The 231,237-nt window shown below is 44.7% G+C and overlaps 1 protein-coding gene across 1 annotated transcript; it reads left to right on the forward strand.

Annotated features, from left to right (window-relative positions):
- Positions 1–78,655: 78,655 nt before the first annotated feature.
- On the forward strand, positions 78,656–229,426 carry LOC138655021 (albumin-like). The gene is made up of 16 exons (XM_069743543.1): positions 78,656–78,718; positions 160,171–160,283; positions 161,098–161,161; positions 161,646–161,778; positions 180,174–180,379; positions 182,166–182,298; positions 182,644–182,744; positions 183,460–183,589; positions 184,763–184,977; positions 211,462–211,594; positions 214,748–214,845; positions 215,227–215,365; positions 218,452–218,675; positions 218,961–219,093; positions 228,733–228,787; positions 229,298–229,426. Exons 1-15 carry the CDS (start codon positions 78,672–78,674, stop codon positions 228,775–228,777), a joined length of 1,914 nt encoding a protein of 637 aa, XP_069599644.1. The 5' UTR covers positions 78,656–78,671; the 3' UTR covers positions 228,778–228,787; positions 229,298–229,426.
- Positions 229,427–231,237: the final 1,811 nt, after the last annotated feature.

Raw genomic sequence — 231,237 nt, forward strand, 5'->3', positions numbered from 1 at the left:
ATTCTCTGCTGCAGATAGCAGAGCTCAGTTGTTGAGCTGTAGATAACCCCGACCACACCACAGCTTTCTGTGTACATTGTATAGTGACAGAGAGCTGCTAATCAGTGGAGGGGGTGTGGCTGGACTAGGATGCACAAGGCCAGTTGTCCTGTAGTGATAGTCTACTTCTGATAAGGCACTGATTGTATTGAAACAGTAGAGCACAGCTTTGTAATGTATATATCACTGGAATCAGGGTCTGTGTTCCTACAGCATGTTAGTTTCAGATTACATAGCAGAAACCCAGTTCCCTTTAAATACCATGTCAATGGGGCTATAATATAATTTTCATAAGGAATCATTTTTATATTCATTTTTAGACGAACTGGAAATTTGTGGTCACATGGGAGATGAAGGGGTAAACGAAAACTAAGGATCACATGAAACTTACAAACAGAATCAGTTAACTAAATATTTTATTTATAATATGGTTCATCTAGGGATTAACAGTTATTTATTCTCTATAATATTTTTTAAATATAACACATTTTCAATTATGTATGGAGAATGTATTTTTGGTTGATGTACGGAGATCACATTGATGGACAACATAACAAAATTCATATCTTCGACCCTGCAAAAAAAATTTATGCGGTGTGATGCAGTGACCCCTGTAACAGGTAAGGGGCGCTGCATGGTCTCCCCAGTATACGCACGGAGGCGTATTGAGGCTTTGAGAGTGCATGGTAGTTGCATGCATGGATGTGATGATGTGATAAAGTCCGGCATTGTTGTGAATGGCCGGTATGTGTGTCGCAGAGGAAGACACTCTGCGCTGCCAGCCTGAAATGTTGTGTTCTGGGACCTGTAGTCCCACAAGTAAATGTATAATAGTTATGGGAGGCTGGCAGGGCTAGTTATGTGAGATGGGCGGGACAAACTAGCCACACACCCACACTCCCACACAGGGGAGTGGTTACGGGTATGTAATGTGACCAGGGTGTCGGTCACATGGTCTGAGTGTGTAGACCTGTATGGTACAGGTGCAAGGTCCTGATAGAAACCTCTGTGTTGGGCGTGCTAGCCCTGAAGAGCATGTGGTGGGACTTTGCTACTGGTGGCCTGGGTATTGGATGGTCCCAGCCGGGGATGGACATCCTGAATAGTACCCGGACTTGCCACCTGTGTGATCCTGATTAACCTGGGTGTTGGGAGGTCCTGGGAGTAGGATACCTGATCAGCACGAGGTGAGGACAGGGATCTGCAGAGCAAGTGACAGCTACGGTGTGGGGAAGCTACACTCCTTCAGTGGGTCTAGACTGACTGATGTGTGCTGACCAGGCAAGTTGGTGATCCCCGTGAGGCAGCTTTCCCAAGAGAGAGGACTGACAAGGAGTCAGCAGGTGGAGCAGGAGCTCCCGTAAGGTACCTCAATAGACTGTTGGTGCTTATGATGTTCCATGAACTGTGTGGTAACCCACGGCAACTGGTCAGAAGAAGACCAGCGTGTTTAGTTGCCGCAGCCTTAAGGTGATGTCCTGATGGAATGTGTAATGGACTGTTCATGCGGTTTATGCTGCATAAACTAAACCGTATGGACTGTTTTGTTTGGAAAATTCGTGCCCGTGTGCTTGAATCCAGTGCCAAGCGAGTAATCCTCTACCCGTTAGTGAGTGCAATCTCACATATGGTGCTAGACCGCGGGCAATGGTCCAGGAGGCACTTTCAGAGTTGTTTGCTGTGGCTCGGTGGGGCCACGAATATTGTGTCTGGCTGTAACTCGCCGGGGTTACGAAGCTGACAAGCATCTTGCTGTGGATCGGCGGGTCCACGAAGGTGACAAGCGGCTTGCTGTGAATCGGCGGGTCCACAAAGTCTGCAGTAGAGCCTTGTGGAGTGTAGCCGCGGTTGCAGCAAGAGGTTCCGCTGCAGCCAGAGCTGCAGTGGCAGCAGCTGCGGCTTGAGGTCGGCAGCCGGAGGTGCCGGTTGTATGTGACTGCAGCGGGAGCTGTGGCAGTGCCAGCCGAAGCTGATGAAGTGACATGTAAAAAAATTTTTTTTTTTCCCAAGTCGTGCAGACTCTTAAAGGACCAGTGCAAGCCCAGGGACATAGTGTGTGTACTGTGCGAACTGGTGCTTAAGAGTACCGTGGGAGTCCACGAGGTGTACCCCAGGGAAGGGGTGGTATGCCTAAAAGGAGTGGTGTCCATAAAAGTGGGTGGTGACCCAAACAGGGATGGTAACCCAAACAGGGGTAGTAGCCCAAAAAGGGGTGGAATCCCAAAAGGGGGCTGTAACCCGAACAGGGGTGGTGTCAAAAATTGGAGCACTTGCCCAAAAGGGGGCAGAGCCAAAAAAGGGGCGGCAATCAGTGAGGAGTCACGACTGTGTCCTTGCTGGATGGAGAGCGTGTGCAGGGGTTCATAGACCTGGGGAGGGAAGATTTTTTGCTGAGGACCCTTCCAGGAAGTTCTGTGTCACCTGGGACAAAGGCGAAAGTAAGTAGCATAGGTGGGGACACTAAAGGTCTTCAGGTAGCCACTCTCTACATTGTCGCAGCTGATGTTTCCACATACCATGAGGTGGCTGTAGTCCCGAACTTGCCGTATCCTATGGGAATAGGACAAGATTTGGAAGCACTGTGGGACTGGTGGAAAATGGGTGAATTGTTTGTGGAAATTATGTGTTTGGGAGGTAGTAATGTTGAGAATGCGCCCCCTAGAGTTGACAGTCCTAAGGTGGACATGACCAGAGGAAAAGGTGCGTCTGCCGAACTTACTGACCTGACATCACCTGAAGTGTGCGACAATATGACTGGTAACGATCTGGTAGATAAGGATGTGATGACACACACACTGAGTCTATATTTGGATGTGCCGGTCAGGTTTTTGAAATGTATTCTCTAGCCTTCTGATTGTGCACTTCGCCTCTTAGCCACAGGTGTTTTAATTACAGCAGGTCCAATACCCCTCCACAGAGAGAGAGAATTTTAGTCTAGGAAGAGGTTTCACATGTACCCATTCAGATGGAGACGTTTATTCTCAGCGAGGTAAGGCAAGTGTAGGACCTGGTATAAGAGAGATGCCGTAAAGGGGCTACCAGGTACACATAAAATTGGCCATTTTTATGCGCTAAACGCTCTCATTTTTCATATTTCTAGTGCAGTAATGCAGTTCAAATTTCGTATTCCAAGTTTGCATGTTCTAGCGCTGCAGTGTGCTGCCTTATTTACTTAACCCAGTTAGAGTGTGACTTGGGGGTTCCCCATACTGTGGGGTATGACACAGAATACGAGGGTGACTGTGACTCTGAGGAAGTAGGGGAGTACAGTAAAGAAGAGCCCCACAAGAAGGGCAAATCCTTTGGTCACCGGAGATGTAAAGGGTGCAAAGAGGTGGTACCAGTTGCACCTTGTGAAGAAGGGGAGGAGGCCACCCAAGGAGTGGGGCCTGAAGTGGATACCCGGTTGAAGCAAGAGGAGCTTCGGAGACAGGCTGCTGAGTGCCGTGTGGGTGCCTTGGAGAAAGAGGTGGCAGAGCTCAGAGGTCACCTGTCAAAGTGGCAAATTGTGACCAAGCAGCTAAAGGAAGACATGGAAGTGCTCAGAGAAGCATTAAAAGGCCCGCTACAAGAGAAAGAGGTGGTGGTCACAGACTTACCGTGCCGTTACCAGAGTGGTAACGAGGTGAAGCTGCTAATGCCCATCTTGACCAGGGGTCTGGAAGAGGGTAAAGCTGAAGAAGAGTGTGCGCTAAGAGCGGAACAAGATGGTCACCCGGTGGTGGCAGAGGTCTTGATGAAAAGGGCCATGGCAAAGCAGGAGCCGTCTGTCCTTGAAGAGAGTAAGACCCCGCTTTTCAAGAGCATAATAGAAGTATCCGAAGACATGCAAGAAGTGTGTGCCAGTAAGGGTGTGCATGAGGCCTTTAGAAAGGCAATAGAGGCATATAGTGTGCACTGGGCGCCTGAGATTCAGCAATTGGTCATACTGTCGACTAAGGAATTCACAGTGAAGCTGGTGGCTGTCCTGAGGAATATGCACCTACACTGTCTCCATACAAAACAGAGGATCATTTTGAAGAATAATGAAGCTGTTTGATGTTTGGAGCATGAAAGGAAAGCTCAAAGTCGGCTGGGCTTAGTGGAAGACACAGTCCAAGTACCCAAAGTTCTGGTGGCGAAAGTCATTAGGAGACTTGGGAGAGTGATGCAGGAGATGGTGGATAAATCCGGTGTGAAGAGACTGAGGATACCGGCTGATGACGAGGTCCAGGTCATGGGTGAAGATGGGATGGTTTCATTCCTTGCTGTTGAATCCAGAGAGAGTCTTGAGCATATCCGCATGCTCCTGGAATAACGCATGGCATATCTAAGGGAGGTAGAGCAGCTGAGATTTGAGAGACTGCAAGTTAATAAACAGCTGCCAGAAAGGCAAAGAAGATGGCAGCCACTTTCGACCCGAAATGTGGACAAACAAAGGGGTGGAAGTACCCAGCCTGAAGGAAAAGTTAGAGGCAGTGACTCCTTAGTTAGCTCAGTGTTGAGTGGCCTAGGTGGGAGACCGGGTAGCGGACATGTTGACAAAGAGTCAGTCTAGACAGGTCATATGGGTGCAAGGGGATTGTGACGCCAGCTTGACCATGATGCCCAAAGCCGACTGAGAGGGCCCTCTCGACTGGTAGGGCAAGGTGACTTGGGTACCCAGTCTCGAGGCCCCTGGGATAAGACAAATGTTCAACCCCACAAGTTTGAACAGAGGGGGGGATATGTGATGCAGTGACCCCTGTAACAGGTAGGGGGCACTGCATGGTCTCCCCAGTATACACACGGAGGCGTATTGAGGCTGTGAGAGTGCATGGCAGTTGCATGCATGGATGTGATGATGTGACAAAGTCCGGCATTGTTGTGAATGGCCAGTATATGTGTCGCAGAGGAAGACATTCTGCGCTGCCAGCCTGAAATGTTGTGTTCTGGGACCTGTAGTCCCACAAGCAAATGTATAATAGTTATGGGAGGCTGGCAGGGCTAGTTATGTGAGATGGGCGGGACAAACTAGCCACACACCCACACTCCCACACAGGGGAGTGGTTACGGGTATGTAATGTGACCAGGGTGTGGGTCACATGGTCTGAGTGTGTAGACCTGTATGGTACAGGTGCAAGGTCCTGATAGAAACCTCTGTGTTGGGAGTGCTAGCCCTAAAGAGTACGTGGTGGGACTTTGCTACTGGTGGCCTGGGTATTGGAGGGTCCCAGCCGGGAAAGGACATCCTGAATAGTACCCGGACTGGCCACCTGTGTGATCCTGAGTAACCTGGGTGTTGGGAGGTCCTGGGAGTAGGATCGGATCCCTGAACAGCACGAGGTGAGGACAGGGATCTGGAGACAGAGGTCTTACTCGTCCCAAGGAAGTACCTATTAACACCTAGGTGCGACCTGCCTTCAGGACAGATGTTACATTATCACTAGTCACACATATAACCCTAGACATATGTCACTACACACATATAGATATATATATATATACACATATTTCACCACAAGTAGCCTTCCTACCAGCGCCTGTGTGTTGTAGTACCTCCCTGCTGAGCTTCTCGGTAAGGTCCTCACAACTCTTGTAGATGTTCTAGATGTTATTTCTTCCTCTCTGTCCCCCAGATGGTATGGATAGGACAAACCCGTATGACTGATGGCCTGAGGCTTGTTTATAGGGACCCTAGAGACGCCCCGACCCCCACAAGTTGCCACTGTGTCTTCTTAGGTATTAAGGTCGGGCAGCCAACTTGGAATTGACTGTCCTGCCGGTCTCTGAAGTAAAGCGTAGAGTCAATTACTCCCTCGGTGTTCCAGCCACCGGCTACGCACCTCAGAAGGAGGCAGCCTATTTCAGGGCAGAACTCCTCCCAGTGTTTTCTCCTTGTGCTGTGACTTCGTTTCTCACCCTCTACAACACAGTTCTCTTCGTGTCCGTTCTTAGGATGCTGCCGCACGTGGGGCAGGCGCAGCTCCGTAGCGTTTTATCCCGCTAGGCCTCTGTCAGGATCCAACCTGTTGTGAATTCTGCTTTTGGGCTCCCTCCGGTGGTTGTAGGTGGTAATGCAGTTGTCCCTGGGCTGCAGTCTTGGACAGGTGTATCTGCTGATTGCCATTCTGACTGGGGTATTTAGGTTTGCAGGACTCATTAGTCCTTGTATAAGTAGCGTGGTATATTTATCCAATAATATTTATACTGTATAGTAGCAAAAGGATAAAATTTAACCTTTATTAGGTATGTATTAAAAATAGGCCTCAAATAGGACCTGACTGCAGACCAAAAAAAATAAACTAAAACAAACAAAAATAGGAAACCAAACGTGGTGTGTGCCGTATTACCTACACAGAAAGGGAAAACGAGAAACAGACAGACAAATACAAATAACATATACTCTGCAGCACTGACCGTGCCAATACTGAGTTACCAATCCACAATAGTCTTTGCAGGCTCACACAAAGTGGGCCAGCTATTGAACAACCCAGCTGGACATAAATATTTGACACAGGATGCACCTCTATATGAAGGTATTGTGGCTATAACTGTGTCTGTACAAACAAAAACAGAGTATATCACCTTGTCACAGCTGGTTACTAAACCAAAGAATGTTCTTGTAGTATGTCACTGGTAGACAACATATCATTACTCTACCAAAATATATATACCCAGATTGGAATAACGTCAGTGCAGAGTAGCAGACCACATATGCAGCATTGTAAGATGCCCAACAATTGAAAATACCCTTCCATATAGCTTAGGGATACATGTTAACTCATTTACACATACTATGAGTGTTCTCTGAAGGATTCAGTTGTGGCATTCTTAAAGGGTTAATGACGGTGGGATATAGTAACGGGAACGCTGTGATACACCAGATCAGTCATGTAACCACCATGTAAATTGGTTAGATCTCACCGCGTGTTCAACTCATCACCAGCCGATCCTCTTTCTTCGTCCACCTCATATCCTGACCCTTAGTCTTTTACAGAGTGGTACTGCAGAAAGCGTCTCCCGACGCGTTTCTTCCCTGCGGATTCATCAGGGGAGAATGCTGCTGCCATTACGGGTCTCCCCCTTCTGTGTCCTTTATAGATTAAGCTCGTGCCGCGCTGACATAAGCCCCGCCCACCTGGCGTGTGACGCGCTCCTCGAGCTTGTCCAGACTGTTCCAGCCGCTCACCGACTTCATTGGACATAGGAAATCCCGACACAGTAGCGCATGCGCGTCTACCGTAGCGGGGATAGAGATGTCCCAGGGTATGTGAGCGGACTATATCTTATTCATGATACAGGGGAATAAAGCGTAAATGTATGAATTCATACATATACCCCCCTAAGGTGTCTGTACACATTGCAGCATTGAATTGATAATCCATCCAATATGCCGCACACTTAGACAGCACCCTAAAAACAGGACCTATAATAGAACACCGATCCTGTTCACCAAACGACATGATTCATGGAAAAACTCAGCATATTCTCATACCAATCAAGTTACAGTTGACAAACAGAGGGTTATCTACTTTTTGTGTATAACAATATCACATATAGACTGCGAGAAACAAGGACGAGAGAGCCTAAAAAAACGTAAAATTCAGTGAGAATTAAAGTACTGATTTGTTGATATGAGGAATTTATATAGGGTAAAAATTCTCATGCGCGGGACACCACCATCCATCACCAAAAAACCCAAAGGAGGGAAAAGGTGACCCTAAAAGTTACCCTATCATAATATCCCTACTCTCCTGTCCCTGCCTGTCGCGGAGGTTGGCACCCTACAAATGATTATGATAGAGTAATTTTTAGGGTCACCTTTTCCCTCATTTGGGTTTTTTGGTGATGGATGGTGGTGTCCCGCGCATAAGAATTTTTACCCTATATAAATTCCTTATATCAACAAATCAGTACTTTAATTCTCACTGAATTTTACGTTTTTTTAGGCTCTCTCGTCCTTGTTTCTCGCAGTCTATATGTGATATTGTTATACACAAAAAGTAGATAACCCTCTGTTTGTCAACTGTAACTTGATTGGTATGAGAATATGCTGAGTTTTTCCATGAATCATGTCGTTTGGTGAACAGGATCGGTGTTCTATTATAGGTCCTGTTTTTAGGGTGCTGTCTAAGTGTGCGGCATATTGGATGGATTATCAATTCCATGCTGCAATGTGTACAGACACCTTAGGGGGGTATATGTATGAATTCATACATTTACGCTTTATTCCCCTGTATCATGAATAAGATATAGTCCTCTCACATACCCTGGGACATCTCTATCCCCGCTACGGTAGACGCGCATGCGCTACTGTGCCGGGATTTCCTATGTCCAATGAAGTCGGTGAGCGGCTGGAACAGTCTGGACAAGCTCGAGGAGCGCGTCACACGCCAGGTGGGTGGGGCGTATGTCAGCGCGGCACGAGCTTAATCTATAAAGGACACAGAAGGGGGAGACCCGTAATGGCAGCAGCATTCTCCCCTGATGAATCCACAAGGAAGAAACGCGTCGGGAGACGCTTTCTGCAGTACCACTCTGTAAAAGACTAAGGGTCAGGATATGAGGTGGACGAAGAAAGAGGATCGGCTGGTGATGAGTTGAACACGCGGTGAGATCTAACCAATTTACATGGTGGTTACATGACTGATCTGGTGTATCACAGCGTTCCCGTTACTATATCCCACCGTCATTAACCCTTTAAGAATGCCACAACTGAATCCTTCAGGGAACACTCATAGTATGTGTAAATGAGTTAACATGTATCCCTAAGCTATATGGAAGGGTATTTTCAATTGTTGGGCATCTTACAATGCTGCATATGTGGTCTGCTACTCTGCACTGACGTTATTCCAATCTGGGTATATATATTTTGGTAGAGTAATGATATGTTGTCTACCAGTGACATACTACAAGAACATTCTTTGGTTTAGTAACCAGCTGTGACAAGGTGATATACTCTGTTTTTGTTTGTACAGACACAGTTATAGCCACAATACCTTCATATAGAGGTGCATCCTGTGTCAAATATTTATGTCCAGCTGGGTTGTTCAATAGTTGGCCCACTTTGTGTGAGCCTGCAAAGACTATTGTGGATTGGTAACTCAGTATTGGCACGGTCAGTGCTGCAGAGTATGTTATTTGTATTTGTCTGTCTGTTTCTCTTTTTCCCTTTCTGTGTAGGTAATAGGGCACACACCACGTTTGGTTTCCTATTTTTGTTTGTTTTAGTATATTTTTTTTTGGTCTGCAGTCAGGTCCTATTTGAGGCCTATTTTTAATACATACCTAATAAAGGTTAAATTTTATCCTTTTGCTACTATACTCATTAGTCCTTGCCAGTTGTCAATGTTTCTTGGGAAGTGTTGGACCTCTATCTGGCTTCTCCTGCTTAGCTGCCAATTCAGCAAAGATAAGTGTCTGTTTCTTTTTCTATGGCACACAAGCTGTGTGCTTGTTTTTTTGATTGTATTCCTGCTCTGTGTGTAGGAGTCTCTGGAGTTGCAGATATACGTTCCACGTCTTTAGTTAGATGGAGGAATTTTTTGTATAATCTGCTGTGGATATTTTTGGAATGGTTTTAATACTGACCGCACAGAACTCTGTCCTATCCTTTCCAATTTTAGCTAGAGTGGCCTCTTGTGCTAAATCCTGTTTTCTGACTGTGTGTGTCTTTCCTCTCCTACTCACAGCCAATATTTGTGGGGGGCTGCCTATCCTTTGGGGTTATGCTCTGAGGCAAGGTAGAATTCCTATTTCCATCTTTAGGGGTATTTAGTCCTCCGGCTGTGACGAGGTGTCTAGGGCTTGTTAGGTACACCCCACGGCTACTTCTCATTGCGGTGTTAAGATCAGGATTTGCGGTCAGTATAGTTACCACCTACTCCAGTGAAAGTTTTCATGCTGCTCCAAGGTCACTTTATCATAACAGTACAACTGGCCCATAATGAGTTAAATGCATCTCAGAAGAAGGGAAGAAAGGTGTTGAGCCATTTTTTTCTTCAGTCTGCTTTATCTTCTCTTCCCTCTTTATCTCTGGGTGGCTGAGGAGCTTTGTGCAAGCATGGATGTTCAGGAATTAGTTTCTCGTGTAGACCAGCTTGCTTCTAGGGTACAGGGTATTTCTGATTATATTGTTCAAACTCCTGTTTTAGAGCCGAAGATTCCTACTCCTGATTTGTTTTTTGGTGACAGGTCCAAATTTTTTAGTTTTAAAAACAACTGTAAACTATTTTTTGCTCTGAGACCTCGATCCTCTGGTGATTCCATTCAGCAGGTTAAAATCGTCATCTCCCTGCTGCGTGGCGACCCGCAGGATTGGGCGTTTTCCCTGGAATCTGGGAATCCGGCTTTGCTTAATGTAGACTCCTTTTTTTCAGGCTTTAGGATTATTATATGATAAACCTAATTCTGTGGATCAAGCTGAGAAGACCTTGTTGGCCCTGTCTCAGGGTCAAGAGGCGGCAGAATTGTATTGTCAGAAATTCAGAAAATGGTCTGTGTTGACTAAATGGAATAATGATGCTTTGGCGGCAATTTTCAGAAAGGGACTTTCTGAATCCATTAAAGATGTTAGGGTGGGGTTTCCCACGCCTTCTGGTCTGAGTGATTCTATGTCTCTGGCCATTCAGATTGACCGGCGCTTGCGGGAGCGCAGAACTGTGCGCGCTGTGGCGTTATCCTCAGAGCAGATTCCTGAGCCAATGCAGTGTGATAGGATTCTGTCTAGAACGGAACGACAAGGATTCAGACGTCAGAATGGGTTGTGTTATTATTGTGGCGAGTCTGGCGACGCTTCTTATGTCATTTCAGTCTGCCCTAAGCGGACAAAGAGGATCGCTAGTTCATTTACCATCAGTACTGTACAACCTAAATTTCTGTTATCTGTGTCCTTGATCTGCTCATTGTCATCATTTTCTGTCATGGCGTTTGTGGATTCAGGCGCCGCCTTGAACTTAATGGACTTTGAGTTTGCCAGGCGTTGTGGTTTTCCCTTGCAGCCTTTGCAGAACCCTATTCCTTTAAGGGGCATTGATGCTACACCTTTGGCTAAAAATAAACCCCAGTTTTGGACACAGGTGACCATGCGCATGGCGCCAGCCCATCAGGAAGATTGTTGATTTCTGGTGTTGCATAATTTGCATGATGCTATCGTGCTGGGTTTTCCGTGGTTGCAGGTACATAATCCTGTGTTGGATTGGAAGTCCATGTCTGTGACTAGTTGGGGTTGTCAGGGGGCTCATAATGATGTTCCTTTGATGTCAATCTCCTCTTCTTCCTCTTCTGAAATTCCAGAGTTTTTGTCTGATTTTCAGGATGTATTCGATGAGCCCAAGTCCAGTTTCCTTCCACCGCACAGGGACTGCGATTGTGCTATTGACTTGATTCCAGGCTGTAAGATTCCTAAGGGTCAACTTTTCAACCTGTCTGAACATACCGCCATGCGGAGCTATATTAAGGAGTCTTTGGAGAAAGGGCATATTCGGCCATCTTCTTCACCATTGAGAGCGGGGTTCTTTTTTGTTGCTAAAAAAGATGGTTCCTTGAGACCCTGTATTGATTATTGCCTCTTGAATAAAATTACCTTTACCTTTGCTTACCGATTTGTTTGCTGGGATTAAGGGAGCTAGTTGGTTTACGAAGATTGACCTTCGGGGGGCATATAATCTTGTTCGTATTAAGCAGGGTGATGAATGGAAAACTGCGTTTAACACGCCCGAAGGCCATTTTGAATACCTTGTGATGCCATTCGGGCTCACTAATGCTCCATCTGTTTTTCAGTCCTTCATGCATGATATTTTCCGGACTTATATTGATAAGTTCATGATTGTATATTTGGATGATATTTTGATTTTTTCCGATGATTGGGAGTCTCATGTGGAACAGGTCAGGATGGTATTTCAGATCCTTCGTGACAATGCCCTGTTTGTGAAAGGGTCTAAGTGTCTCTTTGGGGTGCAGAAGGTTTCTTTTTTGGGCTTTATTTTTTCTCCCTCGTCTATAGAGATGGATCCGGTTAAGGTTCAGGCCATTCATGATTGGATTCATCCCACATCCGTGAAGAGCCTTCAGAAATTTTTGGGTTTTGCAAATTTTTATCGCCGTTTCACTGCTAATTTTTCCAGCGTGGTTAAACCCTTGACCGATTTGACGAAGCAAGGCGCTGATGTGGCGAATTGGTCCTCTGCGGCTGTCTCTGCCTTTCAGGAGCTTAAACGTCGATTTACTTCTGCTCCGGTGTTGCACCAACCGGATGTTTCTCTTCCGTTTCAGGTTGAGGTTGACGCTTCTGAGATTGGGGCAGGCGCCGTTTTGTCTCAGAGGGATCCTGTTGGTTCCTTAATGAAACCGTGTGCCTTCTTTTCCCGTAAGTTTTCGCCTGCTGAACGCAATTATGATGTCGGCAATCGGGAGTTGTTGGCTATGAAGTGGGCGTTTGAGGAGTGGCGACATTGGCTTGAGGGAGCTAAGCACCGTATTGTGGTCTTGACCGATCATAAGAATTTGATTTACCTCGAGTCTGCCAAATGGCTGAATCCTAGACAGGCTCGATGGTCCTTGTTTTTTTCCCGTTTTGATTTCGTGGTCTCGTACCTTCCGGGTTCTAAGAACATTAAGGCTTATGCCCTCTCTAGGAGTTTCTTGCCTGATTCCCCTGAGGTCTTAGAACCGGTCGGTATTCTGAAAGAAGGGGTGGTCCTTTCTGCTATTTCCCCTGATTTACGAAGGGTTCTTCAGGAATTTCAGGCTGACAAACCTGACCGCTGTCCTGTGGGGAAACTGTTTGTTCCTGACAGATGGACTAGTAGAGTGATTTCTGAGGTTCACTGTTCCGTGTTGGCTGGTCATCTTGGCATTTTTTGTACCAGAGACTTGGTTGGTAGGTCCTTTTGGTGGCCTTCTTTGTCGCGGGATGTGCGTTCTTTTGTGCAGTCCTGTGGGACTTGTGCGCGGGGCAAGCCTTGTTGTTCCCGTGCTAGTGGGTTGCTTTTGCCATTGCTGGTCCCTGAGAGGCCCTGGATGCATATTTCTATGGATTTTATTTCTGATCTTCTGGTTTCCCAGAGGATGTCGGTTATCTGGGTTGTTTGTGATCGGTTCTCTAAGATGGTTCATTTGGTGCCTTTGCCTAAATTGCCTTCCTCTTCGGATTTGGTTCCATTGTTTTTTCAGCATGTGGTCCGTTTGCATGGTATTCCGGAGAATATTGTGTCCGACAGAGGTTCCCAGTTTGTTTCTAGGTTTTGGCGGGCCTTTTGTGCTAGGCTGGGCATTGATTTGTATTTTTCTTCTGCGTTTCTTCCTCAGACAAATGGTCAGACCGAGCGAATTAATCAGACTTTGGAGACTTATTTGAGATGCTTTGTGTCTGCTGATCAGGATGATTGGGTGGCTTTCTTGCCATTGGCCGAGTTTGCCCTTAATAATCGGGCTAGTTCGGCTACTTTGGTTTCGCCTTTCTTTTGTAATTTTGATTTTCATCCTCGTTTTTCTTCTGGGCAGGTTGAGCCTTCTGACTGTCCTGGGGTGGATTCTGTGGTTGACAGGTTGCAGCAGATTTGGGCTCATGTGGTGGACAATTTGGTGTTGTCTCAGGAGGAGGCTCAACGTTTTGCTAACCGTTGTCGGTGTGTTGGTTCCCGGCTTCGGGTTTGGGATCTGGTCTGGTTGTCTTCCCGTCATGTTCCTATGAAGGTTTCTTCTCCTAAGTTTAAGCCTCGGTTTATTGGTCCTTATAGGATTTCTGAAATAATTAATCTGGTGTCTTTTCGTTTGGCTCTTCCTGCCTCTTTTGCCATTCATAATGTTTTCCATAGATCTTTGTTGCGGAAATATGTGGAGCCCGTTGTTCCCTCTGTTGATCCTCCGGCCCCTGTGTTGGTTGATGGGGAGTTGGAATATGTTGTTGAGAAGATTTTGGATTCCCGTTTATCGAGGCAGAAGCTTCAGTACCTTGTCAAATGGAAGGGTTATGGCCAGGAGGATAATTCTTGGGTTTTTGCCTCTGATGTCCATGCCGCTGATTTGGTTCGTGCCTTTCATCTGGCTCATCCTGATCGGCCTGGGGGCTCTGGTGAGGGTTCAGTGACCCCTCCTCAAGGGGGGGTACTGTTGTGATTTCTGCTTTTGGGCTCCCTCCGGTGGTTGTAGGTGGTAATGCAGTTGTCCCTGGGCTGCAGTCTTGGACAGGTGTATCTGCTGATTGCAATTCTGACTGGGGTATTTAGGTTTGCAGGACTCATTAGTCCTTGCCAGTTGTCAATGTTTCTTGGGAAGTGTTGGACCTCTGTCTGTCTTCTCCTGCTTAGCTGCCAATTCAGCAAAGATAAGTGTCTGTTTCTTTTTCTATGGCACACAAGCTGTGTGCTTGTTTTTTTGATTGTATTCCTGCTCTGTGTGTAGGAGTCTCTGGAGTTGCAGATATACGTTCCACGTCTTTAGTTAGATGGAGGAATTTTTTGTATAATCTACTGTGGATATTTTTGGAATGGTTTTAATACTGACCGCACAGAACTCTGTCCTATCCTTTCCTATTTTAGCTAGAGTGGCCTCTTGTGCTAAATCCTGTTTTCTGACTGTGTGTGTCTTTCCTCTCCTACTCACAGCCAATATTTGTGGGGGGCTGCCTATCCTTTGGGGTTCTGCTCTGAGGCAAGGTAGAATTCCTATTTCCATCTTTAGGGGTATTTAGTCCTCCGGCTGTGACGAGGTGTCTAGGGCTTGTTAGGTACACCCCACGGCTACTTCTAGTTGCGGTGTTAAGATCAGGATTTGTGGTCAGTATAGTTACCACCTACTCCAGTGAAAGTTTTCATGCTGCTCCAAGGTCACCGGATCATAACACCGACCCCTGACAGGGACACTCTGCAGCTCAGATCTTACTCCTTTTCCCTCTGTCTTCCTGACAGGTGTTGCCTGGCAAAGCCCAGCCAGCGTCTCCCTAACTTTCTATCCAGCCCACCAGTTTTTTCCCTTCTGTGAGGAGTGCCATAGTAGATAGGAGCAAGGCTCCCCCTGGTGGTCTGGAGTGTAAAGTGTGGTGTATGGTTTGTGATACCTGGTAGGTGGATCTCCTTTATTACCTTCAGACGTAATATCACTGGTGGAAGAATGACATTACTGCAATGACCAGGACTCTGGGGCACTGCACAAATGCAATAAAAAATAATCTATCATGATTCCAAAAGTATCCACATTTAGCCTCTGTAATTCAACATACAAGACTACGTTGTTGCAGAAAATTTTTGTTTGACCCTTTTCACTGCCCACAGGGTTGGGAAGTTGGTCCCTCCCTCAAAAGTAGAAGGTTTGATGCATTATTTATTTACACTATTGGGGGAGTGGGTTACTGAAAATTCAGCATTGTTCAGTGCAGTTCTAGGGTACAGAATTTTTAAAGGGAATCTGACAGCTGATACATGCTGCCCAATCCATGAGCAACATGTATCAGACACTGACTGTATGATTTCAGCCCTTTATGTTTGATTCTGAAACTTTGATTGGTTTCAGAGAAAAACATACTTTAAAAGCTGCTGTAATAGACTATTTGGTAGAACCACTGTCCTGTGATCCAAGGAGAGCCTGGAGGAGTGTGACTAGGTGCCTCACCTAGTCTGATCATTTTTGCATGATGGCTGGCGATACCGGGATCCAAGGAGGGACAAGGGAGACGTAACCAGGTGCTACACCAACACTGACTTTGGGGTTGATGGCAGCTGACCCTCAAGGGACCGGAGGCATGAATGGCGAGGAATGGTGTACCGAGAAGGACAGCAGATGCAGGCAGGCACTTAAGGAGCACAGGAGCCACGAATATGGATGGGTTCGGCTGGTGGAAAGTTAGGCATTGGCAGGTGCAAGCTGGTCCGGCTGTTATACAGAAAATACCCAAAAATGACACCTTTTTAAAATCTGTACCTCTCAAGGTGCTCAAAACCACATTCAAGAAGTTTACTAACCCTTCAGTTGCTTCATGAGGATTGAAGCAATGTGGAAGGAAAAAATGAAAATTCAACTTTTTTCACAACAAATTTAATTTAGACCCAACTCTTATTTTCATAAGAGTAACAAGAGAAAATGGACCACAAAATTTGTTGTGCAATTTCTCCCGAGTATGTCGCTATCCCATATGTGGGGGAAAACATATTGGCTCGGAAGGGAAGGAGCACCGTTTGACTTTTTGAATGCAAATTTGGCTGGAACTGAGAGCGGATGCAATGTTGAGTTTGGAGATCCCATGATGTGCCTAAACAGTGGAAGCCCCCCGAAAGAGATAACATTTTGGAAACCACATGCCTCAGTGATTTTATCCAGAGGTATAGTTGGAATTTTAAAATCACAGGTACGACACAGAATTTGATAACATTAGATTGTCATATTGAATATGTCATCAATAGTGATGAATGCAAATGCTTGCTACTAGAATGTGCGCCGGATGCTCTGTTATGCACCAAATATCGTGGGTGCGCAAATGACACGCTTGAGTTCCTGCCCCACATGTTTTACTGCTGTTAGACACCAAAACAAAAATACAGGAATCTGCAATACTTGCATACTCGAGCACCCGATGCAAACTTAAGCAGTGAGCGCTTGCGCTCAACACTAGCCATCATATTGTCATAATTTTATTTTTCTTTTGAAAAAAAAAAAAAAACAATTCTAATTCCAATCCTAACACAACCCTAAGCCCAACCCTATGTGAATCTTGTTTTTTTGTGTTTATATTTTTAAAGAATTTCTTGAAATGTATTTTGCTTTTCTACCCTACCTGCTATTTATTTTGTACAATAGCGGATTTATTCATTTTTTTACAGATTCTTCTCTTTTTATTATTTAAATCCCTTATAACTATAGGTGTAAGTTACATGGGGTTTAATTTTTGTTTCCTACATCTGCTATCTATAGGAGTCTGAGTGAACAATATAAAGCACTCCCTTTTTTATGTTTTACATATAAAACTAAATAAAATGATATTGTGGTCACTTGTAACAAGGGTTGTAATAAACAGCAACTTTATGATATGATACACTTTATTGATCCCGGGGGAAATTACGGTATTACAGCAGCAATACAAACAGCAGTACATAAAATATTAGGACATAAATCTTACACAAGTATACCAACATTACATAACAAATAATTGTGTGTGGTTCAGGTATATAAGTCACTGTTAATTGACATTAGTACACCAGCAGTCATTGTTGTCTACCACCCTTAGGAAATTATTATACATCCCCATAACAGTAGGTACAAACAATTTCCTGAATTTCTCCTTCTTACACCTTAGTAGGATTAGACAGCTGCTGAATGTGCAATTCTTCAAGAACAGCTTGTATAGTGAGTGTGTATTATTGTTCATTATAGCCCTACATTTCTTCTGAATTCTATACTCCAATACCTCCTCAAAAGAGTCCAGATGGAGGCCAACAACCATGCTTGCCTTCTTGATAAGTTTGTTGAGCTTCCTTGAGTCCTGAATCTCCTCTCTGCTCCACTCCTGGTCTGTCCTCACTCACAGACTCTCTGTGCAGACTAACCTGACTCTTCCTCCAAACCAGGATCTTTATCCAGGGAAGCTGCCCTAAAACAGTGTTTTGAGTTCCCCCTCCTGGCCTAAATTTGGAAGGTGTTATGTGTGTGATAACCTGCCAAAGGGAATCTCACTTGTCTCCAGGCATAGCACTACCCTCCCCGAGAGAAAGGAAGCACTACTGTGGTACCCGAACTCCTTGGGTGCCACATTCCCCCTCCCCCCCATTAAATCCAGTATTCCTGGACTGGGAAAAGGAAACATAAACAACAGGTTAAAAAGACATTTTTGCAAAACATTTGAAATACATCAAAACAGTTTGCATGGGCCATACTCTCTGCACCACTTTTTGATGGTTTTTCTCATGCCAATCCAGTAGAACCTTCTGTGGCGAAGGATCTCTAACTTCTTCCATCCGAAGTGTCCTGCTCCATCATGGTACGCTTCCAGAACCATTGGCGCATCTTGTCTTGGGACCACTATCTGCCAGACCAACTCGTGAGTGCGTGGGATGACATTTCTCCAGCACAGCTTACTGTCATAGATAAACAGTGTGCCTTTCTCCTTCCATAATTGTCGAGTATCCAGTGGATCATCTGGACCAGGGTGTGAATCTGCTTGCATTAGCAGCTCTTTGACCAGACAGACCACGGGGGCACTGTCCTGTGTCTCTGCCCATCCATTCTTGTTTGTTACTGTGCCTGTTCCTCACGTAATGAGAGTACTGAGTCACTCCAGGGCAATGGAAAGCTGGCAACTCTACCTCCTCAATTACCTCTGGATCTTCTTCCACCTCTGGTTGGTTGGGCATACTGGACAATGCATTGGCATTGGCATTCTTGTGCCCTGCATGGTACTTGATAGAGAATTCATAGTTGGACAACCGGGCCATTCATTGCTGCTCCAAGGCACCTAATTTTGCCATCTCCAGGTGAGTCAGCGGATTGTTGTCAGTAGGGTTGAGCGACCTTGACTTTTTTAGAGTCGAGTTGGGTTTCGCAAAACCTGACTATCTCAAAAGTCGAGTCGAGTGAAATCGGCCGATTATGTCGTAAAATCGGGATTGACCGAAACACGAAACCCAATGCAAGTCAATGGGGCAGCATAGTCGGCAGTGAGTGGGGGCCAGGAAAACACCTAGAGTGCCCATTTTAATGGCAAAAACATCCATTCTTCTTAATGAAGCTTGTCAATCTTAATTTCCCTTAAAATAATAGTTAGGCATTGGAAATTGGGGGTCATTTGGCTAAAGTTGTTGGGGGTAGGGCTGGTTCAAATATTTTGTGGGCCCAGGAAATCTGGACCACATCACGGCAGTGGAGCAGGGCGAGGTAAGTATTTCAACTTTGCAAGTGCTGTGATTCTGAGCAAGCAGGGGGGGCCCACTGTTTGGCATTGGCACTGGCACAGGGCCCCTCAAAGTACGGTGGTGTGTTTGCACGGCGGGGGCGCCTCCCACCAGCAGCAACACTTTTTCGTACTATGAGGGGCCCTGTGCCAGTGACGTCGCCAAAGAGTATTCCCCCCCCCACACCTGATGAAGGAACCTGCCCTTTCATCTGCACCTTCCTCTTTGTCCCCGTGTAAGGTGGTATGGTATGCGGGAAGGGGAACCTGACTTTCAGCAGGGTCACATTCTGGCTGTGTAGCGTGCACGGGGAATGTAGCGTTCTGGGTCAATGTACCAGCAGACTCATCTATCACTGGCTGGGCAATGGGCAGGATGAGGAGGAAACACAGATATAGGCCCAAATAATAAAGTAGGCTAAATGCAGTTCAAAATTGGTAACAGGACTAACCAGGGGGCATTGCTTTGTTCAGTGGAGTACAACTGTAATGAGAGGCTGACACAGTGAGTAGGCCCAAATCAGTAAGTAGGCTAAATGCAGTTCAAAATTGGCAACAGAAGTAAACAGGCGGCACTGTTTTGTTCAGTGGAGGAGAACATCAAGGAGCGGCAGACACCGTAAGTAGGGCCAACAAAACAAGTAGGCCAAATGCAGTGTTATATTAAAAACAATTTAACAAGAGCCTGAAGATACAATTTAGGGAGAGGCAACCTGGAGAACACCTTGGAGCGGCAGACACTGGTAGTAGGCCCCAACCCAAGTACTAGCCCCACTGCAGTTTGATTAAAAAACTATTTAACAAGAGCCTGAAGATCGAAGCTCAGGAAAGGCAACCAGGAGAACAAAATGAAAGCAGGTAAAACGAGGAAAAAGCCAGCTCACCGATCCCATAGAGAAGAAGGGGACTCTGTCCTTGATGAGACGTGATGAAGCACACTTGGAAAGAAAAAAAGAGGTTCCAGCTTCTCCAGATAAAATCGAAAGGCTTTATTGCTATAACATCATTAAAAAATGAACAGCTCCCGAAACATCACCAATGACAGTATGTACAACAGGCTACGCGTTTCGACCGACAAGCGGTCTTTATCAAAGCTAATCTACTAAATAGTGAATTGGTATAAAAAGACCTGAGGACCAATAGCATGACAGAAGCAAATCACATGATCGGAAAGGTCCTATCAATCAGCAAAACTAATAACAATTTACACAGAAAACATAAAAAAACAAATATATACAAACAATAATTAATTAAATAAATGAATACATGTCACACATGAATTAATAATCAATAATGGTACATCAATTCATTTCTCTTGTTGAGACCGTCAGGAAATCTCGTGCCCAGATTGAAGATTCAAAATGCTTCACGTGTTAATAATGTTCTATGCAGATCCCCACCACGTAGCGGCTTCTTGATTCTTTCTAGACCTGTAACCCTCAAAAAACGAATGTCCCGAGAATGGTAATCTATAAAATGTTTCGCTGCAGATGAAATATTGCGGTTAATATTACCAATATGAAGAATATCATGCAAATGTTCGGAAATACGGTTCTTCAATTTCCTAATTGTGCATCCGACATATGATTTATTGCACTCAATGCAGTCTAATTTATAAATAACATATCGCGTGTTACAATTAATGAAATCCTGAATGGTAAACGTATTAACATTCTTGCAGTCTTTGAAAGTTTTAGTTGTAACCATTCTTTTACATGTAGAACAATTGGTAACGTTACATTTGTAACTGCCTTTGCATTGTAGCCAAGTATCTGATCCTTTATGAGAAACAAATGTGTTGGGCGATAAAATATTACCCAATGTGGGTGCCCTCCTAGCAACGATATTGCACCCACCTTGTAAAACCTGGCTGAGAATAGGATCCTCATACAAAATAGGTAGAGCTTTAGAAATGATATGTTTGATTGCATTAAATTGGGGGCTATATTGCAAGCAAACAAATGGTTTCAATGGATTCAAGCTTGAGGAGGCTAATTTGCATATTCCAGGTGCCTTCTGGGAAAGCGAAGAGTCTCCCTAAGCTAGAAGATCGTTGGGTACAGCCGGGACCAGCTGCTTGGAAAGAATCACCAAACCAGGGATTCAAGCTTGAGGAGGCTAATTTGCATATTCCAGGTGCCTTCTGGGAAAGCGAAGAGTCTCCCTAAGCTAGAAGATCGTTGGGTACAGCCGGGACCAGCTGCTTGGAAAGAATCACCAAACTTTTGCCTGTAGGACATTATTGCAAGAGAGCTTGGCTGAGTAGATTACACAAGAAGGAAAACACACAGCAAGTCAGCAGGATCTAGGAGCAACATGGCAGATGTGACAACCTACATGGTGAGCTGCAGCATGTGCTACATGTTCACAGATCGACCAGAAGAAGAATTAAATTTCACCTGTCAGAAGTGTAGACTAGTGGCCCTTTTAGAAGAAAAGGTGCGGGGTCTGGAAGAAAGAATAGCAACTTTGAAACTCATCAAAGAGAATGAAGACTTTCTAGACAGAACAGAAGCATCTCTACTGGTCACAGAAGGTGAAAAAAGTGTCAGAGAACCTCCAAAAGCAGATGAGTGGAAGCATGTGACCAAAGTAGCAAGAAGACCATAGAGAAATCACCAACCACACAACTGAAGAACCGATATCAAATCTTTGTAGAGGATGAAGATGGCACACCTAAGGATGAAGCAATACCAGCAAGCAAAAAAGAAAAGGGCACACAGCAACAAGTGACAGCAAAAAGTACAGCCAAGAAGCAACGAAGAGTGGTGGTGGTGGGAGACTCACTACTGAGAGGCACAGAAGCAGCCATCTGCAGACCGGACATAACTGCAAGAGAAGTATGCTGCCTTCCAGGTGCGATGATCAAGGATGTGACCGATAGGATACCAAAGCTCTTCAGCTCCAAGGACGTCCACCCATTTCTTCTGATACATGTTGGCACCAATGACACGGCAAGGAAGGACCTACCGACAATCTGCAAAGACTTTGAAGAGTTGGGGAAGAAAGTAAAGGAACTGGATGCACAGGTAGTTTTTTCTTCTATCCTTCCAGTAGACGGGCATGGCACCAGGAGATGGAACAGGATCCTTGATGCAAACAACTGGCTAAGACGATGGTGCAGACAACAAGGATTCGGATTCCTGGACCACGGTGTGAATTACTTGTACGATGGACTCCTCGCCAGAGACGGACTACACCTCAACAAACCTGGGAAACACACATTCGCCAGAAGACTCGCTACACTCATCAGGAGGGCGTTAAACTAGAAGAAGAGGGGACGGGAAGAAAAACATTAGACTTGAACAAAGAAGATCCAGGAAAACAAACTCAGAAGGGAGGTAAGAACATTTCTAAAACAATCCACAGCGAGGAGATTGGAACAAAACAAAATCCTCTAAACTGCATGCTTGCAAACGCCAGAAGCCTGACAAACAAGATGGAAGAACTAGAAGCAGAAATATCTACAGGTAACTTTGACATAGTGGGAATAACCGAGACATGGTTAGATGAAAGCTATGACTGGACAGTTAACTTACAGGGTTACAGTCTGTTTAGAAAGGATCGTAAAAATCGGAGAGGAGGAGGGGTTTGTCTCTATGTAAAGTCTTGTCTAAAGTCCACTTTAAGGGAGGATATTAGCGAAGGAAATGAGGATGTCGAGTCCATATGGGTCGAAATTCATGGAGGGAAAAATGGTAACAAAATTCTCATTGGGGTCTGTTACAAACCCCCAAATATAACAGAAACCATGGAAAGTCTACTTCTAAAGCAGATAGATGAAGCTGCAACCCATAATGAGGTCCTGGTTATGGGGGACTTTAACTACCCGGATATTAACTGGGAAACAGAAACCTGTGAAACCCATAAAGGCAACAGGTTTCTGCTAATAACCAAGAAAAATTATCTTTCACAATTGGTGCAGAATCCAACCAGAGGAGCAGCACTTTTAGACCTAATACTATCTAATAGACCTGACAGAATAACAAATCTGCAGGTGGTCGGGCATCTAGGAAATAGCGACCACAATATTGTACAGTTTCACCTGTCTTTCACTAGGGGGACTTGTCAGGGAGTCACAAAAACACTGAACTTTAGGAAGGCAAAGTTTGACCAGCTTAGAGATGCCCTTAATCTGGTAGACTGGGACAATATCCTCAGAAATAAGAATACAGATAATAAATGGGAAATGTTTAAGAACATCCTAAATAGGCAGTGTAGGCGGTTTATACCTTGTGGGAATAAAAGGACTAGAAATAGGAAAAACCCAATGTGGCTAAACAAAGAAGTAAGACAGGCAATTAACAGTAAAAAGAAAGCATTTGCACTACTAAAGCAAGATGGCACCATTGAAGCTCTAAAAAACTATAGGGAGAAAAATACTTTATCTAAAAAACTAATTAAAGCTGCCAAAAAGGAAACAGAGAAGCACATTGCTAAGGAGAGTAAAACTAATCCCAAACTGTTCTTCAACTATATCAATAGTAAAAGAATAAACACTGAAAATGTAGGCCCCTTAAAAAATAGTGAGGAAAGAATGGTTGTAGATGACGAGGAAAAAGCTAACATATTAAACACCTTCTTCTCCACGGTATTCACGGTGGAAAATGAAATGCTAGGTGAAATCCCAAGAAACAATGAAAACCCTATATTAAGGGTCACCAATCTAACCCAAGAAGAGGTGCGAAACTGGCTAAATAAGATTAAAATAGATAAATCTCCGGGTCCGGATGGCATACACCCACGAGTACTAAGAGAACTAAGTAATGTAATAGATAAACCATTATTTCTTATTTTTAGGGACTCTATAGCGACAGGGTCTGTTCCGCAGGATTGGCGCATAGCAAATGTGGTGCCAATATTCAAAAAGGGCTCTAAAAGTGAACCTGGAAATTATAGGCCAGTAAGTCTAACCTCTATTGTTGGTAAAATATTTGAAGGGTTTCTGAGGGATGTTATTCTGGATTATCTCAATGAGAATAACTGTTTAACTCCATATCAGCATGGGTTTATGAGAAATCGCTCCTGTCAAACCAATCTAATCAGTTTTTATGAAGAGGTAAGCTATAGGCTGGACCACGGTGAGTCATTGGACGTGGTATATCTCGATTTTTCCAAAGCGTTTGATACCGTGCCGCACAAGAGGTTGGTACACAAAATGAGAATGCTTGGTCTGGGGGAAAATGTGTGTAAATGGGTTAGTAACTGGCTTAGTGATAGAAAGCAGAGGGTGGTTATAAATGGTATAGTCTCTAACTGGGTCGCTGTGACCAGTGGGGTACCGCAGGGGTCGGTATTGGGACCTGTTCTCTTCAACATATTCATTAATGATCTGGTAGAAGGTTTACACAGTAAAATATCGATATTTGCAGATGATACAAAACTATGTAAAGCAGTTAATACAAGAGAAGATAGTATTCTGCTACAGATGGATCTGGATAAGTTGGAAACTTGGGCTGAAAGGTGGCAGATGAGGTTTAACAATGATAAATGTAAGGTTATACACATGGGAAGAAGGAATCAATGTCACCATTACACACTGAATGGGAAACCACTGGGTAAATCTGACAGGGAGAAGGACTTGGGGATCCTAGTTAATGATAAACTTAACTGGAGCAGCCAGTGCCAGGCAGCAGCTGCCAAGGCAAACAGGATCATGGGGTGCATTAAAAGAGGTCTGGATACACATGATGAGAGCATTATACTGCCTCTGTACAAATCCCTAGTTAGACCGCACATGGAGTACTGTGTCCAGTTTTGGGCACCGGTGCTCAGGAAGGATATAATGGAACTAGAGAGAGTACAAAGGAGGGCAACAAAATTAATAAAGGGGATGGGAGAACTACAATACCCAGATAGATTAGCGAAATTAGGATTATTTAGTCTAGAAAAAAGACGACTGAGGGGCGATCTAATAACCATGTATAAGTATATAAGGGGACAATACAAATATCTCGCTGAGGATCTGTTTATACCAAGGAAGGTGACGGGCACAAGGGGGCATTCTTTGCGTCTGGAGGAGAGAAGGTTTTTCCACCAACATAGAAGAGGATTCTTTACTGTTAGGGCAGTGAGAATCTGGAATTGCTTGCCTGAGGAGGTGGTGATGGCGAACTCAGTCGGGGGGTTCAAGAGAGGCCTGGATGTCTTCCTGGAGCAGAACAATATTGTTTCATACAATTAGGTTCTGTAGAAGGACGTAGATCTGGGGATTTATTATGATGGAATATAGGCTGAACTGGATGGACAAATGTCTTTTTTCGGCCTTACTAACTATGTTACTATGTTACTATGTTACTATGTTTATTTCCGACATTACTTTTAACAGAATTCTTGTCTGACAAAACATTAGGTGAAATAAGTTCCTTTTGTTGTTTGTTGGAAACTATTTTAGATGCTCGATCCAACATCCAATTAGGATATCCCCGTTTATTTAATCTCTTACATGATCTGGATAAATCACTAATATATGCATTATTGTTATTGCAATTACGTCTAAGTCTAGTGAACTCACCTACTGGAATTGCTTTAATAGTATGCTTGGGGTGGCTGCTATTGGCATGGAGAATTGTATTACCGGCAATGGGTTTAATAAAAGTCCGTGTTGAAATTAATTCATTAGCACTACCCGTCAATTCTAAATCCAAAAATGAGATTGTTAATTTTTGCTGAATGTGGGTAAATTTGATGTTGTAATCGTTATTATTAATATATATTAAAAAGTCTGGTATGGCAGATACATCGCCCCTCCAAATAATTAATGTATCGTCGATTTATCTGCCATACCATAAAATGAAGGAAAAAAATGGATTATTAGTTGTAAATAAAAATTGATGTTCCCAAAATGCCATAACCAAATTTGCTAGATCCCACAATAATTTTTAAAAATAAAATGGATAATATCATTAAAGATGGGGTATCTTTAGGAGTCCTTTCAAGGAAACAATCGGAATTTTTGGAGGTTCCACATCCTGTAACGCCAATACTATATGGATTACCCAAAATTCACAAAGAAGCAGCCTTCCCTCCTATGCGTCCAATAGTCTCCAGCATAGGTTCTATTAACGAACATATGGGTCAGTGGCTTGATTCCTTGCTCCAACCTTTGGTGTCACGAATACCTGGATTCATCAAAGATACTAAGGACGTTTTGGGCATCTTGTCACAAAAAATTTGGTTACCTGAATATTCTTGGCTGAGTTGCGACGTTGTGTCCTTATATACATGCATACCACATAACGTCGCTATGTCAGCATTACAATTTCATCTTGTTAATTATAGTACTTATTCACAGGATTTAATTAATTTTATTTTACAGGTGGCTTCTTTTCTTTTAACACATAATTTCTTCTCATTTGATCGTGAATATTACCTTCAATGCACTGGAGTGGCGATGGGGGCTAAATTTTCTCCATCTCTAGCAAATTTGGTTATGGCATTTTGGGAACATCAATTTTTATTTACAACTAATAATCCATTTTTTTCCTTCATTTTATGGTATGACAGATACATCGACGATACATTAATTATTTGGAGGGGCGATGTATCTGCCATACCAGACTTTTTAATATATATTAATAATAACGATTACAACATCAAATTTACCCACATTCATCAAAAATTAAAGGGAACCTGTCACCTGAATTTGGCGGGACTGGTTTTGGGTCATATGGGCGGAGTTTTCGGGTGTTTGATTCACCCTTTCCTTACCCGCTGACTGCATGCTGGCTGCAATATTGGATTGAAGTTCATTCTCTGTCCTCCATAGTACACGCCTGCACAAGGCAAGATTACACTGTGCAGGCATGTACTACGGAGGACAGAGAATGAACTTCAGTCCAATATTGCGGCCAGCATGCAGCCAGCGGGTAAGGAAAGGGTGAATCAAACACCCGAAAACTCCGCCCATATGACCCAAAACCAGTCCCGCCAAATTCAGATGACAGGTTCCCTTTAACAATCTCATTTTTGGATTTAGAATTGACGGGTAGTGCTAATGAATTAATTTCAACACGGACTTTTATTAAACCCATTGCCGGTAATACAATTCTCCATGCCAATAGCAGCCACCCCAAGCATACTATTAAAGCAATTCCAGTAGGTGAGTTCACTAGACTTAGACGTAATTGCAATAACAATAATGCATATATTAGTGATTTATCCAGATCATGTAAGAGATTAAATAAACGGGGATATCCTAATTGGATGTTGGATCGAGCGTCTAAAATAGTTTCCAACAAACAACAAAAGGAACTTATTTCACCTAATGTTTTGTCAGACAAGAATTCTGTTAAAAGTAATGTCGGCAATAAACCATTTGTTTGCTTGCAATATAGCCCCCAATTTAATGCAATCAAACATATCATTTCTAAAGCTCTACCTATTTTGTATGAGGATCCTATTCTCAGCCAGGTTTTACAAGGTGGGTGCAATATCGTTGCTAGGAGGGCACACACATTGGGTAATATTTTATCGCCCAACACATTTGTTTCTCATAAAGGATCAGATACTTGGCTACAATGCAAAGGCAGTTACAAATGTAACGTTACCAATTGTTCTACATGTAAAAGAATGGTTACAACTAAAACTTTCAAAGACTGCAAGAATGTTAATACGTTTACCATTCAGGATTTCATTAATTGTAACACGCGATATGTTATTTATAAATTAGACTGCATTGAGTGCAATAAATCATATGTCGGATGCACAATTAGGAAATTGAAGAACTGTATTTCCGAACATTTGCATGATATTCTTCATATTGGTAATATTAACCGCAATATTTCATCTGCAGCGAAACATTTTATAGATTACCATTCTCGGGACATTCGTTTTTTGAGGGTTACAGGTCTAGAAAGAATCAAGAAGCCGCTACGTGGTGGGGATCTGCATAGAACATTATTAACACATGAAGCATTTTGGATCTTCAATCTGGGCACGAGATTTCCTGACGGTCTCAACAAGAGAAATGAATTGATGTACCATTATTGATTATTAATTCATGTGTGACATGTATTCATTTATTTAATTAATTATTGTTTGTATATATTTGTTTTTTTATGTTTTCTGTGTGAATTGTTATTAGTTTTGTTGATTGATAGGACCTTTCCGATCATGTGATTTGCTTCTGTCATGCTATTGGTCCTCAGGTCTTTTTATACCAATTCACTATTTAGTAGATTAGCTTTGATAAAGACCGCTTGTCGGTCGAAACGCGTAGCCTGTTGTACATACTGTCATTGGTGATGTTTCGGGAGCTGTTCATTTTTTAATGATGTTATAGCAATAAAGCCTTTCGATTTTATCTGGAGAAGCTGGAACCTTTTTTTTTTCTTTCCAAGTGTGAACCAGGAGAACACCTTGGAGCGGCAGACACTGGTAGTAGGTCCCAACCCTAGTACTAGCCCCACTGCAGTTTGATTAAAAAAAACTATTTAACAAGAGCCTGAAGATCGAAGCTCAGGAAAGGCAACCAGAAGAACACCTTGGAGCGGCAGACACTGCTAGTAGGCCCCAACCCTAGTACTAGCCCCACTGCAGTTTGATTAAAAAACTATTTAACAAGAGCCTGAAGATCGAAGCTCAGGAAAGGCAACCAGGAGAACACCTTGGAGCGGCAGACACTGGTAGTAGGCCCCAAACCTAGTACTAGCCCCACTGCAGTTTGACTAAAAAACTATTTAACAAGAGCCTGAAGATCGAAGCTCAGGAAAGGCAACCAGGAGAACACTTTGGAGCGGCAGACACTGGTAGTAGGCCCCAACCCTAGTACTAGCCCCACTGCAGTTTGATTAAAAAACTGTTTAACAAGAGCCTGAAGATCGAAGCTCAGGAAAGGCAACCAGAAGAACACCTTGGAGCGGCAGACACTGGTAGTAGGCCCCAACCCTAGTACTAGCCCCACTGCAGTTTGATTAAAAAACTATTTAACAAGAGCCTGAAGATCGAAGCTCAGGAAAGGCAACCAGGAGAACACCTTGGAGCGGCAGACACTGGTAGTAGGCCCCAACCCTAGTACTAGCCCCACTGCAGTTTGATTAAAAAACTATTTAACAAGAGCCTGAAGATCGAAGCTCAGGAAAGGCAACCAGGAGAACACCTTGGAGCGGCAGACACTGGTAGTAGGCCCCAACCCTAGTACTAGCCCCACTGCAGTTTGACTAAAAAACTATTTAACAAGAGCCTGAAGATCGAAGCTCAGGAAAGGCAACCAGGAGAACACCTTGGAGCGGCAGACACTGGTAGTAGGCCCCAACCCTAGTACTAGCCCCACTGCAGTTTGATTAAAAAACTATTTAACAAGAGCCTGAAGATCGAAGCTCAGGAAAGGCAACCAGGAGAACACCTTGGAGCGGCAGACACTGGTAGTAGGCCCCAACCCTAGTACTAGCCCCACTGCAGTTTGATTAAAAAACTATTTAACAAGAGCCTGAAGATCGAAGCTCAGGAAAGGCAACCAGGAGAACACCTTGGAGCGGCAGACACTGGTAGTAGGCCCCAACCCTAGTACTAGCCCCACTGCAGTTTGATTAAAAAACTATTTAACAAGAGCCTGAAGATCGAAGCTCAGGAAAGGCAACCAGGAGAACACCTTGGAGCGGCAGACACTGGTAGTAGGCCCCAACCCTAGTACTAGCCCCACTGCAGTTTGATTAAAAAACTATTTAACAAGAGCCTGAAGATCGAAGCTCAGGAAAGGCAACCAGGAGAACACCTTGGAGCGGCAGACACTGGTAGTAGGCCCCAACCCTAGTACTAGCCCCACTGCAGTTTGATTAAAAAACTATTTAACAAGAGCCTGAAGATCGAAGCTCAGGAATGGCAACCAGGAGAACACCTTGGAGCGGCAGACACCGTTAGTAGGCCCTACCGAAATAGTAGCCCCAATGCAGTTTTCAAATTCCTATAGGCTGAAAACCAGACAATTGACGCTCAGCTTTTTTCAGAGGAGGACAGCTGTATTGAGTGGCGCAGACAGACACAGGTAGTAGGCCTTAAACAAAAAATTGGGCTCAATGCAGTTTAAAAAAGGTTACAGGGGTACACAGGCAGCATTGGTGTGGTCAGCGGAGGACAATTTGAATTAGGGACTGCAGACAGACTTAGTAGGCTGTCCCCTGTGGACCATGCATCCACCACATTAACCCAGTGAGCTGTAATGGACACGTAACCTTCCGTGGACATGCCTACTGGTCCATGCGTCTGTTGTCAGGTGCACCTTTCTACTCTTAGATTGCCTGAGTGCATAGACAATGCGGACTTTTACATGCTGGTGGAGGGCTGGGATGGCTTTTCTCACAAAAGAAGTGACGACTAGGTAGCTCGTACCATGGTACAGCGTAGTCCATCTGGGCTTTATAAATATAAAATAAAGAAAAAAAGTAGGCTCTATGCACTTTCAACTAGGTTCCAGGGGTACACAGCCAGCATTGGTCTGGTCAGTGGAGGACTATTGGAAGGAGGGACGGCAGACAGACTTAGTAGGCCTAACATAACAAAAGTAGGCTGTAGGCACTTTAACATAGGTTCCAGGGGTACACGGGCAGCAGTGGTGTGGTCAGTGGAGGACAATTTCAATTATGGACCGCAGACAGACTTAGTACGCCTACAATTAAAAAAAGGATGCTCTATGCAATTTAAAATAGGTTCCAGGGGTACACAGCCAGCATTGGTCTGGTCAGTGGAGTGTTATGATCAGGCAATTCAGTACCACAATGGACATAGAAGTCAGAGCACATACAGTGACCTGACAATAACCCAAAAATATAGAACGAGCTCTGAGACGTGGGAACTCTGCTGACCGCAATCCCTAATCCTCTCCAACCACACTAGAGGCAGCCGTGGATTGTGCCTAACGCTCCCTATGCAACTCGGCACAGCCTGAGAAACTAGCTAGCCTGAAGATAGAAAATAAGCCTACCTTGCCTCAGAGAAATACCCCAAAGGAAAAGGCAGCCCCCCACATATAATGACTGTGAGTTAAGATGAAAAGACAAACATAGAGATGAAATAGATTTAGCAAAGTGAGGCCCGACTTTCTGAACAGAGCGAGGATAGGAAAGGTGACTTTGCGGTCAACACAAAACCCTACAAACAACCACGCAAAGGGGGCAAAAAGACCCTCTGTACCGACTAACGGCACGGAGGTACACCCTCTGCGTCCCAGAGCTTCCAGCAAGCAAGAAAAACCAAATAAACAAGCTGGACAGAAAAAACAGCAAACAAAAATAACACAAGAGCAACTTAGCTATGCAGAGCAGCAGGCCACAGGAACGATCCAGGAGGAAGCAAGTTCAATACTAGAACATTGACTGGAGGCCAGGATCAAAGCACTAGGTGGAGTTAAATAGAGCAGCACCTAACGACTTCACCACATCACCTGAGGAAGGAAACTCAGAAGCCGCAGTACCACTTTCCTCCATCAACGGAAGCTCATAGAGAGAATCAGCCGAAGTACCACTTGTGACCACAGGAGGGAGCTCTGCCACAGAATTCACAACAGTACCCCCCCTTGAGGAGGGGTCACCGAACCCTCACCAGAGCCCCCAGGACGACCAGGATGAGCCATATGAAAGGCACGAACAAGATCGGGAGCATGGACATCAGGGGCAAAGACCCAGGAATTATCTTCCTGAGCATAACCCTTCCACTTAACCAGATACTGGAGTTTCCGTCTTGAAACACGAGAATCCAAAATCTTCTCCACAATATACTCCAACTCCCCCTCCACCAAAACCGGGGCAGGAGGATCAACAGATGGAACCATAGGTGCCACGTATCTCCGCAACAATGACCTATGGAATACGTTATGGATGGAAAAAGAATCTGGAAGGGTCAAACGAAAAGACACAGGATTAAGAACCTCAGAAATCCTATACGGACCAATGAAACGAGGTTTAAACTTAGGAGAGGAAACCTTCATAGGAATATGACGAAAAGACAACCAAACCAAATCCCCAACACGAAGTCGGGGACCCACACAGCATCTGCGATTAGCAAAACGTTGAGCCTTCTCCTGGGACAAGGTCAAATTGTCCACTACATGAGTCTAAATCTGCTGCAACCTGTCCAGCACAGTATCCACACCAGGACAGTCCGAAGACTCAACCTGCCCTAAAGAGAAACGAGGATGGAACCCAGAGTTGCAGAAAAACGGCGAAACCAAGGTAGCCGAGCTGGCCCGATTATTAAGGGCGAACTCAGCCAAAGGCAAAAAGGACACCCAGTCATCCTGATCAGCATAAACAAAGCATCTCAGTTATGCTTCCAAGGTCTGATTGGTTCGTTCGGTCTGGCCATTAGTCTGAGGATGGAAAGCCGAGGAAAAAGACAAGTCAATGCCCATCCTTGCACAAAAGGCTCGCCAAAACCTCGAAACAAACTGGGAACCTCTGTCATAAACGATATTCTCTGGAATGCCATGTAAACGAACCACATGCTGGAAGAACAATGGCACCAAATCAGAGGAGGAAGGCAATTTAGACAAGGGTACCAAATGGACCATCTTATAAAAGCGATCACAAACTACCCAAATGACTGACATTCTTTGAGAGACAGGAAGATCTGAAATAAAATCCATAGAGATATGTGTCCAAGGCCTCTTCGGGACCGGCAAGGGCAAAAGCAACCCACTGGCACGAGAACAGCAGGGCTTAGCCCGAGCACAAATCCCACAGGACTGCACAAAAGAACGCACATCCCGCGACAGAGATGGCCACCAAAAGGATCTAGCCACTAACTCTCTGGTACCAAAGATTCCAGGATGACCAGCCAACACCGAACAATGAACCTCAGAGATAACTTTATTCGTCCACCTATCAGGGACAAAGAGTTTCTCCGCTGGGCAACGATCAGGTTTATTAGCCTGAAATTTTTGCAGCACCCGCCGCAAATCAGGGGAGATGGCAGACACAATTACTCCCTCTTTGAGAATACCCGCCGGCTCAGACAAACCCGGAGAGTCGGGCAAAAAACTCCTAGACAGGGCATCCGCCTTCACATTTTTAGAGCCCGGAAGGTACGAAATCACAAAGTCAAAACGGGTGAAAAACAGCGACCAACGAGCCTGTCTAGGATTCAACCGCTTTGCAGACTCGAGATAAGTCAAGTTCTTATGATCAGTCAAGACCACCACGCGATGCTTAGCTCCCTCAAGCCAATGACGCCACTCCTCGAATGCCCATTTCATGGCCAGCAACTCTCGATTGCCAACATCATAATTTCGCTCAGCAGGCGAAAACTTCCTGGAAAAGAAGGCGCATGGTTTCATCACCGAGCAATCAGAACTTCTCTGCGACAAAACAGCCCCCGCTCCAATCTCAGAAGCATCAACCTCGACCTGGAACGGAAGCGAAACATCTGGCTGACACAACACAGGGGCAGAAGAAAAACGACGCTTCAACTCGTGAAAAGCTTCCACAGCAGCAGAAGACCAATTGACCACATCAGCACCCTTCTTGGTCAAATCGGTCAATGGTTTAGCAATACTAGAAAAATTGCAGATGAAGCGACGATAAAAATTAGCAAAGCCCAGGAACTTTTGCAGACTTTTCAGAGATGTAGGCTGAGTCCAATCATGGATGGCCTGGACCTTAACAGGGTCCATCTCGATAGTAGAAGGGGAAAAAATGAACCCCAAAAATGAAACCTTCTGAACACCAAAGAGACACTTTGATCCCTTCACAAACAAAGAATTAGCACGCAGGACCTGAAACACCGTTCTGACCTGCTTCACATGAGACTCCCAATCATCCGAGAAGACCAAAATATCATCCAAGTATACAATCAGGAATTTATCCAGGTACTCTCGGAAGATGTCATGCATAAAGGACTGAAACACTGATGGAGCATTGGCAAGTCCGAATGGCATTACCAGGTACTCAAAATGGCCCTCGGGCGTATTAAATGCAGCTTTCCATTCATCGCCTCGCTTAATACGCACAAGATTATATGGACCACGAAGATCTATCTTGGTGAACCAACTAGCCCCCTTAATCCGAGCAAACAAATCAGATAACAGCGGCAAGGGGTACTGAAATTTAACCGTGATCTTATTTAGAAGGTGGTAATCTATACAAGGTCTCAGCGAACCATCCTTCTTGGCCACAAAAAAGAACCCCGCTCCCAATGGCGACGATGACGGGTGAATATGCCCCTTCTCCAAGGACTCCTTCACGTAACTCCGCATAGCGGCGTGCTCAGGCACAGATAAATTAAACAGTCGACCTTTTGGGAATTTACTACCAGGAATCAAATCGATAGCACAATCACAATCCCTATGCGGAGGTAGGGTATCGGACTTGGGCTCATCAAATACATCCCGGTAATCAGACAAGAATTCTGGGACCTCAGAAGGGGTGGATGACGAAATAGACAGAAATGGGACATCATCATGTACCCCCTGACAACCCCAGCTGGACACAGACATGGATTTCCAATCTAATACTGGATTATGGACTTGTAGCCATGGCAACCCCAACACGACCACATCATGCAGATTATGCAACACCAGAAAGCGAATAACCTCCTGATGTGCAGGAGCCATGCACATGGTCAGCTGGGTCCAATACTGAGGCTTATTCTTGGCCAAAGGCGTAGCATCAATTCCTCTCAATGGAATAGGACACTGCAAGGGCTCCAAGAAAAACCCACAACGCCTAGCATACTCCAAGTCCATCAAATTCAGGGCAGCGCCTGAATCCACAAATGCCATGACAGAATAAGATGACAAAGAGCAGATCAAGGTAACGGACAAAAGAAATTTTGACTGTACCGTACCAATGGTGGCAGACCTAGCGAACCGCTTAGTGCGCTTAGGACAATCAGAGATAGCATGAGTGGAATCACCACAGTAGAAACACAGCCCATTCTGACGTCTGTGTTCTTTCCGTTCAACTCTGGTCAAAGTCCTATCACACTGCATAGGCTCAGGTTTATGCTCAGATAATACCGCCAAATGGTGCACAGATTTACGCTCATGCAAGCGTCGACCGATCTGAATGGCCAAAGACATAGACTCATTCAGACCAGCAGGCATAGGAAATCCCACCATGACATCCTTAAGGGCTTCAGAGAGACCCTTTCTGAAAATAGCTGCGAGCGCACCTTCATTCCATTGAGTGAGCACGGACCACTTTCTAAATTTCTGACAATATACCTCTATCTCATCCTGACCCTGACACAGAGTCAGTAAATTTTTCTCTGCCTGATCCACTGAATTAGGTTCATCGTACAGCAATCCGAGCGCCAGGAAAAATGCATCAACATTACATAATGCAGGATCTCCTGGCGCAAGAGAAAATGCCCAGTCCTGAGGGTCGCCACGTAAAAAAGAAATAACGATCCTGACTTGTTGAACTGGGTCACCAGAGGAGCGAGGTTTCAAAGCCAGAAATAGTTTACAATTATTTTTGAAACTCAGAAATTTAGTTCTATCACCAAAAAACAAATCAGGAATAGGAATTCTTGGTTCTAACATAGAATTCTGAACCACAAAGTCTTGAATATTTTGTACTCTTGCCGTGAGCTGATCCACACATGAAGACAGACCTTTAATGTCCATCGCTACACCTGTGTCCTGAACCACCCAAATGTCTAGGGGAAAAAAAAGGCAAAACACAGTGCAGAGAAAAAAAAATGGTCTCAGAACTTCTTTTTTCCCTCTATTGAGAATCATTAGTACTTAGGCCTCCAGTACTGTTATGATCAGGCAATTCAGTACCACAATGGACATAGAAGTCAGAGCACATACAGTGACCTGACAATAACCCAAAAATATAGAACGAGCTCTGAGACGTGGGAACTCTGCTGACCGCAATCCCTAATCCGCTCCAACCACACTAGAGGCAGCCGTGGATTGCGCCTAACGCTCCCTATGCAACTCGGCACAGCCTGAGAAACTAGCTAGCCTGAAGATAGAAAATAAGCCTACCTTGCCTCAGAGAAATACCCCAAAGGAAAAGGCAGCCCCCCACATATAATGACTGTGAGTTAAGATGAAAAGACAAACGTAGAGATGAAATAGATTTAGCAAAGTGAGGCCCGACTTTCTGAACAGAGCGAGGATAGGAAAGGTGACTTTGCGGTCAACACAAAACCCTACAAACGACCACGCAAAGGGGGCAAAAAGACCCTCCGTGCCGTTAGTCGGAGCAACTTAGCTATGCAGAGCAGCAGGCCACAGGAACGATCCAGGAAGAAGCAAGTTCAATACTAGAACATTGACTGGAGGCCAGGATCAAAGCACTAGGTGGAGTTAAATAGAGCAGCACCTAACGACTTCACCACATCACCTGAGGAAGGAAACTCAGAAGCCGCAGTACCACTTTCCTCCACCAACGGAAGCTCATAGAGAGAATCAGCCTAAGTACCACTTGTGACCACAGGAGGGAGCTCTGCCACAGAATTCACAACAGTGGAGGACTATTGGAAGGAGGGACCGCAGACAGACTTATTAGGCCTAACATAACAAAAGTAGGCTGTAGGCACTTTAAAATAGGTTCCAGGGGTACACAGGCAGCAGTGGTGTGGTCAGTGGAGGACAATTTCAATTATGGACCGCAGACAGACTTAGTACGCCTACAATTAAAAAAAGGATGCTCTATGCAATTTAAAATAGGTTCCAGGGGTACACAGCCAGCATTGGTCTGGTCAGTGGAGGACTATTGGAAGGAGGGACCGCAGACAGACTTAGTAGGCCTAACATAACAAAAGTAGGCTGTAGGCACTTTAAAATAGGTTCCAGGGGTACACGGGCAGCAGTGGTGTGGTAAGTGGAGGACAATTTCAATTATGGACCGCAGACAGACTTAGTAGGCCTAGCATAACAAAAGTAGGCTCTATGCACTTGGAATTATCTTACAGGGGTACACAGGCAGCATTGGTGTTGTCAGCGGAGGCCGATTGTAAGGAGTGTCTGACAGTTAGTACTCCCAAAAAATAAATAGATGTTAATGTCTTGCAATACAACAAAACCCAAAAACAAAAGGGTAGCGTACTTAGGTACAGGGGTGGGCTCCTCTGCTGAGTTTCAGACCTAGTAATTTGGCGCTAAGTATTTACTTTTGTAAATATAGGGCACTGCCCCTGACTATTTTAAGTTGCATCACACATGTCAACACATTGGTATTGTCAGTGCCAGGCATTGAAGGATGTCACCGCATAAACTAAACATTGGTGGAGCTGTGAGAGATAATTTTGCAAATCGTAGAGCAGTGTTTGAGCTGGGGGGGGAACTGTCTTGTGGCCGGCGGTACAGGCCAAGGGCCCCTCATGTTACAACGGTGTGTCTGACGTTGGTTTTGCACCACCACCGCCAGAGACACTTTATTGTGCTATGAGGGACCCAGTGGCAGTGCCGTCGACCAAAAGCGTGCACACCCACCTCTTCAGACAAACGGCACTCTCACGGGTGCTTGCGCCAAGTGGCGAGACCACGGCCCCGTGGGGGGAGTTTGCCCATTTAGGGAGGTGTAAACATGTCGTATGCTGGACAAACAGCTGATGCAAATTACCAGATTAGAAATCTCAGTCAGACCAGTCCACAAGCAAAACCTTTTAATAGGAAAGCTAGGTGTCAGCCGGGAAAGGTGGGGCAAAATAATTCGAAATCCAGGAGTGGTTCATTTTAATGAAGGTTAGATCATCAACATTTTGGGTAGCCAGACGAGTCCTTTTTTCAGTTAATATTGAACCTGAATACTCTTTCTGATAGCACACTAGCTGTTGGGCAAGCAAGCTCCTGCAATGCATATTCTGCCAATTCCTGCCAGGTATCTAATTTGGATGCCCAGTAATCAAATGGGAATGACGGTTGAGGGAGAACATCGATAAGGGATGAAAAATAGTTAGTAACCATACTGGACAAATGTTGTCTCCTGTCACTTTGAATTGATGCTGCAGTGCCTGTCCTGTCTGCGGTCATTGCAAAATCAATCCACAACCTGGTCAGAAAACCCCCCTGTCCAACGCCACTTCTGATTTGTGCACCTCTAACACCTCTGGCCTGCTGCCCCCTGCAGCTCGTGTGAGAACCATCACCGGCGCTGTGTGCTGGGAATGCCTGAATCAAACGGTCAACAAGAGTTGATTGTTTGGTTGCTAATATTTGTTCCAGGTTCTCATGTGGCATAATATTTTGCACCTTGCCTTTATAGCGAGGATCAAGGAGGCAGGCCAACCAGTAATCGTCATCGGTCGTCATTTTAATAATGTGTGGGTCCCTTTTGAGGATACATAAGGCATAGTCCGCCATGTGGGTCAAAGTTCCAGTTGTCAAATCTGCGGTTGTGCTGGGTTGAGGGGCAGTTACAGGCAAATCTACGTCACTTGAGTCCCTCAAAAAACCAGAACCCGGCCTTGCCACGCCACCAATTTCCATTGGCCACGCAGAAGCTTCCTCATTAAAAAAATACTCATCCCCATCATCCTCCTCATCCTCCTCCTCCTGTTCGCCCGCTACCTCGTCCTGTATACTGCCCTGACCAGACAATGGCTGACCATCATCAAGGCTTTCCTCTTCCTCTGCTGCAGACGCCTGCTCCTTTATGTGCGTCAAACTTTGCATCAGCAGACGCATTAGGGGGATGCTCATGCTTATTATGGCATTGTCTGCACTAACCAGCCGTGTGCATTCCTCAAAACACTGAAGGACTTGACACATGTCTTGTACCTTTGACCACTGCACACCTGACAACTCCATGTCTGCCATCCAACTGCCTGCCCGTGTATGTGTATCCTCCCACAAATACATAACAGCACGCCTCTGTTCGCACAGTCTCTGAAGCATGTGCAGTGTTGAGTTCCACATTGTTGCAACGTCGATGATTAGGCGATGCTGGGGAAGGTTCAAAGACCGCTGATAGTTCTGCATACGGCTGGAGTTTACGGGTGAACGGCGGATATGCGAGCAAAGTCTGTGCACTTTGAGGAGCAGGTCGGATAACCCCAGATAACTTTTCAGGAAGCACTGCACCACCAGGTTTAAGGTGTGAGCCAGGCAAGGAATGTGTTTCAGTTGGGAAAGGGCTATGGCAGCCATGAAATTCCCTCCGTTATCACTCACTACCTTGCCTGCCTCAAGATGTACAGTGCCCAGCCATGACTGAGTTTCGTTCTGCAAGAACTCGGACAGAACTTCCGCGGTGTGTCTGTTGTCGCCCAAACACTTCATTGCCAATACAGCCTGCTGACGCTGGCCAGTAGCTGCCCCATAACGGGACACCTGGTGTGCAACAGTGGCAGCTGCGGATGGAGTGGTTGTGCGACTGCAGTCTGTGGACGAGATCTCGCTTCTGCAGGAGGACGAGGAGGAGGAGGGGGGGCGAACGGCTACAGCCAACTGTTTCCTGGACCGTGGGCTAGGCAGAACTGTCCCAATATTGCTGTCCCCTGTGGACCCTGCATCCACCACATTCACCCAGTGTGCCGTGATGGACACGTAATGTCCCTGGCCATGCCAACTGGTCCATGCATCTGTTGTCAGGTGCACCTTTGTACTCACAGATTGCTTGATTGCATGGACGATGCGCTCTTTAACATGCTGGTGGAGGGCTGGGATGGCTTTTCTCGAAAAGAAGTGTCGACTGGGTAGCTCGTAGCGTGGTACAGCGTAGTCCATCAGGGCTTTGAAAGCTTCGCTTTCAACTAACCGGTAGGGCATCATCTCTAACGAGATTAGTCTAGCAATGTGGGCGTTCAAACCCTGTGTACGCGGATGCGAGGATGAGTACTTCCTTTTTCTAATGAGAGTCTCATGTAGGGTGAGCTGGACTGGAGAGCTGGAGATCGTGGAACTAGCGGGGGTGCCGGTGGACATGGCAGACTGAGAGACGGTTGGAGACGGTATTCTTGCCGGTGCCCTACATGCAGTGTTTCCTACTACAAAACTGGTGATTCCATGACTGCTTTGGCCTGGCAACGAAACCTGCACAGATAATGCAGGTGGTGCGGGAAATGGTGGCCTTACAGTGACGGAAGGGATGTAGCGTTGCAGACTAGCTTCATTGGCCGAGGGTGCTACAACCTTAAGGGACGTTTGGTAGTTAGTCCAGGCTTGCAAATGCATGGTGGTTAAATGTCTATGCATGCAACTTGTATTTAGACTTTTCAGATTCTGACCTCTGCTTAAGGTAGTTGAACATTTTTGACAGATGACTTTGCGCTGATCATTTGGATGTTGTTTAAAAAAATGCCAGCACTCTTTCTACCATCGGATACCTTTTCAGGCATTGCAGACTGAGCTTCTTTAACCGGATGGCCACGCTGTCCTCCAACTGGTTTTGGCTTTGCCACGCGTTTTGGGCCAGATACGGGCCCGGCAGATGGAACCTGTTGCGATGTTGATGCCTGCTGCGGCCCCTCCTCCTCCGCTTCAGAACTACTGCCGCCTGCACCAAGTTCCCCCAATGGCTGCCAATCGGGGTCAACAACTGGGTCATCTATGACCTCCTCTTCTATCTCGTGTGCAACTTCGTCTGTGTCACCGTGTAAGCCGGTGGTATAGCGTTCGTGACGGGGCACCTTAGTCTCATCAGGGTCTGATTCTGGATCAGTACACTGCGAGGGCAATGTTCTGGTCTGAGTCAAAGGAACAGCATAGTAATCTGGCAGTGGCTGTGCATCTGTGCACTCCATGTCCGATTCAACTTCTAATGGGCATGGCCTGTTAACTGTTTCACTTTCTAACCCAGGAACGGTATGTGTAAAGAGGTCCATGGAGTAACCCGTTGTTTCGCCTGACGCATCCTTCTCTGCTGTTGTTTTTGCTGAAGAGGACAAGTAAGCGACTTGTCCCTGACCGTGAACATCCACTAACGACGCGCTGCTTTTACATTTACCAGTTTCAGAAGAGGAGGCAAAAGAGCTAGAGGCTGAGTCAGCAAGGAAAGCCAAAACTTGCTCTTGCTGCTCCGGCTTTAAAAGCGGTTTTCCTACTCCCAGAAAAGGGAGCGTTCGAGGCCTTGTGTAGCCAGATGACGATCCTGGCTCCACAACTCGAGACTTAGGTGCTATATTGCTTTTCCCACGACCACCTGATGCTCCACCACCACTACCATCATTACCAGCTGGCAATGACCACCCACGGCCACGACCTCTTCCACCAGAGTTCCTCATTGTTTGCAAAACGTAACCAAAGTAACGGTATTTGTTACTGTAAAACAACTTACAAGGTGAACTAAAACTTCTGTTGGATTTATATATCCCTTTATAGGTGGGTGAGACTGCAAGGAAAATCAGGCACAATGTTACACACTATGTTTTCTGTGGCACAAAATGAGAGAGATGCCACACACGCAGGACTGTCACTCAAGCACAAATGGCAATATTAATCTCCCACTAATTTTTTTTTTAAGGGAGAATTAAAAAAATAAAAAAATAAAACAGTATTATAGACACTAGGCTTTCTGTGCCCCACAATTTGAGAGAGATGGCACACACGACTGGCACTCAAGCACAAATGTCAATATTAATCTCCCACTTTTTTTTTTAAGGGAGAATTAAACCCCCCCCAAAAAATACAACAGTATTATAGACACTAGGCTTTCTGTGCAGCACAATTTGAGAGAGATGGCACACACGACTGGCGCTCAAGCACAAATGCCAATATTAATCTCCCACTATTTATTTTTTTTCAGGGAGAATTAAAAAAAAAACAAAAAAAAAGGAACTGTCCTACAATTACTGTCTCCCTGCAGTAATCTCAGCAAGGTATGGCAGGCAGCAATAACAAGGAGTGGACTGCTGCACAAATTAAATCAAAAGTGTGGACAAACAAACAAGATAGCTGTGCAGAAAGGAAGGAACAACAGCAGTTGGTTTGCACAGCGGCGTACAAACAGCAATGCAGCTATCAGGGAGCCTTCTAGGGCAGCCCAATGAGCTACAGCGCTGAGGAAAAAAAATGTAGCCTCCACTGTCCCTGCAAACAAAAGGTGGTGTTGGACAGTGGAAATCGCTACAGCACAAGCGGTTTCGGGGTTTATGGACCCTGCCTAATGCTATCCCTGCTTCTGACAAAGTGGCAGCAACCTCTCCCTATGCTCAGATCAGCAGCAGTAAGATAGCGGTCGGCGGGAACGCCCCTTTATAGCCCCTGTGACGCCGCAGACAGCAAGCCAATCACTGTAATGCCCTTCTCTAAGATGGTGGGGACGAGGACCTATGTCATCACGCTGCCCACACTCTGCGTCCACCTTCATTGGCTGAGAAGTGGCGCTTTTCGCGTCATTGAAACGCGACTTTGTCGCGAAAGTCGCGTACCGCATGGCTGACCCCACACAGGGATCGGGTCGGGTTTCATGAAACGCGACTTTGCCAAAAGTCAGCGACTTATGAAAATGAACGACCTGTTTCGCTCAACCCTAGTTGTCAGTGTAGACTGTGAATCTTGCTGAGGCCAGGTAGTGCTTGAACCTCTCTGTTACTGCCCAGATCATGGTGAGGAACTCCAGCTTAAAGGAACTATAATTTTCAAGGTTCCTTTCCATGGGACGAAGCTTCCTGCTGGTGTACGCAATTACCCTTTCCTTGCCTTTCTGTACCTGGGACAGTACTACTCCCAATCCCACGTTGCTGACATCCATGTACAGCACAAACGGTTGGTCGTATTCTGGGTAGGCCAGTACCTCTTCTCCCGTGAGAGCCAACTTTAGCAGGGTGAAGGATCCTTCCAGCCTGTCTTTCCAGTCAAACGGGATATTCTTACCCTTTGTTTTCTTAGATTGGCAGGTCTTGCAGTGGGGTGGCTATCTTGGTGAAGTCTTTATTAAACCTTCTGTAATAGCCTACCAACCCGAAGAACTGTCGGACTTCATGGATGTTACTGGGTTTCAACCTGTTCTTGATCACGGTGACCTTGTCAGGGTCTGGTGCCACTCCTTCAGAGCTCACCACAAGGCCCAGGTACTGTACTTTGGATTTCAACAGGTGACATTTTGATGGTTTTACCTTCAAGCAAAAGTTGGACAGGGCTTCAAACACCTCGGCCAGGTGCTTCAGGTGATCTTCATACGTCTTGGAGAAGACAATGATATCGTCCAGGTACAACAGGACAGTTTCGAAATTCTTCTGCTTGAGGCAGCACTCCATCATTCTCTGAAATGTTCCTGGGGCATTGCACAGTCTGAACGGCATGTAATTGAATTCAGAGAGACCAATCGGTGCTGTGAAGGCCATCTTCTCCTTATCCTACCACGGGAACCTGACAGTACCCACTGGTGTGATCCAAGGTAGAAAATTAATTAGCAGATTTTAACGCAGCCAATGACTCTTCTATTCTAGGCAATGGGTATGCATCCTTGTGTGTAATGCGGTTTATCTGCCTATAATCTACACACATTCTCATGGTGCGGTCCTTTTTCCTGACAAGGACTATTGGAGCTGCTCAGGGGCTACAACTATCTCTGATTACCCCAGCTTCCTTCATCTCTCGCAACATACTTTTGGCACACTGTTAATGAGCTGGAGGTACAGGCCGGTACCTCTCCCTAATGGGTGGATGACTTCCCGTGGGGATATGATGTTGAACCCCTTTTACCTGCCGAAAATCTAGTGGGTGTTTACTGAATACCCGTTCATACTTATGGACCACCCGGTAAGCCCCTTGTTTCTGGTAGGATGGGGTAGAGTCACGTGTAATTTCTGACACCAATTGTCCATTTGTCCTGCAGAGCCATTGTCCTCTGCCTGGTTGGATGGGACCAAGGGTTCTGTTGCCTGTATTACATTATTGTCAACAGTAAACAGTTTGGGAAGTGTGGCATATCTGGTTAAATGAACCTCCTTCTCTCCACAGTTGAGAACACGTACTGGTACCCTCCCCTTGCGGACTTCAACCACCCCTCTGGCTGTCAGGATTGTGGGCCTACTATCTGAATACACAGGTTCTACCAGGGCCTGGTAGTCTTTACCTCTGAGGCCTATTGCTGCCTGACACCATATTAACATTTCACTCCTGGGGGGTATTTCAATGGGGATCGGATCACTCACTGTGACTCGTCCAATTTCTCCACCAGACAGTTCTACCTGTTGTCTCTGTACCAGGGATCTGATTTCCTGTTGCAGGACTCTCTGCTCACTGGAACCAGCAGTTTTTGCCACCTGTTTTAACAAGACAATAACCTTGGCAAGACAATTTTCAATAACATTAGTACCAATGGTCATCATGGGGTTACATTCACGTCAGTCAATATCAACAATCACCATTCCTTGAGCCTTTTACTCTACCCACCCCACTTTAATGCTGACTTCCTTGTATCCCACCTGCGGCAAAGGCTGACCATTACTGGCAACTATTGTTAAGTCACTATCTGGACCACGGGTTATGTCTGTGTCAGCCCAATAATGCTTATGAAGGATGTAAGGCATAGTTGTGACCTGAGAACCAGTGCCATCAAAGCATTCATTGGGATGCCGTCGATCACAATGGGGAGAACAGGTCGCCCTCCGACGTATTTGGCTCTCCAGTTGTGTGGGCCTGGTCGTCCTAATCCTGGGGGTTGGCCATCTGCCCCAGGGGTCGATCGTTTAAATGACAGTACCTTTCAATGTGTCCTGCCTGGTTGCAGCGGCGACAGATGGGTCGTCCATCCTGGTGATAGCGATTGTCGTCTCTTCCTCTGGTCAGCGGGATCCTGTTTGTGACACCAAAGTTGAGTTGCCCACAGGGCAGTGGGGTACTCGGTCCCGAGTCCGGTCTCAAAGGGGGATGTCACCGTGGCTGTGACTCGGTCTATGGCCCTGGGCACCCAATTAAAAGGGGAAAGGTCTTTTAAGGGGAAAATGTTTAAAGTCTGTGGTGATGCCACCTGTGGTGTTTGGTCAATAGTGGGACCGACGCTGCATAAAAGGGTTCCTCTGGGGGATGTTGTGGCAACACTGATGATACACTTCCCACAGGTGAAGTGGGGTACCCAGGGATCCTAAGGTGTAAGGCGTGGATGGTATGTGCCAGTGAGTAAAGATAGGACACAAGTTGTAAGTCTTTACCTGGTTTACTGTAGATGGCAGGCCACAGTCCAGGGCACCGGCAACAGGTATATTAGGAGTCCAGGCAGTCCAGAGACAAGTGGAATCCCCGTGGCAAGTCAGCTTGGGAGCCTTTCACTCTGCGCTTGCTAAAGTCCCTTGCTGCCTGAAGGATTCCAAATAAGGTCTTAATTCTTCCCCCTGTCCTGAGACAGGTACCTGTATGGTAGGCAGCTTGAGTCGTGCCTGCTGGGGTCTTTACACAATGTCTCCTGGCTCCAAGATGCTGCTGTACCACAGGTGTAATTTAAGCAATGTCTGTATAATCCTATGCCTTCCGTTTATGCTGAGTGTCCAGCAGTTCCACTCTAGCCTCGGGCTCCCGATACCCGGTGTCTGCGCCCTGACTCCTTGGAGGCCTACTCGCAGCCTCCTTGAGTCCTGAATCTTCTCAGTGCTCCACTCCTGGTCTGTCCTCGCTCACAGACTCTCTGTGCAGACTAACCTGACTCCTCCTCCAAACCAGGATCTTTATCCAGGGTGGCTGCCCTAAAGCAGGGTTTTGAGCTCCCCCTCCTGGCCTGGATTTGAAAGGTGTTGTGTGTGTGATAGCCTGCCAAAGGAAGAAACCAAAAAACACCAAGCGCACAACTAATAAATTGTATAAAATAGGTGTCAGCCGGGGTGCAAAAAGTGGCCAATGTACAACCAGAAAAAAAAAAAAGAGAAAAAGGAGCCACTATATATATATGCACACCACGGACATATGAAACAATAACTCATATAAAGTAACAAGAATTTTATTGGCAAACCACACAAAGAAAATTTAAAACATAATTAAAAACAATGCATATAAACAACTTGGTCCCTCCGTTATTATAAACATACAGTGGGGCAAAAAATTATTTAGTCAGTCAGCAATAGTGCAAGTTCCACTACTTAAAAAGCCGAGAGGCGTCTGTAATTTACATCATAGGTAGACCTCAACTATGGGAGACAAACTGAGAAAAAAAAATCCAGAAAATCACATTGTCTGTTTTTTTATCATTTTATTTGCATATTATGGTGGAAAATAAGTATTTGGTCAGAAACAAAATTTCATCTCAATACTTTGTAATATATCCTTTGTTGGCAATGACAGAGGTCAAACGTTTTCTGTAAGTCTTCACACTATTGTTGGTATGTTGGCCCATTCCTCCATGCAGATCTCCTCTAGAGCAGTGATGTTTTTGGCTTTTCGCTTGGCAACATGGACTTTCAACTCCCTTCAAAGGTGTTCTATAGGGTTGAGATCTGGAGACTGGCTAGGCCACTCCAGGACCTTGAAATGCTTCTTACGAAGCCACTCCTTCATTGCCCTGGCGGTGTGCTTTGGATCATTGTCATGTTGAAAGACCCAGCCACGTTTCATCTTCAATGCCCTTGCTGATGGAAGGAGGTTTGCACTCAAAATCTCACGATACATGGCTCCATTCATTCTTTCATGTACCCGGATCAGTCGTCCTGGCCCCTTTGCAGAGAAACAGCTCCAAAACATGATGTTTCCACCACCATGCTTTACAGTAGGTATGGTGTTTGATGGATGCAACTCAGTATTCTTTTCCCTCCAAACACGACAAGTTGTGTTTCTACCAAACAGTTCCAGTTTGGGTTCATCAGACCATAGGACATTCTCCCAAAACTCCTCTGGATCAACCCCACTGTATAGTGTTATAGTATACAATCATATGCCTGCAAAACAATGTAAAGGGAAAACCTATCCCCTAGCTCATGAGGTCAAAATGGGGACATACCCAAAACCTGGACACAAATACTGACTGCCCTGAGCCACCTAACTGATGGAAAAGTGCATGCAAAAGAGCGGAAAACAGTAGCTAACTGCACAATAACATAGTGACCTACAAGCGATCACTCATAACGGACGCATGGGGGAAAAACCCCAAACAAGAAATAGGCAGTAAGACAGTGCCCAGTACGATTAGCGGGTTAAATAACTCATAATAGAGCCAAGAGGTGCAGTATTACCCAGAGGAGTAACAGAGGACAAAATCCCCATGTGCAGGCACACCGGAACCAAGGCAACGCGACCCCACGCGTATCGCCCTCTGAATAGGGCTTCGTCAGCCTGCCAAAGGAAATCTCACTTGTCTCCAAGCATAGCACTACCCTCCCTGAGAGGAAGGCAGCACTGTTGTGAATTCTGCTTTTGGGTTCCCTCCGGTGGTCGTAGGTGGTAATGCAGTTGTCTCTGGGCTGCAGTCCTGGACAGGTGTATCTGCTGATTGCAATTCTGACTGGGGTATTTAAGTTTGCAGGACTCATTAGTCCTTGCCAGTTGTCAATGTTTCTTGGGAAGTGTTGGATCTCTGTCTGGCTTCTCCTGCTTAGCTGCCAATTCAGCAAAGATAAGTGGCTGTTTCTTTTTCTATGGCACACAAGCTGTATGCTTGTTTTTTTATTGTATTCCTGCTCTGAGTTTAGTAGTCTCTGGAGTTGCAGATATACGTTCCACGTCTTTAGTTAGATGGAGGAATTTTTTGTATAATCTGCTGTGGATATTTTTGGAAGGGTTTTAATACTGACCACACAGAACTCTGTCCTATCCTTTCCTATTTTTGCTAGAGTTGCCTCTTGTGCTAAATCCTGTTTTCTGACTGTGTGTGTCTTTCCTCTCCTACTCACAGCCAATATTTGTGGGGGGCTGCCTATCCTTTGGGGTTCTGCTCTGAGGCAAGGTAGAATTCCTATTTCCATCTTCAGGGGTATTTAGTCCTCCGACTGTGACGAGGTGTCTAGGGCTTGTTAGGTACACCCCACGGCTACTTCTAGTTGCGGTGTTAAGATCAGGATTTGCGGTCAGTATAGTTACCACCTACTCCAGTGAAAGTTTTCATGCTGCTCCAAGGTCACCGGATCATAACAGTACAACTGGCCCATAATGAGTTAAATGCATCTCAGAAGAAGGGAAGAAAGGTGTTGAGCCATTTTTTTTTCTTCAGTCTGCTTTATCTTCTCTTTCCTCTTTATCTCTGGGTGGCTGAGGAGCCTTGTGCAAGCATGGATGTTCAGGAATTAGTTTCTCGTGTAGACCAGCTTGCTGCTAGGGTACAGGGTATTTCTGATTATATTGTTCAAACTCCTGTTTTAGAGCCGAAGATTCCTACTCCTGATTTGTTTTTTGGTGACAGGTCCAAATTTTTGAGTTTTAACACTAGAAGTCCCGGGAATTTCAAGATCCCCCCTGAAGTCCTGAGAGAGGGTCAAATGACCCTCAGTCCATAGTGACACCTTAATTAGCATCCTTTCATTTGTAAATGTGCTCTTGCCTGAGGAATCTGCAGGGGGATTATCTAAGATAAGAGTGTGTAAACAGAATAATGCAAGCTATTCCTGAGTGTGGGGGTTGCTGCTCACAAGAAAAACCTATTTTGGTTTCTCCCTGAGTGTGGGGGAGAAACCTATTTTGTTCACAGGAAAGAAAATGGAGAGAAGATACACCATTGAAGAGACATTGGAACTGATTCTGAGCAACACAAACCCTTCAGACTCAGATGGAGAAGACATAGTCCTTCAACCGGCACATGTGGGGTCTGTGCTGACACATGCCGTAGGCACGGACATACGGGACACATGTTCCCCTATGGCCCCATTCCGCACGAACTGTGTCTCTGTGTGGAGCACATGCGTGTCCGTCTGCTCCACACAGAGACATGTCCGTTGTTTTGCGGAAGCACGGACCGCTTTTTGCCGAAAACATCCATGCACACAGATGTCATCCGTGTGACTTCCGTGTGCACGGACAACGGAGGAAAGTGAAAAGCCTAAAAATAAAGAATTTCATATTCACCTCAGTCCAGCGCTGACAGTTCCTCTCACTTCCGGTGCCGCTCATTAGGCTATGAATATTCACTTCACTGAGCCCAAGAGTGAACCGGAAGTGAGAGGAGAAGAGGCGCTGGAGGGAGGTGAGTATGTGGTGACAGCAGACAGCGCTATCTGTGGATTCACGGATAGCACACGGACATCACCCACGGTGCACGGGGGCCAAAAGGGATCCTGTTCTGCTTGTTTCAAAAACGGACGGAACAGGATGTCACAAAAGGCAGTGTGAGTTACCTATTTTATTTCCTGACTATCTTTTTTATTTTGAACCAAAACAAAATGCTTATTTGAAATTATTTATCTTGCAGATGAGGAGACTCCGCCTCTACCAAAAAAGAGATCTCGGTTGGCGAGTGAGCCGACAGAGACCGCAAAAGATGGCACAGTGTGGCATGAAGTACAAGTGGGGAAACATCTCCATTTGACCCCAATAGAACCGTACCCTATAGATGGAGAGCCAAGCGCTAAGGCCAGACGAAGTGTCCGGAGTCGCCTTCCGAGCTTCCTCTGTTTTATCAGTCTTGACATGCTTCGTAGCATTGAAGAATGGACTACTCAACATGCACGTCACACGGAGCAGGTGGATTGGTTCATGGGTCTCCCTGAACTAATGGCATTTATTTCAGTCATTATCTTGCGGGGGGTGACCAATATTCCATCACTACGTGACAGCTGGTCAGCAAACCTGGGAAACCCAAGGATCATTGCCACTATGACCCGAAACCGCAGAACTGTAACCACGGACAATTTCTTTACATCATTGTCACTTGCACAACGACTGCTTAGCCGGGAAACCACTATCCTCGGCACAGTCAACAAGAGTCGCCGGGAAATTCCTCAATCCGCTAGACAGATGGACCGCACTGAATTCACCACTCAGGTGTTTTCAACCACTGGTGCCACACTGACAGTGTATGCACCCAAACGAAAGAAGGCCGTCTACATTCTCAGCAGCATGCACAGCGTGGTTGAGACTGAGGATACCAACAAAAGGAAGCCAAACACGGTCACACAATACAACCACACAAAGTGCGGTGTGGATGTAATGGACCAAATGGTGCAGGAGTACAGCATGCGTGCAGGAACACAGAGATGGCCAGTCGCCGTGTTCTACAACATGATTGACATGGCAGCACTCTATGCTCATGTACTTTATCAGGCATGCACTGGGGTGCGGGAGAGACGGGTGGACTTCCTGGTTGAGCTTGCAAAAGAGTTAGGTGGCCGTCATGTGACTGAAAAGAAGGCATGCAAGGAGAAACTCCTTTGGCAACTTCCTTCCACACCCAGCCCTCGCAAAAGGGTGAAGTGTCAGGTCAACCATCGATGCACGAACAATTGTGCAACTGAGAGATGTGTTGACTGCTACAAATACACGTGTGGCAAATGTACCAGGGACATACCCAGGCAGTGCCAGGTATGTTCCGACATGTTCAGACAGACTGCTGAGTGAGTGCTGAAATGCTAGTCACACAAGGACATGCCACTCACACACACACAGCCCCCCACTGCAGCCTATGGAAAATATGTGTGGAATTGTTTTATTCCTTGTATTTTTTTAACATTTTTATAACAAAAATAAAAAGCATCCTTTGATGCGTGCTCCTTTACTCCCCTACCCCCATGTATTTGTCTTTACCCTTTCCCCCTCCCCTCTTCCCACTCCTCCACCAACATCCCTCCCTGTTGTATAATTTGATTATATTGTTTTCTTGTTCACTGTTTTATCACATTTGTTTGGCCATGCCGCTTATACACTGCTCATCTTAAAAATGTGACTATTTGTTTGATGTTGGTGTGAAATAACCCTTTAGTGAAAAAAAAATCTTATTGGTTTTTAAAAAAAAATAAAAAGCATCAAAACAAATAACAGTTGTTCTTTTGTATATTTTTCACACTAAAATTTCAGTCCTCTTGTGGGAATTTATTTGCGCCAAATTTGCACAAGAATGAACATGCTGCGATTTTTTTTCGTTAGTGTGATTGAGGCCTAAAGGTACAGTTACACGTTACGATCTCATTGATGATATCATTTGAAAACGTCACATGATCACGTCGTTCATGCAATGTCGTTTTCACATCGTTGCGTGTAACGTGAAGATATCGGACGAACACATCGTTGGATCACTGATCGCAGATTTGAGGTCAGGATCTCAAATCTGACGATCCTCGTCCAATTATGTGTCAGAAGATGTGCAGCATCGTTCAGTGTAACGCTGAGATGAACGATTTTGGTGTAATTTCTCCTATTCCTGCCATTGTGAAAAATCGTTCTGCAAACGTTTGCAATGAGGCTAACGCGGAGCCAAAATTTTCATCGTTAACAAGATAGTTGCATGTGACGCCTCTTGGACGATGGGAAACTGATTGCACGAACGATGTGATCACGTGACATTTCTAACTATGTCGTCGACGAGATCGTAACATGTAACGGTACCTTTGACCGCTGTGGATCCGCAGCAGTTTCCCCTGAGTTTACAGTACAATGTAAACTTATGGGAAACAAAAAACGCTGTGCACATGCTGCGGAAAAATCCACGCGGAAACGCTGCGGATTACATTCCGCAGTATGTCACTTCTTTCCTGCGGATTTTCACCTGCTCCAATAGGAAACTGCAGATGAAAATCCGCAGAAGAAACCGCAGTAAAAAACGCGATAAATCCGCAGTAAAACCGCAGCGGGTTTTCACTGCGGATTTTGGAATTCAGCTGCGGAAAAATCGGCAGTGGAATCCGCAAAGTGTGCACATAGCCTTAGACACAAATGCTTCTGGTCATTACTCACAGCTGTACCTTGCTCTAAAATTTCTAATTCTCTATTTAAAATATATAAAAAATGATTAATTGTTTCAGCGCTTTTTTGCACAAATAATACTAAACTAAATACAATATGTATAGTCTTTATATTATCAAATACAATAAACTGAACAGAACTAACTTGAAACTACATGGGTAAACTGGATGGAAAACAGCAAACAACCTCCTGTGGTGCAACAGTAATGACCTTAATTATAGAACAAAAGACAATGAATAGAGATAAGATAAGCTATAGATAAAATCCTTTAGGTCATTTGACCCTTCTCTGGGTTTCAAAGCTAGAAATGTCAAATGACCTGTCTCTGGGACTTCTAGTGTTAAAAACAACTGTAAACTTTTTTTTGCTCTGAGACCTCGATCCTCTGGTGATTCCATTCAGCAGGTTAAAATCGTCATCTCCCTGCTGCGTGGCGACCCGCAGGATTGGGCGTTTTCCCTGGAATCTGGGAATCCGACTTTGCTTAATGCAGACTCCTTTTTTCAGGCTTTAGGATTATTATATGATGAACCTAATTCTATGGATCAAGCTGAGAAGACCTTGTTGGCCCTGTCTCAGGGTCAAGAGGTGGCAGAATTGTATTGTCAGAAATTCAGAAAATGGTCTGTGTTGACTAAATGGAATAATGATGCTTTGGCGGCAATTTTCAGAAAGGATCTTTCTGAATCCGTTAAAGATGTTATGGTGGGGTTTCCCACGCCTTCCGGTTTGAGTGATTCTATGTCTCTGGTTATTCAGATTGACCGGCACTTACGGGAGCGCAGAACTGTGCGCACTGTGGCGTTGTTCTCAGAGCAGACTTCTGAGCCAATGCAGTGTGATAGGATTCTGTGTAAAACGGAACGACAAGGATTCAGATGTCAGAATAGGTTGCGTTATTATTGTGGCGACGTTTCTCATGTCATTTCAGTCTGCCCTAAGCGAACAAAGAGGATCGCTAGTTCATTTACCATCAGTACTGTACAACCTAAATTTCTGTTATCTGTGTCCTTGATCTGCTCATCGTCATCATTTTCTGTCATGGCGTTTGTGGATTCAGGCGCCGCCTTGAACTTAATGGACTTTGAGTTTGCCAGGCGTTGTGGTTTTCCCTTGCAGCCTTTGCAGAACCTTATTCCTTTAAGGGGCATTGATGCTACACCCTTGGCTAAAAACAAGCCCCAGTTTTGGACGCAGGTGACCATGCGCATGGCGCCAGCCCATCAGGAAGATTGGCGATTTCTGGTGTTGCATAATTTGCATGATGCTATCGTGCTGGGTTTTCCATGGTTGCAAGTACATAATCCTGTGTTGGATTGGAAGTCCATGTCTGTGACTAGTTGGGGTTGTCAGGGGGTTCATAATGATGTTCCTTTGATATCAATCTCCTCTTCTTCCTCTTCTGAAATTCCAGAGTTTTTGTCTGATTTTCAGGATGCATTCGATGAGCCCAAGTCCAGTTTCCTTCCACCGCACAGGGACTGCGATTGTGCTATTGACTTGATTCCAGGCTGTAAGTTTCCTAAGGGTCGACTTTTCAACCTGTCTGTGTCTGAACATACCACCATGCGGAGCTATAATAAGGAGTCTTTGGAGAAAGGGCATATTCGGCCATCTTCTTCACCATTGGGAACAGGGTTCTTTTTTGTTGCTAAAAAGATGGTTCCTTGAGACCCTGTATTGATTATCGCCTCTTGAATAAAATCACGGTCAAGTTTCAATACCCTTTACCTTTGCTTACCGATTTGTTTGCTAGGATTAAGGGAGCTAGTTGGTTTACGAAGATTGACCTTCGGGGGGCATATAATCTTGTTCGTATTAAGCAGGGTGATGAATGGAAAACTGCGTTTAACACGCCCGAAGGCCATTTTGAATACCTTGTGATGCCATTCGGTCTCACTAATGCTCCATCTGTTTTTCAGTCCTTCATGCATGATATTTTCCGGACTTACTGTATATTGATAAGTTCTTGATTGTATATTTGGACGATATTTTGATTTTTTCCGATGATTGGGAGTCTCATGTGGAACAGGTCAGGATGGTATTTCAGATCCTTCATGACAATGCCCTGTTTGTGAAAGGGTCTAAGTGTCTCTTTGGGGTGCAGAAGGTTTCTTTTTTGGGCTTTATTTTTTCTCCCTCGTATATAGAGATGGATCCGGTTAAGGTTCAGGCCATTCATGATTGGATTCAGCCCACATCCGTGAAGAGCCTTCAGAAATTTTTGGGTTTTGCAAATTTTTATCGCCGTTTCATTGCTAATTTTTCCAGCATGGTTGACCGATGACCTTGACCGATTTGACGATGAAAGGCGCTGATGTGGCGAATTGGTCCTCTGCGGCTGTCTCTGCCTTTCAGGAGCTTAAACGTCGATTTACTTCTGCTCCGGTGTTGCGCCAACTGGATGTTTCTCTTCCGTTTCAGGTTGAGGTTGATGCTTCTGAGATTGGGGCAGGGGCGTTTTGTCTCAGAGGGATCCTGGGGTGCCACATATACAATGTGAATTTCACAACAAATTTAATTTAGACCCAAACTCTTTTATTTTCACAAGGGTAACAAGAGAAAATGGACCACAAAATTTGTTGTGCAATTTCTCCCGAGTATGCTTGCTAGACTTTTTCCCTCTTTGTTTTCAGAAATGCTAATTCCTGAAGTTTTATTGGCACATTTCTCTTTACTGTTTGTAACATGTGGATCTCCTATCCCTAACTTTCTATTTGTAATAAACAGCAACTTTTCCAACAATGTGAGAATTGTTAGAAATGATCAAAAACCATCACCTATTGTTAGGTTTTCCACAAACTGGCCCTCAAATTATTTTGCAAGAAGCTGAGGAATTTTCTCCCCTTTGCAGATGATGCTGAGCCATGACCCCAGTCAATATCTCAGTAGTTAGAATATCTCCAAATCACTGCTGTACTATTGTACTATTCTGTGCAGCCCTCACCATCTGTTTATGCAGGCAACCAACCAAACCTTCAATAATATTGGAGGAGTTAATAAATTGCACCCCCAAATTTTTTTTTCAATGTTTATCTCCTTCTGTGATTCCACCCACAAGGTTTCAGCGTCCTCACATGTTATTCTCTCACCTATTTCCTCTTTCACAGTTGCTTTCATATGACTCCTAACATACAGACATACTCTTTTTTTTCCTATTTGCTCTTTTTTTCCAAAAGAGCCTAAAACCAGGATGAATTACAGCCCAATCATATGAAAAGTCCGACCATATCTCAGCAACACCAAGCATATCAGTGTGTTCAGTAGTGTAGCTACCGGGGGACAGAGGGCGCGGGCGCCCCGGGCCCGGTGCTCAGAGGGGGCCCACGCAGAGCTACGCTACTGTAACTGTATCGGCATGCACAGCACGCCGATGCAGTTACATTCTGCGGCAAAGCAGGGAGAATCGATCTCCCTACTCTGCCGCCCGGCCGCTATGGTGCCCCTGAGCAGGCGGGGGGCCCCCGCCCATCATCACTGGTTCAGCTGTAGCGGCTACATGCCGCTACAGCTGACCGCATTGATGGGAGAAGGAGCGTTACGCTCCTTCTCCCATCATCCCCCTGTCAGTGTCGGCGTCTGACGTTGCCGACACTGACAGCGGGCGCAATGACATCACTGTCTGGCGCCTGAGGTCCGGAGATCGCGGGAGCAGCGCAGGAACCAGGAAGAAGAGAGGTGAGTATTTATTTTACTTTTTTTTAATGGGTGCTGCCTTATTACAGGGTCTGACTATGGGGGGCTGCCTATAGGGGTACTGCATTATTACAGGGTCTGCCTATAGGGCTGCTGCCTTATTTCAGGGTCTGACTATGGGGGCTGCATTATTACAGGGTCTGCCTATAGGGGTGCTGCCTTATTACAGGGTCTGAATATGGGGGCTGCCTTATTACAGGTCTGCCTATATGGGTGCTGCCTTATTACAGGGTCTGACTATGGGGGGCTGCCTTATTACAGGGTCTGACTATGGGGGTGCTGCCTTATTACAGGGTCTGACTATGGGGGTGCTGCCTTATTACAGAGTCTGACTATGGGGGTTGCCTTATGAAAGAGTCTGACTATGGGGGTGCTGCCTTATTACAGGGTCTGCCTATGGTTATGCTGCCTTATACTACAGGGTCTGCCTATGGGGGTGCTGTCTTATTACAGGGTCTGCCTATGGGGTCTGCCTTATGCTATAGAGTCTGCCTATGGTGAGTGCATTATACTATATTGTGGACTATTTGGTGCATTATGTTAGATACAGGCTATCAAGGGGGCCATCATACAGTATGGAGATTACAATGAGGGATCATCATACATTGTTGGGGACATCAAACAGTTTGGGGGCTACTAAGGGGTCGGTATGGTATGTGGGTGGTACTATACAGTGAGGGGACATTATACTGTGTATAAGAGAGCATCACACTATGTATAGGGGAGCTGTACAGGGGGGAGACTTGTGACATTATTAAATGTAAAGTGGGCACTTGTTATAGGGGAACTTAGATTTTTGTGACTATCAAAGGGGCACACAGGGCAATATTACTTTCTAAGGGGCAAAATATGGGAACTGTTTTCTAGGGCACTTGCACCCGGTGTTACTATATTATAGAGGGGTGCTTTAGAATTTAGAAGACACAGAGAACCACACAGCAGGTGCAGTAATAGGGACACACATGGCAGCAGCGGCTCAGTATTGGGGTATCAGGTGCAGTAATAGGGACACATACGGCAGCAGCGGCTTAGTATTGGGATATCAGATGCAGTAATAGGGATACATACGGCAGCAGCGGCTCAGTATTGGGGTATCAGGTGCAGTAATAGGGTCACATACGGCCGCAGTGGCTCAGTATTGGGGTATCAGGTGCAGTAATAGGGACACATACGGCAGCAGCGGTTCAGTATTGGGAAATCAGGTGCAGTAATAAGGTCACATACGGCAGCAGCAGCTCAGTATTGGGGTATCAGGTGCAGTAATAGCGACACATATCGCAGCAGCGGCTCAGTATTGGGATATCAGGTGCAGTAATAGGGACACATACGGGAGCAGCATAGTATTGAGGTATCAGGTGCAGTAATAGGGACACATACGGCAGCAGAGACTCAGTATTGGGGTATTAGGTGCAGTAATAGGGACACATATGGCAGCAGCTCAGTATTGGGATATCAGTAGGATAAGGAGTTTGTGCAGGTTGGGAATAGATGGTGATGGGGCTGGAATATGAGAAGTGAAATGTGTCTTTGTTGTATTCTGTGCAGACGAGTTCTGACTGGAAGAAGTTGTCATGTCGGTCTGGGCCAGATGGAAAAGACAGGAAAAATGAACTGTCGTAATCAGAAAGATCGTCAGCGGTAAGTCATTATCTGTAACTGTGCTGTGACCATATGGCAGTAATATCCATGTTGGTCTTTATATAGAGATTATCTTCAGTAACAGCGCGGTCATCTGTTGAGGTTCTCCTCCACTATTAGGGTGCATCACCGAGTTGTAATCGAGGTTACCTGGTTAGGGGCCCACTCAGAAGCTTTGCCCCCCTGAACCAAAACCCTAGCTACGCCTCTGAGTGTGTTCCTTTTGTGCCAAGACCTCAAGCTCTCCCTTTTTGCTTCCTAGACTCCTGGAATTTTCCCTCTTTGTTTTCAGAAATGCTAATTCCTGAAGTTTTATTGGCGCATTTCTCTTTACTGTTTGTAATATATGGATCTCCTATCCCTAATCATCCTCCCACAGACCACTTCTTAACCCTCCAATAAAACCTGATCTGTTTTAACCCATCGTCTTCTTAATTTTCTGCTTTGTCCTCCCTCTTGTTCTTAGTTTACATGCTCCGTCGCCATGTGCAATTTATCTGCAGAATATAAATACCTACTGTAATTTTCATTTAATTTAAGGATCCTCCACCTACTTATTCTTTCATTGGTTTGCTTGTAAACCAGAGCAGTTGTTTCATCACCAGCCCCCAATTGAGGTTGTCTTTTTGAAAAATTATTCTACCCACCTTCTTGATTACAAAAACCTCTAAAACCACCAACTGTCTTGACTCTTGGCCTACCTACATCACTATTCCTTTGGCTACCAGCTGGTCTGTTCTCTTACCACTAGGGTTGCCACTTCAGGGACTCTCACCCTTGCATCATAGCCCAATTTGGCAATTTTGCATGGAAGTACAGAAAAAAGAAGCTTTTTCGTATTCTGTGAATTTTCTTAAATATGCATATACATAGCATAATCAGTCATCATACTAATTATAATTATGAACAAACTCATAATCCATATAAAATAATGGACAACCATCTTTTCATAATTTTTATTGAATGAAATCATAGATTATGTGAAAAAAAATTGCCTTTTTAATTATTTTTTTTTAATGTTTTGCTTCTGAGACGTCACCGCTAGTTACTGAGCCTGTTCCCACTGCTTCTAATTCATTCCACAGTAGTTTACAACCGAGCGGTGGCATCTTAGCACCGCTCTGGCTGTAATCTGTACATTCCCCAGATATGGATTATGCCATGGGACTGAACGCTGGACAGGTATGCTATTTTGTTGGTTTATTATCTTTATATTTTACAGGAGATCAAGGGCATCACTTTGATTAGCAGTATAATAAAGATGGCAAAACTGTGTGGTGTATGATTTCATTAAAATACTTTATTGTTACTGTGTTACTCTAGGATTAGTAATGGAGAGGTGTCATATTTACACCTCTCCATTACTAAGCCAGGCTTAATGACATCTTACAATAGGAAGGTGACATTAACTGTTGTGAATTCTGTTATCGAACTCCCTCCTGTGGTCATGAATGGTACTTCGGTGAGTTCTGTCCATGGACTCCCTCTGGTGGCTGTGAGTGGAGCTGCTGCTTCTGAGGTTCCTTCCACAGGTGACATAGTTTAGTCTTTCGCTGGCTGCTCTATTTAACTCCACTCAGATCGTTACTCCATGCCAGCTGTCAATGTTCTTGTACTGGTTCAGTTCGCTCTTGGATCTTTCTGGTGACCTGTCTACTCCAGCAGAAGCTAAGTTCCTGCTGGTTGGTTATTTGTTCATTGTTTCCTTGTCCAGTTGGCTATTATGATTTTGCCTTGCTAGCTGGAAGCTCTGGGATGCAGAGTGGCACCTCCGCACCGTGAGTCGGTGCGGAGGTCTTTTTGCACACTCTGCGTGGTCTTTTGTAGTTTTTTGTGCTGACCGCAAAGATACCTTTCCTATCTTCAGTCTGTTTAGTAAGTCGGGCCTCCCTTTGCTGAAACCTGTTTCATTTCTGTGTTTGTGACTTTCATCTTAACTCACAGTCAATATATGTGGGGAGCTGCCTTTTCCTTTGGGGAATTTCTCTGAGGCAAGGTAGGCTTTATTTTCTATCTTTAGGGCTAGTTAGCTCTTAGGCTGTGAAGAGGCGTCTAGGTCGTGTTAGGTACGCTCCACGGCTATTTCTAGTTGTGTGATAGGATTAGGGGTTGCGGTCAGCAGAGTTCCCACTTCCCATTGCTTGTCCTGTGTGAGTTTAACCATCAGGTCGTTCTGGGTGCTCCTAACCACCAGGTCATAACAGTACAGCTGGCCCAAAGTATTAATGCATCTCAATAGAGGGATAAGAGAAGTTCTGAGACCATTTTTTTTTCTCTGCAGTGTTTTTTGTCTTTCTTATCCCCTTAACCTCTGGGTGGTTCTGGACACAGGTGTAGATATGGACATTCAAGGTCTGTCCTCTTGTGTGGATCATCTCACTGCAAGGGTTCAAAACATTCAAGATTTTGTGGTTCAGAATCCGATGTTAGAGCCTAAGATTCCTATTCCTGATTTGTTTTCTGGGGATAGATCTAAGTTCCTGAATTTCAAAAATAATTGTAAACTGTTTCTAGCTTTGAAACCCCGCTCCTCTGGTGACCCCGTTCAACAAGTAAAAATCATTATTTCTTTGTTGCGTGGTGAACCTCAAGACTGGGCATTTTCCCTTGCGCCAGGAGATCCTGCATTGCGTGATGTAGATGCGTTTTTTCTGGCGCTTGGATTGCTTTATGATGAACCAAATTCAGTGGATCAGGCAGAGAAAATCTTGCTGGCTTTGTGTCAGGGTCAGGATGAAGCGGAGGTGTACTGTCAGAAGTTTAGAAAGTGGTCTGTGCTTACTCAGTGGAATGAGTGTGCCCTGTCGGCAAGTTTCAGAAGGGGTCTTTCTGAAGCCCTTAAGGATGTCATGGTGGGATTTTCCACGCCTGCTGGTCTGAATGAGTCTATGTCCTTGGCCATTCAGATCGATCGACGCTTGCGTGAGCGCAAAGCTGTGCACCATTTGGCGGTATTCTCTGAGCATAGGCCTGAGCCTATGCAATGTGATAGGACTTTGACCAGAGCTGAACGGCAAGAACACAAACGTCGGAATGGGCTGTGTTTTTACTGTGGTGATTCCACTCATGCTATCTCCGATTGTCCTAAGCGCACTAAGTGGTTTGCTAGGTCTGCCACCATTGGTACGGTACAGTCTAAATTTCTTTTGTCCGTTACTCTGATTTGCTCTCTGTCGTCCTATTCTGTTATGGCATTTGTGGATTCAGGCGCTGCCCTGAATTTGATGGACTTGGAGTTTGCCAGGCGCTGTGGTTTTTTCTTGGAGCCCTTGCAGTGTCCTATTCCATTGAGAGGAATTGATGCTCCGCCTTTGGCCAAGAATAAGCCTCAGTACTGGACTCAATTGACCATGTGCATGGCTCCTGCACATCAGGAGGATATTCGCTTTTTGGTGTTGCATAATCTGCATGATGTGGTCGTTTTGGGGTTGCCATGGCTACAGGTCCATAATCCAGTATTCGATTGGAAATCTATGTCTGTGTCCGGCTGGGGTTGTCAGAGGGTACATGGTGATGTTCTATTGCTGTCAATTTCGCCTTCCACTCCTTCTGAAGTCCCTGAGTTTTTGTCAGATTACCGGGATGTATTTGAAGAGCCCAAATCCGGTGCCTTACCTCCTCATAGGGATTGCGATTGTGCTATTAATTTGATTCCTGGTAGTAAGTTTCATAAGGGCCGACAGTTTAATTTATCTGAGCCAGAGCACGCAGCTATGCGGAGTTATATAAAGGAATCCTTGAAGAAAGGTCATATTCGCCAGTCGTCATCACCGTTTGGAGCAGGGGCTGTTTTGTCGCAAAGAAGTTCTGATGGCTCGGTAATGAAACCATGTGCCTTCTTTTCTAGAAAATTCTCACCTGCTGAGTGCAATTATGATGTTGGCAATCGAGAGTTGTTGGCCATGAAGTGGGCATTCGAGGAGTGGCAACATTGGCTTGAAGGAGCCAAGCATCGCATGGTGGTCTTGACGGATCACAAGAATTTGACTTATCTTGAGTCTGCCAAACGGTTGAATCCTAGACAGGCTCGATGGTCGCTGTTTTTCTCCCGTTTTGATTTTGTGGTTTCGTACCTTCCGGGCTCTAAGAATGTGAAGGCTGATGCCCTATCAAGGAGTTTTGTGCCTGACTCTCCGGGTGTTCCTGAGCCGGCGGGTATTCTCAAAGAGGGGGTAATTTTGTCTGCCATCTCCCCTGATTTGTGGCGCGTGCTGCAGAAGTTTCAGGCTGATAGACCTGACCGTTGTCCAGCGGAGAAACTGTTTGTCCCTGATAGATGGACTAGTAGAGTTATCTCTGAGGTTCATTGTTCGGTGTTGGCGGGTCATCCTGGAATCTTTGGTACCAGAGATTTGGTGGCTAGATCCTTTTGGTGGCCTTCTTTGTCACGGAATGTGCGTTCTTTTGCGCAGTCCTGTGGGACTTGTGCTCGGGCTAAGCCCTGCTGTTCTCGTGCCAGTGGGTTGCTTTTGCCCTTGCCGGTCCCGAAGAGGCCCTGGACGCATATTTCCATGGATTTTATTTCAGATCTCCCTGTCTCTCAAAGGATGTCAGTCATTTGGGTGGTTTGTGATAGCTTCTCTAAGATGGTCCATTTGGTACCCTTGTCTAAACTGCCTTCCTCCTCTGATTTGGTGCCATTGTTTTTCCAGCATGTGGTTCGTTTGCATGGCATTCCGGAGAACATCGTCTCGGACAGAGGTTCCCAGTTTGTTTTGAGGTTTTGGCGGTCCTTTTGTGCTAAGATGGGCATTGATTTGTCTTTTTCTTCGGCTTTCCATCCTCAGACAAATGGCCAAAACGAACGAACTAATTAGACTTTGGAGACATATCTGAGATGCTTTGTTTCTGCTGATCAGGATGATTGGGTGTCCTTCTTGCCTTTGGCTGAGTTCGACCTTAATAATCAGGCCAGCTCGGCTACTTTGGTTTCGCCTTTTTTCTGTAATTCTGGTTTCCATCCTCGTTTCTCTTCAGGGCAGGTTGAGCCTTCGGACTGTCCTGGTGTGGATACGGTGGTGGACAGGTTGCAGCAGATTTGGACTCATGTGGTGGACAATTTGACATTGTCCCAGGAGAAGGCTCAATGTTTCGCTAACCGCCAGCGCTGTGCTGGTCCCCGACTTCGTGTTGGGGATTTGGTTTGGTTGTCATCTCGTCATGTTCCTACGAAGGTTTCCTCTCCTAAGTTTAAGCCTTGTTTCATTGGTCCGTATAAAATTTCTGAAGTTCTCAATCCTGTGTCATTTTGTTTGGCCCTTCCAGCTTCTTTTGCCATACATAATGTGTTCCATAGGTCGTTATTGCGGAGATACGTGGCGCCTATGGTTCCCTCCGTTGATCCTCCTGCCCCAGTGTTGGTCGAGGAGGAGTTGGAGTATGTGGTGGAGAAGATTTTGGATTCTCGTATTTCGAGACGGAAACTCCAGTACCTGGTCAAGTGGAAGGGTTATGGTCAGGAAGATAATTCCTGGGTTTTTGCCTCTGATGTTCATGCTGCCGATCTAGTTCGTGCCTTTCATTTGGCTCGTCCTGATCGGCCTGGGGGCTCTGGTGAGGGTTCGGTGACCCCTCCTCAAGGGGGGGGGTACTGTTGTGAATTCTGTTATCGAACTCCCTCCTGTGGTCATGAATGGTACTTCGGCGAGTTCTGTCCATGGACTCCCTCTGGTGGCTGTGAGTGGAGCTGCTGCTTCTGAGGTTCCTTCCACAGGTGACATAGTTTAGTCTTTGGCTGGCTGCTCTATTTAACTCCACTCAGATCGTTACTCCATGCCAGCTGTCAATGTTCTTGTACTGGTTCAGTTCGCTGTTGGATCTTTCTGGTGACCTGGCTACTCCAGCAGAAGCTAAGTTCCTGCTGGTTGGTTATTTGTTCATTGTTTCCTTGTCCAGTTGGCTATTATGATTTTGCCTTGCTAGCTGGAAGCTCTGGGATGCAGAGTGGCACCTCCGCACCGTGAGTCGGTGCGGAGGTCTTTTTGCACACTCTGCGTGGTCTTTTGTAGTTTTTTGTGCTGACCGCAAAGATACCTTTCCTATCCTCAGTCTGTTTAGTAAGTCGGGCCTCCCTTTGCTGAAACCTGTTTCATTTCTGTGTTTGTGACTCTCATCTTAACTCACAGTCAATATATGTGGGGGGCTGCCTTTTCCTTTGGGGAATTTCTCTGAGGCAAGGTAGGCTTTATTTTCTATCTTTAGGGCTAGTTAGCTCTTAGGCTGTGAAGAGGCGTCTAGGTCGTGTTAGGTACGCTCCACGGCTATTTCTAGTTGTGTGATAGGATTAGGGGTTGCGGTCAGCAGAGTTCCCACTTCCCAGAGCTTGTCCTGTGTGAGTTTAACCATCAGGTCGTTCTGGGTGCTCCTAACCACCAGGTCATAACAATTAACCCCCCATTACCCCACTTGCCACAGCTACAGGGCAAGTGGGAAGAACTGGGCAAAGCTCCAGAATGGGAGCATCTAATAGATGCACCTTTTCTGGGCAGCTGCGGGCTGCTGCTTTTAGGCTGGGGGGCCATATCCATGGCCCCTTAACAGCCTGAGAATTGCAACCCACACCCGTGAGTTTTGCAAGGTTGGTTTAAAAATATAGGGGGACCCCACATCGGGTTTTTCATTCATTCATTCTCCCATGCTCACACTGCTCGCCAGCAGAGCAGGGGAGAATGGATGAGAGCCACGTTCAGCACCAGCCACCGGGGAACAGTGCTTACAGTAGCGCTACTTCCCAGCAGCTGTCCATGCACACGGAGGACAGTGTGTACTGTTTTCTATGTGCACCTGTGTGGCACGTTTTGCGGCCCATGCGTCCGGATGAAAATGGACATGTCTGCGTGTTTTGCACATCATCACACAGTCCGTGAAAACATGCTGACATGTGCATCGCCAATTCATTTGAATGGGTCTACTTGTGTCAGTGTCTCTAGTACGTGAGAAAACTTTCACCACACGTACCGGAGACAATGGCGTGTGAAACTGGCCTAAGACAGACATGCGCAACACCAGTTTTAATTAATCAGTCTCAAAGTCTTTTTATGAAGTTTTATTGTTTCTTTTGCTGCACTAATTTGCAGTATATACACTGTTATCAGTCAACAGTTTTTTTAAATCTATAAATGTCTCCTTACTACTGTATTTGTCTTTTTTAACAATAAGGCTAATACAGAACTGTATTGTACAGTATATTGCCAGAGACATTAAAATGTGTTCCATCTGAGAAGCAGAATACAGTTAAATGCACTGCAAGCAATTAAGCATGCTGCTTTTTTATTAATCCTCTTCAGAAAAATTCTCATGCAGCATTATTTGGAATCCATGCAAAATTTATCACAAATTTCCCTATGTGCATTAAACCTTATCACACAAAGAGATAGATAGATAGATAGATAGATAGATAGATAGATAGATAGATAGATAGATAGACAGACAGACAGACAGACAGACAGTGGGAGAAATAAGTATTTGATCCCTTGCTGATTTTATAAGTTTGCCCACTGACAAAGACGTGAACGGTCTATAATTTTAAAGGTAGGTTAATTTTAACATTGAGAGATAGAATGTCATCAAAATAAAAATCCAGAAAATCACTTTGTACAAGTTATATAAATTTATTTGCATTTTGCAGAGAGAAATAGGAATTTGATCCCTCAGGCAAATAAGACTTAATAATTAGTTGCAAAACACTTCTTGGCAAGCACAGCAGTCAGACATTTTTTGTAGATGATGATCAGGTTTGCGCACAGGAGGAATTTTGTCAGGAGGAATTTTGGTCCACTCCTCTTTGCAGATCATCTCGAAATCATTAAGATTTTGAGGCTGTCGCTTGGCAACTCGGAGCTTCAACTCCCTCCATAAGTTTTCTATGGGATTAAGGTTTGGAGACTGGCTAGGCCACTCCATAACCTTAATGTACTTCTTTTTGAGCCACTCCTTTGTTGCCATGGCTGTATGTTTTGGGTCATTGTCTTGTTGGAAGACCAGCCACGACCCATTTTTAATGTCCTGGCAAAGGGAAGGAGGTTGTCACTCAGGAAAAACCCCTAAAACATAATGTTTCCACCTCCATGCTTGACAGCCGGGATGGTGTTCTTTGGGCCATAGGCAGCATTTCTCTTCCTCCAAACACGACGAGTTGAATTAGAGCCAAAGAGCTCAACTTTTGTCTCATATGAACACAGAACCTGCTCCCAATCACTCACAGAATCATCCAGGTGTTCATTGGCAAACTTCAGATGGGCCTGCACATATGCCTTTTTGAGCAGGGGGCCCTTGCGGGCACTGCAGGATTTTAAAACTTTACGGCATAATGTATTACCAATGGTTTTCTGGTTGACTGTGTTTTCAGCTGCCTAGAGACCCCCCGTGTAGTTTTAGGCTGATCTCTCACCTTCCTTATGATCAAGGATACCCCGTGAGGTGAGATTTTGCATGGTGCCCCAGATTGATGTCGATTAACAGTCATTATGTATTTCTTCCATTTTCTTACTATTGCATCAATAGTTGTCTCCTTCTCACCCAGAATCTTACTTATGGCTTTGTGCAGGTCTATGATCTGGTACCTGAAATCCTTAGAAAGCTCTGTGGTCTTGCCCATGTTATAGGGGTTAGAGTCTGACTGATTAATTGAGTCTGTGGACAGGACTTTAATGCAGGTAATGAGTTGATTGGGAGCGTCTAACTGATCTGTAGGATCCAGAATTCTTAATGGTTGGTAGGGGATCAAATACTTATTTCTCACTGCAAAATGCAAATAAATTTATATAATTTATAAAATGTGATTTTCTGGATTTTATTTTTGACATTCTATCGATGTTAAAATTATAGAGTGTTGTTGTCTTTGTTGTTGTGAGTTCTGTTTTTGGGCTCCCTCTGGTGGTTACTGATGGTACTGGGTGACTTGTGTTCTCTGCGGTCTCTGGTGTCCACCTGTTCCATCAGGTTATGGGAGTTTCCTATTTAACCTGGCTTTTTTGTCATTTCCTCGCCGGCTTGCAATGTAATCAGCGTGTCTTTTTACCTCTGCTCCCTGCGTCTGTTATCTTCAGGACAAGCTAAGTTTTGATTTTCCTGTTCCACGTTTTGCTTAATTTTTGTCTTAGTCCAGCTTGCAGTGATGTGATTCCTTGCTGCTGGTTGCTCTAGTGGGCTGAAATTACTCCTCATGTTCCATGAGTTGGCACATGAGTTCAAGTAATTTCAGGATGGTTTTTTGAAGGGTTTTTCGCTGACCGCGCAGTTCACTTTTGTATCCTCTGCTATCTAGCTTTAGCGGGCCTCATTTTTGCTGATTCTATTTTCATAACTACGTATGTGCTTTCCTCTAATTTCACCGTTATTACATGTGGGGGGCTGCTATTTCTGTGGGGTGTTTCTCTGGAGGCAAGTGAGGTCTGTGTTTCTTCTTATAGGGGAAGTTAATCCTTCGGCTGGCGCGAGACGTCTAGGAATCATCGTAGGCACGTTCCTCGGCTACTGCTAGTTGTGTGTTTAGGTTCAGGATCGCGGTCAGCTCAGGTTCCATCACCCTAGAGCTTGTTTTGTTTCTGTGCTTGTCCTTTTGTGATCCCCTGCCATTGGGATCATGACAGTATAGCCGGCCAGAAAAAATTGGTCATCGTTTTGGCTGAAGTAGGAGGAAAATTAGTCTGAGGAAGTTTTTTTTTTTTTCTCCTCCTCAGTGTTTGCTGCTTAGCCTTATTTGCAGCTTGACTGCTTCTTTCCTCCTCTTAATCCTTGAATGGCTCTGACTTCAGCTGTTTATCATGGACGTCCAGAGTTTGGCTTCCAGCCTGAATAATCTTGCTGCTAAGGTTCAAAATATACAAGATTTTGTTGTACATACGCCTATGTCTGAACCTAGAATTCCTGTCCCAGAGTTTTTTTTCTGGAGATAGATCTAGTTTTCTGAATTTTAGGAACAATTGCAAGTTGTTTCTTTCCTTGAAATCTCGCTCCTCTGGAGACCCTGCTCAGCAGGTCAAGATTGTTATATCTTTCCTGCGGGGTGACCCTCAGAATTGGGCATTTGCATTGGCACCAGGGGATCCTGCGTTGCTCAATGTGGATGCGTTTTTTCTGGCATTGAGTTTGCTCTATGAGGAACCTAACCTAGAGATTCAGGCTGAAAAAGCTTTATTGGCTCTCTCTCAGGGGCAAGATGAAGCAGAAATATATTGTCAGAAATTTCGGAAGTGGTCGGTGCTTACTCAGTGGAATAAGTGCGCTCTGGCTGCAAAATTCAGAGATGGCCTTTCTGAGGCCATTAAAGATGTTATGGTGGGGTTCCCGGCGCCTACAGGTCTGAATGAGTCCATGACTATGGCTATTCAGATTGATCAGCGTTTACGGGAGCGCAAACCTGTGCACCATTTGGCGGTGTCTTCTGAACAGGCACCTGAGGTAATGCAGTGTGATAGAATTCGGTCCAGAAGTGATCGGCAAGATTATAGGCGGAAAAATGGATTGTGCTTTTATTGTGGTGATTCAGCTCATGTTATATCAGCATGCTCTAAACGCACAAAAAAGGTTGATAAGTCTGTTGCCATTGGTACTTTACAGTCTAAGTTCATTCTGTCTGTGACGCTGATTTGTTCATTATCATCCATTTCCGTCGATGCCTATGTGGATTCAGGCGCTGCCCTGAGTCTTATGGATTGGTCATTTGCCAATCGCTGTGGGTTTAGTCTGGAGCCTCTGGAAGTTCCTATTCCTTTGAAAGGAATTGACTCTACACCTTTGGCTATGAATAAACCTCAGTACTGGACACAAGTGACCATGCGTATGACGTTCATCAGGAGGTGATTCGCTTCCTGGTACTGTGTAATTTACATGATGTCTTAGTGCTTGGTCTGCCATGGTTGCAAACTCATAACCCAGTCCTGGACTGGAAAACAATGTCTGTGTTAAGCTGGGGATGTCAGGGGGTTCATGATGATGCATCTCCGATTTCTATCGCTTCATCTACTCCTTCTGAGGTTCCGGTATTTTTGTCTGATTATCGGGAGGTTTTTGAGGAGCCTAAGCTCAGTTCGCTTCCTCCTCACAGGGATTGCGATTGTGCTATAGATTTGATTCCCGGCAGTAAATTCCCTAAAGGTCGTTTGTTCAATCTGTCAGTGCCAGAGCATACTGCTATGCGGAATTATGTTAAGGAGTCCTTGGAAAAGGGACATATCCGTCCATCTTCGTCCCCTTTGGGAGCAGGTTTTTTTTTTTGTGGCCAAAAAAGATGGTTCCTTGAGGCCTTGCATAGATTATCGTCTTTTGAATAAGATTACAGTCAAATATCAGTATCCTTTGCCATTGTTGACTGATTTGTTCGCTCGCATTAAGGGGGCTAAATGGTTCACTAAGATTGATCTTCGGGGTGCGTATAATCTTGTGCGGATAAGGCAGGGTGATGAGTGGAAAACCGCATTTAATACGCCTGAGGGCCATTTCGAGTATTTGGTGATGCCTTTTGGACTTTCTAATGCTCCTTCTGTCTTCCAGTCTTTTATGCACGATATTTTCCGTGAATATCTGGATAAATTTATTATCGTGTATTTGGATGATGTTTTGGTTTTTTCTGATGACTGGGAGTCTCATGTTCAGCAGGTCAGGAAGGTGTTTCAGGTCCTGCGGGCCAATTCTTTGTTTGTAAAGGGTTCTAAATGTCTCTTTGGAGTCCAGAAGATTTCTTTTTTGGGGTATATTTTTTCCCCTTCTACTATTGAGATGGATCCCGTCAAGGTTCAGGCTATTTGTGACTGGACGCAGCCTACATCTCTTAAGAGTCTACAGAAGTTCTTGGGCTTTGCTAATTTTTATCGTCGCTTCATAACTAATTTTTCTAGTGTTGTTAAGCCTTTGACGGATTTGACTAAAAAGGGTGCTGATGTTACTGATTGGTCTCCTGCGGCTGTGGAGGCCTTTCAGGAACTTAAGCGCCGGTTTTCTTCTGCTCCTGTGTTGCGTCAGCCAGATACGTCGCTTCCTTTTCAGGTTGAGGTTGATGCTTCCGAGATCGGAGCGGGGGCGGTTTTGTCACAGAGAAGCTCCGACGGCTCAGTGATGAAGCCATGTGCGTTCTTTTCTAGAAAATTTTCGCCCGCTGAACGGAATTATGATGTTGGTAATCGGGAGCTTTTGGCCATGAAGTGGGCATTTGAGGAGTGGCGTCATTGGCTTGAGGGTGCTAGACATCATGTGGTGGTCTTGACTGATCACAAAAATCTGATGTACCTTGAGTCTGCCAAGCGTCTGAATCCTAGACAGGCTCGTTGGTCACTGTTTTTCTCCCGTTTCAATTTTGTGGTTTCATACCTGCCAGGTTCAAAGAATGTGAAGGCAGATGCTCTTTCTAGGAGTTTTGTGCCTGACTCCCCTGGAAATTCTGAGCCCACTGGTATCCTTAGGGATGGGGTGATTTTGTCGGCTGTCTCCCCAGACTTGCGACGTGCTTTGCAGGAGTTTCAGGTGGATAAACCTGATCGTTGTCCGCCGGAAAGACTGTTTGTTCCGGATAATTGGACCAGTAGAGTCATCTCCGAGGTCCATTCTTCTGTGTTGGCAGGTCATCCTGGAATATTTGGTACTAGAGACTTGGTGGCCAGGTCTTTTTGGTGGCCTTCCTTGTCGAGGGATGTGCGTTCTTTCGTGCAGTCTTGTGGAGTTTGCGCTCGGGCTAAGCCTTGCTGTTCTCGGGCCAGTGGATTGTTGTTACCTTTGCCTATCCCAAAGAGGCCTTGGACGCACATTTCCATGGACTTTACTTCGGATCTCCCTGTCTCTCAAAAAATGTCCGTCATATGGGTTGTGTGTGACCGCTTTTCTAAGATGGTTCATCTGGTACCCTTGCCTAAGTTACCTTCCTCCTCTGAGTTGGTCCCTCTGTTTTTTCAAAACGTGGTCCGTCTGCATGGCATTCCGGAGAACATCGTTTCTGACAGGGGATCCCAGTTTGTGTCTAGATTTTGGCGGACGTTCTGTGCTAAGATGGGCATTGATTTGTCCTTTTCGTCTGCATTCCATCCTCAGACGAATGGCCAGATGGAACGAACTAATCAGACTTTAGAAACTTATTTAAGGTGTTTTGTTTCTGCTGATCAAGATGACTGGGTTTCCTTTTTGCCGCTTAATAATCGGGCTAGTTCTGCTACCTTGGTGTCTCCTTTCTTTTGTAATTCGGGGTTTCATCCTCGTTTTTCCTCTGGTCAGGTGGAGCCTTCTGATTGTCCTGGAGTGGACATGGTGGTGGATAGGTTGCATCGGATTTGGAGTCATGTGGTGGACAATTTGAAGTTGTCCCAGGAGAGGGCTCAGCAGTTTGCTAATCGCCGTCGCCGCGTGGGTCCTCGACTTCTTGTTGGGGACTTGGTGTGGTTGTCTTCTCGTTTTGTTCCTATGAAGGTCTCTTCTCCTAAGTTCAAGCCTCGGTTCATCGGTCCCTATAGGATCTTGGCAATTCTTAACCCTGTGTCGTTTCGTTTGGATCTCCCGGCATCGTTTGCTATTCATAATGTGTTCCATCGGTCGTTGTTGCGGAAGTATGAGGTACCTGTCGTTCCTTCGCTTGAGCCTCCTGCTCCGGTGCTGGTGGAGGGTGAATTGGAGTATGTTGTGGAGAAGATCTTGGATTCTCGTGTTTCCAGACGGAAACTCCAGTATTTGGTCAAGTGGAAGGGTTATGGTCAGGAGGATAATTCTTGGGTGATTGCCTCTGATGTTCATGCTGCCGATTTGGTCCGTGCTTTTCATAGGGCTCATCCTGGTCGCCCTGGTGGTTCTTGTGAGGGTTCGGTGACCCCTCCTCAAGGGGGGGGTACTGTTGTGAGTTCTGTTTTTGGGCTCCCTCTGGTGGTTACTGATGGTACTGGGTGACTTGTGTTCTCTGCGGTCTCTGGTGTCCACCTGTTCCATCAGGTTATGGGAGTTTCCTATTTAACCTGGCTTTTTTGTCATTTCCTCGCCGGCTTGCAATGTAATCAGCGTGTCTTTTTACCTCTGCTCCCTGCGTCTGTTATCTTCAGGACAAGCTAAGTTTTGATTTTCCTGTTCCACGTTTTGCTTAATTTTTGTCTTAGTCCAGCTTGCAGTGATGTGATTCCTTGCTGCTGGTTGCTCTAGTGGGCTCAAATTACTCCTCATGTTCCATGAGTTGGCACATGAGTTCAAGTAATTTCAGGATGGTTTTTTGAAGGGTTTTTCGCTGACCGCGCAGTTCACTTTTGTATCCTCTGCTATCTAGCTTTAGCGGGCCTCATTTTTGCTGATTCTATTTTCATAACTACGTATGTGCTTTCCTCTCATTTCACCGTTATTACATGTGGGGGGCTGCTATTTCTGTGGGGTGTTTCTCTGGAGGCAAGTGAGGTCTGTGTTTCTTCTTATAGGGGAAGTTAATCCTTCGGCTGGCGCGAGACGTCTAGGAATCATCGTAGGCACGTTCCCCGGCTACTGCTAGTTGTGTGTTTAGGTTCAGGATCGCGGTCAGCTCAGGTTCCATCACCCTAGAGCTTGTTTTGTTTTTGTGCTTGTCCTTTTGTGAATCCCCTGCCATTGGGATCATGACACTTTGTCTTACAAAATTAGCAAGGGATCAAATGCTAATTTCCCTCACTATAGATAGATTTCTCCAGACCTGTCTCTAGAGTGGTGTCTCCCAATCCGGCCATTCTAACTTGCATCCAACTAGCAAAGAGTGGATAGGAAGCAGCATAGGTGCCAGCTTTGTCTATTCAATAATATAGCAGTTCTAGACACAGCTGACCAAATGTGCTTGGCTTTTCCCATCAGTCCCTTAGATGATCATTGGAGTAGAGTTTGAGCACATCTCCGCTCCATTCAAGACACTGTTCTCCATAGTTCAATTCCCGGATACCAGTATTCCATACAGGTCCCAGCGCTCGAACTCTAGCAACAAGTAAATTACTAGTTTGTAAACTTTCCCTTTTTGGGAATAACCCTTAAAGTCTTTGTTCACATGTTTTTGTTTTTCAACTATATTTGATATACAGTGTCATGTAAAAGTTTGGGTACCCCTGGTGAAAATTACTGTTATTGTGAACAATTAAGCTACCGTAGTTGAACATGAAATGATCTCTAAAAGTGATAAAGTTAAAGATTACACATTTCCTTTGTATTTTAGACAAAAAAAATATAGATATATATTTTCATCCTTTACATTTTAAAAATTAGAAAAAAGGAAAATAGGCCTATGAAAAAGGCACCCTGCATGGTTTATATCTAGTAGCACCCCCTTTTCAAAGTATCACAGCTTGTAAACGGTTTTTGTAGCCAGCCAAGGGTCTTTCAGTTCCTGTATGAGGGATTTTCATCCATTCTTCTTTGGAAAATTATTCCAGTTTTGTGAGATTCCTGGGTCATTTTGGATGCACTGCTATTTTGAGGTCTAGCCACAGAATTTCAATTATAATGATGTTCAGATCTGGGTCTGTGCGGCTATTGTAAAACCTTCAGTTTGCACCTTTTGAAGTAGTCTATTGTGGATATTGAAGTGTGATTGAGATCATCATTATCCATTTGTAGAAGCCATCCTCTTTTCAACTTCAGATTTTTTACAGATGGTGTTATATTTACATCAATAATTTGTTGAAATTTCATTGAATACATTCTTCCCTCTTCCAGTAAAATGTTCTCTGTGCCATTGACTGCAAAACAACCCCAAAGCATGATTTATTTACCCCTATGCTTAATGGTTGGTGAGATGTTAATTTCCTCAAATTATGAGCCCTTTTTTTCATTGTGGCCAAAGAGTTCTGTTTTAACCCCATTGGTCCTCAGGACTTGTTGCCAAAATGCATTAGGCTTGTTTAAATGTTCTGTTGCATACTTCTGACGGTGAATATTATGGTCAGGATGCCTGAGAGGTTTTCTTCTGATGACTCTTCCATGTGGATCATATTTGTGCAGGTGTCTCTGAACAGTAGAACAATGCAACACAATTCCAGAGTCTGCTAAATTTTTCTGTAGGTTTTTTGCAGTCTAGCGGAGGTTCTGATTTGCCTCTCTGGCAATCCTATGAGCAGCTCACATTGAAATTTTGCTTGGTCTTTCAGACCTTATCTTGACTTCCACTGTTCCTGTTAACTGCCATTTCTTAGTGACATTTCCAACTGGGGAAAGGGCAACATGAAAATGCTTTGCTATCTTCTTATAGCCTTCTCCTGCTTTGTGGGCCTCCACCATTTTCATTTTCAGACTGCTAGGCAGCAGATTAGAAGAACCAAAAGTTGCTATTTTTTTAGCACAAGGTTAGAGGTGGCTGGGTTTTTTATAAAGCAGGGACATTTGCAGCACCTGGCCTTTACTAAAGATGATAATGACAAGCATTAACCCTAACAGGCTAATTAAGGTCTGAAACCTGGGTCAAAGATATCTGAGCACACAAACCTCCAAGGGTGCTCAAACTTTTCATCAGTCCATTTTCCTTTTTGTAATTTTTAAAATGTAAAAAATTACATTTTTTTTTTGCCTAAAATGCAAAGGAAATGTGTGATCTCTAACTTTAGCTCATATAAAGATCATTTCATCTTCAACTTGCTTAGCTGTTGATTACAGTTGAGCAAATTTGATCGGGTCCCTGCTTATTCGTCAAGCTATAGCGCTTACCGAAAAAGCTACAGCGGGAACCCGGATACATGGATCAGCTCTTCGGCTCTGCAGCTGCATGTGTTGCGGCTGTGTCACTGTCACAGCACATTTATGGAGAGCCTGTGTGTTGGGCTATCCATGCATGTGCTGTGACAGTGACACAGCCATAACACATGCAGCTGCGGCACCGAACAGAGGATCAGCTGGCGCACTCCATGTATCCGGGTTCTCTCTGCAGCTTATTCAGCAAGTGACATAGCTTGCCGAATGTTTTGTTGATAAAAACAGTAATTTTGACCAGGGCTACCCAAACTTTTACATGTCGCTGTATGTATCAAGAAAGTCATGTGGCTATCATACACAGTGAATAACTAAGTATTTCAGGGTATATTCATATGGAGTTTTTTGACAAGTAGATTATGCTCCAAAATCCAGCTTTGTATTGATTTTAGTGTGAAAACACACCTAGTGTGCATGTGGTGCTGCTATTTTCAGTGTCAATTATTGAGCCATTTCTGCCACCTAACAGCTCCAAATTTGCCACCGAAAAAATTACAGGCATAAAAAAGACATAAACATGAAAAGCACAAAAAGCATAAAAAATGCTTTCTGTTTCTGATGGAGATTTTCTTAGCAGAAATCCTCATCTGTATGAATTAGGGTCTCAATGTACTTGACCAAGACACCAGAGCTAGAAGTCAATGACATAATATGTTGTTATTGTAAGGAGGTGGTGGGGACCCTCATTTGACTCGTCTCTTCCATGCACTGAGTCCATGCGGCACCTCAATGGTTCTCAGGTATTTACATTGTTATTCCGTGTTTAAGTGTACTGTGTGGTGTTCTCTTTATTCCATGTAATTGTATGTCTTTGTATTGTACAAGCTGTACTGCATTGAATATATGAGATTAGGGAAAGAAGGAGTTAATTAGGGGGCTGGATTAACAGCCACAAAGAAGCAGGAAGTTCCTGCTTCCAGCAAAGCCCGAGCAGGCTTGCCCGAGGCAGGACCTGCTCCACTGTTGGGAGCAGGGTATACCCCTGGAGAATAACTTACTGCCATGGACTCCCGGGCAGTGGGAACGGGCACTGGAACTTTGGAAGTGCCCACCGGGGTCTGTTCCACAGGACTGGCGCATAGCAAATGTGGTACCAATATTCAAAAAGGGCTCTAAAAGTGAAACTGGAAATTATAGGCCAGTAAGTCTAACCTCTATTGTTGGTAAAATATTTGAAGGTTTCTGAGGGATGTTATTCTGGATTATCTCAATGAGCATAACTGTTTAACTCCATATCAGCATGGGTTTATGACGAATCGCTCCTGTCAAACCAATCTAATTAATTTTTATGAATAGGTAAGCTATAGACTGGACCAAGGTGAGTCATTGGAAGTGGTATCAGGATCGGACTGGCCCATCGGGAGATCGGAGAATCCTCTGATGGGCCCGCCCTCCAGTGGGCCCTCCCCCTCACCAGACTCCTGCCTCATTCATTAGTGCTTGCTCTGCCCTGTATTATGATTGCGTGCACCCAACACTGAGTGCCTTATTCTATACCTGGTGCCGGCTGCAGTCTGCACTGCTCTGCAACAAATGATGTGAGGTGAGTGCTTTCTCATCACCTGCTGCTGCTGGCTTCTATTGATCTTATTGAGCACTGTGCAGCTGAGCACCACGAGATCTGTAGAAGCCTCAGCAGCAGCATGTGATGAGAAAGCTCTCCCCTGACATCACTTGTTGCTGAGCAGTGCAGACTGCAGCCGGCATCGGGTATAAAATAACGCTCTCACAGCACAACCGACACAGAGCCACCAGCTGTGAGACTGCACACAGCACGAGAGCATCTAGAATGTAGTTGATTTCTTGAGGGAATGATGTCACCAGAAGGGACAGGGCCTCCATCAGACAAGTGAAGATCCGATAGCAGGAAGTAGCGCTGTGCTGCTGAGCCTGTTGGAGAGGAAGGAAATGAGAAGCTGCAGTGTGAAGCCCTGTGAGGAGAGGACTGAGGGGCTGCAGAGTGGAGCCCTGTGAGGAGAGGACTGAGGAACTGCACAATGGACCTTTGCACATATAGGATAGGATACTTGTTGCGTTCCCGTCCGGTCGGCGGGCGCGTCAAAATGAATCTATATACATCCTCATACATCTACATGTCCTGCGTACCCAATGTTAAAGATAGGTATGCAGGACGCATGCAGAAGTATGCGGAAGTAGGTGGGGCTTAGTGGAGGACGTAAGCAGCCATCCGCAAAGCCCCCAAACGTTATTGTGAACCCGGCCTAAGAAATTAGTGTTTTGTGCCAATGGATGTTAGGGGTGAGGTAATATTAAGGTACAGGCAATCTATTAAGAGGTATGGATGCAAAAAGCAATATTGAATCTCATGAGAGGTGAAAGAATTGAATCTGACTGAAATACATTGTAAATAGGTAGCAGATGAAGCGACCTGTGTGCCTGCATGTCCTAAACGAGCTACCATGGCCTGCAGTATCTCCTCTTGAACACATCTGGTTCATCATTTGTCTGCAATTGTAAAGGGAACTTCTAGCAGTGGATCTTGATGATTTACTTGCACAAGTGTGGAGCGCCCCCAGATGCAGGGCAGCGGGGTACTTGGTACCGGGTCTCTCTGTCTCGGTTCTGGGGATGTCACGGTGGCCCGACCCGGTCCGTGGCCCTGCTAAGGGGCGTCCAATTAAAGGTGTAGGTAGAAGTCTGTCAAGTGTTCGTGATGCCACCTGTGGTATTCGGTCAGGATGACCGATGCTGCTAGGGGTCCGCTGGGGTGATGGAATGGCAGCTAGATGGTATACCTTCCCACAGGTGAAGTATGTCCCCAGGGCTTCCCTTGAGGTGTAGATGGTGATGGTGCAGGTCGCAGTAAATAACGAAGACACAGGGTTGCAGGCTCTTTACCTTTTACTGTAGACTTCGGTATCCACAATCCAGAGCACTGCTAACAGGGCTGGCTGAGACCGGCCGGTCCGAAGGCACATCCAGAGTTCCCTTTCCAGGTGGAAATCAGTAGCCTTCCTACTTGCGCCTGTGTGTTTTAGTCCCTCCCTGCTGAGCACCACGGGATAGTCCTCACAACTCTTGTGTCTGTTTCTGATGTTCTCTCTCTCCGTTCCCCAGTTTGGATAGAACGCACCCGTATGACGGGGGTAGGCCTGGAGCTATTTTATAGGGACTCTAGAGACGCCCCTCTCCCACAATTTCCCTCCGTTGTCTGCTTAGGTGAAAAGGTGAGACAGCCAACCTAAAGTTAACTGCCCTGCCGTGATTGAAGTAATGCGTAGAGCCAGTACTCCCTCTGTGTTCTGGCCACCGGCTACGTGCCTCAGAAGGATGTTGCCTCGATCTTAGGGCACGACTCCTCCCGGTTTTATCCCCTTAGTGCTGTGATCTCGTTTCTCACTTCTCCACAATATACTCCGCTTCTTGTCCTTTCTTAGGGTGCTGCCGCAAGATAGTGCAGGCACGGCTCCGTAACGATCTGTCTCTTGCTAGGCCTCTGTCAGGATCCCAAAACCCAGTCAGCTTCTCTCTAACTTCCTATCCAACCCCCAGTTTTACCAGAGTATGAGGAGTGGCCTAATAAATAGAACCTTTTGCTCCCCCCTGGTGGCCGGAGTGTGAAGTGTAATGTGTGACTGTGATACTTGGTCAGGTGAACTCTTTTAGTACAATCAGACATACCATCACTCCCCTTAGTGGCAGAGCGACAATACTGCACGACCAGGACTCCCGGGCGCTGCAAGTGCATTCAGCATGGCAGAACATTCCTCAGGCAACTATTAATAACCTCATTGATAGCATGCCAAGGCATATAATTGCTTATATTTCTGCTTTCTGCATGTGGTGCTGATACTTGATAGTAAATGGATTAAAATGGGTTGTCTGGGCTTTCTGTATAACTTGTGTGTGTACCTAGGATGCAGAATGCTGAGGCCATGTGCACACGTGCAGTATTTTTCAATTTTTTTTCGCATTTTTCGCTATAAAAATGTGATAAAAACGCGAAAAAAACGCTTACATATGCCTCCTATTATTTAAAGTGTATTCCGCATTTCTTGTGCAAATGTTGCTTTTTTTCCGCAAAAAAATCGCATTGAGGAAAAAAAAGCAACATGTTCATTAAATTTGCAGAATTGTGGGGATTCCGCACACCTAGGAATGCATTGATCTGCTTACTTTCCGCATGGGGCTGTGCACACCATGCGGGAAGTAAGCAGATTATGTGCGGTTGGTACCCAGGGTGGAGGAGAGGAGACTCTCCTCCATGGACTGGGCACCATATAATTGGTAAAAAAAAAGAATTAAAATAAAAAATAGTGATATACTCACCCTCTGATGGCCCTGGAGTCTTCCCGCCTCTCATCGGTGCACGTTGCCACTTCCGTTCCTGTGGATGGTGTGTGAAGGACCTGGTTGCGTGACCGCTCATGTGACCGCTCACGTGACCGCGACGTCATCGAAGGTCCTGCACACACACACCATCTATAGCAGTGGTCCCCAACTCCAGGCCTCGAGGGATTCCAACCCCTGTGCAATACTAAGGAAATCCTGAAAACCTGCACTGTTGGCGGCCCTCGAGGCCTGGAGTTGGGGACCACTGATCTATAGGAACGGACGCCGCTGAGGAGATCGGCTGTCTGCAGGTAAGTATAACCATTTTTTTTAAATTTTTTTATTATTTTTAAACATTCTATCTTTTACTATTGATGCTGCATAGGCAGCATCTATAGTAAAAAGTTGGTCACACTTGTCAAACACTATGTTTGACAAGTGTGACCAACCTGTCAGTTAGTTTTCCAAGCGATGCTACAGATCGCTTGGAAAACTTTAGCATGCTGCAAGCTAATTTCGCTTGCAAAATGCTAAAAAAAAAAGGGAAAAAAAACGCCAAAAAAATGCGGATTTCTTGCAGAAAATTTCCGGTTTTCTTCAGGAAATTTCTGCAAGAAATCCGGACGTGTGCACATACCCTGACAGTATATAATATACTCCCTGTCAGCATTCTGCATGGTGTCCTAGATAGCACACCTAGTCATGCAAGCAGCTCTCTACTGATTCTGGAGGAGCCGCTGACTCATGGACAAGAGTTTTCCTGTCTGGCAGAGACTAGTCGGTGATGTCACAACATGTACCACCATAATCTCTGCCAAACCCTCCTGCACCAGCCTCCCCGTGCAGCACACTGTGCGAGGCAGCACGGGAATGATTCAGCTGATTGGACCAACCAGGAAACAAAGGCTTCTACATAGGTGAGTATAATGTGCTGTGTGCGACTTTTCCTTCTTGGTGCTGCAATTTCAATGTTGAGGAGTTTATAAATTCAGATTATTAAGACTATTGGATAAAAAATAGTACCATGTAGTCAGCACAGAAAAATCTATAAATATATCTTTGATCGTCCACTCCTTCCTGTTATACAGTGGATATTAATATAGTATGAGCAAAAGTTTTTAGACAGATAATAACACCGCATATGAAAAATAAATGAAAATCCAGTTCACCAAGAGGGACAATCAAAGGTAAAGGATTTGCACCAGGCTGTGATATAACGCATACAAAAACCAGAATGCTAAGTAAATTATGTTGTCCCAGAACTGAATAATTTCATAATGAAGACTGAATATGTAGTACTGGCTGCTCTCTTGAATATGTAGTATTGGCTGCTCTCTTACAGGAGATGCCTTGGAGTTTCTGCTATGCCAATATGCAATACTTTGAAAAAGAACTCATGCCTTGTGAACTTTTCCACATTTTTCCACATGACACACAGAAACTTATATGTATTTTATTGGGATTTTATGTGATATACCAAAACAAAGTATGAAGTGTTTGTGTAATATAAATTACATGATACGTGGTTTTCTAATTATTTAAAAAATCTAAATCTGAAAATTATTATGTGCGTTTGTATTCATCCCCTAAAGGATCAAACAGCATCATGAAATGCAAGGAAAACACCGGACAGGTCAGGGAAAAAGTTGTGGAGAAGAGTAAAGCATTGTTAAGTTATAAATAAAAATAGCCCAAGCTCTGAACACCTCAAGCAGTGTTCAATCCAACATCCAAAAATGGAAGGAGTATGGCACAAGACATCTAAACTTATATTCTAAGCAAGGAAAGCCCTAATTGGAGAAGCAGTCAAAAGGCCTGTGCTAATGGACACAACTAGCATGCGGCAGAAGGTGATCTGGTCAGATGAGACCAAAGTTGAACTTTCTGGGCTAAATGCAAAATGCTATATGTGGTGGAAAAGTGATACTTCACATCACCCTGAAAACAACATCCCGACCATCAAACATGGTGGTGGTAGCATCATGGTAGTGGTAGCATCATGCCTTGGAATGCTTTTCTTCAGCAGGGACAGGGAAGCTGGTCAGACTTCATGGCAAGAAGGATGAAGCTAAATACAAGGCAACCCTGGAGTAAAACCTGTTAGAGTGTTAGAGGCTGCAAAAAACTTGAGACTGGGGCGTAGGTTCTACTGCCAGCAGGTCAACTACTCTAAGGATACTGCCAGAGCTACAATGGAATGGTTTAGATCAAAGCAAATTCATGTGTTTCAATGGCCCAGTCACAGTCCACACCTAAATCCCATTGAAAGTTGGTGGAAAAACTTGAAAATTGCTGGTCACAGGCACTTTACATCCATTTCAAAATCTAGAGCTTCAAAGTTGGTAGAGACATGCCCTAAAACACTTGCAGAAGTAATTTCAGTGAAAGGAGGTCCTACAAAGTATTAACTCTGGGAATGAATAAAAATGCCCTTCACAATTTTAAGATTTCCATTTTTAACCCCTTAATCCCATATGACGTACTATCCCGTCCAGGTGACCTGGGACTTAATTCCCAGTGACGGGATAGTACGTCATATGCGATCGGCGGCGCTCACGGGGGGAGCGTGGCCGATCGCGGCCGGGTGTCAGCTGACTATCGCAGCTGACATCCGGCACTATGTGCCAGGAGCGGTCACGGACCGCTCCCGGCACATTAACCCCCGACACACCGCGATCAAACATGATCGCGATGTGCCGGCGGTACAGGGAAGCATCGCGCAGGGAGGGGGCAATCTGCGGGCTTCCCTGAGACGATCGGTACACGGTGATGTACTTACCGTGTACCGAGCGTCTTCTCCCTGCAGTCCCAGGATCCAAAATTGCCGCGGGGCTGCATCCGGGTCCTGCAGGGAGTACTTCCGGGTCGCCTGCAGGTGCTGGTAAGCCTGCAGCGATGTCAGTGAGATCGCCGATCTTACAGAGTGCTGTGCAAACTGTAAGATCGGCGATCTGTGATGTCCCCCTCTGGGACAAAGTAAAAAAGTCAAAAAAAAAATTTCCACATGTGTAAAAAAAAAAAAAAAAATTACTAAATAAATAAATAAATAAAAAATTATTCCCATAAATACATTTCTTTATCTAAAAAAAAAAACAATAAATGTACACATATTTAGTATCGCCGCGACCGTAACGACCCGACCTATAAAACTGTCTCACTAGTTAACCCCTTCAGTGAACACCGTAAGAAAAAAAAAAAAAAACGAGCCAAAAAACAACGCTTTATTATCATACCGCCGAACAAGAAGTGGAATAACACGCGATCAAAAAGACGGATATAAATAACCATGATACCGCTGAAAACGTCATCTTGTCCCGCAAAAAACGAGCTGCCAAAAAGCATAATAAGCAAAAAAATAAAAAAGTTATAGTCCTGAGAATAAAGCGATGCCAAAATAATTATTTTTTCTATAAAATAGCTTTTATCGTGTAAAAGTGCCAAAACATAAAAAAATGATATAAATGAGGTATCGCTGTAATCGTACTGACCCGACGAATAAAACTGCTTCATCCACTTTACCAAACGCGGAACGGTATAAACGCCTCCCCCAAAAGAAATTCATGAATAGCTGGTTTTTGGTCATTCTGCCTCACAAAAATCGGAATAAAAAGCGATCAAAAACTGTCAGGTGTCCAAAAATGTTACTAATAAAAACGTCAACTTGTCTTGCAAAAAACAAGACCTCACATGACTCTGTGGACCAAAATATGGAAAAATTATAGGTCTCAAAATGTGGAGACGCAAAAACTTTTTTGCTATAAAAAAAGCGTATTTTAGTGTGTGACGGCTGCCAATCATAAAAATCCAATACAAAAAATGCTATAAAAGTAAATCAAACCCCCCTTCATCACCCCCTTAGTTAGGGAAAAATAATAAAATTAAAAAAATGTATTTATTTCCATTTTCGTGTTAGGGCTAGGGTTAGGGCTAGGGTTAGGGTTAGGGTTGGGGCTAGGGTTAGGGCTAGGGTTAGGGTTGAGGCTAGGGTTAGGGCTAGGGTTAGGGCTAGAGTTAGGGTTAGGGCTAGGGTTAGGGCTAGGGTTAGGGTTAGGGCTAGGGTTAGGGCTAGGGTTAGGGTTAGGGCTAGGGTTGGGGCTAGGGTTGGGGCTAGGGTTAGGGCTAGGGCTAGGGTTAGGGCTAGGGTTAGGGTTGGGGCTAGGGTTAGGGTTGGGGTTAGGGTTGGAGCTAAAGTTAGGGTTAGGGTTGGGGCTAAAGATAGGGTTAGGGTTGGGGCTAAAGTTAGGGTTAGGGTTGGGGCTAAAATTAGGGTTAGGGTTTGGATTATATTTACGGTTGGGATTAGGGTTGGGATTAGAATTAGGGGTGTGTCAGGGTTAGGGGTGTGGTTAGGGTTACCATTGGGATTAGGGTTAGGGGTGTGTTAGGGTTAGGGTTTCAGGTAGAATTGTGGAGTTTCCACTGTTCAGGCACATCAGGGGCTCTCCAAATGTGACATGGCGTCCGATCTCAATTCCAGCCAATTCTGCGTTGAAAAAGTAAAACAGTGCTCCTTCCCTTCCGAGCTCTCCGGTGCGCCCAAACAGGGGTTTACCCCAACATATGGGGTATCAGCGTACTCAGGACAAATTGGACAACAACTTTTGGGGTCCAAGTTCTCTTGTCATCCTTGGGAAAATAAAAATGTGGGGGGCTAAAAATCATTTTTGTGGGAAAAATAAGTTTTTTTTTATTTTCACGGCTCTGCGTTGTAAACTGCAGTGAAACACTTGGGGGTTCAAAGTTCTCACAACACATCTAGATAAGTTCCTTGGGAGGTCTAGTTTCTAATACGGGGTCACTTGTGGGGGGTTTGTACTGTTTGGGTACATCAGGGACTCTGCAAATGCAACGTGACGCCTTCAGACCAATCCATCTAAGTCTGTATTCCAAATGGCGCTCCTTCCCTTCCGAGCTCTGCCATGTGCACAAACAGTGCTTCCCCCCACATATGGGGTATCACCGTACACAGGACAAATTGGACAACAACTTTTGGGGTCCAATTTATCCTGTTACCCTTGTGAAAATACATAACTGGGGGCTAAAAAATCATTTTTGTGAAAAAAAAAGAATTTTTATTTTCACGGCTCTGCGTTATAAACTGTAGTGAAACACTTGGGGGTTCAAAGTTCTCACAACACATCTAGATAAGTTCCTTGGGGGGTCTAGTTTCCAATATGGGGTCACTTGTGGGGGGTTTCTACTGTTTGGGTACATCAGAGGCTCTGCAAATGCAACGTGACGCCTGCAGACCAATCCATCTAAGTCTGTATTCCAAATGGCGCTCCTTCCCTCCCGAGCTCTGCCATGCGCCCAAACAGTGCTTCCCCCCACATATGGGGTATCAGCGTACACAGGACAAATTGGACAACAACTTTTGGGGTCCAATTTATCCTGTTACCCTTGTGAAAATACAAAACTGGGGACTAAAAAATCATTTTTGTGAAAAAAAAAGAATTTTTATTTTTACGGCTCTGCGTTATAAACTGCAGTGAAACACTTGGGGGCTCAAAGCTCTCAAAACACATCTAGATAAGTTCCATAGGCGGTCTACTTTCCAAAATGGTGTCACTTTTGGGTGGTTTCAATGTTTAGGCACATCAGGGGCTCTCCAAACACAACATGGCGTCCCATCTCAATTCCTGTCAATTTTGCATTGAAAAGTCAAATGGCGCTCCTTCCCTTCCGAGCTCTGCCATGCGCCCAAACAATGGTTTACACCCACATATGGGGTATCAGCGTACTCAGGACAAATTGCACAAGAACTTTTGTGGTCTAATTTCTTCTCTTACCCTTGGGAAAATAAAAAATTGGGGGCAAAAAGATCATTTTTGTGAAAAAATATGATTTTTTATTTTTACGGCTCTGCATTATAAACTTCTATGAAGCACTTGGTGGGTCAAAGTGCTCACCACACATCTAGATAAGTTCCTTAAGGGGTCTACTTTCCAAAATGGTGTAACTTGGGGGGGTTTCAATGTTTAGGCACATCAGGGGCTCTCCAAACGCAACATGGCGTCCCATCTCAATTCCAGTCAATTTTGCATTGAAAAGTCAAATGGCGCTCCTTTCCTTCCGAGCTCTGCCATGCGCCCAAACAGTGGTTTATCCCCATATATAGGGTATCAACGTACTCAGGACAAATTGTACAACAACTTTTGGGGTCCATTTTCTCCTGTTACCCTTGGTAAAATAAAACAAATTTGAGATGAAATAAAATTTGTGTGAAAAAAAGTTAAATGTTCATTTTTATTTAAACATTCCAAAAATTCCTGTAAAACACCTGAAGGGTTAATAAACTTCTTGAACGTGGTTTTGAGCACCTTGAGGTGTGCAGTTTTTAGAATGGTGTCACACTTGGGTATTTTCTATCATATAGACCCCTCAAAATGACTTCAAATGAGATGTGGTCCCTAAAAAAAAAATGGTGTTGCAGAAAATGAGAAATTGCTGGTCAACTTTTAACCCTTATAACTCCCTAACAAAAAAAAATGTTGGTTCCAAAATTGTGCTGATGTAAAGTAGACATGTGGGAAATGTTACTTGTTAAGTATTTTGCATGACATATCTCTGTGATTTAAGGGTATAAAAATTCAAAGTTGGAAAATTGTGAAATTTTCAAAATTTTCGCCAAGTTTCCATTTTTTTCACAAATAAACGCAAGTTATATCGAATAAATTTTACCACTAACATGAAGTACAATACGTCATGAGAAAACATTGTCAGATTCGCCAAGATTCGTTGAAGCATTCCAGAGTTATAACCTCATAAAGGGACAGTAGTCAGAATTGTAAAAATTGGCCCGGTCATTAACGTGCAAACCACCCTCGGGGCTTAAGGGGTTAAAATATTTAAAAATCCGTGTATCATTTCCCTTAAAATTCATAAATAGTTTCTACTTTGTGTTGGTATAGCACGTAAAATCCCAATAGAATACATTTAAATTTGAGGTGTAATGTGAAAAAATGTGTTAAAGAATAGCCGCAAAAGAGCCTTGGGTTAATGTGATCTTAGGTGCCATGTTGCTGGAGGTTGAAGGTTGGGGAGTCATTCAGTGAAGTTTGGACATAGGAGGCACTTTATGTGTGATGTAACTTTAATTGAGTAGGTTTGAAGAACCTGTCTAAGGTCTCACTCACATGTAGTTTCTCTCATACTAGAGATTATGATAATGATACTTGGCTCAAACTTTGCCAGAGTTTGAGCCGACTGTCATGTTGGCGTGATTGAATTCTCTCTCATGAGAGAATCAGAGCACAGGTGTGGAAAAGACGAAGAACTTAATTTCTCCATCTTCTTGTTTGAGCCCACGAGTGTAGTCTGATGTTTCACATGCTTATAGACTTGTACGGGTGTGCATGGTCCGATAATCAGATGTAATCGCAGCATACTGCAAATTTTTTTCTCATGCTGAATCGAAAAGAGAAAATAATCGCATATCTGCCCCATAGTATAACATTGGGCTGAGTGCTATCTGATAAAACCGTGTTTTACGCTAGTGTGAGCAAGACCGAAAGATTCAAGTTTTTCTCGTGGTGGGCAGAGGGGCAAATGCTTATAGTGCAGACTAATACTCAATGAGCAGTCTGGCAGCATGAGGTCAGTCTACAATCAGCTGGCAGAATACTGGAAGATAATAATAATAATTTTTATTTATATAGCGCCAACATATTCCGCAGCACTTTACAATTAAGCGGGGACATGTACTGACAATAAATTCAGTACAAGTTAAGACAATTTAAACATGGACATTAGGGGTGATGTCCCTGCTCGCAAGCTTACAAACTCCAAGGAAATGGGGGGACACAATAGGTGAAAAGTGCTTGTTATTTCAGGTCTGGCAATTATAATAAATAGGGATTTTGATTTAAAGCTGCTGTGTGTTTAAGTGCAATAGTCAAGTATGAAGTGCAGTTATCATGTGCATGGAGGGTGTGGAGACAGAAGAATAGTAGGGTGCAGATTCAGAATAATATTTGGAAGGAGGGAACAGGGCAAAGTTAAATTACTGAGTAGTTGATGTGGTAGGTTTGTTTGAAGAGATAGGTTTTGAAAGCGTGCTTGAATAGGTCGGGGCTAGGTATCTGATTGTCTGGAGAAGTGCATTCCAGAGAGCTGGCGCAGCACGAGAGAAGTCTTGGAGACGGAGGTGCGAGGTTCGGATTAAGTGGGATGTTAGTCTTAGGGTACCGTCACACTATACAATTTCGATCACTACGACGGTACGATTCGTGACGTTCCAGCGATATCGTTACGATATCGCTGTGTCTGACACGCAGCAACGATCAGGGATCCTGCTGAGAATCGTACGTCGTAGCAGATCGTTTAGAACTTTCTTTCATCGCTGGATCTCCCGCTGTCATCGCTAGATCGGTGTGTGTGACACCGATCTAGCGATCTAGCGATGCGATCCAGCGATGCGTTCGCTTGTAACCAGGGTAAACATCGGGTTACTAAGCGCAGGACCGCGCTTAGTAACCCGATGTTTACCCTGGTTACAAGCGTAAAAGTAAAAAAAAACAAACAGCACATACTTACATTCTGGTGTCCGTCAGGTCCCTTGCAGTCTGCGTCCCGCACTGTGACTGCCGGCCGTAAAGTGAAAGCAGAGCACAGCGGCTGTGCTTTCACTTTCACTTTACGGCCGGCAGTCTGTGAGTGCGGGAAGCAGACGGCAAGGGACCTGACGGACACCAGAATGTAAGTATGTGCTGTTTGTTTTTTTTTAGTTTTACGCTTGTAACCAGGGTAAACATCGAGTTACTAAGCACGGTCCTGCGCTTAGTTACCCGATGTTTACCCTGGTTACCCAGGGACCTCGGCATCGTTGGTCGCTGGAGAGCTGTCTGTGTGACAGCTCCCCAGCGACCACACTACGATTTACCTACGATCACGGCCAGGTCATATCGCTGGTCGTGATCGTGGGTAAATCGTATAGTGTGACGGTACCCTTAGGTCATTTGTAGAACAGAGGGCACGTGTAGTGCGATAAACAGAGATGAGAGAGGAGATATAAGGTGGTGCAGAGCTGTGGAGAGCTTTGTGGGTAAGAGAGATGAGTTTATACTGGACCCTGTAGCGAATGGGTAGCCAGTGTAATGACTGGCACAAGATGGAGGCATCAGTGAAGCGGCTGGACAGAAAGATGACCCTGGCTGCTGCATTCAAGATGGATTGGAGAGGAGAAATTTTGGTAAGAGGGAGACCGATCAGAAGAGAGTTGCAGTTGTTTGCAGACGAGAATGAATAAGAGCGACAGTAAGAGTCTTAGCAGTTTCAAAGGTGAGAAAAGGTCGGATTCTGGAGATGTTTTAAGATGCATGTGACAAGAGCGAATGAGTGATCGGATATAAGGAGTAAAGGAAAGTTTGGTGTCGAATATGACCCCAAGACAGAGGGTATGCTGCTGGGGAGTTATGGTTGAACCCTCCAGGGTAATTTCGATGTTGGGTAGAGTGAGGTTAGTAGAAGGGAGAAACACAAGAAGTTCAGTTTTAGAGAGATTTAGTTTCAGATAGAGGGAGGACTTAATGTTAGAGAAAGCAGACAGACAATCCTTTGTATTTTGAATTAGGGTAGGGGTGATGTCAGGGGAAGAAGTGTATAATTGGGTGTCATCAGCATAGAGATGATACTGTAACTCAAATCTGCTGATTGTTTGTCCAACAGGGGCAGTGTATAGAGAGAAGAGCAGGGGGCCCAGGACTGAGCCATGCGGAACCCCGTTAGTAAGGGGACAAGGAGAGGAAGAGGAGCCGGCAAAATATATAGTGAAGGCGCGGTCAGAGAGGTAGGAGGAGAACTAGGAGAGGGCTGTGTACTTGAGGCCTATGGAGCGGAGCATAGTGAGGAGGAGCTGGTGATCCACAGTGTTAAATGCGGCAGAGAGATCCAGGAGAAGCAGCAGAGAGCAATGACCTTTGGATTTAGCTGTTATTATATCATTAGAGGCTTTAGTGAGGGCAGTTTCAGTGGAGTGTAAAGAGCAGAAACCAGATTGTAAGGGGTCAAGAAGAGAGTTATCTGAGAGATAGCGGATTAGACGAGAGTGGACCAAGCGTTCCAGGAGTTTAGAGATGAAAGAAAGGTTAGAGACAGGTCTGTAGTTAGCAGTGCAGTTCTGGTCCAGGGATGGCTGGGGTTATGATGGCATGTTTAAATGAGGAGGGAAAGATACCTGAAGAAAGAGAGAGGTTAAATATTTTAGTCAGGTGAGTGGTGACCACTGGTGAGAGAGACTGCAGGAGAGGTGAAGGAATGGGGTCGCTGTTGCAGGTTGTAGGCTGAGCAGAAGCGAGGAGCTTGGAAACGTCTTCTTCTGAAACAGGCTCAAAGATGTCTAGTGAGCTTGAGGTGTGGCAGGAAAGGGGATCCAGGCACTGAGGAGATTGGGCTGAGATATCCTAATGGATGTGGTTGATTTTTTCTAGGAAATAACTGGCCAGATCCTCACTGCTGAGGTTGGTGATGGGGGCCTGTACTTCAGGTTTCAGTCATTTTGGGTTGTTGGATAGTGAGGTTATGAGGGTGGTGAAGAAGGATTGTTTGGCCAGATGAAGGGCAGAGTTATAGGTTTTGAGCATGAACTTATAGTGGATGGAGTCTTCTGCTAAGTGAGATTTACTCCACTGCCATTCTGCACACCTTGAGCAACGCTGAAGAAAGCATGTTTGCATAGTGTGCCAGGGCTGCCATTGTTTGTGTCGGGTCTTTCTGCGTGTAGAAGGTGCTGCTTCATCTAGGGCATTCTTCAGTGTATTATTGAAGTGTGACAATGCTAATTCAGTATAGGAGAGGGAGGAGATGAGGGCTAAAGATGTGTGGAGATTGTCCATAAGCTGCTGGGTATTAATGGTACGTGTATTCCGATAAGTGTGATAAGTGGGGGTGTCCCGGGTGAGGAGACAATTCTTGACAGAAAAGGAAGGAAGGTTGTGGTGCGAGAGCGGGAGAGGGGAGTTAGTAAAGTCATGCAGCGAGCCGGGACGGGAGAAAACCAGGTCCAGAGTATTCCCGTCCGCATGTGTAGGAGAATTAGTAAACTGTGAGAGGCCGAATGAAGAAGTTAGAGAAAGAAGATGAGAGGCAGATTGGGAGAGGGGATCATTGATGGGGATGTTGAAGTCTCCCGAGATAAGGACGGGGATGTCACAGGATAGAAGATGACTAAGCCAGGTGGCAAAGTGGTCTAGAAACTGGCGGGGGGAGCCTGGAGGGTGATAACCACCACTCACAAGGAGAAGGGCTTACAGAGTCTGACGGCGTGAACTTCAAAGGAAGGAAATGTAAGTGATGGAACCAGGGGATTACCTGGAAAGCACATTGTGATGAAAAACTTATGCACCTTACCTGTCTCCTGCCCTGTCCATCTGCCATTGTCTAACTGCCAAACACTTTATACTGTTGCACATGCGACCCCACGCACGTGCTATCCCAGCCAGATCAAAATATATATGAGATGAAATGTCTGCTAGCATCAGGCAACAAATGGCCACAATCAGCAATTAACCAATTAGCACAAAGCCAGAGCAGGCATTACTATGCAGGGTAAACAACCAATGATGAACAAAGCCATAAAACAGTGGGAAAGAAAAAAAACAAAAAAATTGCTTTGAACACTTTAAAGCAGAAAACAAAAACAGGAAAAATAAAAAATAAAAAAGCAACACAGGAGTGATGGATTAAATACTAAGAAAAAAGCTTACTAGATATGGTTCTGTTCACACTCTCAGTCAGCACACAAATGGGTGATGGATTAAATACCTGTGTGAAGAAGAGAAGAGAGAAACATCAGCTTCAATGCCATTGTCAAACTGCCAAGCTCTTTATACTGTTGCACTTAATATCTGTTGCACGCGCGACCCCATGCGCGTGCTATCCCAGCCAGACGCAAACAATGAAATTGATGCTATAAAATAGTACTGGAAGAGTTAGAATTCCACAAAGTTTCAGAGCATCACTTTTCAGACAAAAAAGGGAAGATTCTAAATAGTAGAGACTTTTTCCAAAGTGTTTAACCTTTAAGATCCTTTGTACTCTATAACCGTGAAGATCTTCTGGCATTAAGTAATTTTTTTCTCCACTGAACACTGGCTTCCTCTGTTTTTTTTCTCTTGGGGCGGTCACTAAAGGACCACACAACTTGGACATCTTACAGCTCCAGGTATACAATGGCTTGCAAAAGTATTAACCTCCCACACCACCTTGGCTTTTTACCTATTTTGTTACATTATAACAAGTGTTTAAATATTTTTGAAGTTCAATTTGTGTGTGATGCATCAGCACTAAATAATTGAGTTAGTTGATGAAATGAGAAAATAAAGGTATAAACTAAATTTATGGTATCAAAATAACTAAAAATTGGTATGTGCATATGTATTCAACCCTTTTTTGCTTTGAAGCTCCTAAAATTTTTTAGTTTTTGGTGCAAGCAATTATCTTCAAAAGTCACATGCTTAACGAAAGGAAGTCCACCTGTGTGCAAGTGTCACAATGTGCAATATAAGTGTCACATGTCCTGTTAGTATATACATACCTTTTCTGAAAAGCCACAGAGTCTGCAACACCATTAAACAATAGGCACAACTAGTCAAACAACACCATGAAGACCAATGAGATCTCCAAGCAAGTCAGAGGAAAAGTTGCTGTGAAGTACAAGTTAGGGTTGGATTATAAAAAAAATATATACCAATCTCTGATGCTCCCCCAAAGCACCATCAAATCCATTTTCATCAAATGGAAAGAACATGCTACCACATCAAACCTACCAAGAAAGGTCCGCCCATAAAATCTCTCAGCACAAAGAGGGCATTATTCAGAGAGACTGCAAAGAGACTACAGGTAACCCTGAAGGAGATACAGAATTCACAAGCAAAGACTGGAGTACCTGTCCATACGACCACAATAAGCTGTATACTCTTTAGAGGTGGCCTTTACAGAAGAGTGGGCAGAAAAAAGCCTTTACTTACACACAAAAATGGTAAGGCTCTGTCTGAGTTTGCCAACAGCCATGTGGGAAACTCCTCAAATGTATGAAGACAGGTGCTGTGATCAAATGAGATCAAAATTGAACTTTTTAGCCACCAAGGTAAACACTATGTCTGGTGTCAAACTAAGACAGCTAATCACGCAAAGAATACCATCCCTACAGTGAAACATGGTGGTGGCACTGGCAGCATTATGCTCTGAGGATCTTTTTATCATCAGGGACAAGGAAAATGGTCTGAGCTGAGGGGAAGATGGATGGTGCAAAATACAGAGATTTTCTTGAGCAAAACCTGTTTCAGTCTGTCAGTGATTTAAGACTGGTACTGAGGTTCACCTTCCAACAAGACAATGACCCAAATTGCTTACTGCTAAAGCAACACTCAGGTGGCTTAAGCAGTGTAACATAGAGGTGTTCACACAAGAGCAGTAAATAGACAGATTAGTCCAACTTAAAAAGTCTTTATTTTCAAAACTCACAAATTAAAGGCAAATGTTATTCTCCGGATTGCAGCTGGGTCATCCAATACAGTCTGTACCAAACTCGTTGCCGTGCCACTCGTGGGTGTGTCAATTGTGTTGCCTTCTCCGGCCTGTGGTCAGTCTTCACACAGACCTGTCCTGCACAGAGCTCCCTGCTCAAATGCTTGCAAACGACACACTGACACATCCAAACCAAAACTGAGGTTTAAATGGGTTTTGTGGACATGGGCCACTCCCAAAACCTGGAGTGTAGGGAGACATTGGCACCACTGCAAAACCTGCAAATCTCTCTTAAAATCTGACTTGGTCAAGTAGTTTGACCAAATCCACGCTCGCTTTTATTCCGCATTGTAACCACAGGCTTTGCTGTACTTGTAAGCAGGTTGCAGGATGCAGTGACAGACATTAGGCAGAGAAAGGGTTAACAAACTTCACAATTTACTTAAACAGGATATTAACTCCTTGCAGGGAGATAAATGGTTAAAGAATAGGTAGAAGAAACAGCAAGTATGAAATATTAGCAGTCCAGTTATTAACCTTATCGTGTTCTTAACACTCCTCCACCGCAAATGATCGCGCGGGGGTTGTAGCACCGGCAATGGCCGGGAAGAGGTCCACAGAGGGGGTCCTTTGAACAATGATCCGTCTTCTGGCGGCAGCGGTTGGTGTTATGACCTGGTGGTTAAGAGGCCACACTGAAATGACCTGGTGGCTAAAACGCAACCTGGAACGAGCTCTGAGAAGGTGATATCTCTACTGACCGTAGTCCCTAATCCTAACAACGCAACTAGAAATAGCCGTGGGATGTTCCTGACACTCCCTAGACACCTCGTCACAGCCTAAGATATAACTACCCCTAAAGAAGGAAATAGAAAGCTATCTTGCCTCAGAGAAACCCCCAAAAGGAAAGACAGCCCCCCACAAATATTGACTGTGAAAGGAGAGGGAAGTGACGAACACAGAAATGAAATTAGAATTCAGCAAAGGGGAGGCCAATACTAAACTAGATAGACAGAGAGCAAAGGATACTGTGCGGTCAGTATTAAAAACTACAAAATCCACGCAGAGTTTACAAAAATGAACTCCACACCGACTCACGGTGTGGAGGGGCAAATCTGCTTTCCCAGAGCTTCCAGCTAGCCCAAATAAGACATAGTGACAAGCTGGACAAAAGAGACAAAATGCAAAGCAATAGAGTCCAAACAAATGGACAAACAAACTAGCAAAACTTATCTTTTGCAGACAAGGACTGGCCATTTGAGAAATCCAAGGGAAGAATCAAATCCAACCAAGAACATTGACAGCAGGCATGGACTAAAGCCCTGAGCAGGTTTAAATAACAAACCCAGGCAAGGCGAATAGTGAAGGCAGCTGCTACAGCTAATTAACGGAGCAGCAGTTCCACTCGAAACCACCAGAGGGAGCCCAAGGGCAGAACCCTCAAACACACCATTAGCAACCACAGGAGGGAGCTCAAGAACGGAACTCACAACAGTACCCCCCCCTTGAAGAGGGGTCACCGAACCCTCACCAGAGCTCCCAGGCCGATCAGGACGAGCCAAATGGAAAGCATGAACCAAATCGGGAGCATGAACATCGGAGGCAACAACCCAAGAATTATCCTCCTGGCCATAACCCTTCCACTTGACCAGATACTGAAGCTTCCACCTCGAAAAACGAGAATCCAAAATCTTCTCTACCACATATTCCAATTCCCCCTCAACCAACACCGGAGCAGGAGGATCAACGGAGGGAACCATAGGTACCACATATCTCCGCAACAAGGATCTATGGAACACATTATGAATGGAAAAGGAAGCTGGAAGGGCCAAACGAAAAGACACTGGATTGATAATTTCGGAAATCTTATAAGGCCCAATAAAGCGAGGCTTGAACTTAGGGGAAGAAACCTTCATAGGAACATGACGAGAAGACAACCAGACCAAATCCCCAACACGAAGCCGGGGACCAACACACCGACGACGGTTAGCAAAACGCTGAGCCTTCTCCTGAGACAACGTCAAATTGTCCACCACATGAGTCCAAATTTGCTGCAACCTGTCCACCACGGAATCCACACCAGGACAGTCAGAAGGCTCAAGCTGCCCTGAAGAAAAACGAGGATGAAAACCAAAGTTACAAAAAAAAGGCGAAACCAAGGTAGCCGAACTAGCCCGATTATTAAGGGCAAACTCGGCCAACGGCAAAAAGGTCACCCAATCATCCTGATCAGCAGACAGGAAGCATCTCAAATAGGTCTCCAAGGTCTGATTGGTTCGCTCCGTTTGGCCATTTGTCTGAGGATGGAATGCAGAAGAAAAAGACAAATCAATGCCCATTCTAGCACAAAAGGACTGCCAAAACCTAGAAACGAACTGGGAACCTCTGTCAGACACAATATTCTTCGGAATACCATGCAAACGAACCACATGCTGAAAAAATAATGGAACCAAATCAGAAGAGGAAGGCAACTTAGGCAACGGCACCAAATGGACCATCTTAGAAAACCGGTCACAAACCACCCAGATAACAGACATCTTCTGAGAAACAAGAAGATCAGAAATAAAATCCATGGAAATATGCGTCCAGGGCCTCTCAGGAATAGGCAAAGGCAAAAGCAACCCGCTGGCACGGGAACAGCAAGGCTTAGCCCGAGCACAGGTCCCACAGGACTGCACAAACGAACGCACATCCCACGACAAGGAAGGCCACCAAAAGGACCTAGCCACCAAATCTCTGGTACCAAAAATCCCAGGGTGACCAGCCAACACCGAACAATGAACCTCAGAAATTACCCTACTAGTCCATCTATTAGGAACAAACAATTTCCCCACAGGTCAGCGGTCAGGTTTATCAGCCTGAAACTCCTGAAGTACCCACCATAAATCAGGGGAGATGGCAGAAAGAATCACCCCCTCCTTGAGGATCCCAGCCGGCTCAAGAACTCCCGGAGAATCAGGCAAAAAACTCCTAGAAAGGGCATCAGCCTTCACATTCTTAGATCCAAGAACATACGAGACCACAAAACAAAACGTGAGAAAAACTAAGACCACCGAGCCTGTCTAGGATTCAACCGCTTAGCAGACTCGAGGTAAATCAGATTCTTGTGATCAGTCAAGACCACCACGCGATGCTTGGCTCCCTCAAGCCAATGTCGCCACTCCTCAAATGCCCACTTCATAGCCAACAACTCCCGATTGCCGACATCATAATTACGCTCAGAAGACGAAAATTTTCTGGAGAAGAAGGCACATGGTTTCATCAAAGAGCCATCAGAATTTCTCTGAGACAAAATGGCCCCTGCCCCAATCTCAGAAGCATCAACCTCAACCCGAAAAGGGAGAGAAACATCTGGCTGACGCAACACAGGGGCAGAAGTAAAACGACGTTTAAGCTCCTGAAAGGCCTCAACAGCCGCAGAGGACCAATTCACCACATCAGCGCCCTTCCTCGTCAAATCGGTCAGAGGCTTCACCACACTAGAAAAATTAGCAATAAAGCGACGATAAAAATTGACAAAGCCCAAAAATTTCTGAAGGCTCTTTACAGATGTAGGTTGAGTCCAATCATGAATGGCCTGGACTTTAACAGGGTCCATTTCAATAGCCGAGGGAGAAAAAATGAAACCCAAAGAAGAAACCCTCTGAACTCCAAAGAGGCACTTAGACCCCTTCACAAACAACGCATTAGTACGAAGGACCTGAAACACCATCCTAACCTGCTTCACATGAGACTCCCAATCATCGGAGAAAACCAAAATATCATCCAAATACACAATCATAAATTTATCCAGATAATTCCGGAAGATATCATGCATAAAGGACTGAAATACCGATGGAGCATTAGAGAGCCCGAATGGCATCACAAGATATTCAAAATGGCCTTCAGGCGTATTAAATGCTGTTTTCCAGTCATCACCTTGTTTAATACGCACAAGATTATACGCCCCTCGGAGGTCGATTTTAGTAAACCAACTAGCACCCTTAATCCAAGCAAACATATCATAAAGCAAAGGTAACGGACACTGAAATTTGACAGTGATCTTATTGAGAAGGCGATAATCTATACAGGGTCTCAAGGAGCCATCCTTCTTGGCAACAAAAAAAAATCCCGCTCCCAACGGTGACGAAGACGGGCGAATATGCCCTTTCTCCAAGGACTCCTTTACATAACTCCGCATAGCGGCATGCTCTGGCACAGACAGATTGAAAAGTCGGCCCTTAGGGAACTTACAGCCAGGAATCAAATTAATGGCACAATCGCAGTCCCTATGAGGAGGCAGGGAACTGGACTTGGGCTCATCAAATACATCCTGGAAATCTGACAAAAACTCAGGAACTTCAGAAGAAGGGGACGAGGAAATGGACATCAAAGGAATATCACTATGTATTCCCTGACAACCCCAACCAGAAACAGACATAGATCTCCAATCCAGCACTGGATTATGTTCCTGTAACCATGGAAAACCCAGCACAACAACATCATGCAAATTATGCAACACCAAAAAACGAATATTTTCCTGATGTGCTGGAGCCATGCACATGGTTAACTGTGTCCAGTACTGAGGTTTATTCTTGGCCAATGGCGTAGCATCAATCCCCCTTAAGGGAATAGGACTCTGCAAAGGTTCCAAGGAAAAACCACAGCGCCTGGCAAACTCTAAGTCCATTAAGTTCAGGGCAGCGCCAGAATCCACAAATGGCATAACAGAAAAGGACGACAATGAGCAAATCAGGGTAACAGACAAGAGAAATTTAGGCTGCACAGTACTAATGGTAACAGACCTAGGGACCCTCCTAGTACGCTTAGGGCAATCAGAAATAGCATGAGCTGAATCACCACAGTAAAAACACAGGCCATTCTGACGTCTGAATTTCTGCCTTTCTGCTCTAGTCAAAATCCTATCACATTGCATAGGCTCAGGACTTCGCTCAGAGGACACTGCCATATGGTGCACCGCCTTGCGCTCACGCAAGCGCCGATCAATCTGAATGGCTAGAGACATAGACTCGCTCAAACCGGCAGGCGCAGGAAAGCCCACCATAACATCTTTAATGGTTTCAGAAAGACCTTTTCTGAAAATAGCAGCCAGCGCCTCTTCATTCCATTTAGTGAGCACAGACCATTTTCTAAATTTCTGGCAATATAACTCTGCCGCTTCCTGACCCTGACACAGGGCCAACAGTGTTTTCTCAGCATGCTCTACAGAGTTAGGTTCGTCATACAACAATCCGAGCGCCTGAAAAAATGCATCTACATTCAATAATGTCGAATTCCCTGTTTCAAGAGCAAATGCCCAGTCTTGAGGATCACCACGCAGTAAGGGTATGATGATTTTCACTTGCTGAATGGGATCACCAGAAGAACGGGGTTTCAAAGCAAAAAACAATTTGCAGCTATTTTTAAAGTTCAAAAACTTGGATCTGTCCCCAAAAAACAAATCAGGAGTAGAAATTCTTGGCTCTAGAGCCGGAGTCTGAACAATATAATCTTGGATACTCTGGACTCTTGCAGCAAGTTGATCCACACGAGAAAACAAACCCTGAACCTCCATACCAGAGCATATATCCAGCAACACCCAGATATCAAGAGGAAAAAAAAGACAGAACAGAGCACAGAAAAAAAATGGTTCAGAACTTTCTTTTCCTTCTTTTGAGATGCATTTAATTCATTTCTGGCCTGCTGTACTGTTATGACCTGGTGGTTAAGAGGCCACACTGAAATGACCTGGTGGCTAAAACGCAACCTGGAATGAGCTCTGAGAAGGTGGTATCTCTACTGACCGCAGTCCCTAATCCTAACAACACAACTAGAAATAGCCGTGGGATGTTCCTGACACTCCCTAGACACCTCGTCACAGCCTAAGATATAACTACCCCTAAAGAAGGAAATAGAAAGCTATCTTGCCTCAGAGAAACCCCCAAAAGGAAAGACAGCCCCCCACAAATATTGACTGTGAAAGGAGAGGGAAATGACGAACACAGAAATGAAATTAGAATTCAGCAAAGGGGAGGCCAATACTAAACTAGATAGACAGAGCGCAAAGGATACTGTGCGGTCAGTATTAAAAACTACAAAATCCACGCAGAGTTTACAAAAATGAACTCCACACCGACTCACGGTGTGGAGGGGCAAATCTGCTTTCCCAGAGCTTCCAGCTAGCCTAAATAAGACATAGTGACAAGCTGGACAAAAGAGACAAAATGCAAAGCAATAGAGTCCAAACAAATGGACAAACAAACTAGCAAAACTTATCTTTTGCAGACAAGGACTGGCCATATGAGAAATCCAAGGGAAGAATCAAATCCAACCAAGAACATTGACAGCAGGCATGGACTAAAGCCCAGAGCAGGTTTAAATAACAAACCCAGGCAAGGCGAATAGTGAAGGCAGCTGCTACAGCTACCTAACGGAGCAGCAGTTCCACTCGAAACCACCAGAGGGAGCCCAAGGGCAGAACCCGCAAACACACCATTAGCAACTACAGGAGGGAGCTCCAGAACGGAACTCAAAACAGTACCCCCCCTTGAGGAGTACCTTCCGCTGAGCCACTAGTCCATCAACTTGTGTGGCCAGAGCAACCCAGGCCGCAGCACTCTTGGGGTGGAATGTAGGTTGTCATTCAGCAAATGGCAGGGTAGGCCGCAAACGAATGTCCTATACTCGGCCATCTCTTCGCCGCACGTGTGCAGTACTCACTGTCTCTGAGTGCGCAACATTTCTCTCCTTCTCGGCCCTGCTGGTTGTGACAGGAGCCGACAGCCACAGCCTATCGCAGCGCCGGTGCTCAGCAGGAGGAGCTCACTGCTCACCCTGCTGCACACTGTTCGCGCCAAACTGCCTGCCGCTGCACGCACTTTTTCTTTTATAGCACCCTCCTAACCAGATCATGAGGTTGTTCTGGTCTCTCCTCATACCTTCCCCCAGGCAACATGGGAGGCAGCCTCAACAGTTCTGGACCCGGTTTGGTACAGGTGCCCGTAGCCCATTCTTCCTCCTAACATACTCACAATGCACTGCAGGGCATTCAATATGTCTCTATGCGCATCCTGGGGGACACATAAGTAGTGTAGCATCGGGTGGTTTCGTCAAACTCAATCTGACAGGTGCCCCGCCCCTATCAAAGTGTATCAAAGTGTGTAACCCCTCCCCTCCTCCTGTCAGCCAGCTGTCCCTGAGGCTGGCTGATTTCCCCTTTTGATATAGTTTGATATAATTTAATTTGTTGCAGTTTGATATTATTCCTGTATTTGTGGGATAACACATGTTTATAATTATATCCTAGTCGTGTATTTATTTTACACGTGGTTTATAACACCTTTCTCATTTGTTTTATATTAGATTTTATACGTAGCTCGAGTTTGATTCTGTAAGCTGTGTTTTATTCACAGTGTACAGATATAGTGCAGAACTTTGTTTTATAACACAACCAGCTGTTTATTTGTGTTTCTACTGACCATTAACTAAATGTTTATTTTCACAAACAGAAGAGACAGATTTTCTGTTTGTACCTGTATTGTACCTGTAGGGTTATGTAGGGTTATCTGCGGGTCAGAGGTTTATAACACCTAGGTCAATTGTTGTTGTATTCGCTTTCCCAGAAAAGTTATTTGTGTCTCTACATTTCTCAGAAAAGTTATTTGTGTCGCTACTGACCATTAACTAAATGCTTATTTACACAAACAGAAAAGACAGATTTTCTGTTTGTACCTGTAGGGTTATGTAGGGTTATCTGCGGGTCACGTTTTTCTATTTTAGCGCTGCCACATCCACATATATTATTCCAGCTTTCTTTAATTCTGCATTATTTTATCACACATTAATTTCACAGCTGATGAAAATAGCCATTTTATATTGAATTACTGCAGCTCGCGGAGCGTTACCACTGGACTCGTTTCTCAATTAATTTCCCAGCTGGCGGCGCTATCTATAATTATGCTTATACCTTAGGCGTGTATTTACATGGCACTGTAATTCGCACTTTTACACACTATATGTGGATTACAGCCGGTATACAGTAACAGTCGGCATGACTGAGTGTAATATTGCACTCAATACTGTGCAAAGGGTCTGAATACTTATGTCCGTGTGATATTTCAGTTTTTCTTTTTAATAAATTCGCAAAAAAAATCTACATTTCTGTTTTGTTCAGGCATGATGGAGTGCAGAGTGTACATTAATATATATATCTCAGAATGCAGCTGAATAGTATTGCTAATTAGTCCATATAAATAGAAAATTATGTAGAAACCCAAAGTTTTGATAAGTGTATGAAAATACACCAATATTAACTATTTGTGCTATTTTAGGCGCAAATTTGGTCTATATGTATAACAGTCAGGAGTTGGGGCGGTGAAATATGTGTTACAAGCGTAGTGAATTGCAGATATATTCTGTAGTGTATGTCATTTTGAGAAATGTGGATATTCGGCCACTAGATGGCAGAATATCATATTAATTATACATTGGGGTTTACTTTTTGGAAACTTACAAATTCATTGGAAAATTTTTAAGCCATTATTGCTTAGGCAAATTCATTGGAAATTATAAATTTATTGTACTAACTACATGCACTCATATTGATAAAACTTTACCTCAGCCTCTATGATTGTTACTTTTGCACATGTATTACTGTTTTTCTTATTTTTTGTGTAAAATCTCGGTCAGGCAGGCACGAACACACACAACAAATACACATAACATACAAAACACACACAACACATACAACACACACGACAAACATACACACACAAGATACAGAACACATACATCACATGCGGCACACACAACACAGAACCACACACAACAAACACACATAACATACAAAACACACACAACACATACAACACACACGACAAACATACACACACAACATTCAAAACACATACATCCCATGCGGCACACACAATACACACACACAACAAACACACACACACACACAAGAAATAGACATTTAGAACTTATTTATGTTATTATGTTTTGCACTTTATCTGTGTTGCCTATAATTTGACTCCTTTTTATCCAAAGTCAGCTAACGTATGCGGACTTTTAAAGCTTTTTTACATTTCTATTGCTGTTACATTTCTATTGGTGTTACTTTTGCACATGTATTACTGGATTCTTTAAAAATATGAATATTATCTAGTTTACTTATGCTGCGGTATTTTATTTTCCTGGTGTTACTTTTGCACACGTATTACTGTTTTTCTTGTTTTTGTGTAAAATCTCGGTCAGGCAGGCACGAACACACACACAACACACAGAACCCACACACAACAAACACACATAACATACAAAACACACAACACATACAACACACACGACAAACATACACACACAACATACAGAACACATACATCACATGCGGCACACACAACACACACACACAACAAACACACAGAACACACACACACAAGAAATAGACATTTAGGACTTATATATGTTATTATGTTTTTGCACTTTGCCTGTGCGGCCTATAATTTGACTCCTTTTTATTCAAAGACAGCTAACATATGCGGATTTTTAAAGCTTTTTTACATACCTATTGGTGTTACATTTCTATTGGTGTTACTTTTGCGCATGTATTACTGGATTCTTTAAAAATATGAATATTATCTAGTTTACTTATGTTGCACTATTTTATTTTCCTGGTGTTACTTTTGCACATGTATTACTGGCGTCTTTTAAAAATATGAATATTATTTAGTTTACTTATGTTACAGTATTTTATTTTCCGTGTGTTACTTATGCCCATGTATTACTGGCGTCTTCAACAGTTATGATCCATATTTTTTCTATATAAATATGGGTAAATGAATACACCATTATAGAACCATTTCGAATCCATGTTTTGTTCAAAATAACTGGGCATACACAAGAAACCGTGCAATATATCTTTATAGAAATAACACTTCTGCATCCACGGGCGCTTCTCAGCAACCCCTGCAGCTGGTACTCATCAGGCACTGTGAAATAATGCAAAAATACATCTGTGTGCGGCTGGCGGGATCAACATTTTGCTATTATAAGTTTATGGTTCTGTAAAGAACACACAACACATACAGAACACACACACACACACAACACACAACAAGCACATATTATGAAAAAATGACAATCATTGTATGTGATTTAAAAGACTTTAGTCACTCACACGTATCACAGAAAGATTTAGTTTAAAAACTGCTTAGTCATGGGGATTTAGATTTATCAGGGGTGATTTAGTTTGAAAGCACACAGCGCCGCGATAATGTCGGGGGTTGGGCAGGCATTTAACAGTCTTTCATATGTATCACAGAAAGATTTTAGCTCCATCTGTGCGAGTTTGCTTTGAGCGTACTGCGCAGCCATGTCAGTAAACATTTTGACATGGACATCATCCCACGAAGGACGACCTGTGTAAGGTGTATGTACAGCAACTTTCTGTTTTTTACCTACACGGCGACGGGATACTGCGCGTTTCTTTAGAGGTAATAAAGGGGCAAAAACGCTGGAAGAGCCTGCAAGAGCAGTATCTGCAGATTGCACAGTCTGACACACAGGTATATTGAGGGGGTCTATGGGTGACCACATACCCTCGGAGAGCTGTTCAATTTCTCTGTTTTCAGGAGTATCTTGTGGTATGGCGACTGCGCTATTGGCGTCCCGAGTTATGCAGGGACTAGCGTTCTGCGATGCACGTCTCTCTCTTGAAACGTTCGTATATTTCTGATGTGGAATCTTGGGGCTTGGATTCCCTTGTTGTTTTGGTGGCGCGTAGCATTCATCACGATCCACAACACAGATGGGCGAAAGAGATGTTGTTCTCACCACCGTATTAGCTCTTTGTGGATGATTCTCTGCAGCTCCGTAATTACGCCGTTGCAAAACGCGTTGCTGAAGATTCGGCGTATCTAAAAGAAAAGATACAAGCGGCGGATAGCAGCGAAACGGGTCAAAATTGGAAAAGCTAAACGGCGACGCATAGCTATGATCCTGCGTAATATTTGAAAAGTTAACGGTGCCAGTTACCCATGAAATCATTGTAACAATATTTACATAAACCTGTATAGAGCAGCCCAGATATATACTTACAAGTATGAAGCGGGAATTGCCCCACAACAGCTCCTGGTTTAACGGTCGGCGCAATGCTCAAACTCGCCGAGATGGGAATATTCTCTTTTTCAAGCTGTATTTTCCGGGCAACTAGATTAGCGGATGTAAGTAAAAATATAACGATTAGCTAACACAGAATTTATTTTCTGCACAAAACTGCAGCGTTGAGACGGATATATATACATATTTTTTCAAAATGAATTTTCTGACAGCTAGTTAGCAGCTATAAGTAAATATGAGTATTACACATAAATGAGAATCGACTGTATTTCAAGTGAACAGATACCTTTTCTATACTTGAAACACCTGCGTAACGAGCTGCCGCGTCTTTTAGGCGCATCGGGTTTCGATGAAATTGCAGGGTTCTTGACATCTATGATCTCCACGTCTGAACCCAGCGTATCGCATGGTTCGGGAACACACCAGTTTTCAGGCATATCGTCAGATGTCTCCGTGTCAGTATCTGTATGAGAAATTGAGCGTAGTTCGTGTTTACATACAATGGATTAAAGCAACTGACATAGTATAATATAGTTTTACGGCATAAACATATTTGCGGTGTAAAATTAATATAGCAAGACTTATGCCGCTATATATTAATAATTCAGTATTATATTGGTGGCTACCGCTATTATTTGTTTTATTAATCTAATCATATATTTATTATGACATAATTTGTGTAATACATTAGTTAATAGCTGCTATAGTTTTGCGCCATAAACAGTATATATTAACATAGATAATATATATATATATATATATATATATATTTAGCTTTCTTACATGTGATACATGAAAGATAAATATCTTTGTACCGTGTTACAATGACATTTTTCCCTATCTAAAAGCAAAAAGGCGTGCCTAATTACCCATGATGAGGTGAAGAGCAGGGCCAATATCGGCTATCGGCTCCACGGCTTCAATGCGCTCATAATTCTGCGTTATGAAATTATTGCGCCAATCGGGCGACATACACGGCTCTTAAATAAGAAAGAATGCATGAATATATAATTAATATAAATTACTTATAATATTATGACTCAATCAGAATGAGTCAATACTCTGTACATTATACGCGTATAATACTGAGTTAATACATGCATTAATTGCATGTATGCCTGTGTTCTGGGTGTTAACAGAAGGCGTGTGGTGGGGGCGTAACTGGGTGTGTTTCTGGGTGTTAACAGCTGGCTTGTTTTCTGACACTCAGGATAAATACAACTGGCTGTACCACTATAGTACAGCAGACATCCACCAGAAGCCAGACTAGACTAAAAGAAGAACTATTCTAAATGTAAGTATATAAGACAGTTGGCTTATTATTCGCAAATGCTTAATTATATTTAAATATGCAGCTCTAAAACCATAATTAAGGATGTTATTTGTTTAATAAGTTAGTGTTATACTGTCAGCTAGATGCATTGGCGGGGGCATAACCACCATTGCTATCTGACATGTGTTAGCAATTAGTCACGGGTGCCGTATAATGCGGATTCCCTGTAGGTGTGGTCACGGTGGGTGGTAATTTCTCTTTAAATACATGGATAGTTCCTCCAAGCTTGAGAAGCAGAATCCTAAACACCATTTTTCTGGGCCTCTGAACAGCGGCGCTACTCTCTGAAAAAGTAAGTGTGTTGCCTGTAACGCATATTTTTGTAACGTAGTTTTAAACTGTATTTATTGGCGGAGCAGTTATAGATAAAACTTTTCCCCTATTTATTTAAGATGGAAGCCCAATACCCTCGCGATCAATGCAGCCCTCTTCTTGCAAGTATATATATATATATATATATATTATCTATGTTAATATATACTGTTTATGGAGTAAAACTATAGCAGCTATTAACTAATGTATTACACAAATTATGTCATAATAAATATATGATTAGATTAATAAAACAAATAATAGCGGTAGCCACCAATATAATACTGAATTATTAATATATAGCGGCATAAGTCTTGCTATATTAATTTTACACCGCAAATATGTTTATGCCGTAAAACTATATTATACTATGTCAGTTGCTTTAATCCTTTGTATGTAAACACGAACTACGCTCAATTTCTCATACAGATACTGACACGGAGACATCTGACGATATGCCTGAAAACTGGTGTGTTCCCGAACCATGCGATACGCTGGGTTCAGACGTGGAGATCATAGATGTCAAGAACCCTGCAATTTCATCGAAACCCGATGCGCCTAAAAGACGCGGCAGCTCGTTACGCAGGTGTTTCAAGAATAGAAAAGGTATCTGTTCACTTGAAATACAGTCGATTCTCACTTTTGTGTAATACTCATATTTACTTACAGCTGCTAACTAGCTGTCAGAAAATTCATTTTGAAAAAATATGTATATATATCCGTCTCAACGCTGCAGTTTTGTGCAGAAAATCAATTCTGTGTTAGCTAATCGTTATATTTTTACTTACATCCGCTAATCTAGTTGCCCGGAAAATACAGCTTGAAAAAGAGAATATTCCCATCTCGGCGAGTTTGAGCATTGCGCCGACCGTTAAACCAGGAGCTGTTGTGGGGCAATTCCCACTTCATACTTGTAAGTATATATCTGGGCTGCTCTATACAGGTTTATGTAAATATTGTTACAATGATTTCATGGGTAACAGGCACCGTTAACTTTTCAAATATTACACAGGATCATAGCTATGCGTCGCCGTTTAGCTTTTCCAATTTTGACCCGTTTCGCTGCTATCCGCCGCTTGTATCTTTTCTTTTAGATACGCCGAATCTTCAGCAACGCGTTTTGCAACGGCGTAATTACGGAGCTGCAGAGAATCATCCACAAAGAGCTAATACGGCGGTGAGAACAACATCTCTTTCGCCCATCTGTGTTGTGGATCGTGATGAATGCTACGCGCCACCAAAACAACCCGGGAATCCAAGCCCCAAGATTCCACATCAGAAATATACGAACGTTTCAAGAGAGAGACGTGCATCGCAGAACGCTAGTCTGTTGTGAATTCTGTGGCTGAATTCACTCCTGTGGTCACAAGTGGTACTGCAGCTTCTGAGCTTCCTCCCTCAGGTGTTCTGGTGAGCTCGTTAACTGCTTCATTACTTAACTCCGCCTGATGCTGCTATCCTTGCTCCTTGTCAATGTTTCAGTGTTGGATCTGAGCTTCTCCTGATTGTTCCTGTGACCTGCTGCTCTGTATAGCTAAGTGCTTTTTGCTTTTTTGTTGCTTTTTTCCTGTCCAGCTTGTCTTTTGTTTTGCTGGAAGCTCTGAGACGCAAAAGGTGTACCGCCGTGCCGTTAGTTCGGCACGGTGGGTTTTTTTTGCCCCCTTTGCGTGGTTTTGCTTTAGGGTTTTTTGTAGACTGCAAAGTTCGCTTTACTGTCCTCGCTCTGTCCTAGAATATCGGGCCCCACTTTGCTGAATCTATTTCATCCCTACGTTTTGTCTTTTCATCTTACTCACAGTCATTATATGTGGGGGGCTGCCTTTTCCTTTGGGGAATTTCTCTGGGGCAAGTCAGGCCTATTTTTCTATCTTCAGGCTAGCTAGTTTCTTAGGCTGTGCCGAGTTGCCTAGGTAGTTGTTAGGCGCAATCCACAGCCGCTTTTAGTTGTGTTTAGGATAGGATCAGGTGTGCAGTCTACAGAGTTTCCACGTCTCAGAGCTCGTTCTTGTATTTTTGGGTATTTGTCAGATCACTGTGTGCGCTCTGATCGCTAAGCACACTGTGTTTCTGGATTGCCTTCATAACACCTGTCATTAGCAAACATAACTGTACAAGGAGCCAAACTAATGATTCTCAATAGAGGGAAAGAAAAAGTTCTGACATCATTTTTTTTTTTTTCTGCTCTGTGTTCACTTTTTTTTTTTCCCCTAGACATTTGGGTGATTCTGGACACAGGTGTGGACATGGATATTCAGGGTCTGTGCTCTTCAATGGATAATCTCGTTATAAATGTACAAAAAATTCAAGATACTATTGATCAGAAATCTATGTTAGAACCAAGAATTCCTATTTCTGATTTGTTTTTTGGAGATAGAACTAAGTTTCTAAGTTTCAAAAATAATTGTAAGCTATTTCTGGCCTTGAAACCTCATTCTTCTGGTAATCCTATTCAACAGGTTTTGATTATTATTTCTTTTTTGCGCGGCGACCCTCAAGACTGGGCATTTTCTCTTGCGCCAGGAGACCCTGCATTGAGTAGTGTCGATGCGTTTTTCCTGGCGCTCGGATTGCTGTACGATGAGCCTAATTCAGTGGATCAGGCTGAGAAAAATTTGCTGGCTTTGTGCCAGGGTCAGGATGATATAGAAGTATATTGTCAGAAATATAGAGTTGAACGGCAGGAATACAGACGTCTGAATGGTCTGTGTTTCTACTGTGGTGATTCCACTCATGCTATTTCTGATTGTCCTAAGCGCACTAAGCGGTCCGCTAGGTCTGCCGTCATTGGTACTGTACAGTCCAAATTCCTTCTGTCCATTACCTTGATATGCTCTTTGTCGTCGTTTTCTGTCATGGCGTTTGTGGATTCGGGCGCTGCCCTGAATCTGATGGATTTGGATTATGCTAAACGTTGTGGGTTTTTCTTGGAGCCTTTGCGATGTCCTATTCCATTGAGAGGAATTGATGCTACACCTTTGGCCAAGAATAAACCTCAATACTGGGCCCAGCTGACCATGTGCATGGCTCCTGCACATCAGGAAGTTATTCGCTTTCTGGTGTTGCATAATCTGCATGATGTGGTCGTGTTGGGGTTGCCATGGCTACAAACCCATAATCCAGTATTGGATTGGAATTCCATGTCGGTATCCAGCTGGGGTTGTCAGGGGGTACATGGTGATGTTCCATTTTTGTCGATTTCGTCATCCACCCCTTCTGAGGTCCCAGAGTTCTTGTCTGATTATCAGGATGTATTTGAAGAGCCCAAGTCCGATGCTCTACCTCCGCATAGGGATTGTGATTGTGCTATCAATTTGATTCCTGGTAGTAAATTCCCTAAAGGTCGATTATTTAATTTATCCGTGCCCGAACACGCCGCTATGCGCAGTTATGTGAAGGAATCCCTGGAGAAGGGACATATTCGCCCATCGTCATCACCACTGGGAGCAGGGTTCTTCTTTGTAGCCAAGAAGGATGGTTCGCTGAGACCGTGTATTGATTACCGCCTTCTTAATAAGATCACTGTTAAATTTCAGTATCCCTTGCCATTGTTATCTGACTTGTTTGCTCGGATTAAGGGGGCTAGTTGGTTCACTAAGATAGATCTTCGTGGTGCGTTTAATCTGGTGAGAATCAGGCAAGGAGATGAATGGAAAACTGCATTCAATACGCCCGAGGGTCATTTTGAGTATCTAGTGATGCCGTTCGGACTTGCCAATGCTCCATCTGTGTTTCAGTCTTTTATGCATGACATCTTCCGTGAGTATCTGGATAAATTCCTGATTGTTTACTTGGATGACATTTTGATCTTCTCAGATGATTGGGAGTCTCATGTGAAGCAGGTCAGAATGGTTTTTCAGGTCCTGCGTGCTAACTCTTTGTTTGTGAAGGGATCAAAGTGTCTCTTCGGTGTGCAGAAAGTTTCATTTTTGGGGTTCATCTTTACCCCTTCTACTATCGAGATGGATCCAGTTAAGGTCCAAACCATCCAGGATTGGATTCAGCCGACATCTCTGAAAAGTCTGCAAAAGTTCCTGGGCTTTGCTAATTTTTATCGTCGCTTCATCTGTAATTTTTCTAGCATTGCCAAACCATTGACCGATTTGACCAAGAAGGGTGCTGATTTGGTTAATTGGTCTTCTGCTGCTGTGGAAGCTTTTCAGGAGTTGAAGCGTCGTTTTTGTTCTGCCCCTGTGTTGTGTCAGCCAGATGTTTCTCTTCCGTTCCAGGTCGAGGTTGATGCTTCTGAGATTGGAGCAGGGGCGGTTTTGTCACAGAGAGGTTCTGATTGCTCAGTGATGAAACCATGTGCTTTCTTTTCCAGTAAGTTTTCGCCCGCTGAGCGTAATTATGATGTGGGCAATCGAGAGTTGCTGGCCATGAAGTGGGCATTCGAGGAGTGGCGTCATTGGCTTGAAGGAGCTAAGCATCGCGTGGTGGTATTGACTGATCATAACAACTTGACTTATCTCGAGTCTGCCAAGCGCTTGAATCCTAGACAGGCCCGTTGGTCGTTATTTTTTGCCCGCTTCGACTTTGTGATTTCGTACCTTCCGGGCTCTAAAAATGTGAAAGCGGATGCTCTGTCTAGGAGTTTTGTGCCCGACTCTCCGGGTTTATCTGAGCCAGCGGGTATCCTCAAGGAAGGAGTCATTGTGTCTGCCATCTCCCCTGATTTGCGGCGGGTGCTGCAAAAATTTCAGGCTAATAAACCTGATCGTTGTCCAGCAGAGAAACTGTTCGTCCCTGATAGGTGGACTAATAAACTTATCTCTGAACTTCATTGTTCGGTGTTGGCTGGTCATCCTGGAATCTTTGGTACCAGAGAGTTAGTGGCTAGATCCTTCTGGTGGCCATCTCTGTCACGGGATGTACGTACTTTTGTGCAGTCCTGTGGGATTTGTGCTAGGGCTAAGCCCTGCTGTTCTCGTGCCAGTGGGTTGCTTTTGCCCTTGCCGGTCCCAAAGAGGCCTTGGACACATATTTCGATGGATTTCATTTCTGACCTTCCCGTTTCTCAAAAGATGTCAGTCATTTGGGTGGTCTGTGATCGCTTTTCTAAAATGGTCCATCTGGTGCCCTTGGCTAAATTGCCTTCCTCCTCTGATTTGGTACCTTTGTTCTTTCAGCATGTGGTTCGGTTGCATGGCATTCCTGAGAATATTGTTTCTGACAGAGGTTCCCAATTTGTTTCAAGGTTCTGGCGAGCCTTTTGTGGTAGGATGGGCATTGACCTATCCTTTTCCTCGGCTTTCCATCCTCAGACTAATGGCCAGACCGAACGAACCAATCAGACCTTGGAAACATATCTGAGATGTTTTGTTTCTGCAGACCAGGATGATTGGGTGTCCTTTTTGCCGTTGGCTGAGTTCGCCCTTAATAATCGGGCCAGCTCGGCTACCTTGGTTTCTCCATTTTTTTGCAATTCTGGGTTCCATCCTCGTTTCTCTTCAGGACAGGTTGAGTCTTCGGACTGTCCTGGTGTGGATTCTGTGGTGGATAGGTTGCAGCAGATCTGGACTCAGGTAGTGGACAATTTGATCTTGTCCCAGGAGAAAGCTCAACTTTTCTCTAATCGCAGACGCCGTGTGGGTCCCCGACTTCGTGTTGGGGATCTGGTTTGGTTATCTTCTCGTCATATTCCTATGAAGGTTTCCTCTCCTAAATTTAAACCTCGTTTTATTGGTCCGTATAGGATTTCTGAGGTTCTCAATCCTGTGTCTTTTCGTTTGACCCTCCCAGACTCCTTTTCCATACATAATGTATTCCATAGGTCGTTGTTGCGGAGATACGTGGCACCTATGGTTCCATCTGTTGAGCCTCCTGCCCCGGTTTTGGTGGAGGGGGAATTGGAGTATATTGTGGAGAAGATTTTGGATTCTCGTGTTTCTAGACGGAAACTCCAGTATCTGGTTAAATGGAAGGGTTATGCTCAGGAAGATAATTCCTGGGTTTTTGCCTCTGATGTTCATGCTTCCGATCTTGTTCGTGCCTTTCATGCGGCTCATCCTGGTCGGCCTGGGGGCTCTGGTGAGGGTTCGGTGACCCCTCCTCAAGGGGGGGGTACTGTTGTGAATTCTGTGGCTGAATTCACTCCTGTGGTCACAAGTGGTACTGCAGCTTCTGAGCTTCCTCCCTCAGGTGTTCTGGTGAGCTCGTTAACTGCTTCATTACTTAACTCCGCCTGATGCTGCTATCCTTGCTCCTTGTCAATGTTTCAGTGTTGGATCTGAGCTTCTCCTGATTGTTCCTGTGACCTGCTGCTCTGTATAGCTAAGTGCTTTTTGCTTTTTTGTTGCTTTTTTCCTGTCCAGCTTGTCTTTTGTTTTGCTGGAAGCTCTGAGACGCAAAAGGTGTACCGCCGTGCCGTTAGTTCGGCACGGTGGGTTTTTTTTGCCCCCTTTGCGTGGTTTTGCTTTAGGGTTTTTTGTAGACTGCAAAGTTCGCTTTACTGTCCTCGCTCTGTCCTAGAATATCGGGCCCCACTTTGCTGAATCTATTTCATCCCTACGTTTTGTCTTTTCATCTTACTCACAGTCATTATATGTGGGGGGCTGCCTTTTCCTTTGGGGAATTTCTCTGGGGCAAGTCAGGCCTATTTTTCTATCTTCAGGCTAGCTAGTTTCTTAGGCTGTGCCGAGTTGCCTAGGTAGTTGTTAGGCGCAATCCACAGCCGCTTTTAGTTGTGTTTAGGATAGGATCAGGTGTGCAGTCTACAGAGTTTCCACGTCTCAGAGCTCGTTCTTGTATTTTTGGGTATTTGTCAGATCACTGTGTGCGCTCTGATCGCTAAGCACACTGTGTTTCTGGATTGCCTTCATAACACCTGTCATTAGCAAACATAACACTAGTCCCTGCATAACTCGGGACGCCAATAGCACAGTCGCCATACCACAAGTTACTCCTGAAAACAGAGAAATTGAACAGCTCTCCGAGGGTCTGTGGTCACCCATAGACCCCCTCAATATACCTGTGTGTCAGACTGTGCAATCTGCAGATACTGCTCTTGCAGGCTCTTCCAGCGTTTTTGCCCCTGTATTACCTCTAAAGAAACGCGCAGTATCCCGTCGCCGTGTAGGTAAAAAACAGAAAGTTGCTGTACATACACCTTACACAGGTCGTCCTTCGTGGGATGATGTCCATGTCAAAATGTTTACTGACATGGCTGCGCAGTACGCTCAAAGCAAACTCGCACAGATGGAGCTAAAATCTTTCTGTGATACATATGAAAGACTGTTAAATGCCTGCCCAACCCCCGACATTATCGCGGCGCTGTGTGCTTTCAAACTAAATCACCCCTGATAAATCTAAATCCCCATGACTAAGCAGTTTTTAAACTAAATCTTTCTGTGATACGTGTGAGTGACTAAAGTCTTTTAAATCACATACAATGATTGTCATTTTTTCATAATATGTGCTTGTTGTGTGTTGTGTGTGTGTGTGTTCTGTATGTGTTGTGTGTTCTTTACAGAACCATAAACTTATAATAGCAAAATGTTGATCCCGCCAGCCGCACACAGATGTATTTTTGCATTATTTCACAGTGCCTGATGAGTACCAGCTGCAGGGGTTGCTGAGAAGCGCCCGTGGATGCAGAAGTGTTATTTCTATAAAGATATATTGCACGGTTTCTTGTGTATGCCCAGTTATTTTCAACAAAACATGGATTCGAAATGGTTCTATAATGGTGTATTCATTTACCCATATTTATATAGAAAAGATATGGATCATAACTGTTGAAGACGCCAGTAATACATGGGCATAAGTAACACACGGAAAATAAAATACTGTAACATAAGTAAACTAAATAATATTCATATTTTTAAAAGATGCCAGTAATACATGTGTAAAAGTAACACCAGGAAAATAAAATAGTGCAACATAAGTAAACTAGATAATATTCATATTTTTAAAGAATCCAGTAATACATGTGCAAAAGTAACACCAATAGAAATGTAACACCAATAGGTATGTAAAAAAGCTTTAAAAATCTGCATATGTTAGCTGTCTTTGAATAAAAAGGAGTCAAATTATAGGCCGCACAGGCAAAGTGCAAAAACTTAATAACATAAATAAGTCCTACATGTCTATTTCTTGTGTGTGTGTGTGTTCTGTGTGTTTGTTGTGTGTGTGTGTGTGTGTTGTGTGTGCCGCATGTGATGTGTGTTCTGTATGGTGTGTGTATGTTTGTCGTGTGTGTTGTATGTGTTGTGTGTTTTGTATGTTATGTGTGTTTGTTGTGTGTGGGTTCTGTGTGTTGTGTGTGTGTGTGTTCGTGCCTGCCTGACCGAGATTTTACACAAAAACAAGAAAAACAGTAATACGTGTGCAAAAGTAACACCAGGAAAATAAAATACCGCAGCATAAGTAAACTAGATAATATTCATATTTTTAAAGAATCCAGTAATACATGTGCAAAAGTAACACCAATAGAAATGTAACAGCAATAGAAATGTAAAAAAGCTTTAAAAGTCCGCATACGTTAGCTGACTTTGGATAAAAAGGAGTCAAATTATAGGCAACACAGACAAAGTGCAATACATAATAACATAAATAAGTTCTAAATGTCTATTTCTTGTGTGTGTGTGTGTGTGTTTGTTGTGTGTGTGTATTGTGTGTGCCGCATGTGATGTATGTGTTCTGTATGTTGTGTGTGTATGTTTGTCGTGTGTGTTGTATGTGTTGTGTGTGTTTTGTATGTTATGTGTGTTTGTTGTGTGTGTTAGTGCCTGCCTGACCGAGATTTTACACAAAAAATAAGAAAAACAGTAATAAATGTGCAAAAGTAACAATCATAGAGGCTGAGGTAAAGTTTTATCAATATGAGTGCATGTAGTTAGTACAATAAATTTATAATTTCCAATGAATTTGCCTAAGCAATAATGGCTTAAAAATTTTCCAATGAATTTGTAAGTTTCCAAAAGTAAACCCCAATGTATAATTAATATGATATTCTGCCATCTAGTGGCCGTGATAGGTAATTGGTTATGCTACACATTTCTCAAAATGACATACACTGCAGAATATATCTGCAATTCACTACGCGTAACACATATTTCATCGCCCCAACTCCTGACTGTTATACATATAGACCAAATTTGCGCCTAAAATAGCACAAATAGTTAATATTGGTGTATTTTCATATACTTATCAAAACTTTGGGTTTCTACATAATTTTCTATTTATATGGACTAATTAGCAATACTATTCAGCTGCATTCTGAGATATATATATTAATGTACACTCTGCACTCCATCATGCCTGAACAAAACAGAAATGTAGATTTTTTTTGCGAATTTATTAAAAAGAAAAACTGAAATATCACACGGACATAAGTATTCAGACCCTTTGCACAGTATTGAGTGCAATATTACACTTAGTCATGCCGACTGTTACTGTATACCGGCTGTAATCCACATATAGTGTGTAAAAGTGCGAATTACAGTGCCATGTAAATACACGCCTAAGGTATAAGCATAATTATAGATAGCACCGCCAGCTGGGAAATTAATTGAGAAACGAGTCCAGTGGTAACGCTCCGCGAGCTGCAGTAATTCAATATAAAATGGCTATTTTCATCAGCTGTGAAATTAATGTGTGATAAAATAATGCAGAATTAAAGAAAGCTGGAATAATATATGTGGATGTGGCAGCGCTAAAATAGAAAAACGTGAGCCGCAGATAACCCTACATAACCCTACAGGTACAATACAGGTACAAACAGAAAATCTGTGTGTTCGTGCCTGCCTGACCGAGATTTTACACAAAAAATAAGAAAAACAGTAATACATGTGCAAAAGTAACAATCATAGAGGCTGAGGTAAAGTTTTATCAATATGAGTGCATGTAGTTAGTACAATAAATTTATAATTTCCAATGAATTTGCCTAAGCAATAATGGCTTAAAAATTGTCCAATGAATTTGTAAGTTTCCAAAAAGTAAACCCCAATGTATAATTAATATGATATTCTGCCATCTAGTGGCCGTGATAGGTAATTGGTTATGCTCCACATTTCTCAAAATGACATACACTACAGAATATATCTGCAATTCACTATGCTTGTAACACATATTTCACCGCCCCAACTCCTGACTGTTATACATATAGACCAAATTTGCACCTAAAATAGCACAAATAGTTAATATTGGTGTATTTTCATACACTTATCAAAACTTTGGGTTTCTACATAATTTTCTATTTATATGGACTAATTAGCAATACTATTCAGCTGCATTCTGAGATATATATATTAATGTACACTCTGCACTCCATCATGCCTGAACAAAACAGAAATGTAGATTTTTTTTGCGAATTTATTAAAAAGAAAAACTGAAATATCACACGGACATAAGTATTCAGACCCTTTGCACAGTATTGAGTGCAATATTACACTCAGTCATGCCGACTGTTACTGTATACCGGCTGTAATCCACATATAGTGTTTAAAAGTGCGAATTACAGTGCCATGTAAATACACGCCTAAGGTATAAGCATAATTATAGATAGCGCCGCCAGCTGGGAAATTAATTGAGAAACGAGTCCAGTGGTAACGCTCCGCGAGCTGCAGTAATTCAATATAAAATGGCTATTTTCATCAGCTGTGAAATTAATGTGTGATAAAATAATGCAGAATTAAAGAAAGCTGGAATAATATATGTGGATGTGGCAGCGCTAAAATAGAAAAACGTGACCCGCAGATAACCCTACATAACCCTACAGGTAAAAACAGAAAATCTGTCTTTTCTGTTTGTGTAAATAAGCATTTAGTTAATGGTCAGTAGCGACACAAATAACTTTTCTGAGAAATGTAGAGACACAAATAACTTTTCTGGGAAAGCGAATACAACAACAATTGACCTAGGTGTTATAAACCTCTGACCCGCAGATAACCCTACATAACCCTACAGGTACAATACAGGTACAAACAGAAAATCTGTCTCTTCTGTTTGTGAAAATAAACATTTAGTTAATGGTCAGTAGAAACACAAATAAACAGCTGGTTGTGTTATAAAACAAAGTTCTGCACTATATCTGTACACTGTGAATAAAACACAGCTTACAGAATCAAACTCGAGCTACGTATAAAATCTAATATAAAACAAATGAGAAAGGTGTTATAAACCACATGTAAAATAAATACACGACTAGGATATAACATAGTAACATAGTAACATAGTTAGTAAGGCCGAAAAAAGACATTTGTCCATCCAGTTCAGCCTATATTCCATCATAATAAATACCCAGATCTACGTCCTTCTACAGAACCTAATAATTGTATGATACAATATTGTTCTGCTCCAGGAAGACATCCAGGCCTCTCTTGAACCCCTCGACTGAGTTCGCCATCACCACCTCCTCAGGCAAGCAATTCCAGATTCTCACTGCCCTAACAGTAAAGAATCCTCTTCTATGTTGGTGGAAAAACCTTCTCTCCTCCAGACGCAAAGAATGCCCCCTTGTGCCCGTCACCTTCCTTGGTATAAACAGATCCTCAGCGAGATATTTGTATTGTCCCCTTATATACTTATACATGGTTATTAGATCGCCCCTCAGTCGTCTTTTTTCTAGACTAAATAATCCTAATTTCGCTAATCTATCTGGGTATTGTAGTTCTCCCATCCCCTTTATTAATTTTGTTGCCCTCCTTTGTACTCTCTCTAGTTCCATTATATCCTTCCTGAGCACCGGTGCCCAAAACTGGACACAGTACTCCATGTGCGGTCTAACTAGGGATTTGTACAGAGGCAGTATAATGCTCTCATCATGTGTATCCAGACCTCTTTTAATGCACCCCATGATCCTGTTTGCCTTGGCAGCTGCTGCCTGGCACTGGCTGCTCCAGGTAAGTTTATCATTAACTAGGATCCCCAAGTCCTTCTCCCTGTCAGATTTACCCAGTGGTTTCCCGTTCAGTGTGTAATGGTGATATTGATTCCCTCTTCCCATGTGTATAACCTTACATTTATCATTGTTAAACCTCATCTGCCACCTTTCAGCCCAAGTTTCCAACTTATCCAGATCCATCTGTAGCAGAATACTATCTTCTCTTGTATATAATTATAAACATGTGTTATCCCACTAATACGGGAATAATATCAAACTGCAACAAATTAAAATATATCAAACTATATCAAAAGGGGAAATCAGCCAGCCTCAGGGACAGCTGGCTGACAGGAGGAGGGGAGGGGTTACACACTTTGATACACTTTGATAGGGGCGGGGCACCTGTCAGATTGAGTTTGACGAAACCACCCGATGCTACACTACTCACATACTGGCCATTGTGTATAATTCTCCTCACTGTCTCACATACTCCCCGTTCAAACTTGTGGGGTTGAACATCTGTCATCATACACAGTACCAAAGGCTGGACATCTGCATTCCCTTGTGACTTCCCAGCTCAATGTACCATCATGAAGCCAAAATTTCGCAGTGATGTGAACCATCTGGTGACTTGAGCATTGCTCTCGTTGGTATTTCTCATCCAGACCAAGGGTGAATGGTCTGTTACCAATAGAAACTGTTGCCTGAGAAAATAATAACATAGAGACTCCAAGACCCACTTAATGGCCAAGGACTCCTTCTCCACTATGCTATTATACTTTTCTTCTGGGGTAAGTTTCCTACTCAAGTAGGTGACCGGATGTTCTCCTTTCACCTTCTATGACAGAATCTTAGACCTACCCCACAGGCATTCGTTTGTATGATAATTCCTTTCTTGAAGTTCGGGCTGGTGAGGACCGGCTATCAGCATAATGCTAACTTGCTGGATTGGAATGTTTCCTCCGCCTGTGGGTTCCAACGAACCATGACCTTCTCTTTATGAGATTGGTCAAGGGTGATGATCTCCTAGAAAAATTAGGTATAAACTTTCAGGTAGTACCAAATGATGCAGAGGAACGTCATGACTAGTGTTGAGCGATACCGTCCTATATTTGAAAGTATCGGTATCGGATGGTATCGGCCGATATCTGAAAAATATCGGATATCGCCGATACCGATATCCGATACCAATACAAGTCAATGGGACACAAATACCGGAAGGTATCCGTAATGGTTCCCAGGGTCTGAAGGAGAGGAAACTCTCCTTCAGGCTCTGGGATCCATATTAATGTGTAAAATAAAGAATAAAAATAAAAAATATTGATTTACTTACCCTCGGACGGGCCCTGGTTGTCACCGCTGCAATCGCCATTCTTTTCTTCCTAAGAATGAGCGCTTTAATGACCTTCGATGACGTCGCAGCTTGTGATTGGTCGCTGAGAACATGACCACTCAGCGACCAATCACAAGCCGCGACGTCATCAAAGGTACTTAACAAGCTCATTCATAGGAAGGTAAACATGGCGATTGCAGCGGTGACAACCAGGGCCCGTCCGAGGGTAAGTATGTCAATATTTTTTTTTTTATTCTTTATTTTACACATTAATCTAAATCCCGATACTGATTCCCGATATCACAAAAATATCGGAACTCAGTATCGGAATTCCGATACCGCAAATATCGGCCGATACCCGATACTTGCGGTATCGGAATGCTCAACACTACTCTTGACTGTTTTGTAGTAAGAGGCCAGGGCTGGTTTTGAATGACATCGATCTTGCTTATTTGCACTTTGATAACCCTACGGCCAATCACATACCCAAAGTACTGGGCTTTATCAAGACCTAACACACATGTTTTGGGTTCGATGTAAAGCCAGCGGCTCTAAGTGAATCCACAACCGCTTGTACTTGGGACAAGTGGGTATGCCAATCAGTACTAAAGATTATAATGTCATCCAAATACGCTGATGCATACTTCTGATGGGGTTCTATCACTATGTCGATCAGCTCTGGAACATGGCCAGGTCAACATGTAACCCAAAAGGCAAGATGACATACTGATAAAACCCTCCAGCGTTATAATGGTCTTTTATTTTGCCGACTCTGTCAGAGGCTCCTGCCAATAACCCTGGGTCAGATCGAGTGTCATAAAGTACTGGGCCTGACCCAGTCTCTCAATCAGCTCATCCACCTGGGGCATTGGACATAGGTCAAATTTGGACACTTCATTTAATTTTCAGAAGTTGTTACGAAATCGTAATGATGCATTCAACTTCAGAATTAGTACAACGGGGCTAGCCCACTCACACCTGGACTTCTCAATAAATCCTAACTGCAGCATTGGTTTCACTTCAGCCACGATGGCTTGCCTCTGGGCCTCCAGTACATGGTATGGTTTAATTCGTACCCTTAGGGTGGTTTCACACTTGCGTTTTTGTCTGCAGCGTTTTTTGCACAAAGAAACGCATGCGTTTTTTTCCTATATTTAACATTGAAAACGCATGCGTTTTTTGTTGTATGCGTTTGATTGCGTTTTGAAACGCATGCGTTTTTTTGCTGCATGCGTTCTTTTTCAGAAATGCAACTTGTAGTATTTTTGAGAGGCGTTTTTTTGACACATAATAACGAATGCGTTTTCATGCATTTTTTGTGTCAAAAAATACATTGGAGTCAATGGAAACGCATGCGTTTTTAAGCACATGCGTTTGTTTGCGTTAAAAACGCATGCGTTTTTATTAAAAAAAACAGAAAACACACTGATATGCCACCCCACACCATAAAGGTGATAAAGGGATCCTAACCCTAACCCTAAAGGGATCCTAACCCTAACCCTAACCCTAACCGGATCCTAACCCTAACCCTAAAGGGATCCTAACCCTAACCCTAAAGGGATCCTAACCCTCACCCTAATCCCTTTAGGGTTAGGGTTAGGATCCCTTTAGGCTTAGGGTTAGGGGTAGGGTTAGGGTTAGGATCCCTTTAGGGTTAGGGTTAGGGTTATGATCCCTACCCCTAACCCTACCCCTAACCCTAACCCTAACTATTTGTGTTTATAGTGGGTTTTTTACTTTATTTTGATGATTGGCAGCTGTCACACATTTCTCAGCATGCGTTTAAAAAACGCAAACGCATGAAAAAACGCATGTAAATGCGTCAAAACACCGCGTTTTTTTCACCACATGCAAAAACGCATGCGTAAAAAAAACGCAGCGTTTGCACGCGTTTACATGCGTTTTTTCACCATGCGTTTTTTTTTAAAAATGCATGCGTTTTGAAACGCAAGTGTGAAACCAGCCTTACTTGAAGCTCGGTGACTATGACATGTTGGATTACGGCTGGCAGTTCTAAGAATATGTAAGCATTCTGCTGCATCAATTTCTAAGCCTCCAATCACTGCTGTTTAGAGAAAGCATCGCTTATCATTACTTCTCTCCCAGCCTCCTCCCTGGCCGGTTTGGAGAGTCCACAGATGATATGTTCAAAGTTGCATCCATAAACAAACACTCCCAGTCTTCCCATGCTTTTAGCAGATTTATATGATACAGTTGTGCGGGTTTTCTCTTCCTAGGCTGGTATCCTCCGTAATTTATTTCGCCTACCTCTTCTCAGACTTCATATGGCCCTTCCCACTTGCCCATGAGCTTACTTTCTGCCGTGGGCAGTAAAACTAATACATAATTCCCTTTTTTGAAATCCCTGACCATGGCCTTTCTATTATACGCTCGGCTCTGCGCTGCCTTGGAATCCACTAAATGTTCTTTCACTATAGGCATGACCGCATGATCCGGTCCTGCATACATTCAACATACTTTATTATGCTTTTATGTGGAGTAGGGTCCTGTTCCCACATCTCTTTGGCTAAGTCCAGGAGCCCCCCTTAAATGCCTGCTGTATAATAGCTCAAAGGGTGAGAATCTTGTTGTACTCTGCCGGACCTCGTGGATGGCAAACATTAAATAAAGCAGTAACATGTCTGAATCCCTCCCATCCTTGGAGACAACCTTTTTTGGCATGGATTTAAGAGTTTTTTTAAAACATTTTGACTAATCCATTGGTCTGCATGTAAGAGGGTGGTGCTGTTATGGACAGTAACACGCTGCCACTTTAAGAGACAGCACCCCCTTGTCTGGTGTGATGGAATGTCCTGCTTCCCCCTGCTTTAGGCTGTGAAGATGAACTGCCCTAGAATTAGGGGAGGAGTTGAGCCTGAACTGTGTGTGTGAGCGGAAGCTGCTAGAGAGAACTGTGTGCTGTTTGCTACAAGAAAGGTCCCAGGCTGGGACAGAGTGTACTTGTGAAATCTGTCAAGACTTTTCCGGGTACAGCAAAGGTGGCTGTTCTGTGCTAGTTTGTGAAGCCACGAAGATACTGAGAAAGGAACTTACAGTTTCCAGGAGCAACCCTAGGATCCAGAAGCAAGGAGAAGACCACGCTTCACAGAGCTGACAGAAAGCTGTGCGCACCACTGTATAGACTGCTGGGGGCCCCCATGGGACTGGACCTAAGTCCCCAACATCACTGTGAGTCTGTTCCTGTTTGGTGCACCTGTTAGGGCCTAGTGTAGACTTCAGTAGTCAGAACACGGGAGCCGTGTGGCCTGCTTAGTAAGGGCCAGGGAAATTATACGTAGAGTAGCATCATTATTTGTGTATTGTTTAAAGTTGTTTGTGAGACATTTTCTGAGTCTGTAATAGTTGGAGCACCGTGCTATTTTACGGACAAGATAAAGTGTCTCTTGCCATTGTATACCCCTGTTTGCATCTTCCTCACCCACTTCATTCCTTGCCTCCCAATAAATCTACCCTTTGTTGTTTGCACCTCATCTTGTGTACAGTAGTCTTCCTGCACCGTGGTGGTCCCCCGGCCATTGCTTCATGCAGATGGTACACCGAAATCCACAATTGTTTTATCTGGAGCAGCTTACACAGTTACTTTGTCACCTTGAACATGAAAGGAGTTCCCAATCAGTAACGATCTCCTTAAGTACCCCAAGGCGGCAGATCATTGTAAATAGCTCATGAGCGATAAATTTAGCCAAGGTTTGGCGAAGCAGAAATGCCTGCAGGTAACGGGTGGCATAATCTAGTCCCAACAATATGTGTAGTGGCCGTGGGCATACTTTATTATTGGCCTGACTAGATCCATAACAATCCGCTCAAATGGTATCTCTACAAAGGATAGAGGTACTAACAGACTACAGAAGCTGGAGGTGGGAGTAGTTAGTTATGACATTAATAATTACAGTAGTACAAATAAAAGGATTTCACAAGCTTCAAAACACTTTATTGATTACCACCAGGGAAATACCGAATCAATGACGGTATAGTCCATTGAGCAAATGCAGTCTAGCAATAGAGGAGGAGATAGGAAAGAAATAATGAAAAATAGGGAAGCTTGGTGGATTTTTCAAACTAAACACCAGACTTCCACATGGTTTAAATCTTAGGAAAACATTATGCTTACGGTACACTATTTAGGTCAGTATATAAAGCAATGAAAAATTTTAAAAAGGGAAAAAAATCCAATAATTTTTTTCCTACAATTTTTTTTTTTTGCTGAGGAAAAGTCATTGTTTGTAACATGCATAGCGTACTCGCTATTAATCATTTTGAAATAGAGCTACTAATTCCTTTACATTGGAATATCTCATTATATGCAGTGTTTGTTTGTTCTAGTTCTGGGATCCAAGAAGTATCATTTCTCCTTGCGGAGAGTGACATGTTAAGCATGTCGAGATGAGGAGATTTACAGCCGCAATTAGTGTTGAGCATTCCGATACCGCAAGTATCGGGTATCGGCCGATATTTGCGGTATCGGAATTCCGATACCGAATTCCGATACTTCCCGCGTATCGGATACCGGAATCGGAAGTTCCCAGAATTCAAACTGAACGCAGCAGCCAATGAGGAATGATTGGAAGTGTGGGCACATCCTGTTTAGCATGGTGGGCATGTAAGTACTGGCAAGGCTGTGATTGGCTGCTGAAATGATGTCACTCTGCACTATAAAAAACGCTGCCGCCATTTTGCGCTCACTCTGCTGTGATTTCAGTTAGGGACAGGACGCTGTGTTCTAACTGAGGGCCAGTTGAGATAGCTAATTGCTTTATTTTCCTTTCCCAAGGCTAATTTAGCAAAACGCTGTGTGTTCTTCACTGTTCACCTTGCTCTTGCCTTGCAGCGCTGTTTTAACAGCGTTCTGCAAGGTCTCTGTGTGTGTGTGTGTGTGTGTGTGTGCAGCTCACTCTGTAGTCTGTGTGCAGCCATATACCCGGTTGTATTCAGCTCAGGGGGGGTTCACACTGCCTCACACAGTTGTCCTTTTTTGCTCATAGTGCAGCCTGCTGCACATTTTTTCTCAAATTTCCTATTAGTGTTTTTCCACCCGTCTCCAGCTAAATTGTGGAAAAACACTACATAGGATAACCTAGAGGGGGGTTTTTGGGCCTTGCAGCGCCGTTTACGGCTGTCTGCACGGTCTCCGTGTGAGCGCAGCTCGCCCTGTAGTTTGTGTGCAGCCATAGCCGGTTGGATTCAGCTCAGGGTTCGTTACTGCCTCATACCTTGAAAAAAATTTTCCTTTTTTTCAAATACTGCAGCCTGTTTAAAGTTTAAAAAAAAAATTTCCTATTAGTGTTTTTCCACCCGTCTCCAGCTAAATTGTAGAAGAACACTACATAGGATAACCTAGAGGGTTTTTTTTGGGCCTTGCAGCGCCGTTTACGGCTGTCTGCACGGTCTCTGTGTGAGCGCAGCTCGCCCTGTAGTCTGTGTGCAGCCATAGCCGGTTGGATTCAGCTCAGGGTGCGTTACTGCCTCATACCTTGAAAAAAATTTTCCTTTTTTTCAAATAGTGCAGCCTGTTTAAAATTTAAAAAAAAAATTTCCTATTAGTGTCTTTCCACCCGTCTCCAGCTAAATAGTGGAAAAACACTACATAGGATAACCTAGAGGAGGGTTTTTGGGCCTTGCAGCGCCGTTTACGGCTGTCTGCACGGTCCCCGTGTGAGTTAAACTTGCTCTGTAGTCCGATCTGCAGAAAAAAAAAAAAGGAAAGTTCACCAAACACAACTTAACACTTGTGTAGGTCACATTTGAAAAATAATAAAGTTTAGTCCACACTTTACAACATTAGTGTTTCTTACACCTGTTAGGAGGAGCATTTCAGGAATAAGCACACTAAGGCCTTAGTACTTTTCTGCTTATCTTTATCTGTCAACCAAGATGAAGAGGGCAGGGAGTAAGGCACGTGGGCGTGGGCGCGGAGCAGGGAGAGGAGCAGGGAGAGGACGTGGTGATTCTGTGCCTGCTGCGGGCACCGGTGACTCGTCATCACTCAGTTTCAGCAGGGAACAGTCCTTCATGCGCAGCTTTGTCGGAGAGCGCCGTGCACCGCTGCTGCGTGAAGACCTATTGAAGCCGTTGTCGGGTGGATGGCAGCTAACGCCTCGGCATCGACTTCAGTTAGTGCCACATCCACTCAGGCACAGAGCACTGGAGAGCAGCCATCTGTCTCTTCACCACCTGCCAAATTGGCCAGGCAGTCAGAGAGCCCAGGACAGGAGCCGTCTCTACTTCTGTTCTCTGAATCTCTTGGCTTGGAAACAGGGGGCCAGCCAAGCAGCATTGGAGAAATGGAAGAAGAGGCAGTGTGCAGTGATGCCCAAAAGCTTTGTCTCTCTGACTCTGAAGAGGCGGGTGGGCCAGTGCCTCCGGTGACCACAGCGCAGTACGCATCTGATGATGAAACTCAGGTGCCGCTTTCTGGTGCGTACTGTGCTGCCGAGACTACCCAGGAGGAGCAGTTGGTGGCAGAGGGTAGTGGAGATGATGAGGTCGTTGACCCATCGTGGCGTGAGGAACAGGAAGGTGGTGGGAGCAGCTCTGAGGAAGAGATTCCCCTTACGGGCCAAAGAGGGAGAGGGAGGGGGAAGACTGCGGAGCCTGTAGCCTCCACTTTGGCACCCATTAGGAGCCTGTCTCTTTCCAAAGCCAAAATGGGCACTCCCAAGACTTGCAGTGCCTGGTCCTTTTTTGACACAGTTGCAGATGACATTTGTTTTGTCAAATGCAAGCTGTGTCATCAGAAAGTAAAAAGAGGGAAAAATGTCAGCAACCTCAATACCACAAATATGTGGAAACATGTGCGGACCAGGCACGCGGTGGAGTTACAGAAACACACTGAAGATGTAGGCCAACCAACAGCGGCAGCTACCACCTCTTCAGCTCGTGTTGCCTCTTCCTCCAGCTCACGCACAGCTGGTTTGGCTTCCTCCCAGGATCGCCATGGAAGAACCTCTGGCACTGTTGTCCAGAGACCTTGTGTAATTCCACCCACAGCACCACTTTCCCAGTCATCCTCACACTCCCAGTCTACTCTACAGCCATCGGTAGTACAGGCATGGGAGAAAAGGCGGGCATTCTCGGCCAACCACCCCCGAGCACAGGCTCTGAATGCAGGCATTGCCAAACTGTTGTCCCTGGAAATGCTCTCATTCAGGCTGGTGGAGACTGACAGCTTCCGTGACTTGATGGCATTGGCAGTCCCACAGTACAAGGTGCCCAGCCGCTTTTACTTCAGCAGGCAAGCTGTCCCTGCCCTGCACAGGCATGTTGAGGGAAACATAAAACATGCGCTACTGAAAGCCGTCAGTAGCAAGGTCCACCTCACCACCGATGCGTGGACCAGTCAGCATGGACAGGGGCAATACGTTTCCCTCACTGCCCATTGGGTTAATGTTGTTGAGCCAGGTACAGATCGTGCGAGTGGCGCAGGACGTGTCCTGCCCACTCCAAGGATTGCAGGAATCCAGTCTGTACGCATTGACTCCTCCTCTTACACAAGTTCCTCAGAATCATCTCTGCAGGAGCCGTCACAGTCCACCTCCACATGGACCCGTGAACGTTTACCTATGACCGACATGAGCACAGCCGTGGCCAAACGTCAGCAGGCCGTCTTGAAACTAGTTTCATTGGGGAATTGAAGCCACACAGCGCAGGAGCTCTGGAATGCCATCAAGCAGGTGAGCGATGTGTGGTTACTGCCAGCGAATCTCCAGCCAGGCATGGTAGTGTGTGACAATGGCCGAAATCTGGTGGCAGCTTTGGCCCTTGGCAACCTCACTCACATCCCATGTCTGGCACATGTGCTAAATTTGGTTGTGCAGAGTTTTCTGAGGGACTATCCGAATCTTGATGCCCTGCTGCACAAGGTCCGCCTAGAGTGTGCTCACTTGCGGCGTTCCAGCTTGGCAAGATCCCGCATTGCTGCTCTGCAGCGCCGATTCCGCCTTCCGGAACACCGCATCATATGTGACCTACCTACCCGGTGGAATTCCACGTTACATATGTTGGAGCGGTTGTGTGAGCAGCAGCAAGCAGTTATGGAGTACCAGCTGCATCAGGCGCAAAGAAGTCGCAGTCAGCGCCGATCAGTCTTCACAACCACAGAGTGGGCCACTATGAAGGACGTCTGCCAGGTTTTGCGTCCTTTTGATTATTCCACGCGGATGGCAAGTGCAGATGATGCACTAGTCAGCATGACTGTCCCCCTTATCTGCCTGCTTCAGCAAACTTTGCAAGGGTTAAGGGATGATGTTGTGGAAGAGGTGGAGGATGAGGAGTCACCTTTTCCATCAGCTTCTGGAGAGTCAGCGCCACGTGGTTCCTCACAAAGGGGTACGCAGGGGCCACTTTGTGAGGAGGATGAGGAGGAGTCAATGGAGGAGGAAGAGCTCCGTCCAGAGGAGGGAGCGACACAATTGTCCAGTGGTCAGTGTGTACAGCGAGGGTGGGGTGATGACGAGCGGGCAGAGATCATGTCTCAAGCAGGGGACAGCGTTTCTGGGCCAGTTGGCAGTCTGCAGCACATGGTGGATTTCATGCTGCAGTGCCTGAGAAACGACCGCCGCATCGACCACATTCTCAACATGCCTGATTATTGGGTGTTCACCCTCCTCGATCCTCGCTACCGGGACAACGTCCAAAACCTCATCCCAGCGTTGACCCGGGAGCGTAAATTGCGGGAGTACCACGACACACTGGTGAATTCCATCATCTTCTCCAGTCCAACTGAGAGGAGTGCTGCTAGTGCTTTACAAAGCAGCTCAGTGCGTCGAGGCAGTGGGGGAGGCTCTGCCCAAAGAGGGAGCAGAAGCAGTGCCTCTGCCCAAGGCAAGCCCAGTATGGCACAACTCTGGCACACTTTGGGGGGCCCGCCCGAAATGTCTACACCATCACCGGCGGCTCCAGTCAGCAGGAGGCAACGGTTCCGTCAGATGGTGACAGACTACATGGCTTGCCCTCTTACTGTACTCCCAGACGGCTCTTCCCCGTTCAAGTTTTGGGTCTCTAAGCTGGATACATGGCCAGAGCTAAGCCAGTATTCATTGGAGGTGCTGGCTTGCCCTGCAGCTAGTGTCTTATCGGAACGTGTCTTTAGTGCCGCAGGTGGTGTACTAACAGACCGTCGCATGCGACTATCCTCCGATAACGTTGACCGGCTTACTTTCCTGAAAATGAACCAGGCCTGGATCTCGCAGGAATTTGCCACTCCTCTGCCTGATTAAGTAATTGGGTGTCATCCAGGTCTCCTGCTGTGTTCATCTTTCTACCACCTGAACTGCTATTCCTGGGCTCCAACACCGCCAGTTGCGGCTCAGAAGTGCAGGCTGCACAGTAAAAACATACGACCCAGTGTTATTGGGTTTCAGTAACGTCAGCTGATCCCCAGCTGTGTAGCCGGCAATGTGTCCTGCGACCGCCACGCTGGCACAACAACCTAAATGTAAGGGAACCTATCCCCCCCGTTGTTTGTTACTGAAAGAGACATCTTGTGCAGCAGTAATGCTGCACAAGGAAAAGGTAGCTCTTTTAGTTTAGCTCCTTGCACACGCAGAACTTAACACTTATAAAATGTGTTCACTGATACCGTTATACCGTCCCGGAGCTGAGACTTTCCTTCGTAATGTGACGCAGCACAGCCGTCATTCCTACCCCCTTGGTGCCATGCACTGCCTCCTCAGCGTTGTTTGAAGCTGTCACGGAGCCTGCGCTGTTCTGTTATCCCTTGGCCATGGCCAGTTTGCGCTGCCTGTCTTCTGACATAATTTGGTGTCAGGCTGGCTGCGCCTGTGCGGCCGCGCTGCCCGAGATCCCGTCTTGCAGTGTCTTCTGATTGAATCACACTGCGGGCCTGGGATCCATGGGCATGCGCAGTGCATATCTTCCCCTCGGGCTCTCGCTCATCTCCCTCCGCCTTCTTTAGACTGTGCGCCGTTAGCTGATCCCTAATAGCATGCCACCGCCGTGACACCGCACAGTCTGAAGAAGAGGGAAGGAGGTGAGTGAGAGGCGATGATATGCACTGCGCATGCCCATGGATCCAAGGCCCGCAGTGGGATTACGTTAGACGACACTGCGAGGTGGGATCTGGAGCAGCGTGGACGCACAGGCACTGACAGCCTGACACCAAATTATGTCAGAAGACAGTCAGCGCTAATTGGGCATGGCCAAGGGATAACAGAACAGCGCAGGCTCCGTGACAGCTTAAAACAACGCTGAGGAGGCAGCGCACGGCACCAAGGGGATAGGAATGACAGCTGTGCTGTGTCCCATTACGAAGGAAATTCGCACCTCCGGGACGGTTTTACGGTATAAGGGGACACATTTTTAGTGTTTACTTCTGTGTTTGCAAGGAGCATAATTAAAAGAGCAACCTTTTCCTTTTGCATCCTTAGTGCTGCACAAGATGGCTCTTTCAGCTACAAACGTCTTGGGGGGGGGGTTAAAGGTTCCCTTTCAACTTGCTCCAATCAGGCTTCGGCCTACACTCTGTTCCTCTGCTCCTCCTGTTGTCCCTGGGCTCTAACACCGCCAGTTGGTGCCTGGAAGTGCTGTCTGCACAGTCAACAGTCGCTCCTCTGTTATTGGGGTTCAGTAACGTCAGCTGATCCCCAGCTGTGTGTGCGGCAATACTTCCAATCTGCTCCTCCTGCTGTCCCTGGGCTCTAACACCGCCAGTTGGTGCCTGGAAGTGCTGTCTGCACAGTCAACAGTCGCTCCTCTGTTATTGGGGTTCAGTAACGTCAGCTGATCCCCAGCTGTGTGTGCGGCAATACCTCCAATCTGCTCCTCCTGCTGTCCCTGGGCTCTAACACCGCCAGTTGGTGCCTGGAAGTGCTGTGTGCACAGTCAACAGTCGCTCCTCTGTTATTGGGGTTCAGTAACGTCAGCTGATCCCCAGCTGTGTATCCGGCAACGTGTCATGCGACCGCCACGCTGGCACAACTAAAATGTAAGGGGATCTGTCCCCCCCCTTAGGCGTTTGTTACTGAAAGAGCCACCTTGTGCAGCACTAATACTGCACAAGGAAAAGGTCACTCTTGAAATTATGCTCCTTGCAAATGCTGAACTACACACTCATGTAATGTGTCCCCTCACACCGTCCAACCGTCCCGGAGGTGGGACTTTCCTTTGTAATGTGACGCAGCACAGCCGTCATTGCTACCCCCTTGGCACCGTGCGCTGCCTCCTTAGCGCTGTTTGATTCCGTCATGGACCCTGCGCTGTTATGTTATCCCTTGGCCATGCACAGTTTGCGCTGCCCGTCCTCTGACATCATTTGCTGTCGTCCTGGCTGCGCCTGTGCGTCCACGCTGCCCGAAATCCCACCTCGCAGTGTCGTCTAATGTGATCCCACAGTGGGCCTGGTATCCATGGCCATGCGCAGTGCATATACTAGCCTCTCACTCCCCTTCTTCACGCTTCTTCAGACTAGGTGGCGTCAGCTGATCCCTAATAGCATGCCACGGCCGTGACGCCGCACAGTCTGAAGAAGCAGGAAGGAGGTGAGTGAGAGGCGATGATATGCACTGCGCATGCCCATGGATCCCTGGCCCGCAGTGGGATTACATTAGATGACACTGCGAGGTTGGATCTCGGGCAGCTTGGACGCACAGGCACTGCCAGCCTGACACCTAAATGATGTCAGAAGACGGGCACCGCTAACTGTGCATGGCCAAGGGATAACATAACAGCGCGGGCTCCGTGACAGAACCAAACAACGTTGAGGAGGTGGCGCACGGCACCAAGGGGGTTGGAATGACGGCTGTGCTGTGTCACATTACAAAGGAAAGTCCCACTTCCGGGACGGTTTGACGGTGTGAGGGGACACATTATATGAGTGTGTACTTCAGCGTTTGCAAGGAGCATAATTTTAGGAGCCACCATTTTCCATGTGCAGTATTACTGCTGTACAAGATGGCTCTTTCAGCAACAAATGCCTGGGGGGGGGGGGGGTTTAAAGGTTCCCTTTCAACTTGCTCCACTGCAGGCTTCGGCCTACACTCTGCTCCTCTTTGATTCCCTGGGTTTCAACACTGTCAGTTGCCACCTGGAAGTGTTGTCTACACAGAAAAAACACTAGCTGATGTGTCAGTGGGGTTCAGCACCGCCAGCTGTTCCCCTGCTGTGTAGTCGGCAACGTGTCCAGCACAAGCCAAGCTGGCACAACAGAACAAAAGCTGCCAACAGTGCAGGCTTCGGCCTACACTCTGCTCCTCTCCTCCTGCTGCTGCCCCTGGGCTCAAACACCGCTAGTTTTGGCCCGGAAGTGCTAGCTGCACCAGAGAAAAACACCAGCCAATGTGTTAGTGGGGTTCAGCACCGCCAGCTGTTCCACTGCTGTGTAGCCGGCAACGTGACCTGCAAACGCCACGCAGGCACATGAACTGAAATTAAAGGGACCCTGCCACCCACCCCAAGGTGTTTCTATGTATAACAGCTACCTTGTACAGCAGTAATGCTGCATTTGTACAAGGTGGCTGACTTTTTATCCTTGCCAACGTGGAACTCAACACGTACAAAATGTATCTCATTGAGACCATTCCACTGTCCCTGAGGTGTGACTTTCCTTTCTAATGACACGCACCACCCCCCTTGGTAGCGCTGCCCGTCTTCTGACATCATTGGTTGGCTGCCTGTGCCTGGGCGTCCGCCCTGCCCGACACAACCCCCCTCGTTGTCTCATATATTTTGGCTGTGAGGGTGTGATTGATGGGCATGTGCAGTGCATATGTTCGCCTGTCTTAACTCATCTCCTTCCGCCTTCTTCAGACTGTGCGGCCTCATGGCCGTGGTAGGCGATAAGGGATCAGCTGAGGCCGCCCAGTCTGAAGCAGGTGTAAGGACATGTGTGAGCGGCAAACATATTTACTGAACAATGCCACGAATCCCAGCCACGCAGTGTGATTTTTTGAAAACCCACTGCGGGCCTGGGATTCATGGCCATTGCTAACCGCACCGGCCAACATGAAATGAGGTGAGAAGACAGGCAGCGCTCACAGCACATGGCCAAGGGATCACAATAGCGCAGACTCCTGTACAGCAAATAACAACGCTCAGGCCCAGCACCAAGGCGTTATTTATGTGCATCTGTGCTGCGTCTCCTTAAAAAGACAAGTCACGCCTCCAATACAGAACTGAACTACTGTTCAATGGGCTAAATTGTGTACGTCTTTCATTCTGCGTGTGCAATGAGCAAAACTTAAAGAGCAACGTTTAACTTGTGGAGCTTTACTGCTGCACAAGGTGTGGCTCTTCAACATTGTAACACCTGAGGGTGGGTTAAAGGTTACCTTTGAAATTGGTTCAAGTAGGCTTCCGCCTACACTCTGCTCCTCCTGCAGACCCTGGGCTCTAACTACGCCAGTTGGGGCCCGGAAGTGCTGGCTGCACAGAGAAAAACACCCACCATTGTGTCAGTGGGGTTCAGCACCGCCAGCTGTTCCCCTGCTGTGTAGCCGGCATCGTGTCCAGCACAAGCCACGCTGGCACTACAGACCAAAAGCTGCCACCAGTGCAGGCTTCGGCCTACACTCTGCTCCTCTCCTCCTCCTGCTGACCCTGGGCTATAACACCGCCAGTTGTAGCCTGGAAGTGCTAGCTGCACAGAGAAAAACACCCGCCAATGTGTTAGTTGGGTTCAGCAGCGCCAGCTGTTCCCCTGCTGTGTAGCCGGCATCGTGTCCAGCACAAGCCACGCTGGCACTACAGACCAAAAGCTGCCACCAGTGCAGGCTTCGGCCTACACTCTGCTCCTCTCCTCCTCCTGCTGACCCTGGGCTATAACACCGCCAGTTGTAGCCTGGAAGTGCTAGCTGCACAGAGAAAAACACCCGCCAATGTGTTAGTTGGGTTCAGCAGCGCCAGCTGTTCCCCTGCTGTGTAGCCGGCATCGTGTCCAGCACAAGCCACGCTGGCACTACAGAGCAAAAGCTGCCACCAGTGCAGGCTTCGGCCTACACTCTGCTCCTCTCCTCCTCCTGCTGACCCTGGGCTATAACACTGCCAGTTGTAGCCTGGAAGTGCTAGCTGCACAGAGAAAACCACCCGCCAATGTGTTAGTGGGGTTCAGCAACGCCAGCTGTTCCCCTGCTGTGTAGCTGGCAACGTGTCCTGCAAACGCCATGCAGGCACCTGAACTGAAATTAAAGGGAACCTGGCCCCACCCCCCTAGGTCTTTCTATGTATAACAGCCACCAACAGTACTGCTGCATTTGTACAAGGTGGCTGATTTTTTCTCATTGCCCACGTTGAATTAAACACGTAAAATATGTGTCTCATTACAGACCATTACAATGTCCCTGAGGTGTGACTTTCCTTTTTAATGACACTCACCACCCCCCTTGGTTGCGCTGCCCGTCTTCTGACATCATTGGTTGGCTGCCTGTGCCTGTGCGTCCGCCATGCCCGACACAACCCCCCTCGTTGTCTCATATATTTTGGCTGCGAGGGTGTGATTGATGGGCATGTGCAGTGCATATGTTCGCCTGTCTTAACTCATCTCCTTCCGCCTTCTTCAGACTGTGCGGCCTCATGGCCGTGGTAGGCGATAAGGAATCAGCTGAGTCCGCCCAGTCTGAAGCAGGTGTAAGGACATGTGTGAGCTGCAAACATATTTACTGCACAAGGCCACGAATCCAAGCCACGCAGTGTGATTTTTTGAAAACACACTGTGGGTCTGGGATTCATGTCCATCGCTAACCACAACGGCCGACATGAAATGAGGTCAGAAGACAGGAAGCGCTCACAGCGCATGGCCAAGGGATAACAATAGCGCAGTCTCCTGTACAGCAAATAACAACACTCAGGAAGTTGCGCCCATGCACCAAGGTGTTATTTTGGACACCTGTGCTGCGTCTCCTTAAAAAGACAAGTCACGCCTCCACTACTGTTTGACAGTATAATGGGCTAAATAGTGTACGTGTTTTATTCAGCGTGTGCAAGGAGCAAAATTAATAGAGCAACCTTTTACTTGTGCAGCATTAATGCTGCACAAGGTGTGGCTCTTGTACCTTGCTACACCTGAGGGGGGGTTAAAGGTAACTTTTGAAATTGGTTCAACTAGGCTTCGGCCTACACTCTGCTCCTCTCCTCCTCCTGCTGCCCCTGGGCTCAAACACCGCTAGTTTTTGCCCGGAAGTGCTAGCTGCACAGAGAAAAACACCAGCCAATGTGTTAGTGGGGTTCAGCACCGCCAGCTGTTCCCCTGCTGTGTAGCCGGCATCGTGTCCAACACAAGCCACGCTGGCACAACAGACCAAAAGCTGCCACCAGTGCAGGCCTCGGCCTACCCTCTGCTCCTCTCCTCCTCCTGCTGCCCCTGGGCTCAAACACCGCTAGTTTTTGCCCGGAAGTGCTAGCTGCACAGAGAACAACACCAGCCAATGTGTTAGTGGGGTTCAGCAACGCCAGCTGTTCCCCTGCTGTGTAGCCGGCAACGTGACTTGCAAACGCCACGCAGGCACATGAACTGAACTTGAAGGGAGCCTGCCCCCCACCCCCAGGTGTTTCTATGTATAACAGCCACCTTGTACAGCAGTAATGCTGCATTTGTACATGGTGGCTGACTTTTTCTACTTGCCCACGTGGAACTCAACAGGTACAAAATGTGTCTCATTGAGACCATTCCACTGTCCCTGAGGTGTGACTTTCCTTTCTAATGATACGCAGCACCACCCTTGGTAGCGCTTCCCGTCTTCTAACATCATTGGTTGGCTGGCAGCGCCTGTGCGTCCGCCCTGCCTTAAACAATGCTCCTCGTTGTCTTACTTATTTTGACTGCGAGGGTGTGATTGATGGGTACGAGCAGTGCATATCTTCGCCTGTCTTAACTCATCTCCTTCCGCCTTCTTCAGACTGTGCGGCCTCATGGCCGCAGCATGCGAGAAGGGATCAGCTGTGGCCGCCCAGTCTGATGCAGGTGTAAGGACATGAGTGACAGGCGAAAAAATTTACTGCACAAGGTCACGAATCCCAGCCCCGTAGTGTGACTTAAACAAAAGACACTGCGGGTCTGGGTTTCATGGCCATCGCTAACCGCACCGGCCAACATGAAATGAGGTCAGAAGACAGGCAGCGCTCACAGCGCATGGCCAAGGGATAACAAGAGCGCAGACTCCTGTACAGCAAATAACAACGCTCAGGAATCTGCGCCCAGCACCTAGGTGTAAATTTTGACACCTGTGCTGCGTCTCCTTAAAAAGACAAGTCACGCCTCCACTACTGTTTGACAGTATAATGGGCTAAATAGTGTACGTGTTTTATTCAGCGTGTGCAAGGAGCAAAATTAATAGAGCAACCTTTGACTTGTGCAGCATTAATGCTGCACAAGGTGTGGCTCTTGTACCTTGCAACACCTGAGGGGGGGTTAAAGGTAACTTTTGAAATTGGTTCAACTAGGCTTCGGCCTACACTCTGCTCCTCTCCTCTTCCTGCTGACACTGGGCTCCAACACCGCCAGTTTTTGCCCGGACGTGCTAGCTGCACAGAGAAAAACACCAGTCAATGTGTCAGTGGGGTTCAGCACCGCCAGCTGTTCCCCTGCTGTGTAGCTGGCAACGTGTCCTGCAAACGCCATGCAGGCACCTGAACTGAAATTAAAGGGAACCAGGCCCCACCCCCCCAGGTGTTTCTATGTATTACAGCCACCTTGTACAGCAGTACTGCTGCATTTGTACAAGGTGGCTGACTTTTTCTCCTTGCCCACGTTGAATTAAACACGTACTAAATGTGTCTCATTGAGACCATTCCACTGTCCCTGAGGTGTGACTTTCCTTTCTAATGATACGCAGCACCACCCTTGGTAGCGCTTCCCGTCTTTTGACATCATTGGTTAGCTGGCTGTGCCTGTGCGTCTGCCCTGCTCGAAACAACGCCCATCGGTGTCTTTTTTTTTTGGACAGCGAGGGTGTGATTGATGGGCATGTGCAGTGCATTTGTTTGCCTGTGTTCACACATCTCCTTCCGCCTTCTTCAGCCTGGGTGGCCTCATGGCCGCGGCATGCGATAAGGGATCAGATGAGGCCGCCCAGTCTGAAGCAGGTGTAAGGACATGTGTGAGCTGCAAACATATTTACTGCACAAGGCCACGAATCCAAGCCACGCAGTGTGATTTTTTGAAAACACACTGTGGGTCTGGGATTCATGTCCATCGCTAACCGCAACGGCCGACATGAAATGAGGTCAGAAGACAGGAAGCGCTCACAGCGCATGGCCAAGGGATAACAATAGCGCAGTCTCCTGTACAGCAAATAACAACACTCAGGAAGCTGCGCCCATGCACCAAGGTGTTATTTTGGACACCTGTGCTGCGTCTCCTTAAAAAGACAAGTCACGCCTCCACTACTGTTTGACAGTATAATGGGCTAAATAGTGTACGTGTTTTATTCAGCGTGTGCAAGGAGCAAAATTAATAGAGCAACCTTTTACTTGTGCAGCATTAATGCTGCACAAGGTGTGGCTCTTGTACCTTGCTACACCTGAGGGGGGGTTAAAGGTAACTTTTGAAATTGGTTCAACTAGGCTTCGGCCTACACTCTGCTCCTCTCCTCCTCCTGCTGCCCCTGGGCTCAAACACCGCTAGTTTTTGCCCGGAAGTGCTAGCTGCACAGAGAAAAACACCAGCCAATGTGTTAGTGGGGTTCAGCACCGCCAGCTGTTCCCCTGCTGTGTAGCCGGCATCGTGTCCAACACAAGCCACGCTGGCACAACAGACCAAAAGCTGCCACCAGTGCAGGCCTCGGCCTACCCTCTGCTCCTCTCCTCCTCCTGCTGCCCCTGGGCTCAAACACCGCTAGTTTTTGCCCGGAAGTGCTAGCTGCACAGAGAACAACACCAGCCAATGTGTTAGTGGGGTTCAGCAACGCCAGCTGTTCCCCTGCTGTGTAGCCGGCAACGTGACTTGCAAACGCCACGCAGGCACATGAACTGAACTTGAAGGGAGCCTGCCCCCCACCCCCAGGTGTTTCTATGTATAACAGCCACCTTGTACAGCAGTAATGCTGCATTTGTACATGGTGGCTGACTTTTTCTACTTGCCCACGTGGAACTCAACACGTACAAAATGTGTCTCATTGAGACCATTCCACTGTCCCTGAGGTGTGACTTTCCTTTCTAATGATACGCAGCACCACCCTTGGTAGCGCTTCCCGTCTTCTAACATCATTGGTTGGCTGGCTGCGCCTGTGCGTCCGCCCTGCCTTAAACAATGCTCCTCGTTGTCTTACTTATTTTGACTGCGAGGGTGTGATTGATGGGTACGAGCAGTGCATATCTTCGCCTGTCTTAACTCATCTCCTTCCGCCTTCTTCAGACTGTGCGGCTCCATGGCCGCAGCATGCGAGAAGGGATCAGCTGTGGCCGCCCAGTCTGATGCAGGTGTAAGGACATGAGTGACAGGCGAAAAAATTTACTGCACAAGGTCACGAATCCCAGCCCCGTAGTGTGACTTAAACAAAAGACACTGCGGGTCTGGGTTTCATGGCCATCGCTAACCGCACCGGCCAACATGAAATGAGGTCAGAAGACAGGCAGCGCTCACAGCGCATGGCCAAGGGATAACAAGAGCGCAGACTCCTGTACAGCAAATAACAACGCTCAGGAATCTGCGCCCAGCACCTAGGTGTAAATTTTGACACCTGTGCTGCGTCTCCTTAAAAAGACAAGTCACGCCTCCACTACTGTTTGACAGTATAATGGGCTAAATAGTGTACGTGTTTTATTCAGCGTGTGCAAGGAGCAAAATTAATAGAGCAACCTTTGACTTGTGCAGCATTAATGCTGCACAAGGTGTGGCTCTTGTACCTTGCAACACCTGAGGGGGGGTTAAAGGTAACTTTTGAAATTGGTTCAACTAGGCTTCGGCCTACACTCTGCTCCTCTCCTCCTCCTGCTGCCCCTGGGCTCAAACACCGCTAGTTTTTGCCCGGAAGTGCTAGCTGCACAGAGAAAAACACCAGCCAATGTGTTAGTGGGGTTTAGCACCGCCAGCTGTTCCCCTGCTGTGTAGCCGGCATCGTCTCCGGCACAAGCCACGCTGGCACAACTGACCAAAAGCTGCCACCAGTGCAGGCTTCGGCCTACACTCTGCTCCTATTCTCCTCCTGCTGACCCTGGGCTCAAACACCGTCAGTTTTTGCCCAGAAGTGCTAGCTGCACAGAGAAAAACACCAGCCAATGTGTCAGTGGGGTTCAGCACCGCCAGCTGTTACCCTGCTGTGTAGCCGGCAACGTGACCGGCAAACACCACGCAGGCACATGAACTGAAATTGAAGGGAGCCTGCCCCCCACCCCCAGGTGTTTCTATGTATAATAGCCACCTTGTACAGCAGTACTGCTGCATTTGTACAAGGTGGCTGACTTTTTCTCCTTGCCCACGTTTAATTAAACACGTACTAAATGTGTCTCATTGACACCATTCCACTGTCCCTGAGGTGTGACTTTCCTTTTTAATGACACGCTTCACTCCCATTGTTAGCGCTGCCCGTCTTCTGACATCATTGGTTGGCTTGCTGTGCCTGTGCGTCCGCCCTGCCCGACACAACGCCCCTCGTTGTCTCATATATTATGACTGCGAGGGTGTGATTGATGGGCACGAGCAGTGCATATCTTCGCCTGTCTTCACTCCCCTCCTTCCGCCTTCTTCAGACTGTGCGGCCTCATGGCCGTGGCAGGCGATAAGGGATCAGCTGAGGCCGCCCAGTCTGAAGCACGTGTAAGGACATGTGTGAGCGGCGAACATATTTACTGCACAAGGCCACGAATCCCAGCACCGCAGTGTGACTTTATGAAAAGGCACTGTGGTTCTGGGATTTATGGCCATCGTTAACCGCAGCGGGCAACATGAAATGAGGTCATAAGACGGCCTGCACTAACAGGGTATTGCCAAGGGATAACACAAGAGCGCAGTCTCCTGTTCTGCAAATAACAACGCTAAGGAATCTGCGCCCAGCACCTAGGTGTAAATTTTGACACCTGTGCTGCGTCTTCTTAAAAAGAAAAGTCACGCCTCCACTACTGTTTGACAGTATAATGGGCTAAATAGTGTAAGTGTTTTATTCAGCGTGTGCAAGGAGCAAAATTAAGAGAGCAACCTTTGACTTGTGCAGCATTAATGCTGTTCAAGGTGTGGCTCTTGTACCTTGCAACACCTGAGGGGGGGTTAAAGGTTACCTTTGAAATTGGTTCAACTAGGCTTCGGCCTACACTCTGCTCCTCTCCTCCTCCTGCTGACCCTGGGCTCTAACACCGCTAGTTTTTGCCCTGAAGTGCTAGCTGCACAGAGAAAAACACCAGCCAATGTGTTAGTGGGGTTCAGCACCGCCAGCTGTTCCCCTGCTGTGTAGCCGGCATCGTGTCCAGCACAAGCCACGCTGGCACAACCGACCAAAAGCTGCCACCAGTGCAGGCTTCGGCCTACACTCTGCTCCTCTCCTCCTGCTGCTGCCCCTGGGCTCAAACACCGCTAGTTTTGGCCCGGAAGTGCTAGCTGCACATAGAAAAACACCAGCCAATGTGTTAGTGGGGTTCAGCAACGCCAGCTGTTCCCCTGCTGTGTAGCCGGCAACGTGACCTGCAAACGCCACGCAGGCACATGAACTGAAATTGAAGGAAGCCTGCCCCCCACCCCCAGGTGTTTCTATGTATAACAGCCACCTTGTACAGCAGTACTGCTGCATTTGTACAAGCTGGCTGACTTTTTCTACTTGCCCACGTGGAACTCAACACGTACAAAATGTGTCTCATTGAGACCATTCCACTGTCCCTGAGGTGTGACTTTCATTTCTAATGATACGCAGCACCAGCCTTGGTAGCGCTTCCCGTCTTTTGACATCATTGGTTAGCTGGCTGCGCCTGTGCGTCCGCCCTGCTCGAAACAACGCCCCTCGGTTTCTTATTTATTTTGTCAGCGAGGGTGTGGCTTATGGGCACGAGCAGTGCATATGTTCGCCTGTCGTCACTCATCTCCTTCCGCCTTCTTCAGACTGTGCAGCCTCATGGCCGCGGCATGCGAGAAGGGATCAGCAGAGGCCGCCCAGTCTGAAGCAGGTGTAAGGACGTGTGTGAGCGGCGAAAATATTTACTGCTCAAGGCCGAGAATCCCAGCACCGCAGTGTGACTTTATGAAAAGGCACTGTGGGTCTGGGATTTATGGCCATCATTAACCGCACCGGCCAACATGAAATGAGGTCATAAGACGGGCAGCGCTAACAGGGCATTGCCAAGGGATAACACAAGAGCGCAGACTCCTGTACAGCAAATAACAACGCTCAGGAAGCTGCGCCAAGCACCAAGGCGTTATTTGGGACACCTGTGCTGCGTCTCCTTAAAAAGCCAAGTCACACCTCCACTACAGTTTGACTGTAGAATGGGCTAAATTGTGTACGTCTTTCATTCAGCGTGTGCAAGTAGACAAATTAATAGAGCAACCTTTCACTTGTGCAGCATTAATACTGCACAAGGTGTGTCTCTTGTACTTTGTAACACCTGAGGGGGAATTAAAGGTTTCCTTTGAAATTGGTTCAACTAGGCTTCGGCCTACACTCTGCTCCTCTCCTCCTCCTGCTGCCCCCGGGCTCTAACACTGCTAGTTTTTGCCCGGAAGTGCTAGCTGCACAGAGAAAAACACCCGCCATTGTGTCAGTGGGGTTCAGCAACGCCAGCTGTTCCCCCACTGTGTAGCCGGCAAAGTGTCCTGCAAACGCAACGCAGACACAAAGCTGCCTCCAGTGCAGGCTTCGGCCTACACTCTACTCCCCCTGCTTACCCTTTGCTCCAACACCGCTAGTTGGGGCTCTAGGAAGACAATCTTTAATAGGCAACGCATCCGGGTTCCAGTACCGCCAGCTGGTTCTCGCCAGTGTTTTTGTCACGGGTACTCCCTCGTGCCCATCCTGGTTCCAGCACCGTCAGCTGTTTCCGGGTACTGTCAAACTCACTGAGACACCTATGCGTTGCCCCGTCGTGTTGCGGTCGAGTTAGCCAACTCCAGGGTGCCTCCAGTTTAGGAGCTTCCTATGTGGGCTGCATGAATTGGTAGTCAAGGCTGGTTCTGTAGTGCCAGTAGGCCCAGCTCCCCCTGTAGGACTGTTGGGGTTCGGTAACTGCGGCTGCCTCGCGGCCTAGCTGTTCTCTCCTCTCCTGTGGGCCTTCGGGTCCACCACCTGGTTCCAGCACTGTCAGCTGGTTCCGGGCCGAGCCTTTGGCTTAGGTGCCTCCTCCTGGGTATCCGAGTTCCGCCAACGTCAGGCGGTCCTTGGTAGTGCTTTTAAGTGCAGGCACCTACAGCTTAGTAACCGGGTTCCAGCACCGTCAGCTGGTCCTCGGTCGTGCCATTGGCTCTTGCACACTGGGGCAACGCATCCGGGTTCCAGCACCGCCAGCTGGTTCTCGGCAGTGTTTTTGTCACAGGTACTCCCTCGTGCCAAACCTGGTTTCAGCAAGGTCAGCTGTTTCCGGGTTGTGTCAAGCTCGCTGAGACGCCTATGCTTGCCCCGTCGTGTTGCGGTCGGGTTAGCCAACTCCAGGGTGCCTCCAGTTTAGGAGCTTCCTATGTGGGCTGCGTGAATTGGTAGTCAAGGCTGGTTCTGTAGTGCCAGTAGGCCCAGCTCCCCCTGTAGGACTGTTGGGGTTCGGTAACTGCGGCTGCCTCGCGGCCTAGCTGTTCTCTCCTCTCCTGTGGGCCTTCGGGTCCACCACATGGTTCCAGCACCGTCAGCTGGTTCCGGGCCGAGCCTTTGGCTTAGGTGCCTCCTCCTGGGTATCCGAGTTCCGCCAACGCCAGGCGGTCCTTGGTAGTGCTTTTAAGCGCGGGCACCTACAGCTTAGTATCCGGGTTCCAGCACCGTCAGCTGGTCCTCGGTCGTGCCATTGGCTCTTGCACACTGGGGCAACGCATCCGGGTTCCAGCACCGCCAGCTGGTTCTCGGCAGTGTTTTTGTCACAGGTACTCCCTCGTGCCAAACCTGGTTTCAGCACCGTCAGCTGTTTCCGGGTTGTGTCAAGCTCGCTGAGATGCCTATGCTTGCCCCGTCGTGTTGCGGTCGGGTTAGCCAACTCCAGGGTGCCTCCAGTTTAGGAGCTTCCTATGTGGGCTGCGTGAATTGGTAGTCAAGGCTGGTTCTGTAGTGCCAGTAGGCCCAGCTCCCCCTGTAGGACTGTTGGGGTTCGGTAACTGCGGCTGCCTCGCGGCCTAGCTGTTCTCTCCTCTCCTGTGGGCCTTCGGGTCCACCACCTGGTTCCAGCACTGTCAGCTGGTTCCGGGCCGAGCCTTTGGCTTAGGTGCCTCCTCCTGGGTATCCAAGTTCCGCCAACGCCAGGCGGTCCTTGGTAGTGCTTTTAAGCGCGGGCACCTACAGCTTAGTAACCGGGTTCCATCACCGTAAGCTGGTCCTCGGTCGTGCCATTGGCTCTTGCACACTGGGGCAACGCATCCGGGTTCCAGCACCGCCAGCTGGTTCTCGGCAGTGTTTTTGTCACAGGTACTCCCTCGTGCCAAACCTGGTTTCAGCACCATCAGCTGTTTCCGGGTTGTGTCAAGCTCGCTGAGACGCCTATGCTTGCCCCGTCGTGTTGCGGTCGGGTTAGCCAACTCCAGGGTGCCTCCAGTTTAGGAGCTTCCTATGTTGGCTGCGTGAATTGGTAGTCAAGGCTGGTTCTGTAGTGCCAGTAGGCCCAGCTCCCCCTGTAGGACTGTTGGGGTTCGGTAACTGCGGCTGCCTCGCGGCCTAGCTGTTCTCTCCTCTCCTGTGGGCCTTCGGGTCCACCACCTGGTTCCAGCACCGTCAGCTGGTTCCGGGCCGAGCCTTTGGCTTAGGTGCCTCCTCCTGGGTATCCGAGTTCCGCCAACGCCAGGCGGTCCTTGGTAGTGCTTTTAAGCACGGGCACCTACAGCTTAGTAACCGGGTTCCAGCACCGTCAGCTGGTCCTCGGTCGTGCCATTGGCTCTTGCACACTGGGGCAACGCATCCGGGTTCCAGCACCGCCAGCTGGTTCTCGGCAGTGTTTTTGTCACAGGTACTCCCTCGTGCCAAACCTGGTTTCAGCACCGTCAGCTGTTTCCGGGTTGTGTCAAGCTCGCTGAGACGCCTATGCTTGCCCCGTCGTGTTGCGATCAGGTTAGCCAACTCCAGGGTGCCTCCAGTTTAGGAGCTTCCTATGTGGGCTGCGTGAATTGGTAGTCAAGGCTGGTTCTGTAGTGCCAGTAGGCCCAGCTCCCCCTGTAGGACTGTTGGGGTTCGGTAACTGCGGCTGCCTCGCGGCCTAGCTGTTCTCTCCTCTCCTTTGGGCATTCGGGTCCACCACCTGGTTCCAGCACCGTCAGCTGGTTCCGGGCCGAGCCTTTGGCTTAGGTGCCTCCTCCTGGGTATCCGAGTTCTGCCAACGCCAGGCGGTCCTTGGTAGTGCTTTTAAGCGCGGGCACCTACAGCTTAGTAACCGGGTTCCAGCACCGTCAGCTGGTTCTCGGCAGTGTCTTTTGCTCTTGTACCTTCTGCTCCCCTTCCTGGTTCCAGTACCGTCAGCTGGTTCCGGGCAGAGCCTTTGGCTTAGGTGCCTCCTTCTGGGTATCCAAGTTCCACCAACGTCAGGTGGTCCTTGGTAGTGCTTTCAGGCACGGGTACCTCCTGCTTAGTAACCGGGTTCCAGTAACGTCAGCTGGTCCTCGGTAGTTCCATTGGCTCTTGGACCTTCGGCTACCCATCCGGGTTCCAGTACCGTCAGCTGGTTCTCGGCAGTGTCTTTTGCTCTTGTACCTTCTGCTCCCCATCCTGGTTCCAGTACCGTCAGCTGGTTCCGGGCAGAGCCTTTGGCTTAGGTGCCTCCTTCTGGGTATCCGAGTTCCGCCAACGTCAGGCGGTCCTTGGTAGTGCTTTTTAGCACGGGTACCTCCTGCTTAGTAACCGGGTTCCAGTAACGTCAGCTGGTCCTCGGTAGTTCCATAGGCTCTTGAACCTTCGGGTAGCCATCCGAGTTCCAGTTCCATCAGCTGGTTCTTGGCATTTTCTCAGCCTTCTTGTACCTTCTGCTACATTTCCAAGTTGAAGACCCTAACGTCGACGACCCGGAAGACCACCCCGATGACGACGACGACGACGGCGGAGACGACGACGGTGGAGACGACGACACTGGAGACGACGACCCTGGAGACGACGACATGGAAGACCGAGAAGCAGAAGAACAAGAGGCTGCAGAACAAAGAGCAGAAGAACATTAAGCATAACACTTAATATCAGAGCAAAAGATATTATCTAAATTATATGCAGAAGAAGACTAAGCAGTGTATGGGGGTGAGTCCGTTCCTCCTCGTGGTGCCCCTGGATAAAGCCTGATGCTGCAGGCCAAACTGAACGCGGACAAATGTAACTTTTGTGACTGGCAGAACGGAAGGTGTAATCTTCCAACTTTTATAGATAACAACTACGGGAATGCCTGTCACAAATGAGAATATGATGAAGAAGTAGAATAGGAAGAATAATAACAGTTGAATAAAATGAATATGTAGAATAGGAAGAATAATAATAGTTGAATAAAATGAATATGAAGAATGTAATAAAAAAAAAAAGGTAAAGGATGAAGAAGAAGATGAATAAGGTGAAGAAGAAGTTGATGTCAAAGATGCTGATGATGATGAAGATGAAAGTGTGGGAAAAGTAAAAAAAAAAGAAGGAGAAGGGCGTGGAATAGTGAAACATCAATATCTGACAAAATAAAAAAAAAATTTACATAGTCAATATCTTTGTCACTCCGAACGTCTTTAAAAAAAAAAAAAACATGCTATTCTATTTGATTGGGCTAAACCTCTATGACTTTAATGTCTCCGCCACCTCCCCAAATACATCTTGCATTATTCTTAGTTGTTTTCCTTCATGTAGAATGAACCTACAAGGAAAGAAAGGGTTTATTTTAATTCCGATATTTTGGTCCCATTGACTTGCATTGGGATCGGGTATCGGTATCGGCGATATCCGATATTTTTTGAATATCGGCCGATCCTATCCGATACCGATACTTTCCGATATCGGAAGGTATCGCTCAACACTAGCCGCAATGCTTCTCTGGGAAACATGCGAATTGTCTCTTCAGAAAGGAAGAGGACTGGAACTCTAGTGCCACCTATTGGAAGTAGCAATCCTAACAGTCAATGTCAACCCTTAATGAGCCTTGTCACATGACTTAGGATAAACCACCCATAACATCCATTTGGCATCAGCTTTTTCAAAGGGGCTTTCACAATATGAATGTGAACCTAGCCTTATTGTAACAGTATCAATTATTGTTTTTGAAGAGTTTTAGCATGGTTTCAAATTTTTTGGGTGTGAATAGGGGTATAAAGTAAATTTTGTATATTTTAGCTATTTTTTTTTTACATTACAATATGTGCTTAACATTTTTTGAAATCTGATTTGTGTGTGATACATCAGCACTAAATAGTCTGAGTTAGTGAAGTGAAAAGAGAAAGATATAGGCAAAAATTAAGTTTATGGGATAAAATAAATACAAATTGGCACGTGCATATGACCTAAAAATTTCTGGTGCAAGCAATTATCTTCATAAATCACATATTTAGTGAAAGAGGGACCATCTGTGTGTAATCTGTCACATGGTCTGTCAGTATATACACACCTTTTCTAAAAGGCCACAGAGGCTGCAACACCAAAGAGGCACCACAACCAAACACCATGAAGACCAAGGAGATTTGCAAACAAGTAAAGGTACCGTCACACTAAGCGACGCTGCAGTGATACAGACAACGAGCCGATCGCTGCAGCGTCGCTGTTTAGGTCGCTGTAGAGACGTCAAACACGGCAACTCCAGAACGATGCAGGAGCGAACGAGTGACGTAACGGCAACTCACTTATCGTTCTCACTGGTTGTTAGCTCCATGTAAAAGCATTGCTTGCATCATTGCTTTTGCTGTCAAACATGATGATACACGCCGACCTGACTACGAAATAAATTTCTGGACTTCTAGCTACGACCAGCGACAGTGGCGTATCCAGGGGGGGGCAATCGGGGCATGTGCCCCGGACGCTGCCAACAAGGGGGCGCCAGCAGGCCACCAGATGCGGTGGTCCAAGGAGGAGGCTCCCCGTCAGCGGAATTCTGCCGGGATATCAAACATGCAGCCCCTGAGGCAAGCATCTGCGGCCCGAGGTGCACGCTAGAAGAGGAGGCGGCACAGAGCTCTGGGACTTTCGCAACTGCTGGAGACGAGAGCTGCCCACAATGCATCGCCATGGATACGCAGTGACTTCCGACCCCGTCCAGTCCCGGAAAATGAGCCGTGCGTCACTAAACAGGAAGTGTGTGCACTGTGCAGCACCTGGAGCAAAGGATTGCGGGGGCCGGGGGGATGCAGAGCCTGGCTGGGAGGACAAGGTATGGGCTCTAGTATACTGTGTGGGCTGCTATATACTACATGGGCTGCTATTTATTACATGGGCTCTGCTATATACTATGTGGGCTGCTATTTACTACGTGGGCTGCTATATACTACGTGGGCTGTGCTATATACTACGTGGGCTGCTATTTACTACGTGGGCTGCTATATACTACGTGGGCTGCTATATACTACGTGGGCTGCTATATACTACATGGGCTGCTATTTATTACGTGGGCTCTGCTATATACTATGTGGGCTGCTATTTACTTCCTGGGCTCTGCTATATACTACGTGGGCTGCTATATAATACATTGGCTCTGCTATATACTACCTGGGCTGCTATATACTACATGGGCTCTGCTATATACTACGTGGGCTGCAATTTACTTCGTGGGCTCTGCTATATACTACGTGGGCTGCTATTTACTTTGTGGGCTCTGCTATATACTATGTGGGCTGCTATTTACTACGTAGGCTCTGCTATATACTACATGGGCTGCTATTTACTACGTGGGCTGCTATATACTACGTGGGCTGTGTTATATACTACGTGGGCTGTGTTATATACTACGTTGGCTGCTATATACTACATGGGCTGCTATATACTACATGGACTCTGCTATATACTACATGGGCTATTATATACTACATGGGCTCTGCTATATACTACGTGGGCTGCTATTTACTTCGTGAGCTCTGCTATATACTACGTGTGCTGCTATTTACTATGTGGGCTGCTATTTACTACGTGGGCTGCTATATACTACGTGGGCTGTGTTATATACTACGTTGGCTGCTATATACTACAAGGGCTGCTATTTACTACGTGGGCTGCTATATACTACGTGGACTGCTATATACTACATGGGCTGCTATTTATTACGTGGGCTCTGCTATATACTACGTGGGCTGCTATATACTACGTGAACTGCTATATACTACATGGGCTGCTATATACTACATGGGCTGCTATTTATTACGTGGGCTCTGCTATATACTACGTGGGCTGCTATTTACTACATGGGCTCTGCTATATACTACGTGGGCTGCTATATACTACGTGGGCTGTGTTATATACAGTCATGGACAAAAATTTTGAGAATGAGACAAATATTAATTTTTCCAAAGTCTACTGCTTCATTTTGCATATACTCCTGAATGTCAGAGTGATCAGCTTAACAGCAATTACTGTACTTGCAAAGTCAATATTTGCCCAGAAAATGATCTTTAACCCCCAAAACACATTTCAACATCATTGCAGTCCTGCCTTAAAAGGAGCAGCTAACATCGTTTTAGTGATTGATCCATTAACACAGGTGTAGGTGTTGATGAGGACAGGGCTGGTGCTTGGTATCATTGTTTCTCTTCAGTTAACCATGGTTATCGCTAAAGAAACACGTGCAGCCATCATTGCACTGCACAAAAATGGGCTAACAGGGAAGAGTATCGCAGCTACAAAGATTGCACCTCAGTCAACAATCTATCGCATCATCAAGAACTTCAAGGAGAGAGCTTCCATTGTTGTCAAAATGGCTCCAGGGCGCCCAAGAAAGACCAGCAAGCGCCAGGACCGTATCTTAAAACTGTTTCAGCTGTGGGATCAGACTACCAGCAGTGCCGAGCTTGCTCAGGAATGGCAGCAGGCTGGTGTGAGTGCTTCTGCACGCACTGTGAGGCGGAGACTCTTTGAGCAAGGCCTGGTTTCAAGGAGGGCAGCAAAGAAGCCACTTCTCTCCAGAAAAAACATCAGGGACCGACTGATATTCTGCAAAAGGTACAGGGAGTGGACTGCTGAGGACTGGGGCAAAGTCATTTTCTCTGATGAATCCCCTTTTCGATTGTTTGGGACATCTGGAAAACAGCTTATTCGGAGAAGAAGAGATGAGCGCTACCACCAGTCTTGTCTCATGCCAACTGTAAAGCATCCTGAAACCATTCATGTGTGGGGTTGCTTCTCAACCAAGGGAATCGGCTCACTCACAGTCTTGCCTAAAAACACAGCCATGAATAAAGAATGGTACCAGAATGTTCTCCAAGAGCAACTTCTCCCAACCGTCCAAGAGCAGTTTGGCGCCCAGCAATGCCTTTTCCAGCATGATGGAGCACCTTGCCATAAAGCAAAGGTGATAACTAAATGGCTCATGGAACAAAACATAGAGATTTTGGGTCCATGGCCTGTAAACTCCCCAGATCTTAATCCCATTGAGAACTTGTGGTCAATCATCAAGAGACGAGTGGACAAACAAAAACCAACAAATTCTGGCAAAATGCAAGCATTGATTATGCAAGAATGGACTGCTATCAGTCAGGATTTGGTCCAGAAGTTGATTGAGAGCATGCCATGGAGAATTGCAGAGGTCTTGTAGAAGAAGGGTCAACACTGCAAATATTGACTTGGTGCATTAACTAATTCTACCTGTCAATATAACCTATTGGTACTCATAATATGATTGCAGTTATATTTCTGTATGTGATATAAACATCAGACAAACAATAATAAAAACCAGAGGGCAGCAGATCATGTGAAAATATAATTTTAGTGTCATTCTCAAAAATTTTGGCCATGACTGTACTACGTGGGCTGTGTTATATACTACGTGGGCTGCTATATACTACGTGGGCAGTGCTGTATACTACTATGTGGGCTGTGCTGTATACTACAATGTGGGCTGTGCTGTATACTACTATGTGGGCAGTGCTGTATACTACTGTGTGGGCTGTGCTGTATACTACTGCGTGGGCTGTGCTGTATATACTACTGTGTGGGCTGTGTTGTATACTACTGTGTGGGCTGTGCTGTATACTACTGTGTGGGCTGTGCTGTATACTACTGTGTGGGCTGTGCTGTATACTACTGTTTGGGCTGTCCTATATACCACTATGTGGGCTGTGCTATATACTACTATGTGAGGACTGAAACAAGGCCAGGGGGCTGGATGGGTGCAATGTCCTGATTTCTGCCCCCATAATGTGCTCAGATTTCTTCTGCCCCCTTAATGTCCTGATTTCTGCCCCATCCCCCCCATGTGTTACTCAGATTTCTCCATCACATGCAACTGCACCCGGGAAGGGAGGGGATGGAGGCAGGAATCAGGACATTATGGGGGCAGAAGAAATCTGAGCACATTATGGGGGCAGAAGAAATCTGAGGAGATTATAGGGGGCAGAAATCTGAGGGGGGGGGCGCCAAACTGATCTTTTGCCCCGGGTGCAGGAGGAGCTAGATACACCTCTGACCAGCGATGTCACAGCGGGATCCAGATCGCTGCTGCGTGTCAAACACAACGAGATCGCTATCCAGGACGCTGCAACGTCACGGATCGTTGTCGTTCTCATTGTAAAGGTGCTCAGTGTGAAGGTACCTTAAGGGACAAAATTGTTCAGAAGTACAAGTTAGGGTTGGGTTATAAAAAAAAGTAACCCAATCTCAGAGCACCATCAAATCTATTATCATCAAATGGAAATAACATGGTGCCACAACAAACCTGCCAAGAGATGGCTGCCCACCAAAACTCTCAGCCCAAACAAGGAGGGCATTAATCAGAGAAGCAGCACGGAGACCAAAGGTAACCCAGAAGGAGCTGCAGAGTTTAAAAGCAGAGACTGGAGTATCTCTCCATATGACCACAAAAAGCCGTACACTCTATAGAGGTGGCCTTTATGGAAGAGTGGAGAAAAAAAAACACTTTACTTAGAATAATTGTAAGGCTCGTTTTGAGTTTGCCAAAGGACATGTGGGAGACACCACAAATATATGGAGGAAAATGCTGAGACCAAAACTTTTTGGCCACCAAGGTAAACGCTATTTCTATTTCAAATCAACACAGCTTATCACCTCAAAAACACTATCACCGCAGAGAAACATGGTGATGGCAGCATCATGCTTTGGGGGTGTTTTTCAACAGGAGGGACAGGGAAAATGGTCTGAGTTGAGGGGAAGATGGATGGTGCGAAATACAGGGATATTCTTTATTATTATTATTATTATTATTATTATTATACATTTTTATAGCGCCATTTATTCCATGGCGCTTTACATGTGAATATGGGGCAAATATAGACAAATACATTAAACATGAGCAGATAACAAGGCACACGAGTACATAAGGAGGGAGGACCCTGCCCGCGAGGGCTCACAGTCTGCAGGGGGTGGGTGAGGATACACTAGGAGAGAAAAACCTGTTTCAGTCTGTCAGTGATTTGTGACTGGGATTGAAATTCAAGTAAATAAGGCAGCACACTGCAGCGCTAAAACATGCAAACATGAAACACGAAAATTGAACTGCATTACTGCACTAGAAATATGAAAAATGAGAGCATTTAGCGCATAAAAATGGCCAATTTTATGTGTACCTGGTAGCCACTTTACGGCTTCTCTCTTATACCAGGTCCTACACTTGCCTTTCCTCGCTGAGAATAAACGTCTCCATCTAAATGGGTACCTGTGAAACCTCTTCTTAGACTGAAATTCTCTCTCTCTGTGGAGGGGTATTGGACCTGCTGTAATTAAAACACCTGTGGCTAGGAGGCGGAGTGCTCGATCAGAAGGCTAAAGAATACATTTCAAAAAATTGATCGTCACATCCAAACATAGACTAAGTGTGAACAGGTGCTGAACCCAGAGTCACCAACTCATATATAGTCAAGTAAATAAGGCAGCACACTGCAGCGCTAAAACATGCAAACATGAAACACGAAAATTGAACTGCATTACTGCACTAGAAATATGAAAAATGAGTTTACAAAAATCTCCACACCTGACTAAAGGTGTGGAGAGTAAATCTGCTTCCCAGAGCTTCCAGCTTAACAGAATTAATCCATACTAACAAGCTGGACAAAACATAGAATGCACTGAACGAATAAGTCCACAACATGTGGACAGAAAAGAGCAAAGCAAGGACTTAACTTTGCTGAACTGGTCAGGATGTCAGGGAAATCCAAGAGAGATGTGAATCCAACCAGGAACCATTGACAAGTGGCACTAGCTGAAGGGAAGAGCCAGGCATAAATAGCCGAGCAGAAAGACAATCAGTGGAAGCAGCTGCAGACTGCTAAATCCAAGAAGCAGCCATACCACTTAAAACCACCGGAGGGAGCCCAAGAGCAGAACTCACAAAAGTGCCACTTACAACCACCGGAGGGAGCCCAAGAGCGGAATTCACAACAGTACCCCCCCTTGAGGAGGGGTCACCGAATCCTCACCAGAGCCCCCAGGCCGATCAGGACGAGCCAAGTGAAAAGCACAAACCAAATCGGTGGCATGGACATCGGAGGCAACAACCCAAGAATTATCCTCCTGGCCATAACCCTTCCACTTGACAAGATACTGAAGCCTCTGCCTCGAAAAACGAGAATCCAAAATTTTCTCAACCTCATATTCCAACTCTCCCTCAACCAACACCGGGGCAGGAGGATCAACCGAGGGAACAACGGGCACCACATATCTCCGCAACAAAGATCTATGGAAAACATTATGAATGGCAAAAGAGGCTGGAAGAGCCAAACGAAAAGACCCCGGATTGATAATTTCAGAAATCTTATAAGGACCAATAAACCGAGGCTTAAACTTAGGGGAAGAAACCTTCATAGGAACATGATGAGAAGACAACCAAACCAAATCCCCCACACGAAGCCGGGGACCAACACACCGACGGCGGTTAGCAAAACGTTGAGCCTTTTCCTGAGACAACGTCAAATTGTCCACCACATGAGTCCAAATCTGCTGCAGCCTGTCCACCACAGAATCCACACCAGGACAATCAGAAGGCTCAACCTGCCCCGAAGAAAAACGAGGATGAAAACCAAAATTACAAAAGAAAGGTGAAACCAAAGTAGCCGAACTAGCCCTATTATTAAGGGCAAACTCGGCCAACGGCAAGAAAGCCACCCAATCATCCTGATCAGCAGACACAAAGCATCTTAAATAGGTTTCCAAGGTCTGATTAGTTCGCTCAGTTTGGCCATTAGTCTGAGGATGAAACGCCGAAGAAAAAGACAAATCAATGCCCATCCTAGCACAAAAGGCCCGCCAAAACCTAGAGACAAACTGAGAACCTCTGTCAGACACAATATTCTCTGGAATGCCATGCAAACGAACCACATGCTGAAAAAACAATGGAACCAAATCTGAGGAGGAAGGCAATTTAGGCAAAGGTACCAGATGGACCATTTTAGGGAACCGGTCACAAACAACCCAGATAACAGACATCTTCTGGGAAACAGGAAGATCCGAAATAAAATCCATGGAAATATGCATCCAGGGCCTCTCAAGAACCGGCAAAGGCAAAAGCAACCCACTAGCGCAGGAACAACAAGGCTTGGCTGGGGCGCAAGTCCCACAGGACTGTACAAAAGCACGCACATCGCGCGACAAGGAAGGCCACCAAAAGGACCTAGCAACCAAATCTCTGGTACCAAAAATCCCAGGATGACCAGCCAACACTGAACAATGAACCTCAGAAATTACCTTACTTGTCCATCTATCAGGAACAAACAGCTTCCCCACTGGACAGCGGTCAGGCTTATCAGCCTGAAATTCCTGAAGCACCCCCCGCAAATCAGGGGAGATGGCACAAAGAATCACCCCTTCCTTAAGAATGCCAACCGGCTCAAGGACTCCAGGAGAATCAGGCAAAAAGCTCCTAGAGAGGGCATCAGCCTTAACATTCTTAGATCCCGGAAGATATGAGACCACAAAATCAAAACGGGAGAAAAACAGGGACCATCGAGCCTGTCTAGGATTCAGCCGCTTGGCCGACTCGAGGTAAATCAGATTCTTATGATCAGTCAAGACCACAACGCGGTGCTTAGCTCCCTCAAGCCAATGTCGCCACTTCTCAAATGCCCACTTCATAGCCAACAACTCCCGATTGCCCACATCATAATTGCGTTCCGCAGGCGAAAACTTTCTGGGAAAAAAAGCACACGGTTTCATCAAAGAACCATCAGAATCCCTCTGAGACAAAACGGCCCCTGCCCCAATCTCAGAAGCGTCAACCTCAACCTGAAAAGGAAGAGAAACATCCGGCTGACGCAACACAGGGGCAGAAGTAAATCGGCGTTTAAGCTCCCGAAAGGCCTCAACAGCCGCAGAGGACCAATTTGTCACATCAGCGCCTTTCTTCGTCAAATCAGTAAGGGGCTTAACCACACTGGAAAAGTTGGCAATGAAACGGCGATAGAAATTAGCAAAGCCCAAAAAATTTTCAAGGCTCTTCACAGATGTGGGTTGAATCCAGTCATGAATAGCTTGGACATTAACAGGATCCATTTCCATAGACGAGGGAGAAAAAATAAAACCCAAAAAAGAGACCTTCTGAACTCCGAATAGGCACTTAGACCCCTTCACAAATAAAGCATTATCACGAAGGATCTGGAATACCATCCTGACCTGCTTCACATGAGACTCCCAATCATCGGAAAAAATCAAAATATCATCCAAATATACAACCATGAATTTATCAAGATAATTGCGGAAAATATCATGCATAAAAGATTGGAACACAGATGGAGCATTAGAGAGCCCGAATGGCATCACGAGGTATTCAAAATGGCCTTCGGGCGTATTAAATACAGTTTTCCATTCGTCACCCTGTTTAATATGAACAAGATTATATGCCCCTCGGAGGTCAATCTTAGTAAACCAACTAGCCCCCTTAATCTGAGCAAACAAATCAGTAAGCAAAGGCAAGGGGTATTGGAATTTGACCGTGATCTTATTAAGAAGACGATAATCAATACAGGGTCTCAAGGAGCCATCCTTTTTAGCAACAAAAAAGAAACCCGCTCCCAATGGTGACGAAGTCGGCCGAATATGCCCCTTCTCCAAAGATTCCTTAACATAACTCCGCATGGTGGCATGCTCTGGCACAGACAGATTGAAAAGTCGGCCCTTAGGGAACTTACAACCTGGAATCAAGTTAATGGCACAATCACAGTCCCTATGTGGAGGAAGGGAACTGGACTTGGGCTCATCAAATACATCCTGGAAATCCGACAAAAACTCAGGGACCTCAGAAGAGGGGGAAGAGGAAATTGACATCAAAGTAACATCACTATGTACCCCTTGACAACCCCAACTAGTCACAGACATAGATTTCCAATCCAGCACCGGATTATGTTCCTGTAACCATGGAAAACCCAGTACAACAAAATCATGCAGGTTATGCAACACCAGAAAACGGCAATCTTCCTGATGTGCTGGAGCCATGTACATGGTCATTTGCGTCCAGTACTGAGGTTTATCCTTGGCCAATGGTGTAGCATCAATGCCCCTCAAAGGAATAGGGCTCTGCAAATGCTGCAAGGAAAAACCACAGCACCTGGCGAATTCTAAGTCCATTAAGTTCAGGGCAGCGCCTGAATCCACAAACACCATGACAGAAAAGGACGACAATGAGCAAATCAGGGTCACAGATAAAAGAAATTTAGGCTGTACAGTACTGATGGTAACAGACCTAGCGACCCTCCTAGTACGCTTAGGGCAATCAGAAATAACATGAGCAGAATCACCACAGTAAAAACACAGCCTATTCTGACGTCTGAATTCCTGCCGTTCTGTTCTAGTCAAAATCCTATCACACTGCATAGGCTCAGGACTCTGCTCAGAGGACACTGCCATATAGTGCACAGCTTTGCGCTCGCGCAGACGCCGATCAATCTGAATGGCTAGAGACATAGATTCGCTCAAACCAGCAGGCGTAGGGAAGCCCACCATAACATCTTTAAGGGCTTCAGAAAGACCTTTTCTGAAAATAGCAGCCAGAGCATCCTCATTCCATTTAGTGAGCGCAGACCATTTCCTAAATTTCTGGCAGTATAATTCTGCCGCTTCCTGACCTTGACACGGGGCCAACAGGGTTTTTTCTGCATGATCCACAGAATTAGGTTCGTCATACAATAATCCGAGCGCTTGAAAAAATGCGTCTACATTCAGCAATGCCGGATCCCCTGATTCAAGGGAGAATGCCCAGTCCTGAGGGTCACCACGCAGCAAGGATATGATGATTTTAACTTGCTGAATGGGATCACCAGAAGAATGGGGTTTCAAAGCAAAAAACAATTTGCAGTTATTTTTAACCCCTCTGTGACCTTAGACGTACTATCCCGTCGAGGTGCCCTGGGCTTATCTGACCCTGGACGGGATAGTACGTCATAGCCGATCGGCCGCGCTCACGGGGGGAGCGCGGCCGATCGCGGCCGGGTGTCAGCTGCTTATCGCAGCTGACATCCGGCACTATGTGCCAGGAGCGGTCACGGACCGCCCCCGGCACATTAACCCCTGGCACACCGCGATCAAAGATGATCGCGATGTGCCGGCGGTGCAGGGAAGCACCGCGCAGGGAGGGGGCTCCCTGCGGGCTTCCCTGAGCCCCCCGCAGCAACGCGATGTGATCGCGTTGCTGCGAGGGTCTCCTCACCTCCCTCCCTGCTCGAGCCCCGGATCCAAGATGGCCGCGGATCCGGGTCCTGCAGGGAGGGAGGTGGCTTCACAGAGCCTGCTCAGAGCAGGCACTGTGAAGCCTGCAGCGCTGCATGTCAGATCAGTGATCTGACAGAGTGCTGTGCAAACTGTCAGATCACTGATCTGTGATGTCCCCCCCTGGGACAAAGTAAAAAAGTAAAAAAAAAATTTTCCAAATGTGTAAAAAAAATTAAAAAAAATATTCCAAAATAATGAAAAAAAAAAAAAATATTATTCCCATAAATACATTTCTTCATCTAAATAAAAAAAAAAACAATAAAAGTACACATATTTAGTATCGCCGCGTCCGTAACGACCCGACCTATAAAACTGTCCCACTAGTTAACCCCTTCAGTAAACACCGTAAGAAAAAAAAAAAAAAAACGAGGCAAAAAACAACGCTTTATTATCATACCGCCAAACAAAAAGTGGAATAACACGCGATCAAAAGGACAGATATAAATAACCATGGTACCGCTGAAAGCGTCATATTGTCCCGCAAAAAAAGAGCCGCCATACAGCATCATCAGCAAAAAAATAAAAAAGTTATAGTCCTGAGAATAAAGCGATGCAAAAATAATTATTTTTTCTGTAAAATAGTTTTTATCGTATAAAAGCACCAAACCATAAAAAAATGATATAAATGAGGTATCGCTGTAATCGTACTGACCCGAAGAATAAAACTGATTTATCAATTTTAACAAATGCGGAACGGTATAAACGCCTCCCCCAATAGAAATTCATGAATAGCTGGCTTTTGGTCATTCTTCCTCACAAAAATCGGAATAAAAAGCGATAAAAAAATGTCACGTGCCCAAAAATGTTTTCAATAAAAACGTCAACTCGTCCCGCAAAAAACAAGACCTCACATGACTCTGTGGACCAAAATATGGAAAAATTATAGCTCTCAAAATGTGGTATTGCAAAAAATATTTTTTGCAATAAAAAGGGTCTTTCAGTGTGTGACGGCTGCCAATCATAAAAATCCGCTAAAAAACTCGCTATAAAAGTAAATCAAACCCCCCTTCATCACCCCCTTAGTTAGGGAAAAATAAAAAAAAATGTATTTATTTCCATTTTCCCATTAGGGCTAGGGTTAGGGCTAGGGTTAGGGTTAGGGCTAGGGTTAGGGCTAGGGTTAGGGCTAGGGTTAGGGCTAGGGTTAGGGCTAGGGCTAGGGTTAGGGTTAGGGCTAGGGTTAGGGCTAGGGTTAGGGCTAGGGTTAGGGCTAGGGTTAGGGTTAGGGTTAGGGCTAGGGTTAGGGCTAGGGTTAGGGTTAGGGCTAGGGTTAGGGTTAGGGTTGGGGCTACAGTTAGGGTTGGGGCTAAAGTTAGGGTTAGGGTTTAGATTACATTTACAGTTGGGAATAGGGTTGGGATTAGGGTTAGGGGTGTGTCAGGGTTAGAGGTGTGGTTAGGGTTACCGTTGGAATTAGGGTTAGGGGTGTGTTTAGATTAGGGTTTCAGTTATAATTGGGGGTTTCCACTGTTTCGGCACATCAGGGGCTCTCCAAACACGACATGGCGTCCGATCTCAATTCCAGCCAATTCTGCGTTGAAAAAGTAAAACAGTGCTCCTTCCCTTCCGAGCTCTCCTGTGTGCCCAAACAGGGGTTTACCCCAACATATGGGGTATCAGCGTACTCAGGACAAATTGGACAACAACTTTTGTGGACCAATTTCTCCTGTTACCCTTGGGAAAATACAAAACTGGGGGCTAAAAAATAATTTTTGTGGGAAAACAAAAAGATTTTTTATTTTCACGGCTCTGCGTTATAAACTGTAGTGAAACACTTGGGGGTTCAAAGTTCTCACAACACATCTAGATAAGTTCATTGAGGGGTCTAGTTTCCAATATGGGGTCACTTGTGGGGGGTTTCTACTGTTTAGGTACATTAGGGGCTCTGCAAACGCAATGTGACGCCTGCAGACCAATCCATCTAAGTCTGCATTCCAAATGATGCTCCTTCCCTTCCGAGCCCTCCCATGCGCCCAAACGGTGGTTCCCCCCCACATATCGGGTATCAGCGTACTCAGGACAAATTGGACAACAACATTTAGGGTCCAATTTCTCCTGCTAACCTTGGAAAAATACAAAACTGGGGGCTAAAATATAATTTTTGTGGAAAAAAAAATATTTTTTATTTGCATGGCTCTGCGTTATAAACTGTAGTGAAATACTTGGGGGTTCAAAGCTCTCACAACACATCAAGATGAGTTCCTTAGGGGGTCTACTTTCCAAAATGGTGTCACTTGTGGGGGGTTTCTACTGTTTAGGTACATTAGGGGCTCTGCAAACGCAATGTGACGCCTGCAGACCATTCCATCTAAGTCTGCATTCCAAATGGCGCTCCTTCCCTTCCGAACCCTCCCATGCGCCCAAACGGTGGTTCCCCCCCACATATGGGGTATCAGCGTACTCAGGACAAATTGGACAACAACTTTTGGGGTCCAATTTCTCCTGTTACCCTAGGGAAAATACAAAACTGGGGGCTAAAAAATAATTTTTGTGGGAAAAAAAGTTTTATTTTTATGGCTCTGCATTATAAACTTCTGTGAAGCCCTTGGTGGGTCAAAGTGCTCACCACACATCCAGATAAGTTCCTTAGGGGGTCTACTTTCCAAAATGGTGTCACTTGTGGGGGGTTTCAATGTTTAGGCACATCAGTGGCTCTCCAAACGCAACATGGCGTCCCATCTCAATTCCTGTCAATTTTGCATTGAAAAGTCAAACGGCGCTCCTTCCCTTCCGAGCTCTCCCATGCGCCCAAACAGTGGTTTACTGCCACATATGGGGTATCAGCGTACTCGGGACAAATTGGACAACAACTTTTGAGGTCCAATTTCTTCTCTTACCCTTGGAAAAATAAAAAATTGGGGGCAAAAATATAATTTTTGTGAAAAAATATGATTTTTTATTTTTACGGTTCTGCATTATAAACTTCTGTGAAGCACTTGGTGGGTCAAAGTGCTCACCACACCTCTAGATAAGTTCCTTAGGGGGTCTACTTTCCAAAATGGTGTCACTTGTGGGGGGTTTCAATGTTTAGGCACATCAGTGGCTCTCCAAATGCAACATGGCGTCCCATCTCAATTTCTGTCAATTTTGCATTGAAAAGTCAAACTGCGCTCCTTCCCTTCCGAGCTCTCCCATGCGCCCAAACAGTGGTTTACTGCCACATATGGGGTATCAGCGTACTCAGGACAAATTGGACAACAACTTTTTAGGTCCAATTTCTCCTGTTACCCTTGGTAAAATAAAACAAATTGGAGCTGAAGTAAATTTTTTGTGTAAAAAAGTTAAATGTTCATTTTTATTTAAACATTCCAAAAATTCCTATTAAACACCTGAAGGCTTAATAAACTTCTTGAATGTGGTTTTGAGCACCTTGAGGGGTGCAGTTTTTAGAATGGTGTCACACTTGGGCATTTTCTATCATATAGACCCCTCAAAATGACTTCAAATGAGACGTGGTCCCTAAAAAAAAATGGTGTTGTAAAAATGAGAAATTGCTGGTCAACTTTTAACCCTTATAACTCCCTAACAAAAAAAAAAATTGGTTCCAAAATTATGCTGATGTAAAGGAGACATGTGGGAAATGTTACTTATTAAGTATTTTGTGTGACATATCTCTGTGATTTAATTGCATAAAAATTCAAAGTTTGAAAATTGCGAAATTTTCAAAATTTTCGCCAAATTTCCGTTTTTTTCACAAATAAACGCAGGTACTATCAAAGAAATTTTACCACTATCATGAAGTACAATATGTCACGAGAAAACAATGTCAGAATCACCAGGATCCGTTGAAGCTTTTCGGAGTTATAACCTCATAAATGGACAGTGGTCAGAATTGTAAAAATTGGCCTGGTCATTAACGTGCAAACCACCCTTGGGGGTAAAGGGGTTAAAGTTCAAAAACTTGGATCTGTCCCCAAAAAACAAATCAGGAGTAGGAATTTTAGGCTCCAAAGCCGGAGTCTGGACAACATAATCTTGGATACTCTGTACTCTTGCAGCAAGTTGATCCACACGAGAAAATAAACCCTGAACATCCATGCCAGAGCATAAATCCTGAACCACCCAGAGATCAAGAGGAAAAAAAAGACAAAACAGAGCACAGAAAAAAAAATGGCTCAGAATTTTTTTTTCCTTCTTTTGAGATGCATTTAATTCATTTTTGGCCACTTGTACTGTTATGAACTGGTGGTTTAGGAGCAACATGGGACGAGCTCTGAAGGAGGTGGTACCTGTACTGACCGCAGTCCCTAAGCTCAACACAACACTAGAAGCAGCCATACCACTTAAAACCACCGGAGGGAGCCCAAGAGCAGAACTCACAAAAGTGCCACTTACAACCACCGGAGGGAGCCCAAGAGCGGAATTCACATCAGTGCTGCCTAATTTACTTGACTATATACGAGTTGGCGACTCTGGGTTCAGCACCTGTTCACACTTAGTCTATGTTTGGATGCGACAATCAGTTTTTTGAAATGTATTCTTTAGCCTTCTGATCGAGCACTCCGCCTCCTAGCCACAGGTGTTTTAATTACAGCAGGTCCAATACCCCTCCAGAGAGAGAGAGAATTTCAGTCTAAGAAGAGGTTTCACAGGTACCCATTCAGATGGAGATGTTTATTCTCAGCGAGGAAAGGCAAATGTAGGACCTGGTATAAGAGAGATGCTGTAAAGTGGCTACCAGGTACACATAAAATTGGCCATTTTTATGCGCTAAACGCTCTCATTTTTCATATTTCTAGTGCAGTAATGCAGTTCAATTTTCTTGTTTCATGTTTGAATGTTTTAGCGCTGCAGTGTGCTGCTTTATTTACTTGACTATATACGAGTTGGCGACTCTGGGTTCAGCACCTGTTCACACTTAGTCTATGTTTGGATGTGACGATCAGTTTTTTGAAATGTATTCTTTAACCTTCTGATCGAGCACTCCGCCTCCTAGCCACAGGTGTTTTAATTACAGCAGGTCCAATACCCCTCCACAGAGAGAGAGAATTTCAGTCTAAGAAGAGGTATCACAGGTACCCATTCAGATGGAGACGTTTATTCTCAGCTAGGAAAGGCAAGTGTAGGACCTGGTATAAGAGAGATGCCGTAAAGTGGCTACCAGGTACACATAAAATTGGCCATTTTTATGCGCCAAACGCTCTCATTTTTCATATTTCTAGTGCAGTAATGCAGTTCAATTTTCGTGTTTCATGTTTACATGTTTTAGCGCTGCAGTGTGCTGCCTTATTTACTTGACTATAAACGAGTTGGCGACTCTGGGTTCAGCACCTGTTCACACTTAGTCTATGTTTGGATGTGACGATCAGTTTTTTGAAATGGGATTGAAATTCACCTTTGAAGAAGACAGTGACCCAAAGCATACTGCTAAATCATCACTCCAGTGGTTTAAGGGGAAAAGTTTAAATGTTTTGGAGTGACCTAGTCAAAGCCCACACCGTAATCCAAATGACAATCTGTGGTCGGACTTGATGATTGCTGTTCACATAGAAAAACACCTAACTTGAATGAGCTAGAGCAGTTTTGCTCATGGAGAAGTATTTGACTTTCTAGGAAGTGCTACAAAATACTGGGGGTGAATAGTTATACATACTGAAGTTTTCAGCTATTTTGTCCTATTTGTTGTTTGGTTCACAATAAAAAAAAATTCACAGTTGTAGGCATATACTTTACATGAACTGATGCAAACCCTTAAAATAACCAGTGAAATTCCAGGTTGTGAGGTAGATAAACAAAAAAAAAAGTCAAGGGGGGTAAATACTTTCTCAAACCACTGGATATATCAGTAAAATATAGAGGAACAACATAAAAGTATTATGTCTTTTTTATTATTTTACCTTTGTTCACATTTGGAGTAGACAATGAACAGAGCCTGAGGAGCTGTCATAATCAGGGATCACTTTACTTAACCTTTTGTTTGTAGTTTCATTGAGTAATAACATAAGACTGATGTAGTTCATCTGTGGACATCTACCTGATATACAAGGACTTTTAAAGAGATGGGTGCCAATATCAACCTAATTTACAAACAAACAAAAAACAAGCAAAGTGTGTTTTTGCCATCCCCCTATTTCAATCACAAGGTAAATATTAATAATTTACAGAACCAGTCTTTCACAAGATTTTCACATATTCTCCAGGCTTCTGAGAGGTCCTCCCCAAAGAGCTGCAGCCATGAAGTGGGTCACTCTGATTTGTGTGCTCCTCTGCACGATAGCAACTGAGTCAAGACATTTGCAAAAGAGGGATGCAGGTAAGTGAGGATTGTACTAAGTACTAACCAATATGTAATTATTATCAATGACAAACAAAACTTCACTTAACTATTCTTTGTCCAACACACAGAAAATAATATGTGCTGCACTGTTACATTACAAATATCAACATTTCCAGATTCATTTTGTGACTGCTTTTAGCCACCAAATAGTAACATATACTTCCATAAATTAGCCATATAAAACTCTGGAGAACAGATGGAAGTTTAGTATAAAAAGTGAACAAACTTTATTTTATATCCATACAAACAATTTAAAAACAAGCACATTTCATGTAATGAGAGTGTCCCACTCTGACACATTAATTATTGTGCTGTAGACCTTCAATATCTGGTGTCTTTTGTGTTGTTAGCACTCTCATTACTTGACATGCGCTTGTTTTTAAATTGTTTGCATGGATATAAAATAAAGTTTGTTCACTTTTTATACTAAACTTCCATCTATTCTCTGGAGTTTTATACTGTTACATTACATCCTGAAAAGACCACATGTACAATTTTACAAGTTTTGTAGTCAATACTATGTATTGTATTTTGTTATTATCTTAAGGGTTGATGCAAGTTTATCTTCACAGTAATGGGACTAATGGCTGTTGCCAAAAACGCGTCAGTTCTTAACATGTCACCAGCACTGGTTCGTTATTTTATGAACTTCTCATAAAGACTAAGACATTTTAGATATTTTAAGTTATCTCTGTTTATATGTGCCAAATGTCTACTTTTCCACTAATGAGAATTATAATTTGCATGAAATGTATATTTATATTCTTCCCTGTCTTTTCATTTTGTCTAGAGCATCATCCCAGGCTCATTGGTAGCATGTATATTACTCTCGGCCCAGACAACTTTAAACACATGTAAGTATTTATGATCTGTTTTTCCACAGTTTTCTATCTATTTAGCTTTGCATAATTTATCCACTGTATTATGGGAACCTAAAATAATCATTGAAGCAGGGTGAATGTGGGCAGCAAAATTAGGCATTACGGTAAATTATATGGCCTTTATACATCTCATCATTTAATTTGTCTCTACTAATGGGCTTGTCCTACACTGCCCACCAGGAATTATGATAATTGACTCATTTGCAATCTACTAAAAACTAGGAAATGTTGTTAAGTTTCTTTTTAGTATGCCATAGAGGAAACATAGTATTTGTGTCCCATTAGTCTGGATAACAATAATAATTTTCATATCAATGTACACCCTCCTGGGTTTCATACTGCAAATATACAGTATATGCAATAGTAGCAACAATCATAAGAATAAAGAAGTATTCAAAGCTGATGCATTTAATGTGCTGCCATTTTGAGTCATTAACTTCATACTATTATTTTGTAGACTGCTTGTTATGACCGCTCAGAACTTCCAGAAATGTTCACTTCAACAACACATGAAACTGGTTCAAGAACTTTCCGCCATTGCTGAACATTGTGTAGATCACGAAGATAAAGCAGATTGCAAGAAACCAATGGTATGAATGTTTGCTAGCGATAATTCCACAACATAGCTTTTACTCTGAAACCCCCACATTGAAAGTTATGATCATATAGCATGAAGTAATCTTCCATATTTTACATATAGATTGGAGCCAGCTTCCATGTCACCAGCTGGCTGGATCTCTACAAAAAAACAAATCCGTTTGATGTAAAAAGGTTTGTTTAAAAAAATAAAAAGTTGCCCCACAGGCAAAATTCATTTTAATTAATAGATCAGAAAAGAGCAATAGGGAAGCTGTATGCAGTAAAAATATACAAATTTTACTGATTACATAGTTTAAAAGAACAACTATATGTAGGTCAAAATTCAATTAGATGGGGGTAACAGTGCAAAAGAACGCACCGTACAAGAAATCACAGTACCACAGTAAAGTAATATAGCCACAACATAAAAATGTCCAAAAGATACTTAACTTGACTTGACTTAAAGTCAAGATTTATGTATGAGCAAGATTGCTTCAATGGGTAATGTCCCAAGAATGTGCAGATATGCATAAGCCCAAATGGCGTTTTAACCGCTTCCCGACCTGTGACACAGCGTATGCGTCATGAAAGTCGGTGCCAGTCCGACCTGTGACGCATTTGCTGTGTCACAGAATGATCGCGTCCCTGCAGGCCGGGTGAAAGGGTTAACTCCAATTTCACCCAATCTGCAGGGACAGGGGGAGTGGTACTTTAGCTTCATCCCCCCTCCCCCCGTGGCTACGATCGCTCTGATTGGCTGTTGTAAGTGAAACTGCCAATCAGAGCGATTTGTAATATTTAACCTAAAAAACTGGTGAAATATTACAATCCAGCCATGGCCGATGCTGCAATAGCATCGGCCATGGCTGGAGACCCCGATCTGGCCCCCCCACCGACTGATGGCGGCGATACGCAGCCGCCGTCAGTGTTCCCTACCACTCCATCCTGTCCTAAGTGCCTTCCTCTCCCCTCCGACCCTCCCCCGTCCTCCCCTCTGCCCCCCCCCACCACCTGCTGTCTGATCTCACCCCCCATACTTACCTAGTCCCGGTATCCCTCTCGGTGTCCTCGGTCTTCTCGCATGGGCGCCGCCATCTTGGAAAATGGCGGGCGCATGCGCACTGTAGCCGCCAAATCTGCCGGCCGGCAGATTCGTTCCCTGTACATTTTGATTGATTGCTGTGATAGGTTCTATCACAGCGATCAAAATAAAAAAAATAGTAAATAAACCCCCCCTTTATCCCCCCATAGGTAGGAAAAATAATAAAATGCAGAAAATATATTTATTTTTGTTTTTCTGTTAGGGTTAGGGTTAGGGTTGCACTTAGGGTTAGGGTTGCACTTAGGGTTAGGGTTGCACTTAGGGTTGCACTTAGGGTTAGGGTTGCACTTAGGGATTGGGTTGCACTTAGGGTTGCACTTAGGGATAGGGTTGCACTTAGGGTTAGGGTTGCACTTAGGGTTAGGGTTGCACTTAGAGATAGGGTTGCACTTAGAGATAGGGTTGCACTTAGGGTTAGGGTTGCACTTAGGGATTGGGTTGCACTTAGGGTTAGAGTTGCACTTATGGTTGCACTTAGGGTTAGGGTTGCACTTAGAGATAGGGTTGCACTTAGAGATAGGGTTGCACTTAGGATTGCACTTAGGGTTAGGGTTGCACTTAGGGATTGGGTTGCACTTAGGATTGCACTTAGCATTAGGGTTGCACTTAGGGTTAGGGTTGCACTTAGGAATTGGGTTGCACTTAGGGTTGCACTTAGGGTTAGGGTTGCACTTAGGGTTGCACTTAGGGTTAGGGTTGCACTTAGGGTTAGGGTTGCACTTAGGGTTAGGGTTGCACTTAGGGCTAGGGTTGCACTTAGGGCTAGGGTTGCACTTAAGGCTAGGATTGCACTTAGGGCAAGGATTGCACTTAGGGTTAGGGTTGCACTTAGGGTTGCACTTAGGGTTAGGGTTGCACTTAGGGCTAGGGTTGCACTTAGGGCTAGGGTTGCACTTAGGGCTAGGGTTGCACTTAGAGCTAGGGTTGCACTTAGGGCTAGGGTTGCACTTAGGGCTAGGATTGCACTTAGGGTTAGGGTTGCACTTAGGGTTGCACTTAGGGTTAGGGTTGCACTTAGAGATAGGGTTGCACTTAGGGTTGCACTTAGGGCTAGGGTTAGAATTAGAGTTAGGGTTAGGGTTACAATTAAGGTTAGGGTTATAATTAGGGCTAGAGTTGGAATTAGGGTTATAATTAGGCTATGTGCACACGGTGTGGATTTGGCTGCGGATCCGTAGCGGATTGGTCGCTTCGGATTCGTAGCAGTTTTCCATTACGTTTACAGTACCACATAAACCTATGGAAAACCAAATCCGCTCTGCCCATGGTGCGGAAAGTACAGCGCGGAAACGCTGCGTTGTATTTTCCGCAGCATGTCAATTCTTTGTGCGGATTCCGCAGCGTTTTACACCTGCTCCATAATAGGAATCCGCAGGTGAAATCCACACAAAAAACACTGGAAATCCGCGGTAAATCCGCAGGTAAAGCGCAGTGCATTTTACCTGCAGATTTTTCAAAAACGGTGCGGAAAAATCCCCACACAAATCCGCAACATGGGCACATAGCCTTAGGGTTAGGGTTGGAATTAGAGTTAGGGTTGGAATTAGGGTTAAGACTAGGGTTAGGGGTGTGTTGGGGTTAGGGTTGGGGTTAGGGTTGGGATAAGGGTTAGGGGTGTGTTGGGGTTAGTGTTGGAGTTAGAATTGAGGGGTTTCCACTGTTTAGGCACATCAGCGGGTCTCCAAACGCGACATGGCGCCACCATTGATTCCAGCCAATCTTGCATTGAAAAAGTCAAATGGTGCTCTCTCCCTTCCGAGCCCCGACGTGTGCCCAAACAGTGGTTTACCCCCACATATGGGGTACTACCGTACTCAGGAGAAACTGGACAACAACTTTTGGGGTCCAATTTCTCCTGTAACCCTTGGGAAAATAAAAAAATTGTGGGCTAAAAAATTATTTTTGAGGTAAGAAAAATGATTTTTTATTTTCACAGCTCTACGTTATACACTTCTGTGAAGGACTTGGGGGTTCAAAGTGCTCACCACACATCTAGATAAGTTACTTTGGGGGTCTAGTTTTCAAAATGAGGTCACTTCTGGGGAGTTTCTACTGTTTAGGCACATCAGGGGCTCTGCAAACGCAACGTGATGCCTGCAGAGCATTCCAACAAAGTCTGCATTTCAAAACGTCACTACTTCACTTCTGAGCCCCGGCATTTGCCCAAACAGTGGTTTACCCCACATATGGGGTATCAGCGTACTCAGGAGAAACTGGAAAACAACTTTTGCGGTCAAATTTCTCCTGTTACCCTTGGGAAAATAAAAAATTCTGGGCTAAAATATTATATTTGAGGAAAGAAAACGTATTTATTATTTTCACGGCTCTGCGTTATAAACTTCTGTGAAGCACTTAGGGGTTCAAAGTGCTCAACACACATCTAGATAAGTTCCTTTGGGGGTCTAGTTTCCAAAATGGGGTCACTTCTGTTTTTTTTTTTACTGTTTAGCCACATCAGGGGCTCTGCAAAAGCAACGTGTTGCCCGCAGAGCATTCCATCAAAGTCTGCATTTCAAAACATCACTACGTCACTTCCGAGCCCCGGCATGTGCCCAAACAGTGGTTTACCCCCACATATGGGGTATCAGCGTACTCAGGAGAAACTGGACAACAATTCTTTGGGTCAAATTTCTCCTGTTACCCTTGGGAAAATTAAAAAATTCTGAGCTAAAAAATTATTTTTGAGGAAAGAAAACATATATTATTTTCATGGCTCTGCGTTATAAACTTCTGTGAAGCACTTGGGGGTTCAAAGTACTCACCACACATCTAGATAAGTTCCTTTGGGGGTCTAGTTTCCAAAATGGGGTCACTTCTCTGGGGTTTATACTGTTTAGCCACATCAGGGGCTCTGCAAACGCAACGTGTTGCCCGCAGAGCATTCCATCAAAGTCTGCAATTCAAAACGTCACTACTTCCCTTCCGAACCCCGACGTGTGCCCAAACAGTGGTTTACCCCCACATATGGGGTATCAGCGTACTCAGGAGAAACTGTACAACAACTTTTGGGGTCAAATTTCTCCTGTTACCCTTGGGAAAATAAAAAATTGCAGGCTAAAATATCATTTTTGAGAAAAGAAAAATTATTTTTTATTTTCATGGCTCTGCGTTATAAACTTCTGTGAAGCACTTGGGGGTTCAAAGTGCTCACCACACATCTACATAAGTTCCTTTGGGGGTCTAGTTTCTAAAATGGGGTCAATTGTGGGGGAGCTGCAATGTTTAGGCACACAGGGGCTCTCCAAACGCGACATGGTGTCCGCTAATGATTGGAGCTAATTTTCCATTTAAAAAGCCAAATGGCGTGCCTTCCCTTCCGAGCCCTGCCGTGCGCCCAAACAGTGTTTTACCCCCACAAATGGGGTATCAGCGTGCTCAGGACAAATGGGACAACAACATTTGGGGACCATATTTTTCCTGTTACCCTTGGGAAAATAGGAAATTCCGGGCTAAAAAATCATTTTTGAGGAAAGAAAAATTATTTTTTATTTTCATGGCTCTGCATTATAAACTTCTGTGAAGCACCTGGGGTTTTAAAGTGCTCAATATGCATCTAGATAAGTTCATTGGGGGGTCTAGTTTCCAAAATGGGGTCACTTGTGGGGGAGCTCCAATGTTTAGGCACCCAGGGGCTCTCCAAACATGACATGGTGACGATTGGACAAAAAGTCAAATGGCGCGCCTTTCCTTCCGAGCCTTGCCGTGTGCCCAAACAGTGGTTTACCCCCACATATGAGGTATCGGCGTACTCGGGAGAAATTGCCCAACAAATTTTAGGATCCATTTTATCCTATTGCCCATGTCAAAATGAAAAAATTGAGGCTAAAAGAAATTTTTTGTGAAAAAAAAGTACTTTTTCATTTTTACGGATCAATTTTGTGAAGCACCTGAGGGTTTAAAGTGCTCACTATGCATCTAGATAAGTTCCTTGGGGGGTCTAATTTCCAAAATGCGGTCACTTGTGGGGGAGCTCCAATGTTTAGGCACACAGGGGCTCTCCAAACGCGACATGGTGTCCGCTAACGATGAAGATAATTTTTCATTCAAAAAGTCAAATGGCGCTCCTTCCCTTCCGAGCCCTGCCGTGTGCCCAAACAGTGGTTTACCCCCACATGTGAAGTATGGGTGCACTCAGGAGAAATTGCCCAACAAATTTTAGGATCCATTCTATCCTGTTGCCCATGTGAAAATGAAAAAATTGAGGCTAAAATAAGTTTTTTGTGAAAAGAAAGTACTTTTTCATTTTTTCGGATCAATTTGTGAAGCACCTGGGGGTTTAAAGTGTTCACTATCCATCTAGATAAGTTCCTTGGGGCGTCTAGTTTCCAAGATGGGGTCACTTGTGGGGGAGCTCCAATGTTTAGGCACACAGGGGCTCTCCAATCGCGACATGGTGTCCGCTAAAGAGTGGAGCCAATTTTTCATTCAAAAAGTCAAATGGCGCTCCTTCCCTTCCGAGCCTTGCCGTGTGCCCAAACAGTGGTTTACCCCCACATATGAGGTATCGGCGTACTCGGGAGAAATTGCCCAACAAATTTCAGGATCCATTTTATCCTATTGCCCAATGTTAAGGCACACATGGGCTCTCCAAACGCGACATGGTGTCCGCTCCTTCCCTTCTAAGCCTTACCATGTGCCCAAACAGTGGTTTACCACCACATGTGAGGTATCGGTGTACTCAGGAGAAATTGCCCAACAAATTTTAGGATCCAATTTATCCTGATGCCCGTGTGAAAATGAAAAAATTGAGGCTAAAATAATTTTTTTCTGAAAAAAAGTACTTTTTCATTTTTACGGATTAATTCGTGAAACACCTGGCGGTTTAAAGTGCTCACTATGCATCTAGATAAGTTCCTTGAGGCATCTAGTTTCAAAAACGGGGTCACTTGTGGGGAAGCTCCAATGTTTAGGCACACGGGGGCTCTCCAAACGCGACATGGTGTCCGCTAAAGAGTGGAGCCAATTTTTCATTCAAAAAGTCAAATCTCTTCCAAGCCCTGCCGTGCGCCCAAACAGTGGTTTACCCCAACATATGAGGTACTCAGAACAAATCGGACAACAAAATTCGTGGTTCAGTTTCTCCTTTTACCATTGGGAAAATAAAAAAATTGTTGCTAAAAGATAATTTTTGTGACTAAAAAGTTAAATGTTAATTTTTTCCTTCCATGTTGCTTCTGCTGCTGTGAAGCACCTGAAGGGTTAATAAACTTCTTGAATGTGGTTTTGAGTACCTTGAGGGGTGCAGTTTTTAGAATGGTGTCACTTTTGGGTATTTTCAGCCATATAGACCTCTCAAACTGACTTCAAATGTGAGGTGGTCCCTAAAAAAATGGTTTTGTAAATTTCGTTGTAAAAATGAGAAATCGCTGGTCAAATTTTAACCCTTATAACTTCCTAGCAAAAAAAAATTTTGTTTCCAAAATTGTGCTGATGTAAAGTAGACATGTGGGTAATGTTATTTATTAACTATTTTGTGTCACATAATGCTCTGGTTTAACAGAATAAAAATTCAAAATGTGAAAATTGCGAAATTTTCAAAATTTTCGCTAAATTTCCGTTTTTATCACAAATAAATGCAGAATTTATAGACTTAAATTTACCACTAACATGAAGCCCAATATGTCACGAAAAAACAATCTCAGAACCGCTAGGATCCATTGAAGCGTTCCTGAATTATTACCTCATAAAGGGACACTGGTCAGATTTGCAAAAAACGGCCAGGTCATTAACCCCTTCACCCCGAAGCCTGTTTTCACCTAAGTGACAGGGCCAATTTTTACAATTCTGACCACTGTCACTTTATGAGGTAATAACTCTGAAACGCTTCAACGGATCCTGGCGATTCTGACATTGTTTTCTCGTGACATATTGTACTTCATGATAGTGGTAAAATTTATTTGATATTACCTTCGTTTCTTTGTGAAAAAAACGGAAATTTGGCGAAAATTTTGAAAATTTTGCAATTTTCAAACTTTGAATTTTTATACCCTTGCATTAGAGACTCATATCGCACAAATTAGTTAATAAATAACATTTCCCACATGTCTACTTTACATCAGCAACATTTTGGAACCAATTTTTTTTTCCTTAGGGAGTTATAAGGGTTAAAAGTTAAACAGCGATTTCTCATTTTTTCAACAACTTTTATAAAACCATTTTTTGTAGGGACCACATCATATTTGAAGTCACTTTGAGAGGCTTATAGGATTTAAAATACCCAAAAGTGACACCATTCTAAAAACTATACCCCCCGAGGTACTCAAAACCACATTCAAGAAGTTTATTAACCCTTCAGGTGCTTCACAGGAATTAACGGACTGTGGAAGGAAAAAAATAACATTTAACTTTTTTTTCCACATAATGATTTTTTAGCAACATTTTTTTTATTTTCACAAGGGTAAAAGAAGAAAATGGACCACGAAAGTTGTTGTGCAATTCCTTCTGAATACACTGATACCCCATATGTGGGAGAAAACCACTGTCTGGGCGCACGGCAGGGCTCGGAAGGGAAGGAGCGCCGTTTGACTATTTCAAACCAAAATTGTCTGGAATTGAGATCGGACACCATGTCCCGTTTGGAGAGCCCCTGATGTGCCTAAACAGTGGAAAACCGCCACAAGTGACCCCATTTTGGAAGCTAGACCCTTCAAGGAACTTATCTAGCTATGTGGTGAGCACATTGAACCCCCAGGTGCTTCACAGAAGTTTAGAACGTAGAGGCGTGAAAATAAAAATTCACATTTTTTCCCCAAAAATGATATTTTAACAACAATTTTTTTATCTTCACAATTGTAAAAGGAGAAAATGGACCACTAAAGTTGTTGACCAATTCATCCTGAATACACTGATACCCCATATGTGGGGGAAAACCACTGTTTGGGCACACGGCAGGGCTCGGAAGGGAAGGAGCGCCTTTTGACTTTTACAAACCAAAATTGGCTGGAATTGAGATCGGACACCATGTCCCGTTTGGAGAGCCCCTGATGTGCCTAAACAGTGGAAAACCGCCACAAGTGACCCCATTTTGGAAACTAGACCCTTCAAGGAACTTATCTAGCTATGTGGTGAGCACTTTGAACCCCCAGGTGCTTCACAGAAGTTTAGAACGTAGAGGCGTGAAAATAAAAATTCACATTTTTTCCCCAAAAATGATCTTTTAACAACAATTTTTTTATCTTCACAAGTGTAAAAGGAGAAAATGGACCACTAAAGTTGTTGACCAATTTATCCTGAATACACTGATACCCTATATGTGGGGGAAAACCACTGTTTGGGCACACGGCAGGGCTCGGAAGGGAAGGAGCACCTTTTGACTTTTACAAACCAAAATTGGCTGGAATTGAGATCGGACACCATGTCCCGTTTGGAGAGCCCCTGATGTGCCTAAACAGTGGAAAACCGCCACAAGTGACCCCATTTTGGAAACTAGACCCTTCAAGGAACTTATCTAGCTATGTGGTGAGCACTTTGAACCCCCAGGTGCTTCACAGAAGTTTAGAACGTAGAGGCGTGAAAATAAAAATTCACATTTTTTCCCCAAAAATGATCTTTTAACAACAATTTTTTTATCTTCACAAGTGTAAAAGGAGAAAATGGACCACTAAAGTTGTTGACCAATTTATCCTGAATACACTGATACCCCATATGTGGGGGAAAACCACTGTTTGGGCACACGGCAGGGCTCGGAAGGGAAGGAGCACCTTTTGACTTTTACAAACCAAAATTGGCTGGAATTGAGATCAGACACCATGTCCCGTTTGGAGAGCCCCTGATGTGCCTAAACAGTGGAAAACCGCCAAAAGTGACCCCATTTTGGAAACTAGACCCTTCAAGGAACTTATCTAGCTATGTGGTGAGCACTTTGAACCCCCAGGTGCTTCACAGAAGTTTAGAACGTAGAGGCGTGAAAATAAAAATTCACATTTTTTCCCCAAAAATGATCTTTTAACAACAATTTTTTTATCTTCACAAGTGTAAAAGGAGAAAATGGACCACTAAAGTTGTTGACCAATTTATCCTGAATATACTGATACCCCATATGTGGGGGAAAACCACTGTTTGGGCACACGGCAGGGCTCGGAAGGGAAGGAGCACCTTTTGACTTTTACAAACCAAAATTGGCTGGAATTGAGATCGGACACCATGTCCCGTTTGGAGAGCCCCTGATGTGCCTAAACAGTGGAAAACCGCCACAAGTGACCCCATTTTGGAAACTAGACCCTTCAAGGAACTTATCTAGCTATGTGGTGAGCACTTTGAACCCCCAGGTGCTTCACAGAAGTTTAGAACGTAGAGGCGTGAAAATAAAAATTCACATTTTTTCCCCAAAAATGATCTTTTAACAACAATTTTTTTATCTTCACAAGTGTAAAAGGAGAAAATGGACCACTAAAGTTGTTGACCAATTTATCCTGAATACACTGATACCCCATATGTGGGGGAAAACCACTGTTTGGGCACACGGCAGGGCTCGGAAGGGAAGGAGCACCTTTTGACTTTTACAAACCAAAATTGGCTGGAATTGAGATCGGACACCATGTCCCGTTTGGAGAGCCCCTGATGTGCCTAAACAGTGGAAAACCGCCAAAAGTGACCCCATTTTGGAAACTAGACCCTTCAAGGAACTTATCTAGCTATGTGGTGAGCACTTTGAACCCCCAGGTGCTTCACAGAAGTTTAGAACGTAGAGGCGTGAAAATAAAAATTCACATTTTTTCCCCAAAAATGATCTTTTAACAACAATTTTTTTATCTTCACAAGTGTAAAAGGAGAAAATGGACCACTAAAGTTGTTGACCAATTTATCCTGAATATACTGATACCCCATATGTGGGGGAAAACCACTGTTTGGGCACACGGCAGGGCTCGGAAGGGAAGGAGCACCTTTTGACTTTTACAAACCAAAATTGGCTGGAATTGAGATCGGACACCATGTCCCGTTTGGAGAGCCCCTGATGTGCCTAAACAGTGGAAAACCGCCACAAGTGACCCCATTTTGGAAACTAGACCCTTCAAGGAACTTATCTAGCTATGTGATGAGCACCGTGAACCTCCAAGTGCCTCACCAAAAATTATAATGATGAGTCGTAAAAAAAAAATAGAACACATTTTTTCCACAAAAATGATCTTTAGCAAGGTTTTTTTTGTTTTCCCAAGGGTTATAGGACAAAATAGAAAGAAAAAAATGTTGTGCAATTTTTCACGAGTACGCCGATACCCCATATGTGGGGAAAAACCACTGTTTGTGCGCATGGCAGAGCTCGGAAGGGAAGGAGCACCATTTGGAATGCAGACTTAGATGGATTGGTCTGCAGGCGTCACGTTGCATTTGCAGAGCCCCTGATGTACCTAAACAGTGGAAATCCTCCACAAGTGACCCCATTTTGAAAACTGGACCTCCCAAGGAATTTATTTAGATATGTGGTGAGCACCGTAAACCTCCAAGTGCCTCACTCCACAAGTGACCCCATTTTGAAAACTGGACCTCCCAATGAATTTATTTAGATATGTGGTGAGCACCGTAAACCTCCAAGTGCCTCACTCCACAAGTGACCCCATTTTGAAAACTGGACCTCCCAAGGAATTTATTTAGATATGTGGTGAGCACCGTAAACCTCCAAGTGCCTCACTCCACAAGTGACCCCATTTTGAAAACTGGACCTACCAAGGAATTTATTTAGATATGTGGTGAGCACCGTAAACCTCCAAGTGCCTCACTCCACAAGTGACACCATTTTGAAAACTGGACCTCCCAAGGAATTTATTTAGATATGTGGTGAGCACCGTAAACCTCCAAGTGCCTCACTCCACAAGTGACACCATTTTGAAAACTGGACCTCCCAAGGAATTTATTTAGATATGTGGTGAGCACCGTAAACCTCCAAGTGCCTCACTCCACAAGTGACACCATTTTGAAAACTGGACCTCCCAAGGAATTTATTTAGATATGTGGTGAGCACCGTAAACCTCCAAGTGCCTCACTCCACAAGTGACACCATTTTGAAACCTGGACCTACCAAGGAATTTATTTAGATATGTGGTGAGCACCGTAAACCTCCAAGTGCCTCACTCCACAAGTGACCCCATGTTGGAAACTACACAGTGTGTTGTGTCAACAGGGTATAAACTAATTTTTATTAATTTGTGGACGTGTGGTATGCTTTGAAGCAATCCTTAATGCAAAGGCCAGGTTTCTCAGGGCAGGTTTCACAATGGTAAATTGTGTCCTTTCGGATTCCCCTCTTGGAACATACTCTACACCGTTTTTGTGATCGTCCTGTCCTCGCTGTTTGGGGAACCTGTCCTGGGAAATGTTGACCTTGGACAATACGGGCACTATCAGATTCAGAAGTACTGAGACCCTCACCTCCCTGAGTGCCAAACATTAGGGCCTTGATGACTACCTCCTGAAACTGAAGGAAGGTCCCCGTATTGCCTGCAGATCGGGACAGCACAAAAGCATTGTACAGTGCCATCTGTACAATGTGCACGGCCAATTTTTTGTACCATACGTAAGCTTTTCGCATGGCACTGTATGGTTGGAGGACCTGATCTGAGAGATCCACACCCCCCATGTACCGATTGTAATCCAGGATACAATCTGGCTTTGGGACTTGTGTTGTGGTCCCACGAACAGTGACAAGGGTGCTGTTGTCACGGTGTATGGTGGTCAGGATAAGGACATCCCTTTTGTCCTTATACTTGACCACCAGCATGTTGTCGCTGCATTTGGCCCTTTTCTCAGCGTTTGCCCAATTAGCGGCTTAGGGAGGCCTCGCTGATTTTTTCGCACGGTGCCACATGCAGCTGTACCTCTGGCAGAGAGGGCCTTGAAGAGTGGGATGCTGGTGTAAAAGTTGTCAATATAAAGGTGATAACCCTTATCCAGCAGTGGGTGCAGCAATTCCCACACAATTTTCCCACTCACCCCCAGGATGGGGGGGCATTCAGGGGGGTTAATCTGGGTGTCCTTACCCTCGTAGACCCTAAATCTGTGGGTGTACCCTGAGGTACTCTCGCACAGTTTGTACAGCTTTATTCCGTACCTGGACCTCTTACTGGGCAGGTACTGTCTGAATTTTAGCCTCCCTTTGAAATGAACGAGAGATTCATCAATAGCGATGTCCCTCTGGGGTGTGTACGCCTCAGCAAATTTTCTGCTGAAGAGTTCAACCACTGGACGAATTTTATATAGACGATCAAAGTTTGGATCGTCTCGGGGAGGACACTGCGCATTATCACTGAAATGCAAAAATTTTTGGATCGCTTCAAATCGTGTCCTTTTCATGGCCATGCGGAATACCGGTGTACTGTAGAGAATGTCAGTACTCCAGTATTGCCAAAGCTTTGGCTTTTTGATTAGGCCCATATGCAGCACAATTCCCCAAAATGTCATCATCTCTGCTGCATTTACGGGGGTCCATCTGGCATAAGATGACGTGGGATTTTGGGTAAAAAATTGTTGGGCATACAGGTTCGTCTGGGCCACCATAATATTTATTATTTCATCACTGAAAAAGAATTTGAAGAAGTCAATTTCAGTGAGGCCAGTCGTGTCAAACTGGATTCCTGAGCTGCTGCTGAAATCCGGAATGACGGGCTGAAAATTTTCCGGGGGTGCAATCCATACGGGATCGATTGCTGCAGGAGTTGCCTGGGTCCTACGGCGCCGTGTTAGGGGTCTTTCCTCACCAGATGAGGAGGAGGAGGAGGAGGAGGAGGAGGAATAGAGGAATGTGGGATCTTCCTCACTGGCTGAATCCGTGTCGGACGCAAGGATGGCGTAAGCCTCCTCTGGTGAATAGCGCCTTGTTGACGAATGGGCCATTTTTTTTTTCCCAAACCCTGGGTGTGTGTGTAAGTGGTGCTTTTACACGTGTAATGTGTGGGGCTTGTGTGTAGGGTACTCTTTATTAAAACCAATCAGAGAGAAAAAACAAGTAGTGAGAAAAAATGTAGAAGAAACAAGAAAAAAAGATGAAAAGAAAAATCAATGTAAAAAAATAAGTTTGTATAAAAAAAAAAGTATAAATTTACCCTACGCAACTAAATATTTTTTTTACAAAAGAAAAGCGAATGCCACTAACACTGTGACGTACGCTCCCCTAATGCACTAGAGATAATCCGGCGATAGCAGATTTTTTTTATGCACAAGACGCTACCTCCCTACCTATAAAACTCAGTACGATTTTTTTTTCTTCTAAAAGATGATCGGTCGTCACTAACGCTGTGACGCTGGCTACACTAACACGCTACCACTAAACTACTCTGTACAATTTTTTTTTTCTCCAAAAAAAAAAAAAAAGACCGGTCGTCACGAACGCTGTGACACCAGCTAATCTACGTCTAAGACTACACTGTACTAACTACTATTATATTTTTGTAAAAGAAAAAAAAAAATCGGACGTTGCTTAGACTGCAATGTCCGCTACACTAACTAAAAAAAAAAAGTCCTGTAGCGCAGTCTCTGATCAGCAGCGATACTGATCAAAGAGCTGCGGACACAGGAAGAGCACGAATGCTCTGCGCGGGACGCCGCGCACAGGAAAAAAAGCGCAAAAAAGTGCGCAAAAAATTGAATTGGAGGGGGGTACTTGAACAGGGATGGAGGGACGTCACCAAACACTGACGCCGGCTACGCTACCTTGTTACGTCTAAAACTACACTGTACTAACTACAATTTTTTTTCTAAAAAAAAAAAAAACAGACGTCGCTTAGACTGCAATGTCCGCTACACTAACTAAAAAAAAAAAGTCCTGTGGCGCAGTCTCTGATCAGCAGCGATACTGATCAGAGCGCTGCAGACACAGGAAGAGCACGAATGCTCTGCGCGGGACGCCGCGCACAGGAAAAAAAGCGCAAAAAGTGCGCAAAAAATTGAATTGGAGGGGGGTACTTGAACAGGGATGGAGGGACGTCACCAAACACTGACGCCGGCTACGCTACCTTGTTACGTCTAAAACTACACTGTACTAACTACAATTTTTTTTCTAAAAAAAAAAAAACAGACGTCGCTTAGACTGCAATGTCCGCTACACTAACTAAAAAAAAAAAGTCCTGTGGCGCAGTCTCTGATCAGCAGCGATACTGATCAGAGCGCTGCGGACACAGGAAGAGTACGAATGCTCTGCGCGGGACGCCGCGCACAGGAAAAAAAGCGCAAAAAAGTGCGCAAAAAATTGAATTGGAGGGGGGTACTTGAACAGGGATGGAGGACGTCACCAAACACTGACGCCGGCTACGCTACCTTGTTACGTCTAAAACTACACTGTACTAACTACAATTTTTTTTCTAAAAAAAAAAAAACAGACGTCGCTTAGACTGCAATGTCCGCTACACTAACTAACCTAAAAAAAAAAGTCCTGTGGCGCAGTCTCTGATCAGCAGCGATACTGATCAGAGCTCTGCGGACACAGGAAGAGCACGAATGCTCTGCGCGGGACGCCGCGCACAGGAAAAAAAGCGCAAAAAAAGTGCGCAAAAAATTTCAATTGGAGGGTGGGGGAGGGAGGGGGTACTGGAACAGGGATGGGGGGATGGGAAAGGGGTGGGGGAGGTGCTGCTGCTGCTGTGATCACAGGAGTCACACAGCAGGCAGATGGCAGCAGAGAGCACACAGCACGGAGCACAAGCTGAAGCAGGAGCACAAGCTGGAGGCAGGAGATCCCAGGGAGGATCGCACTGGCCACCAATGGATTCCTTCACTAAGGTGACACAGAGGGGCTTAGACCACCGCTCTGCACGCCAAATCTGAGAGAAAGATGGCGTGCAGGGCGGTGATCGGTATTTTAAATTAACCCCTTTGGCGCTGATTGGCTAGAAGCTATTGTTCAGCCAATCAGCGCCATAGGGGTTAATCAGGTGAGGTGACGTGGCGATCACCCCACCTACAGTGACGGCTGTGATTGGTGCGACGTCACACAGCATCAATCACAGCCTGTCACATGCTTTTTTTTTTTTTGAAACTTTATTGTCACATCGCTGTGATTGGCTGGTCAGAATTGACCAGCCAATCACAGCGATCGCTGATGCGGGGGGGCGGTGCAGGCACCCGGGGCTGCGTGCAGGGATTGTCTGCTGTCAGGAACAGCAGACACCGGAACCCGATCACCGCGCGATGCCGCGCGGTGACCGGAAAATGGCGGCGCCGTACTAGTACTGCGGCTGGCACTTATGCAGTGCCGGCAGCGCAGTACTAGTACGGCGCATGGCGCGAAGGGGTTAAGGTCAAAATAGGCTGGGTCATGAAGGGGTTAAAGTGCTAAGTGTGTAAGGCCCTAAAAGAATTAAGCCAGTTTTTACGAAGTATAAACTAACAGCATCAGCTATATTACTAAGAAAAAGTCAATGGTAATCCATGGGTACTGTACCTTGGATGGCGCTGACACCCTGACGCGCATTTCGCATTAGCTGTTCAAGGGGAGGTGTGTAAAAAAAAAACAGCTTGAAAAAGCTAACGTGAAATACGCATCGGGGTGTTAGCGCCATCCAAGGTACAGTCATGGCCAAAATTTTTGAGAATGACACCAAAATTATATTTTTACATGATCTGCTGCCCTCTGGTTTTTATTAGTGTTTGTCTGATGTTTATATCACATACAGAAATATAATTGCAATCATATTATGAGTACCAATAGGTTATATTGACAGTTAGAATGAGTTAATGCAGCAAGTCAATATTTGCAGTGTTGACCCTTCTTCTTCAAGACCTCTGCAATTCTCCCTGGCATGCTCTCAATCAACTTCTGGACCAAATCCTGACTTATAGCAGTCCATTCTTGCATAATCAATGCTTGCATTTTGCCAGAATTTGTTGTTTTTTGTTTGTCCACCCGTCTCTTGATGATTGACCACAAGTTCTCAATGGGATTAAGATCTGGGGAGTTTCCAGGCCATGGACCCAAAATCTCTATGTTTTGTTCCATGAGCCATTTAATTATCACCTTTGCTTTATGGCAAGGTGCTCCATCATGCTGGAAAAGGCATTGTTGGGCGCCAAACTGCTCTTGGATGGTTGGGAGAAGTTGCTCTTGGAGGACATTCTGGTACCATTCTTTATTCATGGCTGTGTTTTTAGGCAAGACTGTGAGTGAGCCGATTCCCTTGGCTGAGAAGCAACCCCACACATGAATGGTTTCAGGATGCTTTACAGTTGGCATGAGACAAGACTGGTGGTAGCGCTCACCTCTTCTTCTCCGAATAAGCTGTTTTCCAGATGTCCCAAACAATCGAAAAGGGGATTCATCAGAGAGAATGACTTTGCCCCAGTCCTCAGCAGTCCACTCCCTGTACCTTTTGCAGAATATCAGTCGGTCCCTGATGTTTTTTCTGGAGAGAAGTGGCTTCTTTGCTGCCCTCCTTGAAACCAGGCCTTGCTCAAAGCGTCTCCACCTCACAGTGCGTGCAGAAGCACTCACACCAGCCTGCTGCCATTCCTGAGCAAGCTCGGCACTGCTGGTAGTCCGCTCCCGCAGCTGAAACAGTTTTAAGATACGGTCCTGGCGCTTGCTGGTCTTTCTTGGGCGCCCTGGAGCCTTTTTGACAACAATGGAAGCTCTCTCCTTGAAGTTCTTGATGATGTGATAGATTGTTGACTGAGGTGCAATCTTTGTAGCTGTGATACTCTTCCCTGTTAGGCCATTTTTGTGCAGTGTAATGATGGCTGCACTTGTTTCTTTAGAGATAACCATGGTTAACTGAAGAGAAACAATGATACCAAGCACCAGCCTCCTTTTAAAGTGTCCAGTGATGTCATTCTTACTTAATCATGACTGATTGATCGCCAGCCCTGTCCTCATCAACACCCACACCTGTGTTAATGGATCAATCACTAAAACGATGTTAGCTGCTCCTTTTAAGGCAGGACTGCAATGATGTTGAAATGTGTTTTGGCGGTTAAAGTTCATTTTCTGGGCAAATATTGACTTTGCAAGTACAGTAATTGCTGTTAAGCTGATCACTCTGACATTCAGGAGTATATGCAAATTGTCATTAGAAAAAATGAAGCAGTAGACTTTGGAAAAATTCATATTTGTCTCATTCTTAAAATTTTTGGCCATGACTGTACAGTACCCATGGATTACCATTGACTTTTTCTTAGTAATATAGCTGATGCTATTAGTTTATACTTCGTAAAAACTGGCTTAATTCTTTTAGGGCCTTACACACTTAGCACTTTAAAACCCCATTTGGGCTTATGCATATCTACACAATCTTGGGACATTCCTCATTGAAGCAATCTTGCTCATAGATAAATCTTGACTTTAAGTACTTGATTCTTTGCAACATATCTTTTGGACATTTTTATGTTGTGGCTATATTACTTTACTCTTTTCTTGTACGGTTGCGTTCTTTTGCACTGTTACCCCCATCTAATTGAATTTTAACCTACATAAAATTGTTCTTTTAAACTATGTAATCAATAAAATTTGTATATTTTTACGGCATACAGCTTCCCTATTGCTCTTTTTTTGATGTGTTGATTCCTGTTGGAAGCGTCGAGAAGGCATTGTTGTTGCATAATTCTTTGATGATTTTAATTAATAGATCTTGTAATAATAATAAGCTACACAATTGGATGTTATTTTTCCCCCCTGTGATCTTATAAAGGTGCCCCTGCTATGTATGGTGTAATGAATGTTTCTGACCATGCAGGGACATGGTCTTCACATAATACATCTTTTGACCAGGGAATAAAGAATAAGCCATTATACAGATGACATAGGAATGGCTTGCAGCTGCTGCTTACTGTGAGGTAAAACATTACTCTGCCTGTTTTATCACAGGAGCGAGTGTTTCAGCCATGTCTCCAGTCCCCTGAGCTCATCATAAATCAAATCAGTGAGGTAGGAGCTGCGGATTATGCTGAGCTCACTTGTCATGGAATTGGTTTATATGAGCTCAAAGTGAGGGAGACATGGCAAGAAACACTCTCTCTTGTGATTAAAACAGGCAGAGTAATGTTTTATCTAACAAAATAAGAATCCGCTGTGCTCCCATGTTGTCCTGTTTGTATCCTCTCTTTTGCTTCCTCCTCTGCCCAGGAGCTGTGGTATGATCAGCCCATGTCCCTGCACGGTCAGACACGGCCATTATACAGTACACAGCAGGGGCACATTTATAAGATTATTTCAGCACAGGAACATTTTTTAATACATCTAATTGTGGAACTTATTATTATTCCAACATCCATTGACTAAAATGTACTTTATCAGTAGAACAACCCCTGTAAGCATTCCTCGGAGGTTTTTTCACATTGTCTTCTTCAAATGACACATCTGATTTATTTTCTTTCATGCTTTTGCAGAATACAATTTTCTATGATAAAGTATGTACAGGATCAGACGAAACGCAATCTTATCCCTGGAAAGCTGATTGCTGTGGAAAGCAAGACCCAGAAAGAGAGAAGTGTTTCCATGACCATAGAGATACCAACATTGAGCCATTTAAGAAACCAGATGCTGCTGCTGCTTGTAAACTACAGACAGAAGACCCTCATGAAGCTTTCCACTAGTAGGTGTTTGCATTCATTTTTTAAATGTATTTTCTTATTTCTTTTTGATATTTGTGTGTAATGTGTATATGTAGTATACCTATTGGTGCAGTCGTTCATATCACCATATAAATCTATCATAACATGTTTCATAATGGCACATCTATGCCCAGAAGTGTAATTTGAAGCTTAGGAGCAGTAAGTCAAAGTCTGCAAAACACCTCCCTCCAACCCATATATAGGTGGCTTTGCAGCGCCCCAGAGTCCTGGTTGTTGCATTAATGTCGCTCTGTCACTAAGGGGAGTGATGTTATGTCTGATTTCACTAAAGGAGTTCACCTGACCAGGTATCACAGTCACACATTACACTTCACACTCCGGCCACCAGGGGGAGCAAAAGGCACTATGTATTAGGCCACTCCTCACACTGGTAAAACTGGGGGTTGGATAGGAAGTTAGAACAGAAAGCAGCCTGGGAGAGCTCCAGGGAGGACCTGTCAGGGGTGGGTTCCTGGCAGGTACCTAGCAGAAAGTACAGAACGTGACGGAGCCGCGCCTGCACTACCTTGCGGCGGCATCCTAAGAAAGGACACGAAGCAAAGGATATTGTGGAGAAGTGAGAAACGAGATCACAGCACAAAGGAGAGCCAGTAGGAGTCGTGCCTCGAGATCGGCAACATCCTACTGAGGCGCATAGCCAGTGGCCGGAACGCCGAGGAAGTAACTGACTCCAAGCATTACTTCAAACAGCGGCAGGACAGTTGATTATAGGTTGGCTGTCTACCATACATCACCTAAGAAGGCATAGGGGGCAAGCGTGGAGAGGGGTGTCTCTAGGGTCCCAGAATAGCTCCGAGCCTTCCCGTCAAACGGGTGCATCCTATCCAGATAAACTTGGGGGACGGAGAGAGAAAGAAAGAACGAATACGAAAGTTGTGAGGACTATCCCGAATGCTCAGCAGGGTAGAACTACAACACACAGGCGCTAGTTGGTAGGCACTGATTTCCACCTACAAAGAGAACTCTGGATGTGCCTTCGGACCAGCAGGTCTCTGTCAGCCCTGTTAGCAGTGCTCTGGATTGCGGATCCCGAAGTCTTCAGTAAAAGGTAAAGAGACTGGAACCCTGTGTCCTCGTTATTAACCGCGCCTCACATCATCACCACCTACATTACTGGGAAGCCCTGGGGATATACTTCACCTGTGGGAAGGTATACCATCTAGCTGCCATAACACCACCCCAGTGGGCCCCAAGCAGCGTCGGTCACCCTGACCGAATACCACAGGTGGCGTCACGAAACCTTGACAAACTTGCATCACCTTTCATTGGACGCCCCTTAGCAGGGTCACGGACCGGGTCCAGCCACCGTGACAGCCCTAGTACCGAGACAGAGAGGACCGGTACCGAGTAACCCGCAGCCCTGCGTCTGGGGGCACTCCAGCTTCATATATTGCCAAGAGACTGGGTGCAACTAAAGCATCTGCACCCACTATTGCTACCTCTTGGACATCTGCATGAGAAATTATATCTAGCCAGAAAATAAATTAGCTATAAAAAGTTGTGAAATTTTACAATATACTGTATATTTCAGTTCCCCACAGTTTTAAGACCTCTGCTTCCTATCAATGAACAGAAACAATTCTCCAAACCTGTCCTCATCATGTTTAATATCTGCTGGCAGCAAGCAGAGATTCTGAAACTAATTAATAACTAATAGAGAAAGTTGCATAATTTTCAGAAGATGAGGATGGCGCTTTATCTAGGATGTAGATGGCTATCCTAACCATATGGTTTGTTTACTTTCAGCTACATTGATACTGTTGCTAAAAGACACCCATTTCTCTACCCACCGGCAGTTCTGGGGCTTGCTAAACAATACAGCGTTATTATGAAAGACTGCTGTGCAGAAGAAGAGAAGGAGAAATGTTTCGATGCCAGGGTATGGTATGCAACGTTTTACTCTAAAATTGTATTAATTTATAATCACAACCATATCTACCGAAAGGACCTGACCCTGTATACCCTGTGTGCTCTGTATACATCAGTGTAGTTCTTTCCATGCTCTTTGGATTGTTTACATGGAGATCTCCGAGGAAGGGGAATGTGGACATAGAAAGCTCTAAGTAAACTAGTCCAGGAGCACTTCCCTGCAGTTCAGGAAATAGACTATCAAGAATCAAGTAGCTTGAGATAACACAAAATGCCAGAACCCATTTAAATTTCACAAGACTTTGTAATATGTTTCCTATTTTTTTCTCATTATTTTGTTTTTGGAATTTTCCAGTTCACTGATGTTCAAAAAACCACACTTTATTTAGAATATCAACAGAAACATACTTGCCATATTCTTAAATCATTCCCACCAGAGAGAGAGTACTATGCCAAGTAAGTCACAGACTATCTACTGGATTATTGATTGACTGTTTTTTATTGATTGCTATTTATTCATAATTCAAGGCTTTAGCTAGTGGGGGCTAGTAGGGCACCTAGGGGCTGAGTGCCAGGAAGGGATCAAGTAGGCCTTAGGAAAAAGAGGCACTTTCCCAGTTAGCCACTCCCGAAAGTCTGCAATTTCTCTTATTTATTATATGCTCTTTCATAATTTGTCATAATGTGATATAGTGTACCCAGAAGAACCAGAAAATACTACAGGGGTGACATAAATGTGAACTGCATCTACAACAAACTTTGCATAACTTAATAGTATATCGAACTTTTTAGAGATCACAAACTTCTTACATATAAACAGATTAGATGATTAGTGTCTTAACACGAGGGTCACATCACTGGGACTCACATCAACCAGGCGGACGGGGTTCCCATGTTCCTAGTTCGAGTATCAGTGCACATATGCATCCCCTGCTTCCTTCAAATATTTCCAAATAATCCTTAAATAGAATCACATGGTGTTTTCACAATATCCTATTCATTCAAATGGGGAACATGAAACTCCTATTCTAATGGTTGGTGGAGGTCCTAGTGGTGGAATCTTCAGCAACCAAACATTTATCATGCATTGTGAAGATAGGTGAAAATCTGCGATCTTGAGAAAACACCTATAACCTGTTAATATTTCCTAATTTGCATTTCTCTACTTCAGAAAACTTGTTAAATACGCTCAGAAATTCCCTGCCTCTTCTTTTGATGTTTTACATAAGCTCACTCTTGAATCGGTGCATTTGAGTAAGGACTGCTGTAAGGATGATGTGGTCGAATGTATGACTGAGAAGGTAAGACAAGAAAGACACAAATGCTACAGCAAAGATAAAAACTTTGAGATTATGGATAGGTTTTGTAGGATAGTATATAAGGGCTTAGACATGTATACAGACAATATATGACGACACCTTGATTTCCAACAAGTCCATATTACAGGCCTGTATGAAGGGACAGACTGGGACTAAAATTCAGCCCTAGCATTTGAAAGCACACAGGCCCATGCCGGCTCCCTGACCTACCCCAGATTGGGGTCTTTATTACTAGTATTACCCTGCCTGGAGAAAATCAAGATTTACTACAAGACCAATATTTCCAATAATACCTTGGTATAAGACTTAATAATAATAACATCACAGTTATAATATTGCAAAGTAAAAAATACCACCAGGTCATAATCAAGTATGATCAGCATATACAGTAGTAAAAAATGTAACACAGAGACATCCATGACTTACTGATTTTCCAGAACTCTTGTTATATCACCCACCTCTTCACAAGCCTTGAAGTGCTATAACCAGTGATCTAGACAGTAATAATATCCCTATTGTGCCCTATATAGTAGGAGTACCCACCTATTGTGTCCTACACAATAACAGTGCCCATTCTGTGCCAATCTTCACTGCTCATAGTAATAATGCTCCCTTGCCTCCTAACAGTTATACAGCATCCTATAGAAATAATGTCCCCCTGGACCACCTTATAATAATAATACTCCTTTACCCATTCTAATAATAATGACCCCAAACCTCCTTACAATAATGCAAACACCCCTGTGCTTTTGTATAATAATAATAATAATGCCTCCTATGCTTTCCCTATAATGATAACAATTGTACAATGTGCCTCTTTATAATAATGATCCCTGATTTTTCTTTATTTTAATAATGCATTGACGTACATATAAATCATGGGACTCCATAGCAAGAGTCCTATCACAGCACCTAAGCACTAACAGAAGGACAAACCACTCAAAAAGACATGGAAAGGAATATCTTTTGCCGGACTTACAAAGTTATTTTGCCGCTCCTGAAGGCTCTTATTCTTCTCACCCATTAATAAAACTAGTAAACTTTGAGCAGATCTTGGGCAAAGCATTTCAGAACATGTCTTCTTCTAGACCTGATTTCACTGTAAGTGGGTAAAGTGCAGCCATAGGACTAATCCTTTATGTCTCTATCTGGCAGATGGAATACTTTCAGCATATCTGTGACAATCAGGAGAAGATATCACCCAACTTGAAAGCTTGTTGTGAAAAGAGTATACTTGAGCGCACACCCTGCATGATTGCCTTGCCTAGCGACGACATCCCAGCTGATCTGCCTAAAGAAATGAAAGAGTTTGTAGAGGCCGACGATGTGTGCAAACATTATACAGATGAAAAAGATGTCTACTTAGCAAAGTAAATATACTTAGATTTAGATGTAGCAGATTTACACAATTCTATACTAATAGCAATCTCTATTTTGGTTACGCAAACTCAGATTGGGTAATGGTGGAAACTCCACAAAACATAGGAGATTTATTTACTAATGCTATATATATATATATATATATATATATATATATACACACAGTATATATATATATATATATATATATATATATATATATTCCTATACATTATATATATGCACATACACTGGGTCTATATTTGACAATGAATAGAGTAAAATGTAGGTTACAGACTTATGCAGTAGGCACGGAAAGTATTTATACGCCTTTAAATTTTTCACTCTTTGTTTCATTGCAGCCATTTGGTAAATTCAAAAAAGTTCATTTTTAAAAAAAATTAATGTACATTCTTCACCCTATCTTGACTGAAAAAACAGACATGTAGAATTTTTTGCAAATTTAATAAAAAAGAAAAACTGAAATATCACATGGTCATAAGTATTCAGAGCCTTTGCTCAGACACTCATATTTAAGTCCCATGCTGTCCATTTCCTTGTGATCCTCCTTGAGATGGTTCTACTCCTTCATTGGAGTCCAGCTGTGTTTAATTAAACTGATAGGACTTGATTTAGAAAGACACATACCTGTCTATATAATACCTCACAGCTCACAGTGCATGTCAGACCAAATGAGATCATGAGGTCAAAGGAACTGGCCAAGGAGCTCAGAGAAAGGAGAGAGAGAGGAAAGGCACAGATCTGGTCAAGGTTAAAACAAAATTTCTGCAGTACTCAAGGTTCCTAAGAGCACAATGGCCTCTATAATCCATAAATGAAAGAAGTTTGGAACCACCAGAAGTCTTCCTAGACCTGGCCGTCCAGCCAAACTGAGCAATTGTGGGAGAAGAGCATTGGGGAGAAAGGTAAAGAAGAACCCCAAGATCAGTGTGGCTGAGCTCCAGAGATGCAGTAGGGAGGTTGGAAAAAGTTCCACAAAGTAAACTATCACTGTAGTCCCTCCACCAGTCGGGCCTTTATGGCAGGGTGGCCTGACCTCCTCTGATCTCCTCAGTGCCAATCCTGGTGTGAAAAACTTGTTGCATCATTCCCAAAAAGACCTATGGCTGTATTAGCTCAAAAGGATGCTTCTACTCAATAATGAGCAAAGGGTCTGAATACTTATGACCATGTGATATTTCAGTTTTTCTTTTTTAATAAATTTCCAAAAATGTCTACATTCCTGTTTTTTTTTCAGTCAAGAAGGGATGCAGCGTGTACATTAATGAGAAAAAAATGAACTTTTCTGAATTTATCAAATGGATCCAATGAAACAAGGCTAAAGTAGGAATTAAAACATAACCTTTAATGTGTACAGGGTAAAAATATAAACAACAACAAAAACAAATAGTGTCACCCCAAAAGAATATACATATAATGGTACTAAATGATGTGACCTGTATGGTAAAACACCATTTATGGGTGGTACCAAAGTAGAATATTAGTATGGACAGCCGTTACACACACAAAGTGTGCTGTCCCACACTATCAAGATACCTCTAGTTTGTAACTCAAGCACACATAGGTGCAAAAATATTTAGCCAGGTCAATGCCCTGTCAATCCCTGAGGGGCTATCAGTAAACCTAAGATCCCGACCTCCTCCTCTCCGATTTTTATGATCCTTTCTAAACAGACTGTAACCCTGTAAGTTAACTGCCCAGTCATAGCTTTCATCTAACCACGTCTCGGTTATTCCCACTATGTCAAAGTTACCTGTAGATATTTCTGCTTCTAGTTCTTCCATCTTGTTTGTCAGGCTTCTGGCGTTTGCGAGCATGCAGTTTAGAGGATTTTGTTTTGTTCCAATCTCCTCGCTGTGGATTGTTTTAGAAATGTTCTTACCTCCCTTCTGAGTATGTTTTCCTTGGTCTTCTTTGTTTGAGTCTAATGTTTTTCTTCCCTGTAGTATTCCTGACTAAGATCTTACAGGTACTTTTGATTGCAGTGATTCGCGGCTTATGTTTGAACCTCTGGGTGATCCCGGTCTTTACTCTGCCAATTGGTTTATCCATCAACATCGCTGCACATATTACTTACTCACATTTACCGATCACATGATTTGTGTTTAGGATGTGATAGGCTAATTATGTCCGCTAATATATTATTTAAGTGGACCCAGTATTTCTCCCCACTCTCTTCAGCGTAACATGGAGGGTGGCAGGTCCTTATGTCCTTCTTTTTAGCACTCGTACACTTTATCTCCCAGGCAGGCAAGTCCCCTGATGATTCGGCCTGTGAGGAAACGCGTCGGGACATTCCAACAGGGAGAGTGCAGGGCATGATATTGCTCAGGGGTAGCTGTGGACTGCCCTTGTAAGGGCGAGAGCTCGGGATCTTAGGTTTACTGATAGCCCCTCAGGGATTGACAGGGCATTGTCTCCCGACGTCGCTGACTCATGGATTTCTCCACTCCAGCGAACTGTGGGCTTTACCTACCCGTCTACGGCAATTGGTGAGATCGTTCCTTTTTTAAATACTTTGGTTATGCATGACATCCACCTTATTTGCTTTACCCCCTCCCGCCTGTTCTTAATCTGCTTTTGATACCTGTTAATACCTATACAAACAAGGTTACCTGGCTAAATATTTTTGCACCTATGTGTGCTTGAGTTACAAACTAGAGGTATCTTGATAGTGTGGGACAGCACACTTTGTGTGTGTAACGGCTGTCCATACTAATATTCTACTTTGGTAACCACCCATAAATGGTGTTTTACCATACAGGTCACATCATTTAGTACCATTATATGTATATTCTTTTGGGGTGACACTATTTGTTTTTGTTGTTGTTTATATTTTTACCCTGTACACATTAAAGGTTATGTTTTAATTCCTACATTAGCTATGTTCCTCTAATATTGGTGCGATTTGTTGGATATTTCCAATTAGATATATTCTGATTTGCTTTTTTCGCATCCAATGAAACAAAGAGTGAAAAATTTAAAGGGGTATGAATACTTTTCATACCCACTGTATAAACAAATCATATTGCAATAAATAAATTATATATATATATATACCGTATATACACTGCTCAAAAAAATAAAGGAAATACTCAAATAACACATCCTAGATCTGAATCAGTGACATATTCTCAGTAAATACTTTGTTCTGTACAAAGTTGAATGTGCTGACAACAAAATCACACAAAAATCATTAATGGAAATCAAATTTATTAACCAATGGAGGTCTGGATTTGGGATCCCACTCAAAATCAAAGTGGAAAATCCAATTACAGGCTGATCCATCTACAATGGAAATGCCTCAAGACAAGGAAAAGATGCTCAGTAGTGTGTGTGGCCTCCATGTGCCTGTATGACCTTCCTACAATGTGCAGGCATGCTCCTGATGAGGCGGTGGATGGACTCCTGAGGGATATCCTCCCAGACCTGGACTAAAGCATCCGCCAACTCTAGGACAGTCTGTGGTGCAGCGTGATGTTGGTGGATGGTGCTAGACATGATGTCCCAGATGTGTTCAATCGGATTCAGGTCTGGGGAAAGGGCGGGCCAGTCCATAGCTTCAATGCCTTCATCTTGCAGGAACTGCTGACACACTCCAGCCACATGAGGTCTGGCATTGTCCTGCATTAGGAGGAACCCAGGGCCAACCGCACCAGCATATGGTCTCACAAGGGGTCTGAGGATCTCATCTCATTACCTATTGGCAGTCAGGCTAACTCTGGCGAGCACATGGAGGGCTGTGTTGCCCTCCAAATAAATGCCACCCCACACCATTACTGACCCACTGCCAAACCGGTCATGCTGAAGATGTTGCAGGCAGAAGATCTCTCTCCACGGCGTCTCCAGACTCTGTCACATCTGTCACATGTGCTCAGTGTGAACCTGCTTTCATCTGTGAAGACCACAGGGCACCAAGTGGCGAATTTGCCAATCCTGGTCTTCTTGGCAAATGCCAAGCATCCTGCGTGGTGTTGGGCTGTGGGTACAACCCCCATCTGTGGACGTTGGGCACTCAGACCATCCTTATGGAGTCCACTTCTAACCATATGTGCACATGCACATTTGTGGCCTGCTGGAGGTCATTTTGCAGGGCTCTGGCAGTGCTCCTCCTGTTCCTCCTTGCACAAAGGCTCAGGTAGCGGTCCTTTGGCGATTGATGTGCCATTCTGGATGAGCTGCACTATCTGAGCCACTTGTGTGGGTTGTAGAGTCCGTCTCATGCTACCACGAGTGTGAAAGCACAACCAACATTCAAAAGTTACCAAAACCTCAGCCAGAAAGCATAGGTACTGAGATGAGATCTGTGGTCCCCACCTGCAGAACCACTCCTTTATTGAGTGTGTCTTGATAATTGCCAATAATTTCCATCTGTTGTCTATTCCATTTGCACAACAGCATGTGAAATTGATTGTCAAACAGTATTGCTTCCTAAGTGGACAGTTTGATTTCACAGAAGTTTGATGTACTTAGAGTCATATTCTGTTGTTTAAGTGTTCCCTTTATTTTTTTGAGCAGTGTATATATGTTTATAATTACGATGACTGTACACACACACACATATATGTATATATATATACAGTATATATATATATATATATATATATATATATATATACATACAGGGGGGCAAAGAGTATATTTATACAGTACAGACCAAAAGTTTGGACATACCTTCTCATTTAAAGATTTTTCTGTATTTTCATGACTATAAAAATTGTACATTCACACTGAAGGCATCAAAACTATGAAATAACACATGTGGAATTATATACTTAACACAAAAGTGTGAAAAAACTGAAAATATGTCTTATATTCTAGGTTCTTCAAAGTAGCCACCTTTTGCTTTGATGACTGCTTTGCACACTCTTGGCATTCTCTTGATGAACTTCAAGAGGCAGTCACTGGGAATGGTTTTCACTTCACAGGTGTGCCCTGTCAGGTTTAATAAGTGGGATGTCTTGCCTAATAAATGGTGTTGGGACCATCAGTTGTGTTGTGCAGAAGTCTGGTGGATACACAGTTGATAGTCTCGCTGAATAGACTGTTAGAATTTGTATTATGGCAAGAAAAAATCAGCTAAGTAAAGAAAAACGAGTGGCCATCATTACTTTAAGAAATGAAGGTCAGTCAGTCCGAAAAATTGGGAAAACTTTGAAAGTGTCCCCAAAATGCAGTGGCAAAAACCATCAAGCGCTACAAAGAAACTGGCTCACATGAGGACCGCCCTGGAAAGAAAGACCAAGAGTCACCTCTGCTTCTAAGGATAAGTGTATCCGAGTCATCAGCCTCAGAAATCACAGGTTAACAGCAGCTCAGATTAGAGACCAGGTCAATGCCACACAGAGTTCTAGCAGCAGACACTAGGGTTGAGCGAAATGGATCGGACAAATTCAAAAATCGCCGACTTTCATGAAACCTGACCCGATCTTAGTGTGGGATTGGCCATGAGGTCGGCCATCTTCGCGCCAAAGTCGCGTTTCGTATGATGCGTTAAGCGCAATTTCTCAGCCAATGAAGGAGGACGCAGAGTGTGGGCAGCGTGATGACATAGGTCTCGGTCCCCACCATCTTAGAGAAGGGCATGACAGTGATTGGCTTGCTTTCTGCAGCATCACAGGGGCTATAAAGGGGCGTGCACGCCGACCGCCATCTTACTTCTGCCGATCTTAGCATAGGGAGAGGTTGCTGCAGCTTCATCAGAAGAAGGGTTATCGTTAGGGAGGGAAGATTAACCCCCAAACCGCTTGTGCTGTAGCGATTTCCACTGTCCAACACCACCTTTTTTTGCAGGGACAGTGGAGGCTATATCTTTGTGCATCAGCTCTGTAGCTTATCAGGCTGCCTTATAAGGCTCCCTGATAGCTGCATTGCTGTTTGCACCACTGCTGTGCAAACCAACTGCTTTTTTAAAAGCAAAAATCCTGTTCCTCCTTTCTGCACAGTTATCTTGTTATTTGTCCACACTTTTGTGTGCAGCAGTCCTTTTTATTGCTGCCATGCTTGTCCTGAGATCATTGTAGGGAGATTGAAATTGTACTTCAGTCCTTGTATTTTTTCATATATCTTCCAGCCACTTGCTGCCACTCACATTGCGTTGTTTTATACACTGGGCCTGAGTTTTGATTCAGTGTCCCCAAAAAAAGTGAGATTGAAATTCTCACAAAGTGGATATACCTCAGTCCTCTTAGTTTGTCATTTATCAGCCAGCCACTTTCTGCCACTTCCATTGTGTTGTTTTATACACTGTGCGTGAGTTTTGGTTCAGTGTCCAAAAAAAAAAAGTGAGATTGAAATACTCACAAAGTGGATATATTTCATTCCTCTTAGTTTGTCGTATATCAGCCAGCCACTTTCTGCCACTTCCATTGTGTTGTTTTATACACTGTGTTAGGGCTGGCGGAACCCCCCCGAGTAAATATAGAGATGTTATTTGGTGCGTTCGCAGTCCGGGGTCCACCGTGCAGGAAAAGAACCTGCTGCTGGCAAACGGCGGCACTATATGGCGGTAGAAGCGATCTCTGTTGCTTCACAGAGTCGCTACAAAGAAAGAGCTGTGTGCTGTTAAACTCCAGAGGAATACACAGTAACTGCTGAGCGGAAAGCAGCTTGTGGTCACGCAGTCAAGGAGGCAAACATACAATCTCCTCACCGGAGGAGCCGGTATTCTAGGTGGCTTATTTCAGCCGGGGCCCTGAAACCATACACACAATCTCCTCACCGGAGGTGCCGGTATTTTAAGTGGCTTAGGCTAGGTTCGGATTGCGCTAACGCAATGTCTTTTTCGGGGTCGCGTTTAACGTCCCCGCTCTCGCAGATCCCCGATCTGCGACAGCGGGGAACGGACCTCGGGCGCGCCGTGGACGCTGCAAGCAGCATCCGAGGCGCGTCACAAAACACCGGCACATCGCTAGCGCGTGCCGAAAATGGCACGCGCTAACGATGCGCGTTCCCATTGCTGCCAATGGGCGCGCTAACGGACGCGTTGCACGGCGTTAATTTCGCCGTGCAACGCTTTTCGTTAGCGCGGTCCCATTAACGCAATGTGAACCTAGCCTTATTTCAGCCGGGTCCCTGAATCCACACAAGCGTGACCACATTGGCGTAAAACACATAACTTGCATTGACACTAGCGCATGGCCGTGCGGCCATGCGAACCTTATATAGCTGCAGCAAGTACAAGACCTTCCTAGAAGGACCAATGAGAGGCTGCCACAGAGCCTGTGCACCTTCAGAACCTTCCTGGAGAACCAATGGGCTTTGCTGCAGTATCCAAGCATGTGACCCTCGATCTCCAATGAGAGATCTTACCCTGGGCATGCTCAGAAGGAGAAAAGCAGGACTTAGTCCCAAAAAACGTCTGCTCGCCGCTGCTCAGCACTGGCTTCAATGGCAGAAGCTGGAAAAGCAGCAGTAACCCTTTGCACATAGTCAGACTGAGCGAGAAGCTGGGACCGATGTCTCCGCTGAGCAGGCTCCACTGCGGCAGGAGAAGAATGAGAGACCGCAGCGGAGATGGCCCGAGATTCCCTCTGTGCAGAGGTGGGAACTCGACCCCTAACACACTGTGCTTGAGTTTTGGTTCAGTGTCCAAAAAAAAAAAAGTGAGATTGAAATTCTCACAAAGTGGATATATTTCAGTCCTCTTAGTTTGTCGTATATCAGCCAGCCACTTTCTGCCACTTCCATTGTGTTGTTTTATACACTGTGCCTGAGTTTTGGTTCAGTGTTCAAAAAAAAAGTGAGATTGAAATTCTCACAAAGTGGATATATTTCAGTCCTCTTAGTTTGTTGTATATCAGCCAGCCACTTGCTGCCAATCACATTGCATTGTTTTATACAGTGGGCCTGAGTTTGGGTTCAGTCTCCCCCCCAAAAAAGTGAGATTGAAATTCTCACAAAGTGGATATATTTCAGTCCTCTTAGTTTGTTGTATATCAGCCAGCCACTTGCTGCCACTCGCATTGCGTTGTTTTATACACTGGGCCTGATTTTGGGTTCAGTCTCCCCCCCAAAAAAGGGGGATTCAAATTGTCACAAAGTGGATGTACGTCAGTTCTGTTAGTTTGACGTATATCAGCCAGCCACATTCTGCCACTTACATTGTGCATTATTATCCACTGGGCCTGAGTTTTGGTTCAGTCTCCCTCCCAAAAATGGAGATTTAAATTCTCAACAATTTTATATACACATTCTACCTTGTTTTACAGTACCATATAACGGTTGATATTTTGGTTAGATTTTCCCAAAAATGAGGAAGTCTGGTGGAAGAGGCCGTGGGCGGTCATTGCCAGCCGTTACTGATGGTGGTGGTGGAGCATCTGGGGGTAGTGGGAAAAGCAAAATAGCACCTAAGGCTGGAGGTGTTGAGCCAGCATCATCGTATGGCTACTCAAGGCCTTGAAGGCTCCCTTATCTGGGAGTAGGAAAACAGCTTTTAAAGCCGGAGCAGCAGGAAAAAGTTTTGGCTTTCCATGCTGACAGTCTCTAGCTCTTTCGCCTCCTCTTCAGAAAGTTCCAAATATGAAAGCAGCGAGTCGTCAGTGGTCAGGAACAAGACGTTTCCTTATGTCCTTCACCCAAACCAAAAGTGAAGGATGCGTCAGGCGACACCACAGGTTACTCCATGGAGGCTCTTTACACATACCGTGCCTGGGTTAGAAAGGGAAATTGTTAACTGCCCATTACAAGATGAATCGGACATGGAGAGCACTGATGCACAGCCACAGCTGGATTATTATGCTGTTCCATTGACTCAGATCACTACATTGCCCTCGCAGTGTACTGAGCCAGAATCCGTCCCTGATGAGACTATGGTGCCCCGTCCCGAACGCTATAGCACCTTACCCGGTGACACAGGAAGTTGCACATGACATTGAAGAGTAGGTGATAGATAACCCAGTTGTTGACCCAGATTGGCAGCCATTGGGGGAAGAGGGTGCCGCTGCCAGTAGCTCAGAAGCAGAGGAGGATGATCCACAGCAGCCATCTACATCGCAACAGCTGTCATCTGGCAGGCCCATATCAGGTAAAAAAAAAACAGTTTTAGGACAGCGTGGCCATCCGGTGAAAGTAGCACAGCGTGCAATGCCTGAAAAGGTATTCGATAGTAGGAAGAGCGCAGTGTGGCAATTTTATAACCAAGATCCGAATGATCAGTGCAAAGTTATCTGTAAGAAATGCTCAAAGACCTTTAGCAGAGGGAAGAATCTTCAAAATTTAAATACAACGTGCATGCGCAGACATTTAACCAGCATGCACTTGCAAGCCTGGACTAACTACCAAACGTCACGTACCGTTGGTGCACCTGCTCAGAATGAAGGTAGTCAGCAACGCTACATTGCTTCCCTCACTGTAAGCTCACCGATTAGGACACCACCAGCAGCAAATGTGGAGGTATCGTCACAAAGCCAAAGCAGTCGGGAAACACAAGGTTATTGGTAGGAAACACTGTATGTAGGGCAACATCAAGAATACCATCTCCAACCCTCTCTCAATCCGCCATGTCCACCACCACCACCACCACCGCTAGTTCCACCATATGCAGCTCTCCAGTCCAGCTCACCCTACAAGAGACTCTTGTTAGGAAAAGAAAGTACTCATCCTCTCATCCGCGTACACAGGGTTTTCACATTGCTAGACTAATCTCGTTAGAGATGATGCCCTACTGGTTGGTTGAAAGCGAAGCTTTCAAAGACCTGATGGCCTATGCAGTACCACGGTATGACCTACCCAGTCGGCACTTCTTTGCGAGAAAAGCCATCCCAGCCCTCCACCAGCATGTCAAAGACCGCATTGTCCATGCACTGAAGCAATCAGTCAGTGGAAAGGTGCACCTCACAGCAGATGCATGGACCAGTAGGCATGGCCAGGGACATTACGTGTCCATCACGGCGCACTGGGTTAATGTTGTGGATGCAGGGTCCACTGGGCACAGCCATAGTGGGACAGTTCTGCCTAGCCCACGGTCTAGGAAACAATTGGCTGTAGGCGTTCGCCACCCCTCCTCCTCCTCCATAAGCGAAAGCTCGTCTACAGAGCGCAGTCGCACAACCACTCCTGTTGTGAATTCTGTTATCGAGCTCCCTCCTGTGGTCGTGAATGGTACTTCGGCGAGTTCTGTCCATGGACTCCCTCTGGTGGCTGTGAGTGAAGCTGCTGCTCCTGAGGTTTCTTACACAGGTGACGTGGTTTATCCTTTGGTTGGCTGCTCTATTTAACTCCACTCAGATCGTTACTCCATGCCAGCTGTCAATGTTCCTGCATTGGTTCAGTTCGCTCTTGGATCTTTCTGGTGACCTGTCTTCTCCAGCAGAAGCTAAGTTCCTGATAGTTATTATTTGTTCATTGTTTCCTTGTCCAGCTGGTTATCATGATTTTGTCTTGCTAGCTGGAAGCTCTGGGATGCAGAGTGGCATCTCCGCACCGTTAGTCGGTGCGGAGGTCTTTTTGCACACTCTGCGTGGTCTTTTGTAGTTTTTTGTGCTGACCGCAAAGATACCTTTCCTATCCTCTGTCTGTTTAGTAAGTCTGGCCTCCCTTTGCTGAAACCTGTTTCAATTCTGCGTTTGTGACTTTCATCTTTACTCATAGTCAATATATGTGGGGGGCTGCCTTTTCCTTTGGGGAATTTCTCTGATGCAAGGTAGGCTTTATTTTCTATCTCTAGGGCTAGCTAGCTCTTAGGCTGTGAAGACGTGTCTAGGGAGTGTCAGGAACGCTCCACGGCTATTTCTAGTTGTTGTGATAGGATTAGTGCCTGCGGTCAGCAGAGTTCCCACATCCCAGAGCTTGTCCTGTGTGAGTTTAACTATCAGGTCGTGCCGGGTGCTCCTAACCACCAGGTCATAACAGTACAGCTGGCCCAAAGTATTAATGCATCTCAATAGAGGGATAAGAGGAGTTCTGAGACCAGTTTTTTTTCTTTGCACTGTGTTTTGTCTTTCTTTTCCCCTAAACCTTTGGGTGGTTCAGGACACAGGTGTAGATATGGACATTCAAGGTCTGTCCTCTTGTGTGGATCATCTCACTGCAAGGGTACAAAACATTCAAGATTTTGTGGTTCAGAATGCTATGTTAGAGCCTAGAATTCCTATTCCTGATTTATTTTCTGGGGATAGATCTAAGTTTCTGAATTTCAAAAATAATTGTAAACTGTTTCTAGCTTTGAAACCCCGCTCCTCTGGTGACTCCGTTCAACAAGTAAAAATCATAATTTCTTTGTTGCGTGGTGACCCTCAAGACTGGGCATTTTTCCTTGCGCCAGGAGATCCTGCATTGCGTGATGTTGATGCGTTTTTTCTGGCGCTTGGATTGCTTTATGATGAACCAAATTCAGTGGATCAGGCAGAGAAAATCTTGCTGGCTTTTTGTCAGGGTCAGGATGAAGTGGAGGTGTACTGTCAGAAGTTTAGAAAGTGGTCTGTGCTTACTCAGTGGAATGAGTGTGCCCTGGCGGCAATTTTCAGAAAGGGTCTTTCTGAAGCCCTTAAGGATGTCATGGTGAGATTTCCCACGCCTGCTGGTCTGAATGAGTCTATGTCCTTGGCCATTCAGATCGATCGGCGCTTGCGTGAGCGCAAAGCTGTGCACCATCTGGCGGTATTCTCTGAGCATAGGCCTGAGCCTATGCAGTGTGATAGGACTTTGACCAGAGCTGAACGGCAAGAACACAGACATCGGAATGGGCTGTGTTTTTACTGTGGTGAATCCACTCATGCTATCTCCGATTGTCCTAAGCGCACTAAGCGGTTCGCTAGGTCTGCCACCATTGGTACGGTACAGTCTAAATTTTTTTTGTCCGTTACTCTGATTTGCTCTCTGTCGTCCTATTCTGTTATGGCATTTGTGGATTCAGGCGCTACCCTGAATTTGATGGACTTGGAGTTTGCCAGGCGCTGTGGTTTTTTCTTGGAGCCCTTGCAGTATCCTATTCCATTGAGAGGAATTGATGCTACGCCTTTGGCCAAGAATAAGCCTCAGTACTGGACTCAATTGACCATGTGCATGGCTCCTGCACATCAGGAGGATATTCGCTTTTTGGTGTTGCATAATCTGCATGATGTGGTCGTTTTGGGGTTGCCATGGCTACAGGTCCATAATCCAGTGTTAGATTGGAAATCTATGTCTGTGTCCAGCTGGAGTTGTCAGGGGGTTCATGGTGATGTTCCATTGTTGTCAATTTCGCCTTCCACTCCTTCTGAAGTCCCTGAGTTTTTATCAGATTACCGGGATGTATTTGAAGAGCCCAAATCCGGTGCCCTACCTCCTCATAGGGATTGCGATTGTGCTATTAATTTGATTCCTGGTAGTAAGTTTCCTAAGGGCCGTCTGTTTAATTTATCTGTGCCAGAACACGCCGCTATGCAGAGTTATATAAAGGAATCCTTGGAGAAGGGTCATATTCGCCCGTCGTCGTCACCATTGGGAGCAGGGTTCTTTTTTGTGGCCAAGAAGGATGGCTCTTTGAGACCTTGTATTGATTACCGCCTTCTAAATAATATCACAGTCAAATTTCAGTATCCTTTGCCGCTGCTGTCTGATTTGTTTGCTCGGATTAAGGGGGCTAGTTGGTTCACCAAGATAGATCTTCGAGGGGCGTATAATCTTGTGCGAATTAAACAGGGCGATGAATGGAAAACAGCATTTAATACGCCCGAGGGCCATTTTGAGTACCTGGTTACGCCATTCGGGCTTTCTAATGCTCCATCTGTGTTTCAGTCCTTTATGCATGACATCTTTCGAGAGTACCTGGATAGATTCATGATTGTATACTTGGATGACATTTTGGTCTTTTCGGATGATTGGGAGTCTCATGTGAAGCAGGTCAGAATGGTGTTCCAGGTCCTTCGTGCGAATTCCTTGTTTGTGAAGGGGTCAAAGTGTCTCTTTGGAGTTCAGAAGGTTTCATTTTTGGGTTTCATTTTTCCCCCTTCTACTATCGAGATGGACCCTGTTAAAGTCCAGGCCATTTATGATTGGACTCAGCCGACATCTGTGAAAAGCCTGCAGAAGTTCCTCAGCTTTGCTAATTTTTACCGTCGCTTCATCGCTAATTTTTCTAGTATTGCTAAACCGTTGACTGATTTGACCAAGAAAGGTGCTGATGTGGTCAATTGGTCCTCTGCGGCTGTAGAGGCTTTTCAGGAGTTGAAGCGTCGTTTTTCTTCTGCCCCTGTGTTGTGCAAGCCAGATGTTTCGCTCCCGTTTCAGGTCGAGGTTGATGCTTCTGAGATTGGTGCAGGGGCTGTTTTGTCGCAAAGAAGTTCTGATGGCTCGGTGATGAAACCATGTGCCTTCTTTTCTAGAAAATTCTCGCCTGCTGAGCGCAATTATGATGTTGGCAATCGAGAGTTGTTGGCCATGAAGTGGGCATTCGAGGAGTGGCGACATTGGCTTGAAGGAGCTAAACATCGCGTGGTGGTCTTGACGGATCACAAGAATTTGACTTATCTCGAGTCTGCCAAACGGTTGAATCCTAGACAGGCTCGATGGTCGCTCTTTTTCTCCCGTTTTGATTTTGTGGTTTCATACCTTCCGGGATCTAAGAATGTGAAGGCTGATGCCCTGTCAAGGAGTTTTGTGCCTGACTCTCCGGGTGTTCCGGAGCCGGCGGGTATTCTTAAAGAGGGGGTAATTTTGTCTGCCATCTCCCCGGATTTGCGGCGCGTGCTGCAGAAGTTTCAGGCTGATAGACCTGACCGTTGTCCAGCAGAGAGACTGTTTGTCCCTGATAGATGGACTAGTAGAGTTATCTCTGAGGTTCATTGTTTGGTGTTGGCTGGTCATCCTGGAATCTTTGGTACCAGATATTTGGTGGCTAGATCCTTTTGGTGGCCTTCTTTGTCACGGGATGTGCGTTCTTTTGTGCAGTCCTGTGGGACTTGTGCTCGGGCTAAGCCCTGCTGTTCTCGTGCCAGTGGGTTGCTTTTGCCCTTGCCAGTCCCGAAGAGGCCCTGGACGCATATTTCCATGGATTTTATTTCTGATCTCCCTGTTTCTCAAAGGATGTCGGTCATTTGGGTGGTTTGTGATCGCTTCTCTAAGATGGTCCATATGGTACCCTTGTCTAAATTGCCTTCCTCCTCTGATTTGGTGCCATTGTTTTTCCAGCATGTGGTTCGTTTGCATGGCATTCCAGAGAACATCATCTCGGACAGAGGTTCCCAGTTTGTTTCGAGGTTTTGGCGGTCCTTTTGTGCTAAGATGGGCATTGATTTGTATTTTTCTTTGGCTTTCCATCCTCAGACTAATGGCCAAACCGAACGAACTAATCAGACTTTGGAAACATATCTGAGATGCTTTGTTTCTGCTGATCAGGATGATTGGGTGCCCTTCTTGCCTTTGGCTGAGTTCGCCCTTAATAATCGGGCCAGCTCGGCTACTTTAGTTTCTCCTTTTATCTGTAATTCTGGTTTCCATCCTCGTTTCTCTTCAGGGCAGGTTGAGCCTTCAGACTGTCCTGGTGTGGATACGGTGGTGGACAGGTTGCAGCAGATTTGGACTCATGTGGTGGACAATTTGACATTGTACCAGGAGAAGGCTCAACGCTTCGCTAACCGCCAGCGCTGTGTTGGTCCCCGACTTCGTGTTGGGGATTTGGTTTGGTTGTCATCTCGTCATATGTTCCTATGAAGGTTTCCTCTCCTAAGTTTAAGCCTCGTTTCATTGGGCCATATAAGATTTCTGAAGTTCTTAATCCTGTGTCATTTCGTTTGAACCTTCCAGCTTCTTTTGCCATCCATAATGTGTTCCATAGGTCGTTGTTGCGGAGATACGTGGCGCCTATGGTTCCCTCCGTTGATCCTCCTGCCCCGGTGTTGGTCGAGGGGGAGTTGGAGTATGTGGTGGAGAAGATTTTGGATTCTCGTGTTTCGAGACGGAAACTCCAGTACCTGGTCAAATGGAAGGGTTATGGTCAGGAAGATAATTCCTGGGTTTTTGCCTCTGATGTTCATGCTGCCGATCTAGTTCGTGCCTTTCATTTGGCTCATCCTGATCGGCCTGGGGGCTCTGGTGAGGGTTCGGTGACCCCTCCTCAAGGGGGGGTACTGTTGTGAATTCTGTTGTCGAGCTCCCTCCTGTGGTCGTGAATGGTACTTCGGCGAGTTCTGTCCATGGACTCCCTCTGGTGGCTGTGAGTGAAGCTGCTGCTCCTGAGGTTTCTTACACAGGTGACGGGGTTTATCCTTTGGTTGGCTGCTCTATTTAACTCCACTCAGATTGTTACTCCATGCCAGCTGTCAATGTTCCTGCATTGGTTCAGTTCGCTTTTGGATCTTTCTGGTGACCTGTCTTCTCCAGCAGAAGCTAAGTTCCTGATAGTTATTATTTGTTCATTGTTTCCTTGTCCAGCTGGTTATCATGATTTTGTCTTGCTAGCTGGAAGCTCTGGGATGCAGAGTGGCATCTCCGCACCGTTAGTCGGTGCGGAGGTCTTTTTGCACACTCTGCGTGGTCTTTTGTAGTTTTTTGTGCTGACCGCAAAGATACCTTTCCTATCCTCTGTCTGTTTAGTAAGTCTGGCCTCCCTTTGCTGAAACCTGTTTCATTTCTGCGTTTGTGACTTTCATCTTTACTCACAGTCAATATATGTGGGGGGCTGCCTTTTCCTTTGGGGAATTTCTCTGAGGCAAGGTAGGCTTTATTTTCTATCTCTAGGGCTAGCTAGCTCTTAAGGCCCCGTCACACATAGCGAGATCGCTAGCGAGATCGCTGCTGAGTCACAAGTTTTGTGACGCAACAGCGATCTCAGTAGCGATCTCGCTATGTGTGACACGTACCAGCGATCAGGCCCCTGCTGTGAGATCGCTGGTCGTGTCGGAATGGCCTGGGCCATTTTTTGATCGTTGAGGTCCCGCTGACATCGCTGAATCGGCGTGTGTGACGCCGATTCAGCGATGTCTTCGCTGGTAACCAGGGTAAACATCGGGTAACTAAGCGCAGGGCCGCGCTTAGTAACCCGATGTTTACCCTGGTTACCATCGTTAAAGTAAAAAAAACAAACGCTACATACTTACCTACCGCTGTCTGTCCCCGGCGCTCTGCTTCTCTGGTCTGGCTGTGAGCGCCGGTCAGCCGGAAAGCAGAGCGGTGACGTCACCGCTCTGCTTTCCAGCCGCTGTGCTCACAGCCAGACCAGAGAAGCTGAGCGCCGGGGACAGACAGCGGTAGGTAAGTATGTAGCGTTTGTTTTTTTTACTTTAACGATGGTAACCAGGGTAAACATCGGGTTACTAAGCGCGGCCCTGCGCTTAGTTACCCGATGTTTACCCTGGTTACCGGGGACCTCGGGATCGTTGGTCGCTGGAGAGCTGTCTGTGTGACAGCTCTGCAGCGACCAAACAGCGACGCTGCAGCGATCCGGATCGTTGTCGGTATCGCTGCAGCGTCGCTATGTGTGACGGGGCCTTTAGGCTGTGAAGAGGCGTCTAGGGAGTGTCAGGAACGCTCCACGGCTATTTCTAGTTGTTGTGATAGGATTAGGGCCTGCGGTCAGCAGAGTTCCCACATCCCAGAGCTTGTCCTGTGTGAGTTTAACTATCAGGTCGTGCCGGGTGCTCCTAACCACCAGGTCATAACACACTCCATCCACAGCTGCCAGTGTTGCACACGAGGTGTCCCATTAACGTACAGCTAGTGGTAAGCGTCAGCAGGCTGTGTTACAAATGAAGTGTTTGGGCGACAACAGACACACCGCGGAAGTACTGGCCGAGTACTTGCAGCAAGAAACTCAGTCATGGCTGGGCAGTGTACATCTTGAGGCAGGCAAGGTAGTCAGTGATAACGGAAGAATTTTTATGGCTGCCATACCCTTTTAGAACTGAAACACATACCTTGCCTGGCTCACACCTTGAACCTGGTGGTGCAGTGCTTCCTGAAAAATTATCCAGGGTTACTAGCCTTGCTCCTGAAGGTGCGAAGACTTTGCTCGCACATCGCCGGTCACCCGTACACTCCAGCTGTATGCTGAACCATCAGAGATCGCTGAATCTTCCCCAGCACCGCCTAATAATCGATGTTGCAACAAGGTGGAACTCCACACTGCACATGCTTCAGAGGCTGTGTGAACAGAGGCGTGCTGTAATTTATTTGTGGGAGGATACACATACACGGGCAGGCACTTGGATGGCTGACATGGAGTTGACTGGTGTGCAGTGGTCGAAGCTACAAGACCTCTGTCAAGTCCTTCAGTGTTTTGAGGAATGCACACGCCTGGTAAGTGCAGACGACGCCATCATAAGCATGAGCATCCCACTAATGCGTCTGCTGATGCTAAGTTTGACGCACATTAAGGAGCAGGCATCTGCAGCCGAAGAGGAGGGAAGGCTTGATGACAGCCAGCCATTGTCAGCTCAGGGAACTATCCTGGACGAGGTGGCGGATGAAGAGGAGGATGATGGGGATGAATATTTATGGGAGGAGGATGCTTCTCAGGGGGCAATAGAAACTGGTGGCGTTGCAAGGTCAGGTACAGGGTTTTTGCGGGACACAAGTGATGTTGATTTGCAAGAAAGTGCTCCTCAACCCAGCACAAGCAGTGAATTGACACCTGGAACATTGGCCCACGTGGCTGAGTATGCCTTGCGTATCCTAAAAAGGGACCCCCGCATCATCAAAATGATGACCGATGACGATTACTTGTGTGCCTGCCTCCTGGATCCACGATATAAAGGAAAATTACAAAATATCATGCCACATGAGAACCTTGAGCAAATTTTGGCTACCAAACAAGCAACTCTTGTAGACCATTTGGTTCAGGCATTCCCAGCACACAGCAGCGGTGATGGTTCTCACATGAGCCATAGGAGGTAACATGGTAGAGGTGTTAGAGGTGCACAAATCCGAAGTGGTGTTGGACAGATGGGTTTTATGACCAGGTTGTGGAGTGATTTTGCAACGACCTCTGATACGACAGGTACTGCTGCATCGATTCAAAGTGACAGGAGACAGCATTTTTCCAGTATGGTTATGCACTACTTTTCCGCCCTTATCGATGTTCTCCCTCACAGGTCATTCCCCTTTGATTACTGGGCATCTAAAATAGACACCTGGCCTGAATTGGCAGGATATGCATTACAGGAGCTCGCATGCCCTGCTGCTAGTGTGCTATCAGAAAGAGTATTCAGTGCTGCTGGTTCAATACTGACCGAAAAAAGGACACGTCTGGCTACCCGAAATGTTGATGTTCTAACCTTCATTAAAATGAACCAATCATGGATTTCTAATTATTTGGCCCCACCGTCCCCTGCTGACACATAGCTTGCCTGAAAAATGTCTTGCTTTTGGCCTCCTCTTACTGACTTCTCCAATTCCTCCATTTGCAGCTGCTGACTGTCCACCATAGACCATTTTTATACCTCCCTAAATGGGCTGACTCCCCCCACAGTGCCGTGGTCACCACCTGGAGCAAGCACCCGTGTGAGTGCCGTTTGCCTGGACAGGTGGGTGTGCCCACTCTTGGGCGACGGCACTGGCACAGGCTCCCTCATAGTACAATGAAGTGTCTCTGATGGTGGTGGTGCACAACCAATGTCAGACACACCATCATAATATGAGGGGCCCTGTGCCAGTACCGCAGCCCACAAGAGTGTTCCCCCCCAGCTCGAACAGTGTTCTACCACTTGCAATACTTACCTCTCCCTGCTCCACCACTGTGTAGTCTATGCTGTTAAATCCTTCAATGGCACTGCCAATACAAATTTGTTGAAATGATAGATGATAGTTAAAATATACAGGGGCCCTGGCCTCCATTTAGACTAGTTAATACTTTGCGCCTACCACTGTCTGCTACTCAGCAGAGGAGCCCACCCCTGTACTTAGCTATGCCATCTGGTTATTTATGAAAAAAATGTTGGCAGACATTTAGCCTACTTTATTATTTGGGCCTACTCACTGTGTCAGCCACTCCTTACAATTGTCCTCCGCTGAACAAAGCAATGCCGCTTGGTTAGTCCTGTTACCAATTTTGAACTGCATTTAGCCCACTTTATTATTTGGGCCTATATCTGTGTTTCCTCCTCATCCTGCCCATTGCCCAGCCTCTGCTAGATGAGTCTGCTGGTACATTGACCCAGACCACTACATTCCCCTTGCACTCTACACGGCCACAATGTGACCCTGCTGAAAGTCAGGTTCTCCTTCCCGCATACTATACCACCTTACACGGGGACAAAGAGGAAGGTGCAGGTTCCTTCATCAGGTGGGGAGGCATACTCATTGGCAACGTCACTGGCACAGGGCCCCTTACAGTACACAAAAGTGTTTCTGCCGGTGGGAGGCGCCACCCGCCATCAAACACACCGCTGTACTATGAGGGGCCCTGTGCCAGTCCCATGCCAATGAGTGGACCCCCACTGCTTGCTCAGGATCACAGCACTTCAAAAGTTGAAATACTTACCTCTCCCTGCTCCACCGCCGTGACGTATTCCGCGTTTCCTGGGCCCACAAAAATCTTGAGCCAGCCCTACCCCCCACAACTTTAGAGAAATGACCCCCAGTTTTCAATTCCTAACTATTATTATAAAGTAAAATAAGATTGACAAGCTTCAGTAATAAGAATTGATGTTTTGGGCATTAAAAAGGGCACTGTAGGTGTTTTCCTGTCCTCCACTCACTGCCGACTTTGATTCCCCATTGACTTGCATTGGGTTTCGTGTTTCAGTCGACCCCCGACTTTACGTAATAATCGGCCGATTTCACCCGACCCGACTTTTGACAAATTTTGGTTTCGCGAAACCCGACTCGATCCGAAAAAAGGTAAAAGTCGCTCAACTCTAGCAGACACATCTCCACAACAACTGTTAAGAGGAGACTTTGTGCTGCAGGCCTTCATGGTAAAATAGCTGCTAGGAAACCACTGCTAAGGAGAGGCAACAAGCAGAAGAGACTTGTTTGGGCTAAAGAACACAAGGAAAGGACATTAGACCAGTGGAATCTGTGCTTTGGTCTGATGAGTCCAAATTTGAGATCTTTGGTTCCAACCACCGTGTCTTTATGCGACGCAGAAAAGGTGAACGGATGGACTCTACATGCCTAGTTCCCACCGTGAAGCATGGAAGAGTAGGTGTAATGGTGTGGGGGTGCTTTGGTCGTGATTTTTTCAAAATTGAAGGCATACTGAACCAGCATGGCTACCAGAGCATCTTGCAGCGGCATGCTTTTCCATCCGGTTTGCGTTTAGTTGGACCATCATTTATATTTCAACAGGACAATGACCCCAAACACACCTCCAGGCTGTGTAAGGGCTATTTGACCAAGAAGGAGAGTGATGGGGTGCTACGCCAGATGATCTGGCCTCCACAGTCACCAGACCTGAACCCAATTGAGATGGTTTGGGGTGAGCTGGATCGCAGAGTGAAGGCAAAAGGGCCAACAAGTGCTAAGCATCTCTGGGAACTCCTTCAAGATTGTTGGAAGACCATTCCCGGTTACTGCCTCTTGAAGCTCATCAAGAGAATGCCAAGAGTGTGCAAAGCAGTCATCAAAGCAAAAGGTGGCTACTTTGAAGAACCTAGAATATAAGACATATTTTCAGTTGTTTCACACTTTTTTGTTAAGTTTATATTTCCACATGTGTTAATTCATAGTTTTGATGCCTTCAGTGTGAATGTACAATTTTCATAGTCATGAAAATACAGAAAAATCTTTAAATGAGAAGGTTTATCCAAACTTTGGTCTGTACTGTATATACTTATAAGAATGTATAAATATATATATATAATATATATATATATATATATATATATATACAGTTGCTTCTGACAAAATTAGAATATCATCAAAAAGTAAATTTATTTCAGCTCTTCGATACAAAAAGTGAAACATATATTATACTAGCTGAAGAGCCCAGCGTTGCCTGGGCATAGTAAATATCCGTGGTTAGTTATAGCACCTCACGTCTCTTATTTTCCCATCATGCCTCTCATTTTCTCCCTTACACCTCTCATTTTCTCCCTTACACCTCTCATTTTCCCCCTCACTCCTCTCATTCCCCCCTAACACTTGTCATTTCGACCTCACATCTGTCATTTTCCGAGCACTCCACTATTTTCCCTCACTCCTCTCATTTTCCACTCACACCTTTTCATTTTCACCTCACACCCCTCATTTTCACCTCAGTATATACATGTTTGTCATCTTCCTTATATATAGTATACACCTGTATGTCTTCTCTTGTATATAGTATATACCTGTATGTCATCTCCCCTGTAAATAGTATATACCTGCGGTATGTCATCTCCTCCTGTATGTTGTATATACCCATGTGTCATCTCCTCCTGTATATATTATATACCTGTATGTCATCTCCTGTATATAGTATATACCTGTATGTTATCTCCCCTGTATATAGTATATACCTGTTGTATGTCATCTCCTCCTGTATATACCTATGTGTCATCTCCTCTTTTATATAGTATTTACCTGTATGTCATCTCCTCCTGTATATAGTATATACGTGTGTCATCTCCTCCTGTATATAGTATGTACCTGTAAGTCATCTCCTCCTGTATATAGTATATACCTGTGTATCATCTGCTCCTGTATATAGTATATACCTGTGTGTCATCTCCTCCAGTATATAGAACCAAAAACACATGGGCTACTTGCACAGTGAACAGGTCTGTAGAAACCTGTTCACACCACCAAAGAACTTGAAGACACAAAAGCGCACAGAGAGGTGAAAAAATACTCTGTTGTAAAAAAGTCACAGTTAGGGTTGAGCGAAACGGGTCGGCCTTTTTCAGAAGTCGCCGACTTTTGGCAAAGTCGGGTTTCATGAAACCCGACCCGACCCCTGTGTGGGGTCGGCCATGAAGTCGGCGATCTTCTGAATCTGGTATCGGAATTCCGATCCCGAGTTCCGATATGTTTGCAATATCGGAAATCGGTATCGGAATCCATATTTAAGTGTAAAATAAAGAATTAAAATAAAAAATATCGCTATACTCAGCCTCTGACGCGCCCTGGTACTAACCGGCAGCCTTTCTTCCTTCGAATCAGCGCTTGCAGGACCTTGCGGTGACGTCGCGGTGACGTCGCGGCTTGTGATTGGTCGCGCGAGCGGTCACATGGGCGGTTGCGCGACCAATCACAAGCCGCGACGTCACCGCAAGGTCCTGCAAGCGCTGATTCGAAGGAAGGAAGGTTCCCAGTTAGTACCAGGGCGCGTCCGAGGGTAAGTATAGTGATATTTTTTATTTTAATTCTTTATTTTACACTTAAATATGGATCGCAGAGCCTGAAGGAGAGTTTCCTCTCCTTCAGACCCTGGGAACCATTGGAAACCCAATGCACTGCATTGGGTTTCGAGTTTCGGCCGACCCCGACCCCGACTTTTTTATAGGATCGGACGATTTCACTCGACCCAACTTTTGAAAAAGTCGGGTTTTGTGAAACCCGACCCGATCCTATAAAAGTAAAAGTCGCTCAACCCTAGTCACAGTAAATAAGCAAGTGCTAGTCAAAAAATGGAAAAAAAAAACAGGGTATTTAGTTAATACGTTTTTTTGCAAAAAAAGTATATTAAGCTGCTCCACCAATCGCCTCCAGTATATAGTATATACCTGTATGTCATCTCCTCCTGTATATAGTATATACCTGTGTCATCTCCACTGTATATAGTATATACCTGTGTGTCATCGCCCCTGTATATAGTATGTACCTGTATGTCATCTCCCCTGTATATAGTATATACCAGGTTGTCATCTCCTCCTGTATATAGTATATACCTGTATGTCATCTCCTCCTGTATATAGTATATACCTGTGTGTCATGTCCTCCTGTATATAGTATATACCTGTATGTAATCTCCTCCTGTATATAGTATATACCTGTGTGTCATCTCCCCTGTATATAGTATATATGTGTGTGTCATCTCCTCCTGTATATAGTATATACCTGTGTGTCATCTCCTCCTGTATATAGTATATACCTGTGTGTCATCTCCTCCTGTATATAGTATATACCTGTATGTCATCTCCTCCTGTATATAGTATATACCTGTAAGCCATCTCCTCCTGTATATAGTATATACCTAATAGATTAATGGCTGCACTCAAAATGAATCTGTGCTAGAGCAAGGAAATGTGTCATACATGAAATGGGAATAGCATAATGGCTTGTGAAATATATGAAAAAACATATGAGATTCTTAGCACAAGATTTGGCCAAAAGTTGTGAGCCCATCCACCAATCGTCAAGGTAATCTCAGAACGGATGGGTACCTGAGCTGACTGCCTAGTGTGAACACTTACCTATGGCTAATAACGTGGTAAAGCCTGCTTATATAGGAAGCTCAGAACCAACTGTGTTAGGATGTAGTTAAAATCACAGCATGGTGAAGGGCGGGGCGTTCAAGTCAGAAAAAATAGTACATAATAAATATAGAAAAACTGACAGAACAGCAATCTAATCTGAATTTGGCCAAATCTTGTGCTAAGAATCTCATGTGTTTTTTCATATATTTCACAAGCCATTATGCTATTCCCATTTCATGTATCACACATTTCCTTGCTCTAGCACAGATTCATTTTGAGTGCAGCCATTAATCTATTTGCTATATGACTTTTTTGGTTATGCACCAGTTCAGATTAGATTGCTGTTCGGTCAGTTTTTCTATATTTATAGTATATACCTGTCTCATCTGCTCCTGTATATAGTATATACCTGTGTGTCATCTGCTCCTGTATATAGTATATACCTGTTTGTCATCTCCTCCTGTATATAGTATATACCTGTGTGTCATCTCTCCTGTATATAGTATATACCTGTGTGTCATCTCCTCCTGTATATAGTATATATCTGTGTGTCATCTCCTCCTGTATTAGACCGCGTTCACACGTTATTTGGTCAGTATTTTTACCTCAGTATTTGTAAGCTAAATTGGCAGCCTGATATATCCCCAGCCAACAGGAAGCCCTCCCCCCTGGTAGTATATATTAGTTCACACATACACATAATAGACAGGTCATGTGACTGACAGCTGCCGTATTTCCTATATGGTACATTTGTTGCTCTTGTAGTTTGTCTTCTTATTAATCAGATTTTTATTTTTGAAGGATAACACCAGACTTGTGTGTGTTTTAGGGCGAGTTTCATGTTTCAAGTTGTGTGTGTTGAGTTACATGTGGCGACATGCATGTAGCGACTTTTGTGAGATGAGTTTTGTGTGGCGACATGCGTGTAGCAACTTTGTGTGTGTCGAGTTGCATGTGACAGGTTAGTGTAGCAAGTTGTGTGCAGAAAGTTTTGCGCGTGGCGAGTTTTATGTGTGGTGCCTTTTGAGTATGGGCAAGTTTTGTGTGAGGCAACTTTTGCATGTGTTGCAACTTTTGTGCATGTGGCAATTTTTCCGCGTGTGCAAGTTTTGCGTGTGGCGAGTTTTCCATGAGGAGAGTTTTGCACGTGTGGCGAGTTTTGCGTGAGCCTAGTTTTGCATGTGGCGAGTTTTGTGCGTGGCAAGTTTTGAGCGGCGACTTTTGTGTTTCGACTTTTATGTGGCTAGGTTGGTGTATGTGTGGTTAAATGTGTGCTGAAGGTGGTATATGTGTTCAAGCACGTGGTAGTTTGTGGCGCCTTTTGTGTGTGTGTTCATATCCCCGTTTGTGGTGAGTATCCCATGTCGGGACCCCACCTTAGCAACTGTATGGTATATACTCTTTGGCGCCATCGCTCTCACTCTTTAAGTCCCCTTTGTTCACATCTGGCAGCTGTCAATTTGCCTCCAACACTTTTCCTTTCACTTTTTCCCCATTATGTAGATAGGGGCAAAATTGTTTGGTGAATTGGAATGCGCGGGGTTAAAATTTCGCCTCACAACATAGCCTATGACGCTCTTGGGGTCCAGACGTGTGACTGTGCAAAATTTTGTGGCTGTAGCTGCGACGGTGCAGATGCCAATCCCGGATATACACACATACATACTGTACATACACACATACACACATTCAGCTTTATATATTAGATAGAGTCACTACAAGCAGAGTGATCTATTTCAAGTGTTTATTTCTGATAATGTTGATGATTATGACTTACAGTCAATGAAAACCCAAAAGTCCATTCAAAAATTTGGGGGAGATTTACAAGGAGTGGACTGCTGCTGGAATCATTGCGTCAAGAGCCACTACACACAGACGTATCCAGGACATGGGCTACAAGTGTCATATTTCTTGTGTCAAGCCAATCATGACCAATAGACAACGCCAGAAGCGTCTATTGCAAAAGAGAAAAAAGAACTGGACTGTTGCTCAGTGGTCCAAGGTGTTGCTTTCAGATGAAAGTAAATTTTACATTTCATTTGGAAATCAAGGTCCCAGAGTCTGGAGGAAGAGTGGAGAGGCACACAATCCAAGCTGCTTGAGGTCTAGTGTGAAGTTTCCACAATCAGTGGTGGTTTGGGGAGCCATGTCATCTGCTTGTGTAGGTCTAATAATAATAATAATAATAATTTTATTTATATAGCGCCAACATATTCCGCAGCGCTTTACAAATTATAGAGGGGACTTGTACAGACAATAGACATTACAGCATAACAGAAATACAGTTCAAAACAGATACCAGGAGGAGTGAGGGCCCTGCTCGCAAGCTTACAAACTATGGGGAAAAGGGGAGACACGAGAGGTGGATGGTAACAAATGCTATAGTTATTCGGACCAGCTTTAGTGTAAGGCTCAGGTGTTCATGTAAAGCTGCATGAACCAGTTACCTGCCTAAGTATGTAGCAGTACAGACACAGAGGGCTAATACTGCATAAAGTGTATGAGAACATGATGCGAGGAACCTTTTTTTTTTTTTTTTTTTTATTATAAATAGGCCACACAGGGATCGTTAGGTTAGGTCTACTGTGTTTTATCAAAACCAAAGTCAGCGCAGCCGTCTACCAGGACATTTTAGAACACTTCATGCCTCTCTCTGCCGACAAGCTTTTTGGAGATGGAAATTTAATTCTCCATCAGGACTTGGCACCTGTCCACACTGCCAAAAGTACCAATACCTGGTTTAAAAGCAACAGCATCACTGTGCTTGACTGGCCAGCAAAGTCGCATTGTCAAAAGGAAGATGAGAGACACCAGACCCAACAATGATGACGAGCTGAAGGCTGCTATCAAAGCAACCTGGGCTTCCATAACTCCTCAGTAGTGCCACAGGCTGATTACCTCCATGCCACGCCGCATTGATGCAGTAATTGATGCAAAATAATTTTTCAAGCTGGTGTTATAATGCATTCTAATTTACTGAGATAATAACTTTTGTCTTTTCATTGGCTGTAAGCAATAATTATCAACGTTAACAGAAATAAACACTAGAAATAGATCACTCTGTATTCAGTTGTCATATTTATAAATATATTCCAATAATTTTTTTATTTTAAATCTACTTGAAGGAAATTTTACTGTGACATATATGTCCATAATTCTCATGATAATGTAGTTTACAGCATCTAATATTGTTTTAATATTTATGCTCTCTTGTAGGTTCCTTTTTGAATTTGCAAGAAGGCATCCAGAATTATCCGACCTATTCTGTATAGGAGTTGCTAAAGGCTATGAAGACCTGCTCAAGAAGTGCTGTGCAGAGGAACATCCTGCGGATTGTTATAAGGCTGCGGTAAGATGTCTTTTAGGCTAGTTTCACATTGGCGTTCGAATCCGCAGCGTTTAATCCGCATCCGCAAGTGCAGGAAAAAAGCTTGGAAATGCGTACAAACGTGGCGTTTTTAGACACATGCGGAAACGCATGTGGTTAAAAAACGCTGCGTTTGCATGCTTTTCTATGCGTTTTTTTCTGCGTTTGCGTTTTTGGTGCGCATGGTGACAAATTTTACAGGAGAAAAATCGAGATAACCAGAAACCACCAATGGGACTACAGAGGGCGTGTATTATGGGATCTCAATATATAGACCCTTGAACAGCTGAAATCTTCAGATTTTGCTCCTGTATGCTGTGTCAGAATGGATCTTCGCATGGAGAGCTTTTATTTCAACCTGGATTTAAGAATCAAGCTGTTTCTTGCCTGTGCGTTTGCTTGGGAGCAAGACAGAAATCACGAAAGATGGAGAAGGAGACATCATAGGCGTTTTTGGAGACACCCCATTATCGAACTACGTGAGAGCCGTGGAGCCTATCACACGCTGTATGGCGAGCTTAATGCCAACCCAGAGAAATTCCATGAATATACAAGGATGTCGCAAGACTCGTTACGGGATTTGCTTGCTCGTGTCCAAGGAGCCATACGGAGACAGGACACGCAGCTCCATAGAGCGATTCCACCCTAGGAACGTCTGCTGGTTACATTAAGGTACCTTCCAAACCTAAACCAATGACAGTCCAAATTTTTGGTGTTCTGACATGTATTTTTTGGGTATTTTCCTTTCTGTCTTTAGCGTAACCACACCATAAATAGAATAGATTGTAATTTTTTTTTGGTTTGTTTTTCTTACAGATTTCTGGCAACCGGAGAGAGTTTATCATTCCTCCACTTCCAATACCAGCTCGGAATATCCACCCTGTCTGGAATAGTTGCGGACACCTGCCGGGCTTTGTGGAATGTACTCCGGGACGAGTTTATACCCCTACTCACCGCGGAAATGTGGCTTGAAATTGCGGAAAAATTCTGGAATGTGTGTGATTTCCCCAACTGTTTGGGAGCGGTGGATGGAAAGCACATTCGCATTATCAAACCAGCCAGAACAGGATCGGAGTACTTCAATTACAAAAATATTTTTCTGTTGTGCTCATGGCAATAGCCGATGCAGACTGTCGCTTCATTGCCATGGACATTGGAGCTTTTGGCCGAGGCAACGATTCCCAGACTTTTAAGAACTCTGATATGGGCAGCCGTGTGTATGGCAAAATTTTAATTTTCCACGGCCACAACCGCTCCCCAACACTCAAGGTCCACCGATGCCATTTGTTATGGTTGGGGATGAGGCCTTTCAGATGTTTGAAAACCTACTGAAGCCATATTCCAGTCGGGACTTGAACCACACTAGAAGGATCTTTAACTACAGACTGACTAGGGCCCGAAGAACAGTAGAGTGTACCTTTGGCATTCTAGTCTCAAAATGGCGCATTCTTGCATCAGCTATTAATCTAAAAATGGAGACAGTCGACGAGGTGGTCAAAGCCTGTGTGATTCTGCACAATTATATAATGGCAAAGGAGCAACCCAACATTGAACTGGATGAACCAGTTGCACACCCACTGCCCGATTACCAGCATCACCCGCTGCGGTCAACTGCTGAAGTTGGTCACATCCGGGACCAATTTGCTGCCTTTTTTGATTCTGATATTGGACGTGTGTCATGGCAGGACAATGTTGTGTAAATGTCCTCTTATTGCTCGTAGAGCGTGCAGCCATGCCAGAGTCCATAGTGCTCGTAGAACGTGCAGCCATGCCAGAGTCCTATAGCGCTTGTAGAGCGGAAGGCCATGCCAGGGTCCTGCTGCATCATGCTGTTGGTGGTACAGAAGGCCATGCCAGGGTCCTGCTGCATCGTGGTGGTGGCGGTACGAAAGGCCATGCCAGGGTCCTGCTGCATCGTGGTGGTGGCGGTACGGAAGGCCATGCCAGGGTCCTGCTGCATCGTGGAGGAGGTCCAAGCAGGAGCAGCGGTTGTCATGGTGGTGGCGGTGGGCTGCCCAACAGCACTCGGCATGGTGGTGGTGCTGTACTGGTGTCCAGCACTGCTAGAAATAGAGGTGGCTGTGCAGTGGTATGCAGCAGAGGTTGGCATTGAGGATAATCGTGACAGTGAAGGCACAGGTGGATATGGAGATCAGGAGTAAGGTGTTCCGACATGCCCTGCTCAATTTGGTTAAAAAAGAGGAAAGTAAAGAAAGGAAGATTCAAGAATAGTAAAGTGAGGTTACAGTAAACAGTCAGCCTTGTATACATACATGCTGCCGCCTTGCCACCCGACCGTGACTCCGCTGCTCCTGCCCAGTCTCAGCCGCAGTAGAAGAAGAGCTCTAAAAAAATGAAAAACCAAAATTGTCATATGCGTAGATGTGACAGTGAATACTTACCAATTTGAGGAGGCAAGTACTCACCTCACTGACATGTTCTACTTCAGAAGGCCCAGGACGTTGCTCTTCATCAGAAGAAGAAGACATTCTGATGCATGCAGAAAGAAAGAAAGAAATGGCAGAAATTAGGACATGTAGAGACAGAAAATAGAAAATAAAGGCATTGGATAGGATATACTCACATTGTTCAGTGTCCTGTTTTCCTCCAAGGATGTAGCCTGCATCTCATCTGCTTCTGTGTCTGCTGAGTAGTGACCTGCAAATGTCCACTCACTCCCTTTATCACCTTGTATGTGGGGGGTGGCTTATCAGTGTCTAGACATGTTTTTCTCTTGTGGAACGCATGCGTTCACGAACGCAAGCAAACGAATGTGCTTGTAAATGCATGCATTCATATAGACAGCAATGCGTTTTTTTGGCGCATTCCTTGCGCAATCGACCACATACGTTTCCAGGCGGCAAGTTGACGCCTCTAAAAATTACTACATGTTGTATTTCCGCGACAAGCCGCAGACGACGTAATGACGCATGCGGCGTCAAACGCGGTAAAACGCAAACGATCACAAATGCATGTGTCCCTAATGTTAAAGATAGGAATGCACAGCGCATGCGGATATTTGCGGAAGAAACGCTGCGGACGCAACCGCAAATGTGAAACCGGCCTTACCTAGACAATCACCTGCCAAAGTAAAAAACAGGTTATAGAAATAATCTACTTTTGGTTTCTTCACAGCCTCAACTGTTTGAAGCCAGAATCAAAGAAATCCAAGCTCTAGCAAAGCAAAATTGTGACGCTTTTGCAAATCTTGAACCTCATGTTTTTCATGCTGAGTAAGTTTCCATCAGTAATTCTGTGACTAACTTAACTATTGTTGGGGTCAGACAAAAAAGATACAAAAACTTGTTCTGTTAATAGAATACATAGTGATTATAGGTATTATTTTGATCTGGTTGATATTTAGAGATGCACTTGTATTCTGTGGAATATATGAATAATTCTATATGATGAATGTTTAATTACTGTGATTAAAGCCCAAGTGTCTATTGCATGGAACATTAAACTGAGTTTATTGATTTGACCTTAGAGTCAATCAAAGTGATTGTAAGTGATTGCTTTATGATTGTACAAATACTGTCTAAAACATGAATCCTAGTTTTAAGTAATTTGATAAGAAAGTTTCCTAATGTAGGAGATATTTTTGTGCTTGTCAGATTGCTAGGAATAATCGTACCAACAATGCCACAGATGTCAGATGAAATTCTTCTTAGATCCACTGGTAAAATGTCGAAAGTTCCTGGCAACTGTTGTGCACTTCCTGAGAACCAAAGACTGTCTTGTTTAGAAGACAAGGTATGTTTCATGTGTTCTGTCCTAAAGTCCTAGGTGTGGTCCTAGGTACTGATTCTTTTAATTTCATGGATCAGGTCACATTAGAAAATAATAATCCAAAAAAAGCTTTTATACCTTACCACTTGAATTGGCGTAGATACTGTGAAGGGTCCATGAAATTCATTGCACAAAATTTTCACAATCTTATAGAAATAATACAGAATGTCCCCTCAACATTCGTGGACACTGGGTACATATATTCAGTGCAGGATAATGATCCCGAAAATTGATTTTCAAATAAAGAAATAAATCTTTAATTGAAACTTGGATATGTATATTGGCTGCCAAAGAGCTCCATACGTGTCTACCAACATACAAATCGTACAGAAAAATATGTCAGGTTCATTCAGACTCCAAAATTATGCTTCTAGCAGTTAATCAGTTTATACCGACAGTGCCCAACAGCCACTTATGGATGCCATACAGCTAAGTGCAGCCTTCATATGCAGAACTCTGCTGGCTATATAGAAGAAATGGCCCATTTTGACGAAACAATAATCAGGGAATGAGTGTTCATAAGAGCACTCGTTCCTTAGTCTAGGACCATCCAAATATTCCACCAAACTCCCGATTAACTAGAAAATGTTTGTTCATCGTGTGCAATGATTTTTAAACAGGCTTAAAATATATATTGGCATCACATTCACCCTGCCAATAACAAGTGGCTTCATGGGGACAGAATGATAGCTTTAATGATCTTTCTGTGCATATAGAATGTTTGTTGGCCTATGTTGAGAGCCGATTGGCTAATACATAGTCGGTTGGCAATTATTTAATGACTGCAGTTGACACTTCTAAAGGGACCATAAGAGTCCTTCCTAGGGCCAATTATATAAATTCTTCCAAGAAAAAAACCAAGCACAAGGCGCACTACTCAATAATTATAAATATTATAAACAACGGGGTGCAATATCACTGGAGAAACTGTAACATGCAAAAAGAGAAAAAAAGAACCACTGTAGGATATGCATACCACCACTGTTATGTTAAAAGGGAAAAAATTTACAATTGTAGGTTAAAACTATTATTGAGCATTCCGATACTGCAAATATCGGGTATCGGCCGATATTCACTGTATCGGAATTCCTATACCAAGTTCCGATATTTTTGTGATATCGGAAATCGGAATCGGAAGTTCCTATAAGTTCCCAGTCATCTTCGGAACTTCGGAGGTGCAAGCATCTGCCTCTGTTCCTAAGAATGCAGTGAGTGAAGGACCTGCGATGACGTCGCGGTCACGCGACCGCTCACGTGACCGCTCATGTGACCGCGATGTCATCGATGGTCCAGTTCACTCACTGCATTCTTAGGAACGAAGGCAGACGCTTGCACCGCTGAGGTCCAGGGTCCATCGGAGGGGTGAGTATATCCATATTTTTTATTTTTATTCTTTATTTTTTACATAAATATGGATCCCAGGGCCTGAAGGAGAGTTTCCTCTCCTTCAGACCCTGGGAACCATCCAGGATCGCTTCCCATATTTGTGTCCCATTGACTTGCATTGGTATCGGGTATCGGTATCGGCGATATCCAATATTTTTTGGATATCGGCCGATCCAATCCGATACCGATACTTTTGAATATCGGAAGGTATCACTCAACACTAGTTAAAACATAATTAAACCCATGTGGGTCCCCCCCATGCAATTAACATACCACATTGGTAACAATTCATGGGCCCTAAAAAATACATGCCCCTAATGCATCAAACATGACAATAAATACAGCAGCATGATCAAATAGAAAATAATGATCAAAATCCTAGGATGTGGTAAACACAATACAATATATGTATTACAATGTTATAGAGTAGACCAGGCAACACACTCAATTAAATAAATAGCACCAAGCAATTGCCTATCACAGCAATACCTATACTGTTGGGTGACAGACAAGCCCTAGGGTGTAAGCTAAATAACTAGATGAAGGTGCCGAAATCGCACCTCACTGAACCTGCAACATGGGCCCTGCATGAGAAAAACATGCCTGGCCACCTGGAACCCGTCTGAGATGGGGATCAAGGGAGAAGTGGAGCAAGGGGGGAGGAGGAGACTAGTACCCCACGCGTATCGCCGTCAACAGAACAGCTTCATCAGGAGAAGTAGCACTAGCAGTTAATGCACATTTTAAATACCTTAAATCATTAGTGGTCAGTGTGTGCCAGTGAGTGTCAGCGTGTCATGGCAGGAACCAGAAGTCACGTTGTACCAATGTGGTATGTTTATTGCATGGGGGGACCCACAAGGTTTAATTATGTTTTAACCTTCAATTGTTAATAAAGTTTTTCCCTTTTAACATAACATTGGTGGTGTGCATATCCTACAGTGGTTCTTTTTTTCCCTCTTTTTGCAAATTAGATAAAATCTTGTCTCATGCACAACCCAAAAACTTATCACAACGCTTTGGCCCCAATTCTTTAAGGCTGGTGTTTTGTATGCCAGAATCAGTGACGGAAACATTGGAGTAAAATGCATCGCATTCATACCAGGTGTGCTCCTTTTATTGACTTTGGCGCATCTGGGAACTGCCCTACACTACCTTTAGAAACCTATACAAGCCAGGGCCCGACATACATTTCTTATGTAATTTATGCCACTTTTGTTGTTTAAATTATGATGAGTTTGTTAGTCACGCTTGACCCTGCCCCCAGTTTCTGCCCATTTTTCAAAAAAATAGTTGGAACGGGCAAAAAAATGGCAGAAATCAAACATTTTTAAGTCACATTGATTTGTGCAAAAATTTGAGTAACATTCAAGCAATTTAACGACAGAGTTACGGCCCTTTTGAATACAGTGCACATAATCCACCTTATAAATTAGTGACATTTAGATAGTAGAAAACCCTGTTAATAAAATGCCAAATAATGCCCCAAAATGATCAGAAATGCTGTGTTTGAAGGCACCCTAAGGCTAATTACAAGTTGGCATTGCTTTGCTAATAACAATTGATACTGAATACAGAAGGCATAATTTATTAGATTTTTGGCTATAATCTATACTGATAACAGTTTTTTATCAGTTAAAATATACTTATTTTTGCATTTCCAGACGGAGATAATACTAGGAGAAATATGTGAAATAGAATCACAAACATTCATAAACGATCAAGTTCATCATTGTTGCATTGACTCTTATTCGGACAGAAGACCATGCTTTTCAAAACTTGGTCTTGACCCATCTTACAAAGCACCAGAGATTGATGTAACTCACTACAAAGGTCGTGCTGATATTTGTCATGGGACAGAAGAAGAGCAGAAACACAAGAGACTTGGGTAAGTTCGTTAATTACATCTGGAGCCTATGTTATTATTCCTTATGTTCCCAACTTACCCTTTGATAAAAACCTAACTAGATAAGTAACATCCAATTCTTGAGTGATGCTACATTTCATAAATTCTATTGTAATAGAAAAAGATCTTGAATTGTAGATGAGTCGGGGTGCCAAATATCCTAGCGGTTGTTTAGGCTTGGGCGATGCTACACATGTAATGTACAGATATTCTTTTAGTTTGTTGTTGTTGCCTTTATTGTTCGATCCTTTTATAAATAAATTGCAGATTGTTGATTCGTGTCCTGAAAGATAAGCCTGATACCCCACAAGAGAAAAGACATCAGATTATTGGACAATTCAATGAAATGAGAGTGAAATGCTGTGAAGCAGAAGATCGCCAAGCCTGCTTTGACAGTGAAGTAAGTTTCTTGTATTATTGTTCACTGTGACTGCAGCTATTTTACAGCTTTTACATCTAGCGTGAATGAATCTGCATTTACACTCAAAGATTATAGTGAACGAGAGTTTTTAATAATTCGTTATAATTTTTCAGTGTGCATAGGCTCCTGCTCCCTTGTAATAAAAGCATTCATTGGGTGAAGTGATCTTTTACATAAGATCACTGTTCTCGTCAATGTATCGTCCACTTATAAGAAATATGGAAACTTATTTCAGTGCACATCGTTTACCACGGTCTGCCTGTGTAAACAAGCTAATAAACGACCACCGATTAGAAAAGCTTTACCGATCAGCGGTCATTCAGTGCTGCCGGTCAGTCCATGTGAACAGTTAAGTAAATAAGGCAGCACACTGCAGCGCTAGAACATACAAACTTGAAATACGAAATTTGAACTGCATTGCTGCACTAGAAATATGAAAAATGAGAGCGTTTAGCGCATAAAAATGGCCAATTTTATGTGTACCTGGTAGCCCCTTTACGGCATCTCTCTTATACCAGGTCCTACACTTGCCTTACCTCGCTGAGAATAAACGTCTCCATCTGAATGGGTACATTCCGCCTCCTAGCCTACAGGTGTTTTAATTACAGCAGGTCCAATACCCCTCCACAGAGAGAGAGAATTCTAGTCTAAGAAGAGGTTTCACATGTACCCATTCAGATGGAGACGTTTATTCTCAGCAAGGTAAGGCAAGCGTAGGACCTGGTATAAGAGAGATGCCGTAAAGGGGCTACCAGGTACACATAAAATTGGCCATTTTTATGCGCTGAACGCTCTCATTTTTCATATTTCTAGTGCAGCAATGCAGTTCAAATTTCGTATTTCAAGTTTGTATGTTCTAGCGCTGCAGTGTGCTGCCTTATTTACTTAACTATATACGAGTTGGCGACTCTAGGTTCAGCACCTGTTCACACTGAGTCTATGTTTGGATGTGCAGGTCAGGTTTTTGAAATGTATTCTCTAGCCTTCTGATCGTGCACTCCGCCTCCTAGCCTACAGGTGTTTTAATTACAGCAGGTCCAATACCCCTCCACAGAGAGAGAATTCTAGTCTAAGAAGAAGTTTCACATGTACCCATTCAGATGGAGACGTTTATTCTCAGCGAGGTAAGGCAAGCGTAGGACCTGGTATAAGAGAGATGCCGTAAAGGGGCTACCAGGTACACATAAAATTGGCCATTTTTATGCGCTAAACGCTCTCATTTTTCATATTTCTAGTGCACTCCGCCTCCTAGCCTACAGGTGTTTTAATTACAGCAGGTCCAATACCCCTCCACAGAGAGAGAGAATTCTAGTCTAAGAAGAGGTTTCACATGTACCCATTCAGATGGAGACGTTTATTCTCAGCAAGGTAAGGCAAGCGTAGGACCTGGTATAAGAGAGATGCCGTAAAGGGGCTACCAGGTACACATAAAATTGGTCATTTTTATGCGCTAAACGCTCTCATTTTTCATATTTCTAGAGCAGCAATGCAGTTCAAATTTCGTATTTCAAGTTTGTATGTTCTAGCGCTGCAATGTGCTGCCTTATTTACTTAACTATATACGAGTTGGCGACTCTAGGTTCAGCACCTGTTCACACTGAGTCTATGTTTGGATGTGCAGGTCAGGTTTTTGAAATGTATTCTCTAGCCTTCTGATCGTGCACTCCGCCTCCTAGCCTACATGTGTTTTAATTACAGCAGGTCTAATACCCCTCCACAGAGAGAGAGAATTCTAGTCTAAGAAGAGGTTTCACATGTACCCATTCAGATGGAGACGTTTATTCTCAGCGAGGTAAGGCAAGCGTAGGACCTGGTATAACAGAGATGCCGTAAAGGGGCTACCAGGTACACATAAAATTGGCCATTTTTATGCGCTAAACGCTCTCATTTTTCATATTTCTAGTGCAGCAATGCAGTTCAAATTTCGTATTTCATAGTAACATAGTAGCATAGTAACAAAGTAAGGCCGAAAAAAGACATTTGTCCATCCAGTTCAGCCTATATTCCATCATAATAAATCCCCAGATCTATGTCCTTCTACAGAACCTAATTGTATGATACAATATTGTTCTGCTCCAGGAAGACATCCAGGCCTCTCTTGAACCCCTCGACTGAGTTCGCCATCACCACCTCCTCAGGCAAGCAATTCCAGATTCTCACTGCCCTAACAGTAAAGAATCCTCTTCTATGTTGGTGGAAAAACCTTCTCTCCTCCAGACGCAAAGAATGCCCAATTGTGCCCGTCACCTTCCTTGGTATAAACAGATCCTCAGCGAGATATTTGTATTGTCCCCTTATATACTTATACATGGTTATTAGATCGCCCCTCAGTCGTCTTTTTTCTAGACTAAATAATCCTAATTTCGCTAATCTATCTGGGTATTGTAGTTCTCCCATCCCCTTTATTAATTTTGTTGCCCTCCTTTGTACTCTCTCTAGTTCCATTATATCCTTCCTGAGCACCGGTGCCCAAAACTGGACACAGTACTCCATGTGCGGTCTAACTAGGGATTTGTACAGAGGCAGTATAATGCTCTCATCATGTGTATCCAGGCCTCTTTTAATGCACCCCATGATCCTGTTTGCCTTGGCAGCTGCTGCCAAGTTTGTATGTTCTAGCGCTGCAGTGTGCTGCCTTATTTACTTAACTATATACGAGTTGGCGACTCTAGGTTCAGCACCTGTTCACACTGAGTCTATGTTTGGATGTGCAGGTCAGGTTTTTGAAATGAAAGTCCATGTGAACAGACCTATTAAATAGGTTGCTTTACTTTACTGTTATTGAAGCTATTTTAGATCTAAGGTGAGTTAAGGTTTGTTTACAGGGAATGACCGCGGATGAGTAAACATTTACCGATCAGCGGTGGTTTGACTAGATACCGCATACTAGATTGCTTATTGCACATAGGCTGCACAGGACTACGCAACACCGAAAATGGTGATCTTTTACTGTGCACAAAAGATCATTTCACCCGAGGAATGAGAACTTTTGATTTGGTGATCGGCAGCCTGTTTACACGGCAAGATAATCGCTTTTTTAAAAACACTCGTTCACAATTATCTTGCAATGTAAGTGAAGACTATCATGGACTTAAATAAATCATTAACCCCTTTACCCCCAAGGGTGGTTTGCACGTTAATGACCGGGCCAATTTTTACAATTCTGACCACTGTCCCTTTGTGAGGTTATAACTCTGGAACGCTTCAACGGATCCCAGTGATTCTGACATTGTTTTCTCGTGACATATTGTACTCCATGACAATGGTAAAATTTCTTTGATATTACCTGCGTTTATTTGTGAAAAAAACGGAAATATGGCGAAAATTTTGAAAATTTCGCAATTTTCCAACTTTGAATTTTTATGCAATTAAATCTCAGAGATATGTCACACAAAATACTTAATAAGTAACATTTCCCACATGTCTACTTTACATCAGCACAATTTTGGAACCAAAATTTTTTTTTGTTAGGGAGTTATAAGGGTTAAAAGTTGACCAGCAATTTCTCATTTCTACAACACCATTTTATTTTAGGGACCACATCTCATTTGAAGTCATTTTGAGGGGTCTATATGATAGAAAATACCCAAGTGTGACACCATTCTAAAAACTACACCCCTCAAGGTGCTCAAAACCATATTCAAGAAGTTTATTAACCCTTCTGGTGCTTCACAGGAATTTTTTGAATGTTTAAATAAAAATGAACATTTAACTTTTTTTCACAAAAAAATTAATTCAGCTCCAATTTGTTTAATTTTACCAAGGGTAACAGGAGAAAATAGACCCCAAACATTTTTGTACAATTTGTCCTGAGCACGACAATACCCCACATGTGGGGGTAAACCACTGTTTGGGCGCATGGCAGAGCTCGGAAGCGAAGGAGCGCCATTTGACTTTTCAATGCAAACTTGACTGGAATTGAGATGGGACACCGTGTTTCGTTTGGAGAGCCCCTGATGTGCCTAAACATTGAAACCCCCCACAAGTGACACCATTTTGGAAAGTAGACCCCTTAAGGAACTTATCTAGATGTGTGGTGAGCACTTTGACCCACCAAGTGCTTCACAGAAGTTTATAATGTAGAACCGTAAAAATAAAAAATCATATTTTTTCACAAAAATTAACTTTCCGCCCCCAATTTTTTATTTTCCCAAGGGTAAGAGAAGAAATTGGACCCCAAAAGTTGTTATACAATTTGTCCTGAGTACGATGATACCCCATATGTGGGGGTAAACCACTGTTTGGGCGGATGGGAGAGCTCGGAAGGGAAGGAGCGCCGTTTGACTTTTCAATGCAAAATTGACAGGAATTGAGATGGGACGCCATGTTGCGTTTGGAGAGCCCCTGATGTGCCTAAACATTGAAACCCCCCACAAGTGACACCATTTTGGAAAGTAGACCCCTTAAGGAACTTATCTAGATGTGTGGTGAGCACTTCGACCCACCAAGTGCTTCACAGAAGTTTATAATGTAGAACCGTAAAAATAAAAAATCATATTTTTTCACAAAAATTAACTTTCCGCCCCCAATTTTTTATTTTCCCAAGGGTAAGAGAAGAAATTGGACCCCAAAAGTTGTTGTACAATTTGTCCTGAGTACGCTGATACCCCATATGTGGGGGTAAACCACTGTTTGGGCGGATGGGAGAGCTCGGAAGGGAAGGAGCGCCGTTTGACTTTTCAATGCAAAATTGACAGGAATTGAGATGGGACGCCATGTTGCGTTTGGAGAGCCACTGATGTGCCTAAACATTGAAACCCCCCACAAGTGACACCATTTTGGAAAGTAGACCCCCTAAGGAACTTATCTAGATGTGTGGTGAGCACTTTGACCCACCAAGTGCTTCACAGAAGTTTATAATGCAGAGCCGTAAAAATAAAACAAAACATTTTTCCCACAAAAATTATTTTTTTAGCCCCCAGTTTTGTATTTTCCCGAGGGTAACAGGAGAAAGTGGACCCCAAAATTTGTGGCCCAATTTGTCCTGAGTGCGATGATACACCATATGTGGGGGGAACCACTGTTTGGGCGCATGGGAGGGTTCGGAAGGGAAGGAGTGCCATTTGAATGCAGACTTAGATGGAATGGTCTGCAGGTGTCACATTGCGTTTGCAGAGCCCCTAATGTACCTAAACAGTAGAAACCCCCCACAAGTGACACCATTTTGGAAAGTAGACCCCCTAAGGAACTTATCTACATGTGTGGTGAGCACTTTGACCCACCAAGGGCTTCACAGAAGTTTATAATGGAGAGCCGTAAAAATAAAACAAAAATTTTTTCCCACAAAAATTATTTTTTAGCCCCCAGTTTTGTATTTTCCCGAGGGTAACAGGAGAAATTGGACCCCAAAATTTGTTGTCCAATTTGTTCTGAGTGCGCTGATACCCCATATGTGGGGGGGAACCACTGTTTGGGCGCATGGGAGGGCTCGGAAGGGAAGGAGCTCCATTTGGAATGCAGGCTTAGATGGAATGGTCTGCAGGTGTCACATTGCATTTGCAGAGCCCCTAATGTACCGAAACAGTAGAAACCCCCCACAAGTGACACCATTTTGGAAACTAGACCCCGTAAGGAACTCATCTAGATGTGTTGTGAGAGCTTTGAACCCCCAAGTGTTTCACTACAGTTTGTAACGCAGAGCCGTGAAAATTGAAAAAAAAAATCTTTCCCCCAAAAATTATTTTTTAGCCCCCAGTTTTGTATTTTCCCGAGGGTAAGAGGAGAAATTTGACCCCAAAAGTTGTTGTCCAATTTGTCCTGAGTACGCTGATACCCCATATGTTGGGGGGAACCACCGTTTGGGCGCATGGGAGGGCTCGGAAGGGAAGGAGTGCCATTTGGAATGCAGACTTAGATGGAATGGTCTGCAGGCGTCACATTGCGTTTGCAGAACCCCTAATGTACCTAAACAGTAGAAATCCCCCACAAGTGACCCCATATTGGAAACTAGACCCCCACGGAACTTATCTAGATGTGTTGTGAGAACTTTGAACCCCCAAGTGTTTCACTACAGTTTATAACGCAGAGCTGTGAAAATAAAAAATCTTTTTTTTCCCACAAAAATTATTTTTTAGCCCCCAGTTTTGTATTTTCCCAAGGGTAACAGGAGAAATTGGACCCCAAAAGTTGTTGTCCTATTTGTCCTGAGTACGCTAATACCCCATATGTTGGGGTAAACCCCTGTTTGGGCACACGGGAGAGCTCGGAAGGGAAGGAGCACGGTTTTACTTTTTCAACGCAGAATTGGCTGGAATTGAGATCGGACGCCATGTCGCGTTTGGAGAGCCCCTGATGTGCCTAAACAGTGGAAACCCCCCAATTATAACTGAAACCCTAATCCAAACACACCCCTAACCCTAATCCCAACAGTAACCCTAACCACACCTCTAACCCTGACACACACCTAACCCTAATCCCAACCCTATTCCCAACTGTAAATGTAATCTAAACCCTAACCGTAACTTTAGCCCCAACCCTAACTGTAGCCTTAACCCTAGCCCCAACCCTAACTTTAGCCCCAACCCAAACTGTAGCCCTAACCCTAGCCCTAACCATAGCCCTAACCCTAACTTTAGCCCCAACCCTAACTGTAGCCTTAACCCTAGCCCTAACCATAGCCCTAACCCTAGCCCTAGCCCTAACCCTAGCCCTAACCCTAACCCTAGCCCTAACCCTAGCCCTAACCCTAACCCTAGCCCTAACCCTAGCCCTAACCCTAGCCCTAACCCTAACCCTAGCCCTAACCCTAGCCCTAACCCTAGCCCTAGCCCTAACCCTAATGGAAAAATGGAAATAAATACATTTTTTTAATTTTTCCCTAACTAAGGGGGTGATGAAGGGGGGTTTGATTTACTTTTATAGCGGGTTTTTTAGCGGATTTTTATGATTGGCAGCCGTCACACACTGAAAGACAATTTTTATTGCAAAAAATATTTTTTGCGTTACCACATTTTGAGAGCTATAATTTTTCCATATTTTGGTTCACAGAGTCATGTGAGGTCTTGTTTTTTGCGGGACGAGTTGACGTTTTTATTGGTAACATTTTCGGGCACGTTACATTTTTTGATCGCTTTTTATTCCGATTTTTGCGAGGCAGAATGACCAAAAACCAGCTATTCATGAATTTCTTTTGGGGGAGGCGTTTATACCGTTCCGCGTTTGGTAAAATTGATAAAGCAGTTTTATTCTTTGGGTCAGTACGATTACAGTGACACCTCATTTATATCATTTTTTTATGTTTTGGCGCTTTTATACGATAAAAACTATTTTATAGAAAAAATAATTATTTTTGCATCGCTTTATTCTCAGGACTATAACTTTTTTTTTTTTTTGCTGATGATGCTGTATGGCAGCTCGTTTTTTGCGGGACAAGATGACGCTTTCAGCGGTATCATGGTTATTTATATCTGTCTTTTTGATCGCGTGTTATTCCACTTTTTGTTCGGCGGTATGATAATAAAGCGTTGTTTTCTGCCTCGTTTTTTTTTTTTTTTTCCTACGGTGTTTACTGAAGGGGTTAACTAGTGGGCCAGTTTTATAGGTCGGGTCGTTACGGACGCGGCGATACTAAATATGTGTACTTTTATTGTTTTTTTTTTATTTAGATAAAGAAATGTATTTAGGGGAATAATATATATTTTTTTTTTTTCATTATTTAGGAATATTTTTTTTTATTTTTTTTTACACATTTTGAAAAATTTTTTTTACTTTTTTACATTGTCCCAGGGGGGGACATCACAGATCAGTGATCTGACAGTGTGCACAGCACTCTGTCAGATCACTGATCTGACATGCAGCGCTGCAGCCTTCACAGTGCCTGCTCTGAGCAGGCTCTGTGAAGCCACCTCCCTCCCTGCAGGACCCGGATCCACGGCCATCTTGGATCCGGGGCTGGAGGAAGCAGGGAGGGAGGTGAGACCCTCGCAGCAACGTGATCACATCGCGTTGCTGCGGGGGGCTCAGGGAAGCCCGCAGGGAGCCCCCTTCCCTGCGGGAAGCTTCCCTATACCGCCGGCACATCACGATCATCTTTGATCGCGGTGTGCCAGGGGTTAATGTGCCAGGGGCGGTCCGTGACCGCTCCTGGCACATACTGCCGGATGTCAGCTGCGATAAACAGCTGACACCCGGCCGCGATCGGCGGCGCTCCCCCCGTGAGCGCCGCCGATCGCGCTGGACGTACTATCCCGTCCGTGGTCATGGGGGCCCACCCCACCTCGACGGGATAGTACGTCCCATGTCAGAAAGGGGTTAAATTATGATGTATTTTGTACTTAAAACCATTAATATGTTTCTGTTTCTAGATTTAGGACTTTTAAACTAACTAAAGGGTAATCTGCAGTTTCCTCCTATGTATTTGCTGTATTTTTTTGCTTTGAGCTCAGCTCGCCTCAATACACTTTGACCTACAGGCTGTCTGAGAATCTGCAACGAGTTTTCTGCTGATCAGAGAAGATGTTGAGCAAATGTAATGTCATTCTCTTCCTCTGTAAAACAGAAAAGATGCAGTATAAGTGCATTGGGACAGACATTATTATAAATACCATAGGATAAGTGGGTCTACTTTGTATGTCGCCTGCGATAAGGGACACTCTACAAGACTAGGAATTAGAGAGTGCAAAAAAATAGAGAGAACGTGAATCACGTGGTACGTGTCTGCTCGCACTTTAGCAATGGAGAATAGAAACTTGAGGGCTCAAAGGATGAAACTTCTCGACTGCTTGATACATATTCGCAAACAAACAAAACGCACGGACCAGAGACTTTAGTCTTGCTGCATAGTATGTCTCAGGTCATATCATTTATTAGACTTTCTTATATAGCTCCATCACATTCCACAGCGCTTTACAGACATTATCATCACTGTCCCCGAGGGGGCTCACAATCTAGATTCCCTATCAGGATGTCTTTGAAGTGTGGGAGGAAATCGGAAAACCTGAAGAAAACCCACGCAAACACAGGGAGAACATGAAAACTCCTTGCAGATATTGTCCTTACTGGGATTTGAACCCAGGACCCCAACGCTGCAGTGCTAACCACTGAGCCACCGTGCTCCCCATATATGACCTGTCTGATCAGTGGCTTAAGTTGTTTCTCTGTCAATCCCCACCAAATTAGACAACATCAGCACATGAAGGAAAAAATTATGTATGGTCAGTGAGAAAACATAGTACTACCATTTACCCAAGTTGTTGGCCAAATTTACTACTCCTGGCTAATATTTATATGTACGTTTAGTGGGAAAATATACTAAATATAAATAATAATTGTTGCATATCTTCAGACACTTTTATATAACTTTATGCCATCTATTGAGTGGCTTTTTTACGCCAATATTTTGAGACAATGTTTGGTGCAATTGTGGTTCACTTTGTTGCATTTAATTCAAGCCCTCTCCCTCCACGTCAAGCAATGTTTATTTGTAACTAAAAGTGCCCAAAACAAATGATTGAAATTTTGATGCAAATTAAACCAGAGTTTTGGCAAATTTGTATTAGTAAATGAGACCAGAAGACTGAAGAAAATGAGTTTCAAGAAAGGATGTCTATTCTGTAAACGTCCCTTGTATTTTTGATGGATTAAATTCTTGATATTTACATTTGGGTTTTTTTGTTCCAGAGACCAGATTTTCATCTACAGGTGAAGAAATTGCTCCTGCACTAGTATAAAGGAGGTAAATACGTGAAATTCTACACAAATAGCCATACCAGAAAGTAGATCCTAATAGAACAAGATGGTTTTGCCATGGTAAAATCGTGAGTTGGCATTAATAGCGAAACACCGATACATTATTATAATCTTATATAGAACATTAATATACAGTAACTTCTATCTTTATCTGTGAATCTGTTGACCCGCTTTTATTTATTTATTTTTATATCCTTCATCCTCTGTTCATCGTTGTCTGTATTCAGTTAGGAAAAAGAACACAAACTTTAGCTTTAGTCACGTTGGACTTTTTAAGGTGCTCAGATATTATTCTACAGGAAAGAAATATATCTTGGTACCGTGTTAGCTCTCAATTCTCAGTACTCTCAATTCTAAATATTTTTCAGCTATTATTCTTTCATTTTACAGCAACTCACAAGCAGCCCAATGCCCCATGTGTCCCTTGTATGATTACATCTTGAATTTGTTGACTTAATTGCATTTGTGCCAATTATTCTAATTATTCTTTCCACAGTCTGCAGTCTCATTGAGGAACAAGACCAGGAACTTTTGATATTCGATCATTAGTACAAGTTTCAGAAGACTCAAACTAAGAAAGTATACAGAGCTATTTTACAACTTGAAATAAAAGATCTTGTGAATTAAAGTTCAGTCTCTTGTTTTCTTTGTTGGGGTTGTAAAATTAATTATGTGATCAATTAAGGCATATGAAGAAGATACCTAGAGGTTATAGAAAACAGCAAAAAGTTCATGTGCAAAGAGCACAATAAACTGTAATATACTGCATGTATATTAAAGGGAATCTGATTTTGCTAAGAATCTGACAGCCCCACGAGGTAGGGACAGAGACCCCGATTCCAGTGATGTATTACTTAGTATATTGGTTGCAGCATATATGATAGAATCACAGTATTCTCTGCTGCAGATAGCAGAGCTCAGTTGTTGAGCTGTAGATAACCCCGACCACACCACAGCTTTCTGTGTACATTGTATAGTGACAGAGAGCTGCTAATCAGTGGAGGGGGTGTGGCTGGACTAGGATGCACAAGGCCAGTTGTCCTGCAGTGATAGTCTACTTCTGATAAGACACTGATTGCATTGAATCAGTAGAGCACTGCTTTGTAATTTATACACCACTGGAATCAGGGTCTGTGTTCCTACAGCATGTTAGTTTCAGATTACATAGCAAAAAAACAGTTCCCTTTAAATACCATGTCAACGGGGCTATAATGTAATTTTCATCAGGAATCATTTTTACATTAATTTTTAGACGAACTGGAAATTTGTGGTCACATGGGAGATGAGGGGGTAAACGAAAACTAAGGATCACATGAAACTTACAAACAGAATCAGTTACAACTATATATTTTATTTATAATATGGTTCATCTAGGGATTAACAGTTATTTATTCACTATAATATTTTTTAAATATAACACATTTTCCATAAAGTATGGAGAATGTATTTTTGGTTGATTTACGGACATCACAATGATGGACAACATAACAAAATTCATATCTTGGACCCTGCAAAAAACTTTATGCAGATAATTTCTTTATACGCTCCTCAACTCTGAAATTGCAACACCAAGAAGGAAAAATCATGACGTTATGGAATGTAGAGGTCCCATCACTCGCCTGTCAATTGTGTGATTGTCCGGACCATGATCTCTGTGATCTCTCCGGCTTTATCTGTAACATACTGGTGGCAGCGATGGGATTTGCGCGACCCCCTGGCTGCGTATCCTTGACTAACTGGTGGAAAGCATTGGGATATCACAGAGCATTAGTGATCTGGGGTGAAAATTCATCCCTGTCACTAAAAAGTTGCACAGTCCACGCGACGACTCTGTCCCGAGTTCTGTGGATCGGACTCAGTGTTTATTTATACAGGAAACAATACTGTACATGTAGACGTTGCATCCCTCCCCCTGGCTTGGTTTTCTGCTCTATCCTTAATTTGGAGAGTGACTGCTAAGATGGAAGCTGCTTAGAAGAAGGACGAGAAAGTTGTACTGATTCGTTTGTGTGAGGAGCGAGGTCTCAACGGGTCAAAAAAGACCAAAAATATGTTGATCAGTGCCTTGGTTGAAGATGCTGCCAGGCACCAACACGATGTGGCACCAAAGCCAGGGACCAGTTTAGCACCAGGATGCCCAGCTGTGGATACGGTTCCAGAACTGTCTGACTCAGGAGGCCAGCTCCAGACTGGAATAGACTCTTGCTTGCTACTCATTCTGCAGCAAATGGGAAGATGTGACCCTCAAATGTGGATGCTGCTTGTGCCACAAGAAAGCAGAGCAGAGAGTGAGTTTTCAGAGCAGCAAGCCCAAGTGGAGCGAAAAGCCGCGAAGCAACAGGCCGAGCGAGAGGCTGCTGAGTGACAAGCCGAGTGAGAGCACGAGTTGGAATTAATACTATTCCAGAAGGAGCAATCAATCCCACTGAACAGTCC

The sequence above is a fragment of the Ranitomeya imitator genome, chromosome 1, assembly GCF_032444005.1.
Source record: "Ranitomeya imitator isolate aRanImi1 chromosome 1, aRanImi1.pri, whole genome shotgun sequence".
Taxonomy (NCBI): domain Eukaryota; kingdom Metazoa; phylum Chordata; class Amphibia; order Anura; family Dendrobatidae; genus Ranitomeya; species Ranitomeya imitator.

Bases quoted from the DNA above. Each gene is read 5' to 3' on its own strand.
- LOC138655021 (XM_069743543.1), top strand. From the start codon at position 78,672: ATGATTCAGCTGATTGGACCAACCAGGAAACAAAGGCTTCTACATAG. The intron at 161,162-161,645 runs GTAAGTATTTAT...ATTATTTTGTAG, and splicing joins CCAGACAACTTTAAACACAT to ACTGCTTGTTATGACCGCTC. The intron at 182,299-182,643 runs GTATGGTATGCA...GGAATTTTCCAG, and splicing joins AGAAATGTTTCGATGCCAGG to TTCACTGATGTTCAAAAAAC.